The sequence below is a fragment of the Chiroxiphia lanceolata genome, chromosome 4, assembly GCF_009829145.1.
Source record: "Chiroxiphia lanceolata isolate bChiLan1 chromosome 4, bChiLan1.pri, whole genome shotgun sequence".
Classification (NCBI taxonomy): domain Eukaryota; kingdom Metazoa; phylum Chordata; class Aves; order Passeriformes; family Pipridae; genus Chiroxiphia; species Chiroxiphia lanceolata.
The window spans coordinates 47,528,956-47,812,832 of record NC_045640.1 but is presented as its reverse complement, the minus strand read 5'-3'; the positions used below and the strand labels follow the sequence as shown (position 1 = coordinate 47,812,832).

Sequence of the window (283,877 nt, the reverse complement as noted above, 5' to 3'; positions counted from 1 at the left end):
AGCCAGCATGATGTGAGACCTTACCATGGCTGCTCACTCTGTCAGGCCATCTTGCATTGTAGCTGAGCTATCTCACCCACTGTAAACTGGGTGTAGTTAATTTCCCAGGAATTCTGTGGAAACATAGAATATGGTACATTTCTTTTCACCAAAGTCAGCATGAGATCTGTTGCAAGCTGAGACTTGAAGTAAATGTATTTCTTTTTCCCCTACTCCACTACCATATTTCACTTCTTTGTCTAAATCATTCCATATTCTGGGTCCCATGGCAACATAGTACACTTTTAGCCCATCACTGCTACAAATTTAGATTTTTTTTTAATATTTCTCTGTTCTTACTAAAACATTGTCTTTGAGCGCATTCCAGATTTATCTGCAGTCTTTAAAGTGCAGTAAGAGACTATCAGTGTATCTAATTTATGCCTGCATTTGTATTTAAGTTATCATTAGCATAAGGTATTAAATCAGATTATGATTAACTTGCTTTTGCAAAGCTATAGCAGAACTTTTTGCGACAAAATGTATCTTACTGCTATCTGAAAAATTATTTCCATATAAAGTGTGTTTATGTAATGTGATGAGCTGTTATGTAGTTCCTTTAAATTTATGAAAAGACTCAGAAACTGCTTGGCAAGAATACTCGAAATGACAATATATATCATAAATGCCTTTCATACTATAGAAAGAACAGCATGCAAAAAGAACAACTAAAAAAGTTTACCGTATTCACTTATGCTCTGAATATAATATAAGCCAAGCTGACCTCATTTTATATGAGGCCCTTTTTTACTCAAATATATCACTAAGCTTTATTTTATCTGTTGTATTTTCATCATTTTTGGCCAAATCTGAAGTGCAAGCATTCAGCTTGCCTGACAGAGAGGAATTCTAAGCTGCCTGATAGAGAGGAATTTAAAAATGGAACAAGGTTCAGAACTGACTCCTGTGATGGCTACATAACTTATTTTAAAAGATAGGCTTCTGAGCTAGCACAAAGATGCAATGCTAATATTGTGGTCCTATACAGAATACACATTTTAATTGTTTGGAGTTCTACCACAAGTGGAGTTTCAATTCTCTCTCTCAAAAATTACTGATGTCATAGTTTATTAATTTTGGGGATCACTCTGAGTAGTTTAGTTTTGAAACATGCTATAACTTCCAAGTTAAACCATTAGGAAAATTATTAGAGCTAAGTGCCCTTTTACTGTCAAACAACGAAGAATAAGATTTCTTGCACTAAATCTTCAATTCCCATTGGTTCCCGTAGGGTTTTGTAGCAGTGATGCAAAGTCATTTTTAAAGACAAGGTCTCACAGCTGATGGTGGACAACAAAGCACCTCTGTGAAGCACCATTACTTGACAGTTATTGCACTGATCACTCTTCAGAGGGGTCCTAGTTGAGTGACTAACTTTTCCATTTAGAGATACGCCCAAACCAAGATTCTGGATTTGAATGACTATTAAGCAGAGAATAAAGTTTTAGCATTGAATCTAAATTTGCTTCTGCATTTAATAGGTGACAAAGGGAATGGTAGGTCATCTGTGCCATTTTTGAGAAAATCTCCATGAGATTGTTCTCAAGGGAAGTGTACAACTAAATTTTCAAAAGAATTGACGTGTTCAATTGCCTGTAATCACAGAGTTTAGCATATTCAGAAAGGTAATCGAATTTCAGCATCAGCCTGGTATGTTCTTCTGTTTCTATACCATATTAGTCTGATGGGATTTTCAGCTTTTCTGTGGGGCATTTATTATTTACTATTTGCTAGTGAAAAATACCAGCTTTGATGGAAATATCATCTGATATCTTGTGGTAGATACTGTCTTCTTGAGAGCCACAGTAACTTAACAGCCAGGGTAAGTGCTTGCACTACCAAAAGTCCAGCTGGAAGGTCCAGCTTGGCAAGGTGTGCAAACAGCATCATCCCTGAGGCTTGCTGGGAGTTTTCTTACAGAGACCAAAAATTAAAGGTTTGCATGACTCTTTGTGTATGCATGAACATACTTATTATTTTAAATACCTTCAGATTATTTTTGTGGAAATTAATCCATCTGTAAACCTGTTCTTTGTCTGAGTTGTGCAATTTTAATTGTCCCAGACTGTTCTATGAAATAAACAGGTGGCTGAGATGTGGTTGCATTAGGAAAAATCAGGTCCCTTGTGGTAATAGATTGCAGCAATCTCCAGCACAAAAAATAAGTGACAAGTGTTTGCAATAGGAAATTTATGGACACGTAGAAAAGATATTGTCAGCGATTTGGGTTAAAATGATACTAGAGTTAATGCTTATTAACAGTGAAATGTTAATGCTCAGGAACAGTGAAATAAAGAAGATATGTCTATTTTTTTAATTAAGATTATATGTCAAATCTTGTAGAAACAAATCCAAACTGCATTGAACTCTACAAACAGAATCCAAGCCCGATTAATTTTGTATCGTTGCTTACAAACATCATACACAACTGGACTTTCTGTAGCAGAGTGGCTCCCCAGTGTAAGTCGGTTGAGAACAACTTACATGACCTGTGTGCAACATATAGACAGCCGAAGGTGTGCAATGCATGCGTACATAGTTTTCATTATGAACTGTGCGTAGGAGTCTTCCATCTTCCTGGAAGATTAACTATTTTTCTTTGGCTCTAGAGAGGTAAAAGATACACTGTGGGAGAATTCAAAAAAGGAAGCATTCATTTGAATTGAAAACACAGACAGGGAAGTACATGACATCTATAGAACAAGAGTTTATTTCCAAGGGATTAGCTGATGAGATTTTTAGGAATAAATACAATGTACATTAGGTTTAGGAAAGGCTTTTCCCTAGATTACTATAAGAACATTATGCCATTGATTTCTGACACTGGATTTGTAAACTTAAAATGTAGTGCTGAATCAGTAAGCACAGCTTTCATGGAACTTAAAAGTCATCTCATGCAGTAATTGTTTCAGCTGTAACTCTGACACCAGCAGAAGTGTGGGAACTTTGATTTTTGTTTTAATTGTATGAGGATTGGGCTGAATTTATTAATTTCAATGTAATTCCATTGAATTAATGAAGCTACACTAGAAGAAAATTCTTTTCTGGTCTGATTTTCAGCTGGGTTTTTCTCCTTATATATTTTTACCCAAAGATAATCGTGGATGGCTGTACTGGTTGCATCTGTAAATGCTCATGCTAATTTAACACCTGTATCATCACCTTGTTTAGGTGATCAAAATATTTATAGACAGGAAGAGAACTCAAATACCTTGGAGATAGCCCTATGGTCATCGTTTGTCAGAAAATAGGATTGACGCGTAAGATTCTTTGTGAGAGTGCTGGCACGAGTGCTTATGAAAATATCACTGAAACTTGTTCTTGATTAAAACTGGAATAATATTTTGCAAACAAGTCTGCTTGACACATTTTAAGCTCTCCTACTTGGCAGGACAGGAACCCTCCCTGCTTGGTCTTTGTTCAATTTTTTTGCATTTTAAAGAAAAGAACAGTTTCTACATCTTAGAACAGTCATTTCTACATCTTGTGTGGAAGTAGCAGTAACAATTCAATTATTTTTAGTAATACTAACAGCTAGGAAGATGCAGGAATGATATACTGATACTGAAAACTCTCTAAGATGATTCTGCTTAGAGAGTGGATAGCGGAAAGATAAGGTCAAAGTACACACACAGTTCTCTTCCTTCATAGAAAAGCTAAACACTCACTAGCCTGTTTGTTGGGTTTATCTTGTATTGGAAGAATATCAAAGAAAATGTGCTGTTTAAAATCTTTGCACTGATTCAGTGAAACAAAAGCCTGATGTTTCCTGATGCTGCAAAGTCTTCACTATTGTGAAGATAGAGTTGACCTTCGGTAAGCCAGAATCTGATCTTTCATCATTTATTGAAATATTTCTGCTTCTTTCATCGTTTCTTCTTCTTCTTCTTCCTTCTCCTTTTCCTTTGTCCATTGGAGAAACAGATATCAATCTATATTTCTACATATGTACCTGAGCCAGCTGAGAAGGCCAGTGGTATCCTGGGGTGCACTAGGAAGAGCATTGCCAGCAGGTCAAGGGAGGTGATCCTGCCTCTCTACTCAGCCCTAGTGAGGCCACATCTAGAGTGCTGTGTCCAGTTCTGGGCTCCTCAGTACAAGAGAAACATGGAGATCCTGGAGTGGGTCCAGTGGAGGACTTACGAAGATGATGAGGGGACTGGAGCATCTCTCTTATGAGTGAAGGCTGAGGGAGCTGGGCTTGTTCAGCCGTGAGAAGAGATGACTGAGAGGGGACTTCATTAATGTCTGTAAGTATCTGGAGGGAGAGTGTCAAGAGGATGGAGCCAGGCTCTTCTTGGTGGTGCCAAGCAGTAGGACCAGAGGCAACAGGAATAAACTGATGCACAGGAAGTTCCACTTGATATGAGAAAGAGTTTCATTACTGGGCAGGTGACCAAGCACTGGAACAGATTGCCCAGTGAGGTTGTGGAGTCTCCCTCACTGGAGGTACTCAAGAATCTTCTGAGTGCAACCCTGTGCAATGTACTCTAGGATGACCCTGCTTGAGCAGGGGGGTTGGACCAGATGACCCCCTGTGGTTTCCTTCCAAATTTAAACATTCTGTGATCCTGTGATAGGTGTTTAAATCTATGTATAAACATATCTATGTATAAATAACCTTGCAAAAGAAAACCATCATCAGTAACTAAAATTCAGTTCTCTGCATCAACTCTACTGAGTACCCACCAGGAATGAGAGAACCCAAAAGTGTAGAAGAATTCACAGACTCTTTGAAGGCAACGCAGGCAAAGCAGGCCAAGTGCTATCCCAGGCCCAGCTCCCAGGATACAGACAGAGAAGATGCTGGAGTGCCTGGCCCTTTCTCAAGATGCCACCAATGCTCTGAGTCATTCTGACTTACCCCTACATTGTTAGGAAATATTTATATTTTAGTAGTGCACAGGAGCACAACTCGAGATAAAGCCCTACTGTGCAAGACTCTAAGGCAAACTTAGTAATAGCATACCGACTGCTTAGGAAAACTCACATCAATTTAGAGAGCCCTCAGGAAAGTCACTCCTGTAACAGAAATTACTCATCCTCTGAACACCAAATGCTCCGTTAAGCTCTGAGATGTGCAGTAAGACACAGTAATCGCATTTTGCCCTGAAGCGTTTGGGAGTTAATAATTCTTGTAGAGAAAATCCACCTCATTCAATTCTCAGAGGAACTCTCTGTCCACACAGCCATCAGATCAGTCCAGTTTTCATCTAGAGATGTTGCTTCAAAGGGACAGCAAGTATTTCATGCTGTATCCTGGAATGTAATTCTGCATCACTAACTCATAAAATGATAATAATAAACAGTGACATAAGTGACAAGGACTACAACAGCGATGGATAATATTTGGCCAATACAAACTGATAAGCATGTGGGGGGTAACAGAAATGTTAGCTGGTAGCTCAGGTGCACACTGCTTTACATGTACACAATTCTGGGTCCCATTTCTGACACTCTCAGCTGCCCCCCAAGAGAACTGGGAACCAGGCACCAGCTGGGGGCCACTCACATCTCCCATTTCACTCATGCTGGAAACATGAAGTGCTTTCTCTCACATCCATGCCTCTGAAACGGTACCAGCCTACTTGAAGGAAAATGGAAATCAGGCTTTCACTGTCCCTGTAGCTCAGTTCCTTCTCTTTTAAAATATTGTGAAGGTATATTTATTTAGTATTGTTTTACAGTTCAGGTGCCTTAGTGACACAGGCCTTTTACACAAATATTTGGAAGCTGTTCTTATGCAAGCTTTTAAAATTTAACTTCTCTGGAGTAGTCCAGGGGTCTAGACAGATTTATTTCCTTCACATATGCTTTCTTTCTCTCTCTTTCTCTGTTCGTACCCCCTTCCCATGTTCTGTAAAACATATTAACTTCTTTATCCTGAAAGGTATTTACTTTCAACTTTTTCAACAGACGGCCCCTAAACTCCATAGCTACATGAATTAAACATCATCCATCCAGTCTTTGGAGCTGCAAATGTTGCTATGCCGCCTTGATTCTGTAAGCGGTTGCAAAAAGGAGTTTTCCCTCTTTTTCAGTGACTCATTAGGCATTATTCTGTATGAAATATGTCTATCCACTGATTTGCATGTTTTATCAATAGTTATAAATATGCTGAATAGGTACAAGCCAATCAAATAAATAAATACAGCTGATTGCTGGCTCTTGAATGAAGCAAAAGACAACTGTAATCAACCACTTTAGAATAAGAGTAGGTTTATGCAACTAACTCTTGAATTTTTGTTCCAGTATATTTGTTAAAGAAAAGGAAGTGCTTTTAAGTCCTACCTTACACTGCCCAAGTTGCAATTACTGTACCACTTCCTTGGATTTTAATGATGTTTTATGTCTCCATGTATCTAGTTCATAAATTCCCAGACATTTTTTCCCACTTTTGATAACTTTACCTCCTTTTGGAACGGCAGACCTCAGTACCATGGAAGTAAAAAATAAGCTGTTTCAGAAGAGACTGAAAGATTGATGAAGAACAGGAACTAATAAATTACATGGAGCGAGCATATCCTGCACTTATTTCACATAATTCTTTAAAATTATTATGATGTAATGATTTTTTTGTTCCATAAAGAGGGCTTTTGGCAAGAACTTGCCTAGTGAATACATCCTAGCATTAAACCTACACCCTTTTTTTTTTCCTGACAGGAACTGGCAAAGAAAAAAAAAGCCCCATATCTGGGAATAGGTCTGCTGGAAGACACCACTACGACCTGATCTGCATGCTCCTTCACTGAGTTCATCATCATTCAGGTAACTCTCATGCTGTTTAAAAGCCCTGCCCCTGCAGAGCTGTGTTATTTCACTCAGGTGACTGTTTCAGAGCATTCACCTCAGTAACTTGGTGCCTTTCAAATCCAAAGCATCTGATCCTGGCAACTCCAGGAAGCAAAGGAAATGGAGCTGAAAAAAACCTACAGAAATATCAAAAGTGGGTATCAAAATTTATTGTTTTCAGACATGGAGTAATCTGTAATAACAAGTTAGACTGACAATTGAACACCATTAACAGGAACTGATCCTTGCTAAAACAGCAGTGGAAACTAAGGCTGAATGGGCTTGTTATTTTCAGTTGCAAATCTGTGTAACTCCATAACCAGTCTCTCTAATTTTGGGATAACTATCTCAGTTCTTCTGTCAATCATGCATGCCAGGGGCTTTGCATTGTTTCTGATTAAAAAAGCTTCACACATTGTTTCACAAATCTCATCTTTGAAAAAATTGTGCATTTAAAGGCAAGTACAAAGGACCTCAGCTACAGAGCTCCAAACAGAAGGTTTACATTGAATTAAGGGTGGAAATGGTTTGGACCCTTCCAGAAGCACCATCTGTTTCTACGGCTGGTCATTGTTTGGATTATTTATGACCATAATTTTAAATTTATCTGGTTAACCTTTGGATAGCCTCCTAAAATAACTATTGACTCTTTGAATTTTCAAGGTAATATATTAAGATGCGAGGGTTTAATGTTATTATATTATGGAAAGAACCACAAGCCTTTTCATGTAATATATCAATACCTACAAACCCAGGAAATAGCTCTACTATCACATGGCAAGAGGAACTGCAGCATCACATACTTGTTGTTCACACCATGGCCTATGCAAGCTGAAATTTCTTCATAAGAAAAAGCAAAGGATAGCTTTTTTTTTTTTTTAAAACTTCCCCTCCCCCCACAGTATCCATCTTCATGTTACAGTTCAACAGAGAGGGGAGTTACACGGGATGAAGGTCCTCCAAAAATAATAGAAAAGAAAAAGGAAATGGGTCTTGAGGATTCATGACTTGTATCAGGCTTTAAATGGATGAAAGGAGATGAAAAAATTCTTTTACATATCAGCTTGTATGACCTCATCCTGAACTATTAGAGGTGCTGGGAGTCTTTCCATTTTCCTTGAGGGATCAGGTCCCACAATTCAAAATTACTGTGCAAAAATAAAAAAAGGACACAACACTGGTTGGTTTGGCAAACATTCATCAAGGATGGTTCAAATTTAGGTTGAAAATAAGCTAGTAGAAATCAGTATCTGTGGGAAAGGTTTTGTAAAACTAAGGTAGGTTTAGTGGGAGTATGATTACAGTTTTCATGCTCATTAGTTTATGCATTCCAATATATAGGCTTCAGAATTAAACAGCATTAACTTTCATGAATCTGTTTGCATTTAAAGGGCAGAATTCCAACTAAATGAGAATATTTATAGAATATATTCTTCAAAAAGGGTGAGCCTACAATCTCATGTAGCTTTTGGCTCCTCTCTGTATAACAGGCTAAAACAAACCCTGAGATTAAAACACCTTACTGTTTCACTTTGGACTTTATGGCTTATGTCCAGTTTTGGTTTAAAATTCATTTTACAATATTCTGAATCCACACAGCACTGTACAAAATGTCCATTAATGAGGATGTTGGAAACCAGTTAAAAAAAAATCTTCTTAAAAAATATGCTGTAAGGGAAACTTAGTCTTTTCTTAGCAAAACAAGGATAAATTGAAAAAAACTTTTTAGTTTTCCTAATAATGTACTGCATTCCTCTTCTCAGCAGAGAAAATAGTCTTAAATTATAAAAATCTAAAGAAGGCATTTTTCCTGATTGTCTCCTTGTGTTCCTCTATCAACAAAAAATAAATCCAAGAGAGAGATTCCAGTACAGTGCTACAATAAACAATAGCCCCAGCTATTTTAGAAGGAACTATAGGTATCTGGTAAAACAAAAGAATATTAGATGAAGATCTCAAAAAAACATGAATTCAGGTCTCCCAGGTAGTACTGCAGAATGATCTGATTGTTTCATTTTTGTGAAAAAGAGCCAAAATGCTACATACCTGGTCTTTTTGTTACTTACCCAAATTCATTTTGGCATTTTTAGCAATCAGTGAGGGCAATCAACCACATTATCACATGTGCTGCTGAAGTCAAACAAACACAGCAGATGTGGTGAACCAGGCTGACTTATTTTATTACAGCTGGGAGCTTCCCAAAATTTACTCAGTATTTTACTCTGTAGTCACGGAATCTTCCTTTTTATGGTTCTAAACCTATAAAATCAATTTGTCACGTGAGACCCAAATTGAAATTTCCATATTCATCTTAAACACTAGCAAAAATTAAACTAAATTGTATTGAGGTGTATAAACACCTAATGAGAGGGAATAAAGAGGGAGCCAGGCTCTCTTCAGCCATGCTTACTGACAGAACAAGAGGCAATGGGGACAGAATAAAAACCAGAAAATCTAAACCCAAGGAATTCCTTTTTTACTCTGGGGGTGGTCAAACACGGGCACAGGTTGTTCAGAGAGGTTGTGAATTTTCCATCCTTGAAGGTACTCAGCATCCAGATGGACATGATCCTGGGCATCCAGCTCTAAGCGGCCCTGCTTGAGCAAGAGGCATGGACTGGATGACCTCCAGAGGTGTCTTTCAACCTCAGCCATTCTGTGATTCTGTGAAAATAGGAACTTATCCTATAGCTAGTTCACCTAATTCAGCATCAGTGTAAGATTGATGGCAGAGTGTGAAGAATTTGATCATATTGTAGGGTTTTTTTATTCTAAATAAGATTCAACAATGACTAAACTGTATTTAATGAACTTTGCTAATCACAAACAGATAAAGTGAAGGAAAAAGATGGGTAAGTTATATGTACCTTTTGTCTTTGTGGTTTATCAGCTTCAAGAAACGCATTTGAACCATTGGTAAGTGAATCTTGTGAGACATATTTTTGTTCAGCATCTTTCTGATTTGATAAGGAAACAGGAAAATGTTCTACAGTATTTCTTATGGTACTGGCACGTGTTTCGAAGTTTGCTACAAAATTAATACAAAACTAACAGATATTTTTATATGACCTGATCTTATACTACCACCTAGTGGCTAAGATCTAAATGAGTTGTTGTGCAACTCCACTATCGATGGGTATATAGTAGTTGTGTATGTTATAATATTATTTTCGTCCATTTTTAGAAACTATTTTACATATATTATATGTCCACACAGTAACAGCGCTGCCAGACATAGTAAAGAGGAGAGAAATTTCCGTGTTCAAGGACAATAATATTCATGTTGAGCACTACTAGTGGTTGAGTGCCCTCTTACTGTCAAGAGGACCTCCATGTTAACATAGTTACAGTTTGAGATAGAATTACTTTCAAGATGAGCTTTAGTGAAGGACTTCAGCCATGACATTTGAGATATCTATCAGCTGTTATTATTAGAAAGAAACATTCTTGCGGTAGATTGTATTAAAAATGTCCCATGAAGACTCTCTTGCATCTTCCTGCAAACTCTTGTGGCCCAAACATTCATGGGCTTGGTGGTGAATAATTTATCTTGCTCAGTTGAACACATCCACGTACATTAAGTCTTCAGGCATCTATTTCCCATTCATTTTTGTAATTCCTATACCTGAGTAAGATCACAAAATAAAGCCCATTATTGTATTTAGCTTGAACAGGTCAATCGTTCAGGAGTTCCATATTTTCCCATTTCATCCAAACCCCATACCGTGGATCCTAGCAGGAATATATGACTTGGCAAAAAATTGAGCTCTTCCAGGAGCTTAGAGGAAAACACTACCAGAAAAAACTACTTCTGCAGGTAACAGTGACAACAGCTAGTTGGAGGAAAGGATTCCTCCTCAGGAAAATGAGTTTCCAGCTGCTTGCACTAAATGGCTTTTAATTCTTGGCATTCTATATGCCTGCCACACAAGCTGCTCCTGCTACAATTGTCAGCCCTCTTTGTGACGGCAGGAATTATGTTGGCAAGGAGCAAGAGATGTGCACATTGACTATGTCTAAATTTTTTTTAAAACCAACATATCTATATATAGAGGTAGACCTATAGATATAAATTTAAAATTAATTGATCTAGGTCTCTTCCCTAGAGGCTTCTGTAACTCAGGTCTTGATGGAAGGAGAAATTTTAGTACACAGGTGAGGACAGAATAAAGAAGTCATTTTGTCCACAAGGTGGCACTTGGTCATTGGGCTTCTAGGTTTAAAAAATCACCTGAAGGCAAAAATAAACTTCAGGTTATGATTATATGAGGTGTAAGGTATTATTGAGCAAGGATCTGTCTGTTTCTGTAAATGTAATCTACCTAGATCTTTTCTGGAGAGGTCATTTTGATCTTAATAAAGGAAATGGGATTTCTGTCATTGACTTAAAAGAAAAGTGACTTAGCCTCAACTAGGTGGAAGCATTAGGGAAATAGAATCTCTTTGCAGTGTGCAGGTCAGAATATTTTTATTCTTTCAGGCTGTTAGAAGAGCTATATGAGTGATGGTGAGCGAATTGTATCTAATTCAATAGAGAAGGGAAGTGGAAAATGTGACAGTCACTGAGTGGCACAAACTCAGAGTTTTGGATGATGAATAAGCCAAACAGGCAGTACAATTCATTCTGCAATAGTTTCCTGCACTGATGGAAAACACCCAACTACAGAATTTGTAAACTTTTTTTCATGCAGTTTTAATCCAACGCACACATTGCCTGAGGTGCCTTTTCCACCATACCAGCTGGAAGTTGGCTGCAGACACTGGTATACTGTAAAGACATTTGTACAGCGTAAATAAGAATAAAAATTATCTGTGGTGGGGCAGCACAGGCGGAGTTTGGAAACTGTCCTTTTACAAGTCATCTACAGAACAACCTTAGCTGAATGTTTTTTAAAAATATTTTATTCTATTCTGCAGTTTGCATGATTTACATATGAGTATGTTTAGTTAATGTAGAAATGTTAGGTGTATGTGACATGCAAAATACTGATGGAAGCTGAAACTCTTTCCCCAGTGGAAGATATACACCTCCTGTGGCAGCAGCCAGTGCACCCCAGTACCCCCAATCAGTACAATCCTGGACAACTTCAGGCCTTACCTCCAGACCCTTTCAGTCCTTTCCTTGCTTTCTGTAGCAGCTCTCTGACAGTAAGAACTTTCCCAGAAGCAACACAGGGAGATCATAGAGAGGAACTGCCAAGGCTTTTGTGTTAGGACAGGTCTCTGACACTGTCTCAGTTGCTAATGAAGGAATATTGTATTGGTGACATAGAACTAGAGAAGAGCTTTAATTTCCTGACTAGCCAGTTCATATTTTGGCCTTATATTTCTTATACTTGTTCATTTTCCATCAAGGGTCATCTAAAACCATTTGTGTTTTGCTACTCCATTTACTTTCCAGGCTTCTAAGGGACTGCTGAAAGTGCCTCAGTATACATTACTTCTTGTTAAAATAAAGGAAGTTCCTGTCTCCTTAATGCAGTATATGTACAACTATTGAACATTTCCTGAACCCTGTCTAGTGTTGTTCTGCTGAAAAGCAGGTTTTCATTTCAAGAGCTTGTAAGTGAGCTGGGAAAAGGACAAGTAATGATTTTAAGAGCACTTACACGAAAACAGTATATGAGGTATCTAGTTCTCTTTCTTAGAAACAATAAAACACTGTCAATGCACAGAATTGGCTTAGAAGTCCCATTCGCTATGACCAATTTGTTTCTGCTAAGGAAAACTGTTTCCAGGGCATTTGCTTAAATCAACTTTTCTAGGAAGTGCAATTGTGTGCTAATCTACACCATGCAGTAGGAATCTGCCTGACCCCGTACCACTGCTGGAAGAAGACACTGAACTGGAAATGATAGGTCCAGTTAGTTTACAATTGTAGAAACAATCTGCTCCAGTAATAAGCAATTCCCAGAAACATAACAGCATCCTGGAATCATGCTGTTGCTATTTTGGATCTGAAACATGTTGCTAGTGTTCTCATTATGAGTTTTAACTGAGTTGTTAAAGACAAATACTGAAATGAAAACTGACACTTCTGTCTTGCCTACAGAGATAAGCTTCTTCTTTTAAAATTTGCTCTGTCTGCTATGCCTTAGAACCTCAAGATGTAGTTGTATTATTCTAATTATCCAACCACATTGGAAGTGTTTGAGGGCCTCTGCACAGATCTTCATTTTACATCTCAGAGGAACATCTTCTAATGTCAAACCTTTCTGCAAAGGAAAAATTCTTAACCTTCTCTTGGCTGTCATCTCTACCTCCCTTCCTACTTCCTTTCCTGTTAGTTCCATGCTACTTCTACTTCTCCCTCAACCCAGAATTAATATTGGAAAGCTTTACTAAAGAAATTAGGCAGGGAAATTTCTTACCTTTACCAAATTAATTCCAAAAAGTACTACAGGAAAGGTACTCCAAAATTGAGAATAAGACTATAGTTTATCATTGTTGCTATGGTAACCAAAACTAGGACAGTAACTTTTTTTTTTTTTTTTTTTTCATTTTTCAGCCTCTGCTTCTGATATGGTAAAGAACTTGGTTCCCGAACAGGGGTCTGATTAACTGCAAAACACCAATCTCTGAGCCATGAAAAAGAAAAGAAGTTAAATTGGCTGAGAGTTTTATGATTGTTCCAAAGAGGAAAGTGAAAAAAAAAAGGCCAGGAATAAGAATGTGCTCACATGTATACCATAGCCATCACTAAATAATTGCATAAAACAATGAAGACCATAGTCAAAATTCAGTGCAGCTTTTTAGCACACAACCTCACAATTTTATACTGTGGTTTGCGGAAGCACCTCTCTATAAAGTTCATCAACTCACAAAACCTCTCAGCTGATGTCAAGATAGAAGAAGCCAATCAGACAGGAAGGACAGGGAATTCTATTTGAAAAACTAAGGACCATATAACTTGATAAGAAATTCAAAATGAAGGAAATAAGTGGGAAAGGCACTGAATTACACAAATAATTTGAATTTGAATGGGGTTTAGTTTAATTTCAGAAAGCTTGCATTTCCAAATGTAAAGATCAGAAGCTTTATTAGGTAATACATTTAGGAACATTTCAGCATAACCATTTCTTAAAATTTTTCACATTTTCTCTCTACAAAAATTCTTCCAAAATAAAGGATTTTTTGCTTTACACAATCAGGCTTTGCTGCTTTGGAGCAACACAAGTTCTCATTCTTTCGCTTGATCATACAGTGAGGTTGAGGTTTCACGTGTAGTACTGCAGGTAAAGTAGGACTGTTCAGATTGTGAGTTGCAGTGTCAAAGGCACTGTAATGTCACATCAGACTTGTGTGATGCACCTAGCTTTTAGTTGTCAGTTCTCTTTTCTAACAAACATGCATCAAACATTTCCTTCAAGCCCCAAAATACAGTGCTGTTGCCAACCACCCCTCTGATTGCTGTTGCCGCAGCCACATTGAGCATGAGCAGCACGGTTCTTCCTGGCAGCTGGATCTCCGGTCGTACTGGAACTGCACTTAGAAAGAAAGGCTACAGGATGTGTCCAAGAGGGTCATCATACACTTTAAACAAAACTTTGGGCTCAAAACAGGCGTGCGTTCAACAGCTTGCCTCTTTTTTGACTGTCCTAATTTAATGAGCGTCTGTCAAAATCACTGCCCTCAGTTTGTCTAAACTGAATGGCTATTTTAGCACCTGTTAGATCAGCAGAGCAGGTCTGACAGGCTGGTCTCCATGAGATTGACTGGATTAAGCTGTCCTACTATGAATGTTCCAGGACAACTGTCCAGAGTGGAAACTCCATTAAAAATAAAATAAATAGCTTCACTAGAGTACTGTTATGGGGGAATGAGGACATAAATAAAAACATGAAATAGCTTTAAGAGAAGGTTTTTAGTAACTTCCTTTTCCATTGTTTTTCCCCCTGGAATTAGTCATTTTCTTTCCTTTTTCTTAACAAGCAAAACAGACGTGCAGCACTGGAACAGACTTACAATTCTTTGGTAGCAATAAATTTGCTTCTTTCTGTTTGGATGTCTCCCTGAAGTACAAAAATAATCTGATAAGGGAAAAAATCCTAAGATATTTTAAAAGCTAAAAACTTCAGATAGTTTTTAATTAACTACACCAGCTTTCCATAATTAGACAATAAGTTAACTAGGCAGGATAAATCTTTCTATTGAGTCTAACTACAACCTTCATTGAAGCCAAATCATGATCCCTGAGCAGCTTTAAAGACTCAACAGCTTCTGTTTTAAAGTAGGTTCATAATAATCGTTTATGGTTGCTCTCCAACACTGGTGTGGAAGAAAGAGCAAAGTTAAAAAACATCTTAGTAATTTCAAAGCAGAACTCATTCAGTATTCTCAGTATCTTAGTAGGTAATATTTAAGCCAATTTGCTCAGGAGATAAGGAACAGAAGGCTTGACAGCCACGAAAAACTCAGTTATTTGGGATTTGTTTGGGGACGGTTCCTTCGTATGTCAGTTTCTCCTTTCCCACTTACTATGTTTGTCTTTTGTTGCCCCAAGGAGAAATTGTAGTAGCAATAGTAGCTACTTTGCATTTCTTTAATTAAGTTCTGAGAGGCACCAGATGCTTCCATTTGCAATCTCCCCTTTTCTTACTAAAGCACAGGGGAGTTAATCATATAGTAGGCTTTAGTTTATTCTGAACCCAGGCTGGGGCAGAGTTAATTAAGTCTTGCCATTTAGTTAAAGTATAGCCTGTCATCGCATCAGGTCTCTGTTGCATTGCTTTGTGTTGTTTTTTCAATCCAAAAGAGAAATCTCAGATTTTATTACTCTCTGTAGTTTAAATTATTAAAGACTTGATCTGTAATCATTTCTTCTTGTCCAAGAAGTAAGTGTTATAATTTGGCCCTTAGGAAGGGCCTGGTTCAGTCATACTGAAATGTAGATAGCTTAAAACACATGCACACACACAAGCCCCCCAAACAGCAACATACTGTTCTGATCTGCCCTTACTTGCACTTGGACAAATGACAGCACATTAAGGAAAGTTTGGGTTTTATTTTAGCCTAACAAATTTTACATTATTAGCCCATACTTCTTAAAGTGCCCATTGTCTGAATATTCTTGTCCTCAAAAAAAAAAAAACAACAAAAAAAAGGCATTTTTTTCACGTAAACACAAAAAGATTTTCAGTGGAGGAGAGGAAGCATAATTAAATGTTGGGCATGAGGTCACAGATCCACAGTATAAAGTGTTCAGCATCAGTGCTTTATTAAGGAATTTCCTCTCCCTTTTCTTTCTCATGCTTCAAGCTGTTTTTTCTGTTCCTATGACTCAAAGCACCATCCTGGCTAAGTGGCACAAAAACTGTTTGTGAGACTGGGCTAGGAATGATCATGAACTCTGTGTCATACTTGTCCCATATGTTTCTCTCCAGGCCCACATCAGGGTCCTCTATGCACCTGCAGCTGTGGGAGGGCAATGGGCCAACAGGATGGACGAGGAAGGGAGAGGCTGGGAGGGACCTGTGAAACTGGCATGGCACTGTAAAGACAAAGCCTCATATTAGTAACCCATCAGACTTATTTCAACTTACATATGAATCATTGCTATTTGACACTGCAGAAAGAAAAGGCTCTATTCCTGTAGAGAACTGCTGGAAGCACAAGAACTTTGTGAGTGGCAGCAAGCAGCAAACTGGACCCACACTTCCATCATCCTCAAGTAATTAAAAAAAAAATTAAATACACTGCTGTGAATTTGGACTGTCTATACATTTTCAAAGTACTTTTTTGCCTGCTCTGAGCTTATATGCTGTGGAGTAAATGCTTATAAAAGGCTCATGGCAAGGTAAAAATATAAAACTCACTTCTCAGGTGATAGGCAAGAAGAAAGGTCATAAATTAAGAAAGATCAGAGCAATTGAAGTAAGCAAAATTAAGGTTCTGTTTTGAAAGCTTGCTAATCCTAATGGGGTTAGAGGTAAATATTGATCATGCAAACAGGCTGTACAGAAAATCAGGCTCTCATCAAGGATGGTAAATTAACCTAACCTAAAAAGAGAATTAAACAAAAAAGGGAAAATTTAGATTTGATATCCAGGGAAGAGCCTCTTGTCAAATTTTTTTATACTGTGAAATAATATCTAAGGAAATGGCAGAATTCAATTGAAATGTTAAAAAAAAAATTAGACTGGTAAATGCATTAGAAAAGGTACTACAGAAAACTACCTTGCAATGCCTAGTACTGCTCCAGGTGACCTTTTTTAATAGAACTTCTCCATGACTGTTTTGTTTCTTCCTTTCTAAGCCCGTGTATATGAGACCATGTATATTTTGCTTTGACCCTTAAATGAGATTGCATGATACATATCAACTATTGGAGAATAGATATTGCTAATGCGAGGTGATCTTCAATGTCCTTTTGTCATTACATATAGAAGAAAAAGGAACCAAATTAATTGTTTCATTTCATTTTTATTCAGTATACTTTAATATATTTTCATGGTTTGAATTCCAATTTCTTCCAGTTCACTTTGTATCCAGTGTTGGAAAAGCCATATCATGTATTTCTTAATATGCTTGAAGGATCTAAGGAAATTACAGAATTTAACAGCTTTACTTCAAAAATCCATGTAAGAGCTACAATGACCATCATAAGCTGCACGATCATACTGGGCAAATTGTCTGTGAGTTTAGAGAATTTACTTATATTAACATCTGGAATATAAAGTAGATAAAACCCATCAGAGAGTTAGAAATGTTCCATTCATCAGTAAATCCATTATCCTATATAAAACCACACTGACCTCTTTCCAGTTAGGACAAAAGTTTCCATTAACAGAGGTTTAAAGAACCTCTGTTTTTTCCAAGCCTTTTAATATTTAGATGAACTCTAGAGTTTGAAAAGGTTCAGGATTAAACTGTGCAGTCAGCAATCTGAGTGAATCTGATACTGAAGTCAGTTACATCTATTAGATGCACATAAAGAGGGGGGGGAAAGAGGTTGGTTGTGGGGGTTTTTTCCCTGAAGTCTTTAACCACATACTTATTAAAGGAAGTTAGCTGAGTTGCCACTGATAGGAAGTGGCAGGTAGCAAACAGGTGAGAACTCTGGACATCCATTGGATCTTATTTCTGTCCCTTCTGAGTCCCCACAAGGAGAAATTTTGTGTTGGGAATAACCCTGAAGGCTTGGTCTGGAGCAGATGCAGACACACAGTTGTGTTTCTGTTGTATTGGATAGTACATGGTGCCCCATTTTAGGTTGATGGTGGGTGTTCATGCCAGCTTTCTGCCAGGTGGGAGAGAAGACGCAATACCTGCTCTGGCTAAGACCTGTATACACAGTGCTAATCCATCAAAAATGTTTGACCTGTTTGAACAGACACAGGAACGTGTCTGTGTGCTACACGGTGATGGCCTTTTCATTCTGGAATTAAACAGCCAAAACCTGGTTTTATTGTATGGTCGTACCAAAGCCTGCACTCTGGCAGGCTTCAGTTTTGCCTTCGTGCCCTCAGGCAGGTAGCTGAGATGGGGAAGTCCTGAGAGCAGGAGCAGCTGACATCCCTGGAGAGGGGGCTCACTGCCCCAGCCATAACAGCAGTCTAAGGAGGCATTAGTGAAGGCCAGGGACATGAAAATAAAATTGCAGGATGAATGGGATACATTCCTCTGGGCAACAAGACCAGTATAAGCACTCTGTGTGACTTGGCTGCATGTGATCCCTGTGGTAGAGGGCCTTCCTCTGCTGCCTTTGAAATACTGTTCTCACTATCCAACCTGGAGCCTAGGCTCAGGAAGTCTTTGAACTTCAGACTACCAGAAGCCACAAGAATAATCTCAAGAAATGTTAAGAAGTTTCACTGCAGCATCTATTACCCTTTCCCCAGTACCTACTATTGGCTTTGGTTAGAGCACAGATACCCATCTAGAGGGAGTTTAGTCCCACTCACTCCAGCTATGTCTACATTTTGCAGTCTTGTTTCAGCACTTAGTTTCAGCAAGGCCAGTGGGCTCAGCCTGTCCTGGCTCTGAGCAAAGCTACAGCATTTAATCTTCCTTCTGCTGCAAGTAGTTCTTTTTCCCAAAAACCCATTAATTACAGATTTTTGCATGAAGTTCTGACTCTCTTTAGTGACCCCCAAATAACAGAGTCGTGCAAGGCAACCTCTCTTTATTCATTGGGAGATATTTTGTCTGTACATATATTACAAATGGACTACAAGTTGCCTCGTGAAACAGTTATTGTGCAGAAATCTGCCCTTAAACGTGCATTTTTGCAAAACTTTTTGGCACGTGGTTTTTTTGCCTATCACTTAAGTCATGCTGGGGTTTATGCTGGCATTTTCTGAGAGTATTGCTACTGGGAGAAGACACCATCAGCAGGTCAGCCATGTCCTGAGGGCTTTGAGGGTGGGAAACTTCACTCAGACAGTGATCTTAAAAGGAAAGTTGCTAAGTTGTGGTGATCTCTTGGTGATATAGATCCTTGAGCTTGTTCTTGTGATTAGATCCTTATGAAGCTACCACACAGTTATGAATGTTAGGAAATAATCCTGATTTCAGTAAGACAAAGGAGATACATCACTCATTCAGAGAAGTTCACAGCAGGTCAGCTACATTCACAGACTCAGGGACCAGTGTGCAGAGCACACAAAGCCTCAAAAAGTTCATCATAAGAAGAGCTAGAGGTTGTGATGTGATTGTGGCATTGCTTTTACTATGAGTGTTTGCTATGAAGGGGAATAGGTTTCTTTGAGGTTACCGAAGTTGCACAGGTGAATGCATCCTAAGAAATCTCAGTGAGGGCTTCGGAGTCCCTGTTCTTCCCCTGGTTGCTGAGGCTATTGCCTCAGGGGTGCTTCCCCACATAGAGAGTGCCAGGGACCCAGAGGCAGTTCCAGTGCACTGAGTTACTCAGTGTGTGAAAAAGCAGTCAAAGGCTGACAGCTGCAGTAGGGAGGAGTGTGACTTACTAAGAAATATGATAAGCTTTCCTTCACTACAGAAGCTCTGGAAGAATCTTTGTCTGCAGGGAGATCAACATCCAACCAGTGGGACTGCAGATAAGTGAGGATGAAACCATAGCACCAAGCCAGACAGTAGACTTTATAGTATTCCTGGCAGAATGGTCGCTGATGTCCAAGAGGCAGCAGGGATCAGAGGCTGTACTGTGAAGAACAGTGGTGACCTCAGCATAAACTTTCCCTAAAAAAAATTTCTAATGCACTTTTTCGTGATTCACAAATCAGCAAAGGTTTAAGTGTACTAAAAAGCTCACTGAAAGGGACACCTAATCAGTACTTCAATTAAGGCTTTTTTTTCAGAAGGCATTTACTGAATGTCAGTACTATGTGTGACACTTCATTTCTTCACAAATCGCCCACAGAGCAGAGAACCTCGAGGATGTTTTACAACGCGGCTGCTGAGCAGTCACATCGTGCACAGATATATATCACCACAGCTCTTGGTGGTGAAGTCCGTAGGATTTTTTTCTGGTGTCCAGTAATTTTGCATGCCAACAAGACTTCAGTGGTGTATGGGCACTGTTTCAACAGCTTGATACTTCATCAAGCTTATCCCTGTTCCTAAGAAACACTACTAAGAAATAAATGGGCAAGCAGTTAGTCAGGTCTTCAGGGCAAATTCCTTTTGGCCACCCTGCACCTCATGGAGCAGCCAGGCCAGTGGCCCTTCCCCCAAGTGCGCAGTCCCAGCTGTCCCCACGTTGGCCCTCAGCCCCTGCAGCCAAACTGAGGGCCTGGCAAGTGCTGTGGCTTGTTTATTGTTCAACACTTATGAAGAATACTTGCTTGTAGCCTGAAGGTGTGACTATACCACAGTACCCTGAGCGGTTCTTTTTTATGGTTTTAGGTTTGCTACAACTATTGCTGATTGTTGGCAACAATAATGACAGAAAAAGCAAAGAGCAGGTAGAATTCACTCCAAATGACAGTGGGACCTACACACAGTCACCAAAAAGTCATATAATATTAATCTGATTTGCGCAGAATCCTACTATCTTGCAACCTGTTAGCACCTCCAGTAATTGCTTGTGCAAAGAAAACTAAGCCAAGCAGACCTGCCACCCGTAATGCATGAACTGGCTTCTGGATGAGGAGAAAAGATGCGTAAACATGATGACAGTGGTCCCACTAGTGTTTGGGAATGCCATGCACTGAAATCCAGCTGCACTTTCAGGCTCCATCCTTCCTGTGCTCTGCTGGGGTGGACAGCATGGATAAGATGGGGCAGGAACGAGGCCTCTCTATAGAGGTACAGTTGTGCTTGGAGCAGGAACTGAGTACACTCCTGTGCAGTGGCACTTTATTGATGTAGAATCAGAGGATCATTTAGATTGGAAAAGATCTTTAAGACCATCGAGTCCGTTAACCCAGCACTGCCAAGTTCACCGCTAAACCATGTCCCCAAGTGCCACATCTGTGTGTCTTCTAAATACCTGGTGACTCCACCACTTCCCTGAGCAGCCCGTTTCAATGCCTGACCACCCTTTCAGTGACGAATTTTTTCCTAATATCCAATCTAAACATCCCCTAATCTAAATCTAATCCTCCATACACCAAGTCTTATCTTCTGGGTTAGCTGTTGCGTTTCCTTCTTCCTGGTGTGCATTAGTTCCTTCTAAAGAAAGAGGACCTGATCCAGACACCTTCGGAAGAGCGAGGCCAACGTTTCCACTTTGCCGAGGGAGGAACAGCAAATGCCACACCTCACACTGCCAAGAGGCAGCCGTTCCTCCCCAGGGACATACCAACAGGGTGTGGTGCTAAAATTAACGCTTTATTAACACCTGGCGCTTCCTGGTTTTAACAAAAGCTTGGGAAAGTGCGTGTTTAGGTTTTGGTAGGGTTTGGTTTTGTTTTTTTTCCGGCTTGAACTAGCAGCAAGCAGCTCTCCGATCCCACTCGGGACCCGGCAGCAGGAGGTTCCCCGCCCCGGGCCCCCCCAGTCCCGGCGCGGGGCCGTGCCAGGGGCCGCCCCTCGCTCTCCGCGGCGCCGCCCTCCCGCCGCTCCCCGCGCCCCGTGACGGCCCCGTCCCGCCCCGGCAGCGGCGGGAGCGCGCTGCGCTGGGCCGGAGGAGCCATGGGCTCGGCGGCGGAGCTGCTGCCGCCGCCACCACCGCCGCCGCCCGGGGAATGCGAGCGGGAAGCGGGGGCGGCGGCCACCCGGCACCGGCGGCGCCCGGAGGAGCAGGTGGGTGTCAGCCGGCGAGGGGGCTGGGAGGGCGGCCCGCGGCCCCGGGGCTGCCCCGCCGTCGGGCAGCGGGAACCCGTGAACGCCTTTTGGTTCCTCTCCCGTGGCGTTCCCGGTGCAGCCCACGCGGGTGAATCGCTCCCGGGTAACGCTCCATTGCGGCGGGGCTTATGCAACCCAGCCGAGCTGCGTGGGGCTGCCCACGCGTGATGCTGGAGGATCCCCCCGGTGGGCCCGCCTGAACCTCCTTCTTCCCTCCGGGACGCTTAGTTCGGCTGGGAGAGGGTGGGAGCAGATGGCTCCCGCACGGCATCCACGCTTATCTCGCTGGAAATAACCGGGGTGCTCTTGTCATCCCCGGAATTCCCCAGTAGTTTAGCTCTTGTGTTCCTTCACTTGAATATTTTAAGCTTTTAGTCTCTTTATTGCTTCTGAAATTTAATCAATTGTAATTGGAGAAAACCACCAACTCTTTTTTTGCTTGGTTGGTTGGTTGGTTTTTGTCTGCTTTCTTCAGAATTTACGTCTTTATTGCACGGAAGTGGGTTTTTTGCTTAGGGAATGAAAGGACCGTTTCCCTATTGTTAACTGTAAACTGGCTTTCCATGCACCCTTTGTTTTGTAGACAGCATCGTCCCGGTGTTTAGACAAAGGCGGTGCTCTAAATGCGCCTTTATTGATGTTTTATTTAAAGAAAAGAAGAACATTTTTTGTTGAAGATTCTTGTAAGATGCTCTCCACTTAACCATGAATGAGCCCTTTCACTGATAAAATAGCTTAATATTTGGAAGCATCTGGTAGTACTTGCCAGACATTACATCTAGAAGTGGGCTACTGAAATATGCTGGTACTTGAGAATTCACTGGGTCACCATTTACGTAAGTCAGTGCATCTTCTTGTCCCTTTCTCTAGAAAAATAGTGCAGAGCAGGGCACATACCTGAATGTAGCGTAAGGACAAACTCACCCGAGAGAGGCTCAGCAGTTCCCGTCTCTCTGTCCTTAAGCCCTCCTGCAGGATATCGCAGGAGGAGAGTCAGGAATACTTGCTGGTTCTTGTTGCTGTCTTCCCTGGAAAAAGACGTTAAAAAGTTGCATTAGATCATCTCATCTGTTCTTTCTCTCAAACTGGTTGTAACTCTTTACTGAGGAGATTGCTCCCTGCAGGTTACCACTGCTTCTTAGTGACCGGTGTGGTGGTCTTTCTAGGGGATGGTGCATGCTGAAGAACTGCCTTCCAACGTTCCCTAAACACATTTTAAAATGAAGTTGGTATAAAGGTACTGCTTGGTTGGACACAGGCACACGTGGTTGAGAAACTCTCTATTGGCTTTTCTCAGACACAGGTAGTGATCCTGGCCCTTTCTGACAAGTTGGGGCATAACAATAGGATACCAAGGCAGAAATTTTAAATAGGCCACAAGGCAGGAGGAGAAAATCCTTCCTGTTTACTGGAAATATTTCACTGTTGTAGCATGGAGTAGTTTTTCTCCATACTGAGGTGCCAGCAGCTGGACAAATAATAAACTAGATTTAGAAATAAGGAATATGAGTTACCTTTATTTAATATGCATAGAAAATGTGAATGTTGTATAAAATAGCAGTAAAAAATAATCATAATTTGATAAATAAATAGGAGTATTTTATTTTTATGTGTGGGGAAGGCCAAAGCTAGGTGAGGAGTTGGTGGTGCCTTCACTTGCTGCAGACTTTGACAGAAAGTCCCAGATTCTCTTGTTCAAGAGAAGAACAGACATATAGCTTGACTTGGAGGTCTCCTGTGTCAGCAAGGCTAGTCACGTGCTGTACTTCTTTTGCTTTCGTGAATGTGTTGATATTTCTCTCAAAATAATCAGTAGCCCCTGCCCTTTTTTGCCCTCATGGAAGGGCTGTTGCTGAACACTGCTGTTCCAGCAGGCAGGAATCCTGTTTCCAGGCTGAGTCCTTACTAGAGTACCTCATGGAGGCCCAGCACTGTCGCTGTGTTTGCTGAGGGTGTTTGCACTGTTAACAGACTCTGATCCTCAACTCATGTTTTCCTGTTTCACATTCTCTCCTGAAGTATAAATGCGTGCGCCACCTTAGTGGTATGTGCAGTGCAAAAGAAAGGAGTCAAAGTCTGCTCTGATGGTGGTGTAAATTCTTACTTCTCTCAGCTGGTGTGAAGTAAAGCCTGCTTGAGAGCAAATCCTTTGGCCTTATTTGAGAGGATTTTTTAGGTGAGGATCGGAGGCTACAAACCTGGGCATTATTTGTTTTTCCCGTTTCCTGGAAAATAAGCTCAGTTTGTGTAAGATCATATCTTGGAGCATAATGCTGAAGGAATACCTTCCTGACAAGCAGGACCTAAATAATAATGTATACACCCTATAATATTTTCTAAGAGAGAGTACTCTGTAGGAAATGTCTACTTATTTAATGCCAAACCCTCTGGGTGTAATTTTTTATTGAAGCTTATTATTATGTCAGCAAGGACATGCTTAGTGAAATTACTGACAGGCACGTTTTTAAAAAAATGGGAGGATATGTACCTAAATTTTATACATAGCCTTTGGAATTCATTATTTGCATAGACTAGAATTACTTCAGTGATTAGATTTGAGAGCTGAACTGGATGCTAATTTGATTAATATCCTTTGTAGGTTTGCATGCAAAGATGAAAATAATTACACTTACTGTAGTATTCAAAGCACTGCAGAACCTGGGTAGTTTCTTCCACCTTTCCTTTATTGCACTGCTGGGCTTCACAAGTGGTACATGAAAGCACCAAAAGATTTAGCTGTTCCTGAAGCTGTGGGGGCAGGTTGCTGCTTTGCCCTGCAAGTTCACAATTTTTTCCTAACTGTTGATAGTTATTAGTCAGACACACAGATTGTCCTGTATTCTCAGCATCACTACAGGTAAGGATCAAATCTCCTTCCCTAACCCACTTTCTAAAATAGGTTAGCCACTGTCACATTAGTGCAGTCTAAATCTCATCAACACCTATAAATTAAACCATGAAACAAGAATAGAAAAGTGTGTTGTAATAATAAAAGGTGATGCAAAACTCCTGCATTTGTGTCTTCTGCATCTTGCACATGCCATACAGCAAGGGGTGAGGTGGTCTTAGCAGCAGATACAGCACCTGCTCTGTCCATAAGCAATTTGAAGCCAAACTGTCACAGCAGAGTTCCTGAAAGCTGTGGCACTGTGGCTTCCTTCAGGACTGAAAACTGTCTGTCTGGGAAGTAATGGGATTTAGTTTCTCATAATCAAAGTTGAAGGCAATGGCAGAATCTCCAGTTGCTTCAGTGAGGTTGGGATCTCCACCTCACACTGGATTTGCATACATAGAATCCAAAGTGCTGTTAAAGTGTAAACCCAATGCTTCAAGAAAATGTCTAAGTGCAGAGTTAATATGTGATATGTGTATTCGAAAGTAGATTAAATTACCTTAGATGATCATCTTTTCATTAACCTGAGTTTGTAACCCTTTGGTATGTTTTATTATTATTATTTTAACAGTGTTTTATCTCTATAAGTGGAGTATTTTATCTTCTAATAGATGACATCAGATTTAGAGGTGCTATTACAAAAGGGCTTGGGTGTTTCCTGTTGAGAATTATGTTGAGGAGGTTTGGGTGTCTTAACTAAGTTCGAGTCCTGAACTTTTTGTATAAGTCTCGAGTATCACTAGTATTTCCTCAGCATGGGAAGAATGAGCAGAAACAGAACTAGAGGATAATATCAACACATTTGTGGTATCCCTTGTGTAAATGCTTAATTGTTCATCAGACTGTAGAATGGATGTATGCTGTGTTGCACAGTATGGTATAGTTTGTCATAACTCAGTAGCAGCCGAGAATGTTTTGAAGTGCACTTGTATATGTGGAAACTGATGCCTAAGGCTAGAAACCTATTCCTGATTTATTCTACAATGAGATAATCTGGAAATTGAAGTTTTTTCCTGCTTGCCATTTGGGATTTGTTTCTGAAAATAGTCATACCTGACAGAGAAGGCTTAATCCCAAATTTGTTCAGGCTCTACATATAATTTAAGTCTGCTGCAGAGGTTCATATCTACAAAATAATAGGTGATAGTAACTTTCTAAAAAGCATTAGTGTATTTTCTGAGGCTTGACAGCATTTGAAGAAAAAAAAAATTCAGCGTTTCAAACATAACTGTAGCACCTGCAGTAAGCAGGATAACATGCTCTGGTTGAATGATGTAAAGATCCCATTTTCTTAAAGAAAAAAGTAGTCTGGAGATAGAAGCAAATAGAAATCCTTTCTTTAAAAGACAAAATTAACAGCTGTTTCATTTTAGCAAGCCAGTGCATTGAAACCATGCTGAACATACAGGGATCGAAAGCCTTTTGCTGGGTCAAGCTGACCAGTTTTAGTGGGGGAACCCTGATAAACAAAATCCTATGGAAGTTTAGTGTTGCAGGTGTAAGGAAAAGATGAATTAGTACTGCATTTGATCTAGTTTCTATGTAAAATTGCAGCATGGATGGGATCAAGTTACAGGGACAGTAGTAGGAGCATAAGGAGGAGCATAAACGGCACCCAGAAATGGAGAAGAGAGACAGTAGATCTTTACATGGAGGCAGGCAGGTTTCCTCTCCCACAACCCTCCTGTGCTAGGTTCCTGTCTTTACACTTTCTTATTTGGTGCTGTATTAGTGGGGAAATTTACTCCCAAAATTATGGGACTCCAACACTTATTTTTGTGTTTATCAAGAGAAGCCTCTGTTTCTCTTGAAGCCATCTCTGCTCCACAAGTTAAGTATCTGGAAAAGCCTTTTCATCTCCTGTGCACAAAACCTCTCCTGGTATTTTGAAGTTTGTTCCAGCAACTGTTGATTCTAAACTTAAGTTGCTGTAAAGGCTGACTAAAGGGAATCCAGTGCTGTTGCTTTTCTTATGTTATTGCTTGTTTCTATAGAAACATCTTGTCTCAATTTTATAAATGATGTCTAGATTCCTGCTGTAAAATGAATGTTAACCCAATCTTTGGTTTGGAATCTTTCTATTTAAACTTCTTCTAAGTATGTCACTTTTATTGGTAGCTGCTGTACAGTGCTTTTGGTATAAAGATTTTTTGCTACTTTTCTTGCATTTGCTTCTTTTTCTCAGAGGAACAAGTTAAACTTAGTTTTTTTCTATCTTGTTTTTCATTTGGAAGTGAGGTATTTTTTTTTCTCATTTCCTAATCTATTAATCTTTTCATACTTAAATATCAGATTAAAATTAGCCCAGAGAAATGAACCTTGTTTGTTGTTTTTTTCCTCCAGACAGTTGAAATTGATTTTGTTGTCTTAATAGTCTGTTGGCTGAATATCAAGATCTTTTTACTGCTTACATTTCCAAGGTTAAATACTAATTGTTAGTTTTATGCTAGCAAAGGATACAAAGGGATACCGGTTTTTTTCCTGCTGTAGTAGAAGAGGAAGAAAATCAGAAACTTTTCCAATAAAATTATTTGCCCTTCTTGGGCAAATTTCACTTTCTTTTAGTTGAACATAAGATACCTTTTAAGTGTAGGAAAGCAGGGTGAAATCCTGATCACATGCCAGGTGTTACTAGTAACGAAACTGTCTCTTTTGCATATGTGGAGGAGTAGGAGGCAGAAAGCCTGCACCCACCCAACCAGTGCCTTGGCAGGGTTTTGTGCTGGTGCCCTGCGATGGGAGGCGGTGGTTCGGAGAAAGAGGAGGCCGTGACCTGAGAATTTGCTGTTCACTGCAGATCTCCAAAGCCTGTCCGTGGCAATACACTGGACAGTCAGATGGCTGAGTACCAGCAAGATTTTAGTACGGAGCGATTCGTTCCTCCAGGACTAAAATGGCTGGTTATTCAGCTACCAAATACTTGTAGCTGTGTGTTGGCTGATACGGATCCCCATCTGCACGCAGCAGAACTTGGTCTCTTTATTTTGGAGGGAAGGGAGCTTGTGGTTTCTTCCATCCTGGTCTCTCTTATCTGCTCACTTTCGTCTTGTATTTTCCTTAAGGTTGGTCCTAAAGTGCTTTCAGTTTTAGTTTGCATCCTCTAAAAACAGATGACTCTGTGATGCACTCGCTTCTGAACATTAATGTCCCAGCTTTCAAAAATATACGAGTATTTTTCAGTAAGTTAGCATGTCCATTAAGTCGGATCTCACTGGCTTTTTTGACATTTAAGTGTCTGTGGGCTTCAGCTAGCAGACACACCACCTGTTCCCTGGAGTAAAAATAACCACAACTGGAGTAAAATAGATAGTGAGCAGTTAAATCATGCAGAAGAAACTTTTTACTTGGAAAAAAAAAAAAAGGTGAAATGTGCATGTGGGTATGTAAATGTGATATCCATGTGTTTTCTTTATTGCAGTTTTTTCTTAACATTTCTTTTAGATGATGTTAAACATGTTTACTACAAAACTCAAAAGGGGTTTCTTTTCTATCTAATGTGGAAATAAGTCTCTTAAATGTGCCATTCCTTTTTCTTTCTTTTATAACTGTACATGTGATGAATTGTGATCTGAGGTATGTCAAACAATTTGGAGATGCTGCTGCTTTTTTGTGCTGGAAGATGAATATTGTATATACCTTTGTGTCCTCTCTCTTTACCTTCTTTGCCCAGCAGCACTTCTTTGACTGTAAAACAATGTTTGTATGTGGAGAGTAATTATTTTCCCAGTCCATTGGACATTTCTCCTCCATTGTTGGAGTTCACATTTGTCTAATCCTGTTTCAGGCAGCTGATGCAAGAAAAGAGAAAATGATGGACTTATACTCAGTTTGGTGCTATTGTTGAGTGTGGGGTGGGAATTTTTCAAGTTGTCTGAGCTAGAGAAGATTGTTGAGGTTTCTTCAACTCATTAGTCATGAAAAATAGAAGAATGCTATGTGGTTTGGTTTGATGGATCTTATACCTTCAGAGTAGTTGAATGGATTTTTATTTTCTTATTCTAACAAAATACCCTGAATCTTCAAAAGTGGCACAGGTTTCTTATGTTCATCTACTTCCTCCCACAGAACAAAAGCAGTTGAACTTTATCCAGTTATTTCACTCAAATCAGTTACTTGGGTTTTTTTTCCCACACACACAAAAAAATCCCAAACTAAACATGCCATCACAAGATCCTTAGGCTGAGTGTGGAAAACTGTGGACCAAGCTGCTGCTTCATCAGGTGAAATACCCAAAAGACCATAACCATACCTGTTCTCCCCACAGCTAGTGCAGTGATGAGGTTACAGGACTGAGACTCCTTGTGGTTACTTTACAGCTGTTCAGTCCTCCCAGCAGAAAAAAATAAATGCTAAATCGGGGCTTCCATGCTCTTTTTGACTAGCCACAGGAAAATAACTTCCCAAGTGAGGCTCTTGTCCCCTTCAGATCCATTTGTGTTCTGCATCCTCCAAGAGCTTGGCAGACTTACTTGTCTTGGTGTGATCTGCAAATGGTCTGAGGCAGGAACTGTGTGCTCCCAGCAGTTTGAGAGGAAAAGACCTTGCGCTGGCTACATTACACTTAGGAGATGCAGACGGGTATCATCTGCATAAGCCATTGTGAAAAGTGCAGTGCCTAACTTTATCCTTCTCTCCCACTGAGTAGCATATGACTCCTTGCAAAGATGGCTTCTTTCCAGGGGGACAATATTCCAATGGGATCTCATGTGTCTCTGCGTGATCAAAACACCCCTTGATAGGAAGGGAATAAGCAAGAAAAGGATCCTCCTGTCAGATTGGTGTGAAGTGGCCTCTGCTTGTGACGTACCATGTGCTTTCCTGAATTTAGGAAGCAGTGAGTTTGAGTGGATGTGGTGGAAGTTTGCCATAAGGAAGGGTAGTTAGTGGTCAGAACATAGGGAATTTTGTGTGTTGTGTTGATGACAAACATAACTGGTAAAGCCACAACTGGATGTTAGTTGGGTTCAGCAGGATGAGTTAACTTTACCTTCTCTATTGTTTTAAAGCTAGTCAAGGAAAACATTCAATTACATGGGGGAATTTTTCAGAAGCACTTCAGGGATGTAGGAACATCAGCTGTGCTGGAAGCAGACAGAACTTGGGCTTAGTATCCCCTCTCTGACATCCTTATAGAGTTTAGTTCTGAAAAGAAGGTGATTTTATGGCATCCTGCATCAAATCTGAGAGGACATGTTATGATTCCCCCTAAAGTATCAAAGCCCCTAAGCCATTTGGCCATAAAAACTGGGAAAATTTAGTTACCACGTTCCTGTATAAAGTTTTTTGGAGTTCGGACCTTCAAGTTCTGACTTTCTGCCAGTAAACAGTGGAGGACAGCAGACAATGGCTTTGCTGATGAAAATGTGCCATTTCAAATACGGAGGGAAATTTTATAATACCAAATATCTGAAAAGACAAGAGGAAATGGGGGGCTTGATGGGCACCTTCATGTACCAGCGGGCTTGCAAAGGACATTGTGTATGCTAAGCAGTAGGGCAGATCAGATTCTTCCTCTTCTGTTCCATATGATAACTCTGTTTTTAAGTAAAGTAAAAAAACAGAAACCAAATATGAAATTGAGTATGGAGTACTGCATCCAGCTCTGGAGCCCCCAGCACAGGAAAGACATGGACCTGCTGGAGTGAATCCAGAGGAGGACCATGAAGATGCTTCGAGGGCTGGAGCACCTCTCTCGTGAAGACAGGCTGAAAGAGCTGGGGCTGTTCAGCTGGGAGAAGAGAAGGCTCCAGCGAGACCTTACAGCACCTTCCAGTACCTAAGGGAGGCTACAAGAGATTTGGAGAGGGACTTTTTACAAGGACATGTAGTGATAGGACAAGGGGGAATGACTTCAAACTGGCAGAGGGTAGATTCAGACTAGGTGATCCCAGTAAGTCTAAAATAAAATCTTTGATGTAAAATTTATTTAAATTACAGTAAGAAGTAATTCATTACAGTAATTTGATAAGAAACATTAGGTTAGGAAACAAATGCAATCAGCATTTCTAATACATTCTGATTTAGATTTATTCGCTCAGGAAAGCCCCATTCTCCTTTATCCTTCAGGAATAATACTACAGGTGTGTATTTAGTGTCTTTCAGCCAACTGGAGGAAGGAGGAGAGAGACGTTGGGGAGACAGTACTGCTGTACCTCTTTTCAGGAGATATTTTGGGCATGCATTAATCTATATCCATCTGTATCTCTGGCTGCACTTCTGTTCCCCAGTCCCTTTGCATTTCTTTGTCGCTCCTGTGTTCAAAGAGTGAGGAAAGGCAAACAAACTAGTGCAATTGAAGTGTCTCTCTCTTACATTTCCTCCTGCATTGTGGCAGATGAAGTCTGGGGGTGTCCCCTGCAAAGCACATGTTAGCTATAAGGAGAAGAGCCGCTGGGAAGGCCTGGAAAAAGCATGCTTTCTCTGGGGCTAGTTGCAGGCAAAGAAATTCCCTCACAGAAATGGTTCTTAAAAGTTATGAAGCCAAGGCTGGGTTGTTGATTTTTAAAACTAGCAACTTTGAAACAGAAACTTCTTGTGCTTTTAAATGAGGAAGTTTTGGTTTGGGGGGGGGTGTGCAGCTACTTGGAATGGATACATTTCTCTCTCAGCATTTTTTCTTTATGGTAGTGTCTGTCTGGCTTCAGGCTGATTCAGCAAGATTTAGTATGAAAACAGCCCTGTGAAAATAGTTCTGTAAAAATTAAGAGTCAGCTGGGAACTGCGTTTGCTAAGGATGGCCAATTTCTAAAAATGTTTAGAAAAGTACTTTTGGAAAAAAAAAAAGTATTTGGTTCTGAGGCTATGGTTTGAGAGCTACTGGCACATATATGGGATTGTGTGCCATTTTACTGTTGCCCTGAAAATTAGTGAGAAAAATTCTAGCTTATTTAACAGTCTTTAGTGATCTGGAGTATTTGCCCTAATAGCTCTATTTTAGCTACACCTCAGAAGAAAGGTATTTGCTCAGCATGTAAATTATTATGCAATAGTAAAGAAGAATATGCCATCAGTGTTTCACGGCTGATCATGTTTTCAGCTTCGCTTGCTTTTTGCTGAGTTGCCTGAAGCAAGATGTATTCAGCCTGAATTAACTGAAGCAGACTTTGAAGTCTTGAGAATCTTCACGATCATTTTGAAAGGTTTTGTAAGCTATTGAAAATATTTGGGAAAATTTGACAGTTGTTCAGTAATTAAACACATACTTGTCAGTCTGCACCTGGAAGCTGCCTTTGCATAATCGCTTTAGGAATTAATGAATCTACCCTTGTTTGAGAAGGTGAGGGTGAGGTAAATAAAAAATCAAAAAGACCTGGACTGCCTAAGTGAGGTGGAATTCACTCTGTACCCTGCTTAAGAGACTGCGTGCAGTCCTTGCTGTTACCTTATCAAAGCAGGAGGGGCTGCAAGCGAAATCCCATGTCCTACAGTTGCCTCGTACCAGGAGAGATGTTGTCAGCGTGGTCACGTAGAGTTAATCATGCTTAGCCCAGTGAGATGGAGCTTGCAGAGGAGCTTGCAGACACATTCCTGCTGGTGGCCTCCTGGCCAGTGCTGCATTGGGCTTGCTCTTTGCAAAGGCTCCCAGGAGCCTTTGTTAGTACCACTAGCAATCCAGAGACAAGGAGGTGATGCATTTGTTTCCCTCTCACTGGCTACTTTGCTAGAAAATGTAGTGATTTCTCCTGCAGACTGTTTCTCTCAGAAGTGATCTCTGCACTGCTTGACACGAGCTGGGAGTGCGCTCTGGTCCCACAGGCATATGCTCCCTCTGGTCTTTGCATGCAAGATGCAAATAAATATATTTTCCCTTCCTGGCACATCCTTTCTCTTTTCCCTAGTTGTTGTGATCAATATACCACTTAGCTTGTTTGGCTCCCTGTGCATTTTGGGAATGGAGAGATGAGAGTTCTTGTAGTAACATTGTGTTCCCAGCCCTGCCTAGTCTGCAGGAGCTCACAAGAGGCTCTGCCTTTCCGGAAGAGACTAATCTTGAAACACTGGAATTAACGAGTCAACATTTATTTGAATTAAATAAAGCACAGTTAAAGCCAAAAATGCTGAAAACTGGAGTTTCCACGCCCAGTAAGGAGGAGAAAATGATCTGGGTTTGAGAAGCAGACTGAAAGGAGACGAGGGGGTGTCTGGCTGCACGTAACCTCCAGTCCTGCAGTTCTCTACACCAGGCTCTTGTGTAGAACCGCAGAAAGAGTGAACACGGTGTTAGTTATGAATTAGTTATGAACACGTTACTATTTAGGCTTCCTGCACCCCTCCCTTTCTGGGATTCTGTACTGAAGCTTAAACCAGACTCTTTATGGATAAGCACATAAAAAAATATCCAAGCACTCTCAGCTGAGGGACTGTTGGGGTTTTGTTGGGGGTTTTTTTCAGTAGCAGCTGTGGAGCTTTACCCAGCCTTCACTCAGCAGGCAGGTTCTGCATCGTGGCCTAAAGTCTGGCCTAGAAAAACAGTAGTCTTCCTTTGGTCTTTGCTGGATGTCCTTCTGTGGGAATAGGAATTCACTTTGTTACTTGCTCTCTAATGGAGAGCCTGTCATTCCTGTGGGAGGGAATTTCTGTTTCTCTACCAAGGCCATGCCATGTAACAACGGATGCAGAATAGCTTTCATCCTTGGAAGACAGAACACATTTGCTTTGAATCTGGGAGTAGGCTAATTGCCCATAGAGTTTGCAGGCAATTTGTAGGACCCATTGATCAGTTGACTGAAATATTGATGAGTACCTGCTTCATGTGCTTTCATTGCTGCCTAATGGAAACATTAGGGGACTTACATTCATCATCTTTAAAGCATGTTTGTCCTGTCATACGCAAACAAAAGACAATAAGGCTTTGTGCAAAGGATCTCTGGACACTGGGAAATGAGAGATCTCAACCTCTTATCTAGTTGCAATTTACATGTTGAAACATTCACGTTTTCTGAAGTGATATTTAACTCTGTGATATCTTCATCTAAAGATGGTCTTCTGCCTTCCTATGCGTTTGTTCCACCACTTTTCACTTTGCAAAAAGTCCAGCACTTATTTCCCCTCCCCTTTGCTTTTTTGTACCACTACTTTGCATCTCTGCAGGCCTTTGGTCTGTCTTCCTTTGCCTGACTTGCATGGCTTCTTACGTCAACATTGGGATAGATGTTTGTCGCCTTGCCAGTTGAGTCCTGTGCCCTTCTTTCAGCAGTGATAGTAGCCCTTCAGTTCCCTTGTGTGAAATACTTCATAGTTCATGTTTAATAGTTTTGTATCATTCTTGTGGTTCTGAAGATATTCTGGAAATAATTTATAACAAATCTGCTTCAACTAAATCCCCTCCCTGAAATTACTGGCATCTCATTCCGTTTCGTTTGTCCTGACAACCACAGACAGGTTGCACAGACAGGTAAGATGTGTGACCTGCAGGAGAGCTTTACCCCTCTAGACTGGTATCTGGAGAGGAGACAGGCTATCATATGTTTTTAGCAGTACTTTAGTGTCCCAGGTTTGGAAAAGTGACATCGTTAACATTGTGCCAAAGTAACAAGCTACATAGCATTTTCAATATCTTGATTTAAAGAATAAATTTATTGCATGTGTATCTTAGTTTTATGCATTCAAACAGAAATAGATGAGACTTGTTCATAATGACAGTTATAAGATTGTACAACTTATTTCCTTATTTTGTCTTCTGTCCACAGGTCCAGCAAGAGCAAAGGAACCACACCACAGAACCTGTAATAGATGACTATAAAAAGATGGGGACTCTCTTCGGCGAACTAAACAAAAGCCTTATCAGAATAGGCTTCACAAGGATGTACTTTGGAGAACGGATAGTAGAACCTGTAATAATTATATTCTTCTGGGTTATGCTCTGGTTTCTTGGCCTACAAGCTCTTGGACTGGTTGCTGTTCTGTGCCTTGTCATTATTTATGTACAACAGTAAAATTTTATATAGATACTGTTCAGATTATGTATTTCGACACCATCACTATGTCAGTGGATTTATGTGTTTAAAGTAAATGGGCGGCATATCAAAAGCTGCAATGCTTCAAATTGCTGAAATTCCAACATTTGAGGTGAGGGGGACTAAAATTATGCATTTTAAGCCAAATCAGCAGTGCCCTCTTACATCTTTGTGGGGTATGGGGAAAGGAGATGTTTGTAATATAATGGTGTCAAATGTACTGTTTTCTGCACTCTTGGGGCCTCAGCCCGAACACTGGCTTTTTGTTGTCCACTCCCGTCTCCCCATCTTCTTGCTTTGTATAGTGTAAATTTCCTGTCTGATTTTAAGAGGATACTCGATGTGAGTGTCTTGTTTCACTGTTGGGGGAGGCTCATGTGCTGTTTGTTCCCTGAATCTGCATAATTTGTTAGTATTCTGCTGAAAAGCTGCATCTGCACAAGGGAGGTTTAGTAACAAACTACAATGACAAATAATCACAAAAGCATCTTTTGTTTGTATAGTTTATAGTAAGCTTTCCCCTAAGAAACAAGCTATACCAGCAAAATGCTCTTATACTAATATTAGTGACTGCACACAAGACTTCAGCTGTTGTTAAGGAGAAATTGCAGTCCTACATTGGCCAAGTGGTCTAATGCAGCTCTGCCTTGTTTTTTTGAAATGTACTCAGCTCCTGCTGCTATTTTTCTTTCTTTATTTTTTGTACTTGCTCTTTCCCCCAGCCCTCCTTCTTAACATAAATATTTGGATAATTCATGGAGTTTGTAGGTAGTTACAGCTGCAGTGCTGGAGAGTTGCCATTCCAGACGGCAGTGCTAGGATGTTGTCTGCTTCCTCTGGGTGGTGTGTGAAGTGTCTGAACAACCAGATATCAGACTAGATCTCTTAATGCTTCCCTGGTTTTGCAGTGTGGGCCCACATCAGCTAAAGCTTTGCTCACGTCAGCAAACCAGATCTGTTTCCTCATGCAGGGCAAGAATGTAGTTGAAACCAGGTGGTCATTTTATCTAGTAGTCTTAACTGATTCATTTCCACACTGGGCAACAAAAAATGCCTACCTATAGGTATATGTTATGGGCCACACAAATTAGGGAATAGGGTATATACATTCAAGAGTGGGTTCAAAATTCACTCTGACTCCCCAGGGGCCACACCAGGGGTGTACTGAATATTTCCAAGTTTGAAGAAAAACAGTAAAATGAAACAGAATCTTTAGTACTTCTACTTTATTACTACTACTAAATAGGCTACCAATTTAATAATTGGTGTACATTACTTTTACTAAGAAACTTAAATTGCAAAATTGACTTAATCTATGGTCCAGTGAAATTATATATTTACTTAAAGAAATGTAATAGGAGATGTGAAATTTACAGAAAATTACTTAAACTTTTGCAGCGACTTTTCCCTAAAGAACAATAAATTAGATCAACAATCAATTAGTTGAAAATGCTGTCTTAATCAGAGATTTTTGAAGTTAGGGGAAGTTTCGGTATGGTCCCAGTCCTGCAACTGGATTCTCAAGGCCAGCTTTATGCCTGCATGGACCACGTTGACTGCTAGGCTCTATTTCCAGGGCCTCTGGCCCCAGTCCTTATGGACTTTCCTGTTAGGGAAATAATTGTTATTTAGGGCAGTAAACATGAAGGCCCAGCTCCTTTAAAGTGTTTATGTACTGAAATGCCATCTGCAGACATGTCTCTGTGCTTTTCTAATGAGCATGTAGTTACCTTCTGAGGAGCTAGGTTGCCTTTCTGGATCTTCAGATGACCTTGACTGTGGATCTGAGAGGCTTTGCTGAACCGTCAGGACTGCAGGGAAGTGGGACTGAGGCCCCAGCTCTGTGGTCAGGTGGCAACCCGTGTTGATTGGCATGTAGTTAAATAGTTACACTTGTAGCTGGGAAATGTTGGACAACAGAAGGTGTTTCTGGATGCAGGGATTTGTTGTTCGCATCTGGAAGACCCAAAGCAAACAGCAAGTACAGGCTGAACTCGGAGGCAGGAGCTCTGTGCTCTAAAGTGCCTAGGGGTAAGCTTTGGGTTTGTTTCAAGTCCCCTAGAAGCAGAACATCTGTTTACACCTCTGCGTAATTTGTATAGATAGAATGGTGGTTTTATGTGTCTCCTGTGTAAGGGTTGTACTACAAAAGCATCCTGTCGTTAAAAGTAAAAAAAAAAAAGTTCTTTCTTTCTTCCCACAATCCAGTTACTGTTCAGAGGGTCTCATCTAATTCCTTTCATCCTGTAGGAAAAAGTGTGTCTGTGATACTCTTGTTGCAGTAGTACTCTTGTGTATAGAGGCTGTGCTGTGAGATGGCATGTGGTATTTCCTTGAGATGGTGATTTTGCTCTATACATATGGAACGGGGAACGGTGAATCATGAGTGTGACCAACAGCTTCAGTGAGAACATTGTTTATACATGTGTAACCTTTTAATATATGCATAACTGTGACTGTTGCACTCATGAATTCATTTCAGTTGGTCCTTTGCTGTTCATGTTATACATGTACTCTAGGGAAAAGTAGCTTTTGGACTGAGATTGTGTATAGTGAATGTCTTGTGTGGTTTCTCTTAAGGGTAACTTGCTATGTCTTGTCCTTCATGGAAGTTTTTCATTTTTAAAAATCTGAAAAAATAATCCTCCTAATAGTTGAGGAGGATTATTGTTGACTGAAAGTGGAAAAAGAAAAATAATGTATTGCATGGAAAATAACCCTGTCCTGTTCATACATTCCCTCATATATAAGAACTTATACTGAATTGTCTGTCCTAATTTTGTGCAATTACTATATTATCTCCCTCTCATTTGCAGGAAAGGAAAGAGGGGTTAAGGAAAAAGGGGGACTGAGTTAGAATCAGACATAAAGAGTGCAAAATGGAATGCGGTGAAACGATGCATATATGTGTCCAAAAAAATCTGGTCATAAATGTGTGTCAAAAGCAAAGATGAAATGGGTGAACAGTCATTGCCTTGTGTTCTTCATTCCATCCAGATGTAGCTGCAAGGCAGAGGAAGCACCAAGTGCTCAAAGGATGTCCCTAGCTAAAAAGCAGAAGGTTAATTTAAAAAAAAAAAAAAGTCAGTTTTACTGTTGCCTATATAGTAAAAATTGATAATGTTATTTATGGTGTTAAATGTTAATGTTCTTGATAGAACTGAAAGCACCTTTATGCATCTGTGTGTAGGACTGTATGAAGGAATTATGTCCCTTAAATCTGTGTTGAACAACAAACGATGCAGTTTCTGTTGGTCAGCGTGACATGGAAAGCGTTTTACATAACCTCGGTTTTTTAAAGGATGGACTCTTCAGTACTATTTCACACCTACCAAATGCATAAATGTTTGAACTACTGTGTACAGAGAAGAAACTCCACGTGCAGAAGAATCTTGGAGAACCCTGTTTGCACTGAAAAATCACCACATCAAAACTGTCCATATAAAAAGGAGAAATCATATTTCTTAAAAACTCTGTATTAAGTGAATTCTATGGAAAGCACTTTGTTACTCTTTCTAATAAAAAGTATTGCCATCAATGAACCTGTGAATTCTTTATGGTGATTTGTTCAATGTTACATGGGTCCTTTCAAAATTTCATGTTAGGCCCAGATGAAATGGGGCAATGTTCAGATAACTGCTGAAATCAGTTCACTTGCAGCTAGAGGAGAAAAAACTGCAGTACAGGAGCTGAATAAACTGCACCAGGTCTGTGTGGTTGTGTGCAGCAAATTATGCTGCACCAAAAAGCAATAAATAGTAGAGCAAGATGTTAACAAATAATGGTAACATTTCGTTGTAAAGTAGATTTTAGTTCACAGCATATCTTGTTTTGCATCTAGAGCAGCCTCTGAAGGAACCAGATGTAGTCAAGGATGTGAAAAATCCTTTGAAGTGACAATTGGTGCGCCACAGAAAGGTTTGAGGATTTTTATTGGTTTTTTTTTAAATATGCATAGAACAGTAAATGGTTCAAAACAAATGTACTTTTAACTGTTGTTTTTGCTTTTTTCTGCAAGTCAGAAAGGTGTTCATTCTGCCAGATCCAACAGATACTTAAATGTATCTGTGTTGTTCAGGATGCACAGTGAGTTAAGCAGTTAAGGGGTTTTTTTAAAGTAGCAAAGTTGAATTTTGGTCCTTCAGACTCTCATTGGTGGATGTGCACAGAAGAAGTAAGGCTTATTCCTGAACAAATTCAAGCCTTAAGGTTTTATCTCAGTTGAAGTATCTTTGTCAGGCCTTTTATAGGGTGCATGCAAATTCAAAAACAATCTCTGTTTGATTCTTTCCATCCTGGGCTTTACTCTAGGTTTTGGGAACTTTATTTCTTAGCCTCTCCCCTCTGCCAGAACTTAGCTTCATCCCCTTTATACATTCCTCCTTTCACTCTGTAGTGTTGCCTTCTCTAGAGATGTTCACTTTGAACAGTCTCTCTCTGTGCCAAAGGTTCAGGCTATTTCATCATTCAGTCTTCTTAAAAGCTACCTAGACAGAAAATCTATTTTCAGATGGGTATTTTGTTTGTTTTACTGTGTGCACGCTTAACAACAGAAGGGAGGAAATTAGAGAGAGGATTATTAAAAAATATTCATAAGCTGGTTAGTCACTTCATTTTTTGCAGTGCTTATCTGCTGGTTTAGATGATGGTTAATGAACTGCAATGTGCTGTCACCAAAGGTCCAAGAGAGTGTTGCAAACGTGTAGGGTAAGGAGCTGTTGATAGGTTGGCATCAGGATTTTGAAAATCGATGGGACAAGCAGTGTTTGGCTCAGGGTTGTTTCAAGCTTAAACAGGCAGGTAGACTTCTAACTTCCCTTAACTCCTGCCAACGCCTCAGTTATTTCTGAGAATGTCTCCAAATGCATATAAAAATCATCAGTATTCCTTCTACATGCTGAAGAAAACTGAACTTTCATCAGCTCTGTTTTACACAGAGGAGCCAAAGAGGATGAGAATGGGAAAGGGGAATTGGACTTAGCATTTTTTAACTTGCATGCAAGCTTGTGGTCTTTTCAAATTATAGTCTTGTACTATCCAGATAATGTTTGTGTCTTGTATGCAGTTGTCACAAGTCTTTTATGCCCCCCAGCCTATATGTGTGTTTTCCAATTAATACGGAAATGAAGCAGCTGTGATAATACATGCTTTTTCCCAAGCAATTTATTGAAAACTACACATCCCTTCTCAGGTGGCAGGAGGGATGTGACTGGATAAAGCCCTTCTGATGACAGGAGCTGTTCTTGGTGCAGTCTCAGGGTCACCATCTCTCTCCCAGGGTACAGCAGGCTACCAGAGTGCTAGGGAAACATCTTGCCCAGTCCCAGGCACTGTTGAAATATCTGGAATCCAAGTGGCATGGAAGGAGAAGGACTGTTACATACCACAGTCCAAGGGATCTGATCAGACAGTGTTTCAGACAAAGCTGTTACAGAGTACCGTATATAGATTTTATGTTCTTTAAATGAAATTTAATTAAGCCCCATTGTTTCTTGGCTTGTCCTGGTGCATCACCTCGTGTTCAGAATGAATGTTGCTTGCAGCAAATGGTTCTGCTTCTGGAACCCATCTGTGTCTGTGGGCATATTTTATATGTACCATTTAGCATTAATTGCATTTTAAAGCATTACAAGGGAAAAGGGCTCATCTTCCAGTCGGCATTTGGATGAGGGTTTAATTAATACATGTGAGAAGGGAACCAAATTAGTCACTGGCACACTGATGAGGGCTTCCTTTTAGAGGAAAAAGCTGCTAACTGATGTATGGGTAATGAATGTACGAGAGACAGGGGTTTGCATACTGTCCAGAATGGGTGGTGGAAAGTGACCGTTTTTCTACCCTAGTTCACAAATTAATTATCTGTTTTTAAATGTAGCTATCTTCCTTAAGTAGCTGGAACATACTTCCTGGGTACAAGAAGTCAGTAGCAAGGAAATGAATTATTAATTAAGGAAAACCCTTGGTCAACCAAAATCCTGGTCTGTAACGGGAAGTCTCTTCTTGACTTGAATGAAATTTGAGTTCTTCAGTGTTTGGGGTTATTAATTCTTTATCTTGAATATTTTACCTGGTTATTGTTTTAAATCATTCTTTCATTCATGTTCTTTCTAAAAGTTGTTAATATCAGTCCAAAATTCTTGAAAGCCACTTCACTGTCAATAGCTGTTACCAGTAGGGCTGTAGGTAGCCCATGCATGTGGAATGGCAGGTCACGGGGAGAGACTTGTGTGTCTTTAGTGCTACCTGGCTGGTGTCACAAAGCCTTTGCTGTCACTTTCTGTATGTATCTTGTTAGGTGTTGAACAAAAGCTCACATTAGCCAAGTACCTGATTTCCTTGGGCATTTCAGCCCTCTGAGCTTGGGACTTTATGCTGCTGAACAGACTCACTCTGCCCATCTCTACACAGCTGGGCACTCACATAACTGTCCTTCACTTCCTGCTGAGAGTGGAAATACCATCTCACTCATGGGTCATGTCCTCATCCTAATAAGATTAGGAAAAGTGTGATCATACAATTTTCTGGACAGAACAAACATTTCTATGCCTCTCTGAGAAGCTTCCTGTTGCAGAGAGGGAAAAATAATTAAGTTTTGAGTCTGCTGCCCATTTTTGATGCTTAGCGGATAAGAGAACCAAAGGCATGCAACTGTTTGAATATTATTTTTTTTCCATTTTGATATCCAGTTTCTTCATTCCATCTGTGATTAGAGAGATAAAAGAGTATTTGTTTGAGCTCTGTTATCAGTAGAGTTAACTTGGCTCTTAGTTAGTCTTATCCCAAGGTCTTCAGCAGGTACATAAGAATTGCTATATTTTTTATCTTCAGTCTGTTTTTTCTTGTTCTGATGCATCAGCTTAGATTTTTTTATTTTTTTTTTAAAGAAAGCCAGACATGTTTTGGGGAGAGTCTGTACCTTGCCATGGATATACCTCAGTGGTGATGAGACTGTTGGACAATTTAGTGTTATGACCCTGCATTTGGCAGGGGTTTTGTCATCATTGAGACCTGCCTGTCTTGTCACCTGGGCTTCACCAGCTGTAGGGTGTGAGGGGTTCTGTGCTAAGAAGCAGGTAGGGTTTAAACTGTAGTTAAGGCTTGAGATTATTAGTTAGTTGTGCAGCGAGAGCTTTGCTGCAGTTTCCTGGGAGACAGTTGTGTTGTAATGACAGTGTTTTGCAAGGAACTCGAGAAACTGAGCTAAAGAAAAAAAAAATTCAGTGCATTTTTATATTCTCCACTTAAATTTTGAAACTGGTAGCACAGATCCTTTTTGATGTTACCCTTCTCTCATCGTTTCTGAAAGCTTGCTGATTGCCACCTTTATTTTTCCACTTCAAATTACTGTGTAATACAGAAAGTAGAGGGAGAAAAAAGTGTAGCTATTCCCAAATAGAATGTACTTGCTTCCAGCGTAGTGGTAGTGTGCCGATTTTTCCTCCCTAAGTGCTTCAGAGTTCTTCTGGGGAAACTCAGAAACTATTTAACTCAGAATCAGCTCTGCTTCTGTCTCATTGTAGGTGTCGTTTCCTTTGGCTTGCTTTGAGGAGTAGCATTTTAAAGCAGGTTTCTGACTGAGCTTATTTGAGACTGCTGATGAAAACTCCCTTTGAATCTTCATGATGATTTTGCAGAGAAGGGCTTTGGGAAGAATTCCTAAAGAAAAATAAGAGGACAAGACCAGTTAGAGCAGGATCAAGAGCAATGTTGTGGGTGGGATATGGGCCTTCCATTGCGACTTGAATTTGACCCTGGGGACTTTATCTGAAAGCCACAAAATCACTGTGAAGATTCAAAGGGAGTTTTCAGCCTGCAATAACCTCCCCTGTAACACAAAGTCATGAAGAGGTGTGTCAGAAATAAGATGCTTAATTATCATGGGAACTGGTAAGATACAAAGGGGTTTTCTTGGAGTTTCCCATAAAACACTGAAGTAGTGAAATCTTACATTCTCTTCACTTTCAGCACTGTTAATGATTTATTTGCTACATGCCTGGTGGGTTATTGGGGTTTTTTTCCCCCACACTTGTAGTCAATGAACATTAAACTTCTATCTCCTGAGTAGTGTTGAGCTCTAATGTTTTCCATCTTGACATTTTTGTATTATGTTTTTATTCGATCCATTGTCATTCAGTCCACTGTCATTCCTAACCAGCTGAAAGCTTGTTAAATGCTGCTGTTGACACAGGACAGAGGGCAGTCATCCTGCTCAGTAAAATGTCCTTCTGTTGCCCTGTGTCAGCCTGGAGTCCAAGTTGTGTTTACAGCAAGGCTTATGCCATAGTGGATTTGAAGCAAATCTGTGTCCTGGCTTTTTGGCACCCCAGGAAGAAAGCCATCAGGACAGTCTCATGACAGTGCTGCTCTGAAGGCTAATGTGTTTCTTGACAGAAGTCACCTGCATCTCCAGTGACCTTAAATAGGGCAGGCACATGCTGCCTTTCCTCTATCTCTGTGCTGGTTCGTGGGCAAGGGTAATTCTGGCTCTTTATGGGCTTGTAAAGCCTTTGCCTAGATTTCTGGCTGACAGTTTGTTTAGGTGGAATGCTTTGCCAAGTGTGTAGTTGCATGGACTAAAATAGAACAGGCTCTGAACTTTAAAAACCAGCTAAGCGTAGATTTATGATTTTCTCCTTTGGGGCTTTTTATAAGGAATACATAGAATAGTTTATTTCTCAAATAGAAGTGGCATTTGAACTACTCTTTTGTAAAATGAAAACACAGCAAGTCTTTAAATAACAATTCTCATTTCACCTCCCAGGGCATCCTGGGGTTTCCATATGTCCTAGCAGTTGCCTGAAGAGCTGTGCCACAGCCTGTTTCCTTGCGGTGGCTGTGTTTCAGCAGCTACCACGTGATGCCAGCTGAATGCATGTGGGTACTTTCTGTGTGTTCCTGAATCAACATTGTTTTGTTGCTGAGCTCAAAAGTGCTTTATCTTGAGGAGGAGAAATGGAGCTTACTCTATCAAAAATGTACACAGGCACAAGGGTCCATGCCATTATCACTGTAAAAAAATCACTGAAGCACTCCATGGAAAAAAATCACGGTGCCGTGAATTGGGCACCAATGATAATCATCATTGGGATGATTATCTTTATTCATATCTTCCTGCTTCGATGGCTTTATTAACATCAGAAATTTGCAAAGCCATTCTAGCATTGCAGTTCACAGACATGCAATATGTGTTACCTTCCCTTCTGGACACAGTAAAAAAATTATTAAATGTCATTTCTTTTAGGAGTGTCTTCTTCATATTTTGCTACTAATAACATACACATGAATGGAAACTACTGTATTATTTAGAAGGTTGGTGCTACCCAGTTTGAAATGTCCTCACAAAGACTTTTTTAAAAGATACTACATACAATATCTTATGTAGGATCTTATTTCTTGAAATATGGGTCTTTTTCATCTCAAGCATCTGCAAAGGGGCCTTCTCCTTCCTTGAGCTGTGCCTGGCATTTCCCTGACTCCCATTCCAGTCCCCAGCCCCCCCGTAACTATGGGGTTGTGCACTTCTCTCTTTATCAGTCATATAATATACTGTTCTTGAAAAGCATCTCACAGACACAAAACTAGAACTCACATGAAGATGGGAAAGAATTATCAAATCAGTTTAAGGATCACAAAGAGGAGCGTTCAGCAATGAACGGCATTAACATCAGAAAGCCAATAGGTACAACTTATATGAGCATGTTAATTGCCAGTTCAGTATTAGCTGTAGACAACTTCAAATAGGACTGGACTGACTACTGAGTTTTGAGTGGCTTGAAGAGCTACTGGTTTTGTAACTAAATTGACCTTTTATTCGGTTTGTGTTTGCTCAAAGATCTCCAGCTCTTCTGGACAACATACAGCTTGGACATGTGCAAGCCAAACTGCAAATCTGTCCTGGTACAGAGAGAATCTTTTGTAGCAGTCTGTGCCCTCTCTGCATCAGTTCAATCATTGTTTTCTCTAAAAATTAATTACTTAAGAGCTTTTTTTGAATACTTTTGGACTCTTAACATGCTAAGGCATGTTTCTGCTTTAGCATGCTATTTCTGTTCTTCAGTGGGGCTTCCTGCTTGTTTATGATTAAGTGCAAAGCAGGAACCATGCTCTGCAGTAGCATTAGCTTGTGTAGAGGGAAAAAAAGGAATGTAAATTATTTATGTGCCTCACGGCTCACTCTCGAGCTGATCTTCAGCAAGCTCAGCTTTTTTTGAGCCTTTGATACTTTCATGGATGAGCCTTCTCCTTTAGGAAACTAAATAAAAATACCTTTAAGCCTTTTCCTGTATTTGGCTTTTCCAGGAAGTTTTGCTTGCGTTTCCCATTTTACCTTTTGAAGAGTGAAATTGTTGAACAGAGCACCTGAAGCCCAGACTCCATAGAGTTAGCAGGAAACTGCTGTGCTTTTCTAATATTGCTTACTTGACACTTCCCACGTGAGCATTCTAGGTGTTATTTCCATAACAAAAAACTTATGCACAAAATTAGATAAAATGTGAATTTATTTCTTAGAGCCATATACTTTTGATAACTCATTTCATAGCCAGGATATGTAGGATAAATGTAACAGACCTAACTGACCTGTAAATCAGTATTTGTAGAATACAGGAAGAAAAGCATGATAAAACTCCAGCTGAGACAAGGGAAATGAAGAAAAGCTGTCAGACTGGAAGAAGTCTTGCAGGAGAATTCTTCACAGTGGGGTCTGTACACCTACTTTGTTTTTGTTTGGAGTAGTGATGGCAGCACAAGAATTAGACGTGTAATAAACTTACAGAAACAATAGGAAGGATTATGCAAAATGCCTCAGCATTAAGGCCTGACGTTATGAAATCAGGGGGAAACTAAATTTCATAGTATGGTGTGCAAGATCATCATAGAGATCTAAATTCATAAAAAGGCACTCTAAGAGCTCATCTTTTGAAACTGACAAAGGAGGATAGCTGGAATTTTAGCTGCATGCTGGGAAACAGGAGCCAAGAGTAAGATGTGGCTGTCAAAAAATAACTCTAGGATATTTTGGACAATATATTTTCACTAGACATGTAATAAGTCATAGCATTGCACTAAGTTTTTTTAATCTTTCAAACATTTTCATTAAAATCTTATGGAAGCTGGCTTGTTTGTAAATGGAAAATGAAGTCATGGGACAAAGCATAGCAAAAGTAAGTGAAAGGCTGTTGGCTGCAGGGTATTTAGGTAACAACTGTTAGTAACTTTAGTCCAAATATTAGGCAAAATTTCAAACCCTCATTTGAGAAAGATTCTGACAGAGTAACATCAGTGACAACAAGAACTGGAAACAGCTTTTAGGATAAAGCTTGGTTGTTTCCAAAAGAGGTGCTGTGGGATGATTGCCTGCAAGAGGGAAAGACCAGACTCTGGCTCTGAAGCTGATTTTTTCCAGTTCTCTGGTACAGCTACAACTAAAAGCTGAGTTGAGTTGCTTGTGTTCTTCTAGAGACATGAGTGCAAGGGGCCCACTTTTAAGTAGTCTGCAGAGATTGCTTTTTTGCTCATTTCCCCTGTTTTGGTTGTCAACATGTTGCAGTATTGTGTATCACTCACAGAGATTATCTAACCACATCTTTGCTCCAACTTTGGCTGGTTTAACTGAAAGATTCTTTTCTGAGATAACACAGTTTATATTTGCTTAATACTGTTCTTGGTTTCCAAATATCTGATTTATCCAGCTTGGAGGCAGGAGTGATATTCCTGTGGAATAACCAAGCTGATATGGTCTGTGTTAGCCCCATTGCAGTGGAAGAAAGAAAGGAGTTAAGTGATTAGGCTCTAAAATTATTGCCAAATTCTGCTCTCTTGCATTTGATTTGCTCAATAAACTGTACGTTGTAGTAATGTGCCCCCAGCATCCTCGGCTGGACATTCAATTACTTGTGACCATACAAGCTGATAATCTCATGGCCAGTGATGTGAACAACACTTCCCTTTCCAGTGTTAACAGAAATTGCTCAACAGTTACAGAACCTTCCTCCCCTTCCACGTACAGTTCAGCAGCACGTGGATGCCTTTCACAAGAGTCATGGCATGAGAGAAACCTTTTCAGTTCCAGCTAACAAGTCAGAGCTAACCCAAGCCACCAGGAAAACCACAACTGCCATCACCTTAGGGATTACTGTAGGGCTTCTGCATTTGGACTAAATTACTCAAACCCAGTCAGGAAGGCAGTAATCCACAAAGCAACCGTCACAGGTGGCATTATTTGATGTATGTCATCATCCAGTGAGCCAAAAAAATAGAGCTTTAGGGAAGCACGGAACCTGAATTCAGCTTTAAAGGAGGGATAGCCCAAACTTTGGTTAAATTTTTCATATAACTTGGATTAATTCTATCTTGCCTCTGTTGGAGACTTTATCTCCCCTTTTGTAAAAGTGAAAGGAAGGAGGGCGTAAATAAAACAGGCCATTTAAGGGAACATCAAAGTTATGTGGGATGACATTGCCTCTTAGGAGTGCAGAGTTCCCTGGAAAACCCACCACAGCAATGCAGACCTGTGCTTCAAGCCTGCTGGTAGGTGTGGTTAAAATGTGTATGCATGCTCTCTTTAAAAACATATACATACCGTCTTTATGGCTGAAGAGAACAACTTAAAAGATGTCATTTAAGAAATTTACATCAAAGTATCACACTTATCCAATAAGTTATCAGATGTCAGCATAGGATCAGTGGTCTCCCACGTGGCAGAGTTCATTACCACAAAGACAGCATATGGTATTATTTAGTTTCCATTAGTACCTGCAAACCTCTATGCATCTGATGCTGCAAAATCCTGTTGTAAGAAGTCGTATCTGTTTCTAAAGGCTTACACCTAAGGAAATGAAAAACAGAAGAGGGTTGAAAACAGTAATTTTCTTGGGGAAATAGAGAGTGATTGTATTTGGTGGCTGAGATTTGCCTGAGATAGGAGAGTTTACAGGAGAGCTGGGAACTGAACATGGCTCTGTGGAGGCCCAGTCTCACTCTTCCCCATATTAGTTTCCTACCTCTCACTTTTGCCACACTTCAGGCACTTATTTCAGAATCTAAAAGTATCGGTAACCGTCTGAACTCAGTTCAGTAACAGATTATTTGTCTTAGTTCCAGTAAGAAAAGCAAATATTTCTACTGGTGTGGATTTTCCCTGACAATCCCATTAGAAACACCTGCTTGGGTTGCTGAACCTGCAGGGCACACAAAGCCTGAACTCTGCCTGCCTGGGCAGCTGTTGGCAGGATGCCGGGAGATCTGCAGAAAGGTGGTCACTAGCATCCAAGAGCATTTACATCCCATGCAGCCCTCTGTTTCAGGGTGTCCAGTGAGAGTACCTAGAAATTATATTCAAGTGTTTTAGTGCACTAATGGAAAAGTCATTATCTTTCACGTGGGAGCCTCATTCAAATACACAGTTCTTGCTCAAAAAAACAAGCTTGAATTTTGAGATCCGCTATTAGGTAAAGCTATACATCCTCAAAGCACCAGCCAGTGGGATGTGACTGAAACAAATGAAGAAATGCTGCTGGGGAATATAGCATGAAGTAAAAAGACGTCTGCCAAAACCAGCTGAAGAAACAGGTAATCTCTACTGCCTGATTAAATACAGTAGAAGTTCATTTGTCACAATTTTGTGCTTTGTTAAAAAGTCATCACAACTGTGGCTGCAGCACTGTGCATTGTGCCATGTAACTTTTACAGGGAAGTCCAGATGCTGTGATAGAAATAGCATAGAGACCTTTCCAGAAGCTTCACCTAATTTGACCATTTCTTCCTATAGAGGTAAAACTCATTGACACCATCTTTGTGAATCACATCTGCCATCACTGCTGCCTCCCAGCGAATGCTGCAGAAGAGACAACTGAGTAATGAGTATGGCTGGGAGGATTTCTTTTTGCCTTCAAAGTGAATCAGGCAGGACAAAAATTAAACACACCCTCAAATTTGCATTTCTATGGCTGTTTGAAACGAGACATATGTTGCCAAGCTATTTCTAACAGAATACTTATCTCCTAGTGTTTGCTATTTACTAACTGGAAAGGGTGTTAAGACAAGTAATTTCCTGTTCCATTGAAAAAATCTTTACCTCATTTAAAGTTGTTCATAAAAATCCCAGGCATAAAAAACATATTGGTCCTAGCTCAAATTTCATAAGGGCTGGTTTGTTTGGGTTTTTTTCCCCGAAATACACTTTTCTGGCAGGGCTGCGCTGCCCAGTGACCTGTCTGTGTGGTACCTCAGTGCTGCGGGGAGGGAGACAACACACTGTTTAAAGCCAGAGACTCCCAATGGAGGGCAAGTGCCCTGACATGGCAGTGACCCACGAATCAGGCACCAGCATTTAACCACCAGCCTCTGTGATTCCAATCCAACCTGCAACAGAGAGGCCAAAAGAAAGAGGGAAGCTCCCCACTGAGTGCATGGGGATAGCTCCACCTAACATGCACACCCACTTTCAGAACTTTTCACTATTTATACATTTTTGCAAACAAAGAAATAAATGTTCATTGGCTATAAATTACATAATTCTCTTCATTAATTAGTATTCTATCTTCTATTAGTTATTGATTTCTTGCTTCTTATGCTAATTAGCCCACATTTTCAGTTATTTTTGTTATCTTTTTCCCAGATAGGGAAAGTTGCAGTACAATTGTAGAATTGTCTTTGTTAGTTTCTTCTTTATGTTGGGGTTCTGCAAAATGCCCTTGTGGTCCATAAATGCTGCATTCCTTGTGTCCGGTTTCAGCAATATGTCTCTCTCACAGGCTTAGTTAACCTCCTTCTATGTGTAAGATCACTGAAGTACATCAAGGTTGATCAGAGTTGTTTTAGCAAAACTTAATAGTTTCAGTAATTTTTTCAAACAGTGTTCCCACAATAGCAGTTTATGACAAACCTTGCTTAATGCTGGCATATGACAGAGTGGAAAATTACACTGCTTATGATTAATTAAAACAATTAATTAGAAAGGTTAATTAAAACTTTTAGTTAGAAAAGTTATTAGGAAAGTTATGTCATTTACTAAGGACTATATGGTACAAAACTAAGCATTTACAAATGTAGGGATCAAACAGTATTGTGCTAAGGTTAAAAGAATTTTCCAAAATCTTCCCCCACTGCTGCATAAACTCCTTTTTAAAGAAATATAATTTGTTCAGTAACATCAGGAAGGGCTTTTTGCCTCCCTACACCCTCCTCAGGAAAAGCCAGGGGGCTTCTGGGCTGAGCCCAAACACATGGAGCTGGGACTGTGCTGCCAACCCATGAACAGCAGCGTGGTCCCAGTTCCAGGCCCCAAAGCACTGGGCTCTATCTATGTTTCTGGGCACAACAACCCAGGACTTGATCTCCTGTGTTCCAAGCCCTAGATTTGACCATGTGAGCATTGTTTCAAGCCCCAAAAATGCACCACTTTGTCCCTGTTTCTACATCCTCAAACCACAGGATTTAGCCTCAGTTTCTTGGCCTCTGAGTTGGCCAAATTAGCCTAGTTCCAAGCCCCCAAAACCCACATATCTTGGTGTCTGTTTCCAAGCCCAACAATGCAGGACTTGGTCTCCAATTTGCAAACCCTAAAACTGCCCAAATGAGCCTATTTCCAAGCCCCAACAATGCAGGACTTCAGTGTTGGTTTTCAAGCAGTAAAACACAGGACTTCATCTCAGTTTTCAAAACCTTAAGCTGCCCAGATGAGCCTAGTTTCAAATTCCCAAAACACAGGACTTCATTTTGTCTTTCAACAACCCCCTCTCCCCCCAAAATGCAGGACTTAACTGCTTCCAAGCCCTAAACCTGTTCAGTTTGGAAGCTGGAGAAGCCTTACAAGTTGCAATAAAAAGCCTGAAAGGCAGATGAAAGGAAATGGTAAATTCAATTAAAACCTCATCTAAGCCAAATTCATCATTTTTAACACAGTGAAGAGAGGTGGGCAGTGTCCATCCTGCTGCTGCTCTGCCACTGGGATTTCTGTTTTCTGCCTCCAATGCTGCCTTCAGCTTTGATGATCCTTATTTGACGCAGCTCCATTAGCAGCAAACGTCAGACTGACTCGTACAGTCTGTCTGTACAGGCCCAAGCATCACATTATCCACACTGGGGGGAATGGAAAAGCCCATTTAAGGTTTGCTTTTTAAAGAGGAAAGGACAAACTCACCACTTTAAAGCACAGCCTCTGCTTTTCACGTGTTACATTTTTCCAAGCCTCCAAATCATGCCTTCACATACCAGCAGGTTTCCTTTTCTAACACCATTGGAAGTGAGGAGAGAGTAACAGCAATTTTAATAACAAACACTTTCAGATGTGCATTTATTTTTAGTGAACAGAGTGCTCCTTCCCTCCCTCCTTTCCTTGCTTTCCCATGTAATTGGTACACATCTACTAAATCACCTTTCATTATTTGCCATTGTCTTCCAATGAACTTTTCCCTGCCATTTGCCCTTCCTTGGCAATTTAGAAAGTCTGCTGGCATGCACTATATTTTACTTTGTTTCATGATACTAATACCAAAATGCCCTTGGTTTTTTCCCCCAGTTTTCCTGGACTACATATTATACACCATACAAATACGGTCACTCACAATGTTTGCAAAGTCTCATTTTTCCTCTAGCCATTTAACTATTGGAAGCACTGCTCCTCTATTTGACAGAGTGTATTGCCGTGTCCTTTCTCCCTTCTGCTTTCATCTCTCATTCCATGTAAATACTGATGACAGAGAATAAAACATGTGGCTGTTTCAGCATCCCAGTATTACAGATACTCCCCAGGGAGTAAATGAGGGACCCCTTTATGCTCCTGTGACTTTTTTGCCAGGAGAGGTGGGCTGTTGGTAAGAACACAAATACAGACATATCCCAAGCTCAGCTGACCATGGAGAGCTGTACTGAGTGCAAGTCTTCACAATTAGTGAAAAAGAGGAAAGCTGGATGTTTCATAGAGCTTTTGATAGCAAGAACAAGCTGCTTTGGGGAGGAGTTCAGGAAATAAACAATTGTGGTCCTGATTCAAACATCTCTGTGCTGCTCACCGTGGATGCCTTAGCAGCTCTTGAAGCATATTTCCCTTGTACACACTCAAGTTACCTGGATGTAGCAGTTAAGCATTTCCTAGGGATTGATGCGTTCAGGTTTGAGATACTGAGGGAGGTTGGTGATGAAAGCGGTGTAGGTCCCTCAGAAATCCCTGACAAGGATTGGTTCTGTCAGGTGGTAATTTGATCCTTTGGCAGACTCTAAAAAGGTTAAACTTTTATATAAGCCTGTTCTAAGAGTCTCAAAGCCTGCTGAATTCATAGACATTTGCCCCTGTATCTACATGCCCAGTAACCCCAGCTGTAGAGCTCTTTCCCACCTAGTGTTATGGTGGCATTATCAGTAGCTGTCTCTTGTTATTGACAGCTTTAAAGGTGGCATTTTAGGGGACACTCAGTCTCCTCTAATAGGCTTAAGTTGGAGCATCAGTTTTTTATCAAGTTCTTTCATTCTGTACCACCTGATGGCACACTTGCATTAGCACAGTACGGGCTGAAGGCAGGACAAATCAACAAGCACATCATGTCCAAGGTTGTTCCACTTAGTTTCTTCTGCATCATAAATGTACCTGCTTAATTGATTAAAGGGATCTAACATGGAATATTGAGTAGGAATAAGCAGGGCATACCAAATAATTACACCAAGAAAGCCCTGTATTTTGCAATTTTTATCCCAGATAGTACCTGAATAATTAACTATTTTTTCATTTTTTCAGTAATTTTGATAAAAAACTTGCCATTGCCTTACTGAGACTTTCTTCCAAGGATGACAATTTTCCTTGCCCAGTATTTTCTCTGTCAGAAGGTTTGTAGCAGATTTGTCTATCGCATGTGTTACTAAACTGTAAATGGAAATTAATTTATGTCCTCTAAGTAATATAATTATCATCCAACTTCATATCAAAGCCCATTCTCCAGTGGGCTATAAGATTATGAAGTGTTATCGTAGAATAGTTTAGATTGGAAGGGACCTTAAAGATCATCTAAGTTATCACATTTGCTGTTTATATCTAGATGGTTATAAATACATCAACGAATGCTGCAGATGGTTGCAGACCACAGGTGGAAACAACTTGCTAGTCTGCTGGATTCTATGCCTTCGTGAAGAATGTATTAAAACATTTATTAGCTTTTTATATGCAGAATCTTAATGGAAAATGTAAACAGACAAGATCTGAACTTGAAAGTTTCAGAGCGGGAGCCTCTCCGAGTGTTGTGGGTAGGTAGCACCTGAGAGGTTTTGAAGCATTCCTCCATTACCCACTGAATTGCTTTGTAAGCGATAATTGTAGCTTCAGCAAAAATAGCTGCTAAACAATGTTAGCAGTAAAGCCCTACATCCCTTTTCTCAATTAAATTAAGGGGAAATTTAGTCCTTGAGGACTGCTTCTGAAACTGGATGAACAGAGTAAGAGTCACTACCTTGGTGGGTTGGAGGGCAGTGAGGGCAGGAGAAAGATGCTCGCTTGGCTCTCTGACCACTGTCTCTGTGTCTCCATCTGAAAAGTTAGAGGCCACCTCTGCCCTAGAGCTAATGTTGGCATGAGAATAAAAGCAACAGATTGGAAATTGAATCTACTCTAACAGAGGCCACCTAAGCTGGTAAATTTTGAGGAAGGCCATTGGCATCTCTGTAGTCGTCATTTTTCTTCTAGTTTTGCATCAGCAGCTTGTGCTTCTGCCATTGTTTGCCTGTCTCAGCTGCAACCTCTTGATCTCTGAAGGCTATTTTGGTATTGTTAGTATGTCCTTTCTACCTCATTTATTTCTACCCTGTTTATATTGGTAATGTGCTTTTTATCAACACCATCTGCAAATTTCTCACATTTGTTAACAGGTCTTACAAATTAGAACTGTTTGTCTCTATACATTCCTGTGTGAAGGGGAACTAGAGTAATTTTTTGTAACAAAGGAAATATCTTTACACTCATTTGATGTAAACTACCCAAAATGAAAGAATGAAGCAAACAAGTATGAAGTGTTTGTCATAAATACTCAATGGATTCAGGAGATTTTCTTCAAATGATATCTAAGAGCATTTACTTCAGCCTTTATAAAGGAAGGGGAACTCTGCCTTAATAAACATTATTTGTGATAAAGATGGGATAAGAAGACAGGTTTTTATGGAAGAAAACAGCCTGCAAGTTGATAAAGCCTATTAACCTCTTTCTGCATTGCTTAGAAACAATAACCCAAGTAAGTAGAAAGGTTTTTAGCCAACCTTACTTAACATAGCTCTTGAACTGCTGTCTCAAAGATTCTGGGCACAGATTTCTGTATCCAAATTGTTCACAGTGCTTAGAAAAAAAGTATCTAAAACTTTGGAAACCAGGCAAACACAGTACATGGCTGTGACCTAAGAAATCTGGAGGCATTCACCTTTGTCTACCACCCAAAGCTTGCTTACAGAATTGAATTTGTGCCCTGTGAAGCGACCAAGCTCTTCATGGTCCTTGGGTCTAGCCCCAAGCCCCTTTCTCCCTTTCATAATTTCTTGTGCCAGTTCCCCATTGCTTTTGATGTATTTTGAGCAGCACTTGACCCCAGTACTCTGACAGGCACTTTATCAGTGTAACAAAGCATCTCTGGTCTTGTGGGAAACAGAAGTAGTCGTCTGTCAGGAAGCAGCCAGGACCTACTACAGCTTGTCATGCAAAGCCAGAGGCTGAGAAGAGAGAACTTGTTAACTTTACTTTGATAAGCCCATGAGTGTGAAAGACATGTCACATGCAATTTCCATTACAGAGATCACCAGGATTCCACGAGAAGCAAGAATGAGTGGAAGATTCAGGCATGCAAAAAATTATTCAGACCAGAAACCTTGGGCTATTCTAGGTATTCCTGCTTTCCACAGGAACCAAGGGGATTCTCAAAATTGTCTTATCAAATCAAGAGAAGAACATGCATTACGAAGTACATCAAGATAGCAAGGTAACATTTGCAGATTAATCTTCCTAGTAGCAGAGTCAGCTTTCAGAGACAGAGAACCTCAGATTACAACGAGAGATCAGAAACAAGGATCATGTTCTTTAGTAGCAACTCAAATTCTGTAAGCTGCATGAGCCGCTCGCAGGAAAGGAACTGGCACGCACTGCACCATCCTGTGGGTCCAGGGGCTGACTGTAGCTTTGCAATGAAGAGGACTGGTCATCAGCTGGACACCTATCACTCCACTTCCTCTTTCTGAAGCACAGCAATGAATAATTATCTACAGTAAATACATGCACTGCAGCACTGTTGCCAAGCAGGAGCGTATGTCACATCCTTGAATTTAGGCTTTATCGGATGAGAAGCCAGCTTTCTGAATTTGGATATTTGGTGTCAGCTGGGACAGATGTGAGGAGCCACGCAACTCAGGGACTGTTTGTGCTTGGTTTCCAGGCACCAACTTTGGTTTAAAGCTGATTATATTTAAGGAAGGAAATAAGCTTTTGTTTTTTGCATTCACTCTCTCAAAAGCTTCTGTACCTTAAAGCTGACAAAAGCACAGCATATTTGTACAAGTTAAAAATACTGTTTCACTTAGGAAAAATAATGCCCTTTTGAAAACTGCAATTAATTGAACAAGTGATGCAATGTGCATATAAAATCTATCAGACCAATCCTACCTCAGGACAGAGTGTGTGCTCATTAATACAGTGCTAAAATAGCATCACTCCAGAAGTTCAGCAGCCTAGTTTTAAGAACTCAAGTCAGATAATAGTTACTTCTGCAAGACAAGTAGAAGCAAAGTCTGCTTCTGTCAATCAGTATGAAAATGTAATTTAATTCCATGCAACAGTAAGAAATTTTTCTCCTAGAATCTAAGAAATCAGAATTCTAGACAGAGCACAGTTCATGTTTTTGTTACATATAGTTCTTTTCTGTTCTGCTTTACTGCTTAGAAAATGAAGGCTTACAAACATTCACAATGATAATAAAATCTTACTCCAGTTCAGACTTCTTTTTGGCGACCAGGAGGTGGAATCAGTGCTCCATCAGATCCATCAGGCCATATCATTAGTGTAACTAAAGCAAGGTCTACAAAAGGAAAAACAGGAAACCAAAGGTCCCTAAACTTTAAAAAACAAACAAACAAACAAAAACCCAAAACAAAAACAAACCCATTTTTCTCATCAGTTGCCTTCTCTAGAGAAGCAACAGGACAAGACACTAATTCAAGTAGTCTTCTTCCCTCCAAAAACACATATCTGTCCAAGTCCTTTCCAGCATCATCTTGCAGTCCAGGGGCACCTAGGTCCCCAAGTTTGGGCTAGAAGCTCTCACAAAACAACCCAGGTTTCTCTACCACAAACAAAGGGCCTTATGCCTTTGGGTTGCCCTGCCCCACGCATTTCCCAGCTGCATTTTCTGGGCTCTCACACCACTCATAGCCCTGCAAAGAACATTCAGTGACCAACACCAGAACAAGCCTCAGTACCTGTGGCACAGGCAGACCTCCTGCCCAAGGGGTGCTCAGCCAGTCTGACCAGTCACTAGCACACAGGATACTTACCTTGAAAGTAGAACACCAGCAGCAGAGTGCTGGAAGAACAGCACTGCTGTGTTGGGGAGGACAAGCCAGGATGCACGGCTTACCATGCCACAGCAACTTCATCAGCATGGGGCACAGTACCAAGCAGCATAAGCAGAGCAGAGCTGGTGGCAATAACAAGTCCCAGAATCAGCCCAGCAATCATCAGACATGCAAAGACGAAGCAAGTCCCAAGGCAAGCTAAGAAATCTGGCAGTGGGGTGAAGGCTGGAGGCACCAGGAGAAGGTGATGAGGGTAATTAGAGTCTATTAGCACCTTCACACACTGCCAACTGGCTCTCTTCAGGCTAATTTGAGTCAAGGATTTTACCATTTGTCCATGAGCCACTTTATAGACACTTTGTTTTCTGAAATTCAGGCCCACATTTCCGCAGCCAGAAGTGTTTTTACTTGTAATAAATATTTTCATCAGGCTTCTGTCTTTCTTACGTTCTGACCTGTTTCTTGTGCTTACCTTTGCTGTAGCCCCCAGCATTCTGTGCACACTTCTCCCCAGCATGCAGCAAGGTCTGCCTGATGACAACCATGAAATCCTGTGTCCTGCCCAGGAGGGCTGCAGCCCTGATGACTGTGAATCCTGGTGGGAAGACCTCTTCCAGGGGATGGGGCAGCCTTGTGAGGTGCACAGCATCCCATGTTCCTGTCAGGATCCATCAGCATCTGCTTGGCTAAACAAAGCTCAGCTCTTGGGCCCCACTGAGCCCCCACACTGCTGAAAAAATGCAAACCCCTCACCATTTCTTGAGCTGAAAATAGACCTGTACCTATTTTGATTGCTGCCTGAGCCAAGGGCATTTTAACTATGCCTCCCCTGCAGTGATTCTGCTTCTCTGGGGTGGCAAAGGACACCTCCATGCTATGGAGAGTCACTTTGAGCTTTCCATCATCTCCCTCCAGATTAAAGGTTAGTGTATCTGGGGCAGGCAGGGATATTTTGGAGATGCCTCCTTGCCAGCCGTTTCCCTCATAACACTTTTATTTTTAAATGTGTGTGTTGACAGACACCCAGCTGCATGTGCTGGGGGATTATCACATACCCCCAGAGCTGGCACAGCCCTCCACATGCTGTCTGGCAGGGCTTCAGCTGGGTCCCTGCCATTGCAGGAAGAGAAGTGTGGTTTGTCTCTGTAGATAAAATAAGGTGGCAAGCTGCTGGGCCACTGGGCAGGTAAGTGTTTATGCAAGTGCTGAGACACAGTGAGTCCTTCCACCCTTATCCACAGGTCCCAAATTGTCTCGTGCACTTACTGGCTACTCTGGTCACTCGGCCGCTGCCCACCAGTCCCACTCATTTGCCAGCACTATTTATACCCCAGGTCTAGGGTTTCAGAGGGGTTGGAAACCGAGCTCCACAGTGCCACAGCAACAGGGATGCTTACAGAGGCCCAGACAGGAGGGTTGGAGTTAGGGCAGCAGCTGGAGGCAGCAAGTGCCCAGGGAATGCATTCGAAACAGCCCCCAGACCTTGACGGGGAGACGCCTGTGAGCCAAGCCTGGACAGAGCAAGGGCTGGGCACTGGGGCTGCCCAGATAGCAGGAAGAAAAGGGAGGTTTTGTCAGTGCCACACAAAGCGTGGTTTAATCCCCACTGACCACAGCAGACAAAGAACAAAAGTCAGCAGATGCCAAGGAGTAGGTTTTAACTGCCCGGGGAGCCTTCCCATTACGGCTGAGTAACACTTGAAAAACGCAAGAGGCAATTATAGGGGCTGTTTATCTTTTTATTATAAATTTAGTATGAATGACCAATGGAAAAGTCACAATGGAGTACCAAGAACATTTTATCAAAATTTTAGCAGCATTTAAACAGTAATAGATTCCCAGCCTCCTCCGGGCACCCTTTGCCCTTTGCCTCCCACCCACAAAACAGTAACCTTCACTCAAATGTGCTTTCCAAAGGCACGCAGGGGATGCAGCTAGACATTTTCCCCTGAGCTGCCTTGAAAAAAATCTCATCTCAAATGCTGGTTACCATACAACCTCCATCCACGCAGGGCCAGGCTCCCATCCCCTCCTTGCTGTTGGCAGCACAGCAAGAGGTTGGCTGGCTGTGGCATCGGATGGGACTTGCCACGGGGGATGCAGCATCTGCTCACATCCTCCCCGTTGTTTCTCACACTATCCCCTGCATGGATCAGCACTCCCATGGGCGCCCATTACCTTCAACCACAAAACCAGGGCTAGGCCCGTTTCCTAACAGCTGCTGCCCTTCGCTTCTGTACGCGGGGGTGCCGTGCATGCCACGGTCCCGCTCCTGTACCTGAGAGTGTGTGCTTGTGGCTGGATGGACAGGAAAAGGGGAGACTGACAGTCTGGTCTCCCACAGGAATTGATAGGAGGGCAACTGGGAGCCGTGACTTGAAGGGGAAAGGCAGAAGGTGAGCAGTGAGATACTGAAGTATCAACCCACAAAATGAAGTCAGTCTACTATCAGCTAATGTGGAGAACCATGGTCTGCCTACTAAGTCACAAGAGCTAACTTTTTTGTGTGCGCTTCTTTTTTTTTTAAAGTTACATTAAGACATGAACAGTACTATCCCAGCCTCACTGGCTGGAGCTTGGTGAAAATGCTGAATTAGAGGTTGGGAAACACAACACACGCTCACACGTGTAGACAACAACATAATATTGGCAAGCTATTCCCCTGCTTCTTTGGTACTTCCTAAACTTTCTTATCCAAAATATATAAGGGAAATGCACCATTTAAAAGTTACTGTTGTAAGTATTTACACAGCCATAACCATCACGCTATGATACACAAAGATCAATATGATATGAACAAAGTTATTTTATGAAAAGCACTTCTGCACATTTTATTTTGTTCCAGTATCTTAATAGCTTTAAAAAATTCATGTGTTATGCAGTCCTGTACCTCGCTTCTTATATCAAATGGACAAGAAACATTTCCTAATCCATACTCTTCTTCAAAAGATTAAAAAATAGCCACCAAAATGATACACTATGTACAAATTTTACTAAATATTAAATTCTAGGTAATTATTTTCACCCCACTGATAATATAACTTAGGTATTGTTACCTACTATATGCATATATATTTCTGTAATATATAAGAAATGGCACCACATCACCATGTCACCAATATGACACATTGTTATGTACAGTAGATAAGAAGTTAGATATGGAAGATGGATCCTCTCCGACTGCTTCTTTCACGGGAACGCTTCTCCTCTCGGTAGTAGCTTGGCCATTTCCCCTTTTCCCAGCAGAGGAAGCTCTTCAGATGTAAGGCAAGATCCCATACCTCAGCAGCGCCATAACCCCAGCACTGAACAAGCCAGCCACTGGCACAGTCACAAACCACGCCAGGAAGATGTTGCGGAAAAGGCGCCAGTCAACAGCTTTCTTGGAGCGGATCCAGCCAACGGCCACCACGGAGCCAACCTTGGGAGTGTGGGGAGGAGAGAGGGAGACAAGATGTGAGGGGTAGGTCTGAGTGCCTGTAATATGCCCACAACCACACCAATGCCAGCCAGCTGATACCAAGCGATGCCCTGAGATAAAGCAGCCCCTGAGGATGACAATGGCTCTGTTCGGGTGTGGTAGCAGGAGGGTGACACTTCCAAGGTGCTTTAACCTTTATTTTTCAACGATCTGTTTTTCATGAGTCTTGGGGTTGGCCAAAGGCAAATAAATACGTTTGTAGGTTTTTCTCTGTCCTGCTAACTCCTGCATCAGCCATCAGTGGAACTGAGGCAGCCCTCCACCTTACTCAGTCCACAGGGCGCAGGGCAAGTGTCCACGGAGTCTGGCCAGACTGCAGTCTAAATTATGAAAAAACCAGGAGAGTTGTTTTTAGGGCTCTGCTAGAGAGCTTAGCACGGAGTAGGTCAGGAGAACTAGTATGTCCCGCCTGCCTGCCCTCTTGCTGGTTTGGGATGTCCTGCCCAAACCCAGCAGCTGCAGAACCTCTGCAGCTTACAGCCCAGCGTACAGAGGTGACTCAAAACAGCATATCTGTATTTTAATACTGTGGGCTATAAACAGGACAGCAACAGCAAGGTAAGCAACTGAGCCCACCCTGTGACAGTGAGGGTGACTTGGCAGGGGGCAGATAGACAGTGCAAGGTTAGATGCAGTACATCAAACTCATCAGTCCAAGCCCTCTGAGGAAAACCAGCCCTTTTGGACCAGCTAGCCAAGCAAAGCATTCAGAGCTAAAATCCTCCGTGCAGACAAAGACAGCAGCCTGATGCTTTGGGGCACGCAAACTGCACGGACACCAAAACGATGGTGGGGAAGTGGATGAACCACCAAAATATCCTTCAAAGTCACGGCTACTAGGGCAGCGGGGTAGGTCAGTGGTTTTGTAGACAAAACACATTGTAGCATGGCAAAGCTGCAACGTTTTCTTCCTTTGACTGTGTTTTCAGTCCATAAGCTCAGGTATAAACCCAGCATATTAGTTCTTAAGAAAAAAACTGGGCTGAAAAAACCATTTTCAGTGAAAAATTATACAAAAACTTCAGAAACTCTCTATTTTCTTTCTGCCCTGGAAGTGGCTTTCCATGCTGTTAGCAAAAACATGTGCATGTCTATTCAAAGTGCACGGTAAAGCAGCAAGAAATGTGGAAGGAATATCCTGTTTTGAAGGTAAGGAAACTCCAAGACACAGCTGCCTACCCACTTATTTTCTTAATGGGAGTATCAGTCCCTGCCTATAGATCAAAAGACGAGCTGCTCCCCATGTACAGAGCCAGGAAAATGATAAATGCTAGGAGGACAAGGAATCAGGGAAAGACGGGATGAAGATATCAAATCCATATTTTTTGTTAATACCTACTTAGCTTCTAACTATTGCTTAATGTTTCTTTTTGGAGAACAGTTATTTGTGGAAGACCCTGTAACTCCAGGGTGCCTGTGATGGAACAAGGGAAAACTAAATCTGATAATCTATGACCAATAAGGCCTCTGTCTAAAGCTTGATCCAATAAGGAAATCGTTTGGATAATATTTCATCTGAATACTGCTTGAGTGGATAATATGCTATTCTGTATTTAGGAGGTGCCTAGTGAAGAGGAACCCCACACTTCTGCCTATATCAAAGCCTTAATTCAAGGAAACAGCGTTTGGTTTTCCAGCAGCTCAGCTGTGAGGCTCAGCTTTCCATTTTCCATGTCCTTAGCATCCATCTGTCATGCTTGTAACAAGAAGCATTGATTATTGAGTAAGCCTGCAGTCTACGTACGCAAGTCTCCGAGTCCTTCCTGAAATTTAAAAGGTATCAGCAATGATGGCATTGGCAATCTGTTTCAAACATTGTTAAAGTTTAGTTTATTAATAGTTATTTTGATGGACTAGAGGTTAGGAGAGTAACTAAAACTTGGGTGTAGGCACACTACACCGCCTGCAGAATTTCAGATGATATCTACTTTGAGATTGGTTTGAAACCAGTGCAGTTTGCCTTCAGTATGCTCTGCTTAAAGCATTACAGAAATGCTCTTGGCTCTTGTTCCTGTGCAATGGTGTATCATAAGAACACACAGAACAGGATAATTCAATCATAGCAGCACAGAGAATATTTTTCAAAACCCCAAAATCATAATGGCAAAACGGAGCTAACAGTATGACCTCAGCAAAGTCGCTTTTGCAGAGGAAAAGCATTTAACTCCTGCACTGTAATTTTATCTGTACATGAACACAATCTGTTACAGCTGAGAAATGTCTATTTATTTCTCCATCTCAAATCTTAGAATAAATAACAGGTGCTATGTGTAACATTCAATACGACCATTTGCCCACCTGGGCAATAGAAAGGCAAGGTATGCATTCACACCGTACCACCTTTTCGGTGCTAAATCCTAAGGGAGGTTGAACTGGTGCAGGCAGAGCAATGTGGCTACCATGTTCAGATTCATAAATTCCTTTGGAAGCTCAAAAGATTAGGTCTTTCCTTCAGGCTTCCTTGACTTGGAGGCTTTTAGAGGGATTTTCTTCTCCCCTTTGACTCATGGCAAACATGAAGGTGCAGTTCAGGCTCTCAGCAGGCACTGAGCGTGAAAAAGCTGCTTGGCTCTAGATTTAGGACAGGCACATCGAGCAGTGACCACCTCATGTAGACCAAAGCCTCTGATTTAGGACCACAGGCAGCTCCTGATCTGAGAGGGACTGACGAATCTTTCTCAGAAGATAACGCTTCTCTTCCTGCTACCAACCTCCAGTTTGCCACCACATCTGCTCCAAGACCTGAAAACTGCTGCTCAGAGCTTTCCTTCATACTTGGTCTCCATTTTTCATTACAGGCTATTGTTCCACCTTAAAAAGGTCTCACTCTACCTCTGTTGTTTCATGCTGCTCCTTCTTTGCCATCAGTTTATCTAGTTACCGCATGTTCAATTGACTGACACCCCTTGGTAGGGCTCCCACTTCCGCAAATTCTATTCTGCAGTGGAGCAAAAACAAATATTGGGTAAAGGAATAATTTCCACTCCCTGGTGCTTGAGCCTCAATATCAGGCTAACCTCGAATCTCTTTTCTTTTTGATTTCTAGGGCAAAATAATTTTCCTGCTGATTTTTAAGACAGCATTTTTGACTCAGTGGCTGACAGCACTTTCAGAGAGGAATTTTTACATGGAGCAAAGGATATATAACAGTCCTTTTATTCCTTCCCTGGGCCCTCAAAGAAAACAAGGAATTAATCAGTTACAAGTGTTTGCTTTATCTTGTGTTGATCACTTACGATCTTTCAACTCAGGATCTCACTTTGCTGAAACACTGAGTCAGTTATAATGACATGATGTCCTGGAAGAGTCTAATCCTATTGCAAAGTGGATCTTTCCATTAAGAATGATCCATCTAATGAGATACAGAAAACTACAGGGCGCAGACACAGACTAACCACATCAACTGCTTTTATGAAAGTATTTTTAAAAAAGAACTATTTTGCTCTGCAGTTAGAAAAGACCAAGCTTTTAACTGTGTTGAGGGAATAAATACCTCCTCATGCCACCCCCTCATTAGCTTATGGCTTCCAAGACATTTTCTTTTTAAATTCAGTTTATTTATCTGCACCAAAGTGTGTTTTCTCTTTTACAACAGTTGGCTAGAAGTGCTTCAGGCACACAGGGATAATCAAAGCTGTATTATTCTCCCTGGCAAATTCTTCATCATGCATTTGATATACCAGTCATCTTAAAGGGAGGTGGTTTCAGGCTAGCATTTTTAGAAGTGGATCACGTTGTTATTATTTTTCCCCTCCCTGCTTGATTCAGAGGAACCAGAGTTCTGTCAATGCCAGGAAATCTGAACAGCCTTTCAGAGTAGCTCAGTCTTGGCTGCTTCTCAAAGAGGCACCAGGGCAGAAGAAAGAAATGATTTTGCAACAGAGGAAGGCTTTCTGAAGAAATGGCTTTCACTAGAAAAAGGCCAATTGACTCTTTCACTGGAAACCAGGTCAATGTCACAGGCAAGGATGCCAGGTTTTTTGCCAGCCCGCCTGCCATGCCATGGAGCAGTTAGCCCCGGAAACCTGCCTGCCTGCCCCAGCCCCAGCCCGGGCTGGAAGGGCTCCAAGGTCTCCAGGGTGCAGTAGTGAATCCTACAGGATCTGTCTTTTTTTAGGGCTTGGTCTTGGTGGCATATCACGCCACTGAGGGACTTTGCCACTCTGGGGTCTCTGATTTTGGAGGGGCTTCCCCACATCCTGCCAGAGGATGAGAGAAACAAACGGCTCTGCATGTCCAAGACCTTGGGAGTCCATAGGGAAGCAAAGGAAAGAAAGATGGGATTTTTGACTTGAAAATTTCCCAGGGAACATAATTTTAAATTCCCATTATGTTCTTCCAGCAGTGCAAATGTGCACATACTCCCTATGTCTACAAGCAATATAAATGTCTTTTCACACAGCCTACCATATGACACAATTAAATTCTGCTCATTACCCAGCCTATATCTATACTCCAAAGTGGTCTTTTTTAGAAAATAATAAGAAAGCCAACAACCTTGTTCAAAGAACTGATTATAAGGGCCAGATTCTGTATTATAATGCACAAAAGTGAGGACAAGTTGGTTTAAAAGAAGAGAGACATTAAAATATTAGCTTAATGATGTAGCAGTGTTTTTCATACAGGTTGCTCTAAAACACATGTAAATGGGTTCACGCAAACTACAGATCTATGTTATTTTAATATGTCTATATTAGTTCAGTACAATCATGTAAGGGTGAAAAATGGTCCAGACTTTTGTGCAATTAGTTATAATGCTGACTTTGCTTTTATCTGTACCAGCTTTAAAAGTGAACCTCGTTATTTTGCGATCGCAGTCTGCACTGTGCACCACATAGTGAAGGCAATCTGCAACAATTGGTATCTCTTGTGGTTTGTTATGGTTTGTCCTAGTGATGTGATTTACTGATAGGATCACTGCAAACCCCAATACCTTGCAATGGGTGGAGCTTATTGGAATACCCACATTTGAGGCTACAAGTACCGTTAGCGCACACATTACTTCAATGCAAAATCCACTGTGAAGAAATAAAAAAAAAAAAAAGACAGATGGAAAACCTGTAGTAAAAGAGTTATATGCAGGAAATCCCATGCCATGCACTTATCAAGAAAGTGAAGTATAAATGATGAATGGTGCGCAGCCTCTGAACAAGGGAGAAATGTTACCCGACCAGGTTCAAATGGCACTGTCAGAGGAAACCAGGTTCTTCCTTGTAATCATTTGCTTTAAAATTGATGTCATGTTTTTGTAAGTGCTGTTTTTCTTTACCAACAGCTATGGAGTTCACACCGGGTCCAATTCCAGTGACTTTATTGTGACAACTCCAATGCATTTTTTGGAAGCCTGATTATTTTCCAATGTCACTGGCATGACCGAGATGCGCTGATGCACCTCTGCCTAACCATCCTCTGTCAGCGGCTGTTTTCCCCTTGCCATGCCATTATCCCTGGCTCGAGCGGCACAATTTTAAGATGAATAGTCCAGACTGCCTTGACTGCAGTCGCTGGGCAAAGGCATACCTTGCAGTGTGTAGTACTGACAGGAAGTCCAACATTGGAAGCTACCACAACTGTGAACGCCGAAGCCAACTCAATAGTGAATCCACTGCAGGAAGCATAAGAAAACACTTCACAATCACTCTTTGCATCAGCTCGGACTGATACCATGCAGCGTGCCAAAGTCTTACCCGTTTCTTCTTTCGACTGTGTTATCTCCAAGTGATTTTTGTCATACAAATAAGTTAAGAGAACAAGGAAGGGTTGAATAAAGGGAACGGCACAGGCTAGTCATCTGTAGTAACCTGGCTGCATGGCTCATTGCGTCAGGGACTTTTACTACTCGCCGCTGCAGTGAATCATGCCTAATTAGTAATTCGGTTAAGCACCAGCAGAGGTCGAATATGCATTAAGGATGAAAATTACTGTAATAAATACATATGGTTTTAATAGTCAGAAGTGCACTTGGGAAAGCCACTGTAATCTTGCCATTTCCAAATGCACCTTCTGCCATATTAATTAGGTCATCAGCAGAAGACTGTTCACGCAGACCTCTACACCTCAAACACATTCAGTATTAGTTTACAGGGTTATCTTTTTTTCTTTCACTCCTTCTCATTCTTTCTTTCTCTCCTTTTCCTTTTATTTCTTTCATTTTATAGAAAGATGGAGAAGTCGAAGCAAGGTTATCATTAAAATCAAAGCACAGCACATTCAGCAAACTGCATTACAAACAAAATACTGGAGCAGCAATTTCTCAGATTGGTTCACACACGAAGTTCACACAGCCGTAATGACACCTGTGGACCTACCTTGATGGTGTGATTGGAGTGAGGTCTTTACCCATGGTCTGGATAACTCTTCTACCCCAGACCCAGAGACCCACACAGATCCCAACACCTCCATAAAACAGCAGCCAGACGGGAGTCGACGCTTCTTGCATTACACCACCTTGCTCGTAGATAAGCCAGAGCGCGACGAGGGGACCGATTGCATTGCTGGAGAAATAGAAATACATCACCTGAGTTATAGAAATGCAGATAATCGCCTTAAAAGAAGTCTCTTATTTTCTGTGTTATTTTAATTCACTATGCATGCAGCACTGCTCTGACTTGACCCTACAGGCAACACCCTTTCTTGCTTGGAAAGGCTGAGGCAGGAGACTCTCATCATGTTGCTTTTTCAGCTGTCACTTCATCACTGATAACTAGAGTGAATCCTGAAAGGAATTTCTCTTTTACAAATTATTTCCTGAAATGTCAGTCAGAAGTACCTCATTAAGTCTGTTTTGTGACAAAAATCAGTATTTTCAGCACTGCACTGAAACTATCTCAAAATTTACCAATTCAAGAGCTCTCCATCTTCAAAATTCAAGTATCAAATTAGCTCTTCCTGTCAAATAGGGAAAATAATGAACAAAATTACCATTGCAGACAAGAATATAGAAATATAATCTAGTTTGACAGCCAGTAAAGTTAGGGATATGATCAGAGTGCAGCTAGGAAGGTGACTTAGTCCTCTTCAAACATGTAGAGCTAGTTGGACTGGATCAGAGAGGACCCTTTGGTGACACAGAGCTGGCGTAAGCCCTTTTTGCTACCCTGCTGTTGCTATCTAGAAAAACACTGAAAGTCAGCCACATTGAAGTCCCCACTCCTAATGCAGGTCATCCAAAATTGGTCACTGGAGTCTCCAGTGCCTGGAGTCATACTTCTGACATTGTTTATTCTAAAAAAGCATGAAAGTTAGAAGAAAAACTTAAAAGCTGGTATCCAGTTACTTTAGAGGCTTAAATACTAAAAAGCAGATAGGAATTTCAATGTCCCTTTTTTTTCAGCTTTTTTACTAAATTGAGTATCTGCTTGCCTTGTTGAGCAGTATTTATCCACTCCAAGAAAGCATACTTAGTGAAACAGCACTACATTTATGTCTAAAGAATCACAAAAAGAGTAGAGCAAACCTGACCAGTGTCATTCAAAACATGTGAAAACCATCAGGAAGCACCGCTCCTTGTAAATCAATAAGGAAAGCGGGTCACAGCGAGCACTGCAGGCAGGACTGATGGCCATGCTCACCCTGGAGCCAGGACCAGCTAAATTTAGTTCCTGGTTCCGCTCCAAAACACACAGATGGAGTAAGGGCCAGTTTTAATGTCAAATGTTATGCAAACCAAGCCACCGTATCTGCCAGTTAATAATTTACTTGAATCCCATCTTTACCAAATACAAGGCACTAGCAGCTGAGTGGCGATTGCCAAGAGACGAGGGTCCTCAGCATCGCAAAGCTTGGCACATCTAAGCAATACAAGACCCTCCTTCTTTCATCTGGTCCTTGAGAAATCCAGCTCTGAACCCTTGGAAGTGGTCCTGGAGCACAGTAACTAGGAAGGAGTTTTCCCTTGTAAACACACACAACAACACTGAAGCTGCAAGGCAAATGAAAATATTTTAAAATGTTCTTTGATATAAGAAAGAATTAATAATTCTTACAGATTTTGAGAAAATTACTGAAAATAAATTAGTGAGCTAACATGAATAATAAAATCCAGTGGGTTTGAAGACTATGGGTTATACAGTGAAGAGCTAAATACACATTAAATAAAGACTGATTTCCACTAGCAAAAATACTTTAAAATTCTGATCTGATACTGTGTCTGAGTAAGCATTTGATTTGTTGATTTTTTGTGTGAATGGAATCACAGTATGTAAAAAGTCCCTAGGGCCTAAATGCAAGAATTATTTTTCCTCCAAGGAAGAAGAGATTCTTGATCAAAACATTTCTAATATTTTTAAGTTGACCTGAAACTTCTTTTTCAGTGTTTTCAGGTGTGGATTAAGTTACTGGCACATTTAAATGCCTTCTTCTGCACAGAAAAACAAAGGTAATTCAATGTACCTTCAACTGATGGCTACAGAAGGATGGATAAAGGCAAATAAAACACTGATCAGATGAATAAAGGGAAAACTGATCATCCCTTTTTACTGTGCTGTATAACATGGAAACAACCTCCCTGTTGAAAATAACAGGCACATTTGAAGCAAGTCCAGGCATTGATTCCTGACTGTTCTAAAGAGATTACGGATGGATATTTGTAAGGTCCAATGTAAATGGAAAGACAGAAAAGGCTTCAAAAACTGCAGCAGCAAATTATGCTCTTCTGCATCAAAATCCAGTTTTAATTATTTGCAAATGCTACACCTCTGTGAATCAACTAAGCTTAATCTTTGAAGAAAAGGTTATTTTCTTATTTACAGCAATGGAAGACAAGGCAAAACTCTGCTGGCTTATGCTCAGCCTCAGAGGATCTGAGTGGCTGATTCTGCCCAATAGATCATAAGAGATGGCGCTGATGCCCACAAAAGCAGCATTTCTGATAACTTCCCTATAAGAAATGAAAGCAGAAGAGCACTGGATCCATATATGTTTGGAAAGGCAAAAAGGTAATTAACCACATTTTTATTTGTGGGTATCTGCATCACTAGTTATCTTTACCAGAAGGATATTTCTCCTCTCCCTATAAATCATGTTCAATGTGACTTAAATGTTCAGCTCCTAGGGACAGTGACATCTCCCAGCCTGAGCATCTGAAAGTGGCTACCAACAGCCACCATCCAGTGGCTCCAATCTACCACCATCATGGCTCTCCAAGGGGCTCCTTCGGCTTCTAGATTTGTTCAGGAGGTCCAGTCTGAGGGGGCTATGGTATCAATGCTTCCTATGTCAATGGAGAACAACTCTAGAAGAAGCTGTTAGGCCTGTTCCACCACAAAACTACCGAAAGCTCACAATGAATGGGTCTGAGTCAGGCACTGGAAAGAATGACTTTGGTTCTGTATAGAAATAGAAGAGAACCAGTCCCAACAGGACCGTAAAAGTGAGTAAGCGAGAAACAACACACACGAAAAAAAAAAAGGCATTGTTAGATAAGAGAGTTTGCTTTGAGACCTTCTGCGGTTAATAGATGTCTCCTACAGCTGAGTGACTAACCAGATGAACCACAAAGATGCTGGCTAGACTGGGATGTGGCTTTCACAGTATTTCCCACCAGTTTTATCTCATTTGACTCAAGACATAACTAGCAAGAAAGCAGACCTTAAATCTTCCATGCATTTGGCTAAGACTCATTTCACAAGTCTATTTTCAAGTGACTTTCTCTCATTCTCCCATGCAGGTTTTTACTTGCCTTAACTAACTCTCCTTCGTGCTGGAGCTCCAAGTCTTATTTATGGTAGCTTAGAGGAGAAGAAAAAAGCCTGAGACGGTCACTCAGGGGCTCTGAACCCCTATCCACATCTATGTATACCTAAAACTGCTCTTAGGTTCCTATGAAACTGAAGTGCTTTAGAGGATGTTGCTGTATTATTTAGCTATTGGGTTTAAAAAGCAACATGAGCTGCTCCTGCCATGGTATTACTTTAATTTTGTATGCCTAATACACACTTTTCCACCGAGCACAAGAGGATGGCCATTACAAGCTAATTTTAGGATGAATTTATGAAATGGCGTAAGAAGCCTACCTCCTGAGTCTACCTGTTGTAAAGTGTACTTTCCACATCCAGTACTTTTCACCATCTCTGCTGGGCTCCACCAGCCACAGTTACTCGCAGGGCACAGGACTTTGCAGCAGGGGCAGCGCATAGGGCTGTTTGCCTTCTCCAGAGGTGCAATACAGGATTAAATGCCATCTATAGTAATACTTGTACTTGCAGACACGTGTCACAGTGGTTCAGCAAAGTGCTGCTCAGTGTTTCTGAAGTGCTGCCTGACCCTCATGATGATTTCTCTCTCTACTAACGTGAATTGGCACAACTTCTCTTTTTCTGCTCGCTTGTGCCAGTTGAGAATCTGTCACGCACCATTTATAAAACTGTTGTGAAAGATAGCATTTGACAGTGATTCTGAACTATAAATAGAGTTGGCTTCTCCTCTCCCCGTGAGACAGATAGTATTACCAACAAAAAAAAAACACAAAACACCCCACATTCAGCTATCATGAGACAGGCTTAGAAATTACAGTTCCCGTGCGCACACACACAAGCAGAAATTTCTGGTACCTTTGGGTCACAAGTCCAAGCCCTTCTCTGGAGGCACAAGGACTAAAACTTTTTTAAAATTATATTTTTATTAAAAAATTAGGGATTTTTTCCCAGTAATGGAAGAATGCCATCAGCTGAATGCTCTATTGCCAAATCCCATCAAACTTGTCATAACACTTTGTGAAGCAGCAACATTGCTGCTACCTCACTATTATTTGGGGGGAGTAGTGAGTTGCTCAAAAAGAAAATCTAACTGTATTTGAAATCTACACTCTGAATACGCTTTGTTAATAATCTACAGACTCCTTGATGACCATGCTTTGATGCTCTGCTACCTGAAAAAAGAGATTGTGTTTTAGCAACTTTTTCTAGTGGAGTGAAAGAAACTTGAAATGTACATTTTCAGCAATTAAAACTGAATGACAGCCATCTGAGAAATCTTTATTAGGCGTCCAATATTACAAATATAATTGCAAAATCCCCAGCCTTTTGTCAGTTTCTCAAGGCAGGGTTTCACAAACAAACCTTCCACTGGGAAAATCAGTGAGATGGATATTTCTGAATAGGCTGTAGTTATGCCATGACATCACCCAGTTGAGTAAGGGTGCAAGAAAGATATGTCTATATGTAGCAAGAGGAAAAAAACATGTCCTGATCTCCAGAGATCTCAGATTATCAAGAGAGTTTAATCCTAATCCCAATAACCAGACAGTTCTGAAATAGTGCATATACCATAGCACAATAAAAGTGTGCCACAGATGTGCCTTGTGAAGTGCACAAAGTGCAAGTTTTGGGTGCGTTAGTGAGTCAGGGAGGATACGTTTTTACTCCTGCAGCTCATTTCTGTGCGCTCCAAATACTGCCCTGAAACCCCAACTCACTGGATCCTGGAGAGTTTGGTCCATCCTCCCTCATACCCACCAGCATCAGCTTTTTTCCTGGCAAACCCACTCATGGGCCCTGCTCACAGCAGGATGGGGAGGGATTCCTGCACCCACTGGAGCCCCGTTTCTTGCTGCTCTCCTCTTGTTTGCCTGCATGGTACAACAAAAATGACACGTCCCTGCACAATTAAGGACACAAGTGAACATTCATACCTACTTGAGACACAGGCTGGATTCACAGGATGGACTTTTGTTAAAAAGGGAAGAAATAAGATATCAGGCTGCTCACACTAATCGTAACTGACAGATTAGCTTCCTAAATATTCTAAGTGATCTCGACTGCAGCTCTCAAGGAAGAAATAAGAAATACTCATTTTGTAATCCAGCCTTATTATAGCTCCTTTAGACTCCTTATTTAGCCAGGAGGCTGAATCCCACTAAGCTCTCTGTGTGCAGCAAGATACTGGCAAGGTTCCAGCTCTTCCCTCCTTTAATCCCATTACATTTACTTTAGGAAGAGGGGGAAAAGGTGAATCCTACTGCTGTTTGTGTGCTCTGACCTAAAAATCCAGTGAAGTCTGTACGGAGGTGAGAGGAGTTTCCTCTGCCTGTATTTTGAGCAAGTAGGTATTTCCTAGTTTCACTCAAACTGCTTTGCTTAAACAATTAATTCCCTGTCTGGTAGCAGTTCAGCTTCCCTAAAACCAGTGAGACAATGTGTAGAAATATTTTAAAAACACTAAACATTTTTACTACAGTTCTGAAATAGTTTTAAATCCTGTTGTCAGTAATGCAGTCTGTACCATTTAGATAATGAGAGCCATTCTTTGTCAAATTTGTGCCATAAATCTATAAGGCATGACCTGCAAATTCTAACACAAATGACCACTTTATCCTAATATCTAAGCATGAATATGCAAGGGTAGTCTTGAAATCCTCCAAGTGAAATTTAATTAGAGCAGACACATTCAAACCATTTATGCAGCAGGAACTCAGGAAAACTGAGATCCCCCGTGAAACGTCTGCAGGGAGGTTTCTCCTCCCTAGAGCATGTACCAGCCAAACCTCAGCACCAACTGCACCTTGGCACGCACAGACAGGGGTGGGCAGCATGGGCCACAGTCACCCTGTTCAGCTGGAGCATCACGCCTCCTGCCACCATCACGATAGTAAATCAACCTTCCTCCATGGCCAGAATTCATGAGCACAGGTAGATGCCTGCTCACACAAGTCAGGGCACGCAGCTCCTTCTGACATCCTCGGGGTTTCTCCTGTGACAGCAAGAATGATGGCCCGAGGCAGAGAAGGGAGGGTAGGAGGGGACAGAAGAGGCTACCCATTTATAGGGGAAAGAATCTGTACAAGAAAGGACTAAACAACATGCAGGGACAGGTGTTTAGGAGCACAAGGTACAGGTTTTTTTCAGAGCATAAACAGCAGATTTTAATCAACAAACCTCACACTGACCTACAGCATCTTTCTGTGGGTCATCCTGCTTTGATTGCAAGAAAAATCCTTATTCAAGGAATAACAAGCTACAGAGATTGATTGAGTAAACAAAAGCGTCTTCCCATTTGCTAGGATTGGGCTGTGGGTCTGATGCACTCTTTGCTCATTGCTTTCTCATTCCCAACCCCGTAACAAAGCAGCCACAGCCACCGCTGTGCTGAGCACCAGAGATAGCTGTGGGGTTAGCAGCCCTCTCTAGCCATGTCCAAAACAGCCTGCCTAACTGCCCTTGTTCTTTGAGAACTAGTTAATTCAGACATATTTCCAGACTTTGAAACGCAGCATAAACCTTACAATTTCAGCAACTCTCCTGTTATTTGTCATTATACAGGTAGGCTGCTCCATCTGCAGTGCTGAGCCCCGGGCCACCACAATTCCTGCTGAGCTAGCCTATGTTAGAAAAATAAGCTCAGTCCAACCCAACCATAGGTGCATAAAATCCCCACTGGCCAACAAAGCCTCCCGGTCTCTCTGGAAAGCTGGCTCTGAACAAGCATTTAGGAAGCTGGCAGTTCTCCTTGTGTCACGCTCCTGGTCCAGGTCTTTTTTCCATCCTGGCCTTTTTATTCTCCCATTGCCCTTGCAATGACCTGACGTGCTCCCTTTGTGCTCGGGTGCTGAGCCAGTGGAGCTGCTCACTTGGCACCTCTAATTAAGTTAAACAAAAACATTTTTTTCAGCAGTTCTGTCCCAACACATTTAGTCAGGATTTTAAATTCTTTAGATTTCATTCAGTCCATGTGCATGATGGTGTCACAAGGCTCTCGGCCCGGCTCAGCTAGTCCCAGCCCTGGAAGAGCTCCAGCACCCTTGACACAGCGCATATGAGCTTGGCGGCAGGGGGGCAGGAGGGGATGGTGTGAACAAAACAGTCACCCAAATAAGGAGTTGCCATGACTCCCTGTTTCTTTTAACACACAGCTGCCCCAGTCAGGATCCCTGCTGATGTCAGCCTAAGCATGAGCCCTGACCGCTACAAACATCAGCTCCTACAGCAAAGATGGCTGGTATTGTTATGACGCTAAAAAGCACTATCTTGGAAGAAACTGGGATCTAACTCCCCCATGAGTTAGTTACGAGTTAGTTCTGCAGTCGAGGGCAAAATACTGATTTAACTCTTCCAGGTCCATGGGCAATCCTGGACAATGAAAAGAGAGATGTCCATATGATGTTTTGTCCAGTAAAGTGCTGTCCAAACTATATGGGGCACTTCTGATCCATGAAGTTTTTCTGAGCTCCCTCAGGGTTCAGTCTGAACTGTATGCCTCATGCTCAAATATGCTCTAAAACAGGTCAATTATTTGCTTCGCAATTACCTGCAGTTTTTAAGTTTCCTATTAGCTTTTTTTTTTCTCTCTTTGCTCCTCTTATCTGCTCCTGTCCCTTCAAGGAATACCAAAAAACAGCCTGATGGAAAAATAAATGGAAAACATGGCACAAGAGTAAGTTCCAGGATAGCAAAAGAAAATGTAGGAGACAAATCCAAAGAAAAAGATGTGGACAGTGGAGGTGCTGCCCTAAATATGAGTGAGGAGCTTTAAACCAAATGCAGAAGAAAGCTGGATTTTAATAACAGGATTCAAGGCTGAGGAAAAAAAATAGAGAAGCAGTATCTAGAATGAGCAGAAGGAAAGCAAACAAAGGAGGGAGATGAAAAGAGAGCAGCCATCAGTGGAAGATGGACTGCCAGGGCTTACTTTCTTACAGAAGTGTGAACAGAAAGCCATGCTCCTAGCTAGATTCTACTGCCTTATTTTTAAAACAGTGTGTTGCCTTTCAAGCTCTGCAGATCTTCATGCAACATGTGGAGGACCCAAGAGTCTTCTGGTCCGCTAGACGAAGACTGGAAAAATGTCTCTGCTACACAGTCCACTGGATAGATATCTGCATTCCTGGAGTGTTTTACCTACTATATTTTTAGGCATAGAAAGGGGTCTTTAATTTTTATTGTTTAGCTGGAACTCAGTACAATCACAAGGATGGGTTCCTACCCAGTCCTTGACCACCTATCCTACCCATGACCATCTTCTTGCTTTTCTACTAGCTTTGACAAAATGAAGCCAACTTGTTCTTTAGTTTTGCAACATATGAATTCAGCTTAAAAAGAGATTTTGGAACAAATAGCATTTAATAAAAACACATGTTTCCTGGCAAATTTGGTAGGATTGCCAGCAGGAGCAGAGATCTGAAAAATACTAAAAAAATGTGAATTTTCAGGAAAGGATATTGCCAAGGTAACAAGCCAGTCCAATTAAAAAATTCTAGGGGAATTAAGCTGTAAGATGCAACAAAGCATACTGCACAGAGTCTGAACTTTGTATTTCATCCTGGCCAGCTCCTGTCCACACCAAATCTGATTTCTGAACTGACTGCATCCTTACAGATCACTTCTACCAAGCTCTACTACCCCTGCCTCCTATAGAACAGGCAAGTGATCCTTGCGTAACATGTGAGTCCTTCAGGAGTATGTATAAGCATCACCTGCAGGGCTGGGGTACCTCCTGAGGTAGGCTGTGAGCTTTCTGCAATGCTATTTCCCAGGGTACGTTACAAGAAAGATCAGTGGTGTTTGTCCTTATTCCTATGTTCCCTTCAGCACGTGCTATTAGCCCCCATGGGTCTTTGCTCTTGGCCAGCCAGCATGCTCAGAGCAGAGGTCCTTAACAACAGAGACCATCCAAGAGGAAAGAAAGTTGCACCTCTAATTCAGAGGATGAGGGGACCCTGGACTCCTTCCTGGAGCCAAATCCCTGTGGATACGAAGGGAGTACAAGAAGGCTCTTCAGAAAGCCCTATTCTGAATTCCCTGGACACTGGCTGGATGGGAAGAAACATGTTTTTAAGCCTTTTCAAGATGAGCAGTGAGTTAAATTGGGTGGCTGACAAGAGCAACGAATAACTGTTCTTGCTGAGTTGGACAGTGTTTGCCCAAATGCCTAAGGAGGGCGATGAAAATCATGAACGCTTTAAAGTCCCATTACAAACACGGAAACCAACACTGCCAGGGCACAGCTAACACAGAAAGGGCTCAGTGGGAAGGGGACTCAGTACAGCCCCAGCTACAACCCAAATAAGGACAGCTGCTTCAACAAGCAGCTTGAGTGAATTTCTCAGGGGACCTTATCATGATACTGGAAAAAGTGCTTATTAAATACCAAATGGATCGCTCCAGGCCTAGGGAAGAGGCAGTCCAGCCAAATCCTTAAGGAAAAATATGCAGTGTTCCCAGGGACAGAGCAAAACCACCCAAATTGCTCTCCAGTCACAAGCCATCAAGATGATGAGGTGCAATAGACCCCCACAGTGTTATAGGCAGATGGGCAATGTGACTGCAGACAAGAAAGGTATAAAATGCTTCATCCTGAGCCTGTGTCCTACAGACAAAAGTCTTGTACTTTGTGGAATAAAACAGAGCCAAGCCTTCAAAACGAAAGAGGTTGGCAAATGAGTGAGTAAAGAGACACTATTTTGCAGGGATCTGACCAGATGATGGAGGCCAAAGAAGTGCAGATAAACATCTTCTGAGACCAACTTCAAGATCGTCAGCTGCCTGAGTCAATATGAACAGGAGAAAAAGGCTCCTGAAAGACGATGCTTTTCCTTTATTCCTGGGAAATGACATTGATGCTGTGAGATTTAAGGACAGGCACACTTAAGCCAAATGACTGAAGGATGAACTCACCGTCTTCTTCCAAACTCAAGGACAACTCGGTGGTAGTGCCTCTGGATAAAACTCCTGTTAGGGAATACTGCATACCAGAACTATGCTGGGAAACGTGAAGCTTATTAAATGAGTGTTAAGAGATGAGCCATAGCCCGTGTCCTCTCTCTGCATGGGGCACGGACACATGCCCGGGGCTCCTTGGGGGTAGCTCCCTTTATTTTGGTAAGAGAACTGCAGCAACTAGAGAAGTTGTATGCACAGGTTATGAACTGCAGTAGGACTTTAATGCTTAAACTTTAGACTTTTTTTTAACTTTAACTTTCACTAAAAAGACTTTTTAGTGATACACTGCCTCACATGGTCCTAGACTCCTGGAAAACCCCAAGCAAAAGATTCAGTTAAGTGAAGTCTGTACGGGATGCAGCAATCAAAATGAAGACATTCTTCACACATCTCTTTTCACGGTGCGACAAGAGATGAAATTCATCTAATGACAAAAGCAGTCTAAAACCTCTTACTTGTTGAATGTTTCTGATTTTGCAGTTCAAACAGACTGCAAATTCTGCAGGAGTGGGACTGTCCTGGTTTTTTTTACAGTGATTGGCATGTTGGGGGAAGCCTCAATGCCTCAAAGACTGCCAAAATTAAACCCAAATTAAACTAATCACTAAACAATTATTTAGCAGTAAATAAAAAAGATATTACCCTTGAGAAGAAAATAAACCATGGACTAGGCAGCCTAACTCCTGGAAAGCACCTGAGACATCAATGCCACACGCTTTGCAAAACAGAGCCCCGACGATCATCTACCTGCAGACATGAATGCGCTTTCCAAGCAGCCAAGCTGGCAAACCTTGCTCCAAGTATTTAAACCTTAAAACTGCAGAGATCTCATCCTCTTACCTGACATCATTACCTCCATGGGCAAAGGATCCAAAGCAGGCTGTTAAGATCTGAAGGAAGTGGAAAAGTAGATGGACCTGAGACGTGTCTTTCTCTTCCTTATCCTCTTCCACAGGATCAACTGGGGGCCGGTTAGGTTCTGCAAGTTCAGAGGCCAACTTCATTTCCACCCCACCTTCCTCCGCCTCAATCTCTGCCTCAGCCACTGCGTTGCAATAGCTGGAGTAGCTGTCATAGCGGACTCGCTTCTTGGAGTAGGAAACAGTGTCTCCCACTAACTTTTCACTGTCCTCTGGAGTTGATGTATCTGCTGCCTTAAAGGAGGAATGCACAGGCATGCCACAAATAGCAGCAGTGTAACAAGTATAACTGTTGTTGCGTCGTAACAGTTTGTAGTTATTTTCTGGAGTGGGCCTTTCCTCATTGGCCCTGTCCAGGTGTATTTTGTGGAGCAAGTCTTTGTATAAACCTGAGTCCTTGTGCACAGTGTGATAAACGTGGCCATCGCTCCTCACGTGGCCATCGAAGCTGAAGGTGCCATTGGAAACAGGTGATTTCACCGAGGTGTGCGTCACCGAAAATGCCCTTCCTAAAAAGGCAAAGATTCAGAATTTTTATTTATACAAAATGCAATACAAGAGGCCCATTCCTCCAACTTCACAAGAAAATAATGCGGCCGCCATCTGAGAATACAGGACAAAGGAGACCAATTTCCACTACATGCAGCGAATAAGCCAAGATTCAATTCACTGCAAAATTAAGTCTCACATATGCTGTGCAAAAAGAGGTTTGTTCCAGTGTTGTGTCTCCCCAGACATGCCGTATGACCGACAGCAAGTCACTTAGGATCAGCTATAAGAACGTGATACTTGATGGTTAAATGCTCAGGTTCTCTGAAAAAATAATTTCCATAAAATTTCTTTCTTGTAAAGCAAGCTCTACTTTTTCTGAGGTATTGAATAGGAATAATTAGGATTTCTGAAAGATGGGTTACTGCTATTTCATACCGAATAGAAGATCACCTATGTTTAAGAGACATTTACATAGCTTTTAAAAATAATTTTATAAAACAGCAAAAAGTTGATGTTCTGCAGAAGTATTTCCTCAGCTATTGCAACATTTTCTAAATCTTATTTCTATGAACATGCTGATAATTGTTCCCACTGCATATATTTAATGTTAGCATACGCTGTAGGACACACATCAAAATGTATCACAGGCAGTACTTCTAAAGAAACGTCTTTGTTTCCTGACTTCCTGGATTTCCACTACACAACGTTCAGAATTTGGTTTACCTATTTTTAAACTGGAGGCAACACACTCAAAGGGCTCCACGTCATGACTTATTTGATTTTGCAAGAAACAGCTGAATATTTTAGACATTTATTAACCAAATTACAGAGTTGTGTAGATGTTAGCAAAGTGATATCAAAGTCAGCAGACCACTAAGTGGAGGGGGGTGATCCCACCACATGGGAGAACAAAAAGTGCTTTATGCACACAAGCCTGCTTCTTATAAATGTATATTCAGAAAACAATGCATGAGATTTTTCTAGTGGACACGGTCCAAATGGTCATAGGTTTGTCAACTAAAGTCCAAATCTTTTCATCTCCTGTTGTAGTATGTTAATCATCTTTATGCTGAATTTAACCTTCATACATCAGTAATCTGTGTTCTCTGTATTTTTCCACTGCTTGAAAGGATGGAAACACCATTAAGGATACAAAGTAAAGCAAAGAGGCAAGTAATTTTTTTCCCCGCTGTTTCTAAAGTTGAAATACAGCCAAAGAAAATGTAATTATGTCCTCTCTAGAAAACATTGCTTACAAATGAGCATCCTTCCAAACACGTGCTGAAAAGGGATTAGAGATGGAAATCCCAAATGCTAACTTACTATTTACAAGAGAGACCTACTCGCAGTTAAAAAACCTCACTGAAACAAGAAAAACACAAAAACCCTCTGTGTTGCATTAGTTTCTTACCATACGGTACACGTGGATGGTTTCCATTTGCAATAGTATCTGATGCCCCAGCAGCTTCTGTTACTGAGCCAGTAAGGGGAATCGTGCTTTCATCAGATGCCTTGGCACCAGGAAGCTCTTTAAAGACTGGTGTTTCTTCATCTTGAATTTTATCAAGACTTTCATCTGATATCCTTGACAGTGCAGCATCTTTCTTTAACCGGCCTAAGGAAATAATAGTACCATAATTTTAAACCCAACCTATACCACTTTTTACTTAAGTTTTCACTGTTTGCATCAACAGCATAATTTAACGTGGATACAATAACGTGGCTGCATTTCATAAACATTCTTTATTTATTTCTAATACTTATCTTTACTAAGTTCATGTGGGAAAATTCTAGAGCATCTTTTTTTTTCCTATAAAATTCACCAAAGTAGACAACTGAAGTAAAACACTGAGCTGTTCATCTATTAGTGAAATCTGAAACTGCATTTTAAACACTGCATTTCTTGAAAGTAGCAAAGCAAACAAGCAAAAGACTATAAAGCTAAAAGCTGTGATCAGCTCAACTTACTGTAAAGTTAAAGAAGTCACTTAAAGATGATCATTCCGCCAGGTTTTTCCTCTTTAACATTTCCTTACTAAAATATTAACCAGATTATATTCCAGGTTTTATTGTCCTGTTTCTGTTTAGACTCTAGAAGAAGTGAGCACTGCAATGGATTGCCTAACAAGGTTTTGAATTTCTACCACTGCAGATTTTTAAGTAGATTACAAAAATACACGAGGAATAGTTTAAGCATGTCTTCCCTGTGGGTGGGGACTGGACTAGACCTCTCAAGGGCAATTACACCTCTGAAATGTAATTTTACATAATTTTACATCACTCACATTTCATCAAACAACTACTTACTTTCTATTTTTCTCTTCATCCAGGGACACACAAAAATCCAGACTAAGACAGCAAATACTAAGGACACGCCAATTGATATTAAAGCAATGGCCCACATTGGCAGTATCAGTCCCAGTACTGTGAAGACAAAGAAATAAAACCTAAGAAAATCATAAATTAACATGACTTAATTATCCCAGCCAGTGGAAGAACGATTTGTTGCAGAAAAGCCAGTGTTCACAATGTATTCAAAACCAACATGAATGAGCTAGTGACTTTTAACAAGACCATTACCACAGTATTTAAAGGTCTAGTTGACATGGAAACATTTGCAGGTTTAGTCTTCCAATTTTCTGTTACTCCACCATGACCTTATTTCCAAATAAGACAAAGGTAAGACCCCTACATCAGGGCTGCTAAGACAGGTTTGCAGTGATTTTATACATTAATGCATGTTAAACCCTGTGGCCCCTTAGGGTAAATATTTACCTGACCTTTGCCCTGGTCAATAAAGCCTAATGCTTAGCTTAATCTAAGCCATTATTTGCTTAGGATATTAGCTTAATGCCGCACTCCAGAGCTGAGGTTTCAGTCCTGCAATGCACAGCCCTGTCAATAACTCATGTTCCTGCAAGTATTCCCCCAACAGAGCTCCTTGCACTTGTTCAATGAAACAATCCGACCCTAAATGAAGAAAGAGCTTGGACTATGATCTTTCAAACCCATATATACATTGCCTATCTTGAAACCTATGTGATTAATTCATCCTTGGGAGTAAATGTTGCCAGGATAGAGGCCTTGGAGAGTAAATATGTATTTTCCAAGTATCAAAAACGGAGTTCCACCTTTTTATTCACACACTTTAGAGACTGCTAAGCTGAAACAGAAGGGACATTAAGATTCTTATTTTATTTATTTTGCTTAATGAGTCACTGCAAAGTGCCTGACCTACTTCTGCAGTACAACTAATGAGGAAAAATTGGTTATACAGTTAATTTACTGTGAAACATCTTGCATATATAGATGATTAGACTTAAGAAAAAGGAATAGTTACGTTACCCTCAAATTGAGAATGTCTTTTTATTAATTTCAGTAATGCTATGCTACGGAGTAGAGTCTACCAACTGCATTTATCTAGTACATCTAGTGTGTCAGGTTTTAGAGAAAACAAATTTTCATTCAAAAAAGGTCACTTTCTAAGCCTACTGTCTGAATTAAGGGCCACGTTCAGGGGTCTATCTTCAACTGTTTGCTCGTTCATGGCACTGGGGCAATAATCTAATCTAAAGACAACATTTAATGACCAGTCTTCAACAAAGTAGTTGAGATCACTGAACATTTTTTTTTCTGAACTCTTTTGCTACAAGTCCATGTTTAAATGTACTCTGCTTAAGTAAAGTTAACTATAAAAATATAAATGCAAATACATAGCCATAAAATGTGTGAATATAAATATACAAATATAAACATAAAATATATAAATTCAAATAATATAAAAATATTAATTCAAGTATAAATAAAAATATGAATAAACACAAACATTTAAGTGCACATAAAATATACAAATATAAAAAAATATAAATTAAGTCCTTCAACTTCATTTCCTTCTACTGAGTTGCAATGAAAACACAACACCAAAGAAAGAAGACGCATTTAATACAGAAACAGGCTTCAGAAACAGGCTTGGGTTTCTTATCATTAAAGGGAAATTAACTAAATTTAAATAACAGTCTCCGTGCCAGACCTACCAGAACAGTGACTCTGCTGATGTCAATGGAGCGACAGCGTTATACTGAGTGCAAACAGCCTACCCCCTCTTATGCCCTGCTCTGAACCTTCTCTCCTTGATGCACATATCTAGAACACCTCTGAGAGCTCAACAAGTACTCAAATTCACAAAGCCAAAGCTGGCAGCTCAGTAATTTCCCTTCCTTTAAAGAGGAGGGTTTTTTGTAGCTGTACTCTTCCCCACTAACCACAGTGAACAGAAGGGTGTCACAAAAACACACTGCACAAATAGAAGCATGTGGGGAGGTGAATGATTTAGTCTTGCCCTTGTTAACTCCTAGGATAGGAGGTAACTCTATGGTGCTGATGGCTACCTGACAGCACACTGGCAGAGCATCCTTATGCACTGTGGGAAGCCTCCCTCCCGTGCCTCCTCCTGTGGATGGCTCACTCACCTGGTGCCCCTGTGTACATGATGGAAAACACATTAATAGCTATGGTAGCAGCATAAAACACTGGAAGTGCACGGAGACCGTTGGGCACAGGGTCTTCCTGCAGAGAAATCAAGGAGAAAAACGAAACATTAGTTGGATTTCACACCAGATTAATGTGAGCATAAACCACCATGAGGAAAACACGTGCTCCCGAGCCAGTGCTTCTGGGGTAGCTTGACACTGTTAAAGGGAACCAAGGGAGACAGGTTGCAGTCTGGCTGCAGACCTGTTGAGCAACCTGGTGGCAGGTTTCTTTCTGTAACCGTGTCCTTAACCATTTTTGTCTCCAAGAGAGGAACCCCTTTCACTCAGCATGACTGAAGGGTGCCAAGAAGGAGAGGGCTTTGATGTTTTGGGGTAAGGCTACAAGCATCAGTGCAGTGCATCCATCTCTAAACCTTACTTCTAACCTCTCGGTTTTGACTGAGACAGCCTGGTACTTTCTACCAGCTAACAGAAATCTCTGAAATAGTAAGTGTCTAGCTGCATGGAACAGGTAACACACATAAAGCGAGCACACAGTGTTTAGCATGCTGCCATGCCTGCTGCCCGCAGCAGCCTCGCAGCAGCCTCGTGCCCTCAGCACTCACAAGGAAAGGCTCAGCTGACAGTGCAGCGGAAATGCACCATGTGAGCCACGGACAAAGCCTTTGTGAGGAGACTGCCTTGGCCTTTTGAGGGCCTCTGAGTGTTTGCAAAGAGCCTGGCGAAGCTGAGGGCTGGCTAATGTGGTTTTGTTTCTTGCTGCCATGAGCTATAAAAGGGAGCTGAGAAAAGGCTGCAGCCACCCTGTGCTGTGCCCCGGTCCCAAAGCGTGATCCAGCATGGGCTGTATTTGCAGGGCCAGTTGCTATTCACAGATACCCCCAACAAGGGCATGAAGCCCTGTAACAGGCCAGAGACTCGCCAGCTAGAAAGCTGCTCTTTTTTTATGCATGCAAACACCACAAGTTTTTTCCTGCTTATGGTAGAAGCTCTACAGATCTTACTACTTTGTGAATGGCACAGATGGCAATAGAAATTCAATGTCCTTAACTTGAACTTTTTCTGCCTCTTGAATGCTTAAATATGTGGCTTTAATACCAGAGTTCATGTATTTTGATGCCTAATTTCTTAAGTTTCTAGGTTTTGAATGCCATAGTGGAACCTTTCCTCATTGTTTATGCAACTTGAGTACTTCTTCATTCAGAGCTGAGTCTGATCAAATCTATCACCTGTTTTTATCACTGACATTTATTTAGATCAGAAATAAAGAATGAAGCTGAGGTTACAGGTGGTGCTATTTATAGCAAAAGAATTAATCCCTCATCTATTTAAGTTCCTTGTATAACTGCTAATATAGTGCCCCTTATTTTAGGTCATTGTCATGTGCTACACTTCCCCATTTTAGCAAGCTGAATGGTGTGAGAGAAATGGAAAAAGCAGATAAAAGTGTTCTGATTTCCAGTTTATGCTGGGTGGCATGTAAGTGATCTTTTGCACTGGAGGTACATGGACTGATGTTATCAGGTCACTAAAACCCACTAATTCAGGTTTCTTGAGAATCTACAAAATATGCAGATGCCCATCTCCTGTTTGATGTGCTGGAAAACCAAAGCTTAAAATTTCACAATTATAAAATGCCAATTAGAGTATCTCCAAGACAGAACTGTTCGGTTTGAATAACAGAACAGCTATTGTGAGGCTAAGTTAATGCCAGCAAGCTTGTACTAATACAGAAGCAATCTCAGTGTACCATCTTCTGACTAAATAGAATATACAATATTAATTATCACATAGCACCTTCTAAGCCTCAAATACTTGTCAAATTACTTACCCCGAGCTTTCAGAACTGCTAAAAGCAAGTACAGTTCAAGTGGCTATTAAAAAAATGACTGGTCTCCTGTGCAAAAAGCAAGCCACAAACTTTCGACTCTGGAAATGCCAGCACTCAAATGGGAGGCTAGAATACAACCTTCATATTAAGCACTCATTACAATAGGGAGATTTCTTTACCTTGTTTAAAATGAAGAATCTAATCAGCACAAAGAGGACTCCAGACATTAAGCCAGATAACAGTGGGGAAATAAACCAAGAGGCAACTGTGTCGAAGAAAAGAAAGAAGGAAACTTGAAATAAACAGTATTCTTGCATAATAGTTAAGTAAGTTGTTAATGAGCAATAAATTTAAAACAGTTCTTGTACAATTGGAATGAATGTTCTGTATGTTTACTTACAACTGATGCAACTCAGTGTCCACTGACATTCATTAAAGTCAAAGTAATGCTAGGCACCATTAGAAACATCAGCCAAAGCATCTCCTGATCATTTTGCAAGTTTAGCAATCAAATTCATCATAAAAGTTTCTTGTAGTTTGAATCAGAGTACACCAAGCAAACCCTGTAATTTCCTAATCACCACAACCACAAGTGTTGCATGCGAGTGGAAAGCAACTGCATTTAGCAGGATGCCATGCTGCTCACAGGGAAGTCTCAATTTCCAATATGCCATAGAAGCACCAACTGTAATGTATAATGCGTGTAAATTTTTTGCAGGCCAGTGCTGCAAATGTCCAGGACTGATTTAACTGAAGTAGGTGGTATAACTCCCACTGATTCCAATAAAACTGGATTAGGGTAGCACTCTGGAAATCTTGTCCAGAGTGATTTATTGTTTGCAGCATGGTGAACAGATTGATTTTGCTATCACTGTAAACTCTCTTCTACTTTCAATAGAATTAAAAAGAATATATGCATTGCTAAAGTTCAAATATATTACCATGTTTTCAGAATCAAATCCTTTTAATACAGGCTTTAGGCTGCACCTCGGATTACAAGGCTTCCAAAACAATAACAAAAAAATCCATCACATCCCTGCTTGGATGTACTGATCTTGGCAATGGGAGGCTGTGAGTTAAACATGTGCTGTATGCCCAGATTTTGCCTCCCTGAAGATGGTGGGTGGAGAAACATGACTCTGGGCATTCACATGACGGCATGCACATTGTTAGAGAGCAAGAACAGGGTAGTATGAGCTGCCACAAAAAGAATTAGAAGAGGAGGAATGTCACCTTGAAGCATGTCTCTGAGGGACAATGTGTCCTCAGCTTAACTCCGAGGAAGTGCAACTTTTGTCTTATCCCTTTCTCCACTGCAGACACACTGCAGCCCTTAATAAACATGGCATCAGTGCACCTTATGAATGACACTACTGGGGTGGAAAATAAGTTAATGAGGGACTGCTATCAGCACAAAGCAGATTTCTGGGAATGTTTTTTTGCAGGCAGTACACACTATTTCATATCCTGTCACACATAAAAGGAGATAGCACTTACCAATCTTGACAAGCTGCATCCACTGGACACCCTGCGTGCCAATTGCCACCAGAGAAAATCCAATCGTAGCACCTACAATACAATGGGTCCCTGATATTGGGAGTTTCAAGAACGATGCAATTAGCTGCCAAACAGCAGAACCTAGAAAAAACCCAACCATATGGTATAAACAACAACAATAATCTAATACAGAAAATTCTTTGCCACATACCCACATTCTTTTAGAAGTGCTGCCTACACTCCACATGCATAACAGAGATCTAAAGAGAGTTTTGTTCCTGTTCTGTCTCTAAAAGCAGATACTAAGACAGTTTAATAGCAGCTTTGAATGCTACATCTTACTTATGACTGTTTATGACTAGCAGCTCTTTACACTTCACAACAGTTCTGCCTTTTTTTTTTTTGAAGGCTCTCAGTATTTACAGCCTGTCTGATTAAATACACAAACTGGTCCCAGCCTGCATCAAGCTTAGAAAACCTTATTCTTGAGAGCTGGATCTGGAAGCCTCCACGTGATCAGTGTGAGAAGGTATTCACCATTTCACTAGTGAACTACCCATGCTCCTAAATTTGGATACTACCAGAGAAAGACTCAGATTGTGGGGCAGAGAGTTTTTATGCCTCTTCTCAACGATGCACAGCCATTCAGAGTCCTCTATAGGAAAAACAGACTGAGGAGGGAATAAGGACTCTCTCAACTGCCTTTATTTGCAGTTCACTGTCGCACTGGAGAAATTCAGAACTGCAGAAAGGTCTTGTCTTAGTCGTGGAATAGCCAAAGATATCCTGGGCATAAGGAAATAACTAAGAGATGGTGGTTAGTGGTCTATAAAGTAATGCAACGTCTGATGTCCCTACAGATGTCCAGGAAGGATGGTGGTCAAGAGTGTAGGGAAGAAAAAAAAGTACCCCAAGTACCACTTTCAGTAGTTAGATCAGACCACATTTGGCCACCAAGCCCTTGAGCATGCAGCTCCATGCTTCAACTCACTTTCACTTCGCAAGGACCCAGGTTTCCTACTCCTCTTGCAGTGGCACTAACCTCAGGACACCAAAATAATTCTGGCAGTGACACAAGCATTCTGTGTACCTCACCTAATATTAGAAAATTCTTAGAAAGATCTCTTCTTCATCTTAAGACTTGATGGCCTTAAGACTAAATCTTCATGTGTTAAGAGGCACCAATGGCAGCAATCAGACTGCCATGAGAGATCCTGAATTTTCTGGATCATGCCACCTCTCTTAACAGATCTGCAGCAGACACAGGTGATAAAGCAGTCACTGAACATAGGCTGTTACCCAAAATTTCAGCCTCCATCCTCAATTCCAACACTAGAAGCTGGTTTGAAGGTCTTGAAACAGAGACATCTGCAAATGGTGATTTGCTGGTATCATATGCAGCTACATTTGGAAGTCAACCAGTTTGTAAAACTGATCTCTCCTGGGGTACTATCCCAAAACAACTGTTACTTCTCTTGCCCTTTAATTTTTTGGCTTATTTTCCCCTGTACTAAAATAAAAATAAATACACTTTGATACCTTTGACATGAACTTAGATACCAGCAAGTGGAAGTGAGGTGAAAGAGAAGTCAGATGGTTACATCTGTAAGGAGTCAAATAAACAGATAGGCCAGCCATAGGTATGTAATTACAAAATACTCAGTCTGAAAAATAGGGAAACACAACAAAGCCACAGCTGCACTGCAAATGTGTAGTGAGGGCTGGGTTTTTTTGTTGGTGGGGAAATAGAGGGATCATGGAGCTCTTTCGTGTTTAAACAACTCAACAGAATCATAGAATCACAGAATGGTTTGGGTTGGAAGAGACCTTAAAGACCATCCAGTTCCACCCCTCTGCCATGGACAGGGGCACCTTCCACTAGATTAGGTTGCTCAATTGGAAACAAACATGAGAGCAAGAGGAAAAGTGGATGGTCTGAGAAGGACAATGCATGATCTAAACAAGTTTAAAGAAGCATATTAAGGAACAGAAGAAAATACAAATCAAGCCAGAGCAGGACTTTCCTCCAGTGTTTGTAGTGCCTTAACTACCTACACCAAAGCTTTAACTCCTCTTTAACATAAAATGTATGTTTCCAGTTTTTACCGTTGCAAAACTAACCTAGGAAGCAGGAGGCTCACTAGACCTGTCACAGAGTCCCAAATTCAGACTCTTCATGCCTGCTGACACCATGGCTGCACACCCTTTCCTCTAATAGCCCCTAAAGAGAGAGGGCTGGCTGCAGACTGCCCTGACCAAGAGTTGCCAGCACCCACTTTTGGCCCAGGGTGCATTTCATGCTCCCCTGGTGCTGAAGGCACCACATCCATTCTCCTGAGGCTCCAGTGCAGTGTGCCAGCCATAATCCCCCATCAAACACCACGTCACCTGCAAGACTAGATTAGTACTTTGCTTTGCTAATCCTGGCTGGGATGTCCTCTCTGTTGGTGGCATCTCCTCAGTCGCACCAGCTGCTGACTACTGCTCACACCAGGACCACTACAACAACACCCAGACAAATCCTGACAACAACCTGACAATTAGTTAATGCTAAGGAAGCACTGCAATTTACTCCCAAAAGCAACAGTCCCTAACTTCTGATCTGCCTAATAAACAACACTTTAATATGCTATGAATTATTACAAAATGCTACATTTTAAAATTTTAATCCCATTGCTCCCTGCATCCTTCTCTCTTAGGAGACAAGGTTGCCCTGAAAATTACCATCTGCTGTTTGCTGCAAGCATCAAAGGATCTTCCATCAACATCTGGAAAGAGGATACAGTGACTTTTGGTCTCTCCCAGACTGTTGACTCATTTAAGCTTCATTGAAATTCAGAAGCTAAATCCATTCGCAAAAACATGATCATGAGGCATGAGAGAACAGGATGGGGGAAAATGCAGAGCAAAAGCAGAAAGAGGAAAGGAAAACATCCAAGAAGGCTCAGAGAAAACACAGAAAAAATATCATACATCCAGAGAAGAGCTGGAGGGGAAAAAAAAATTGAAATCTGCATTTTGTAACTTGTGATTAATTCTGAGATTTAAAATGTGGAATTTCTTCTTAATGCCCTTACTGGAGGAAGGGAATGCAACTGGTCATGAAGTTCACACAGGCTTATGTAAATACGCATGCAAATAAGTTGTTTTCTTTGAGCTTCTGACCAGTTGCCTCTGCAGGGGGTATCTGAGACTTAAAACCTTGCCCTGCCAGGATCAGGATGCCAGAAATAGATACAGAAAAGAAAAAGGACCCTTCCGTCAATGGGAATCATGAGTATCAAGAATGTGCAGGTCACTTACATTTCAGACAGTGAGCTATCTCAGTAAGAAGAGGGCTAAATGATGCAAGTGGAAGTCTGAGATTAGCTCAGATGGTTAGAGCACGTTGCTAATAATGCGAAGGCTGTGGGTTTGATCCCCATATGGGCCATTCCCTTAAAGAGCTGGATTCGATGATCCTTGTGGGTCCCTTCCAACTCAGAATATTCTGTGATTCTGTAATAAAAAACCACCCTACAGTCCAAGGGAAAGACCAGGAACCTGCAGCTGACATTGCAAGATATCAGGAAAGAGGAACTGATGGGGGGGGGGCCCAAGAGCACTCAGTGTGGTTTACGGTGGCAATCTCCCAGAAGGACCATCTAGGGAAGTGGCTGCAGTCCCAGCAGTGATTTCTCACTAACCAACCCCTCTTCCCCTTGGGCAAGGAAAGGTGGCCAACCGCCAGGAGGCTCAGGAGCAGCCAAAGAACTAAGGGAACTACCTCCCCACAGTCAAGCACACAAAGCCACCTCTGACAACTCCAGAAACTGTCACTCAATGTCCATTTTGATCCATTAAAATAAAAAATAATTAAAAAAAAGCTAAAGTTTCCCCTAAGAAATAGCAAAATAATCACATGCAGTAGACCTCTGCACAAATTCACCTATCTCATGTGCAGGTCCTGCCTAAAAACTGTGAGCAGGTTAGAGGGGGTAGGTGGAAATAATATTTAGATCAGGCTTAAGTAGGTTTAAGGAAGAATATTTTTAAGTGGAACATCCCTTTCAAACAGAGGGTGCTGCGATGCTTGTATAAATCACGCCACGAACCTGCCAGACTAAGGAACTGGTGGTGGGATGGAAGGGCTGGCCCCTTGCCTGGGTTGCCTCTCCCACAGTGAAAGGGTTTCCTTCCTGCTGCCTCCTGACCTTTAAAAGCAGGTTTGCTCCTTGAGGGAGCTCTCTAAAAGCTCACAAAGCCTCTTGCATATAAACAAAGACTAAATACTGTGGCTTAATGTTACTTACCTCAGAATATGCTATTTGTTCTAAACTGAGATTTAGTTAACTACCACCAAAAGTAGGGGAATAGACTCTAAAATACAGTAACCTGCTGTCGGTTTGGGTCAGAAAAATTAAAGAGACCTTAAATGTGTGATTATTTATCTTTACTGCTCCCTTAGTTTTGCCATGAGCAAGGGTGAAGTGTACAACTAATTGCAATCACTCAGCTAGACAATCAGTTTAAGCAAATGTGTTTGGATTTTCTGTATTTTTTTTCAAAACAACTCCTTGTACATACTCACTGCAAACTGCTGTTTCTGTAGAATCTTCTGTACAGACACAAATACTATGCTTTCCAATTTTCCATTTACCATCACAAAAATCTCCAAAATAATTTTTTTCAGTATCCTATACATAGATAGGATCCATTGTGTAAAACATTTCTTTTTGTCTATTAGTTATGAACCACTGAAAAATGTAAATTATTAGAAGCATTTAAAAAACATAGGGGACTTAAATAGGAGTACAGGCCCCTGCATTCATACAAGACCAGATGTGCAGATCCAGAAGATGGGAAGACTTAATTAACAATGTTCACAACAAACAGGATGACAAATACACAACAAATGTTACTTGGAATAGGAAAGTGTTACTTACCAACCATTGCACTCACTTCTCCTGCCATCAGCAGTGGGACAGACTCGTTGTACAGGTTAACATCAATGATACCTTTCCGAATTGTTTCTCCTACTTTTGCTCCCAGTAATACTGAGCCAGTGGTTTCAAAAACTGAAGCCAAAATGCAAGCCTGGCGTAAAGTAACGACACCAGAGCCCACAGCCGTGCCGAAAGAATTTGCAACATCATTTGCACCAACCGAAAAAGCTAAAATAAAAGCAATGATAAACCCCACAATGACCATCCACAGGTACTCATCCATTGCCATCTTTCCCCAAACCGTAGATTAGCTTCCCCTTTGCAAATAGTTAATAGTCAAGGCTGGAGGGCACCGCAACGGATTTGGAAAGCAGATTTCTTGTAAACAATGAGTTCTCTCTGGAAAGTGCTGGGTAGTGTTAGAATGTGAAGAAACTGCTAACTGCTGATTTTCAAACTACTATAAATACTGTTCATTTGGCTGCCTTCGGTCAGCAGTGAAACACATTCCATATTTTGCTCCCAAACCGGTACAACTGCGATGTTCTGTCCTGCAACAGAGGAAAAAAAAAAGAAAAAGAAAAAGAAAAGAAAATTAAAAAAAAAAAAGAATACTCAGCAGAGCCCATAACAATGCGCGTTTTCAGAAGTAAACAGATGACTTAAACCCACTAATGGGGTCCTACCTCAGCATGTGACTGCTCTAATCATAAAGCAATTCAGAAAAGATTCAAATTAGGTCACCTCCAAAGCAATATGTTTCTTGCAATATCACTGACCAAGAAAATCTTTTGAGCAATTTAAAAGGATTTAGAAAGTTTGGGAGTTTTGTTTGTGCTGCATTTACTGAGCAGAGCAATAAGCCCTCTTTCTGGCAGGAGGATTCTTCTTGGCTTTTTGTACCCAGTGAATATAAGACATACCATACAGCCTGAGTCCCAGCTGATATATATCACCTAGCTTCACTGATCTCAGCAGAGCTCTCAACATTTTATCAGATGCAGCCATGGATGCACTCCTTTGAAAAATTATTTTATATACATGTCTGTCTAGGAAACACCACTGAAAATACTCTGAAGAGCATTAATCTGTTGCTGTTATCACATCCCATGCAGTAAGAACACCATTTTGTTTCAGCTTTTTAGTCACTGAAACAGCGCAGTAATTTCAATATTTCCATGTATCCCTACTGGTTTACAGAAGTCTATTAAAAAAGCGCAACTAAAACATCGAGCGCTCTGCTCTTTCCTACAGATACTTATCGATTACTGTTATTATATTCAAACCATTGTCAAAGATACCTTTTAGTATTTCTTTTTCATAGCTTCAGATTTATGACCGTATTTTGAATTAGTCTAATCTGATAAAAGAGTGAGCTCTTTCAAACCAAAAAATTGACAGAGAGAAAGGGAATTTAAAAAATAAAACCTTCACCATCCAAAAGACTGTTAAACAGAGTGATAAGGCCCACAGTGACATCAAGATGGTCAAAAGCTAGAAGCAAATTTTCCCAAACCACCTGTCTCCTCCAAGGGCTAATTCTCTTCTCTTCACAGCCACCACAGACATCGCGTGGTAAGGGGTTAAATGAATGCAAATGTGCATCAGACAACTCCACATGTTTTAAGAAGCACCTCTAGAGATCAGGGGATATCAGATTAAAAGCCCTGAGCCCACCTCCTGCTTGCTCAGTTTCCTCACAGTTGCTTCAATTTCATGCAGTATTCCCACATGTAGAGTTTCAAGATCATGCTTAATTTCTTTTCATGACCCAAATGCAATATAGGTCCTGCGGTAGTGAAGAGTAAGGGTCCTCTGAAATAATGGCAAAATTAAAAATTAAAAGAGATTTTGCATATTCCTGAGATGCTGGATACTTGAGAACAACCAACAGGAAAATACCACATTTATGCATAAGTGTTTCCTAAAAAACTCTTAAACTGATGTCAAGGATTGATGCTTTCTCCACCTATACATATTCAGCAGAAAAGATGTCCCTGTTTCTTTTTCCAGGCTCCAAACTGGCTGAACAACTGTTGCTCCAGTCTTTTCCAGACATGGAGCAGACATAAATCCTTGAATGCCTTACACTCTAAAATAACATTTCAGAAGGTCTTAACGGCTAAAAACATTTGTATAAGGATTTTTATACTATGAGATAACATGAGAAAACAAAGCACCAAAGCACGTTTGCTGCTTGAAGACTTGCTGCCTTTTTATAATTCATGAGCACTCAGCCCATTGAGTGGAAAATGACTTGACAGTGACAGAAAAGGCTAAAGATATTTGGAAGAAACAATTATAGTCAGCACTTGTTTGCCTCTGAAGGAAGACAAAATCCCACTAAATGCATTCATCAAAAAAATTCTATTATGTATATCAGACTTTTGCTAGGAGATGAAGTTCTGTAGTAGGGTCCTTCCTTGATCCTGGAGATTAATGATTAAATTCCCCACCCTGTGTGGATTTACACAGTACCTTTGCCAAGTTAGCCTCGGTGCCCCAGTTTCTTCTCCTGAAAATGGGCAAAGCTGACTGAGATCCATGCATGCATCCACAGACTCTGTGATTATATGAGACCCATTCCCTTTGGACAAGCAAGATGAAAGCACACCCATATTCCCAACAGAGATCTGTCTTTTCTGTACTTATCAATCAACCTACCAATTTACTGTGGTGACCCAATTTCTGGGATAAGGAAGAGCAGGGGGATTGTGACATTCCCCCACCGCAACAGAGTTCATGGGACAATGTTTGTCAAATCTGGCTCCTCCAGCCACAGCAAGTTCCTGGAGCTTCCAAAATAAACCACTAAGTCACAAGGTTGCCTTTATTAGATTCCCTGGGAAAGGGTGGAGAGAAATCCTCCAAATGGTCCCAAAGAAATTAAGACTTCAAGTGTGTGTATGTGTGCTCCTAAAATGCCTCATGAAGGCCAAAGGGTATCCAAAAGTCAGTGGGGCTTTTGGTAAACAGCTCAGAGAGGCAGCTACATAAGCACCCTCCCTGCAAAATGGGATATATGGCCTCGAGAGAAAAGGATGTCTTAAGTAAGAAGTCACCCCTCCTGTCATTTTATCAAGGTGATGGTTCAAAATAGAGCTTCCTCCAAAACTTGGGAGGCTCAACTTGATGTCCATGGCATTGATACAAGGAGCAGAGCACAGCAACAGACAAGTCTTGTTTTTAAGAAGATGAAAATCAAAAGGAAAAAAGGAATAAACACACATTTATAAACTAATATGTGAGCTTCCTTTGAATGGCTAGGTGTTACTACTTTCAAACTTAAAAAACAGTAAGAGATTTTAAATGCTTATAAAGAAAGAAACAGAACGAAAAAAGGCACATCTCTGAGAAAGTTTTCAGAAATGCAAAATATCCTGCAAAGTAGGCCAGTAACTAAATACAGACTAAATCTTGTACCACGCTTCTTTCTAAAGCTCAAAATACATCTGGCATGCTCAGACACGCTGAGCAATGCCCCTCATCACCTAATCTAACCGAAGAGCCTGTGGTATTTCATGTTGTTATTGGGATGAAAAAGAAACTGGGATGGAAAAAACACCATGCAGCAGGGAATGGCAGGTGATCTGCTCTATGTGTGACACCTGGAAGTCATTAGCCTCTTTCCCTCCTGTGCTCATTTATATTTCATCAATGTGCCCTTATGTAGCGCAAATGCAATTCAACCTGACCTGCTAGATGACGGGAAACCCTTCTGTTTATCTGTGGGACCAATACCCCCTCTGCAGTCAGGTGCACTATGCTACAGCAGCAGACTCTGGGTGGAAAAGTTTGTTTTCCTATTTAGGCTTTGGATAACTCTTCCAGACCCAGCCCAGCCTGTTCTGTAGTGGCTGTGCTGCAAATTCACACTTGGGCATTAGCAGGGCAGAGGAACTGAGTTAGGACTGGGGAGCTGCAGGACCTGAGGCTGGAACATGCATCTCTGATGGCTATTAGAAGGAAGGGAAATGTGAAGGAAGATGACATTTCAAGTTGTAAGAAGCTAATTCTGCATTAATGCAAGACTTCTAGCTAATAGAGTTTTCTTATGATCCATAATCAGCGTACCATACTTAGGAGGTCTGAGTGAAAGCTTTTTAAGAGGACTTAGAAACTTACAGAACTTGCATCTCAGTGAGAAAAATTTGATTTTTGGAAATGCTAAGCACGTCCCTCTGCCTTGCTGGCAGATGATCCAGACACCCCCCTCGGACTGTATTTTGTTGCTAACTAAACAGCTTGTTATAACTCTGTCAACACAGAATGCTATTTCTTCCCTAAGGGAGAGATGAGAAAAAAACCTAGGTAACGAGGCACCTTGATTCATGCACAATGACAAGTGAATCCTCAGGAAAAAGTTAGGAACTCATGGTAATCACAAGATCATTTTAGGACATGTTTATAGATGGACATTTACTAAGACAGCTCTTCTGGAAGCTATTCATGGTACACTTCTGAGTCTAGACAAGATTTTAGTGAAAAAAGTAATACTAAATTTGCAAACCAAAGATGACAGGGGTTTTTTGGGGGGAGGGAGGCAGTCTACTAAACAAATTGCTGCTAAAGAGAATGCAGAAGTATCCAACAGCAGGGATGAATGGATAAATAAAAGCTCTGGACTAAGTTCAAAGTCTTGGAAAGCAATCAGAGTGCATTACCCACCAGCAATCCAACTGTATGACATAAAGGAAACAAACAGAGATCCCATAAATATCTTTTAATCTTCTCTTTGCAGAAAATTGGGGAAGAAACCTATTGCACTTGTGAAACATTGAAAGGTATGTAGCTCACACCATATATAAATCATGCTGCATGCAGCTCTTCTACTCTCAGAAGTTGCCCCACACTGCAGCTGAAAATTTTCCTCTGCTCTGGACAGGACAGGGATTCTGCAAGGTCCCACTTTTAAGTGATTTGTTGTTGTCTAAGTATGAGGAAAAATCAAAAGACAGCAGCTAGTGCAGCATTTCTCAAGATAACTCCTACAACTACTCCACTTTGCATTATGGCAAGGCAGACAAGGGAGGATAATTTCTTTTCCCCCGCCGTGTTCAACACAGCAGACGTTTCATGATCAACAGTGGCACTGAATTTATACTGACAGGCAGGTTCACTTTCAGTTACCAGTGGCTGAAAAGTCTGTCTAAAATGCTTACCAGACAGCAGCTTCTAGGAGGTTAGTCCATACCTCTCTCACTTCTGAATGTTGTTCTTTATGTAAAACCGATCTGTCAGGCTGCATATAAACTCAGACCAGATCTAGCATTCCAGTCTATTGGTACTAAACACAGCACTGCTTAGAAACCAAACATGATGTATAACCAAAGCTACTAACATCGTTCATATCAATAGTCTTTATCATTTCCAGTTCATGCTCGGGCCACAAGGCTCACAAATTACTTACTTTAAATTACCAATGCTACATTCATGATAAGAAAGGTGGTATTAATTCAAGTGGTTCAAGTCTAAGAACATCCCTATATGGTTCTAAATTACATGCACAGACTTGTCACAAGGCCAAGCATTATGCAAGTTTAATGCTTCAGTACACAAAAAGCACTCTCGACTTACTATTAAAAAAATCAATTATCATATCTGCAGAAGGAGATTTTGTATTAATCAGTTCCTATTTTAACACATTCACAATGTGTTTAAGCATACTTCACATTACTACTTGATATGGAAACAAGACTGAAGTTGATAGCTTTCCAAGGATTCACATCCACTTTAACATTGTAGAGGGACTGTCACTGTCAGTTCTCAAAACTTTCAGAGGATGCTTTCTTTTCTTAGTCCCTATCAACCTTTGTTCCCACCACTGAAAGGTCAAAAATGCATATAAAATATTTAGTATGAGATTTGTTGCTGAAAACATTCACTAAAAAGACAAGACAGCAGACACTTTAAAGAGCAGTTCTACAGACAAGTAAGATAGGTAAAGTATCAACAAGTTACTGTGCATCTGCAGATAAATATTTTTTTCTCTAATTAAAGCACAATTTGATCCTTCAGTAACTGAACGAAGTCTTTCTTATAAGCAAGTAGTTTTTATGATTCAACAGACTTTCAAGATTCATTCAGAGAAAACAAGAGTTCATGGTTACAAAAAACATGTTTTACAAAAGAAAACCATGCAGAGAAGTCTTTAAAACTCACCCAGTATTTAAAAGCTGTTTCAAAAGAAAAAGAGCTAAGTTCTTCCAGCAACCTTCCCTCCTGATTGTAAATACAGGTTGAAGTCTAAAATAGACATCCTATCATTCAGCACAGTCACATCTGAACATGCAAATTTCCAGAGGGTAGAAAGAGGGCTATAACTTACACCAGGCAGTCCGGGCATAAAATTCACTCCGGCACAGGAGAGTACACAAGACAACACCGAGAAGCATCAATGCGAGTCCAGAGTCTTATTCAGTAGGTGAAAATCTGCCTCCTCTTAAGCAAAGAATTCTGCTGGGGGTGGGCACTGATAAAACACAACACTGCGTCACGACTGCACTAGTGAGACAAACCAATCCAATGAAGCTCATATTAAAAGCAACAAAACGTTCCTTTTTTTTCCCCCCCCCCAAGCATAAGCATAGACAAGAAAGGAAATCTCATTTTTGACCATCAGCTGAGCATTCTGGTGAGATCAGGTACTCTCTGAGGAGTCACAGATCTTCTGTTTGCAAGTACACTTAAATGCACTTTTAATTCAAGCACATGTGAGGGTAGGATACATAGGTCCAATTTGGGAACGATGTTGCATGCTTGCTACTTCATCCATGTCAGTAGAGGTCTCACAGGCTATGCAGACTGCAGAAAGTTAAAGATGTGCAGAGTTTTGACTGGATCAATGCCTAAGCAAGCAACTTCACTTTCAACAGTTCAGCCTAAATTACCCAATCCAGATTCCTTCAACCACTTTCCTTTAAGTGGGAAACATTTCTGCATGTAAGTCAAGGCAAAACTAATGTTTGCCTAAAACCACCCAGTTTAGCTTTATATAAAACATTTGCTTTAGACGATATAATGCAGTTAAGCTACCATATTCAGCAAAAAGGAATGTAAATCAAAACTGCATTGTCACTGTTAAATATCTGACAGACAAAAATTTATTTGGACACATTTCTAGTTTATAAATAAATGATGTTTTAAATTTATCTGCTAGGTTTTACTCCATTCTGAGTCACTCAAAGCCACGGAATGATATTCCAACATAATTAAACTAAATTTCTTAATTTTCTGCATCCTGGCCATTTGAGAAAAATCAAATCATCCATTTAGATTTGTAAACACAGACTTGGAAACATAGTCCTTTCCCCATTTATTTTTTCAAGTTTGAATAAAGAATATTTCTTAACAAGAAGTCAAAAGTTTTTTGATTTGGTTAAATTCAACTGCACATCTGCAGGGATAATTTGGTAAAACTGAAAAGTGATTTACATTTCTTAAGAAAACTCACATGGATTAGCAAGCCTACATCACCTTCTAAAAAGAATTAGGGCAAAACTCCAGCTAGAAATCTGCAATGCAGAAATAACGTTAAAATCTCCCCCCCCCCCAAAAAAAAAAGAATTATAAGTATCAGGCCATGATTATTTTTAAGAAATGCCGACTCTTTATTTAAGGTCGATACCCAGCTATTATTAAGTCTGCAACATAGCTGCTACTTTTGGGGAAAACTACATCTCGAGTCTGGTTGCAATGTCTTTCCTTTTACTTCTGTAATAGCTGGCAAACAGGCCTCCTAGTTTTAGAAAAGTGAGAGATTCATACTTTCACATTGGCCTTCCCTTATGGACAAAAGCAACGTATTTGAACAACAAGAACATTAATCTTTTCCTGCAGATCTAAACATATCTTAATACCTTTTTTTACTTTTCTATTTTTTAACAAGTAGCATCAATCAATTCAAGTGAGAGTGATAATAATTGTAAACATTAAGTCAGACTGTATTTATAGATCTGGATTCCAAAGTTTTAAGGAAGTGAATAAACAAACTCAAAAACTTTTCAGAGACCTGATTTAACTTTATAAAGTAAAAAAAAAAAAAAATTGCAAAATATTATTTCATGTTCTCGTTACAGCTGACAAGTTGTTGATGTCTGCCTCAAATACAAACAGTCCAAGTAAGCACTAAACTCATCCTAGTTCTCCTTAAAGGACCGTTTACCCAGCTTAGAGTAACCACTACCAGCATGCAGATGTAGGTAAAGAGACAGTCGAGAGGATATGTTATTTGAGAGGTATCTATATCGATTTCAAACCCCAGAAGCTGCCAGCCTGACCTGTGGGAATCATCTCAGACGCAGGAGAACTACAAACTGGAACCATTTGAGTGCCACTTCCCAAGAGCCAGCCTGGCCACAACAGTGGTTTCTTGTTGACCTAAGCTTCAGAGCTCAATCTACACGCAAAGCAAAAGATATAATAAACAGCACAAAGAAAAGGAAATATCTTCAAAGTTTTTGTTCTGCTAAATCAGCATTGCGGACTTCAGGCATGGGAAAATTCAAGCCAAGATAGGCTGACCATTAAAAAGAGTTATAATTTGGGATACCACTAAAGAAGCAAGCAAAGGAAAATTTATAAGACCACAAAATAAATTGCAAGGATTGGTTTTTGGCAATGGCAGCACCAGTTTGGTTCCCATCAAATCAAGTATCTGTAGAAATGACAAATATCATATATTACAATCTCAATCAGATATCATAATTTGGTTTTAATTGTAATTTATTCTGGTAAATCCACAGTTGATAGCTCCCTGTTTGATTCAACAAAACTGTGCTAGGCAGACTTATATTCTGGTTTAAATAATGTAATAGGACATGCCAACTTAAATAATTAATTTTAAACCCCCTTGGTTTTGTATTTCTGCATCAGCTATTTTCTGAAAGATGCCCAGGTTCTCATTTCCCAGTGACCACTAAAACAAAATGAATTTGCAACTTAATGTAACTTTTATATCGAATGTAACTGGCCTTTTTTGCCATTCAGGTCAGAAGGCTACATATTTAAGCGATTATATGAATTTTGAAGTACACACATTTTGAATAGAAGATAATGGGGGATGAGTATAATTTTCTAACATAAAAACCTGTAAGAATTTGAACGTGAATGCCTGTAAATTGCACTCAGTCAGAAACAGAAATACGATAAAAACATCCAAAAGGTTCAGGATGTTGTTCCAGTTACATTGTGCCACCTTAAATAAGGTTACTGACCAGCCACGTGAGCTTTTGGGCTTTCATATACCTGCTGGTACTTTAAAATTGGGAGCCATAAGCAGCTGGAACTGGGGACCCTAACCCTGCCTGGGAACCCTTATTTCCCCTCAATCTACAAACAAAGACAACAAAATTAATGAGGAGGAATGAAAATCGGTAGCAGATGGCTACACAGGTATCACATAGCATCTTGAAGAAATCCAGCTCTTGCAATACGCTCTTCTTTCTGGTATTGAAGGCCCCTGCGAACACCTCCACCACAGGGGGCTTGAAGCAGGACACCACATGCCAATCATTACCTGGAAATTAGCCCTGAGGTCCTTGAGTCTAACAGATTTAACACAGCTCTACCAAACACAGCAACTCTTTGGGGTGCTTTGGTAACTCCATGATGCCCAACAAATGACAACAAAATTCTGAGTATCTGCTCTGCAGAGAGCTGCAAACACAGTTCAAATTGTAAAGAGCCAGCTCCAACCAATAAAAGTACTTTTGCTTCTGCATATTGGATAGCAAGGTCCAACACGTTCTATCAGCATAATCTCCAAAACGGATGCATCTGTGCTTCACTGCAAGAAAAATCATTCCAGGGACTGTCTGGAAAGTTTAATGTGGCAGACATAAAAATTTAAAAGTCATTTAGCATTCAGGGATGGAGCAACTCCTCTGCTCTGAGGAATCAAATCACTTGGATGTACTTTCTTGATGGCTCTGAACTGTCACCCTGTCATCCATATGTTGGTTTTTTTTTTCCAGCAAGCCTGTGGGCTCTCAAAGTCAACACTCCAACTAGGGGACTTCCACTCCCAAATGGCTGAGGTGAATTAGCTGTGCTTGCATAGGCATGCAGGGAGAGTTGCCATGTTACAGCATGTGACTGCTTGAGATCACACTTCTCTATTGAGTGAGTAAGCCCTGGGAAAATGAAAGGCAGAAACCCACAACTGGAATTGCTGGATGCCAAGGCTGGCACAACAGATGACACAGGCCCTGGGTCTTATGTGGCCTGGGAGAGTCATGTTGACTCCAATCCCTGCCACAGCACAAGCCCTTGTCAAGTCAGGAGGAGCCTGAAGGCAGCAAACCAATTCTGAAGGACAAGGCTTTGGCCAACACTGATTCAAGCAGTGCTCCAGCTAATTCAGGGAACTGGACCTGTATCACCTGTGACTCTGGCTGATTGACCAGAGACTGAGTGTACCTGTGTCCATACTAAGCTCAAGGAAAGGTGTGTACTGCTGCTCTGAGCCACCCTGGACTTAATCCATCACTTCCCCTTCCCAGTGCCCTAACCGAAGAAAACAATCAGCATGGGCACAATATTCTAAAAGCCCTGGCTACTGCTGACAACTCAAGGAGCATTATCCTAAATACTAACAGACCTGTACTGACTTTACACAGAATATAAAAAACTGCCCATGAAACGCTCCTGTGGCAATCCAAAAATATGCATTTTGCAAATTCAGAGGCTTATGCAGAGATGCCCTTGGTAAAAAGCCAGAGTGTGGTTGCCAAAAGTCAACAATGCAAATTTTTCAGATAAAGGAAACCTGACACCTCGAGCCCCAGACTGCCTGCCATTTCCATTTCGGTTTGGGTTTCAGAGCATAACCACTGTGGAGTCTTCTGTTTGAGCCAGAAGAGATGGCTGGAGCTCCCCTGGGTCCAGCAACCCCCTCTCTTTGAACAGAGCTGGAGTGAGCAAGTAGCTACCAACATGCCAAACCACACTGGCTGGCTTCTCACTGACAAACTTCAAAATCGGTGTGGCCAGCAGGACAGAAGACCAAGCACTGCTGAAATGAGCTAGCTGAATGTCAAAAGGAGAAAAGGACCAGGGGTATAGCCAAAGAGAGGAGGGACGATGACACTCAGAGGTGTCAACCAGGGGTATGGGAATAAGTGGAAGCAGATGAGGCCAACACACTGCGGCAATGCAGTGTATTTTCTTTCGTATGAGGATTGCAGTAATAAAGATATGAAAGGGGAAACAGCAATGAAATCTGTGACCTTGGCTTCATTTCACAGGAATAGGAGCCAAATATTACACTAAGAGGCTGGTAATGCTGCCTGGAGACCATGCAAAGAATGGCATCTGCCAACTAATAGGCCTGTTTCCCCCACAAAGTCCAATAGCTGCTGATCTCCGTTCTTCTGAGTTCATGTAATAGTCCACACCTATCTCCTGGAGCCTTTGCTGCTACAGAGATGAGGAGCATGATGGCGAAGCAAAAACCTTGAGTTCCACCCACAAGGCAGCATTAACGTGCTAGTTGCTTCACTGTAGGTTGATGATACTACTGAAGCAAACAAGTGGCCAACAGACTTGTCACAACGGCTTGGCATTAAATCACTGTCAATGTAGCACAACAAAGAATGTCCCGTAGTTGGGTATTTGGCTTAGAAAACACATCCAAGAGGACTTATTAAGGGTATGTGGTCTTGTGAAGCAGATCAAGAGAAGTTAGGGTTTATCTCTTATGGAGAGATGGCTCTATGTTTTACCTGGGCTTTTCCTAGCCAGGGAGGAAACCCAGTGGTCCAATGCTGATGTCCAGGTGGAGCACAAAGACTCCTCCTAAAGGTAGGGCAGGATAACAGGACTGACCAGCATATTCATCTGCAGAAAGAGCTCAAACAGATAGAAGTCCTCTGCTTGACAAAGAGGCTACAGAGAAGGGAAAGTTATTAAGGTAGCAGGATATATTTGAGTACGTGGCACCAGCAAACAGCACCAGTGCCCAATGTGCCTCATCCTCTGAAAAGCATGTTTATAGCTAGGCCGTGATGATGATCCTGACGCGCCACAGCAGCTCAATGTTTGCCCAGTGGAGAAAAGATAGAATGGATGCTGCTGAGAGGTCAGGAATAGTAAAGGGGACTCCGTGAGGAACCCTCCCCTCTTCCCTCCCTTCTGGTGTTAGAATTAGAGCTAGTCATGTAGGACCTGCTATGCCCACCACAGCTTGAACTGGGACTTCTCTAAACCTACACATTTCCCTTGCAGAAAATGGCCAACCCAACAACGGGAATGGCACAGCACTGACACAGATGTCTCCACTCCACATCAGCACTGAGAGAAGAGCCACACCACTTCAAGGAAGGGTGCAAATTCTGCAAGTATCAAAGAAAATCAAGTAAAAAAAGAGAAAATAACATAAAAAAAAAATTAAGTCTTCTACGGTAGCCACGCATGACAACTGTGTGAGAGTGCTCTGGAATATGGAAACACATTCAGAGCATACTTCTTGCAAGACCTGGAAGGCACTAAGGTCTACCTCTGTCATACTAATAAGGAAAATTTACTCACTGTTATCCATAAAACAAATGAGCAAATGGATCACCATGTAAATAAAGAACACTGAATACTCAGGAAAAAAGTATAGAAAATATTTTTTCTTTTAAAGAAGTAATCAAGGAGTCTATAATTAATAAACAACTGTTTGTTTCTGGTCACCAAGACCACCTGAAGTCACAGAAGTTGTTTTTTCTTCCATCTCTTCTACACATAAATTAAAATAGGGAAGATTAATTATGCCATTTCTTCAACTATCAATCAGTTCCTCAGCCTTGAATTCAGCATATATTTAATTAAATCAAATTAATAAAATTATGTGAGGAAAACAGTTGCCCTGAAACAGTGGAATACATTACTCCCCAAATGGGCTTAATATTTCAATCAACACTGTCTTCAAGCGTTTAACCAGTTATCTCCCACAATTTGATTTTTTCTTTAAAACTTCAGCAGACATGAACACCTTTTAATCACTTCATTTAATACAAATAACTAAACAGATTACAATAAATTTGGGCTATATTACAAGTTTGTTTCTTTCAAATCTGAAGTACTATATTTTTAAAAGAAGAATAATCCTTTCCAATTTAAAAATTTCTCAACCAAGCAAAAAGTATTTTCTGTTCTCTAAAGTAATCCAGAACATGGACCATATTGTTCACTAATGTACATCCATTCTGGGATACACTGGCATGTTAACCTACTGTGAAATTCAGGGGTGCAGAAGACTATTCTGTATCTAATTTAAACACAATCATCAGTTACTGACAAATCTATTTAAAATATGAAAAAAATTACAAACTGATCCACTGGCTACTCTAATCCTGGGATTCTACTTTGACTGAGATTCTCAAGGGTTTATTCAGAAAATAAAGCAATTGCACAAACTCAGAGGCACAGTTCTCCATGAAGAAAGTCTTCCACAAGAACATGCAAAACCCCACACTCAGTGTGCCTAACAGGCAAATACCATGAAAGGAGTAAGGCTGGAAGAAACACTAAGTGAACATAGAGGCAGAGGTAACACGAAGAAAACAGAAATGTGCAGATTTACTTGTTCCAGTCAACAACAGTAGCTAAAGTTTATTGATTTCAGTTTCAGCAGCTAAAAATCCATAAAAACATTTTTATATGATACAGACAATACTATCCCATATTCAAATTTCTATCAAAGTAATAATATAGGCTAGGATTTTCTCACAGGCATTGCAATTTACTTATCAATTGGTAAATAAAACTTATTTTAAAATATAAATATTACTATGTGCAAATAGTTTTTGTATCCCATTGTGATTTAGCTGTTTAACTATATGGAAATATCTAAGTAAAAAGACTGAAAAAAATGTAACTGTTAGCTACAAAAATAGCTGGACACATTCTCAGCCACTGTCTCTCAATTGTTCCCTTTATATCCACTATAAAATTATTTCCAACACACTAGTCACATCTATTCGGAAGAAACTAAAATTATATGATTTCAAACTATTTTCATTAGAAAAACAGTTCTTTAACAACTGCTTTTACTCTTCCATCTAATTATATACTATTAGAGGCCAAATATTCAGTCAGTATACAAAAATAACCAGAGCTTTTTTTAAGGATAAAACACCAGATAGGCATTCGTAAGAAAAATAAAGCTGCTCTTTGTCTCTATGAGCAATACTGTCCAATAAAGGAAAATATGCATAAATTTAATTTTTTAAATTACTACAATTAAGTCCATTCACAGCACCGTTAAGTTGTTGGACTGCATGGATAGTATGTCCTTGGAGATACTTCACGTAACAGCCAAGATGTTTAAAAAACTACCTCTCCAAAAAACTCTCCCCTAACTCTATATATATACTAAGTAATATGCACTTAAAACCCCACAGCCCTGACAAGAAATCTTATCTAAAACATTTTTATGATCAACAGTCAAATAAAAAAGGTTGAACTGATTAATATTTGATTCTGACATCTGTCTAAGGACAGCGTAAGAACAACACATTATAAGGTTATTCAAATTAGAGGGCTAGCACTGTCTTTTTTTTCTTTTACCTATGCACCTGTCACACCTTTTATGCAAAGGCTGTTTATCAAATGTAAGCAAAACCCCTGACTTCCTATATCGTAATGGTCATGGTCATGATCTGATCTTTTCCATATTCAATGTATGTTTCTACAAAAAAACCAAAACTGATTTCAAGTACAAAGCAGCAGCTATCTAATCCGCAAATAAAAGCTACAGTGATGTTCTGTTCTTCCTAAAACAAGCTTGAAGTCATGATTATATTAAAGACACAGATGGGAGGGGATTTTTCAACTTCCAAACAGACATGCAAACAAAGTATTACAATCCAGGGGCGCAGGCAAATGAATAAACCAGAAAACTACGTGACGTTTGTGCAGCGTCCTCTCAAATCCTGCAATCCCTTCTAGAAAGTCTGGGTCTACATCTCCCTCTTCTTTACTCATGTTCTTCTCGCATGGCTTGGTCTCAGAAACTTTCCATGCCTGTAACGGAAACTTGAGCCAACTTCTTAAATGTATGATTTCTTCATCTCCACTCATCATCCACTTCTGTTTCTGAGAAGCTCCTCATCATGACACCTGTATCTCAAGAAGCAAAACAGGAAACATCACAGGGATGAAGCAATGAAAGATGAATAATAATATGCCTCTGTGTCTTTAATAAAATCCCAACTTTCATTCAAGTTCCTTTTAGGAAATCAGAGTTCCTTTCACAAGTGCAAAGTTTACAAACCTAGCTTGGCAAAACATTGCATGCCAAAATTGGGGTAACCAATGGAACTTCCCAATCTGTACCTCCAATTCTGACACGATGAGCAGGAGAAATCCTGTACCAGCTAGCCTTATATCCTGTGGAAAATATTATCGGGTGCCAAGCTTGCAGAACTAGTCTGCGGCAGGCAGCTCAACTAAAAGAAACTGCTGACCCATCTGCTGACATCCACTACTGAAAACAATGCCAGTTATCTTTACCCAGGACCCATTTGTCCAAGTAAGTAGAGCTCTAGCCCACATCTGAGATGAAAAACAAACATGTAAGTAAGCCTCTCCTCCACTTTTCCCACTGCCCCTTAATCTCCACAACCTCCATAGTACGTTTGCATTCTTACACACTTATCAGGTACCACAGGAGATGCCTTCTCCGCGTTACAGTAGCTTAACTACAAGGTGACGAAGGCCAAAGGTATTTTCAACATGTCATAAAATTTGGGACTGCAGTGGAGGGCACTTGCCTACCTGTTTCTGCCACCCAAACCTTGGGATCAAACGGGCCCAAAGCCAAGAGCAGCACTGTTTAGAGTCTAACAACTAAAAGGCAGAGGAATGACTCATCCGCAAAATGGAGACACAGCCATCTTGCGTCCAAATAAGCAGCCTAAACCATTTGCCTGCCTTACAATTTTGCCTGAATGCTGAATGAGGGGGTGCAGGAGAAATTATTTCTGCAGCCTTTAGGACAGATAAACAGGCACCAAAACCATTCTGCCAGCCAGCTCTCTGTGAAACAGAAGCATGAAAGCAATTTTATCTCTCCCTTTTAGGGTTAAGGCCATCTTTAAATAAACATTAGCATCAAAACATCTTGGTAGGAGAAGCAGTGCAGACCCTACATCTTATCAGCTACCATCTAAACTTCTCAGAATTCCACCTCCCATCTAAAATCCTCCTTTCTTCTGCAAAAGCACTTGACAACGGCATGCTCCAAAGACTGTGAGTCAGAGAGACAGTGAATCAGAAAAACAGTTTAGTCCTTCACCAACTCCTCCCTGTGAAACAACGGGTCATTTTGGCTCTCTTACACTAGAAAAGAGGGACAGCTGTAGATGGGACAGAGTCCCATAGGAACACAAGAAGTCTTGGCTTTGGTTCTTGCACATTGCAATCAAGAAGATAGCTGAGCCTTGGACAGTCAAAGCAAGAAACCCTCTGACAGTGCTCTGGGTATTGCAGAAACAATAGCTTTTAAGTAACTGGACAGAAATGTATTTGCTATGCTGGTATTACATGTCAAAGAAAAATACATATTCTCTCAATTCTGAACTCTTGAATCCTTACCCACAAAAGTGCTTAGAAGGCAAATAGTCCCAAAAGCTTGCACCTCGGTGATCATGCCTGCAATTGAGACACGCTACTGCCTACTCAGGAAAGGAAACTATCACAGATTTCAAGAGTTTACAAGCTTTCAAAAGCACAAAAGCTGAGGCAGCCACACTTGTCTTGCTGTCAGGACACCCAGAACATGTCCATATACCATCCAATTATTTTATACCACAGTGATTCTTAATCTTTTATCATGGTGATCACTGTATACAAGAAACAGAAACCAGAATTTTACTGTTCCATAGTCATCATAACTCCATATTCTCTCATAGCAGTAGAAATTAACTGAGGATAAGTAATTCAATTTATTATTTACATCCTCACTCATTAATCAGATGTCTACACTCAGCACACACACCATACAGATTACAAGGCATGCAGTCTGCTCACTGTTGCATGCAGAAAGAGAACTGCAGAAAAAGATTAATAATTGTCAAAAAGATCTGATGCTGACTGCCACCTGAAACAACCAAGGAATTTTCAGTTTTCTTTTGAAGAGACAATTTACTGTCAGGCTGGTACTTCTAACTTTGATCTTCCTAGCAGCCAACACCAGCAGAAGCTCAGTAACAGAAACTGAAGCTTTGTAGCTCAGTAACAAAACACAGACACCTCCCAGAATGTTAACTCGATTATAGTATTTTGGCAAGGAAGCCTTCCCCTTATACCTTGGGGAAAGTCTTAAGAGATTAAACAGTGCATGTTTTAAAGGCACACATGCCTCAATTATTTGGCGTAACTGTTCATGCATCTAATTGCATTGAGAGAAAAAATATTCTATGGCAAGTTGCTCGCAAGACTGAAATTGTTCCTTGTTTCCCAAGGAAACACTGCTTATATAACCACAATGACTGTCCCATACACAAAAATGTAATTTTTAAGGCCAAATTCAACCTAAACTCATGCAAAAGGACAGAGATTCACAGGTACTCAATTCCTACAACAGACTTGCAAAATAAGTAACGAAGGCAGCCCCCAAGCAACATGTCCGGTTCACAAACATCATGGAGACAAGCATGTTTTGACTAAATATACCCAAGAACTATAAGGCAGTGAGAAGCTGCTCAGGCACTGTGTACTGTTGGGAAATCAGGGATGCTAACATCCCTGTTGTATACTGGAAGGAAAAAAAGACGGAAAGATGTTTAAGGCATCACAGTGCCACCAAAACCAAGAAAGCTACAGGGAAGTCTCATCTTCACTAGTGCAGTTACTCACAGAACTACTTTTGAATCTATGGAGTGACACCTCAATGCCTTATGTGCCCATTACATCTTCCATCTCTAAGTGGGACATGTCAGCAGGCACTTCTCAGGATTCATTAGAGGCACTTGGACAACAGTTGACCTGTTTTGCCAGTGAGAAACTGGAAAAGTAGACATACATTGCAGCACAGGTAGCCTCAGAAAACCCTAAAAAACTATATGCTTCTCCAACCCTTTTCACAAGATCCTACCCAGGCAGGATAAGCTAAGCACTGCCACAACAGGTCAGATTGCTGGTCCATCTGTTTGAGAATCCTGCCTCCTGTGATCAGGACCAGATGCTTCAAAAGGTAGAACAGCTCAGGTAGTGAACGATGATGTAATTCACCCAAAAGGGAAATTCCTTCCTGACCTCATCAATTAGCATGAAGGTTTATATGCTTAATTTATTTTTAATCCTATTTACTGCAACTCTGGACATTGTCTTTATATATATAAATGCCCAGGTCTGCTCGGAATCCAACTAAACTTTTGCCCTCAGTAATATTGTGTGGTATAATTATGCCCAGTTTCAAACGTACTGATTTTCAATTTCTCTTAAATATCCCTTTGTTCTTGCACTATTGGAAATAGCACAGCTATTAACCGCCCCTGTTGCCCTTCCAAGAGCTCCAGTCTGGCTTGCACCATAAACTTCCAAGACATGCTATATGCTTTGTTACAGAGCAGGAGCATAATCTGAGGGCCTTTAAGGCAACAACTGAGCAACCTCTATCACATATCTAGCAACATTTCTTTAACCTAAATTTCTGGGATCTGCAGGAAAGTTGGCAGTTTCATCAGGATTTCAGCAGGTCCTACCCTCTTCTAGATCTTGCAAGCTCACTCTTCTCGTGTTTTCCACTCCAGAGCTGCCACCCTTACGAGCAAACTGCTTTGCCCTGTGTTGTGCTCTTCGAACCCTGCCCAAGATTCTCATAAATTTAGTTATGAAAAAAACAGATAAGAAGCATACCACGCTTCTTGTCCTTTCCAGGTCTGTACAGGAACCTCTCTCCCTCTGAGCAAAGAACTGCCCTCTCATCTCCATGCCTGAATAAAGAACGACATGGTCCAACCATGCAACACCAATTTGCTGTTGGGCTGATGTTCTGTGGGCTGCAGGTTCCCCTGTGCAATAACTTTAGCCTATATTATTACTTTTTTCCTTATGGATGAGCTCATGATATATTCACCATGATTATTATGCCAAGTACTTACTAAAGCTCCAGTGTGATTAATCACTGCTGTTTCTGCTCATACAACATTTGCAATATGCATCAAGGCATAAAGCCACACCTTCATTCAACAAAAGTTAGGTGGAAAAAAAAAAATGTATGCAAGCAGCAGACAAGAGAGGAGACTCTTAAAGCAAACTTCAAGTTCTGGATCCTCTCAATCTCCCCAAAACACAGTCCTGCTTTCAGTCATTACTTGGGCTGCATTTTCTTCTCCCAGTCCCTGGAGCTAAAACTTTGGACTCCAGGCCACAGGTTCTTAATCCCAAAGTCTTTAGGAGAGAAAGTGAGAAAGGCTAGTATCTCATGGGAAGACGGCCCCCCAAGGAGATGACAGAGTTTTAACAGCATCTGTGAGAAATACCACACAGCCATCACTGTTTTACCACAAATGTGATTATGGGCTTGGAACTGGTGAATTATGGCAAAACAATACTTCTTTGCCTCAACCAAAATGAAAATCACACCACTTCATCCCTCTTCAGAATGATCTTCAGGCAGGCAAGAGGACAAGAGAAAACATCTGTTCCAGCTTATGGTCCATAAACAAATTAAGCTCTTTAACGATCAAAACAGCACGAACAGAACTGGTAATAGGTACCATTTTGCCAACAGTTACCTCATTAAGTAATACAAACATATGCAACTTTTTTCTCTATTTGAGTATCATAGACTGATTAGTCAATAAAATGACAGGTCTCAAAAGGGCAGTTAAATTGGCAAGGACCTGTCCATGCTTTTTAATAGTTACAGCAGTCTTAGAAATTCTGTTTCAGAGAGATGACACTTTCTAAGAGGCCATAAACACTTTCCTGTTCTTCTGTCTCACGTGTGTAAAGACAAAATCCTGAGCTGGATACTTATACAATGCTCTTAGGCAATGCTAAAACAGTGGTCCAAGCCACAAGTTTCAGAACACTGCCATACCAGCATCTCTGGGACCTCTGATCAACCATCAAGTGGTTTGCCTTTGGTATTTCAGAATGTGCTGAGGTTGAAAGAGAAGACAGTAATGATATAGAACAATTCTCCCATCAGCAATGGCAAAAGTAATCTTGGAGGCATGGAGTGCAATGCTTTCACCACTTTTGGGTTGTTAGTGACTATGAAGTCAAAAAGATGTGATATTTTCTGTTTGTCGCACACAGAAACAGAATCTGGGTAAGAAAATTTTTTTAATGGACTCGACTAAGGCATTTTTGGTTGCTAGAATTCTCGATCTGTTGTGATAAAATTAGCTTAAAATAAATGTGTAATAAAAGCAGTACATTCTTTGCCTAAGAAAAAAATCCACTGGCCATTTACAGATCATGTGAACTCAGTTATTCAGTTGAGCTAAAAACATCAATTATTCCAAGCCTTATCTGACTGTAGATTTGGATATGTTTAACAATGGTACTGCCACATATCAAAATGCATGACCAGCCACAGCCCTTTCCCAAAGCAAGGAAAAGTTCCTGCAAACAATGGTTGCTACCATTTAACAAAATAGTCGGGAAGAAAAGAGGTAAGATTGAAAAACCTGCACCTCTGCCTCTATCCTTCAGATCTTCTCTCTGAAAAGAAAAAGCTAGTCTTCCTCTTCTGTCAGTCTACCCTTCCTTCCATATTACAGCATAAAGAAATGGGTTGCCTTCAACTATCACTCCTTGATGTCAACCAAGTAAAGCTACAGAAGATTATATTCTTACTTTTTTTTTCTCCTGCAAGCTTTTCATCAATCAGTAAAAGGATTCACCCAGTTGGCTCTGTATTGCCTAATCGGAGTGTACACCATGATCCAAGCAACAGCAAAAAAGTCGTTCAAGCATACCTGGTGCTCTGTGCTGGGTAAAGTTCACAGCAGCTGTTTTGAGTCCCAGAAAGACATCTGAGAGAAGCACCATAAATAACGACATCACATGGAGTCTCCCATTGCACAACCCACATACATCTTTCCTGCTCAGGAATTTATGCCTCACACTCTTCACTGTCAGTCAAGAGCATGTTACAAACTATGTTTCCAATAAGACCCAGAGGATACTTCGGAAAGTAATACAGCCCTCCTGTTGGCCAAGTCTTCTCAAAATACTCCTTCTACTCCATTACAAAAAAGACAAATATGTCTATAATCTTATCAAAACCACAGTCTTTCCCAAGAGCAAGCTATGGACCCACGTGTGCCTTTTAAAAATCATGGACGTCCAAAACCAGTTCCAGCAAGTCTGACAGCCTGGCAGAAACTGAAAGGGGCTTCGCAGACTAAGGATCTAAGTTCTTCTTCAGATATGCTAATGTAAAGTATTTTCTCAGTTTCCAATTTCAATAAATGCCAAATCTGAGCAGCTCCTTTTTAGGATTAATTCATTTTACTGCTAGATTAAAATTAAACCAAATTCTCCTAAAAAATCTCATTCCTAGGCATCTGCAAGGAGAGAATCACTTTTCAAAGCAGTGTCTAGCTATAACTGAGAAAGAAAATATATAGCTATTTTATAAAAATGAGATTTTTTTTTTTCTTTTTCTGGAGTTTTGCCACAAATTGCCTTCGAGGGCTTGGTTCAGAAATTCCAAATTCAGTTTATTGTTTTTCTTATTAAGAACTAACTCCTTTTAGCAGTTTTGTTAATCTTGGAGTTTGAAGTTATTTTTATTACAGTAACGCCCAGAGTTTAGATATTCCGCAAAAAGATCAGGAATTATTTTTATTAAAGTAACACCCAAAGCTTAGACATTCCTTGCAAAAAAGAGGCAAAGCACCTTCATTCTTAAAAAGGTTCTTAGTCTTTTCAATGCAAACACAGATTTCACAGATACAACTGAGCACTGAGAAGTTTCATCAGCCGTTTTTAATCAGAGAACTGGGAAAAAAGTTATGAAAGTAGGATTCTTCTTGCCGGAAAAAATCCTTAGCCTTTTGCTCTTCACACAACGCATGGTTTTTATCTTCCTCGCTTCTTGCCCTCTGTTATGGAAGAATTAGCACTGATTTCCACTCCCTGATGTCAGATTTCTCATGAGACATTTCTGCTGCCTTTGGGGTGCTCTGCCAGCAGTCAGTATAGGCAGTATCTCTGCTCACGCTCAGTATGTGCCCCTTAGCCAGCAGGGAGTCCCACTGACCCAGGCAATGTCAATTTCTGATGGAGCTTGTTGAGACTACAAAAAACTGGTTTGTCGCCCTTAACTCTTATGCCACAACAGAAATGTAAATGGGGCTGCAATGTAAAGGATCTTACCTCCATTCTCGGGGGGCCTGAGGCACTGAAACCTTCTGTTCTTCACTGGCAGCTCTGTCTCAAGGACAAAATCAAGTGTTGCCTTTTTGTTCGAGTGACTGCTTTAATAAACAACATCCAGGTTCCTTACCATGACTAAAACACAGTTGAAGTGTTTGGAGGGGGAAAGGAACACCTTTTGATCACTACTTCCAATTTGGAGCATAAGCAACCAAGACTGAAGACTCCACTTTGTCAGCAAGCCTCCTCCAAACACTGCTGCTCTTTAGGCATAGCAGGCCAAAGACATCATGGATTTAATTACACATTTTCTAACAAGGTGCTGCTTCCCCGTTGAAAACTGTCATTACGTGCCTTCTTCAAACTCTTTAATGTAGAAATTAGGGCTGGGGCAAAATCTTTTCAATTCCTCCGAACGAGATGTTAAGTTGCAACACCTTGCTCTGTGTAGCGTATATAATTTCAGCTTGCTCAATAGCAGTGGCACTCCTGAATTCAGGAGGACTTTAAAAGGAGTGATTATGCTCACGGAAGTAAGCTAACGTGAATAAACTGCCCAGGCAACAGGGAGACATTCCAGAGCCCTGTGCTGTCACCAGGCTTTTGGCCAATGCTGCTTAATCATATACGCAAAACATAAATTACAGAAAGATTCATCACAGGTTAGAATATTCTCAATGAATAACGTTGTATTGCGCTGAAGAAGCTTCCCCTGCAAACCGTCCTTAGACAAAAGCACTGGGATCTTCTCCCCATTTTCAGAGCTTCTACTGACATCAGCAGTACAAGTGGTACAACAAAGGCTTCCTCCATGGGTCTTCTCAATGAATCAGGCACTTTTGGAAGGGAAGTTTGAGTGTAAGTTTAGGACCACTCAAACATCACGCTGCTGAGATTCCTAACTCTGATGGCTAGCTATAAGGCACCACGGCAGCTGCTGCAGGCTGTGCTCCCATCTGGGCTCAGCCGGCACATACCAGTTCATACTATCTGGGCATGTAGCACTGGACTGAAACTCAAAATGCTCGTGGCATGGAGGAAGATATTTTCACTACAAGGCCCACAGAGTTTACGACGTCTTCAGCTTTAAACACAGACACACTCATAGCTTAAATATTTAAGACGTTCTTGAGCCTCGTCACAGAATTTATACAGCTCTATCCAAAAAGCTTTGATCTTCTGTGCAGCACTGATCACAAACCCTAGCCAGCCACATTTTGGTTATGAGGAGAGAGATGACTTTTCCACCACTTAACAGAAGATTACAGTTTTCATGTAAGATTATAGTGTCATGGTTGTAAGTCCATCTGAAGGCTGCAGTTACAAAGATCTGACTGCTCAGCAGCTCACATGGAGACAATAGAGAGGTCAGATTCTTAAAAACATCTGTTATAAGTAAGAGCAACTTGTTAACACTATTTTGCAGTACCTTACAGAAGTAAAGTTTCAACTGCTTAGAAAGTGTTCCCTTACATGCTTCATGTTATCAGACACCACTAAATCTACACATCATAATAGTTTTTTAAACAGGATTGGGTAAGATAGAAAGACTTCCCCCTGTACAGCATTCTCAAAAATAAACAAAAGTGAAGATAACTTTGGCATGATTTTTTTAAAGGTCACAAACTTTCCCCGTCCAAGACATCTAATGTATGAAGAAAGTTTCACGAGAGCTTAAGAATTTGCTCCAGTGCATGTCTACAACCCTGACTACTAAGAATGGACGCAAAAAAAAAAAAAAAAAAAGATCTGTTGTCTCTCTACCCTATCTGCCTTTGATTTTAGGCGCTGATTTTTAACTACACACAGGATTATGGTTTACCGGGTAAAAATCACTGCAGAAATCTGAGGTAAAATTTCAGAACCTGACTGCACCTTCCATCCCAACGCATACTTGTATCGTAAAACTGAAATATAAAACCCCCTGCAGAACAGTGTTTAGTTTCACTGGGACAGAACTTCAATGGCTGCAATTGCTAGGAAAACAAACCACAATTGCTCATGGCTCAAGCAACATTCTTCGAACACCCTGGCACACACAAAAGGCTGGGGACCTGGAAAAGCTTTTGCTTTTGTTGCTCCTCCTTAGAAGCCTTTCATCTGGACAAGCAATTTTGTGAGATGCTCGTGCCACTACCTCAGGTCCACGAATACAAACGAACCTGCATGCCTCTCCAGATTTCTAAGCGTTTCACGGTGCTTTCGGGTCCGCTAAGAGACAAACAGTAAAATTATAGTCTGCAGCCTGCAAGACGGCTAGGCTGGGTAAACTAGAAGGCACGAGTCCATTCTGACGTGCTGCTTCACTAAAGCGACTGGAGCCGCACCGGGTGTGCGCGGCGGGCAACTGCCCCGGCGGAGATGCGCCATTGGAAAGGCTTCGTTCCCTGCCTGCCCGCCCGGGTGGGCAGGGCCGGTGGGAAGGAGGGAGGGCTCAGCTCTCCGGACAGGCACGAGCCCCGTGCCGGGACATCGCTACGGCGCCCTCGGGGCGATCCCGGGCACGGGACGTGCGGCGAGCGCTCCCGCGGAGGATGCAAGGGAGAGTCCGCCCGGCCCGGAGGCGGCTTGCAGCCCGCCCGCGGGGATGAAGACGGACCCGGACACCCCTTCCCCGCCCCCGACCGCGCTTTCTCCTCGGGCGGCCCCTTCCCGCCTCGCCCCGGCCCCCGGCGAGGCGCCCCCTCCCCTCCCCTAGGCGCAGACGGAGCGCGGGGGACGGTGAGGGCGGTGCGGCCCCACTCACCGCCCGGCGGGCGCCTCCAGCCTCCGAGCAGCAGCGGCGGCACCGGCGGCAGCACCAGCGGCGGCAGATGCAGCTGCAGCAGCAGCCGGCGCGTCCCGGAGACGGAAGTGCGGGAGGAAGTGAGGTCGCGCGGAGACGAGACGGCGGCGCTTCCGGGGGGTGGATGGGGACGAGGGGAGAGCGCATCGGGGAGCTCTCTGTGCCTCGTAAACCCCGCCGACGGACGGGGAGGAGGTGCGGAGCCGGGACTTCGCACCTGGGAAGGACATGGCACCGGCAGCCCCGGGGCTCCCGCGTCCTCCCCGCTCCCCTTGGCCACCTCCCCCCGGCCCCGCGGAGTGACGCCGGTGCTGTTTCCCGTGGTGATACGTGAGAAAGCTGTCACAGCGGGCCATGCTTCACCCAAACGAGCCTTTTCATGGGGCACACCTTCTGCCACTGTCAGTTCGGCCCAGTTCATGTTTTACAGTCCCTACAGACACGAAAGTACAGATAATTTCAGTCTAGTAAGATTCGGTGCACAAAGCCAAGTTTCCTGATACCCAAATGGAACCTCAGTGCTGCTCACCACTGCTTCAACACTTAATATTTATTTCAGCATGGAATAGGAAAAAAACCTCTGGATGTACACTCCCAACTCTGTGCTGTTTGTTCACCACTCAGCCAACTCAAGTCATGTAACCTTAGGAATACAGCGTGATACATTTTCAAGTAGTTATCATGATTAGATGCTTTTATTAAGAAGTAATTTCCGCAGCATTCTTTAAATTAACTGATTTTGTGATTTACCTAGAAAGAAAAAGTAACTGCAGCATGAAGTCTCTTCTGGATAAGCTGTGACCTGTTTATACAGATTTTTATAGACAAACCCATTCTTTAAAACAATTTGACTAAATTAAGCTAATCACCTTTGCTATTAACATTATAGTAGTGGCTTTAAGAGTCATCTAGACGTGTAGCTCTCTGTGTACTTCTCACAGTTTCTCCAGGAAAGGTTCACAGTATTGCATACGCAACCTCCAAATAAACAGAGAGCAGAACCTTTCTGCACTACCACCAGCGACACTCGGGGTTCTCAAAGCTGTTCACCTTCAGGCAGTAAGGCCACAGTGTCTTCACACTTACTGACTGCATTCAACAAATTCAACAATCCATTATCAAGGAACACAAGAGTTTCCAGGCAGATAGATACTGCCTTGCTTTCTCTAGGGTGCTGTTGCCAGAGAAGGTAGGTGCTGATTTCTACAGTGCTAGCAGAGAGAGAAATAATTTAAATCACTGATAAGGCTACACTTCTCTACCCTCAGAGGCTTCTCTGAGCAGGTCTGCCCTGTTTTGGGTACCTTCATGCTGAATTTTTCAGTAGGCACTCAGTTTACCTCACGAGGACTCAGCGAACAGCTACTAAGAACAAAGTTTTAGGAAGAGTCCCCTTCCTTTCCCCCTTGTCTACACATATATACCAATCGAGAGGCATTGAATATAGCTCCCCGCTGACTCTTATAATCAGCACTGGATACAATATCCTGAGTTCCTATAATTGTGGGCTTCATTCCACTGAGAGCTGTACGCTTTCAGTCTGTTTTGGTGGCTGCTGCTGATGTTCATACTTCCTTGCTGAAAAAAAGAAACACCAATCAACACCGATTATATAATTTATTTTATACATGTATATATATGTTATATCTGCAAATATATACGTGTAAATACGACAATAGAAAGAGATTTAATATCAGAGAACGTAGTTTCACCACAGTCACACATGGGGAAGTTTCAGTCACCATGTGGAACTTGAAAACGCTGAACAGTAGGGTCATAGCAAAATGTCAGTAAATAAATGGCAGGGAACTATGATTCCATTCAGGTCCTTTCATTAAAATAAGTAAAATTAAAGACTATGGCTTCAGAACTACTATTACAAATGACCTGAACAACTCATTAGTCACACGGTTGACCTCCACATTGCTCATCTCCTCCACAATACACAGGCCACAAGCTAACAATTACACTGACTTCAAAATTAAACTGGTTATCAAAGCAAAGGGAGATGAAAGAGTTGTGTGCAGTGGTATAAGCACCATCAAAAAATGACAGCAGGCATCTCTACACAGGAAGAACATCGTATCTTGTCCTACAGAATGCAATGGCCTGGTCTAAGAACCTTTATATCAATCTTTGCATTTAAAAGGTGGTTTCAGCTCATTAAGTATTTTTTCCCACATTCCCTCTAGGTATGCACATATGGCAGATGTAAAGGAAGGCCACGTGTTTCTCTGAATTGGGCCTCTGGAATAAGAGGGGCAAGGGGCTCTTTCCTGCCTCCATCCTGACCTTCAACATTAAGATGAGTGTGGCAACACTTGTTGGTACAGTAAAATTCTCATTTACTTTCAATTTATGTGGTTGAGTTACTCATGATTCCACAGCCGTCTCAACATTTACAAATCCATCCACGTTTTGACAACATTCTGACATTCCAGGCTCTTTCAAAGTTAAACATGGGATTCGTTTTGACATTTGCTTTAAGAGAACTGCACAGCCTCTCTCTCCCTTCACACTTCCTCACACCTCAGTCCTTACAGCCCCGGCTGCTGCAGAAACCCTGCCCACATGGTGCCGCAGGGCCGCGGCTCTGCTCTGCTGCCCGCATCGCAGGCTCGAGGCCAGCCCTTTAAGAACGGACCCCAGCAGCGCCGATAGGCCCGAGGGAGCCCCCTCTTCCCTCCGACTTACCGATGGAGTACATCTCCAGCTGCTGCCGCAGGCGGATCTTCTTCATGCTGTCGTAAAAGTTGGGCTCGGGCGGCGTCTCGGCGGCTGGGGGCAGGGTGAAGATGCGCATAATCCTCCTCTTGTTCCTGCGACGGGGGTTGGGGGGCAAGGCTGTGAGAGCTGTGTCCCTTGCACGTGGGGCCGGCGCGGCCGCTTCTCCCGCAGGGAGCCCCCGCCCCGCCCCGCTCCGCCCCGCCCCGCTCCGCCCGGGCCTCCTCTCACCGCCGCGCGTAGACAAGCAGGGCGAGGCTGGCCAGCACCACGAGCAGGTACACGTTGGTGGCCTCATTCCACGCCTCGTGCACCGAGTAGTCGATGGCGCCGCCGTCGCCCAGCGCAGCCGACGAGCCGCCGCCGCCGCCGCCGCCCGCACCACCGGCCCCCGCCACGGCCGCCATGGGGGAGCGCGGCCGGCAGGGGCGGCCCCGCGGCCGCCCCGGGAAGTGACGTCAGGGCGGTGTGAGGCACCATCGCGGGGGGCCCCGAGGGGGGCCGTCGATGCTAATTAATACTAATTAATGCTAATCATTAACTGTGTAACTGGCAGCCGGTGAACATCAGTGCCTCTGTTTGCTAAAATTGTATGAACAGTAAAAAGTTTTGGTAGTTGGCGTGCCTGATTCGTGGGATACCACCAAGCACCTGGGCTCGTGTGAATCTGAAATAAATCACAGAATCTCAGAATAAATTAGGTTGGAAAAGACCTCTGAGATCATCGAGTCCAACCTATGACTGAAAATCACATGTCAACTAGACCATGTCACTAACACGTCCAGTCTTTCTTTAAACACCTCCAGGGACAGGGATTCCACCACCTTACCACCTCCGTGGGCAGCCCATTCCAATGTCTGATCACTCTTTTCTGTGAAGAAGTTCCTCCTAATATCCAGCCTAAACCTCCCCTGGTGCAGCTTGAGACTATGTCCTCTCATCCTATTGCTGGTTGCCTGGGAGAAGACGCCAACCCCCACCTGGCTACAATCTCCTTTCAGGTAGTTGTAGAGAGAATAATCAATGTCTCTCTCGAGTGTGTAATTACCTGCTTGTTGCACACCGGGAAAAGAATCCAATTTTTCTATACTGTCTATGAGGTCCTGGGGCACTTCCCCAAACTTTCATTTCCCCCCCAGCTACTGGACCCTTGGGGACAGGACACACAGAGGGGTCTGCTTCTCTCCCAGGGATATGGGCACAGGGGATATAAGAAGTCCTTTTTCTTTTGTGGTGCCAGTGTTTGAGGACAAAGGAGCAGATGGGTTGGGGAGCCAGGAGAACTGTGAATTCAGCAGCTCTGGGAGCCTCACAGTCACCTGCTTGGGCTGGTGCTCATACAGTGGCAGTGGAATGGTGGGATGTAGTTCTGCAGTGCATGGTGTCAAGAGAAAAAGAGGTTCAGATTGTCACAAGCTCTTGCTTTTCACATAGGAACTGAATTTGACAGTTTAGGTTGTCAAAATAGAAACAGGGCTTTCTGAAAGGTCTTGCTTTTTTTTTTTTTCTTTCCCTATGCCAAAGTGGGAGTTGCTGGATATTCAGATGCTGGAGCAACATAGCTTGCTCCTATGGTCCATATACTCCTGATGCCAAAAAGCACAATTCTAGGATAATGATTTGGCAGAGCAAGCATTGCAGTTTAGAACCTTGAAAAGTTGCCTGAACTGCTCAATGAGATGCAGGTAAACTAGGCTGGTTCTAACACACTCATACACAAAAACTTTTTTCCTCCCCTACTGCCTGATGTGGCATATTTGAACTACATGAGAGGTTAGGTATGCTGTTCTCTATACCCTTCCCCTTCTTTCTATCCACCTCTGCCCCGATACTTCCTTTTATCATATCTTCCTTCAGATAGTAAATATATTACAATGTAGACACTAGGGAAATGGTTCATCTCCATTTGCTTTATGCATATTTGGGATATGTGCTTGTGTTACAGTTATTTGTCTTCATGCTTTATAAGAAAATAAGGGGGGAAAAACCAAGTATTTTTTAGTGCATGATTTATCTAACCTATGTCAAACATTCATAATTACACCTCCTATGCCCAGGAAATGCCCTGACCCCTTACTGTGTGGAAGGAGTGAAGACACCTCGCTTGGAAGGCTCTTGCTTGACAGATGTCTAACCTGGGGAAACTGTTGTTTGGGGAGCTGTGTTCTCAGTGCAAGATGTGCCAAGTCTTCCTCTTTTCATGGTATGAAACAAATTCATTTTAAGAGGCCCCAGATCAGGACATAAAAGGATTTGAGTGAAAATGACAAAATAAAAAAATAAAAACCTAAGGCACTGTTGTCATGAGAAAAGTTCCTTGCCACACATGATGTGGGAAAGAAGGATAGACCAGCAATTAGACATAATTCTAGGTCATTAAGTTGGGATGGCACCCATGCACAGAACTGTGGAAACCACTAAGAGAGAGAGAAAAAAAGTCACTTATGCAACATGACAAAAGACAGTTAATTAAGCATGGTTTCACAGGGATTTTAAACAGTTTCTTGTGAAGTTGAGGCTTTTTGTTTGCTTTTTTAGTTTGTTGAACTTTTTTGCTAGCAGGCTTGACAAGAAAGTATTACACATCTTTGGAAGAAAAGTGGAAAGAATAAACATAAGTAACTTGGGGGGTCTTTATATTTCATTACTATCTCTAGACCTCAGTTGAGATCAGGTTCCCTTGGATGAAGTGTAGAGAAGCTGTATTTAAGCTGTAACTAAAAGCACTTTTTGTATTAACCCTATAGGTTGCTCTGGACAACTCAGCAAGGGGTTGGAATGCCTCAGGACTATGCACGCAGCTTCCCATCCAGAGGAAACCAAGGCCTGCATCCATAAAGCATGACTTCAGGTCCTGGGATTTTCTCTACAGCCTCTAGCACACAAAACCAGACTTCACCTCACTCAGCAAGTGCCTGGTTCATTTGATTTAACAAAATGCTTGATTTAAGTCTCAGATAATCCACCCACCCCCGGCCTAGAAGACAGGCAGAGACAGAGTTTCTTCTCCCACATACTCCTCTGAATTTAGCAAATGTGAATCAGGGGGTAGGATAGGATTAGACTGAGGAGCACACCTGGTACTGCACTGTGTGTCAGCCTTGCAAACCTGAGGAAAAGGGGTGATCTTCCATTTACTGTCCTGTAGAAATAGGAGTTCTGGGGGTGCATGACTTCCTTGAGGAATCTGGTTCAAATAGCAAAGTTGGTTGACTCTTAAGCCATACGTTATCTTGTCCTGGTACACTGTTATTTTCTCTTATAGCTTGGGCTATTGTTTCAGTCTTAGGCTCCTAAAGCACGTTCAGAAATGGGAATGCAATCTGCTGTTGAATTTGGTCAGAGCAGAGTCAGGCCTTGCAATTGTCATTATGTGTACAGGAAATGGTGTGATCTGTCTGCGTAGATTATGTAGCATATTTATTTGTAGCTTGGATGATATGGGAAGGGATAAGCAATTTTTATGTATGCTGTTAATGCATGAAGACATAAGTTGTTTTATATTTTCTTATACTAAAGCTGCTTGTAGGGAAAGGACTGTCGTTTTGTGCTGTGCTTTTATAGCATCTGACCTCCAGGATCCTAGCCTGTGACCAAAGCATATAGGCACCGGACTAATAATATATAATAATAATATATGGCGTTGGCATAAGCTAAACTTACTTAATGGAGCCCCAATCTTAGTTGCTAGATTTTCATCATTACAGGCAAATAATCTTGGGGATTTTCAGATGAGTTAGACCCTGCCCCTCCCGCCCCCCTACCTCAGGAACGAGCTCTTGGAGAGAAAACCACATAAAACTTACAACTTTTACAAAAGTGGGAACTTTGTTCATTCCACAAAGAAATACAGAGTGCACTTGATAAAAGTACCTACTTTGGTCTCATAGATTTATCAAGAGAGTTGCTGAAAAGTGTCTTCCAGCTCTTCAGGGAAAGAATTTGCTTTCCAAAAGTCGTTAGCATCCAGTGACTACTTTAAATTTGACTGAAAGCTACTGAATGTTACCAGTTATGAAAATCCAGTTACTTCATATCCAAAATGTGAATGCTGCAACAGTAAGCTTGGTCTTTTGAAAATTATGGCCAAAGAATCTGTTTGTGTGTCTATATATAAATATATAATTTTTAATGGATTTTGAGTTACCCAGAGCTAAACAGAATCAGAAATTGCTGAGACATAAATATCACTCTAATGTAAATATATTCATCATTTAATCCTGATAAATACTGGATTATAGACTTCTGAACAGAGACTGACAATTATTGAAAATCATGTGGTCATCTCAAATATACAGTACCTCAACTTAAAAAAACCCACACAATCCTTTTTCTTTTTTAAAAACACATCTAGCATATAATTTATTTGGTTGGACTCTACAAATATACACATTATATCATGCTAGAAGAACTTGAGAACCACTTTTTTCTTGTTCCCAGGGTCTCTTGACTGTTGGTGAGACATTACAGTCATAATGATAGAATCAGTTTACAGTTGCAAATTCTGCCAAATAGCTCACAAATTATATTTGGCAAACAGCACTGCCTCTGTTTCACAGAGATAATGATCTGATGTTTTGTTTACGTGGCACCAAAGGAAAATATTATTTTAGAGCTTGTGACAGAACTTCAAAAAGTTTGTGTGGTAGTCTAAATTTCTGCTACATTTAAAAGTTACCACTCTATTAAATGCAAAGTAACAAAGATTTTCAAAGTATCCTTTAAAAATCAAACAAATGTTCAATTAAATACATTGTGTCCGTTTTATTTTCTCAGCATTTCCCCTGAGCTATATAGCAGCTGGCGTGGATATTCATGCACTACTCTTTACCTCTGATAGTGTCGAACATACAGAGCAGTTGCCGTGTAGGCTGCTCACCTTTACAGGATTCAGTGTTATAGAAGTGCTTTTAGGATGTAGCCTGAAACACACTGCACAAAATGGGAAATACTACATCACACTTGACCCACCTAGAAGCATGCAGCCAGCAGGCGGTTTGGAAAGGGAAACAGAATAACCTTGAGAGTGCTGTTCTTTGGATGACTGAAAAGAAAGAGACAGGAGCAGTGGGTTTGAACTGAATGTGGGACTCTGCTCTGAGACAGGTGGTTTCCATTCTGTAACCTACCTGGTAAAGGCTAAACTTTATTGGTAAATCCACTGGGAATTTGCTTCTGGCAACACCATTGGACCAAGAATAGAGCATACCATACCAGCAGCGGATCCAGGTGCCCTGACACAGTTGGCACCAGCAGCCAGCCTGTCAGCAGGCTCAACTAGCATGCCCTAGGTCTCCCTGTCTCCTCTACTGCTGGCACAGCAGTGTCCCAGGAGAGTTCAGTCCAGGAACCAGGTGCTACTTCTTGAGTCTGGGAGGTGGTTTCTCCTTTGATTCGTTGTCTAGCAGCTGGTTGGGTGAGTGTGGGTAGGATGTGCTGTGGGATTGCTGCAGGGATGGCAGAGGAGGCATTGCCCAAAAGGGAAGGGCGAGGTGGTTACAGGCACTGACCTCAGCAAAAGGGTTGTCCTGTCCCTGGAGAGGGGCCAGACCCAGGGCCTTTATCTTGGTGATGGCAGCAAACCAAAGCCCTGGAATGACTGGGATCATATCTACCTTCACATTGATCATCTAGGGTGGTTTGGGGAACCTCCTCTGGAGTTTTCTGAAGGAGATAAGCACCAGTAGCTGTCCTTCTCCTTTTGCATCCTTGTGCAGCTTCTTTGACTGGACTTTTGGGATGGAAAAACAGGGATACAAAAGGAAATATGGCAATAACCATCCCCAGAGAAGTATCTTTTGTGGAAAGAACAGGGAACATAGGATCCTTGATCTGAGCCTGAGATAACAGCCATCAGCTGTTGTTGAGATTAGGCAGAGCTGTGGCAGTGTATATGACCTCCCCTGCTAAGCTCCCAGTCTTAGCAGGGGAGGTCATATACACTGATCTAGAGCTGGCTGGGGAGTGGATGAGAAGGGCTTGCAGGCTTCCAGCTGTGAACAGGCCTCTTCCTGCCCATCCTCTTTTGATGTTTTCCACTAGACATACAAGAGCTGCTTGTACTGAGGCAGCAAAGTCCCTAAATATTTATCAAAGCCTGTCATTGGTGGTAAAAACTGGAATTTCCAGAAAAGAGACTTGGAAAGAGGGGAGACAACAGCATGCAGGGCCGTCCTGCCTTCTCCCCTCTCCATGAGGCCTTGCCTCTTCCCTTTAAGGGAAAAGAAGCTGGAACTGTGGGAAGGACTGGATTCATGCGATCTTGAGATTGCAGAAGGGATTAGCAGGGAAGGACAGAAAGATGCATAAGGTACAAACGTCTGATTTTACTGAAAGACTGGAAGGAGGTGACATGCAAACAGTACACAAATACCATGAGCAAGTTAGAGATGGTAGGCCCTTCAACTGGCAGCTGTGGCTCTTATAACACCCCTTATGTCTATCTGCCTTGTTACTTTAAACTCACTAATGCAAACCCAATGAGATCTTTATGGAAGTTTGCTAGGAAAATACTGGCTTCAAGGGCAGATTCTGGCTATGTTTGGGCATGAGAGGCTGCAACTGCTAATAACTAAAGCTAAACTGACCTTCATGCTGCCATCTAGTGTTTCCTCACAGACAGAACCAACATCCAAAAAAAGAAACTTTGCAGCTCCATAATGCTGTATTCAGAACAAATGTAATTTATTCCTGATGAAATACAATGCTGGACAACACACAGGAGAGGGAATGGGTAAGAGACATGTGGAGAACCCACTCCTCAGGGGGAATATTTAGGGAGACATGTTTTCTTAAAACATTTGTAATTACTTCATCCAGGAACAGAGAGAGTCATCTCCACTGCAAGATGATTATTCAGCAGCAGAATCTGTCCTCACTTTTTTCACTCTGTGAAACTAATATGGCTGTTTGCAAGGTGCAACAGTACACAACAGATAAAGAATCCTGACAAAAGTTTGTCTTAACTGAGAGAGAGCAGCATAAGAAGCTTGGCAGGTTCTTCTTCTCTGTCCTTGCTACTCTCATAAACAAACAAATGGGATGTTTATTCACAGTCATCAGATGCTGATTTTCCTTTCAAGTGTACATGACAGCTAACAAAAGGTAACAAGTTATTGTGGGTGGAACATGCAAAAGATTTGACTCTTGGCCCTTCAAAGCTTGGTCCCTGGCTTTGAGGAGCTGTAACAGGACACTCTTCCAGCTGTTGCACATCCTGGATTCATGCTGGAACTGTAGAACTCTAGCCTTAATAGCTACAACTCAAGAGTTCATGGGCTGGATGATGCATTTACAACAAATAGAGCATTCTTCTTCCCCAGGCTTCTTTTAGGTGTTTTGAGTCAAAGTTCAAAACAAACCCGAAGCATCCAAAATCACTACTCTCTTTTGGAGACGCTGTCTTCTGAGATTTGCCTCCTGACAACCTGAGCAGGAAAGCTGCAAGGAAAGACTGCACAAGTGAAAAAGGGCAAAAGTCAGCTAATTTAAGGAAACAGACTGTCCAGAGAGGAAGCCATAATCAGCAGCCTTTAAAGGTCTCCCGATGGCATTGTATGATATCAGGTACAAATTTACTAATTTGCAGGAAAGTTTTCCCATTTATAATAAAATTTTGGTACCAGGATTTGAACATTATATATACGAACTGACTGCATGTTCTCAGTGCAGTCATAACGCAGCTTGTTTAGGTGAAGAGAAATAGCAACGTAGAAAAGAATAGAACCAAAGTCTTCAGCAGCATGGACCATGTACTTCTCTGCTTACAAGTCAAAACACACAAGTGGTCTCAGGCCCTTAGATCCTTAGAAGACCTTGTCCACAGCACAGGAATTCCTCATGTGTGCAAAGGTAGAGTCCACATTTCTGAATCACACTATTCCTGTTTTTTCACCAAGAGGACAATTGCATCCCAGATCCCAGTCCCATCAAACCGAGCCTACTGCTGGATTAAGGCATCATTATTTTTCCTCTCCAGCTGTTGGTACCAGGCTGTAACACCCATGTAGGTACCACAAGCCTTTTCCTAACACACCGAACAAGGCTGCTTTTTAGCAGTCTTTTTTTATGCTCAGTGCGCTTTGAATTCACACCAAATAGAGTTGTATGCCCAAATACAGGGCTTCTCTTTTCCAAACCTTGTGTTTAATGCTCAATTCTATGGAAGGAAGTCACATTCTCTTTCAGTTCCTTGTTCTCCTCCCTTCCATTGAGTCACGATGACACTCAGCAAGGATAAGTGAATGAAAAAAAGATACGCTTCAGCTCTCTTCCAAAGTGTTCAGGACTTCTGTGGATTAAAAAAGAGCAAGAGACTCCTGTTTTACAACTTTGTCTCTAAAGAGCCCATCTGAGAATACCATGGGACAAAGGCTTGAAAACCAAGAGCATATGTCTGTAAGTAGACTCTTCAGGATCTGCATCATCTGCTTGCTTACAAAAGTAGCCACATGCTTGCTGGTGTGGGATACAGGGACCACAGAGCAATGGCCATATGGCTCCAAAACCAACCTATTCCCCATCCAGCATGGAGAGACTGCCATTGGGGCTCTGGCACTGGGGCTTACCAAAATCTGAAGTGAACCGGGATACTCCTTTCTGAGTGACCACTGTTTTTACTCCATGGGAAAGTGGATGAGAGCTTTGTGGATACAAACAAGCCAAAGCCACAGGAATTAGCACAAAGCTTGTGGGGGGCATGCCATGGTCTCTGCTCCCCCATCCTCTGCCAACCAGTTGAGGTGGACTAATTTTTTTTTTTGTTATTTTTCTGTAATTTTCAAGATATTTTTTGTGTAAATGTTGCAAAAGAGTACTTATTATTTCTTAAGGAACAAATTTCCCCTGCACCCACACAATTTCATTTCTCTCTCTCCTCCTCTTCCAATAATAGATTAAACATACCAATGGGAAGCTTGCATAGTTCTAGGATTGGGTAGATTTTTTTTTTTTTAATCAAAAGGTACAGGTTCAGTTGTTCTTTTCTTCTCAGTTCTGGGGACAGAAGCTTTGCCCTTCAGGTAAGCTACATAAATAGGAAGGACATCAACTTCAGTATGTTGTTTGCATGATTCACTATAGCATTTCCCTAGTACCAGGCATGGCTGCCTCCCGAATAAGCAGAGTTAAAACTTTCCTATAGGTGTCTAAGACCTCTCGGGCAGAAGGTCGTTCCACCGGGTCCTTCTTCTTACATGCTGCATGGATGTCAAACAAATGCAGTCGTACAATGTCACTTCCTTCAACATGGCCCAACAAAAAGTTGGAGACATCTGGGATTTTCCAGATGTCTGTTTTCTCATCATAGGGAGGCATGAGGTCATCTTTGAATGGCACATCTTCTCCATAGGGCCAACGCTGCTCAGGAGCTACAAACTCACCCTGGAGCTCCCGATGACCGCACTTCACCAGTCTGCCAGCACTCCTGTTCACAAGAGGCAAAGCATCCAAATCATTCACTAGGATATGAAAGTCACTTGTCAGAAGATACTGAGAGAGGACCTTGTCCAGGTCATTCGAGTCGCACATCACTAAGGTGCCCAGAGGGCTGCTGTGCAGGTAACGAATGACACTCACATAGTCTATAGCAAGCATCAACCTGTGATGCCAGGTGTTCATGCTCTTGTATTTGGGAATGTGTAGAGTTTCATTCAGACCCCTCAGGGAGCCAAGAGGATGGTACTCAGTGAGGATTGTAAACTGCTGCTCACAGTAGCCAAGCAGCCGGACAACGTGCTTGCTCTGCAGTGCTTTCAGCATCTTCAGTCCATGGAGAAAGTCCTCCTTCAGCTCTGAGTTGGTGAGCTGCGAAAGGACCACTTTGTTTTCCTTCCACTCAGAAAGAAAGACCTGAGAACACACAAGAGACACGTAAGACACGTGGAAAGCCTTCTTCTATGAACTGCTACAACTGCTGCTGACCTCTGACTATGATGTTTAGTCACAACTGCAAATTGCAGTTACCAGGCACAGTCAGCCTTAGGTAGGGCCATGTACCTGTCACAGCAAGCCCATACCAATGTCATAATTACATCACGATTTCTTAAGTTTTCTTTGAAATGGGCAATGCAGGTGAGTTATTTCACATCACCCAAACAGACAGTCTTACTGTGCCATGATTGTACCATGCTCCATAAGCACTTCACCGATTTCTTTGATTTTGCTCGTGTAACTGGAAGTCCTTTGGTATCAGAGAGGTGGCCCAGGTCATGCTCTCCTACCTGTTCAGTTCACCTTATCAGTAGCCATATGCTCCTGGATGTCTACAGTAATTAGCTGCTGTGAGGATAGTCAAAACAACAGTATGGGCACTAATTAGCCAGCAAACTGTGAAAGCCCATTATCTAGGAGAGAAGAAAGGAAAACCAAACTCACCTTTTTCACAGCACCTTCACCAACACATTTGAGTTTCCTGACTTCCCTATTTATAGCCTCGCAGGAAAGCCACGGGGAACAATTTTTCACTGATCCCAGTCTGAAGTGCCCAAAAGGGCAGAGGCTGGGGTCCGTTTCGGTGTGTCCCAAAGAGTTGTAAAACTTGTTGAGGTAGAGGTAAAGAAGGACATTAAGGAGCAGGACGGCCACAAGGAGTAACGCCAGCGAGATGGACGACACCTCTCTGGGAAGAAACTCTCTCCTAACAAAGTGCGGTTTCTTTTCCATGGCCTTGCCCTCTGCATTCTCCGTGAAAGACGGAGGCTAAGCAGGACCCTCTTCCCAGCCCGGGGATGGACGCCTGCGGAGCTTTCTCAGCGCCGGCTGCCCAGCCGCCCCGCAGACACCTCCGCCCCGAGCCTGCAGCCTGCGAAGAGAGGCCACGCGTGGCGGCGGGACGTGCTAAAGGCGGCTTCGAGCTCGACGCTTGCCCCGCTGTCCATCCTCCTGATTTTCCAAGCGGGCGGGCCCAAGCTGCCGGCCGCCCCGGGTAGGGACGCTTGACCCCGGAAAGCGCGGAGAAGCGCGGCCGTGCGGGGCGGTGGCGGCGCCGCCCCGGGGCGGAGCGCAGCGCGATGGCGGCGGCGGCGGGGCTGGCGGCCGCGGTGGCGGCGGCGCTGGGCGCGCTGCTCATGGCGCCGGCCCTCACGGAGCCGCCCGGGCACGGCTCGCCCGAGGGCAGCGCGCCCGGGCCCCGCGCCGGGGCGGCGGCGGCGGCGGCGGTGGCGGAGCGGCGGCCGCCGGGGCGGATGGACCAGGCTCTGCTGCTCGTCCGCAACGAGCTGCCCGCTCCGGGCCTGCGCCTCGCCGCCCGCTCCGGCTCCTGCCACCAGGTGAGGGGCTGTGCCAGGCGTGGGTCGCCCCCCGGCCACCGCTTCTGACAGTCCGGCCCTCGGCGGGGCTGCTCGGCTTCTCCGGCGTCTCCCCGTGGCTTCCTCAGGTTGCTTCGCTCCGGTTTTACCTGCGAGCAGGACGCGGGGAATACCCGCAGCAGGAGCTGCTCTAGCCCCGTGACAGCTTCCCTTGTTTTTGCCACTATGCGAGGCAGGACCCCCTTTCACTCTCCTTTGGCACTAATGAGCTCCCTTCACCCTCTTCTTCCACAGTGCTTGTATCAGTTCCTGGCGTTTGTCCCACCAAGCAACGGGAGCCTGAAAAGAACAGGCACGGCGTCGGTAATGGTTGATACCCAGCATCCACTCACCCTGATGCTCAGCACCTCTGTGGGTGACAGAGAGCTCTGCAAGTACGTGGCCCAGCCCCAGGGAATACATGAATAACTCTATCCTATATTTTGGTTTTTTTTTTTTTTTTTTTCCCTTGGAGATATGTGCCTGCTCACACACCCTTTGTCCCGACTGTTTAGACCTAGAGTTCAGTCTTCACCTCACTGCTGGAACTGCAGCATACATTGTAATTGTGCTGAAAGGACATAGGTGCAAGCAGGAGCCAGAATGGTGTTCATTGAGGCAGCATGTGCAAGCACCTGGTTTCTCTTGCAGGGAGTCTGTAGTTCAAGAAGACTAATGATGGCAGTGCATGTGTGGTAAAGAATCGGTGTTGGGCTATGGGAGGGTAATGCTTGGCAAAGACAAGGTCCTTGCTAGATCATGCTGTTAGTCCAAGTTTTTGTCTTGCCTGTCCTAAAGCATTTGGGCTTACAGCCCCCCCCAAATGCTGCTGTGGTACCTGCATGTAGTGGTGGCAGCTCAGCAAGTTTCATTTTTTTTATCCTTTGCAGGATTCAGTATCATTTTGGAGAGTTTGGCAATTATTCCCTTGTGGTAAAGGCCCTAACTGCAAACACGGAAACTGTTTCTTGTGACCTAGTCATCAATGAAGGCCCTATCAACAGCTACCTCCGTATGTAAAGCTCTGTTTTTCTCTTTAAGTCTACAACTTGCATGTCTCCCAGAAGAACCACCTTCCTAAGAAGCCTGTGCAGCCACTCATGCTGTGCTGAAGAGTTGTCATGGGCTTGCCCCTCTTCTTTCTCAACATCTTGCTTTCTTATGTTATACACCCATCTTGAGGCCCTGACCAGGATCAGGCCTCTTCATATGATATATCATATGCCCACAACCTTTTTGCTGCAGGGATTAGTCCAAAAAAATCAGTGGGTATGTGTCCAGAGGGAGATACTGTCATAGGTAGTTTGTTTCCCTGCATGTTTATGTACGTACACAGAATCCTCCCTCTTCTTCCCTCTGTCTTGCTTCTCAAAAAATTGGAAACAATTCCCACAGTGTTTGGATTTTTGTTTGTTGTTGCGGTTTTAATTTTAAACCTGATGTTTTTCTTTTTTTGTTCGTCTCTTTTCCAGGACTGTTTCAAACTCTTGACTACGTCTCTTCCATTCTTTTCCTTTACATTACATTATTTTTCAGTCCTTCCAGTTTCCCAGCTGTAAAGAAAAATTCTCCATGCTTGCAAACTTGGTGTATTGTCCACTCCCCTGTTTCCTCCATGTTGAGGCTGTTTCAAAATCTCTATTTTTATTCTTCAGAATATATAGCACATCAGCTCTTCTCTTGCTATTGCCTTGTGATGCAATGCAGTAGCAAATTTTGCCTTTTTTATGCCAACATAGTCCCTGAGCTGCACTTTGAAACTAACCTGCTTTTGTGTTGGGTTGTTCTGGGGGTTTGTTGTGAGGTTTTTTCCCTCTGGAACTCGGGCTGGGGATGTCTATTGCATGGAGAAGGTGGTGTGATGATTGGTGGTTTGGGATTTTTGTCATGTTTGTGTCATGCTTGGCCAAGCCCAAGTTGCGGAGTGATTTTGTTAGATCATTTAGAGAGTTGTGTTCTTCTCTTTCTGTGTAGCTATTCTCTTTGCTTTCCTGGTTTACATGGGGATCCTTGCTGTCCTGATTGTTGGGCGCCTTTTTATGAAGTAAGTGAACAGAAATTCCTCCTCGCACATGAAGTGGGGCCACCAGTTTAAAAACACGCGAGAGTGTGGTAATGCTTCAGAGTCCCACCTGTAGCCCTGCTTGCAGATCATCAGATCCTATTATCAGGTTGCCATGTGCAAGTTACGCTGTGGTAGCTGTCTGTGCAATAATAAATGCACAGCGATGTGATTTTGCTTGAGGGATATCTTGCAGCCTTGTTAGTTTATGAGCAGAGCAGTTACTGCAGAGCAGCTGATGTCCACTGTAAGCTCATGCACACTCTGCCTCACCCTCCTATGACTTGTTCCCGGGTCTAGCCTGGAATCAGTAATCAAAGTCAGTGGGACCTAAATGTGTGTAGCATATGCAGCCTTCCACCTTGTGTACCTAATGGCATGAGTCATCCTTGCCTGCAAGCAACTCAAGAATAAAACCCCCAAGCCTGAGCTTGTCAGTGTAATTACACAGCTGGACTTAATTGAGATCCTAAGTACTGGCTGAATGTCAGTACCTGTGTGAGCTGTAAAAACAGAAATAGGGACTGTCCCAACTTTTGGTTTATGCTGCTAAATAGTTGCTATTAAAATGAAATTGACTATAAAGTACTTCTTGTTTTGTTTTGTGTTTTAAACTGTTACTAATTTTCAGAATTGATCCAGTCAGAAACTGGGTTTACAAGAAACTGAACCCCAGAGAAACTGATCGTCTGATTAATTCTGTGAGTGACCACACTATCTTTAGTTTGCATTCTGTAGTGTTTTCATCTCTGAGGAAAACACACACTATTTGGACATCCGGAGACTTGTTTGTTACTAATCATCTTCCCCTTTTGTGTGTTCCCCTTAGCAAATCTTGCCTTGATGTCAGAGGCAATTTTATGTCAATGAAGAATGTTTAGAATGGGTTTCCATGCAAGTTTAGTGGATTCCCTTGTAGACCTCTTGCAAGTTTTGAACATACAGCTTTGTGCCCTCTTTAGTTCCCTTGAAGCAAACGTGTTGGTGAAAATACTGGCCCCTTCTGGCATAGTGTAAGGGAAGGGAAGAAATGACACCCTTCATGTCTGCTTCCCACACACAGGAATTTTAGCAAAAAACTGAAGCCTAAATTTCTCTGGTACCCCTAGAGCTGGCATTTCTGTGTGAACTCCGTTTTGTTCTAGAATGTAGGTAGTTCATCACAGTCTGGACTTCACATCTAGGCCAAACCTGGTCCAAATCCATCTAGAATAAAAAGACTTGGAAGCAGAGCTCTGCAGCAATTCTTGTAGTTTTTCATCTCTATAGCTGTGATAGAGTGGTCTGCTTCTTTATGCTGTCACTGAGGCTGATCAGAGTAGTTTAGGAAACTCAATTGCAAAGAAGCCACTCCTGCATTTAAAAGGATTCATTTTCTGCTAGTTTAGCTCTCAAAGCAGTCTCACTGTGGTGTCAGACAAGTTCTGACGGGATAGGATGGATCCTTTTTGAGGGTCAGCAACTGGATTTGCTCAGCTCTGTTGTAAAGCAGTACTCACAGTGATGGCAAGTCTTTGGCTGATTTGAACTGGACCCAACTCTCATGAGTCTCAAGCACAGGCTCTTTTTACTGAGCTGTTGTTTCTACCTGGTCAAATGTGGAGTATGGAGCATCTGCAATCATTATTGCAATATGGTGGAGCCAGGAAGAGGTTATTGGTAGCAAGTGAGGAAACAAAAGGAAGACAGGGAGAATAAAGACAGAGTTTGTGAAAGTTTGGAGTTTGCTGACCTCTGTTCCCTAGGCAGCTGGTGCAGCTGCTGATTTGCTCTTCATGTGTCTGGTTTTTTCCCAAAGGAGCTTGGATCCCCAAACACAACAGACTCCATTAACTGTGATCCTGCCCCGCATTCATGGAGCACAGCCTCTCGGCAGCGGCTGCATTCCCTTGACACGTTCCGAGGGTGAGCATAAGATCTTGCTCAAAAGCAACTCTTCCAAGGGGAATGAGGTTTTTCCAATGATGGCTTGACAGTGTATGGAAATATATAGCAGATGGACAGTTTAAGGTGGTCTCTTTTACTTGGAAGTTAGTCAAGGTTTTAATTTCAGATTTTCCAAAACACTTTGCAGTTGATCTAGTTTGAAGAAACATTAAAGTTATGATAGAGGGTGGAAAAGAACAACATGTGTTCGGTGTGAAAATGCTACGTGAAGGAGCTTACTTCAGTTCGCTGCCACCCGTGATCTTTGAAACACTGCTTCCTGCTTAGTAAAGCTGGAAACCTTGTTGGAAACCTTGGAAATCTTTCTTTAAAAATAAAATAAACCAAATCTCACAGTTAGAAATGTTTTAGTGGGGGTAAACAGTAACTTTGTGTTCATATATATGTATTTCATTGACATGCAATACTTAGTGTTTTTCTTGTCTTTTTAGGCTCTCTCTTGTAATTATGGTGTTTGTTAACTATGGAGGAGGAAAATACTGGTTCTTCAAACATGAGAGTTGGAATGGTAAAGTACAATTGAGACAGTTAATCTGGGTTTTAACTGCAGCAGTGTCTAGGTATGGTGAACATTGCAGCTGCTGCAGTGAGCTGTTGTTCAGCTGAAGGCTGGCATGCTGTGCCAGTTTGCCTCTACAGGGTGTCTGACCTGTCAGGCTAATGGACAAAGAAGTGTATGGTCCTGCTCATCACACGGCAACGGGATGGTTTCACATCACAGTCTGTGTGTAACCTTTTCATTTGTCACAGAGGTTCATATCTTCAACTTTTCTGTGTTAATGACCACAGTCAAGCTGATGTTGCTCAGTGCTGTAAAAACATAATGCCTTGACTGACAAGCTGATGGGGAAGGAGTTGGGCATTGTGGTGCCCCAGTGGAGAATAGCAAGGATCCCATCCCTGAAATCTTTTCCAAGGCACAGCAATGACTTCTGACCCTCTTCTTGAAGAGTGGTAAAAGCAGTGAACCAAGATGATTAGCTCTTTATAAGTTTTGTTTGCAACATGTTTTAGATTTGGGGACATCAAGTAATTGCAAGCAGTCTGCAATTCCTCTAGAAGCTCAACTATAATATTGTTAAAATTTAGGGAGGGTTCGAGGTAAATAATGCGCTCCTTCGTATTTCTCTGTAGGATTAACTGTGGCTGATCTGGTGTTTCCATGGTAAGTTTTCCTGAAGAATACTTCTTGTATGAAGTGATTCTTTATATTAAGGGTTGCAAACAGGACATTGGGTGCACCTTGCCTCCAAGTAGAAATGTATTTGGAGGGGTGAATTTGTTTTGAATCTGTCCCTCCAGGTAACAACAAAATCCTTATGAACCAGTAGAAAGTAGAAGAGCTAAGTGTTTTTGCTGCCCCACATCCTCCTTCCTTCCACAGACAATGTCATTGGGAGGCCCAGGATTATCCTGCCAGTGGAAGTGCAGTGTCCCTGAGAAGCTCATTATCATGCTTCTGTGTTGAAGGCGGTCAGTCTGGCAAGATACAAAGCTGGACTGGTGTGTCTGTAGATAAGATAGCCAAGTACATTTTGGATTAAGCTAATATTTCTATAACCAGACAATGATCTTATGGAGAAGCAATTATCCCATCTGCCCCTAGCATGCTTCTCTACAGCGGTTGTGGTTACTTTTGGAGGTGGGAGCTGGTCTTGGACTGTAAACCTAATCTAGAGGGGAGGACTGGGTCAGTTCTGAATCTGAATCATAGATTTGCAGCTTGTGTTTTACTGTTCTGAAGATGCTAATTTTATTTTGAGTAATGGAATTTTTTGGTAGCAAATGAATTGCTGGAAAAAGACCAGAATGCAATTACAACCCTGCCTCAACTGACCACTGAAAAAGGTGGAAGGGTCCCATAGTGCAAGCTCAGTAGCCTGGGAATAGAAGAAATAGAATTGTCCAGTTTCACTCAGTGAAATTTTGTTGGGCCAGTTACCTAACTTTGTTAGTTTTAGTGTTTGCTGTCACACAAGTGTTGTGAGACATCAGTCAGCTCCATTTTCCATCTGCTCTGTTCTCCAGGTTTGTGTTCATCATGGGGACATCAATAGCGTTGTCACTGAGCTCCATGCTGAGGTGGGAAAGTTCCAAGTGGAAGGTGCTCAGGAAGATCCTCTGGAGGAGTTTTTTGCTAATCCTGCTGGGAATCATAGTTGTCAATCCCAATTACTGCCTTAAACCCTGTGAGTGGAACTAGCTCCCTTTCTTGCATTTCTGCAACTGCTGTTCCTGCCTCCTTGGCTGGGCTGTTGCAAAAACAGTGTCAGCCTTGCTGTACTGATCAGCTGTATGGGGGCAGTTTGATGGTATCCTGTAGAGTGCTGTTCAGTTCTGCACTGATGCAGTTCTCTCTGTCAGGCTCCTGTGCCAATCACTGCTATCGTCTTGGTAGTGACTTTCCCAGGATTATGATTTACAGAAAGTTGGGGTGGCAGGGTGGAGGTGTCCATTGTTACCTGCAGATGCAGTGTGTCTCAGCTCTCCTTGGAGAAAGGGTAGCTTTCATATTTACAGAAGAGCCTGTGTTTACTCCTCTTTCACAATCTTACATGTTTTCCAGTGTCCTGGGATAATCTGCGTATTCCTGGGGTGCTCCAGAGGCTGGGATTCACATACCTGGTGGTTGCTGCTCTTGAACTTCTGTTTACAAGAGCTGAGAGTGGGACCTGGGTGAGTTACGTGGGGAGATGACAACTGAAACTGGAGTAGGGTTTGGACACCTTTCCTCTTGTTTGGGCACAAAGACCATGAGAAATGTAGCATCTTACCTGATATGTAGTGCAGTCTGACCTGGTAAAAATTCTGGGGAATGTGCACCCTTCAGTGTCCCAGTCTGCATTTTATTCCACCTAGTTTTGCTGTATTTGAGGATTTCACAAATCCATTCAGATGGTGCTTAGAAGCAGGCATTCCAAGGCACTTTTGATGAATTTCCGTTGCCAAAGGGAGCCCAGGGACAGGCATCTCTATGCTCAATCCTGTGGTCTGTGTTTTGTCCAGCTAATTTGGCAGCGTTTTTTCACAGCAGGGGAAAGTAATACTGCTTTTTGGCCTTTTGAGAGTCTGTTTTCCCAAAAGGCTTTTGTTCTACTCATGAATCAAAATTCTTTTTGACATTTCCCAAGTTAAAAAACATTAGGGGCTTTTGTTTTGGTTTGTTTCTCCCATCCTCTCCACCCTCCCCATGTAACTAAGTGTCTGGAAATCATTTTTGAAAATGAAAGGTCTATTGGTAGAACCCAATTTTGTAATGACAGCAGCTCCCTCTTGTATCTGGGGGACTGCCTGCCAGGAAGTACAGATTGTCCCCAAGGGCATGGTTCTTACTTGCCAGCTAATACTCCCTTTCCTCCATCTCATGCAGGAAGCACCGTATCCTGCTCTGCAGGATATTCTCCCCTACTGGCCACAGTGGATTTTTATTCTGATTTTAGAAGTGATTTGGCTCTGCCTGACCTTCTTGTTACCTGTGCCAGATTGTCCTAGGTAAGACGGTGCTCTTGGACTACTTTCTGTGGGGCATCAGATAGTTTTTCTTCTACTGAGTAGAAAGTACATTTTATTACCCATGGCGAAGGAATGGAGAGCTTTTAGGCCAGCAGCGTTAAAGGAAGCATTCACCATGTGAAAAAACTTTCTTTACTTTGGTACTAAAGTACTAGGTGTTACAAAGGTGATGTCATTCTTCCTTTCTATCTAAAGAAGAGGATTAAAATCTCCCTGAGGTCTGTGTACAGCAATATATGATCATTTCAATGCCATCAACATGTGCCTCTAGCCAGGGAAAATATCGAGCATTTAGTGTGCTGGGCCAGTAGTATGGAGCATACCAACACTGTGTGCTATAACCTGCTTGCCTCTGTCCTAGGGGCTATCTTGGTCCTGGGGGCATTGGAGACTTTGGAAAGTATCCCAACTGCACTGGAGGAGCAGCTGGTTACATTGATCGTTTGCTTCTTGGAGAAAAGCATATATATCAGCATCCCTCTTCAAGTGTAAGTAGCTTTTGGTTTGTAGTATGAAGCCACAGGCGAGCACTGAACATACCTGTCAGGAGGGGCTTGGGAATGATACATACAAGGGGATTTAAGAGAAAGGAGATTGGTTGTTCAGGTGCCCTGTAACAACTGTTTTCTCTCTAAGGTGACTTACCAAACAACGATGCCATATGATCCTGAAGGGATCCTGGGGACCATAAATAGCATTGTAATGGCATTTTTGGGACTGCAGGTACCTCTTTTCTTTCTGGCTGCATGCAATAATGGGAAGATTTGAAGGAAGCTTGGAAGTGGGGAGGCAACTGGGTTTCTTTACTTATGACTGAGACTGGTTCTAACAAAAATTTTCCAGAGCAATGCTTTCAGGATGACAGCCTCAGGTGAGTGTCAGAGAAGTGGAACCTAACATGGCAGTAACTTGCATTAGATACACCTAGACTTTTTCTTAGTTTTTGTAAGGGATGGACACAAGAAGTTTTCAAAATATCCACCTGGAAACTTCGTTTGTTTTAAGATTGGGCTTATGCTGGGAGTAGGCTAGCTCTGCATGTTGTAAAATAAGGTCAAGAGGTGCATAGATTTCACAGCTCCATTTTAAGTGTTTTAAATGTTGAAGCTGTATTTGTTCCTCATTGCTAATTTTCTACTTGATGTGCAGTGTTAGCTGTCTTGCATAGGTGCTGAGTGTGCTCACCTTACCTGACTCGAGGGAGGCAGAGATCCACATCGGTGTTACCAACACCAAAAGCTCACAGCTCGCCACTGTGTTTGAAATGCAATACCACAATGCTTTTTGATGCAGTTCTAGTTAGTCACTGCTGGCTTTTCTGACTGTGCAGCAGCTCTGAAGCAAACTGAAACTCTTGTGCTGGGAAAGGAATGTTTCCACATGTAGCACAGGGTACAAATTGGTTGGGAATATCTGTGAGGCAGAGCTTGGAACAGAAGTGTGGCACTGAGGAATGAGTCATTAGGACACATTTCTTAATGGTGTATGAGAAGGAGCACATGCTCTGAGCAGGTCAGGGTGTGACATGGTGCCGTGGAGAAGCTGTTGGGGCTGGCTGTAGTGTTTCTTCATGTAACCCTTGCTAAGGGAGATGGAGCTCAAGTTACATTGTGTTGACCTAATAACGTTGCTTCTCCCCTTCCTCAGTGTTAACATAGTAGGGAAGGGAGAAAAGGTGCACCTCTATTGCTGATTGGGTTGCATTTACTCATTTTCCTCTTCTGTGTCCATTCTTTGCAAAGAGTCCTCATTCTGAGCCTTTCAGCCATTTGGCTGATGTAAATCCTATTAGTGTTCTCTGTCTTTGCTCAGGTAGCTGGTGGCAAATATAGCTGGTTCTTGAAATGTAATTACATTAATGGATATTATTTTTTTAAATTCTTTTATAAGGCGGGAAAAATTACTTTGTTCTACAAAGACCAGCACAAACAAATTATGAGTCGGTTCGTCATATGGAGCATATTAATGGTAAGTCTGATAGTTATGTAGCTCTTTTACAGACACGCATTGTAATGCAGTGCGAAGTTAGTTAAACACGTTGCAACAGTTATATAAACTTCAGCAACTTTCTATTTCAGGGAATTATTTCTGCTATCTTGACAAAATGTTCTAAAGAAGAAGGGTTTATTCCCATAAACAAGAACTTATGGTAAGCAAAGAGATACAACTTTTAGTATGATTATGTTAAAGTACTACTTTACCTTTTGTATATTGAGATCTGTATCACATAGTTCTTTAAATATTAATCCTTCTACTGAAAATGTTTGTAGGTCAATATCGTACGTGACAACCACAGGCTGCTTTGCTTTCATCCTCTTATTGCTGATATATTACCTTGTGGATGTCAAGAAATTGTGGTCGGGTGCTCCATTTTTCTACCCAGGTCAGTTATGATCACAGCAGGAAACATATTCCTTCCAATTCTTTCTGTGCTTCCCTTGTCTTTAAAAGAGTAGGGATTTAGAATGAAGTAACCTGAAGGATTCCAGAATGATGAACTTGAGTGGAACCTTTACATAGAACTGGGATACTTGAGACCAGATATTTAGGAGAGAGGGACAGTCAATTCTTTAAACAAGGCCTGGAAGCTGCTGTTGGTATTGCCTAATGACAGTTCTCAGTTTGGTCTCGAGTTAAGGTCCCAGTGAACAGCTGCCTAGTACCAAGCAAAATACCACAGCTGTTCATAACTGGTTTTGGAAAGGACTGCTGAGACTTGTGTAACTTAATGGGAAACTCAAAGGCCTGTCAACAGAGTAATACCACTTCTGAAGATGTGGAAGATGAAATCCCCTGGGCAGCTGTGTAGGTTCTGTCTCTGTGATTTTAGATAAGCATGTCTCCCAAAGTATCCCACTGTGGTTTTAACCACACTGGGAACACAACAAACATGAGTACAGAATGCAAACCCACACCAGAGGGGACCTTTCAGCAGCTTTGGTGTCTGGTATCTGGACAGGAAAATGGGTATGGTGACAGCATGGTATCGTACCTCCTACCAGAAATCCCAGAGCTTTGAAGGGCAGTCAGCATTTGTTTGTTAAGGCAACAGATCTGACCAGATAGGTTGGCACTTGTCCTCCCTGAAGACAATAACTGTTATTATTCTCCTAACTAATACAGTTGCAGGATACTGATTTGGTTGTGTTTTCAATTTAGCACAAAGGTTGTTTGTATTTCTTTTCAATAAATGTTTCGGGGAAGAGAACCCTCAGACTGTATTTGAAAATGCACATATGTAGCATCTTTAGGGCAAGTAACATTAGCTGTTGTTGTCTCTGTGCCACTCTGTTTTATAAGCCTGGCACGCTTATAAAAGCAAGCCTGCTTGCTCTGAAGCAAACTCTTACCTGCTCTTTCAGATGGCATGATCTGTGCTTCCTTTCAGGAATGAACTCAATCCTGGTCTACATTGGACATGAAGTGTTTGAAAACTATTTCCCTTTTAAGTGGAAGATGCAAGACAGTCAATCCCACGCAGAGCATCTGACTCAAAACCTCACTGCGACAACTCTTTGGGTCTTAATATCATACTTACTTTACAGGAGAAGGATATTCTGGAAAATCTGATAGAGATGGTCAAAGTGTAGCAGGCCTAGACTCTGATGAGGCAAGTGGATTATCCTGAAATATGGTGGATTATCCTGGAATACTGCCACTCATGCTAGGCTGTATAACTAAAAAGGGATACTAGTTCACGTTTACAGTGCCATGGAAGTCATCACCAAGACTTTTATGTGACTAAAGGGACAGTATTTTCCTATTTAGCAAAACCTTACTAGTCTGCTGTTGCTCCCTGTTTCCTGTCTTTTGTAAATATTTTACTGATTTCCCTCCTTCACACAGAGAAAGTGAACATACAGTTGGGCAGTCTAAGAGAGCCTGATGGTGTTCACCAAAGGAACTGCAAGGGATCTGGGTGGTGACTCAGGGGTTATCAGAATGGGCCTGTGGTAACAGTCCTTGCATCTGACACAGAACCTCCTGACTTGGGTGGTCTGGGGTTTGTATATATCCTTGGCACCTGTCACATGTCTGTGCCCCTCTGGCTACTGGCACACATTTATTTAACTTGCCCGTTGGCTCCACTCAGGAGCACTGGCAGCATCCTCAGCCCTGCACTTGGGTTGGTGGTGCAGTTACTGTCTGGGAAAGCTCTGTGTCATAGCGTGCTGTGGAAAGCGGTGCCCTCAGCTGATCATGCTTCATTATATTCTTCCAATTTGGCCTTGGACCAAAACCTTAGGTTTAGGATCCTGCTGAAGCCTGCTGCCTAAAATCTCTTCTACTGGTTTATTAATCAGCAGGCTGCTGCTACAGGTTTGCAGCCCATCTGTGCATGTTCTGGGCCTTTGTGTTACATACTTCTAGCATGGATGAAGTCCGAGTTTCATGTGCTACACTCTAGGAGTGCAGAAAGGCCAGTTCCTATTGCCTTTGTATAATCACTTGGATACTGCCCAATTTCAGTCAAAGCAATCCTCTTTCTACATGGATTTACTTAAGGGACCTGAATCTGAAAACCAAACTAGTGCTAATAAAAAACCTGAGATACCTTGCTGTGTTCTCTGTGTATGTATAAAGATGGAAAGAACTAAGACAGACACCTTAGTATTATACTATGGAAAAAAACACAAACAAATAGAATATTACAGAAGACTTCTTAAAAAAAGTTTTATTTATAAAGTTTGATCTACCCACATAAAAAACTAAGCAGCGAACAAACTCTGGGTAGTGTTTGTGTACTGCAGAACCTGTAACTCATAGGGAACTTCTTTGACTCTGAACAAGTGATTTTCCACTGCCATGCTGCTTGTTCATACAATTAAGAGCCTTCCTCTGTCTCCATAAAGAAATGGCATCATGATCCAGTTCATTCAAGCAAGAGTTTGAAGCAGCAGTATTTTCTCATTAATGCAGAACCTATGCAAGACCACCATGAGATTTTCCCCACAGCGCGAGACCTGGCGCTCCATGGCCAGGCGGAAATCTTCCTTCACTCCTTTCGTTATACCCCGGGTAACTGTATGATGCCTTAAGCCATGAAGGAAAGAGAGACAGACAAAATAAAATAATCGTTATTTAGTGGATTACAGTAATTTAAAGGGTACTGCATGTCACTTATTATATATTTATTGTCCATATCTGAGTTTATATAATGAGAGTCAAATAATGAGAGTCAAATAGCCCGTGCTATGCTATTTTTTAAAAATCATGTGTTTAGTAGCTTACAATTTGTTTAACAGTTAGAAGTTCCATTAAAAGTCTATGTTCTCACTGCTTTTACTACAACTGTTGGGGAGGAAATAATGTCGCTCTTTTGGCTAACACGAAAATCTATTCTCTCAACTGAGCAAGTACAGAGTTTTCCTTGCTTGGGAAAGGAATATTTTTTTTCTCTACTTTTGCTGTCCAGGCCGCTTTTTCCTTGGAATCACTTCTTTAAATGGTTGGGGTTGAAAGAAGAGTGGCAAGATGAACTTGCTTTCTCTGGAGAAAGGGTGCCACCATGAAGAGCAGAGGGCATCTTCTACCAGTATCAAAGTGCAGGAAGGAGCTATATAATCCTGGGGGCACTGATAATGCTTTGACTAACGAAAGGCATAGTGAACATTTCATAAAACCCAAATCAAGACAGGCTGTGAGTCTGCATCAGTAGAAGCCAGCTCTTATGGAGGTTCTAGACACCAGGCCGGGATTACATTTATTCTGAGCAGAAGTTCAGGACTTGTTTTTAAACAGAACAAAACTGAGCAAGCTAAAGCAATGCTGGCTGGGGAAACTCATGGGATACTGCCCTGTTAAAGGCCGTTCATCTGAACAGCCCTTTGTCCTCGCACTGGCCTGTAGCACTCAACACCTAAATTTTGTCCTTAAAACAATGTTCTGCAGCACCAAAGCACTACACTTCACTTGCACTGGTCCAGAACTGGACAAGTAAGATCAAGACATTGTAAAATCTACCTGCAAGCCCTACTCGGGAAGGGGAAATAAAGATATGCCCTGGAAAGAGAGCCCTAACACTAGTAAAGGAAAATGATAAATTAATTCAGAGAGAAAAGCATAATGCTAATGCTGAGACAAGTCCTGAGTCATAGGTAAGAAGGGAAGAGCTGGTCCAAACCCAGCAAGCACTCTGAAAGACAAAAGAAAATAAAAAATAAAGGGTGACGGCATCTATGCAAATCCAGAGATGCTGGAAATGAGAAAGGGAAAAATCTCAGAATTACTCTCACCAACTATACCACCCAACTTCCACTTAAATAAGCAAGTCTGGCATTTGAGAAGAGACTTCTCTGCCAAAACAGTGGAGACTTCTGCAACACATGAAAAAGGCAAAGAGGAGACTAGCCTGGAGCTTATTGGGCAATTCCTTAATGAGCTAGGCTAAGTGAAGCAAAACCACACTGAAAACACTCCAGCATATTCAGAGGTTATGGGATAAGCCCTGTTTTCAGTCCTTACTGTTTTAAACGTTGCTGGCAGCCAAGTGCTATGGTCACTTACAACCTAAAGCAGAATATGCAACCTACAGCTACTGAGCGGGCCAGCGGCGCTTTGGAAGATGGGTGTCATGTTATAGCTGGAAAACAGAAAAGAGAATTCAGAACAACCTAAATAAGGAAAAGTAGCTACAAATGGATCCAGTAACCAGTATCTTGAGAAGGAAGGGCTATACTCTGGCTAATATATGATCGAACATCAGTATAATTTTGGAGTATTTCTACATTATTGTTTTAAAATCAGTAGTGATTATTAAATTGAAAGGACACGGATACTGGCAACTTATGGGAAAAAGAAAAATAAATGTTATAATAGAACAACATGGTTTGCCAGGCAATGTAGGCACAAATGAAGGGAAAAAAAAAGATAAATATTAAGTAACAAATTGCTGAAAACCATGGGCAGTAAAACATGTTGACAAAACACAGCACACTATGAGCGGGGTTTTTCCACTTGGTACCTGTCAGCAGTCTGTATGCTGGGCTGTAGCACAGGTATGAATTCCTGCTGCAGTAACCCCATGGGAGGGCTAGAAGTCCTTTAAAAAACAGCAAATAGCAGCATTCAAACACCCACACACCAACTCCCCCTCCGGTGCAAAACAACTCTCCAGAAAAAGGAGCAACAAAAAAACTAGGGTGAGCTCACATAGCAATATGATCACCGAGCAGCCAAAGGGGTGCAGGACCCTAACAGCATTGAACATGCAAATATCCCCAGATTTCATTGCAAGGCTGTTCTACAACTGTGGTCTGAATACATACACATATTTTTGGAGTTACACTGGGGGAAAAGGACAGCAGCAGGTGCAAAACAATACACAGTAGTACTAGGATGAACTGTCATAGCTCTTCCCAGGAAGCATGTCAGCCAGAAAAGATTTAATCAGAGGAGCACTGCAGATACCAGAGCTTCCCTCCAGACCTGCCAAGAGCATGTCAGCAATCTTGGAGAGATCACAACTTGGAGTAAAGGGGTTTGCTGCTGAGCCCAAGCCGAGTGCATGCACAGAGGGTATCGGCCAAGTTGAGTACATGACGGTGTTTGTTAAAGGTTGCCTAAGTATCTTCTCATTAGCCCACAGATGGCCTTTTTCACCTTTAAAAATTCAAACTGCATAAAAAAATGGCTGTTAGAGGATGGCACAACGTCAGAGCACAAATACCTGCTCAGAGCAACCTCCTATTTATGACCAGGGCCACATGAACTGACCCCCAAAAGGTGTCTCAGCTGAAAGACAGTTTGTCCCCTCCCTGAAGTTCTTATCTTTATGTGTTATCTATAACAATATAACATGTCCAACCTAGAGCAAATCCAATGCCCCACCTAAGAAAAAGAGAAATGAGAAATTTGGTATAAAGTGTACAGGTCTAGTTTCTTAACCTAAGTCTTTCAAAATGTCACCTAAATCTTATTAGGCACCTGACTACTGAGTGCATCATCCACCCCCATAGATGCTAAGAAGGGAGCAGAGAGACAAAACTCACACTTACATAGCTATAATACTGAGTTAGGTGCTTACCTTCAGATCTCACAGATGGGCATTTTCATTGTATTTATAATTTATTAACAGATATGGATGGAGAGCTATGCTTATAAAAGTCAAATGAAGATGGGACACTTAACACTCTAATATGGCTACAATAACCTGAAATAAAATATTCACAAAAATTATTCAATAAAATGAGATAATTTTTCAAGAGTTCTTGGCATGAATGAGTCCAGTACTTGCAAAAATGGACACGGGGAACAGATAATACAAAGGACCAGCAAGATGCTATTGGTCTCAGAGTGGCAGATGTTTGCAAAAGGGATTCTGTGCAACTTCGTGTTCACTACTGTTTGCAAGATCTGCAGTGAGAACTATATGTACCCATGTGCACAATCAGAATAAAAATTACTTTTTCAAGATACTTCGTTTCACTTCAAACCAACTGAGCTTTTCCTTCTCTGTCCCCAAGGACAGATGTGATGGGAATGGAGTACAGGCAGAACACTCAGCTTTCAGATGAAGTTTATGCAGTTTGATAGGCTACTATTAGATTAATTAGAGTAAGTTTTATCAAACAGAGAAGCAAGGTAATAAGCAGCAACTTCTTGCATATTGTTCTTTTTCTCTTTAACCTCACCAGCTAACACTGCCACTACTGACATGTATAATCAGTAAAACTATGAAATTTGGCTTGTCTAGAGGGAGTTCAAAAGCACTTAGTGGTGCTCAATTCAAAGGTCATTGAACAAATCTTGTTGACATTACAAACAGAATGAGTTGGCAATATCACCAGTTAAACCCAAAGCCATGGACCTTCCTATTCCTACAATGAATGCAAGCAAAGGGAAAGCATACGAGCTGTATATATATTTTGCAGAACCCAACTGTAAGTCTGCAGGCTACCAAGATCTTACTTCAGCTTTTTAAAACCACACTGCAGTTTGCTTTGCTGGTTTCAGAAAAATGAATATAATTTCCTATGAAGTACAAGGTACTTAGAAAGAAGTACTGGAAGAAGAATATGGAATTCAACAGGGGAGAAATGTCCTATAAGTCATCAAAAAAAAAAAAAAAAAGTCCCTGCAAAAGACATACAATATCTGAAATACATTTTCCATCACCTGAGATGCATGACTGCTACATTTATGCTGAGCAAAGATCAGACAAAGGAACAACTGCTTAATGTGTGGCCTGTGATGGCAAACTCAGAGTCTTTCCGAGAATGACTGAATAGCATCTGAGCTGCCTCTGCTAATTCTTGGGAGCATGGTGCAGCAGCTCATCCAACCAGAACTAGTGATAGTTTTGAAAGATGTAAGCAGTCTGCAGACACTGAGCCTACCTACCAACCATGTCCCAGGAAAGAGGGCTATGCTGGCACACTTTATTGAAAACCCCAGCTGGGGGAAGCTGTGAGCTAACCAGGACTGCCGAGGTCAACGCTGGTGGGTGACACCACCCCTGGGTCTCACAGCCAGCCCAGCTAAAAAAACATCTACGGTACCAGGGGATAGACGTCATGTCCGATCGGTGGCCTACGCCCTGAACTATCCCTTCCATCAGCTCTCCGATGAAGTGCTTCCAGTCCTACACATCTGACCCACATAAAAGACACTATACACAGCTTTTCCAGCTGGACAGGGTATTTGTTTTGGCTCAATAAGCACAAAGAAATGGACTGCCCTTCTACAAGCATTTCCATCATTCAGGAAACATAACACTGATCAAATGGAGGTCAAAGAAAGATTCTGTCTTGCTAGAAACTTCTTGCTACCTACTTCCTGACTGGTGGGGTCAGAACAGAAAGTAACAGCTACCACGCCAATCCAAACAGAGCTGAGGGAAACAGCGCTGAACTATTGCAAAGAAATCAAGAGAGCAGGTGAGAAGTTACCAGGCAGAGTCTTCAGTGCTAAGCCCTCTTGCTGACAAAGCTTATTACTTAACATGATATGTGGTGCAGCATATCCTGATGCTTGTTTTCATACAGCAGGTTACAAGCAGTGAGATATAGCAAGGGTAAGAGTTTGAAAATCTAGACCTTAAAAGAGAAAATTCTCTGTCACATAAGTAAGCATTTGAATTTCTACTTTTCTTTAATTACACTTGGTATCTCATGTTTATGCTGGTTACCTAGAACCTCGAAAAATCTATTTACTAATCCAAGTTTGGATCCTGTTGTCCGACGTTAGGCTCCCATTTTGAAAACTTCGGCCCATTTCTAGTTAATGAATAGCCAGAATACATTGACTCAAAGTGGAATTTCAACAAACTTTAAGCAGTCCCCCTCTTATGAAGCAAAATATCATATTCTCATAAACAACCAGGATATTCCAAAACACTCTGCCACCAAAAGCCTGCAGCAGATAGTTCTGAGTCAAGACTGAACAAGTAAGAACACCTAGGAAGTTAATCCAAATTATTAATTTCCTTTAGCATCTCATAATAAGCTAACTAGAATAAGATTGTTCAGTACACGGCAAGAGATGACCTGCTAGTTCTAACGGAAAGGTTATTAGAGTGTAGCTGGAGTGTAATTTAATTTATGTTTTATACCAAAGTTTTTCATCATTCCGTGGTCTTTCATAACTTTGTTTACAAGGAATAGTGCTTTCTGTTCGGTGTTACTGTTCAGCCAAATTAGTAACAACACCTTGCAGGCCTAATTATTCAAAGAATTCCTGTAAAGTGCAAGTGTCTGGTTGAAAGAGCACTACTGTAATAACTTCATTATGAATCATTCTAAAGCAAATGCCACACTCAGAAATAAAGTTCTGTAAAAGCAGAAGTTTAAAGTTGAAGAACCCCCAAAAGGAATTCACGGATCAGCAGGAGAGTCAGAAAAAGAAACTCAAGGCCTTATTTGAACTCCTTAAATTTAAGCTCAAAGACATGACAAACTATCCAGAAGATAACATAAAAGCAAAGACAACCAGAACATACTCCCTTTTTTTTTTCCAAAGAAAACAGTAAATGCTTTTTTATCCTTACTTGATCAACATTGCTTGATTTGGCAGCAATTCCAGATGAATTTTCCCTCCTTCCTGTGTTCTTAAATAAGCAAATTCCTCCAACATATCAATATCTGAGGAAAACGTTAAAGATTTGAGTAGGGAAACAATGATAGAGAACGTTCATTCTTATCCCTCACATCTGAAGCCACATTGCTGAAAGGACAGTCAAACTGGACAGCTATTGAAGTACCTCATTCTTAAAAGCGACAAAGATAACAGGCATGTATTCCTAATCCTCCACAAATTTATGAGAAATGGCTTTTTAAAGTGCAAAACCATCAGGTAATTTCTTTTCTTTCTTCATTTCTTCATATCCACAGTCAGAGGTAAAGAAAGTTTATTTCTTCAAATTCCCTGATTGTTTTTATTTCCTTTTTCTGCATTGCAGGTTATGCTGCCGGTTTTCTGAATCAAAGTGCAACGGCAACGTACTTAAGAGTACTCTCAAGTGCCAGAACAGGTGACAGGAAGCATATTTACAGTCTGTTGTGTGCTTGACCTTTTGTAAGAGGCTTTCATGATATGGAAATAAATACAAAATATGATTCAGGGAAAGAGCTACTACTGAAACTACCTAAGAGCTTTTTCAACGCTACAGCACAAGATGTGACATTCTTGGTTAGAGAAAGGATACTTGTGACATAGTTGAAAAAATTCTCATACTGGAAGTTTCCTTGTTGGCAGATTTTGTTGATGGCTTTCAGGAACAAGTTCTCACCCCTTGGCCACTCATGCTGAAGCAGAACAACTACGTGGCCCAGCGCCATGTCATCTCTGCTGTCCGTGAAAGCTCTGAGCTTCAGGGAAAAAATGGCATTGAGACAATCAGGAAACACATGCTGCTTTTATAAATATATGGGATTCATCTCACCTACATCTGTGCAAATACAGAAGTTCTTTAAAAATTATGTATTAAGGCAAAATGACACACTTCTAAAGTAGGTTGGAAATTTCCAGCTAGGATATCAATTTCTCTCCACTGACCTATACAAAGGGAAGTCTGAACAGAGACAAAAATTTTGAGATTAATTCTATCTGCTCTGCTCAAAACTAGAGAAATCAAACCGTCCCCCATCAACACTCCACTACCCCCTCCAAAAAAAGATCGTTCACCAACCCATTTAGGTGAGAAGGACTTGAGGCACAGCCCTTTGCACTTAGTCACAGCACTGGGATAAGGCCATGCAGCTTCAGGAACCCAGATACGCAAACCAGGCCTTAAAGAGGCAGGAAAGAACTTGAAGCCCCAGTCGACCTTATCTTACCTTGAAACAAGCTAACAACAGATGAAGGCAGTAAGGCATGATAGCTCTGCTGGTACACGGCCAAAGCTTCAAGTCAGACCCTGCAACAGAACAGTTCTTTAGTGGTCTCATGATTATCTCAGTTTGAAAGAAATTCAAGTGGAGCAGAACAAATCTACAATTGCCAATCTCAAGTAGGGAAGAAAGCTTTGAACGTAAATAATGAATGATTCAAAAGTTGAACTTAAACCTTTAATTTTTTTTTCTTCATTTCTCTTTTCCTCTGGTAGGACTGTCACCAATATACTTTAAGAGGTGCCAGCATGAAAACCACAATACAAAACAAGAAGGGATAAAAAAACTTCCTGTTTTCATAATACAAAATGAGAATAATTACATACTCAACCAAAACACATGAACTGACATTGAGTTTAGGGTAGTAGCAACTCCATACCTTTCCTGAATTTAGACTTGACTTTAGGTTGCTCCTCTTGCACTTTACCTCCTTCTTGTATTGGAAGTAAAATATAGCACATGAGGTCAAGCACTTTTTCACATGTTTGCTATAAAAAGAAGGGACATGATAATGCTAAATTTAAAGTTCTTAAAATTCAGGTATGTTAATAATTATTAAAAATTTCAGACACCACAAAAGAAAAAAAAAATCAGAAAATTCTCTGCTAGAACTTGAATGGACTTAATATACAGCATAGTTTGGCTAAGCAAAAAGACTGAGCTGTCCTTTAACAATCTCTGAGAGCCTACATATATAATTTTAATTGTGAAAAAATATGTATTGCCATTCTTCATTTCAAGGGTGTCAGATCAAAAACTGCAATCAAACCCTATTTTATTTTGAAGGATTAAGTTTTCAAATGTATTCTTAGAATAGTTTTGTAAAGCTTGTTCTGTTCATGGTAAAAATAGAAAGGAAAATGGCAATCTGACAGCATGACAGAAATTCAATGAATTTTTCATGCTATTTCCTAGAGACAGTAGGAGGTCTGGGGATAGATGATCACATTTTCAGTGAAAAAGTACTAAACTGGAAGGAACAAAAGCACTTGTCCAATAACAGTAGGATGATATTAGATCCTAAGAGACATAGACTTTATTATCAGTGCTGACACTGACTGACCTCAGACCACCATGCATGGCTGTAATATTAAAAAACACAAAATATGTATTGCAAAAGTAAAGCAAGTTCAGAGGTCAGGTCAGATAATATTGATCTAGAGTCTCTTACATTGTTAGTTGATAACTACTTTCTAAGACAATTAAAGAAGTTTCTTTACTTTTTCTTTCCATATGAAGCCTATATCTAAGAATTTCCCCTCAATTTTAAGAACTGATTCAATAAAGTTAAAGAATTCAAATTTAAGGTTATATTTACAGACAACTCAAACACTTGTAGCTATGAAAAATTGTAACTAAACTCTCAAATCTTAACTACCAAATAGACTATATATATGTAAAAGAGAGTTGCTAATGGATAGTCAGCTAATATGGCAGGAAGTGTAATTCTTCCTCTGAAGCACGGATTTTTCAGTAGACCCTGGTTTATGCTTGATACCCTCTTGAAAGCAGGAAAATTCAAAGGAAGAAGACAAGTGGCAACCACAGGGCCAGATGATGAAGGACCAGTGTGTGGACTGCTGTACATACCCGATATTCTCCAAGGGCAAAGTGGCACGATGCTAACTGGATTAGTGCTCTCTGATTTTCTAGAGATCCTTGTCCTGTAATTTGCTGTGGAGAATGAGAGCCCTGAAGAGCTGCCAAGTGATGGAGGCTGCTGATTGCTTTTTTGTACTGCCCCTTTAAAAAAGGATATAAAACCAATACTGTTAGGGTCTTCTGTATACAACAGGTATAAAAAGAGAACTAAAAATTCCCTTACAGAAAGCTTTCAAAACAGAGTGTCCGAGTAATAAGCCTTCAAAATTTTAACCTAGCCTACCACTCTCCAGTGATGGGCTATGTACAGGAGTATGGATCAATCATTTGCAGGGCAGTGACAAGATAAACAGAATTCTGCTTTAAAAAAACAGTTTACGAAATCATATTTGTAACTGAATCAAATAATCATAGCCTTGAGTTAACAGTTTCTTTATTTAGACAGTACAGGCAAAAATAAAAGACCCCCAAAGGAAAAATAAAGAACAAGCTTTCTTCTGTGGGTGGTACTGGAATAGGCACAGTCTGCCTAGTTTTTCAGGAGAATGATAAATATTAACTGAGACATATTCAAATTTTTTGCTGTTTGAAAATTCTTCTCTCTAATTGTGTTCCAATATAATGCACTGACAGACTAATAAAATGCACTTTTCTTCCATAACACTATATATATATACAGAGAGAGAGAGAGAGAGAGAAATGGAGGGAGAGAGAGAGAGGTCCTTTCCATATGCCAAAACTAGCTGGACTCAAACAACAGCTATTGGGACAGGAATATCCTAAGTAGGGTACACAGCTTGTGTTACAAGCAGTGTAGCTCCATCCCCACAAGGGTTATATTTTAAGGCATAAAATCAGTAGACACTATAAGCAGTCAAACTTGCTAATCAAACTAGCTACCTCTAGAAGGAAGAGCAACACAATTGTGTTGTTTTTCCTAGTTTATACTGTATTTTTTTTTTACCTGGTAGATGATCATGTCTGTAAGAAAGATTCTTAACCAAAGCCAGCTCTCTGTCTTCCATGACAAACAAATTCTGGTGAACTCTGCATAAGTGGTTAGAGAAGAAAAAAAGAAAATAAAGGATTTCATAGCTTTGGGTTAAAAATCAATTCTATATATAAAAAAGCTCAATTTAAAATTGGAAAAAAACCCCACCAAAACAGTAAGAGTATGAAATCCTTCAAATATAGAATACTCTCTTTCTACACACTCAGATTTTGATTATACTTCTCTTCATAGTGTCCAACAAACCTAAAAGCAGCTAGGTGGTACTATTTCCCTGCTTTTTAGAAGTTTTTTTCAAGATTATCATACCAGATATTATGAGAAAGGAAGAGACAGAGTAAACACACATCTTCTTAAGCATAAACTAAGGCAGCCATTAGCAGCACATCCTCAGTCAGCATTATCAGCTCTACTACCAAACAACTGCTCCAACAGAAGTGGAAGTGAATAAGCAAAGCTACATCAAGAATGAAATGAAATACAGGAACAAAATATTCAGAAACACAACTGATAAAGCTCCTTACTGGAACTTTTATCAAAAATACTCAGGACCCAAAGCAATTTCAATTTTAAGGATTCATAATTGACAGGAATTCCATTTTAACAACAGTAAAATTACTTCTATGCAGAGCAATGAAGCATAAATGCAACTCTGCCTGCAGTTAGCCTTACCTTTGTCAAGTGATTCCAGAGAACAGAGCAGCTCCCAGCTTTCTCTTGCCAGTTTGAAGCTCTCTAATACTTCGATGGAGTTTGCAAGATCTGCTTTGTTTACTGTAATATGGCGACTTCGTGCCTTCCCAGAAGGATCCTCATCATCTGAGCTCTGCTTAAAAGTAATTTTAAAACAAAAAGATTAACTTCTTAATTTATACTTATTTCAAAGGACTCTTAAAACCACAGAAGTTCCACTAAACACAAGAAAACAATTATGTATTAGAGATACCAAGGTCCTACTATAAGTGCCTTTAAGTGATTTTTTGCTTAGCTTGTTTTAATATAAGACCAATCTGTTTTGCTACTAAGAGACTCAGAGGCACAGTATGATAGGCAGTATCCCAAGTGAATTTATTCTCTTAAACATGGTGTACCATCACTGAGCTTCAGACAGATTATCTGTTAAAGTACATACACTTTAAACTTTATCACTCAGTTTAAGCCTACAGTGGCATAGTGCAAAGGAAATTTTTGTGTGTGCACTTCTACCACCAGAGAAATTCTATAAAATAGTGGTTTTCTACCACTAAAGCGGTAGAGATACTGACAGTTCCAGTCATGAAAAGTCAATTACTTCAGAAGTTTAGTTGTAGAACATCTGACTGCTATAGCTACCTTTCTAAGAGTTTCTGCAGCCTCTGATGAAATCCTTCAAGTTAAAATATTCACAGCAGTACATATGTGTCTACAGCAATTGCTGCAAAAATTGTTTTATTCTCGCTGGCTTTAGAAAAAAACTCTCTTTGAAAATTGTGGTCATAAACAGCTATTCCAGCATAGCTCTAAAAATATGTCTATTACATCTATGTCAAAACCAGTATTGTCTGAATTCCAGTACCAATGCCATTCTTGCTATGAATTAAAAAGTCTAGAAAAGTTACCATTGTTTTTTCTCTTCCTTCAGCAAGTTTCCTCTTTTTGTGTATGTGTTTGTTACGATCAATATCTGTATCACCATAGACGTTGGATACATCCTCGAGAAGAACCAGTGGGGTTTGGTTTGGAGCATTTGGACCTGGATTTAAAGACACATTAATTCACAATTACTCTAAACTGATCTGAAAGGACTCATGCCTACAGCAAGCTGGTTTTGTTTCCTTCACAAGTAATGACTCTAATACTAGAGAAAACAATCTGAAATAAAGTCACTTAAGTTGCATAAGCTCAAACTATGCTGGTAAAGCTATGGTTTCCTCAAAGCAGCCTTATGGTAAAGGTCAGACATCACGAGAGTTTGCTTGAGAGCTTCAGAATATTTTTGAATCCTTTTGGTATGGAGCTGTCACAAGATATACTTAGGCAGCAGGTGTTCTCTCATCAAGTATTATTTGCTTTTATGTAAGTATAATAATTCAATAGAAGAATAGTGCAAATGGCTCTGAAGTTAACAGCCACAAATATGGCAAAGCACAGCAATATTCTCAAAACATTCTCATGAGAAACCAAAGCAATATGCTGACAGGCACTGATGCCTTGAAGAAATGAGTATATTTTATGACAAGATTTCCCTGGTAGGATCACTCAGTGTCAGCTTTGATCCCAGTGATTTCAGTAAACAGAATTAAACCTTTAATTGACTGCCAGAGCTCATCTTCACTCTCCATAGTCTCTACAGAAGCCTCAATTTGAAACACAGAAGACAATTTTTACTTTCACCGGTGTCACAGAACACTCCGTGGGATCTGGTAGCTGTTATTTCAAACCCCAGTGCTAAAGTTTCATTAAATATAAAATAGGAACAATACTTAATCTCAAACAACATTGGTACATGATCACTACTGAGACAGCTTTCCTTCCAAAAACATTTCCTCCTTTTGCGCAATCAAGTTGTACATAGATGTGGAAAGCTCAGACAAAGAGAAATATAAAGGAAAAGGAAAATCCATTAATCTCTTTTCCCTTTTTGAAATCTGTCCCATAAGATAGTAGTGCAGACAAGTATTTTCAGTTTGTGCTTTTCTTCTGTTTCTATTTGCAGAAAGCTGTGAGGCTAAGGCCTCATTCATAACTGCAAAGAACTATTTTGAGAGTTTAGTAGAAGGACAATCTACTTCATCTATTGACATAAAAGAACCTATCTGAAGGTTTCCTATCTACTCAAAAGTGATGTGTAAGGAGTCCTATACAACAGAAGTTCATGTTAGAAGAAACAACTAACCTGGTATACTTTAAAAATGAGGTTATCTCCTTTGACTAGGTCCAAACTAAATACCACCATCAAAATGTCCCCTACACAAAGGCTACAACAGATTGAAATCACCTCTCCTGTACCATCATGTATTCCACTATATCGGAATCTACCCTATGCAAACTGAAAATAGAGCCAAGACATAATCCAGAAGACGGCATCCATGAGAAATACATATGAAAGTACCACAACTGGGATGCTGGAAGAGTCTCCTCGCTAGAACCTCAAGAGCTGCCTAGTTCTAACACCTGAGGAGAAAAGAATGGGGTTTTCTTCTACTCATACTGATTTAAATTAAAGCTACCTAAGTGCTCTGCTTTCCAAGAAGTGTTCTCTTCTCAGTACCCTAAGCGCACTAGAGATTCCAAAACCTCCAGTCCTAAACGAAACCAAAACCTAATCTCACCCTTGACTGGGGCTGCAGACCTCTTACAGTACTGAAAGTCACACAGCCATACCAAGAGCAGTGTTGTGTTTTTCTGTCTATCCAGGCTCTAGAATGTAAGCTAACAGAGTTTTTAACGGTTCTGTAGCAGAAAGTGTTGTAAATAAACCCCTAAAGGCATCAGCCCAAACAGCAACTCCTGCCAAGCCTTGCAGGCAGCCTGAAAGTTAGGAGAGATGTGAATTGCCTCATTCATTTATAAAGTCTCCAGCAAAGCAGATATGAATTATGTAAGAGAAATGCATTGAAAAGTTTTCCCTCCAGAGGTTTCTTGCAAATCCAGGCACATGAGAATAAAGTCACAGATCTAATCTCAGAGCTACAGATTAAGGAGGAGACAGCATTTTTCCCCACCACTATGCTTTTAAAATATGTAGGATTCTACATTTCTACAGTAAACCCTCCAAAGAGAAGGAGGAAAAACTTTAATGATAGAAAGGCTAAGAAAGGCACTGAATATCACTGGACTTTAATGCTAAAGCAGAAATGAGTAAAAGATGTCTCGGAAATACTTTCCTGATGTCAGGAAATGACAGAGGATACCAAAAACACTGCATCAAAGGGACTGCACTTTGCTACATCAAAATACTTTCTTTTTTTGGTAGTTCAATCTGAAAACACTAGTTTTGAAATACTTAATTGTACAACTTAAAAAGGAACATTTGCACTAGTTCTTCATTTCTTCCTCAACTCAGAATCAAGCAGCTAGAACTACATGCACAGTTGAAGCATCTTCCTGCTCCACCATTACTCTTCTTTCCTCTAGACAGAATAAAAAACTCAACTCCATTAGTTCCTGTATTTGTTGAAGTCACTACATGTTCTTTGCACACAGGTTACCATGTCATTTGTCCTCTGAGCTTAGCTATCTACTGACACTGTTCAGCTGGTTACCCAACATTCTGCACAGCTGCTTAAAACCCATCATTTTGTACTGACTGCTTCCTCAGTCAAATGATCATTTGCTCCATGCAGAAAAATGTGATGAAACTTATGATCACAACATATGGAATTAAAATTATAATTTTATCATGAATCTGTAATTGTAGTGTTAATAAGTACTAATTACCTACAGTGACAATTGTTATCATTCCAAGGAATTCCCTGTCAGTGAGTGAAAAAGCAGGAAATGTACATTATTAAGAGCTGAAAATTCCTATTTGTGATGCTGTTTATTTCAGTAAGCTCTAACAAACTGGAGATTAAAGAACTTCCCTCAGCTTCTGGGCCACCTCTGAAAAGTCCAATCAATCCCTGAAGAAACAATTCAAGGTGTTCCAAGCAATCTGATATGTCCCAAATGCAAATGTGAGTAGGTAGGAAAATACACAGATAACATTCATACGCTAAACGTTCAATTTACAAATTAATTGCAAGTTAGGATTAATATGCAAAGCACACCTTGAAGATTATGCTTGAACTATACAAAGAAAGCCAAGTTGGAAGCTTGTTAATTTCAGGAAATCTTTTGCTATTCAGCTTTTATTTTTCTTATTATAAATTTGTTGTGTGTTCCCAATGCAAAAATATCTTCAGTTATCTAATGGAAGCCTTTGTAGAATATTTTGATTGAAGGAAAGCAGAGAAACACCAGTAGTTTCTTGGAAAAAAAAATCAGAGGAGAAAATGAAAGAAACATGATGCTGATGGAAGAGTAAGAATCAATCCTAGAAATGTTTCTCATGATGTCTGGTCTGTTACTTTTCTCCCTGCTAGACAACTTCTGCTGGCCAAGGCTGAAGCCACTATAGTTACACTGATCTTTGGTCTGATCCACTACAGCAGTTGTTATGAAACACTTCTCCTGGTAAGATTAATGGCTTCAGAGAATTATAACAAGACCCATGACAATATCACTTTGTAAGATGACCGTTTCAAAAGGCTAATGAGAAAAGATCTCTCAGACATTAGCAATGAAATCACAATGCACTCGTTACAGAAGTTGAAATATTAGAAACTAACCTTGAAAGAGCGATGGTTGGATGTTGCTGACATACTGAAACGCATTTTTAAAGAAGACCAACATCGTGGAATACACTACTTGATTCTTATATTTAGCATGGGCATCACTATCAAAGTTACTGATGTATCTGCAGAGATCTTTCATTCGATGCAAAATGTCACCAAAACTTCTGAGAGGAAGAGAGGCAAAAAGAATTCAGGATGCTACACAGACTCCAAAACTAAAGGAAAGAATGCACAGTGAATATCAAAATCTTAATGTTTCTGCTGAGAACATCCCCCCACCTCAAGTCAGTGGAAGCTGGGAATACATGCTAGTAAAATTTCACTGAACATTTACCATGTTTCTCTTTGCTGAGGCACATAGGAAAGGACACCTGACAGTACTATAGTTCTTATGTATGACTTTCATAATGAAAAATTCAGTTTAGAGATTAATTTGAAAATGCTGTCCAGAGCCACATTTCTGCTTTACATTGTACAGTCTTGAAAGAAAAGCTGCTGTGAACTCACACAAAATTCTTGTGTTAAAATCCTTCTTCAACGCACCTCCTTCAGAATTAAAAAGCCAAATTCTCCTTGAGAAGAAATACCTGGGAAAGTACACTTTTCTTACCTTCTTCCCTTATCCATTTGCCATTCACACCTCATTCCCACCACAGACAATATTTTAAATAGCCTCTCCCAAGGATCTGTAATCTGAGATGACTTCTCTGTGAGACCATCTATTACATATTTCTGAGAGCTGCGCTTGCTTGGAGACATAATATCAGAGGAATCTTGTGAACCTAGGAAAACCAGCACATTTTTCTCTTCATAAAGAAATCAAACAAACTGATCAATTTTCAAGAAGATGTAAAAATTATGTCAGAGCTTTTAAGGTAACCATTCTTTACTGAGAAGGCTAACAGGCAGTAGTAGGCGTTTCTGCCTCCCCATACAAGGGAGCTGCTAGGCTGGATAAGGACATCTTGGACATTTCGTCCTACCTCTCAGTAGATATGTTGAAGCACTAGGGGTATTTTGGAATCAAAGAACTAAGAAACATCAAATTCTACTATTAATCGTTGTCTACATGTTACATTACATAAAAATAATGCGTTTTTTACTAAAATACATTCTAAGAAAAATTAATTTTGTAAAAATATTCTTACCTTGATATTGGCTTTCTGTCTGTGTAGATCTAGTTACATAGTTAATATAAAATTCCGCTGCTTTATTCAGATATTTATATAACAAGCTGGCAGGAAGTCGTACATCAGGATTATTAATTATCAGAGGAAGAACATCACAAACTAAAATAGAAAACAAACCAAAAAATTCTTTAGGTTTGTGGGGCTTTTTATTCTATTTGTCCTAGGTAAGGTTTCTCAACCAGCAATGTGAGCCTCCATCTCTGGCTGACCATACACCACAAAGAACCTCACATGACAGACTGCAATACCAATTTGTACCACATGGTCAGCCTGGACTAATGTGGCCTGAGCCTCTTCTGACTAAAGCGGTTTTCTAATCGCAGTATCTTGAAAGTAGTTTTACTGATCTCAAAATCTTGCCATACTAAAAAGTAAAACAAGAACATTAGTATTTCCTTACCAAATAATTTTCTGAAACAATTCACTGGAGATTCTTGGTCTTCAATACTTTCAGCATCTAATAATGTTTCTCCAAGGCCTACCTGTGCGAGCAGAGGTGAAAATCAAACACTGTACCAGTGGTTCTAGAAACTTTTTGAACTGCAATTCAATGAGGTTGAACAGTAATTCAGTGGATGCATGATTAGATGCATGATTAGCATGTGCAAGTCTCCAAAGGTATAGTTAAACTGTCCATACCTAATAACAGGTGAAAAGCAACTCCAGAAGATAGCAAGAAAAGAACAAGAGAAAAACTGTGCCATGTGACTACATTAGTAAAGACATGCACAGACAGTTGACAGTCATACATAACTGATATTCTTTCATTTACAAAACATAGGATTGTTTTATCGGCTTCCACTTGTTTTCTGCCTAATTCCTTGCTGGTGGTAACCTCACGATACAGCAATCTGAACTATTAGCCACAATTAAACATGAATAAAAAGAGTCACCCCCTCACGAGGCAAAGGAAAACACATTTCAGCAAAATCTCAAGAAGCAGAGTGTCAATATCCTGAACAGTTCCTATGAGCTTCTCTTCTCTTACCCCGTGTTGCACCACAGTCTCTGGGAAACGTCGCAGAAGTAATAGTAGCATTTCTGCCCTTTCTAGTGTGTTAAAGCACTGCTCTGTTGCCTTCAGTAACATTTCACACTGGACCCGACCAGGAAGGGTTTCAAATAATCCTTAAAAAAAAAAAAAAAAAAATTAAGACATTTAGCTTGCTGTGTCTGAATTGAAAAGCTGACTGAAAAAGGGTAAAAGATAAGTCAACAGCACTTTGCCATGCAGAGTGAAAGGGATTTATGTTTTTTTCTGTTTTTAATACCCATGACTAAAAAAAAAAATCTGTTTCTTTCAAAGAAGACCAAATTAATATTTATCTGTGTTTATTCGGGTGCAGAGAACTTGAATTAACAAGTAAGACTGCTAATGAGTGGAATACTTAAAATCCTAATACTTAAGTATTCAACATTTCAAGATGCTTTTTCAAGACTGTTCATTTGTTTTTGACTTACATTCCATTTCTACAATTAATATTTTAATTATTAAAATTTAGTTTTTTCCAATTTAAACTTCCAGTGAGACACAAAAAAGAAACTAACATATTCTCCCTGTATGTTTTATGTATTTGCTCTGAAAAATAAACACACCCCATGAAAAATCAAATGTTTTCTTAACTGGAATAGCCTTTATGCAGAGCTACACACTGCTTATCCTTAGAGTTTCTGAAGCATGTATTCAAACAGTAGATTATAATTTTTCAGGCATAAATCTTGCACAGGCATAAAACTGCCTGTGGCTGCCAGCAGTAGTGGCCAAGCCCTTCTGGTCACTGTTCATTTTCATAACCCTCACTTCATACATACAAATTCACCCCATCTTTATGATCATTCACTGTTCTCTGCAACCTGTGGGATGACAAGTCACAAGTCCCATTCCACTTATTCCCTATTTAATCTCTTTTCTAAGTGCTTGTTGTTTTGGCAGACTCACTCTACCCATATCAGCGACAAAGCAATGGGAATCAGTTTGTCATATCCCTTTATTTTCCTAAGCCTAACACACCAAACAAAGTCTCTAAGGCCAAGTTGAGAAAAAAAAACCCTGCAGCCCACAAGCAAAGTTAAAAAGACTGACACTTACTTGCCACACTAGATATGTAACCAGAGGGTTTATCTTTAGATTCCTTCAGGACAGAGAATCCTTACCTCTTAAAAACTGTGTCTGCTTGTCCTGTGAGTCATTCCTTAGTGCTGATGTAATTACGCTGATCTCCCTCCATACAGCAGGTTGGTCTGGAAAATTCACAAACCTGTAACAAAGTTTGAGGCAAGGAATGCACAGTGACCTCAAAATCAGCTTCCATGGCAAAACCTTTCCATGAAAATATGTGCATGGGCAAAACAGAAAATAAAACCTTCCTTTTTACTGTCTATTTTTAATTAATTAGAACTTTTCTGCTTAATTAATCCACATGGATTTTCAAGAACACTCACACTGTATTTCTGGAAAAGTCTGACAATTTATAGAAACGAGCACCTGGTATAATTGTAAGGTCCCAGCTCTGATTACTTACATGTCATAGAGCAGCCTGCCTGCAGACGCTGTCCTTTCAGCATTCCTCTCAATAGTGTACATCTCATACTGCAAGAGGAAAGAACAGAACATTACCTTTCTAGAACACTTTATGAATCAGACTAGTCCTTCCACTGAAAAAACTGTCCTCAATTTGCTACAGCACTGAGCAACAGAAAATTAAAAGACTGCAACATTTGCTGGAGAAATTAGGAAGTTAGTTTAGACTACCTAATCACACATTAATTTAGGCATAAACTTCTGTAAGATAATATACTTATTATTAAAATTATTAACATTAACAACCTTCCAATATCCGAAAGAGGCCTACAGGGAAGCCAGAGAGGAACTCTTTGTCAGGAACCATACTGATAGGTAAGGGGTACAAGGAGTAATGGGTACAAATTCAAAGAGGGGAAATTTACATTAGATATTAGGAAGCAATTCTTTACTGTGAGGGTGGTGAGACACTAGGACAGGGTGCCCTGGGAGCTTGTGAATGTCCCAACACTGGAAATGTTCAAGGACAGCTTGGACGGGCCTTGGAGCAACCTGGTCTAGTGGAAGGCGTCCCTGCCCACGGCAGGGGGGTTGGGATTAGATGACCTTTAGGGTGTCCCTTACAACCCTTAACATTCCATAGTTCTACGAACACGCTGGCTTTACCTTTACACAATTAGAAAACTTAGAAATCAAGGTCCGTAGCCAGTCAAATGCAATGTAAAGACCCCGAGCTGTTACAAAAACCATAAGTAGTAGAGGTATTCTAAATTTTTTATTACTGTTATTAGCTACGTCACCGCGGCAACGCACGGCCCCGCCCCCATTGGCCGAGCCGTCTGTCAGTCAGGCAGCGCCCGCAGCAAGGCCGCGCAGCACCCCCGGTACCGACCGGGTGCGACACCGGCGGCGCTCACCTGGATGTTGAAGTCGGCGGGGTACAGGCTCCGCGCCGTGATGAGCCAGGCCTTGGCCGCCCACAGGTCCCCCGGCACCAGCTCCCGGGCCCGCTTCACCAAGAACTCGCAGTCCCCCTGCGCCGACATCTTGCGCCCGGCCCCGCCCCGCCCCGGCCGCCGGGCGGTGCGCATGCGCTCAGCGGCGCCCCGAGGCCAGATCGCCCCCTCTTCCGCCCTGCCCTGGTGGGGCGCGCTGCTGACGGGGTGCGTGCCTGCCGCCATCTTGGAAGCGGGCAGGCGATGTTCCGGCCCGCTGGGCCGGACACAGTGATTGGAGGGAGGTGGGAGGACCTGGAGCTTGCGAGTAGGTTGGGGACGGCATGTGGAGCAGGAAGGGTGGGATCTGGGAGGCCTTGTATAGGGAGGCACGAAGGACTAGAGTTTTTTTGTGAAGCCCAGGACTATAGTTTGGGTTTCAGAGTGACCATAAGGAATTTTGGGAGCAAAGGTGAAAGGGGCCTCCTGGCCTTTAGCCTTTGGCAGCCAGTGTGGTGGCTGGTAGGAGATTGGCCGAGCTGCCCTCAGGAAACCTGAATTTTGGCCCCACATGCCATGTCTCTAAAGGTGCTGAGAGGCAGTAGAGTTAAATCACCAATGTCAGCTGCAGTGGAGCACTGCCCTCCTTAATCTGGTGTTGCTGCAAATCAAAGCCCATTTTAAAAGTCCAGGATGATACTGCCTGGGCTCATGCTTCTCAAAGGTTCTTACAGTCCAGTACCAAGGTCACCACTGGCAGATGCCAAGAAAAGCAAGACCTTTCACCATGGGAATGCACCTAGCTTTCAACAGCTTGCAACTGAGACTCGCTTGTTCTCTTTAGGTTTTGATGTTAGGATGCTTGATTGCAAACTTAGCCCTTTCTGTTACTTAGTTCATAATTAAATGTCTCTGTTTCTTTTCTTGTCGCTTTGTTTGTTTGCTCCTTTCAAGTAGGCTCTTCCTTCCTTTTGTCACAACAGACCTTACAGACTTTGCACTTGGGGACTTCCACTGATCAAATCCATAAATCTACACATGCAAGAGTCAGTGTAATAATCCGATTAGCAAGTAGTTTTAACAGACCCATAACTTCTGTTATGGATAAAAAAGGTCCCTGTTTTCCTGCTGAGGTGACTGGTTTATTTTTGCCTTGTTCTTAATTATGGCACAAGGCTCACATATGCCTCTCATTCTGCTGCTGATGAAAATGTGTTCTCACAGTGTTAGCCTGCCACAGCTTTTCAGCTGTAGAGCCCCTGCAAGGGCTGGGAATTTTGCTTCTCAGCTCCTCCTCTCCATACTGTTGTCAATTTCTCCTCTTTCCGTGCTCTTTTGGTGGGAATCTGATTTGATTTCGCCCTGTGGCCACAATGTTGGCCATGCCTGGGGGAGAGCTGCCATGTGAAAATTGAAAATCAGCAGATTTTAGCAAGAAGTGTGCTTACAAAGGCTCTGCCCTCTGAGAGAGGGGGCTGAGTCCAGACCAACATTGAATTGTTGTGATTCCATGCCCTGTTTTGACTTCCTGCTGCTGTACTAACAAATACTAATTAGGGATCCTTGACAAACTAAGGCAGTAAGAACTACCGCACAAGTGCCTTACGGAAAGTGCCTGACCCTATCTGTCAGTAGCCAGTGGTGCACACTGGCTGCTGCGGGGTCCTGTTCATTGCCCCCTTTCTCAGGGCTCTCACCGTACAGTGGTAAGTTACGCTTCGAAGGAGCACAAAGTATGTAATTGCTTTTCTATTCAGAGAGGTGACAAAGCCACAGTAGAAAGTCAGTTGTCCCTCATAAAACAGGCACCTCCTCCTCCTCTTCTGCCCTTGCTATCAAATCTACAGACTGCTGTAGGATGGCACAGGTCCTTTAAAAATGGCTTCACAGCCCTGCAATCCCTTGCAAGTGCAGCAGTGTTAATCACTGCCTGGTGTGTGTGAGTCTGTTTCGAGCTCTTCCCTATGTACTTGTGCAGATGCGTATAACCAAATTTGATTTAAAAAAAAATTAGGAGTTTTACTGTGGGGCTGAATATGGTAAAAAAGTTGTGCATTCTGTCTCTTCAGAAGCTGCCCAGCAAGGATTGATGGGCTGTTTGGGGTTCCCCATATGCTGCCTAGGAGGCCCGGATCAGGATGATGCTGCAAGAGCAAAACGGGTGGCGGAGGGTTACCAAAAGTTACTTTTGAAAATGAATGGATGTGTGAGGAGTCCCCTGAAAAATTGCTGGTGCAGAATCACCCCTAAGACACCAGTTAGGCAGAGGGGCAGCAGTTTTTGAACCAGTTTCACAAGGTGTCCTGAAAGCAAGATGTAGCTGTATTTAATCCACCAGGCAAAGGGGAATACCTCCAGTGAATAAGGAATGCCCTTTTTTTCTTTTTTTATTTTTTCCTTGTGTGTGTGACTGTGTGTTAGCTGGACACTTTGGATTTTATTTTTTTTTAATTTCTTTTAAAGCTGTGAATAATCTGAGTTTTTTTCAAACAAAGTACTCTGCTACTTCTCAGCAGAGACTTTGAATCCCTGCTTCTGCATTTATTTCTGCAGTTCCATGTGTTTACTGGTCCTCTCAGCCCCTTCAGGAAAGGAGGAGTTGAGAGTCCAATTTTGCATCATACAAACAGTGTAACTTGACATGAGGGAAGAAGTCTGAAGAGGGCATAAATGAAGGTAGGAACCACCTGAGGAGTGTTCAGGCTTGGAAGATGTTAGACCTAACAGAGGACTGACATTAAGGATACCCAACCCATGGACTTGGGAAGTAAAACTGCTCTGTGATCCTCTCATAGATACAAGACAGGTGGCAGGATCAGAATTGCAGGGGACCAGGGCAAGTGATGTCAGTGAGCAATCAGGAAACACCGCTGATGTTTCATTTGTGGGTGGGAGGAAGGGGAGCACTGTGGTTCTGTGGTTTTTGAGAATATGGGCACTGTGTCCCTATCAGCTGACATAGGAGTAGTATTTGAAGGTGCTTGGAACATGAACTATAGTTTTTAGCTGAGCTGAGCTCTGTTTAGAGCTGTTGCCACACTAAACCTGAACCACTGATGTGCCAATGGCATTGCATGCTCATCTCCCATTCCAGGGGCCAAGCCTGTAGGTGGTGGTGGGACTGTGCTAGTTCTATCAGGGTCTGAAGCTTCCTCTCCACCTGAAGTGGCTTTCCTGAGTTCTTGCCCAGATTGTGCTGTTTTGATTTCCACAGTGCAAGGCATGCTGAAGGTCTCAACATTTTAGCCAGACAACTGGAAGTGCACACAGCCTCCTTCCTGCAGGAATAGAGGACTCAGCTGAAATGCCTACATGAGCCTTGTTTTTCAGGAAGAGGCTTTATAGCCTTCTGTAGCAGGAAATAGGCAGCATTGACCTCAAGGCAGTTGAGTCATCCGACCCTGTGAAGGTTGATTTTTCCCTGGGAAGCTTGTCCCGTTTCTTGAGGAAGGCCTGTGAGTAACAGGATCACGCGCATGGTGGATGCAGGTGGTGTGGCTGACGCAGCGCAGCGACACAGATACACGAGGTGTGCAAAGGCTGAAGTGCGGACTTTGGTGCTCCAAAGTGCTTCCACACCACTGCTGAGGGGCTCCATGAGCCAAGAGAACGTCCAGCAGGTATTAATTTGGCACTTAACAGCAGTGGAGGGTTTTAAATGTCGTTCACCACCTTTTAAGTTTCTGGATCAGTATAATCCCAGCAGATAGCATCCATTCTGTGTTGGCTTTCCTGACTTGGCCCCACAGGCTGTTGTCACTTACACAGAACTAGTGAATTAACAACAAGCCCTATGGGCAGGTAGGTTGGGTTTGTGGTATGGAAAAAAGCTGTCTATAATGTGAAGGTGCAAAGGTTTGAATAACTGCTGTGCTGCATGGTGTGGGCTTGAATTGATTGCCATTCCTTAGACCTGGGCACCAGGAGTTGCTGGATGGCATGGGGAGCAAGGACGCTACTCTCTTTTCTAAAGCTTTGCATAATACTGAACAGGATCAATCTCCTTAATATCTTATGAGTCAGACCTTTGAGAAGAGAGACTGTGTTGAGCTAGCAGTGTGGTGGGGTCTACACAAAAACCAGTGATCATGCTGAAGGGTTGTTTTGTAGGGTTTTTTTACCCAGTTCTGTGGCTTTTGCTTTGTGCAGAGCTATTTCTACAACTGAAATGAGTTGTCTGGGCTGTCAGTCACTGAGAATTTGAGGTTGAGACCAAGTGTCTTCTTTGTCCCTTGCACCTGAAAGACAGTAGGTTGAGATTGGATGACTGGGTGACAGATAGGAAGGGAAAAACAAAAGGAGACTGGGAATCCAAGAGTGGAACATCAGGGGATGTGTGAACCAACATAGCCCTCTCCACAGAGTGGTATCTGTTAATGACCTCGTAGTTGGTAATGTTGGTAAAAATGTTTATGTTTCAGCAGATGTAGTAGCTTCTCATGAAATGACAGAATGGAGATCTTTCACTCTGGAGTTGTGTATAGTCTTGACAACTGAATCCAAATTCTGGCTTTAAAACACTAGAGCTGACCACAGTCCAATTAATATCTGTAACAGCCTAAGGTACCTTTTAATAATTGACCTCATTTTTACAGAATCAAAATAGTTTAGGTTGAAAGGGACATCAGGAGATCATCTGGTCTAGTCACCTGCTCAAAGTGCAAATAACTGTTGTTTTATGATACTAGGATAAACCAAAAATCCATTTCAAGAAAAGAGCAAATGTTACTAGTTTCCTTCAGCCTGCAGTTTGACAGTGATGAGTGATGGGGAGTCAGCGTTTATAGAGGGAAACATTTAGGTAGTCTTATTATTATGAGATGTGTTAAAGTACTTGCCTAGCTTTTAGATCTGGGAAACTGAACCAGATTGTAATTATCTTCCACATAGCACAGACAGAATTATTAATCACTGCACTCTAATATGGCCAAAGCTATGCTCATGACTCCAGTGACACTGCAGCTGGGGCTTTGGACACGTTGAGCTGTATGGTGTTGCGAGAGTTTAATCGAGTGTCATACTGCTTGGTGCACAAATAGGACCTTGCATTAAGTTTACAGGTTAAAAACTTAGAAAATGCTGTATTTCACTTCTAAGTTGAAGTTACTTTTTGCAAAAACTTACTCTGACATTTATGAAAATACTTTTTAGGAGAGAAATTCATTTTCACCTGGAAGGATTTCAAGAGAAACTGTTAAAGAAGTAATTTTTCCATATAGAAGTTTGCTAAGTGGAGAAAGAATATGAATAGGGAAAATTTAACTCCTGGATATGCTTCCTTTCCTTCTGCTGCCTTCCCACATATCCAAGCTCATAATGTCCCTGTGGCAACTCTGAAATATGTATAAATAGAAAAGAAATTCTAAATTAACCAGCTGCATATGCTTGTCCCCACTTTTAATTCTGCAGTCACACTGAAAAGTGCATTCCACGGTTTGTGTTTTCCCTTTTTTATTGCCGTTTCTTACAAATCCCATTCTTCCTTGCAAGTTCTCTCTGTGCACATGTCACGGGCATTCATTGCCCTGTCACTTGGAGTGGCACTCATCTCAAAAAATGTTGCTCTCTGCAACCTCCTTTTGTGAAAGCCACCCTAGGTCCCTCTGTAGGCGGTGAAGCCCAGAAGACCGTTCAGGGGACCAAACACAGGTTGGAGTAGGTTGAACTGTGCTCTAAATGCCTTTGCTTAGGTCTCCGTGGCTCGTAAAAGGGATGCAGGGGATGCGGGGTGGTGTCCTCGCCTGCAGAGATCTGCGTGGTAATTTCCTCTATGTGGTGATGCATGTGGCTTTATGAATGTTTAACCAGGTTGCTCAGTGTCCTTACTCCATTCACAGTAGCTGGTTCAGCCCCTAAAGACGTCTTCAGTCATGAAGCCGTCATTCCCAGGAGGGACAGTTAACTCATCCGGCATAGCTGCAGTCTCTGGTGGCTATCCAAGCTCTCTGCACTAAACACAAAGCTAGTCAGCAGCATGTGATTACTGATTTCCTTTAATCAGTGAGTGCTGCTTGGGCTACAACATCCCAATGGAATTACATTAGAGGTTTCCTCTGTGAGTACTGTGCCTTTCAAAATTGCTTTCCAACAGCATACTGAATGGTCTAAGCAGGGAAGGGAATTTTAGCAAGCCGTCAGTCATCAATAGCATCCTGCTCTTAAGCTGAGGTAATGATCGCTTCTTTAAAGGTGCCTGCATTTTCCGCAAGAGCACACGGGTCTGATCCTTGAATGCAGGTACGTATCTGTGCTCAACTACCCTCATCATGTGCAGCCACACCAGTTGAACGGCATGTTTATAGAAACTGTCCTTAAAGAGCGATTGCCTCTTGAAGGAGCATAGCTCATAGAAGAGGAGTGGGACTGTCTCCAGCCAGCCCTGGGAGACGATGCTGAGAGCATATTGAAAAGCTGTCTTCAGCAAAAGCTTGCCAGTTTAACAACTCTGTTCACTGTTCCTATTGCACAGTGGGCTCTTTGACGCAACAGAAAGAGCTGCTTTTTTTCTTTTTTTTTTTTTTTTTTTTTTTTTTTGCTTCCTCTTAAATCCGCCTGGCCAATTTAAAGCTTGTGGATATTTCTTCCCCCTCGGGGACAGCTTATGTGAGGATTTTCTTTTTTAACAGTTCATTCTGTTGAACCATTTTTTTTTTCTTGTTTGCTGTTAGAAAATGTTGGAGCTGAACACAAGGCTTTCATTGCAGGTCAGTGATTGAACTCTTGACCAAAGCATTTAACATTTGAGTGTCGCTGTAGTTTGGGAGGAAAAAAGCAAGTTAACAAGGCTGTATCCTGTGAGCCCATGTGTGGCTACTACTGGAATAGGAATTTTTTCAGGTCTTCAGTGACGGAGTCCTGCACAGATGAATTTACACTCTTTCTTTAGTAGACAAATATACCAAATTAATATTTCAGTGAGAACTGAGGTGATGTCACAGTTATATCTACATTATTTAATTAATGAATGCCTCTACTCCCTCAAAATGCAATAAACCTTACTGTGAATTTCCAATATAAAGTTTTTGCCTTTTTATTTTGCAAGGATTGTCTTTTCAACTTTTAATTTTTTTTTTTTCACTTCTTTTCTGCACATGTTCTAGGAAGCATGTTATTCTTGGGCACATGCTGTCTGCAGGAAAGATAGTTATTTACTATTTTGTCTTACTTCTTAGACTGCTATCAAGGGAACTAAGAAAGGATATAGGCATATTGTTAATGTCTCTCTTCAAGCTCTATTTGAGGTAAGGCAATTTTCTATCCTTATCTCTGAAATTAGAAGGTGAAATAGATGCAGTATTTCTTTCCTTTATAGTTACTAAGATTATCCTGTTGCTCTTTGTTTATCTTATTGATAAAATGTGTACATACTTGTCACAAAGCTGTTCCTTGTCTATGTGATACTTAAAATCCTGTATTTTTATTTCAGCAATATCTACTACATATCTTCATGTTTCATTTTTGTAATTGCTTTGATTTTCTGCTTTATCGCATTGAGTACGGGAGTGAGTGTATTTCTTGCCCTGTCTAGGCAATTCTTATGCAAACTTTGTAAAACTGAATTTCAAATTGTTTCCAGTGTGAATCACTTTCTTTGTAAGACAGTGGCTTTTATGGTAATGTTTAACTTGAATAACATTGTTTTCAAACATATACAATGCATTTTCGTGTATTCTTTTTTAACAGCAGTCCAAATAAAATAGACAAATAATTATTCATATCTGACTGTTTACTTCCTTCTCCACTTACTGTTGCTTGTTGCGGGAAGTATATAGCTTTGGAAGATTGAATCATTATTTATGAATATCAGTATAGCTGAAAGGTGTCACTGCAACATTAGCCAATGCAACTGCATTAAAAATGGAATTTGTATGGGATACCACTGCTGGTGAGTTATGATTAGAGCCTGGGGAATTCGAAAATACTGCTTCTTGTTCATATTTATTTTTAATCAATTTAAGAGCTTGCCATTCAAGGGAGGTTAATTTTTCTTTTACTGTTTTCTGCAGCAAGGTTACAGTTTTTATAATTCAAGATTTTTACATGTGCTTTTTATAATTTTATCATTATTTAAATCAAACCATCTGAGTCTTTGTGACATCTCTTACAAGGGAAGGTGTGTTTTAAGGCAGACATGATGGTTTTTGTATTATAAATCCATACTCCATCACAGTGCAAATACACAGTTTATGTCTGCGACCTGTTTTCTACTGTCAAAAAACCCAAACTTATTCCCTACTGCTGAAGTTATCTCAAGTTGAATGTACCTTAAAAACCTTAAAATTAAGCAGTATAATAAAGTAAGGCAGTCTTTATATAGTACGTTCTCTGAATCTTTTTCTCAAAAAATTAGATACATACCATCTCTGATCCAGCATCACTGTTAGAGGTGCATTGGGCTCTATTCCTTCCCTTCTGATCTCTAGTTTGTGAGCAGAATAGTCTCTGCTATTCAAAAAGAATCTTATGAGAATCACACCATGGTGTGTTGACATTTCTACAGACATTACCAGGAAACATGAATAGGTAAGGAGGATAAGTGATATGGGTGCCTTGGTGTGTTCTTTGTGATCCTTGGAGTTGAAGCAATATCTTTCTAGATTCCATCCTTCTTGCTTCCAAATGGTTACTGGAAGGTATTTGTTTCTCCTGATGTTTGTGGTGTCAGATTTCTACCTAGTCAATGTAGTAGAGCTCATGGCTTGCTGTATTTCTCCTTGCGTGCCCTGAACAGTGTCAGGTTAACTGGGTGCTTGTTCTGTTGCTCTAGTGACCTGGTCTGTTGCCACTGCCTTAGTAAGGAAAGGTTAGTTAGTCTAAGTTGTGCACAAGTCAAGACAGTTAAAGAGGAAATGCACTAAGAACTTTTATTTGTAACAGTTAAAATCAGCAACACGCTTAGCAACACTTTTGCAAGATACAGACAAAAAACATAAGGCAAAAATGCTTCAGCTATTTATACCTAGCTTACATTAGAAAAGTTTTTACCCCATCCTACTGAAACGATCCTCTTCTGAAAAGATTTTCTTGTTTGCATGTAGCATACCTTTCAGGTCACATCTCTAAGAAAAAGTCTGTTCACGAGCCTCCTCTAATGAAAGAAAGCTTAGTCACACCATGTCTTTGGGAGCATACCTCAGACCACTTTCTGATTCTTGAGAAAACTCTCAATTTTCACTCAGTTGCATATACAAAAGTTTTCAGACAGTGCAGTGTTAGTCTTTCATCCCCAAACCTTTTCATTTGTGTCTATCCAGATAAGATGTCATCATTGTTCTTAATTATTTCATTGTTAGAGACCAACAGATATATTTATTCATGTACGTGTAACCTTCTTATGCTTGACTGGTTAGTCAAAAAGAGAGTAAATCTCTTTACCTCCCTTTGGACTTACTTTTTTTGAAGGGAGACCTAGTTTTCAGAAAAAATGTTTTCCTGGTGAGCTGTATTCTCTACCAATGATTATACTGACATATTCAATCTTGTACAGGGCTCTGACTGGCTTTCTCCTGACACTGAGGCAGTAAGTTGGTTGTCAGAAGAAAGCAGTGTGTTACTGTTTAAGGATGGACCCACTGAAGTCAGTGACAAGACTTGGGAAACATGAACTGAACAGTTTAAAGATCAAGGGCTAGAGAGGAATGGATCTCTAGCACATTTGAGAAACTGCTTTTCCTTTAACTCTTCAAGGTACAAATATTTCACCCAGGTTATCTCCCCATGTGTTCAGTTTAGATTGTGACTGCAGCATCTGTGAGGGCTTCTCAGCACTGTTACAAGATTACTAATAAGGAGTCATGTCTGAAGTCATGTCTTTGTCTGAAGAGAGGACTTTGGCAGAATGCCATGCTGTTGAAGGGATTGAGAGAACCCCAGAAGTTTTGCTTATCTATGCAATTGAATGGGACCGTTTCATTGTGATTTAATTGTACTTACGCTTGAGAATGAAGATTTGGATAAAACCACCACACCGAGTGTCTCCTACAGCCTCCATGGAGCTTGACCAGCTCAATGAGACTTGTCAGCATCTGCTTTGGGAAATGCCATGAACCTTTTAATCAAGCTGAAAGAATTTTATTCCTGGTGTCCTACCTCAGCTGCAGCAAAACATTGAAAGTTAGGGCCTTAATAGCAGGTTTCCATGTGTTTCTGTTCATTAACTACTCATTTAGTAGTCTCACCACCTTCATAGTGAAGACTTTCTTCCTAATATCTAATCTAAATCTACCCTCTCTCAGTTTAAAGCCATTCCCATTTCCCCTTGACCAATTCCTAAATACCTCTCCAGCATTCTTGTAGGCCCCCTTCAGGCATTGGAAAGCTGCTATAAGGTCTCCGGGGAGCCTTCTCTTGTGCAGGCTGAATAATTCCAACTCTCTTGGCCTGTCTTCATAGGAAAGGTGCTCAGCCCTCTGATCATCTTCATGGCCCTCCTCTGGACACGCTCTAACATCCTTGTGTGCTTCTTATGTTGGGGGACCCAGAACTGGATGCAGTACTCTGCAGTTGCAGAGCTCTGCAGGACTCAGCAGTACAGCTGAGCATAGTATTCAGTCTGCCCTAAGCCCTATGAAGTTGCAGTTCTGCTGTCCCATTGAAACCATACAGCTTTTCTGCTCATTTAATTGGTGGCCTGGTCCCAGCTTAAGAGAGGGTACTTGCAGAGGTGATGTGAGTGTCGTAGGCACAAATAGATTGCATAAAGTAATGCAAGTATTCAAGTATGTTCATTTTGGTTAGTGATGTCTGTGAGCTAGATTTGGGGAGGAACAATTGGAAAAACTTGGCAAGAAGTTTTCATCTTCAATAGCAAATAGAAGAAGTGGTAGCTTTCATTTCCAAGTCTGTGCCTGTGACAAAGTGAGTTACCCCTCCAATATGTGAATCACCATTGTCTTCATGTTCCATGGCCTTGATAACAGAGAAGTGTAAGTAAATCAGTTGGACGTGGGCATCATCCTCCTATTTGGAAAGAAAAGATTAACAGAAAAGTGATAGAAACTCTACTGAAGTGAAATCCCTGGAATTTTTTTTCCTTTTTCCTCTCTGTTGTGTGTCTGAAAGTGGTCCTGCAATTTACTGGCAAGCAGACATGGAACAATATGCACTCCAGCAGCCTTGGAACACTTTGCAGATACCCTGGAAGTTGTTTCTATGGGAGATGGTTGAGGCAGCTAGAGGTTGCTGGCTTGCTATTTCTGAAAAAAACCTCTTTTTTTAATAGTTAAAGCTATAAATAGTTGACAGTTCTTAAATTGAATAATTCTCTCTTCCTTTCCAGGATGAGAAACTGGATCAAGATTTTCAAAGCCAAACGCCTGCAGCCAGATATCTCTATTAATCATCTACTTATTATGTTGCTCAGATTTTGAGGCAATTCTTTTATTGTACCAGTTTGTGCAGGGTGAAAAGACTCACATAGAGTTTGCCAGTGGGTCAGTGGCAGAACCAGAAGCAGAACCTAAGTCTCCTGCATTTCATTGCAGAGCTATGACTACTAGATTGTATTTGATTGTATAGCCATATTTAGAAATTAGAATCACTTCGTTTTCAAAACAGTTGAGCCATCTGTAAGTCCACCTCATTTGGACATGGTTTATTAAGTGACCATTGCTTTTGAAAGTTGGGTTGATAAAGAATTATAGGCCAAAATATTCAAACCACGGAAGTGACTGAATATCCAAAGGGCTCCCAGGCACATGCACTAAAGCAGATGGCTTCAGAGAGTTTCACATGTTACTCAGACCAGCACTGATGGTCACTGGTTTGTGTTGCACTCACATCTTTTGCTGGGATGTGAATGATGAAAAGTAAGGAGATATTATGTCACCTGTGCTACCATTTCTTCTGCCAAGGTGGTACTTCAGTTACTTCTGGGAGGGCTTACACGGCAGAACATTTCAATCTTAAAAGTGGGATTTTAGCCCTTATATAATTTCAGGTGGGTTTTTTTTCAGCATTTTCCCTTATGAATTGACTTCAGAGAAGATATATATGAAAGTGCTGGTCATGGTGATTGTAACAGAATTAGGTAGAGCTGCTTGTGCCAGGGATCAATGGTAATCACTCAGCGAACAAAGTGGCTTCCAGTCATGAAGGGGGCATTGTGCGCATTTCATTTTTTATCTTTTGTAACCAGTCATCCAACCTCTGATAGGATTTAGATTTCAACTTGTATGTGTATTAAACTAGAGTATGTCTATATTTGGGTTCTTTGTGTTCATGTATCCTACAACTGATCTTTTCATTAACATTTCGGATGACCACATAGCTACCGACTTACTTCACAGAGGGAAACTTTAAAAGTTGTATTGATTTCAAAAGGAGGAGCTTCACATCAAATAGTCTTTCCTATATGTACTTTTAGTGTGGAGCCACTATTTTAGAAAACCTTTCCTGTTCAGTTCGAATAGTCTGAAAATAGAGGTAACAGTTTTGAAACACCCTTTTTACAGAAAACTTTGTATTATTTTATTTGTGAGAAGATGAAGTCTCTTGAATTCAGGGAAGAGATTTTAAGTCAACTTCGGGAAAGTCTATAAAAAGGTATTAACAAAATATGCAGAGGTGTGTTATGTGAATCAGGCTACCTGCACTGTTTTTTTCTCATCAGACTGCTATTAAGTAGAAAAATTATCTGAGGGGAATATGTAACACATCAGAATATTGCCTCAAATCCTAGCAAATTGAAACAGAGATATTTTTGATTAATGAACTTATTATGAAAGTGATGGTTACTGGCTTAGAAACTGATGTAGAGATTTGTTTGAGCTACAGGGATAGAAAATGGCCTAAAGAACATGTCACTTATCTTCCAATTTGCAGGATAATGTAAGGTGATGATCTCTTCTATGAGATAGAAGTCAGTAGTGAAGTTTTCTCATGTTTAATTGAACCACATATATAAATTTATAATGAATCAATAAGCTATTCTAAAAATATCCCAGCTTTCTCTGAAAATTGTTCAGGAAATGAAAAGCACTTATGTAATGTTAAAGGAATGAAAGGAAAATTTTTTAGTATTAGAGAAACGAAAATAAAGCTTCGCTCTAAAATCCTTAGGAACTAACTACACTAAGAAACTAGATCATTGCAAATGTAAAATGCATGCAAAACTATGTTTTGAGAGCATATCTCAGAAGCTCTTGAAAGTATTATAATGAATTGGTAGTCCTAGTTTTCAGATAGGGGCAAAAAGAGTTTAGAAGTTCACATGCTTGCATTTGTCCAATGTGGTTTAGACTTCGTTTTTCAACCTTGGTACTGGATCTACCTTTTGCTATGACAGCCAGGTAGAAGAAGCTGAGGAAGGTTGCTGTAACATGCCTTTTTCGTCAGCAATTCCAAGGAGGGATATATGTGACAGGAGGGACAGAGCTACATGGGATTCCTGAATGTGCCTTGTACTCCAGCTGCAGGGAGTATGTGGGAAGCAGTGTATTTCTATTTCACCAAAAGCACCTCTTATTCTGGGGTGCTAGTTATTACTGGTTAGTACAGGTGGGCAAGTGAGCCATGTCCAAGGAAAATGTAAGATTTTTTTAGAGATTTTATGGAGGTAAGTTACAGAATTTTTCCAGTAAGTTCAGGGATGTAATTTTCTTACCTTCTTTGCAGTTTGTCTGCTTGGGTTAGTGAAAACAGGCTCATCTGATGGCAAAGCTTTTGGTTTTTTTTCTAAGGTACTTGTCCATTTCTTATATTCTGATTAGAATCTTTTTGGCTATGAACTACTAAAAAGGTCATAGCTTCAGAATCCAAGTCAAAGAAACTTGTCTAGCAACTGCTTAGTAATCTTGTACACATATTAAACCTCAATAGCAAAGAGACACAAAGGGGTAGATTAGAGTTATGAATTAGGATTTAAAAAATTCTCAGTTTCATCTCTTTCCTAGGATGACAGCCTGTAAAGTACATTTAAAAAGGCTTTACAACTCTCTTGGAACCCTCTGGCATTTTACTGAAGTAATCTGTTTTCTACCCCCTCTGGCATTTTCCTGAACTAATCTTTATTTGTTTTCTAATCACTATTCCTGATACCAAGGATTTTTCACTTGTTTAATATCAGACTATGATTTCACTTTCAGGCAACTCCAGCATGCTGTTTATGTGGGTCACACATTCCTCCTCCTCCTCCTCCTCCTCTATATTGGTCTAGAATTTCCAGTTATTTCCATATTCACTGAGCTCAGTCACTATACAGCCAACTGAAACAGGCAGGCTGCTCAATGTCTTTTTCACTCCTGGAGTAATTTAATCAGGGAGTGACTGGATTATTTTTTCAGAGAGACAAGCTGTGCATGCCAGGTGATCTGCAGCGGAGAACAGCATCATTATTATAAAGCTTAGATGTTTTATGCCATTTTGTGCTTCTGCAAGTTGTATTGCAGCTAACGATACTGTCTTGATGTATTTTTCAATATGCATGATTCAAATGTAATCAGTTAGAGGAGGTAGAAAAGAGGATGGATGAGTCATGGGACTGTATTTATGTTGTATGAGATTGAGTTTCAAAGCTGTTGGGTCCTCTGAGGTCCTTAATCACTGCTATGTTTGTTTTACAGCACTGCTGGTACTCACAGAGCAGATTAAGTCTGTTTCTATAGTTTTCCTTTGGAGTTCCATCCTAGAGTTAAAAAATCTTTAATAGGAGTTTGATATTGGTACATATAATTATATACATTATATATACATTAGCATAAATATTTCAACTTATGTAAAACATCAAAGGAGAGAATTGGCTGTGAGGGGAAAGTCATCAGGGAGTTCTGACATCCATTATAATCCTCATCTGGTCTTATTAGTGTGCTCAGACAACTAGAGAGAATAGGTGAGCCTTTGCTTTTACAGGGAACCTTAGGTCCATGAGAATTTCCTTCCGCTGGGGAGAGCTAACTGGATGTCTCTTGCTATCAAAAGGAGTCCAAGGGAAGGGTAAGCTCTTCTCCAGAGTTACCAAGGAAAGACAAAAAGAGAAAAGGTGTGGATAAGGCAGATCACAGAGACCTGGTGTGATAAATAGATATCTGTGCTGTACCAATTTCTTGTCGTTTAGGGCTATTATTTAGGTGAACATGAGCCTGAGGTGACAACTACATTTTTCTTTGTAGTCCCTGGGTCAAATTACAAGCTTGTGGGCATGATTTCATGCTGGCAGAGTGGCACTCAGTGAGGTGAGCATTGCCTATTGTGAGTGCCACTGCAAAACTCTTCTGAGGTCCCCTTCCAACCTGGTATTTTATGATTGCTCAGCAAGAATTTTCTGCTGCTTCTTATAGGAATTTTGCGTTCACTTTTATTTTGTCTTTCAAAAAAACAAAAATGAAAAAAAACTCTGCGGATTCAAATAATGAGAGTCAAAATTGTGTCCACAGTTCCTCTCAGCTGAGTATGCACCACCATTAAGGTGATTTGTAATAAGATCATCTGACTCTTGAATAAATCTGTCTAACTGATACTTTAATCTTTACAGTGGCATGTTAAAAGCTTGCATGTTGGTCTGTACCTCTTTAGTTTCTTGTTTCCTCACTGGAACTGTCATGGGCATCTCCAGTCTTGGCACTTTTTTTCCCCTTTGTATTTGAAGTAAATAGTCTTTTTCCAATTAATGTCTATGATAATGTACCCAATGGGGAGGGAAAAAAGCCCCACCTTCTAGAAGATTCTGGTATTTCACACTGAGATTTTTTTGAGAAGTAGTATTCAGCATATTAATAATGATGCTAACTCTTACACTGCTAGGGTTGAATCTGGATTTTCTAGTTCCAGTTGTCTTTAAGTTCATTGTCTAGTTAAGTTTCCTTGACTGGGTTTCTATGACAGTCAGCGAAGAGAAGAAGCCACAGTGAGTGATTTCATTTTAAGTATATATCCACTGCTGTTTTCTTTCACCATCTTATCTAAACGGATAATACAGCCTTTGCATAATATATGCATAATATTGTCTTTGCTACAGTTGGAAATATCAAGAAGCAGACATGAAAATTACTTACACAGGATCATATCACCTTCAGGAAGGAGACTTTGCTTGCATGTGCTACCTTTCAGTCTTATATCATAATGATATGTATATCTGTTATCTAGGAGTTGATCAGGACTATCTTCCTGACCAGTTTACAGACACTTTTGCCCTGGGAAAGACGTTGAAATCTGCATATGGTGACCCAGAAAGTACAGTAGTGTTTTTGAAAGGTTCTGATGTGCTTTGTGCTAGTCACCTCAGTGCACTGAGAGAGCATTTGCTCTTCCTTAGTGTCCTTTTTTTTTTTTTGACTTTCGTGGCATTTTTTTCAAGAGAGGGCGTATATGTGCGGGGCTGTAGTGTAATCTTTGCCTGCTGAATGACACAACTTTTGAGTAATTGCTCCTAAATTTATGGTAGAAACTTTCTATTAAACTTTTGGTCTTTCTCGTTGAACTGATGTGTATAGTCAGTAGTAGCTTAAGGAAAGCATTTCACAATCTTTTAGGACTGAAGCAACAAAACACTGAAGTGTGTTTTTGATATGGAGTGAGAAAATCAGGCAAGAACTATTCACAACCCTTCACTGATACTTTTTATATTACACAGGGCAGTTTCCTTTGAGCTAGACTTATTTCTGGCTAAATTTTTATTTGTTTTGCTCAGCATACTGTGCCCTTTTCTTAATTTTGATGTGCTTTTTTTTATTTTGTTGCATCTTGCTGCTGATCCAGATTAAAATGAACCCTTCACTTAGGTTCCTTAAGATTGCGTTTCAAGGTAGAGGAGAATACTTTCCAAATTACACTGTTGTTTTTCAGATCAGAAAGCAGCTAGGACATCAAAACTTATCAGTAGAGAAGGTTTGGTGCAATTGCCAGAGGGAAAACCAGCTCTCTTGTGATGTGACACCTATGTCAAAATCAAGTCCTGAGTGTACGTATTTGATTCCACATAGTCTGCAGTTAGAATTGAATTTTTGCCAGTCTCTCAAGCTAAAGCTGACATGGAGCAGCTTTTGCTTTCTCGAGTTCCCAAAAGAGCTGTCTTAAAATTGATCCAGATGAGGCTCAGGTGATACAGGAGGTAACACAGAAGTGAAAAGCTTCTATCTTGCCCGGTGTATAACTCATCTAAGCCTAGGGTGCCAAACTGGGCTCCAATATCACCACTGTGATATATTGCCACTATTGTCAATACTGCACTTTGTGTTCTCATCTGTTGAATAATCTTATTTAATGCTCAGAAATGTCAGTTTACACTGAAATCCAATTTTCTGGTAGGTCCTAGTGATTGAAGTCTGACTCCTGCTGGGACAGGACAGAACAGTTGTATGCTGGGATGCTTCTGCCTCTTTTTGTTGCTTCATATTTTGTGTCCTCATAACTGTCTCCAGGACACAGTCTCTCATGCTGAACATGTGCATTGGTCCAGGTTTTTACCAAGTGGATAGCCTGCCTCCTAGTTGGCCTAAATCATGATGTACTAACCACAATAATTTTCATCTTTCCTGAGGAATTTCACCATGTGCAGTCCAGATAGCCTTTACTTCATGTCTCTCTCCAGAGTTCATTTCACATCTCCTATTTTTCCACTCTGTCATGATGTTTGATTAAGAGTTTACATAACTGTACTGTGATGCTAATTGCATTATCCCTGAGTAATCTAAGACATGCAGACTGACATTTGATTTTCAGTGGAATAGTAGCTGGGGAAGAGGTCTGCTTTGTCTTCACAAATATTATATTCAGATCAAACATATATTGTCATATGTTACCATTGCATTTGGGCAAGGATAGGCTAGACATTTCCTGAAAGATGGAAAATAATTCTCTATTCCTATGAAGTGGTGTTGGGGTGCTTGGCAAAGCAGTGCAGGTATGTGGCGGAGAACTTGGACTTCCACACCATAGAAGGAAACATAATGAGGCTGACAGAAACCCAGGAGGATAACCTATAAGGAACTGGGAAGTTCCTTTCCAGCTCCTGGAGAGAAATCTGGGATAAAGCTTTTTAGGGATGTTTACTGTTCCCTGATGTCCCAGGAGCTCAGTTAGGAGTCTAGAGTGCTGAGTTGAGGTGTGTTTTGTCAGAGAACAAGTGCAAATCCATGCCAGAAATTTCCTCAAAAAATTATTCTTCCATATGGCTTGTGGGAGATATCTAGGCTATGTTTTGACCTTATATTTCAGGCTCTATTGCTGCTCACCATGGCAATGGGAACATAAGTGGGGAAATGCTGTTGGTAAATAAGTACTGATACCTTTGATTCAACTGCATCACTGGACAGGTGACTAAGAGTGTCTGAAGCGCAGAGCTGTGGCTCTGGGAAGGGAGTCAGGCAGTTAAAGGTGTATGGGGAGACAGAAAGCCAGATAGCAACACCTGCATAAGATCAGAGAGAAGGGCTAAGCTTTATAAGATGAAGATATGTGGGGATGTGTCTTTTCTGACACTTTTCTTTTTTTCCTCCCCTGGCTTATTAACTTCAAATGAACAAATAAAATATGTTCTCTTTCAGATGTAGCTCAGCTGAGTCACTCCATTTCATAACAGTCAGAAGTGTCCAGAAAGTTTGTTGTAGCTGGATTCAGGCCCATTGGGACTTGCTCAGATAAATATACTTGGTGGAAAGAGGAGTGTTTAGAGCTTCCTAACCCAGCCTGCCTTTGTGAAGAACAAAAGCTGAGAGCCCCTTGCTGGTAGAGGCTGCACAGGGAAAATAAGAGAGTAACTTGAGTAAGGCACCCCATCCACTCATCACTCCTTCATGAGAAGATGTTCTCTGCAGATATGTACATCTTTAACATGTGGGGAGTTTTGTTGTTTGTGTTTTTTTCCCAAACACATTTCAGAATCCAAGCCAGCTGCTACAGCTTCTTCCCTTCAGCAAAACCGCTTCAAACCATGTTGAGGTTTTGTGGCTCTTCATAGCTGTGAACATACTCACAGCCAATTTCCTCACATTGCAAGGTAATTTTAGCAACAGCTGATTCCAAGTGGTTTCACAAATGTCCTCATCTTTTGTCTCCCATTTGTTTACTCCTCAGTTCTTCCTTCCAAGCACATTGTTCCATCCTGTTAGCATAGCAAAGTGAGTTGTGAGCCCCAGCTAGGGTATATCAGTGCTAATGGAGGAGAGTGGAGGAATGCTTGAGGCTAGCACAATCTAGAATTTAACCCAGTTCTTTCTGTTTTCTAGAATGAAGGTTTCAGGTTAGAGCATGTGTTTTCAGAAGCGTATTGCTTCTTTGCATGCCTGTGGTCTGAGCATGGAGCATCAGCAGTCAGAGCCTGCAAACAGCCTCATGCATTAGGAAATCTAGGCTGTGCTGCTTGTTTACTTTGAGTATAAATGTCATCTTGGCAAGCGATCTCCCCTCTTGCATACACAAAGTTTGTAATTTGATTGCTGAGCTTAAATGGCATAGGCTCGATAATGAATTTTAAAGTTTGTGCTTCTGTTCTTTAGTGACCCTTGTGCACATGATATGAAAGCACAAATCAAGTTGGAGTTTTTTTAAGCTCCTTTCGGATGTTCAATGACAGTGTCAAGCTAATCAGAGTGATTTGACATTTTGATATTGTATAGATCAACTAAGGAGAAAAAAAAATTATTATTGTAATTTTTAATGAAGACAGAACATGGACTAGTCTAAATAATGGCTCCTGGCTATGGCATCTTGTCAGAGGGTCTACTCGCATTGTTCGTTAATAGCAGTTACTACTACTGTGCTGATGTTTTGGACCAACACAATACTTTACAAATAATGAGTGCTAGGAAAAATAGATTGACATTCAGCAGTTAATATTGTTCTATGCCTTGAAAGGAACCTCAATTTTATTTTATTTTATTTTTTAGAATGAAACTAAAACTTCCACAATAAATCATTATGACATTGGTAATAATTTAATTTTTCCATTTAGGTTGTATATAGACACTCTTTGCATTTCTTTTCTTCCAAGTGATTTGGGAAATAAGACAAGCCCGAAGTGTCCTGATGCCCGATAGAGATGGTATTCCAGAAAAAATGGGAAAAGTTACAGAGAAAGCACATGTTTATTGGGGGCGGGGGAAAGTAGCAAAAGGTAACTAAATGTATCCAGCTGTAAGGTTGTGAGAATAATTTTCATGTTGTGTCTGCTATGTCTTTGAAATCTACGTTGGAGGCATAAAATCAGAGGTGTGAAAAGGATTGCTTTCCATCACTACAGCTGACTTGTTTTCAGTAGGAAATTACAATTTGTATAATTCTTTCTCACTTGATTTATCAGTCATTAATGAAGTAATCTGTGTGATTTCCTCATGTTATCAGACAAGAATTAATAAACTGTATTGTCGGTGTTCTTGATGTTATATTTCTTTGACTACATTGTATTTTATCTACAGCACAGGTGTGTCTTGGTGGGTTTTGGTTACAGTAGAACTAGTACTACCCACTACAAATGTTCCTCCTTCAGTATCATGCCATCATTACCTTAGTTCCTTGGGGAACATCCCTTTATCAGAGGAAAAAAAATTCAATCACCATCCCACTCATATCCTTTTTGTGGTATTATTTTTTTTTTACATGTTTCCATATCCCTCTTTAATGAAATGCAAAGTCAAGCTCTGCTTTACACAGTGCACTTTTAGCAAGCCCTTTGTTTCAAGTAGTCTGACTGTGAAGTGTTTTAGTTTTGTGAGAAACCTTTTCTAGTTACCTCATTGCTACACTGGTGAAAAAAGTGGTGTGTCCTTTAGAGAGCTTTCTCAGTGTTCCCAGTGATGGATGCAGTGTTTTCAAGCTGAGATTGATCAGGTGTTTATAACACCAGGAAATGGGCATGATGGCGTCTTCAAAATCACACACTTTTGGTGTAGAAAGTTTTCAAACTTTTCAAGCTGAGCTGTCTTCTGTGGGTGTGGTGGAAGAATTTTATGGTAATCTTGTGAATTTTTTTGTCAGCTTTGCAGACTGAAATGGATCAAGCCTGAGAACTAACCTGTGTAATGAATATAGCCTGCATTTTGCAGTGTTATGCCAAAGTGTGGATTTGGGCTGAAGGATGGCTGTGTTTTGCCAGTGTTTTGGAGCATGAGCAGTTGAACTTTACATTTTGCAAGCCATAAAGTGTGCTGCTAACAAATGCTCTATTGCATGAGCCTCTAGTGCAGTGTGTACTCAGAAAAAGACTCTTAGATTGAATTACTTTGGAAAAGGAGTCTGTCTAAAAGAAAGTCTTCTCACTTGTTACAGTTAGTTGTCTTTCCTTTTGCCCTCTTTGGCTGGGTACTAGGGACCCATATCTAGAGGGACCCCCATACACAGTTCAGATCTGAGGAAGCTGCTTTTCAGCTGCTCCTCTTGTTCCCTTCAAACTGTGAATCCTCTTCTTCCTGTGCTAATGTACAGGAAGGGCCCATTCTGTAACTTCAACCTATGGATTATGTCTGTAGCTGTCCTCCTTAAAGCACAGTTTCCTGCTTATAAAGGAGAAAGTGCTTGGAGGGAGTGAATTTCATGGGGCATCTCCTCTGCAAGTCGAGGAGTGAGCAGAGCCTCCACCCAGCTAATGGTGCACACATCAAAATAGTGATCCTGAGGTCATGTGCTTCTTAAAAGAAGAATATGCAAAATGATGCTGTGAGATCACAACCAAGGCATTTGCCTCACATTTGCTCCTCAAATTCCTTCTAGATGCCCCTGTGTGACAGATTGGTGTGAAATTCCAGATCTACCAACAGCTGAGGAACCTCACTGTGTAGCTGCAATATGTGCACAGTATTTAGTTTTAGGCTCCTACTTTTGAAGGCTGGATGAAATTCTGGAGTTCTAATTTCAAGGTATTTACCATTTTCTTCCCCTTCTTCCTCTGGGCTGAAGTCATAGTTTGTACCACATTTAAAGTTTCCAGGCTTATTGCCAGCACTAATATGTTGTTTCAGTAGAGCAGCCAAGCTGGTTCTGCCTGAGCCTCTGAAATGACCTGTGCATCTCTTAGGGAGAATGAAGAAGATATGGGCCACATCTGGTATTTGATGCCTTGCTGTCACAACAGATTCACTGAGGCCCCAAGTGGACCTGACTTCCACTGTACAAAGTGTTGAACAGCAAGGAACATAATTGTTCTGCAGAGGCTTATTTGGTGGTGATACAAAATGGGTAGAAAGAATACCTAAAGAGTGTTCAAGGACTGCCAGGAATCTGTGTAGCTTTCCTCTGAAGTAGACCCCACTGCCTGGGAGCCTGGACATTCTGAAGGGAATGCAGCAAGACCCCATGTAGAGCAGTTGGTTCTGACATCACTGATAATGATGGTAATGTTTGCTACTTGAAGCTAGGGTGAAATGGCTTTATTTCTTTAACCATCTGTTTGCAATAGATTCTCACCATCTTTTTCTTTTATCTACGTATTACTTTTATATCCACATGCCACATTTTGCTGTTCTAACAACTTCTCAAAAGATTGCTATTTTTAGACTTGTAATAATGGATGTATGCATGACTCCTCAGCTGGCAAGCAGCTTATTAACTCAGATTGGTGCTTGGTTATTGCCTTTTTTTTTAATATTTCCAGTCAACTGTACATTTTTGAGGTAGAATACCTGAGATAAAACCATGTATAAAACCAAAGGGGAGATCAGGAACATCTGGTTTTCATTATATTTTTTTCATTATATTTTTTCCATTTTCTGCTGAGTGCATCTTGGGTGTGTTGGACTTGCTGGAGATACACTGAACTATTTGACCAAAAGCAGTTTTCTGTGGGCCTGTGTGCAGTCTGCAATCTTCAAAAAACCCCACAAAACCTGTCCTGAAGTGAAAACTTGAAGCACTATGATTTCTTAAGTTAAATCAAAGTAGGCATTCTCAACCTATTGAAATATTTTATTTAAAAATAAATCCATATAAGTGATAAAGTATCATACAAAGATAAATATCTTCATTCTGTTCAAATCAATTGGCCTGAATAGGTCAGTTGTAGATGGCTGTATTTTGCAGGATAGTTCTTCACTTTTTGATTGTCCTCAGGGTTCTTTTCAATTCCTTTTTGGAAGAAGAATTTAAGTAGATAGAAGACCCTACATTAGTAAGCATAGAAAACCTTCCTTTCTTTTCCTCTCTGCCTAGACCTTTTCTGCAGAGACTTTGCTATGATTTATCTTTTCAAGTTCCCGTAATAAAGAATTGGCTAGTTTAATGATGAAGGTGAAGTTGGTGAGATTCAAATATTGTGTAAGCCCAAAATAAAAAAAAAAAAAAAAAAAAAGAAAAAGATACTTGGAAACTTTTGCTAGAAAAAGAAAAAATGTTTCACTGAAACAACTGAAAGAGAGTGGGCTTTTCAAAGAATTGCTAGGTGACTCTTTCCTGGTATATCAAGAAAATGTTTGTCTTCGAACAAAAATCACATATCAAAACAGTGGTGATGAACTAAACGGGACTTTGTGGCACGTCTTGTTTCACAGTAAGCACTAACCTGGAGCAGGAAGGAAATGGGGGCTGAGTTAGGAGCCTGGCTTCTTCCTGTCGATCACAACGGACCAGACTGATAGGAAAATGCAGATAAGCAGAGCCTGTTGTACCTTGTTGGTACATGAGCTGTTAATGCTGCATATTTTAGAGCTGTGTGTGGAGCTTGGGTAAGTTGTCTAATAATGAACCAGGCTGCAGTTGTTTTCTGGCATCCTGATTATTAGTTAGTAGTCAGGAAGTTGATTTTCTTCTGTAATGTAAACCATAGCTGAACAGTAAAATTAGTCCCTATCCTGATAATTCTTGCTCAGCCTAGATAACCTACCTAACCTTAATACCCTGACTACCAAGATGTTTTTTCTATTGTCACCCTTACTCTTAATTATTTTCTTTGAAGCACTGTATTGGTACCACACTACCCAGCAAATTTAATTTCAGGTGCAAATAGCTCAAAATGTAGGGCTCTGCATTACCATAAGGATATAACATTAGAGTTGTGGGAGCCAGATGTCTCTTCTCAGTTCCCACATGCTGGACTCAGGAGGGAAGAAACCTCTTCTGCTGCCAATTCTGCTGGAGTTAATGAAGTTCAAGTCCATATCTAGCTTGGTACAGGGCATTCTAACTGTACCAGGGATTTCTGGTAAGGAGAGGAAGATATAATCTCCAGGCTAGATTGTTCAGACATTGTAAAACTCCACTTTTACCTTACAAGGACTTTGATAGGATAGATACTTTAATTCACTGTTACTGTACTTTGTCACCTAACAGCTTTTCTCAAAGCAGAAGGCTTTCACTGCACTGTGCAGGTGGAGCTAAAGGGTTGGACTGATGGCAGCTAAACATATGAGTGCTTTTATAGCCTGGACTAAAGCAGTCCTAGATAAATACTGTGACACACACAAACTGCTTTCCGCCCTGCAGCTCAGCCTAGCTAGGCTTTCCTGTTTCTGAACACAACTTAGTCATGCATGGTAGTTCATTTTTAGCAATGGATAAACAACTCTCTTGCTTAGTTAGATAGGTGCTAAATCTTCACTGATTCATGACCATCATGAGTGCACATATACTGGGCTTCAGATTTCATTGGAAGTCTGGCTGTGGTACTGTGATGTACATCTGGCAGAATCCTTAGGGCTCCTGGCATGAAGTGATAGTAGTATGCACTTTGTATAAGAAAATATTTTAAGTAACAGTCATGAAGAGATGGGTCTAAATCCACAAGCATTCACAGTGTGTGCATACATAGGTGTAGATCTCTCCATTTTTACAGGTCTTGCTCATGCTGATCTGAGTTTCTTTTGTGAAACTGTGGTCATTTTCATTCTTAAAAGGAATGACTGCTTGTTCCTGTGGTGGCAGTCAGTTTTCTTTTGCTTGTGTAAATTGCTGAGGGAGGATAAGTAAACATTTCAAAGTGAAATAACAGTACTTTTTCCCAAATTCAGAATTAAATGGATAAGCAAAATTTATCCTATTATTTATTTTAATCAGGAAATACTAAAAGACCTTCAGAGAAAAAGCATTGTAATTTCTGTCTTGAGGTAGCATGGAGATGATCTTTGTGAGTCAGAGCATCTCTGAAGCAGCAGTGCATGCTTGTCATCTCTTCTCTGCATTTTCTCTTAGGAGCTTGACAAGGCATGCATCTGTCCCATGGCCTACTGAAGGATACACAGAGTGGTGGAAACTCACAGGAAGTCTTGTAAAGGCTTTTGGAAGTGCCCTATAGTACCCCCAGCTAAAAGCTGTACTGAGGATGTGTTTAGCAGAGAGGGGTAGCGTATTATAGCAGTAAAGTGGAAATCTGAGTATCTTACACAAAAAATAACATTCCTAATACAGACCTCTGCAATTGCTGGTCATTGATCTGTGGAAACTGCCAAGTCTTTCATGGATAACATTGTTCTGGGAGAGAGAAAGCAGTTCAGGGAGTGTTGTTGCAGTAACATAAAGTATGGGGTTTTTTATTAGAAAAAATAGTATTATTGGAGTGTGGAGATAATTGTAGGTGTTAAGTTGGTTCTTTTCAGATGCAGCTAGAAGTTAATTGTTTAACTTGTGTGGGTTTTTTACTTTAATTTGATTAACAGTGGAGAGTGGAAAGCAATGGTTTGTTTGTGTATCCACGTTGAAAAACCCACACACAGAATGTGTATGCACTGGCAGGACAAATGGACTTCAATATGCCTTTTAAGTGCTCTATTTAAAATAGAAGTAATGATACTGTAGAAGAAATAATTATTACTGGATGTCTACTGTAATAGTAATAATGGCTACTGTAAAAGTTGCAACAACTCCAGCATGTTTACTGCATATACCAGCAGAAGGCTTTCAGAGTGCCTTGATTTCTGTTCCAGACTGTCTTTGGGAAAGTCACCTTCATGAGCATTGAGACCATGTGTAAGCAGATGGTCCAACTCAAGTAGACACGGACCTCAGAACTCAGCTGAAGTGGCATGGCAGGTAGTCCTGTTAAATAATGTTACTCCTTTACCTTGGCAAGAGGAACTCAATTAAATTAGCAGCAGTGGGGTCCAGAGTACTCACAAAGGCAAAAATTATGAATTCTGCATTGGTTTTGTAACTTTCAGAGTAAGAAGCCTATAGCAGTATATTGAACATAACCTACTTCTTGAATGAAGCAGCTACTTCTCAGTTCCCTGACAAGAAGACATAGTATTTCCAGGAATGTTAATGCTTTTGAGGGTTTCTTGTTTTGTTTTGAAGTCAGCTTCTAACAGATGTATGTTATAACCTATTTGCAAGATGATCAGACCGTAATTGTTCATTGTAGAGGGGAACAGTATAATTGTCTTTCTGTGGGCAGGGTTAGATAATGAGACTTTTCTCTTTGAGAGCATCTGTGACAATATAAGTAAGATTTTCTGTTGTAAATTACTCTGGAATCAAAGATTAGGAAATGAAGAGTTTTACAGTAAGTTGTTTACCGTCTTCAAGTATTTGGCATTTAGCATTTTCATTCTGGACACTAGTTCTTAACAATCCTTCATTTGGATTGAAAATTGCAAACTAGATGTTAAGATTTTAAGTGGTTGGTTTGGGATGTGTTAGTGTCAACCAAGCAGGGAGCAGTGATAGCGTTTTTAATGGGACAATATAGGAAGGTTATGAAGGTGCACCCAGTCAGTTTATCAGACAGGTTTTTTTCTTTATTCAACCTTTTGTTTAATTCAGCCCTGGGCAGATGAACAGGGCTGAGAAGCAGTTGAGAAATCCTGATTTGGCATTAAGGAGAAATATAATTTATTTTTGCATAAAGTGCATATGCACCTTAAATTGTTGTGTGAAACTAGATTTTAATCCCTGTGACATGTTCCATTCTGCTGAGTGGCTTGAATTTCTGTCAAGGAGCTGAGGGAGCAAAAATCTTGTTCCTAACATTTAAAGCAGACTAATTTGTCTGCAGTGCTATGCACAGTCCTTATAATTAAAAAGTTCAAGGCAAATGCCAAGTGGCTGAAGAATGTCTTTCTCTATTTTTGTAAGGCACTTAAAGTCTGGGTGAAACATCTGCTTCCTCCTCCCTGCAGCTCATTTCAGAGATTAATATGTTTCTAGTGAAATCTCCCTGTGACGTGTGCTGCTATTCAATGAAGATGTTTCAAATACCTACACAAAATCTAATCGCAGCTTCTGCCATTTCCTGCCTCTATTGGGAAAAAAAAAAAAGGCATTTCAAAAAGATTTGTGAGCTAAAATGGGAGTTGCCAGTCTGAGTTACACCTACAATAAGAAGCTGTGGCAGAAAGTACTTGCAAAAGTGGAACTATTTGGCATTACCCATACCATATGTGCTGAGAGATCACTGTCTATGCAAAAACACTCACTATGCCAATGCTTTTACCATTAATTTCTGTCCTCAACCTGAAGAGCATGGAAATCGTGGAGCTCAGAGGGGAGACAGATATACAGAGATATTTTGAGTCCCTTTCTTCTGCACAAATTCTCGTGTCATTTTTGAGAGTCAAAAATTGAGACTTGAAATACATTGTCATTTCTGTGCAGAGATAAATTTCCTGTAACTCTACAGTCCATTAAAAATACAGATGTTGATGAGAAACAGTGATGGGTGCATACCATCCAAACTTTCAAACCAACCAACTTTCTGAAGTTTTTCCTCTCTCTGTGATTGGGTGCATCACCCTCCACTGTGCAGAGCTGTTTACACAGTGCTTACAGTGATGACAGAATCTGTTTCAGTGTTTAGATAAATTTTTGGGCTCAGGCTCCTGGAAAGCAAGTGAAAAGCACCTCTGTGAGCCGGGCTGACCTCTGGCTGGGCTAACAGGTTGAGCTGAGGTTGAAGATGTTTTTGCAAAACGAGACTTTTTTAGAATTACTGTCCTTTTCCTCAGCTGTCAGACCAGTCACTGCATATTCGTTACAGCTTCTTTTTGCAAAGAGACTACTTGATGCAGATGACTGCTGTGAAATACAGAGGTGTTTTTGTCAGTTCCTGGAAAAAACAGACATTTCAGTTTGTCTTCTCTTCATCTCAGGCTCTGTCTCAGTTGGTGTGAAACTGTCGGTCTGGTGAAATCAACAGAACGGTTGTTAGGAGGAGTTACCATCCCTGGCTTTCTGGTACTTGTCTGTGCAGCTGAGATGCCTTAGCCGTGACCACCTTCAGTGTTGACTTAAAGTAATCTGCTTTTTTTGGCACTGACATGGATTGGGACTGCTTTCACAAACATGTCCATGAGATAGTAGTACAGTAACAGCTGTATAGTTAAATGTATAGGCACTGTAAGGCAATGCCACCGAAGCTGTAAAATTCAATAAGACAGAACCAGCAACAGAGAGCAAGCAATGAATGCTTGTTATCAGGATGCCTCCAGTCATGATGGTAAAATCCCTGTGAAGAGGGTGAAAATCCATGGCCTCAATTTTTTATTAGGAGAATGATGGTTCAAAGGACAAAATAGCTCTGTTAACTTACTGTCCTGAAGTGTTTATAAAGATGCATCTTTGATGGGTGAGATTACAAACCAGAAAACTATATAGAAAAGAAAGAGTACCCTGAAGAGAGACATACTATATTTTAGTGAAGATAGCTGTCTACACACACATATATTTTAAGGTTAACATTTGAAGAGCTCTTTACCCAAAACTGGAATATGTTGCTGCTTATAGGAATGAAATAGTGTGTTTATCTAAGCCATTGAGATGTAATTTAAGTTTATACCATGTTAGCACAACTAATCCTTTCAGTGATGTTCAGCTTCTGCCAATTCAGTCAATGGACTAATTGTGTGAAGTGAAGCATACAAGCACAGCAGTGTTTTATGTACTACATCTCACCACTTCCTGACCCTGTCTCCCTGCACACTACCTTCTTGCAGTCTTCTAGCCAGATCTGTTGTACGGTTAGAAATGCCCAGATTAATTTTCCCTGCTTTGACAAGCTTCTTTACATTGCAGGAGGCCAGCTTTTATAGTGCATCCATAGGAAGTGTCTCCACTACAGCCTTTCACCACACAGGAGACAGACTGAGGATGTAGGCAGCTGACAAATGTGAAAGCAATGAAGAGGTGTTCCGAGGTTGACAGCGCTTTTCATAGTACACGCATTTTCTGGGAAGGGTATAAGAAGGGAGATAAACAAGGGGCAATTTTGGCAAGCTGAGAAGAAGCTGTGGCAGACGAAGATGTTCCAAAGACAAGATCACATCAAAAAGGTAAGAGCATCAACTTCGCCCTGTCCTTTTTCTCCTGCTGCTTGAATATTTTCTTCAAAATCAGCAATTCTTCGTTTGGAAATGCTGACATTTCCTGGAGAATCATATAAACATTATAATAGCCATTCAGCGTTACTCTGAGAAAAACACAGTACTATTTTTATAACTCAATTTCTACTCTGAAAGTTGGGGTTTTTTTCCAGAAGCTCTGCAAACTGATAAAATAATGATAACAGTTCAAACATCAGAAATATCTCTGCATAAGTGCTGTATTTAGAGTAATAATCAACCAAGACAGAGGAGGGGAAGTCACATGGCAGTTGATAAAAAGTCCTATGTAAGACTTTGACTCGGGACTAGAAATAACTGAAAATAACTCTGAAAGTCTTATTCTTAGTTAAACTGTTTTTACTTAAGGGTCTGCCATCAAGGATGTATGCCTGAAAGGTCTGTGAATCTTTGTTGTCAAAAGAGTGTCATGATGTCATGCATGCATCCAAGGGGAGAGCATTGAGGGGTTAATTTGATTTCGTTTTAGTCTAACAATGCAGCGTCACCATGTAATCTAGGATGTTACTCAGACTTGTCCTAAGTATACAGTCAGCTGAGTAAACGATGAAGTTCCTTGCACCAGCATGGGTTTGGGCCAAAACTGAGGGATTTTGAAAATCCCACTGTTAATGATCTCAGCACAATTGTTTTAATGTAGTTTACAGCTAGAACAATATTCATGTTCAATTATCTAATTTTTCTTTCCTGTTCTACATATACTAGAGGAAGTTTTATTAAAAATAATAATGTTCCCAGTTTTAAGTTCTTTTATTTTAAAAAATACCTAAGCCATCTTTCCCTAAACCTTCTCTATGGTCTGTAGTCCTGAGCAGAGAGTATACATGGAAAAAAAACAGTATTACTGTACATTGTTGCCTAAGTTTTTATAATGTTATGAGAAACAGAAGAGGGCCTTGAAAAGTTAAAATAGTGCACAATGAGAAGAACCTCCTAGAATAGAAACAAAGCTTCCCCTGATTTTGAGTAAGACTTGGTCTGAATGTTCCTAAAAAAATCCTGTCCCTAGTTATTTGCTTTTTATGGGAGCATCTGGTAGGATATGTCAAACCATGTTAGTTGCAGTAATTGGCCTTGGTTTTTGGTTATCAAATTTCTGCTCCAGGTCAGGCTTCATATGTTCAAACGGACCGTATTTACCCCCTGGTGTTTTGGAAAAACAGGCCTGGAAGCTAAAATGTCTGTGGCAGCTGTGGGACTGACTGCCTTCCTTTCAAAACTTGAATGCTCCAAGAGGTGAGAATGCTTGGAGGGCCATCATTGCTTGGATGAACTGAACAACTCAGCATCTCACCATTAGGCACTTCCTAGTATTTCTAAAGCATGGCAGACTTTGACGCCTGGAGTAGTTTTTCATTGGCAGTGGGCCAAGTCATGTTATTAACTTTAAAGGCATTAATACAGGGTTTCCCAGGATCTAGGCATCTTTTGGGTCTTGGCCCAAGTACTTCACAGCTCTGAGATCTTCCAGAGCAGCTGAGAAACAAGGTAAATTCTTAGAACACTCTAAATGATCTGAACTGAATGACCAAATTCTAACTTGTCTGAATGACTGTCTTTGTCATTTGTCTTTCAGATCCTCAGGCTCCATCAGCCACCATCTGATCACATTGCAGCAACATAGGTGTTGCCATGAGGATCAGGAGGTGTCCTGTCTACTTCACAGCTTATCTTTTGGTCCTGCTGGGTAAACACCAGAGAGAACTCGATATAGAGGCAGAGCGCACATTTTAAGAGAGCTGACAAGTCAGTTCCTGCACATACATGCATCTGTGTAAGAGTTCTCCAAGTCCAGAGGCCTCTGTGGCACTGCATGGATGTAAGAACTTTTGCGTGTGTGGAGTTAGACTCTGCTTTTTGAGATATGATGCTCCGACGAGGATTTATTCTATTTCTCCCCCGACTTGTAGGCCTGCTGGTAGTGGCCTGTTGCTCAATGTCTATTGTTTATATGTTGGCCTGTACACCCAAGGGTGACAACCAGCAGCTTGCCTTGCCCAGGGTACACAGTCCAACTGTGAAGGAGGGATATGAAGCTGTTCTGCAAGAGCGAGAAGAGCAACACCGCAATTACATTGTCAGCTTGAAGAAACAAATTGCTCAGTTGAAGGCTGAGCTCCAGGGCAGGACCGAGCAGTTTAAGAAGATGCAGAGCCAGTACCCAGACCCCTTGGACGTTTGGCTCGACCAAAGTAACCCGGAGAAGGCCCAGGCTAACCTGCTGGCTTTCCTGCGTTCCCAAGTAGACAAAGCAGAGGTGCACAGCGGTGTTAAGCTGTCCACGGAGTATGCGGCTGTGCCCTTTGAGAGCTTTACCCTGCAGAAGGTGTATCAACTGGAGACGGGGCTGACACGCCACCCAGAAGAGAAACCTGTAAGGAAGGATAAGCGAGATGAGTTGATAGAGGTGATTGAATTAGGAGTTGGGAGTTTGAACAAACCAGAGGGGGTCAGCAATGCAAAGCACCGTGTATACACAGCCTCCGACTTCGTTGAAGGTTTGTATGCAGACAGCAGGTTAAAAGGGCCACATAGTGCTGGAGAGGAGTTCTGGTGTGACTGAGTTGCTGAGGGAGATGGAAGTTTTAATCCACATCTGACCTAGGTGAATTTGGCATAGGAGAAAAAACTTGTCTTGCTCATCTTCAAATGTTTATGCTGCAGACATAGAGATGTGGGTAAGATGCCTACCTTTTATGGAATGACTGCTCTCATGTGCTGATCACAAATCACTAGTGATTTTGCTGTGGGTTGTTTTCTTCACCAAGCTTTTATGAACAGAGCATAACAAAATGTCTTCCATGTGATGAGGACAAACTACTGCTGTTGTGCATTGGCCAGTCATTATTTTCCACTCTGTATGTTTCTCTGGTGACAGTAGGTTCTTGAAGCCATGCTGGGATGTACCTGCCAGCTGGGCAGGTGCCTCCCATGGCAGGGATGTGAGTTGCTTAAACTGTGGAGATCTCATTGAGGCAGGTCCTTGCTCCCCTCTGCTCCAGGCACTTCCTCCACTCTGGTCCAATTCTTCTTGCTCAGACACAGGACCAGGGGGTGGGCAGAGAACTGGGAAGTGCTTCTGGCTGCCAGCATTTGAATGCATCCTGGAACTGCATGCTTCCATTCTCCTCCTTTCTGTTTGTTGTTCAGTTTATCTTTTCAAAATATGTTTCTATAGTTTATTATAGGTGCTGAACAAGCATGTATGACTCTTTGGCATCAGCTCTTCCACGGGAGAGGGTGAGAAGATAGGAAGATGTTTCCTACCATACAGTGCTTAATATTCATTAAGTTTAGAGCCCACCTTTATGCACCATAGAGGGTCTTTGACTGGGTACCAGTGCCATGCTTGGGGAACAAGGCAGAATCTGATGTGCCTTCCCCAGAAAGGCCTGGGGAAGAGATGCACATTGCAATGCTGGCTCTGTGGAGGTTCTTCATGCACTAATGGTCTTGCTGGCTTTCACATACCATGGTGAAATACTCCGGAGGGAGGAAGCCTTGCATGTGACTCAGAGCTCAAGAAACTGAAGCCCCATGCGCAGGTCAGTCTGAGCTCAAGAAATCTTCCTTGTGTCCTCACCTGCAGGGCAGGCCCTTGCTTCTGTAGGTGCAAGGGAACAAATTCTCATTCTCACTCAGCAGACCAATTTGTTTGCAAATGCAGGAATCCATGCATTGGGACTGGAAACAAAGAGATTTGGCAGAAGATTACCCTGCTGAGTTCCTTTGGAAGTCTCTGTCATCTCTTGTCACTCTCTTTTCCTCCACCCTCCATTCTCCAAGAATGGCAAAAACCACTGATCAAAGCACAAATAAATCCATTCCTCTGTGTGACTCGAGCAGGTGAAGGGAGGATGGAGTTTTCAGTTCCAATTTTACATTTCAGTTATAGTTTGGACTCACAACATGTTTTGGAAACAGTGCTCTGCAGGTGCCACTGTCTACACAACAAGTTAGTAATAGGCTGGATTCTATGTCAGCTTCTGGCAGCTTAATATAAATCTAGCAACACAGCAACCATGGGCTGCATTTGCCCAGACACCAAGCCAGCCAATGCATTTTCTGGAACTGCCCAGGGTATCTGGAGCTTTCTGGGAGATGTGGCCCAGATCTGCACTGAAAGTAATACCACTTAACCCTCTTAGTCTTTATCTTCCAGCTACTTCAGCAATAATAGCACACAAAAGCTGTGTGCATCTCTTACGCTAAACATGGAGGCAACTATCCTTGTCTTAAGGTTGATTAGGTGCTGAAATCAAAATCAGGTAATCAGGATCAGAGGCAGGATTAAAAACCTAAACTGCTGCTCTTGGTAAGTGAGATTTGTGTCCTTGTTTCTTCTCTGTTCAGCAAAGCCTTTGACACCAGCCTCACTAAAACATATTGCTGATCCTGAGTCTCACTACAATATAGAGTCATGCAAGTTAATCTTGTTTGCTTGGGCCTCTTGTGCAGATTTTTCTGTTCTTGTGGATCATATTTGGCACTTTTTCAGTGCTAGTTCCTTGCTAACATATGCCATTAGGCGGGCTGGTGCTATGGGGTAATAAACTCAATTAGGGTCTATATCTCTCCCTTTTTTTTTTTTCATTTTGTGCCTTTATTCTTGTCTTTACAGAGGGAAAATGTTTCTTCAAACACTTCTTACATTTAAGGAGATATGTTTTGTCTCTGTGGCTGGGATTTCTTAAAATAAGTGTTGCACCCTCTGCAGTTTCTAGACAGAGCGACTTGTGCGTGGGAATTAGACTGTGACCCTAGTATATTACATCTGAGTTAAACTCCTCCTCAGCAGAATTACTGTTACATGAAATTTGGATAGGATTCTCAGACAGTTCTCCTTCCAGAGTAATAGCTGACACGTAGTGGAATTTTCCATTTTCCCCTCCTTATTCCAAGCCAAGAGAGCCACACCTTCTCCCTGGAGCCCAACATGTATCCATCTGGCTGCTGCTCTGCTTCTCTCTTTATAGAGGCACTTGGGCTGTTGAGCTGTTACAGTGCTCCCCTCTCCCTCTTATTCCTCCTACTTTTGGATCAAGTTCACTAGTTTTCTGCCATGAGGAGTCAGGAGAAGCCAGCATGGAAAAAATCAGAAATTTCTGTGTATTATAAGCAGGCGAAGGACTGCTCTGTTTCCAATAGAAAGTCCCTTGCTCAGTGAGCAGGATAACAGGTCTGGTCATTAGTATATGTAAGTAGCAGCAGAGCTGAATAGTTTTGGGAGTCATTCATTTTCGAGATAATAATCTGAAGATTCTGACAAACCAGAGTAGTGTGTTCCATAAGTGAATGGAATAACTGTCTGGTGATACTCTTTTATAATAGGAATAGTTCCAGAAAATCCAGTTCCAGATTGCTTAAGAAATGATACTGTCAAATATGCTGTATCGTAAGTTTTCCTACTTGAAGTACGTGGCTGTCTAGTGACTGAAATTTTAAATAAGGTCTCAGATACAAATGGAAAAGAGTAGCTTTGCTTTCTCAAGGTGGCTTGACTGGTGATGGTGGGCTACCTGATGCAATTTTGCCCTGAAAGCTTACTGGGAGAAAGGATGATGCTTTTCCTCAAAGGTTAAGATGCTGTATTTTACTACATATGAAGTGGGAAGACCATCATAATACAGAGTTAAAATGGGGACAATGAATGCTGATAAATCCTAATGAGTGGTTCCTATAACATCTAACAGAAGACAAGTAATGAGCATGGGTCCAGAGAGTGTTTCTAGTGACAGTGGAAGTCCTGAAACCTGTGGTCTGTGGAACTGAGGCTAAAATTGTCATCCACTCACCAGCATTTTGTTAAGAATGCATTCTGGTTGGCTAGTTACCCATTTAATGTAGATCCGTGTAGGTGAAACTTGTTTGCCTGCTCTGTTGACTAGAGATCAGGTATTTAGCATTTCTTTAGAGAACCCTGGAAATTGCTGCTCTGAAGACTGGACATTTACCACTCTTTAGTCAACCCTTCAGCCCAGGTCTTTTTTTGCTTCTCACTTGTTCTTTTCCTTCATTTTAGAGCTACTCTCTCTGCTGACCCAGAGCTCCTGTTTATTTTTTTACATTGGGCTTCCAAAGGCTTTAACTTTTCTCCCTGCCTCTGAAAGGAATGACACATATTCTGAAATGTGGCTGCTGTAATGGAAGCAATAGATGATCGATTAACATTCTTTTATCAATAGTGAGCATCTAGCCTTTCCAAGGCCTTCATTTCAGGAGCAATCTTTTCAGGAAAAGGTTTTTTGTTTGTTTTCTTGACACTACTTTTTTTCCTCTCCTTGTAGCTCATGTCTTAGAATTCAGGCTGCTTTACAAATCCTTCTGAATCACTTAAAAAGTCCTGGTGGCACAAATGAAGTAGTGCCTCCAGAAATGGAAAAAAATTGTAAAAGGAAGGATATTCTGCTGGGTGAGTCCCCAGAATGACTCAGGACATTCAGACTCATTTCCGAGGCTCACCGCCTGATCTTGGGCAAATCACTTTGTTCTCTGCTTCTAAAAAGATGATAATTAAAAAAGGAAAGAAGATGCTTAAAAATGGAAATCAAATTACAGGCATTAAACTTGGATACAGTTCTCTTCAATATAAAATGTTAGGATAATAAATTCTTGGATTACCATTTTGTGCAAGGGAACCTTGCCTTCACCTAACTGCTTGCTTTCAGCTGTAGTAGAATTACTGAACAAGAACAGAACTACAGAGTTAGAAGCAGCCTGTGTGTATAGCACTAGGAGGGACCCCCCCTCTGGTCACAACATGCACTGTGCTTTAAGGTACTTATTTGTCAAGGCTTCCTCTATGGTGTAGTACATATCTCTGGGGAAGGGGTATTTTTGGGATTGTCATTTCTTGTCTGGATTAGAACAGGATGCAGAAGCAAAGACTTTGAGATGTTGTGTGGTAGGTATTATTAAATTTGTTAATTTAATTTAGGTCTTTGTTATGAAAAACGTCAGTTCACTATGTCAAACGTGTGAAATAGTCATACCTATTTCTAGAGAAAATGCAAATCAGATTTAATTTACAGTTTTGTTTAGCTTAATGTCAAAAGGTTGCCTTAACCTTTCAAGCACAAACTTTCTTTGTAAAACCTGTGTTCAAAAACTGCCCAAAAACACACTCGGGTCATCAGCAGGCATTGTGAGAATAAATTGTGAGAAGAATTCAAAGGCCCAGATTTCCATTCTCTGGCCACCATGAGGAGGAAAAGAAGGGACTACTGGGTCACCATTCAGGTGATCTCAAGTTCAATAACAGATGTAGTTCATGGTCTGCACCTTGGGCAGACTAAATGGAAAAACGTAGGAGGAATCAAGGGCACAGCTTTAAAAGATTAACAGTAAAAGAATGATGGAGCTGCTATCTCCCTAGATTCATCTGCTATGCTAGAAGGAGGATTGGAGCATTTGTTGACTCAGCTTATATTAAAAATAAAACATGACGTGAATAACAGATCAGGAAATCTGCATATATTGTTAACCAATTGAAGCATTCATTAAGAACAAAACACAGAATGATAGTGAAGATAAGACAGTCCTCAGAACTCTCACCAGATAAAATCACACCTCATTAGTCTTTTGATTATATCAATGTAAAAGCTGTAATACAAGATGAAGAGCTTGTGTCACTTTGCTGTTCAATGAAAACTTTGACCCAGACCTTCACAAGAAAAACAGACAGAGCTGACAGTCTATGGATCAGATGCACAGCAGTGTTACACATCAGGGAATGAACAAGATGAAAAAAAAAGCATTATTTTGGTGTTGTTTTTCATAATGAGAAGAAACTGTGCTTCATAACCAGATGTGGAGAGGGAAAAAAAGAAAAACAAGTCAAGAGGAGTTTTTTTCCAGACATTTTTTACTTGTTTCTTTAACTTCTGCAAGAGATGGAAGGCATTGCAATTATACTCTTGTACTGATTAAGTTATTAACATGCTTACAGTGCCTTCATGAGTAGTTAGAATTACCATTAATTATTCCTTCTTAAACCTAATGGATCTGACAATGAAAAAGCTTTATTTTGGTATGCACTGTAGGGACTGAAGTATCATTTAGAGTGGGTAACATCTATTGCCTTTTTGACACTTGCTCTCATTCAAAGTGTCAGAATAGTGTTTCAGTGAGGCATGGCAAGGATTTCTATAGCTCATGCTGTCCCTCGGCATGGGACCAATTTCACCCACTGAGTATATCAAAAGTTCATTCCATACATGAAATAAATACATGTTTGTATGAATTAAATATCCTTGGAGACTGCTTAATGCAGTCTCCAGGATTGTGTCCTGGGTCTAGCCTCTAACCAACTCTGTAGCATCATCCTTGCAGACCATTACTTGACCAGGAGTGTGCATCATTGCCACAAAGGAAATGAAAGTCTCTCAAGGGCTGAGTAACAGGAGAGTTTTGTCCTGATTGGCAGTGGGTGAAGCTGATGGCTGCCGAGGCCTGGTTGCATATCATTATTAGGGGACTTTCCAGAGAACCTCCCAGAATGAATGAAATGAATGTGCTCATCAGGAAATTGCTTTTCTGGGAGATGGCCTAATCATTCCTATTGCAGGGAGGCAGGCTGCCTTTCGCAATGTCTCTGCATCCCATTACCACGCATGTCTGCAGTGTGCAATTGGAGCAGTCTGAAAAATCAGGACAGTGTGTCTGCTGGGTTATACTGAGTGTGAGCAGTTGGTAACCTTCAGGAATTTGTAACCCAGCCAAGCCTAGAAATGTGCCTGCAAGAATACCAAATAGCTCCAGCAACCCAGGGCTGTGTCCCTGCCAGAGTGACAGCCTCCTCCAAACGATGGTGGACTGTGTGCTGGTTTAGAAGTAAATATTTCAGGCCTCTGCTGTGTTCTCAATTTAGGTGTAGCAAATGAAGACTGCATCCTGTTTTTCCACCCAGGAGTCCAGCTTTAATCCAAAAATCTCTTCACTTTTGTTTTCACGCAGGGATCTACCGCACAGAAAAAAATAAAGGCACACTGTATGAGCTGACTTTCAAAGGAGACACGAAACATCAGTTTAAGAAGATTGTTTTATTCCGGCCATTTGGTCCTGTAATGAAAGTGAAAAGTGAAAATGTCGATATGGCTGACACACTTATTAACATCATTGTGCCATTGGCCAAGAGAGCCAGCAAATTTCGGCAATTCATGCAGAATTTCAGGTGAGCTTCCACTACAGTGCTGCCTTTGCTTTTTCTTACTTGGAAAGTAAGATGCAATTTTAGGAGTTATCCTCACTCACTGCTACTTCTATGTAACAGTTCATTGTGCCACCAAAACATTTTTGAGATTATACACTGCAAGGCATTTGTCTGCTTAATGCATTGTGATCAGCAATAAAAGCAATTATAGTCCAGTCATCATGGTTCCTGATTTGCACGTACCTGACTTATGTGTCTCAGTCTGTTTGTGGCACATGTAATTGTGGCAACATGAGAATTTCATGCCAGTAGTTGCAAAGGAACATTTCTAAGGAAAAGGGGAATCAGTGCTCCCAGACACCAGGCCCCATTAGATAAAATATTAAGGCAATAAGCACAAAGGAAATGTATTTGAACTTTCAGGATAGTTACTCTTAAACTTTTAATCTTCAGCACAGAGATGTTTGGAGATGTAACTTTAAATAGCTGCCCCTAAGACTGTGTTATGAACAGATACTGACTCTTACAATGGGATTTGTTTTGCCTAATTACAGCCATCTAAAAATAGGCTCCTTGTCTAAATTAACCATCTGATAGATGCTTGTTTTAGGATGAGAAAAATCGCCCTCTGGTTATGCTGATCTCTCTGCTGATTATAGATGAACTCTTCCTGACTAAATTTAGAGCAAGTGAGGCATAGTGTCTAGCATTAGTTCTGATTGGTCTTACCCTTAGGCTACAGATTTGACCTCTGATTGACACTCAGATTTTAGTAAATGCCAAAGATCTGAATTCTGGAGTATCTGTTACAAAAGATCAAGGTTATGAGATAAGGTATGTATTAAAATCCCCCTTCTCATATTCTTGTAAGTGTTGGAGTTGTTGCCTGCCTCATCATTCTTGCTGGGGCTGGATTGCCTCTTTTAACAGTGTTCTCCTACTAATATTAACAAACGGTGCTTAGAGAGCTTGATCCTACTCTGCCTGAAAGATAGACTTCTGTCCCATTTGACAGAAGCAGTGATCTCCTTTGTCAGGACAAGGATCTCTTGTCAGTGAATCATGCCCCTAGGAATGCCTCCAAGGTTCACCCTACTCTGCCTTCCCCAGCAGATGTAGGTTGTTGAAGAAAGCTAACTTCTGGAACAAGTCAGAGATCTGTCTCTGTTCTCTAGGGAAATGGGAATTCAGCAGGATGGGAGAATTCACCTCACTGTAGTTTACTTTGGAAAAGAACAAATGAATGAAGTCAAATCGATACTTGAAAATACCTCTAGGTAAGTACCTGAACATCTGATGTGTGCTGTTCATACACTTGATTGTACTGTGGAGACTACATAATTGTTCAAACTTGTAGTTGGGCCAAAAAGTTCTAAACTGCATTGGAGAAAATGGCTTTTTAAATTTTTTTTAATAGACTAAAAACTTGTTACCCAGAGAGTCCCATACCCATGGTTTTGTGACATTGGTTTTTAGAACCACAAACAGATTTTACTGAATTTTACCTCAATGCAGCTTTGCTTTTATTTTTTTTCTCCCACACTGATGATGCTTTAGTGCCTTTGAAAGTGGTGTTAACTGTTAGGACTGGAAGCTGACTTCCAAAGGCAAGTGGAGCACACCTGGATTCTTTTGGCCTGTTCTGGTCTATTGCGTTTGCTTATATAGCTGTGTTTGTCAAGATCATGTGGCAGTGTAGTCTTTTGTTATCATCTCCATGTAGGAACAATACCCTTGTATAGATACAGTAACATGACCACAGGTAATTTATATTGGCATACTAAAGATATTTTTGTTAATCTAAGTCTTGTTGGGATTTTTGTGAGGTCTGCCCAAAGAAAGCCTGTGACAGAAATGCTAGTGTGTGATTCACAGGTCAAGGTCTGAATGCAGACCCAGTGGAAATCTCCTTAAAAGTCAGAGGACATCTCTTCCCTCAAACAGCTCTCAAACTGTGGTACCACAACTTTCTAGGTTAATTCTTTCATATTGGGTTCTCACCCCTGACTTGTGTGAAGAGTTGTATGGACAGGGTAAGTTGCTGAATATTTTCCTTCTAGGTCAGCCAACTTCAAGAACTTTACCTTCATCCAGCTGAATGAAGAATTTTCCAGGGGCAAAGGATTAGACATTGGTGCTCGATTTTGGAAAGGAAACAATGTTGTTCTCTTTTTTTGCGATGTGGACATATACTTCACAGCTGAATTCCTGAACTCCTGCAGGTTGAACACACAGCCAGGTACTGCAACTCATGAAGTATACTGTCTTTCAACAGGTTTTACCTATTGCATAAAAGCCTTCACCATAGTATTCTTGTCTTTGAATTGCTAATGAAGATACTGTAAATCAGTTGTTAATCAATTGTAACAATTCCTGCTCCCACTGTGATTGAAACTTTTGCCTTCAGCATGTGCTTTCTTTTTGTTAATTATATCCTCAAGTTCACATTCTTATGCAAAGAATATAGGCTCAGTGCAAAATTTGTGTAATTTTCTCTGGATTTTGTCTGGCCTGGACAGTGTCTTGTAAGAGATGGAAGCGTGTTTTATACAGCCTTTTAAAAAAAATAACCCATTGTCATTTCCAGGGAAGAAGGTGTTTTATCCTGTTCTCTTCAGCCAGTATAACCCCAGTATAATTTATGGCCACCATGATTCTATCCCCTCTTTAGAACAGCAGCTGGTAAGTATATTCTTCTCTGAACGCATACTTTTATTTAAACAAAGCATTTTTTAAATGTGCATGTGCTCTTGGGTAGCATTCCCCTATTCCTTGTGCACAGTGACCACCACAGACAAAATTAACTACGACAGTCCCCTTATGGTGAGTTCTGCTGGTATGTTTAGTTGACAAGGTGGTGTTGGGTCATAGGTTGGACTTCATGATCTCGGAGGTCTTTTCCAACCTAGTTGATTCTCTGATTCTGCATTTCACAGGAAAGTATCTTGGTACCATTTATTTTAACCCTTTTTAGAAGTTTTTACATGGAACCTAAGAGTTTGAACTGTGTCTGCTTCTCTGCCAGAAGGGATTTTCTAATTAGCGAACAGTTCCTCCATGATGTGCTATCTCGGGGTGACAGTCCCTGATCCTGCTCTTATTTCTTCCTTGCACTGAATAGTATTTGCATTTGAAGAACTGATGTTTGTAAAAAGCATAGCTATCCTTAGATGAGTCAGTGAAAACAAAATTCCAGAGGCTGTCACACTTTTTCCCTCATTTACTTGAACACCTTACAGTGGCATTTCCCATCCCACAGTTCTTGATTAAACTGCCTGCAAGCAGTTTGTTTCTGAAGTGTACCACATTGTCTCATACTCAAATGACATGCTTGGAGCTGTCCCTTCTGGCTTTAATCTGGCACTGATACAATACAGCATAACTCCACTGATTTCCATCTCACCTGCTTATTTTTGGTGTGAGAACAAAGCAGGTGTTTTTAAAAACATTGCCAGAAGGCATACTATTGTGACATGTATGAGTCTCCTTGAGGAAGAGGAAGCTGTTGTGAAGAAGAAAGAGAGCACACAGATGAGAGGTTCACATGAATTCTAGTGACAGAGCCATTGCTTGACACTGCTGCAGACACTATTCTCCATTCTCTTGTGCTCAGGTGTTGCACTGTCTTGAACTTAAGGGCTTGATAGAAGTGCTTCGTGCTTCTCTCCAGAGTCAGTGGGTCACAGTCCTCTGCCCACTACTCCTGCTGGGTGGCTGAATTTTCAAATTGAAGCATAAGCCAGCTTTGCAGCTTCATTAAGTTTCTCTGGCTCAGGTCCCAACATGCCACATCTGCCCCTCTTACTGCCAGGCACTGCACTTATCAGGGCTCATCATGTCCCAGGCTGGACACTGTCCCCAGAGCATCCCAGTTTCTATTGTTGTTCTGGGTAGGTAGGGTAGATAGGAATTATTGGTGTTGTGATCCCAGGAACAGCCATAACTGAAAACAATCATTTGGGGTCTGAGTCCAGTCTTCTGTCATCACTACCCCCACCTTGCAAGAGTTCCTCTTTAAAAATGAAGAATGAGAGTTTGAAAATACTTTTTTTTTTTTTTTGTCTACTGCTGCCTGTGTTATCAAACATGTAGCCAGAAAACCTTTTCTGAAAAGTCTGGAAAATCCCTTCTACTGTTTTTTTCTCAGAGGAGACTTATTCTGATAATACCATGGGATTCATGTTAGCTTTTCTCTCTCTGATGAGACCCTGCCAGGGATTTTCAAGCTTGTAAGCATTGTGCTTAGGGAATAAAATAAAGTTCAACTCTCAAGCTAGCATAAAATCCACAAAGTACGTTGTCAGGATTGTGAAAATATTTATAGCTAATATTTGAATCATAAAATGTGATGCTTACGTCAGAAAACCTTACTGATTTAAAGAAGTACAGCCAATCTCATTTTTATGCAGATTTTTATATTTTTAGCCCACATTGGTTCCCAGGCATGAGGCCAGATCTATGCCATTAAAACAAGACATTGTTACCTCTCTGTCCTGGTGCTTGGGCTGCTGAGGAGAAAACCTCAAACCTTTGGAAATCTGTGATAGAATTTGATTTGTGCGGCAGCCACTTGTGCTAATGAGAAACGATAATGCTAATGCATATGAGTGGCTTGCTGTAAGGGCATCATTATGGAGACTTGTTACAGTGCAGACCTGACAGATACAATCTTGTTTCCTTTTAACTGGCTTCTGCAGTAAGTTGGTTTTTTCAGGGAAAGGAGAAATGAGAAATGAAAGCCATAGCAATGTGAACAGTAAAAAAAAAAAAAAGCTATTGAAGTGACAAGAGTTATGAACAAAAAGAGGAGATATGAACAAGAAATCAGGAGAGACTACTTTGGAAGAGCATTTCTTGGTAAAGGAAACACTGGGATTTGTAAATCCAGAAATGGAAATTCTGTCTCCTCATCTTCTGTAACTCTGTCACAAGGGAAGTCAAGATTTTCCAAAGCAGCTGCTAAGGGGTAGGTTTCTAACCAGACCTTCAAGAGTGTGAAGTGCTGCTGACTTGCTCAGAGGCTTTAAATACCTGGCCCAGTCCCTTGAAGCTCTTGGATGTCTCACCGTATTGGGTTAGGTCACTCGCATGAGTTTATGATGCTAGGAATCTATACTTGGTTTTCTGCTTTTCAAAATTACAGCTATAGTTTCTCAGTGCTCCAATTTTTTATCTGTAATACATAATGTTTTCATGGTCCATCTCAGTAACATAGACTGTTCATTCATTTTTTTCACAAAGGCTTTCATGGGACATATATCCTAACATTTCTGGACTTCAGTTTTATCTGGATATAACAGTTTTGTAATGGAAAATTATTCTTGGTACTTTCCTAATTTTTGTCAAAATTAAGGTAATCAGAAAGCTGTCAGTTGCGCGATCAAGATTAGAACCACAGTTTTCTTCCAGAGGCCTTGGGGTCCACAATCCAGGTGCCACCATCTGCTCTTACAGCAGAGTCTGGCTTCCCTGGTTTACCAATATGTTTCTTACATTTGAATGCCACAGAAGGAAACTAACAATTTTGGAGGATGTTTTGCCTGCAAAGAGGTAAGCTCCAGAGAGCAGTGTGATATTGGTCTACTTGGTCTACGACAGCAGGAGCGGAGCAAAACCTGATCATTTTGGATCAGGGGCTTTATCCATGATAGCTAACGACACAGCTGTTTTTTGGAGGCAGATATATGCAATGAGTATCTACAAAAACAGGTTCAGGATCAGCCATGGATTCACATGGGGAAGAAAAAAGGGCAGTTGCTCCTATTTCTGACCACATTCAGGAACTTGTCTGCTACTCACCATGAAAGCATTTCTGCTTCCATACAAACATTCTTTTCCCTCCATGCAGATTATTAAAAAAGAAACTGGATTTTGGAGAGACTTTGGTTTTGGGATGACTTGCCAGTACAGATCTGATTTTATCAACATAGGTAAGAAAAATACACTCCAATACACCTGTATCTTTACTAAAACAGAAAATGACAATCAGCCTCCCTTTCCTTGGCCAATGTGTCTATGTCACTAATTTGCAGCAGTGGTGTGGCTAGATATTCAGACTATTCCTAGGTGCCATAGAGGTTACCAGAATCTAAGCACTGCTCAGTGCAAATAAAGTTTTGTCTGATAGTTAAAGATTTGAGGCTGAGAAATTTGAGCACTTGGATGTTCACAGAAAGTGTGTCTGTTTTAAAGGGCTGGCTAGATCCAGAAAACAGCTGCAGTGTAATTAATAGCATTGAGTTTCCTAGTATATATTTCTAGTTTTATTTTGGATTTTGTCTGTGTCAGGTGGCTTTGACCTGGACATTAAAGGCTGGGGTGGTGAAGATGTACATCTGTACCGCAAATACCTTCACAGCAACCTCATCGTGATCCGAACGCCTGTCAGGGGTCTCTTCCATCTGTGGCATGAAAAGCAGTGTCTGGACGAGCTGACCCCAGAGCAGTACAAAATGTGCATGCAGTCCAAGGCCATGAACGAGGCTTCTCATGGCCAGCTTGGGATGCTTGTTTTCAAGCAAGAGATTGAGACACATCTGCACAGACAGAAATTGAGTAGTAAGAAGACATGAAACCAGAAAGGGAGGCCACGAGGCTCTGAATAGGGTGTTTTTTAAAAGAGTTGCTAACCAGAAAAGATGGAATCAGACTGAAAGAGGATGGAAATTTCAGCAGGATGGCAGCAAAAGAAGAAGAGGGGAAAGTGTTTGTCCTCCTTACTTTTGTTTTTATTCTGATGGGGCTTTTAAGTACTCCATTAGCCTGACTTTTCAGCACTTGCTTCTAGGGGAGACTTGAACACTTGATGAGATTCAAGGTCATGTCATGGAGACAATGAACGTTACATAAATGCTGGTATTGTATTCACAATAACAAATGGACGTGCTCCTGCTTTGAAATGTTTGTAAGATGTTATTTAAAGGCTTGACCTTTTTGTGGGCCAATAATTAGGAGCTCTTTTCTACATCTCACCTGATATATCTAAAAAGGGCTATTTTTGAATAAGTACAGAGCTCCTGCTCTGAGAAGGACATCTGATTGTTAATGATGGTTAAGCTGGAGTGACAAAATCCTTTTCCCTTAAGGGGCTGGGACAGGGTGGGGGACAGCAGCAGTGCACTAACAAGGCATTCCCAGTTCCTCCAGAGAAAGAGGTATCTCAGAAATTGCTTTCTAAAAGTCAGAAACAGAAAACTCTATGGATCAAGTGTGATGGTTCCAAAGTACTCGAGGGGAGTGATTGTTCTCCTCTGTGGATGGTGAACCAAAAGCAATGAGCCACATCTGTATCATGTGAATCAGATGGTGTATTTCTGCTTTAGAATACTGTATGTATCTCAAGATTTATTTTTAAATGAAGTTGGTTTTGCTTGGGAATTATTTTGTCAAACTTCAGGTTTTCTACTTCTAGCCTTACTAAGAAACAGAACAGCCTTCCGACACTTGGAAAATGCTCCACAAATCTGTGTTTCCTGTGGATGGGATCTGGGTTCAGATAAGCGAAGTGATTTTTCTACACAGCCTGGGTACTGGAAGGCAGAAGCTTTATCATGCTGAAGAAAAGGAAATCCATATCAACTTGCAGTACTGATTTAGGAGGCTTTAAACTCTGAATGCCAGATACCAAAATTGATGAACATTTTCTAACTTTATACCAAAGTATTCCTTCTAAACCAAATACAGAGTCTTGCCCAGGGCACAGAAAGCTTTTTGTAATTAACAAAATAAATTTTTGTGATGGATTACTGGACCCTGCAAATTCTCTTATGATAATTATAGGTACTAATCCTAAAAATTAGTCATCTTCTTAATAGATTTTTTCAATTGCCTAAAACAGTTGAAAGTCTGAGCTAGTGCTCTTATAAAGCATTTTCTTTTAATTCTGATTGCTATTTATCATTTTAATATATACCAGCCAACAAAAAACTGCATAGGCTTGGAAATCCCATTTGCTTACCTAAATGCTGTTTCTCTGAGCAGTCTCTTTGTTTTATAGCTTCAGATTAATACAAGGCAGTCTGAAACAGATTCTAATTTGGTTTTTGGCTTGTAAAAGCTGGGGGCAGAACTATGAAAGATAGCACTGAACAACGAATGAACCACTATTTGATGTGCCACTGTGCAATACGAAGAGCACTTATGAAACTCTTTTGAAAGCACTGCATGCAGAATCTGCAGATAGAGACCATGCCACTGTAAGTACTTTTTCCCTTGACACATGTTTATATGTGTTTGTCTTTTGTTGGATGTAAAGGATCTGCCTTGCACTTCCCTTGCAAATCATCAAGGGTCCAAAACACTGCCAAAGTACAAAAAGAATGAAAACTTTGTAGACTCAACCCCAAAATACATCACTTATCATAGAAACTTCAGCAATCACTCAAAGAACTGTTTTGTTCTCAGAACACATGATAAGTTATTTATAAAGAGCTTTGTTTTGATGAAGTAACTTTACAAATATTATGCAGTAGGAGGAGACAGGCACGGCTTGTTGAGTCCATATGAAAGTTACAGTAACTCAGCTCCTCCAAGGCAGCTGTTCCAACAGTCCCAGTTAATCTGAATTTGAAACTGGGTGTTGTATATTAGGACAGTTTTATAATCACAGCCTGCCTCAAGCCTAGCCTTAACTATTTCTGTGATGGGTTTTTTTTCACTGTCTTCCCTGAGGTTTCCCTAATCGCTCAGTAACCTAAAGTAACTTTGAGATTGGCCACACTTGTAGAGAAAGGCTAGACCAGATGATCTCCAGAGGTCCCTTCAAACCTATATTAGTTTCCAGTTCTAAGCACTGGACACTGTTAAATTCAAGACTTCATTATTTTGGGTACCTAAGCAAGTGTGTCATCAAGACCCTGTCAGAGTTTCACAAGTTATGTGAAGCAAGTCATCCTTACTCTACAGACTTTTGGGGTAACTAGATTTTGGAGCAATAGATAGCCAATCTTGAGGGCATCTGTTCTGGCAAGATAGCTGCCTTTGCAGTCAGTTCAGTGATCTAAACGTGTAGGTAAAAAACTTTATGTTTCTTTCCTCACAGAAGACAAGTGAAGCTGGGAATCTTTGAAAAACTGAGCCATGACTCTCAAACGTGGGATAGATGTGAACATGGATAGTGGTTTTCCCTGGGCTATACTGAGACAACATTTGCAAATAAGTAGTTTAATATAAAGTTGCGTGAAGCTACTGGTCCACTGTTCAGCAGGGCAAACCCTGAGGAGTTTTACTATAGTTCTTAGAGCTAAAATTGATTAAGTTCTGCTGTGTTCATGCCAGATCAGCCTGGACCTTATTTCTGCAAGTTAATACCCTGCCTCTCAAAATGCCTTTTTAGAGGCATTTAGACTTTCTCCTCTGTCTTTACCAGCCCATAGGTATGCAAACACTTCATGATTTGTCTCCTGCAGGATAACAACTATGGCACATTCTCCACATCAGAACAGATGCTTTTCTCTAGGGTCTTTGAAGGACATTTTGTTTTGGCCATATTTTTAAATAAAGAGGGAAGGAGGGATTTTTCCCCCCTACAAATAATCTAATACCCCTTCTCATGATTGAAGCAGATTATGTTGAAGTTATTTCTTTGATACATATGATATAATGCTCAAGAAGCTCATTAAGTCAATTGAAGTGCCAGATTCAGAATCTCACTTTACACTAAGGCTTTATTTCTAGCAAAGTATACCTGCTGTAACTGAAGTGCAGTTTTCCCCTTTCCTTGAATGAAAATTGCCTGTCAGCGTAGTTGTAAATTTTAAGACCAGATGATTATAATTTCTTTTATTTTGTATCCCTCAAAACACAGATCAGTCTAAGACTAAGGTTTTGACTGCTCCTTCAAGTTAAGCAGAATAGCCCTGATCTAACAGAAAAAAGGAAACAGGTAAAAACAGGTAAACAATTGAAACAAGATTGACTATTGTTCACTATTTGAGGATGGTGTCTCTAAAACATTATGTTAACAGATTCATACCACAACCTTCAGCTGTAGAATTTGTTGTGTAACAACATGAGGGAATTTGAGGACTAATTTGTTATGTGATTCTGTCCAGGCTCTCCCCCAGTATACTGAATTATGTATTTAAAGAACAGTGTAACAGATAAGGAGAGAGAATATTACATTGAAAGAACAACTTCTATAATGAAGTTTACACCAGATGCATCTGAGTAATCCGGACACAACTTGCAATAAATAACTCCACTTTGGAAAATATCATTCTTTACTGGCAAACACTCTTCTGTAAACTGTATTAATACTGATATGGGTGCTGCTTTTTACATTTTTTATGCTCTGTACCTGCGGTAGTCTTTTATACAAATGCCTCTGTCCCTTCTATCCCTTTCAAAAGGTTAATTCCTCTCAATGCAGAAAGGCCTGTGTAGTATTTAAATACAGGTTAAAAGAGTGGGGATCTATATTCAGAGGCTAGAGGAGTTTAAAAAATGTACTCTTCATGAAAATCCATCATCACAGAGAGCACCTTTCACCGAAAGGCACTCAGGGTTTGCTTGGATGTTCAGTTTGAATGTCCTTCATTTCAAGGACACAGCATTTTATACAGAATTAAGCTTCACATTATGTAAATTACATATCAAGATCGATTCACCTCTCCAAGTTGTTATGTGCCTTCAGGAAGGTATGATTTCATTCAACTGTAGGTACCAATCTATTTCCCAGATGGCACACAACCTCGCATTCAAGAACAAAAGGCAGCTTGAATACAGAAGTCCCTGAAAAAATCTGCAAAAACCCACTGAAAATCTGTGGCAGTATCTCCCTGTTCAACTGATTACTTCATCAACTCATTCACTCCATTGTCTGGGATACATCCAGGTGCTTTGCCGCTTGCTGGGCTGATGCATCCTTCAACTCAGTTGATATGATAAACCCACAACAGTACTTATCCTCCTACTGCTTCATTTTGAAGGATATAAAATAGAGGCACTTAGGGTTTCAGGTAAGTATCAGCAGCTCTAGTTCCAAGTTCACTCTTTGTGAATACAAGCATGGGACTGCACAGTGGGACGGGGAGGTTCACTCAAAGAGAGAGATGTAGTCTGGCTCTCGGTCCTCTTGGCCACATGGGTAAAGCAGCAGCTCCTTCCCCAAGGAAGTGATGGGTTCATCCTGTTGATATAGGATATGATCAAACACCTGTTTTCAAACAGACCCTACCTGTCACAACCTCACAGGATGGACAGCAATTTCCCTGCCTCTGTTACAGTGTGGCCTCATTCATGCCACTGTGTGATCCAGCTCAGTGCCCTGGGGAACCTGGGGTAGGACCCAAGTGGGTGTCCTTTGTCTTCATAACACAATGTTTGCGCTCAGTGCCATAACTCAGTGACACAGCTCTGGCAGTGCTCAGAAAGAGCTGTGCTCATCTCGTAGGAAACTACAGCTTCTATGACATGAAGCAGTGTCCTGCCTAGAAAGTGCTGGAGCAAGGACTGTGCAGCGTGCAGGTAAGCAGGACCATGTGATTCTGGTTATGTTTGTGGGAGGGACAAGAGTGGATCCTAGAGTGAGCACATACCCTCTGCTCAGGCAAATCCTGTTCTAACCAGAGAATTCCCTGACAGCAGCAGATGCATGGTGGGGACTTGCCCTCTTTCATAGTCACCCAGTGGGTGATAAGCAGAACCCACTGGGTCACTTTGGCAGAGTGGGTTTAGCCTGCCCACATCTGCTATAGTGCTGGGGCTCTGTAGGATTCATTGCAGACTATGGGCATGGCTCTATCTTTGATGTAGCTATGCACAGCCAGGCTTTAAATCCCCTGGCTCTGGAGTCAATAGCTGTGTAGCTCCTGCTTTCAATGATTTCAGCCTGAACTGTGAAAACCATGCAAGAAGCAAGTTCTGGTAGCCCAGGTAGAGTTCCATAGAGCAAATGAACGTAGATATTACCCTCATGTCAAATTTTGTTTAGGCATGTCTGTATTAGGCTAGGCAATTATTTAAAAGAAACAGGGATTTGAAATGAACCTATAAAGCAAAAGTATTGTCTTGTCCCTGGTCAGATCTTACAGTGATGGAATGAACAATCCATCTGGCTCTCCTTGGAGCCCATGTAGCTGCAGTCAGTGCTGGTAGACACTACTCTTATTGCTACAAGAATCTGCCAACCTTCTTCCTTCCCTTCTATTTTTTATCTTTGCTCAATATCACACCTTGCCTGCTTTTAGATTGTAAAGATACCTTGTTCTCTTTCATGCTGAAGCTGGAGGCAAGCAGGATTTTCTGCTTACTCAACTTGCCAGAACACCACAACCACAGAAAATACGAAAGAAAGGGGTCTATATGAGTATGCTGTCACCTCTCACCTTAGCAACATTTCTAAGTAGCACGTAAGTAACTTGAGTCCTGTGCAAGGTGTTCTGTGTGCTTGAGAGTGAATGAGTCAGATCTAAGATGTTTGAGATGTGTTAGGCCACCTGAGATGTACCAATCAGGCTGACATACCCTTCTGGAGCAGCACACAGGATACCCAACAGCAGTTAAAATGGGTCTAGTTACCTACTTCAAAATAACTGCATCTATTCTTTCTTATTTTGAAGTGCCCTGAGGCAATTAAACAGTTAATGAATGCATTGATAGATGTTTTACCTTGTGGTAGTCTACAAGGTCAGCCAGCGTTGAATGTTGCAGCTGGTCCACTCCAAGGAAGCTGTAGGAATCACTGGAGGCATCAATGAGGAAGTGTTTACATCCTTCCACAGACCGATAGGAGAGCACATAGCCTTTGATTTTCTCACTGACCCGGATCAGAAAACTCCCTGGTACTGTTTTATCTAGAAGCTCCTCCGCTTTCTTAGAGGTTAGGATACCTGTTCAAAATTAAAACTCAGAACTGAAGGGAGAAGAGCATTTGTGCAGGATTGGACGGAACAGTTCTCACAAGAAATCTGCTTTACTGCTCTAAACCCAGTCCATGGCATTCCCATCCCTTGTTTTGTTGCCCAATAGCCCAGGAAGAACCGTACTGCCATTGCTAGTAACAGACCATGGCCACGGGCTAATTGCTCTACCTTAACTGCTCCAGACTTGGCCAGCTATGAATGACAAATGCACGGGGGTTGAAAGGACAGATTCTGTGTTATGAGAGAGAACAGCATTGCAGTTTGTTGTACACTGATTCCAGTACAGCAGCAGCTTTACTCCTGGGCCCAGCCTATGTTAGCAGCCACATCAGCAGAAACAACTCCTTAAACAGTTGGGTTGGGGTGGGAATGCTCAAGACTCACCATGGAACCAAGGTGCTATTGTGTCCACGGTTTTCAGATAGCCAGCTCGGAGAGGGAACTGCTCCTCTTTGAACCACCTGATGATGCTTTCTTCAGTGGAATTGGAGATTGTCCTCTGGATTCCCTCTTTCCTGTTAGAAAAGATCATGATTTGTGCATCAAGTTCAAATAGGTTTTGAGTCCTTGCACTGAACTTACCTTTTTCTTAGGATTTTAAGAACATCCATAAACAGGCAGCTTACACTACTCCAGCTGTGTAGAATATGGTTTTTAGTGAACATCTGGCATCACAGAGGCTGTATGCACTTGCACTCCAGGCTTAGGACACTCTACTAAATAAACCTGTTGCCCTCCAGGAGTAAACACCTGAAGGCCTCATCACACCCTAGGCTGGAATATAGCCTAGGCTCTGTATTTTTCCCCATGGGGTGTCTCTTCCACACAAGGAGGAGAGCTAACCATTCCCATCTCAACCATCCCATGCTAGAGCAGAAGAATCTCATCCCTTCTCCCCTCCACAGGGCATAGGGGCTTCCTTACCTAAATGCTCTCCCATTTGCTGTCACAGGAGGTAGAATTTTAGGCTTGGGGGGGAGAGGTGGATACTGGAGTGGTCGCCGATCTCCTGCTATGGCACCCTTGGAAATATCTGCCTGCTTCCCTCTACGGATGCCCTGCAGTGAAAGCCTCCTGTAGTCATCCCTGGCTTGCCGTGCAAGGGAGCGTCTCTTCTCATCTGCTGCCTTGGATTTCCGCACTGGAACAAAAAAGGAGTCCTACATGAGTGAACAAGCAGGGCTTGCTGCCCTTTGGCCATCTTCCTGCTTGATGAAATGGAAGAATAACCCATTTCACAAGCTGAAAGGTTCACTCAATTGTGAGATCGTTTGCCACGTGTCTCCCACGTGTTACGTGGCATCTGACGCTTAACAGGGTACAGTGTTTATTCCTTCAAGACACTAAAAATCTGGGTTTTTTATGGATACCAAGTCCCTTTGTACTTAGAGACTTCTTGGTTTGGTTTCAGATGCTGACTCCTCGTTCAGATATAGATTTCTGTAGTGCCTTTCATGTAAGCAGGTGGGGAGCAGGCCATATGGAATTAAAGCTGCTGAAATGACCTCAAATCAAACTTTTGAAGGATTTGAAAGAGCTGATCCATTTCGGAGGGTGAGGGAGAGTCTTGCTGAAATTATTATGGAAAGTGTGGAGAACTTGGCTGTGTTTTTCTTTCTTTTTTTTTCTGTAAAACTGCCTTGATTGTTTAGGTCCACTTCACCCTGGAGTCTGTAGGAGTAACCAGCTCTCCAGTCAACTTTTTTTTTTTTTTTTAAATCAGTCAGGAAAATAGAACCCCTAGCCTGAAGTGGAAACAACTGGTGGTACAGCATTGCCATCTACTGAGCAGCAGGGAAGGAACTGGGAAAAAAAATGCATCAGGTTCTCCCTCGGGAAGTATTTGGCAGCAGTGATGGATGCTGCTGCAAGTCTCTTACTGTTTGCCATTTTCCTTCCTATCATTGGGATTCCTTACATGAGATAGTGCAGCGGGGCTCTGCTTAGATGGGATCATGCCTGGATGACAGGGAAGCTCTTTTTTATCAGTTCTTGTCACCCATTATCCTTGTCCTCAAGAGCAATGGTTACTGCAAAGTCTTACAAAAGGCCAGCTTCTAGTTTAAGATTAATAATCCTCTCTACACTCATGTAGTTCCTTTGTTGCTTGTTTTAATATAGTATCAGTAGGAGAAGTTTTCCATTTCCCTTCCCAGCTCTAGTCTCAAGGCTACGTGGACTCAGAAATATTTCTGATAATGCAGTGCTGTCTTTCTTGGTAATACTCTCCACCCACCGGCCTATTACTCAGTTCTAGTGTGACAGAAGAAGGGTTGACATGACCCCACAGAGTTCTAGAATTTCTCAAGCCTCATAGGAAAAAGTTATCCCAAGATCTTACAGAATTCCTGCCATTCAGGCTCATTCTCATCCGATTTCTGCAATGTTCTCTGGCTCTCTGTGCTGGGGTGGCTCTGTGGTATTGCCTCCTGGGAGTCTGTGGTCTCTTCGGAATTTCTCCTCTGTGCTTCCTTTGGCTATGAAAGAAACAGTACGTTCAGCTTTGTTGCAGGCAAGTTTTAATCTTGCTTTTTAGCTAGCCTTGAAATACTGGGAACTCCGTTCGGTATTGTGAATCCCTCCAACTTCAACAACATGCAGATCCTCTGTCTTTACTGCAGGTGACAACAGAGGAAGTGAGGGAAAACAGTCTACCAGAAATCATCAGGAGCATCTCCCTGTGCTACTCCCCAGTCTGCCAGTCTGGCCTGCTTTGTATCATCACCTAATTGTCACACTGTACATGAGGAGCATGGCAACACTGGTCCAAGAGGTGAGAACATTCTTAGGTCTGATGAGGCTTTGAGGCTGACAGGGACTCTAGGATAAAGCCTGGGCCCCACTCAATGTTTCAGTAGCATCATAGGTTGCCACTTACCTTTTGGAAGCTAAGTGTCCTCATATGACAGTCTGCCAGCATCTGGTGAACATCTCTGGTTCCCCTCTAAGCAGAGCAAAAGAGCGGTGAGAAATAAATGCGATGTTAGGACAATTGCTCTTCTTTTGGAGCAATAGATGTATAATGCAGCAGCAGTCATGACATTTGTTAACAAATTTTGGCAGCCTTCTCTGACAAACATTGGGTTTTCCATCATATTAGGCCTAACATACCACATGAGGAGAACTCAGGGGTGTCAGGATTGCCATAAGCATGTCTAGATTTGCTAAGCAATGCCCCCAAGTGCTTCCAGGGAGCAGCTTCTTTCCTCCCTCCCCCTAAATCAATCTCTTGCAGAACCTGCCATCCACAACTTTACAAGCCTGTGCTTGTTTGCGGCTGTGGCTGTGGTGTTGCAAACTCCTGTTCAACAGACTGACCCAGCTAGCTGCATATCTCCTGCTTGCTCTCCCCTGCAAACCAGTCTTGCTACCCTGACAGCAGTTTCTAGCTGAGACCTGCCTTTAAAGGTGAACAGTTAGATTTGTCTCTGAGCAAACACCCACCCACCTCTCCATTGGACCCTGACTGCTCCCACGGCACAGTGGGTAATGAGGTAACTGTACTACACTGCTTACCAAGGACACGCTTCTGTCACCTACTTGGCTAATATTTAATATGAACATGGCTTTACAATTTCTCTCTCCTTCAGGAAACTAGGAACTGCAAATGTGTGTGAAGCTGCTCTTTTTCTTAGATCTTTGTCTGTTCCCTGCAACAGACAAAGCACAATGCCTGGATCCCTTACATTAAATGGGAACTAAATCTTTTGGAATTAGATTTTTGGTAGTAGCTTGGGGTTTGTTTTTTCTTTCTTTTCTTTTTTTTTTTTTTGTCAGCTGTGACTAATAACTTCCTATGAAAAAAAAATCTCCCACATAGTTGCTCAACTTCAGCAAACAGTGCAGAGAAAAACCTCATGCGACTCAGAGGCTTTTGATAAAGGAGACAGCCACTCCAAATTTCCTTCACTATTTTGGTAGCAGCAGGGAGCATGTTGCCAAAACCCAACCTTCTGTTATCATGCTTTTTATGCTGAAATATGGTGTGGCTGTATGATAAAAGAATATACACTTATACAAGTTCATTCAAGGCTGAATGAAAACTGCTGAATGAGATTGGACTTCTCTCATTAAATTGGCAGGGTGTTCTGTTCCTTCTGTTCAACTGCAGTTGCATGGGTAGTTAATTTAACTCATCTTTTTTTCAGTTCTCTGCAAATGGCTTTTTGTAGCTAGTTAAAAATTAGAAATGTATTTATTGCTGGAGAAAAATATTTCTGTAATAAAACACCACAGGAAAGCCGACACTGTAGATACTGCATTTCAAATTGTCCTGTGCTGTCAGGGTCATAAGCTGTTTTCTAACTATTTTAGAAGACCAAAAACCCAAAGAACCACCTAAATATGCATGTCAGATGATGCTGGTAAAATTATCTTCATTTGTTCTTTTATAAAAGTGGATAATTTGTCTAATGGCTGTGACCTTACATGTACGGATCGTGGGATAGCCTGCCTGGTCTTGCCCCAGAAGCCATCCAAACCAGCCACAGTGCAGGAGGGAAAGTACTGCACCCCTCATTTTACCCACAGAGAATGGAAACAAAGGAATTCAGAGTAACTTATCTGTTGCTACAGAGCAGATCTATCCTACCTGAGAATAGCACGTGGACCTCCTGAGTCCCAAGGAAGGATGTAACAGCATGGCTTCTTCTCTGACTACAGAAGAAAAGCCTTAACAGATAGACGGCTTTGTTTCTTCAGATTTCTATTTACAGCAACCAGGATTTGCTGTATTTCCTAGTTCTCAAAACATGCGTTTCTGATAGCTATGGGAAAAGAGGAAAACTACCTTTGTGAGCTCCTGGCTTTTCCCGGTTGTTGTATCAGTCGTTTTTCTCCCACGTTCCTCCTTTGTCTGCACAGTGCTTTTTTTATTCTCATGAAGATCTGTCTCACCCAGTAGTCCTGGTTGTGGGTGTAGAGACCATGTTATAGAAGAGTCAATCTCTCTGAAATGTAAGAGAGAGGATTTAGGAACCTGAGGGAGTTACTTTCTGCTCCCTGAGCATCTTGCAAGGAAGCTGCACGTGAGCAGAGCAGTGCTGCATTGAAGCCATGTGTGTATGGGCATTTATATTTCCAAATCAGGTAGGTGCAGTAATTAATTTAATGACTTGTGGTGAGCAACTGTTGTCAGGCTGCACACCGGCACCTCTTGGTGAATCAGTGCAATCCAAGCTCACCACCTGCCACAATAACAGTGTTGGTATTTCCTGTAGTCTGCAGAGTGTCCCATGCAGGAGCCACATCATGAGAGGCTCAACGAGCCGGAGCAAGTCTCAGGCCAGAGCTGGTCTCTGCCAGCATTGTGTGTCCTCACAGAAAGCCAGCCTTTGCCTGTGCCTTTTGCCTGCAAGTCCAACATGACAGTGATAACCACAGCCTCTACAGAGAAGACCCCAGCCTCCGGGTCCCTAGAAAAGCCTTCTCCTCCATGTCAGCCCACTCAGACCCCAGCTGAAGTGTGCTTACCTGCCCTCCTTGCCTTGCTCTCTCCTTGCCAAGCACTTTGCTCTTTGTGCCTGGATCTCTTCACAGATGGCTGCATATGGTTTATCTGAAGGATGCTCGCCCATCACCCAGACCCAGACATCATTGTCAGCACCGAGTTTCCATGTCACCGACTTCCCATTGGCTGGAAAAGAAGCAGCTCTTTGGCAAATGCTGTTTGCTGGATAGCAGGGTCTGTGTCCCACCTGCTGTGCCCTACTGGCTGCTGTCGATGACAGAGCCTCTCCAAAAGCAACTGTACGTGGGGAAAGCTCGGCTGGGAGGCAGCCCACACTTTGCATTTTTTTTCATGCTATTGAAGCCAGGTCAGTGAAGGAAGTCTGAGTCTGAGGGCAAAGGAGAAGGCTCACTACCATTTGTTTTCTTGTTTTAATTCCTGGCCACTGCCCTCCCCAAACTGTGTGAGGGTGAACCACTTGCAAAAAGAGCACTGTGGGGAAGAGTTGGGAGAAGAGTGCTATCTTCCTAGCAGTCAGCATGCTGTTGCAACCCTGGCAAGTGGACTTCAGATCTAAAGTCTCAGTGGGAACTGCAGATCTGGTGCCTCAGGACAGATATTCAAATCCCTGGTTATATTAAAGACAGAGGCCCCATTTAGTGGGAAACTTAATAAGATGCACCTCCTGCGGGCAAATAAGCCCTGTCTTCCCAGTTAGGGGAGCTGAGCAATTTGGTCAAGGACAGAGTGCCTGGGTCAGGGAGTAAAACCATAGTGCATCTGGCCAAAACTACCCCATTGCAGGTGGGTTTAGTTACTCTAAGGATACATTACCTCCTGTTTCCAGGGAGCAGTTGATTAGGCCAGATATGTGTCAGACGGTGAAGCAGCCAGGAGGCAAAGACTTACCTTTTCTTGGCAGTGGCTTCTTTGCTGGAGCTTTGTCCACAGCAGCTTCTCTTTCCTCCCACCGTCTGATCTGTTCCTGCCTCATCTTGAAGAAGAGGATCTGCTTCTGCTCCTCGCTGAGTTCTGCCAGCAGGTCAGGATCGATGTACATGTCTGATAATATCTGTTTCAGCATGGCTGCAGGTTTCAGTTACACGTTTGTGGCGGTGATCTCCAGGGATAAGATCCTCTTCCTGGCTTCAACAAGAAAGAGACCCTGCCCGTCTGAGCCTAGAGTAGGAATGCAGGCGCGCCAGAGTAATTATGCTTCTATCTTTTTTTTTAGCTCAAACTTCCTGCGCAGACCAGAAAAGTAAATAAGTATCTTAAAACCTGCTGTTAAGATTCCTTGAAATAGGAGGTAAGCTCAGCTCCCACGCAGCCCTTGCCTGCTCTGCAAGGAGAGCTAGCTAGAAGGGGAGAGTCCAGGAGTGGGGAGGTTGTGTTGATACTCTGATAAACCCAGCTGATAGTATATCAAAGAGAGAGAGCACTGCCTGTTAGTCATCAGAGGTGCGGCTGAGTTGTGCCCAAGTAAACATTCCTGCTGGGCAAGGAATCAATGAACCCATGACTAGTCGGCTCCTCCTCCTTCCAAACAGGAAAACTTTGATGATCAAAAGCCCAGCCTGCCTTTTTTTGCCCAAGAAAGATGGGGAGGACTTTTGGCTCTGCTTCTGAGGTGGGAGTGAGAATTTTGGGGTGCTCCCATCCATCAAAGGCAGCCTCCCAGCAAGTCAAGGGAGCACAAATAGTGCAGATGGTTTGAAGAAAGACAGCATGGACGGTCAGTGTCTGAGGCAGCTCCCGGTCTGACACATCTTGCTGATGCACCTTGCCCACGTGGTGAGCGTGGCATGGGACATCCCTGCCTGACAGGATGAAGTGGATGGAGAGAAGGAGCACTCCTGTTCCTGCCCAGGATGTTGGCTTGTGTACAGTGCACACTGGTGAGGTATTGACACCCGCCCAGCTGTGCTATGTGCTCATGGATTTACATTTACAACAGTGATTTCACTGAAAAAATGGGAGCTCTCCTGGCACTTAGGAACTTAGCAAATGAGAAAATAGAAATGTGGACTAAAGACCTTGAAACCAGTTCTTTTCCTTATCTTATGTGGATAATCTCAAGGAGATCAGGAGATTGGTTGGCAGTGCTTTTGGTGACACAGGGAGGCTGACAGTCATGTGTGAAGTGCAAGACCAGAGCACGGGGGCTGGTTGGCCAGGAGTGGCAGGGGCTTCCTGGACAAATTCTTGAGAAATGTTGTAGTCATCAGGCTACAAGGAGATTAAGCCAGTGGGTTTATTCATGTCCTTCTGCACAAATCTTGGGAGTCTAAGGAACAAGCATGCTAGGATAGAGCACAGTACGTGGGAGGAAGAGCTGGTGAGGCAGTAATGTGGAGGTACAAAGGGCAGAGACATGGCAGAAGAACCTGTGCCAGGGTGAAGTGGGACCATATATTAAATTAAGTTAATGAGGCCAAATCAATTAGCCATCTTACAGGAGATAGACTGAATCCCTAGGGACCCAAATGTTGGAAGAAAAGTGTTGGGAGCACCTTCAGCTTCAGAGTATGACTGCTTGGTTCCTACCATATAAAATAACTGAGGCAGCAGGGGAGCCAGCAAGCACAATACTGAAGCTTTCCAGGGAGCACAGACAGAGCACATTTAATTAGATAAAATGGGGCAGCACAACAGCAGCCTTCATAAAGTCAGACTCTCAGAACAATACCTGCTGTGTTGGTCCACCCTCCTCTGTCTCACATCCATGCCAGGATCAGGTAGGCTGTCCCAAACATCCCCCTACTTCTGAACATGGCTTGCATTAAAACTGCTGAAGACAGAGCTGGCCGGAGCCCCAGTGCATTGTAGTGCCCATGCACTTTCAGCAGGGAGAGCATGAAAGGAGCTTGGAGCAGTTGGAGGAGCTGTAGGCAGGGAGACAAGGAGTTCCCCAAAGAACTCAAGGCATCGACAGAGCAGACCACAGTCCCAGCATAGCCTTGTCTGCAGCAGAGGCCAGGAGCAGGAGCAAGAGTCCCTGGGAAGGTGCAGTGATCAGGATTAGGAATGAGCCTTCTATTTCTATTTTGTTTCTCTGATTACTTAATATTTTCCCTATTAAAAATGTTAACTTAATTCCAGAAGGAAGCATGAAGCTAATGTTCCCAATTTGTATTGATTTGGTTTAAACAAATGGCTTTCTTGATTTAAATAAAACAAAGGCTTTTTGGGGAGGTGGTCTGATCTGGGCAATGCTTTCTGAGTACCCCACAATAGCAGAATTATTCCAGCTCAGCACGGAAGAGGCTTGGGCTGTCCTTGATCTATGGGGGTGGCAGCTGTAGAGAGGGAAGAGCTTTTTGTGGTGTTGTTGAACATTTCCTCAACTCTATCTATGCATCCTTTGTGGATTTGAAACAGTAACAGAAGTAGGATAGCTCTGGCCATCTGAACTTGATGGTGTGGCAGAGATGCCTTCCATGGGCTGACAGAAATTAATCACAATGTCTAAAACTGAAGTGGCTTTTAACAAAAGAGACTTGTTGCATGCGGGGAGATGAGATACTTTTATTCCCTTCAGGTGTAGTTCATGAACTTGAGTCCTGCACCCTGCTCTTTGTATAGCAGTGGGCAGCTTGAATCCACCTCACCATCATGTCAGCCCTTTTCCTCATCCCTGCATAGGAGACATTGAACATGACCCAGAGTGGCTTATGTTGCAGAGTTAAAATTTGCAGTGAGCAAAGCTGTGGTGGTTAAATGGTATTTCTTTCTCCATCTCTCCCAGTGCTGCTTCTTGGTGCTGTAGGTGCTCTTCCTCACTCTGGGGTGTGCTTCTGTCTTTGAAGGTTCCGTCTTGTATCTTCTATATCCAACCTGACTCCTTCTGCCTGACCAGGTTACCTGTTTCTCACAAAGCACTTGGGAGACAGAGACGGTTTATAAGGATTGCAAGTCTTTTCCTCAGTTAAATTAGGCTTCCTGGGACACAACACATGAGAAGCCATCAGCAGAATGCATGCAGCAGCATGTCCCTGCTGCTCTGGCTTCTCAGAAGTGGGAATGGCTTTGCTGCAGCATTTACTTAGTAGGACTTGATGTGCTCTGACATATGCAGTGGTGACAAACTGGTAGTCCCTTTTTCCATGCCTGGGGACACAGTGTGTTGGCAAGATGGAAGGGTGCTCAGAAAACAAGTTTCACAGTACCGATGCAGTTTTGCAGAGTTGGATCTCCTTGTAACAAATTGGTTGTAAGAGGAAATTTAAAATGCTGTATCCCAAGGGTACCCTTTAAAACACCAGCTATTTTAACACTGGGAAATGACATGCATCTCAAGACGTTTGAAGTGGTTTTTTAGCAATCACTTCAATAAAGATTTTAGGAGATGGAAGTCCTTGTAATAGCAGTCATTCAAAGTTTGAATCAAACCCATGTTACTGTCACTTGGACAGAAGTGGTTTTGCAGATGCTGTTCCAGCTGCAAGTAGTATATTTACAGCTCAAATTTAGGGAAGCCAAAGATTGCAGTAATGGCAGTGGGAATTCCAAGCAGGTAACTTGTAGGAAAACTCTGGTAGAGGTCTTGTTAAACTTTCTACTACCTGTATTTTTTCATGGGTGTGATAGATGGGAGCTAGTTTTGTGGAGGAATGGGAAATGCGAGTAGCCAAAACCAGCAAAACTTAAGTGGAGGGAGGTGGGAAGCCAAAACAGGGCTTTTGGGGCTATGTCACTTATATATAAGATACTTGACTTGAAAGCCATAAAGGAAGTACAACGCAAAGGTCGAATGACTCTTCAAAAAACAAGGTCACATAGCATTTATGTTTTCTGCTGGAAAGCAGCCTCTTCTCTGTGCTCCTGTAAATCATCTACCATTAACAGGGGAAATAAGTCTATGAATACACATAAAAGCACAACCACTTTTCAGAAGAACTGGTATGAGCTCCTGCTCACGTGTGCAGTGTGTGATACTCAGTCACTGACAGGCTCACTGACACTCCCTTCTGGCATACTAGTCCTGGTCCTCACCATGAATGCTGCCATCTGAGGGGAAGATTCTCCACAAAAACAACAGACAGACAGATAGGCATTTGGTATGATTTTCACCAAGAAATCAAGCAGGAGGGTGTAAAATGAAATAGTGGACAAGCTGAACAGTGGCTCTTGGGCTGATTTTCTCAGAGGCGGCTTCTTCAACCTGCTGCACACATCTCTCCAGTAAATGTGGCAGTAACTGTAAAGTAAGAATAACCCAAGAAACTCAAAGATGAAGAGAAAAGAGAACACAAGAAAAGCTGCTTCAGGGTACAGACTGATGAGCTAAGAGGATTTCTATTGTCATAAAGTAGTTTTTCCCATAAAAAAGCAGGTAAGAGCACATTGTTCAGAAAATGGTGGAACTATATTATTTTGAATCAAGAACTTCTCCTTGGAGCTGGTCATCTGCTTAGTGAGAAGTGGCTTCATAGACACCATGGGGAATTCTTTTCCCTAGCCAAGAGGCTGAGCCGTGAGAGTGCAATTGAATTTCCTTTCACTTGCCAAACTAAGTCCTGAAGCACTGAAGAGGTATTTTGCTCAGGTTTCGTTGGAATTCTCCAGTTCCAGCCACTCCAATGCCATCACCTCCCTTCCAGACTTCAGGAAGCGATTTCTGATTTTTTTTCAGAAGTGAAGAAAAAACCAGAATTGCCAAACCCACCTGAAATCAGCGCAGCCAAAGGTAACTGCTTCCCAAACCTTGCTCTCAGTGCACAAGTCTTCATGGGTTAACTGTTACATATTGTTCATAAAATGCACTTTTGTCAGAAAATATTTATGTTAGCAGCTGTACCGGCAAGGTTACTACCAAAATATCCTTCTGTGCTTTGAGTTTGGTTGTTGGTTTATTTGTTTTGTTCTTGTTTGGTTTTTTTTAATCCTCATCCTGTTCTAAACAGGGGAATGATTCATTCTTCTCTTTCTGTTTAATTTCACTTCAGCCTACTGTTTTCTGTTTCAGATGAAAGGAAAGCTAGTTTGTTCATAAGGAAAATACGACTGCATAAGCTTGGCACTCAGAAGACAGAAGTAGACCTGTTTGTATCTTAGAATCGTAGAATTGTAGAATGGTTTGGGTTGGAAGGGACCTTAAAGATCATCTAGTCCTAACCTTCCTGCCATAATCATGGACATTTTCCACTAGACCAGGTTGCTCCAAGCCCCATCCAACCTGGCTTGGAACAATTCCAGGAATGGGGCATCCACAGCTTCTCTGGGCAACATGTTCCAGTGCCTCACCATCCCCACAGGGAAGAATTTCTTCCCAATGTGTAATCTACACCTGCCTTCTGTCAGTTTGAAGCCACTCCCCTTTGTCCTGTCACTACGTGCCCTTGTCCAAAGTTTGCCTCCAGCTCTCTTGTAGCCCTTTTAGATACTGGATTCTGAGTAAGACTGGCATATAATGGTTGAAAGAGCAAAACCAATGAAGTCACCACAACATGAACTACCTTGAAATTACCTATAGCTGAACTGACTTGCCCTAAAGGCCCCTGATCTTATAGCCTGTGACAGTGGTTATCTTATAGCAGGTACAAATGGATGGAAATGGCAACAAGGAAAAATAATTTGATATAGCAGCAGCCACTGAACACAGTTTGAGGCCCCAGGGCTTTACTTTCAAGAAAAAAGTTGTCTTCCTTGCTAGAATAGTGTGCAAACATTTCTTGATCATCTTCCTATATTAAAATTACTGAGGGAATTACCAGTGTGGTGAAAAGGGTGAGGGTTTCTATAGGTTAACGCACAGGATCAGAGCCTCAACCAAACTCAGCCACTGTAAGAAAGGAGATTATTTTCTAGCCATGACACATAATTTAATTTACAGTTCTGCGCAGAAAGGGTGATCAGTGGTAAATTCCCAAATCCAGCACCCTGAGACAAAAAAGCAGGCCTACTTATACAGTTACAATCTTAAACTATTAGCATATCTTACTGAAGTCACTACTTGGCTAAGTTGTTATTGGCTCATCCTTTCTCTGCTTTGAATTAAAGCCATTGTGTCCCAAGAAATCATAGTGCATGCTCAGTGAGTGGTGGTCTTTTTGTGGGCAGGGGGGGCCTGAGCTGGGGTGTGTTTTTACTATTATAAGGAGCAAAAGTTCATCACTAGGGCAAGTTCTCACCACAGAACAGGTCAAAACAGGTTTTCTTCTAGCTCATCATTACACATCCCAGACAAGAAGGATTTTATCTTTGTTTTCCCCCTTCATGAACTTCGGCCATCAATTTCCTGTCTTCCACATTCCCATGGTTATTGCTTCCATTGCTTAACCACTTTATCTTGTTATTTGGAACTTCGCTCCTGTTATTCATCAAGGTGGGAACCAGGATGGAGGCACTTGTGTGGAACCCCTCTGGAGGCTGAGGGTCGGGTTGCATTGGTCCCTGAAGCTTAGTCCATATTTAGATGATGTACAATTATGTCCATTCCTATTCAAGTCATGACAGTGATTGATTTATGGCCCTGTTAAAAAGCCAGGATAATTTGAACAAGCACAAGCTGTAATGAGCTGGAGTGGAAAAGAGCTGCAGAGAAGAAACCAGGTGGGAGCAGGGGGGCCTGTAGCAGGAGGGGTCACCGGCCGCCTCGGGACACCTCCATCCCCGCTGAGTCCCCATCCCCGCCAGGGGGACATGGCTGGGAGCCAAGGCCGGGAGCCGCCGGCGTGGTGGAGCTGGGACTGATCCCGCGGTGGAAAGCGGAGCATTGCCGGGGACTCCGAGCCCCAGCGGCCGAGCTGAATCTGTTCCCCAGGCCAGGAACTCCAGGCCGATGCCCAAACCGCCGGGAAAGCCCCGAGCATGTCCCACCGCCCCGGGGGCGGCGGGGAGGGAGCGAAGCGCCGGCCCCGCACGGTGCCGCCGCCCGGCGGGCGCGGAGCGGCACCGCAGCCCCCGGTACCGGCACCGGTGTGGCCATCGCGGTGTCCCTGCACAAGGCGGGGGCTCGGGGGGGGGACACGGCCGGGTCAAGGGCGGCCACAAGCCGTGCAGAAGGCAGGGGCTGCCGTGACACCCGCCAGCAAGGAGGACCCTGAGCAAGGTAGCGTCCCCGCTCTGGGAAGGTGCAAGGGGGAGCATTCCAAGAGGGTCCTGTGGTAGCACAACAACATGGCAGGGGGCTGTGGCTCCCAGCATGCCAGGTCTGGAGATCAGCTGGAGGAGGTGCTCTGAGCCATGTGCAGCAAGGTTGCATGAGCCTGAGGCTGGTCATCTCCTCCTGGGTGGCAGCACCAGTGGTACAACTTCTGGCAGGCTACACCATGGCTGGGATGGACACCACAGCTGGGATATGGACAACATAGCCTGGATATGGACACTGTAGTTGGAATATGGACACCACAGCTGGGATATGGTGTCCCTATACACGCCCTGTGCACAGCAGCAAGACCCCCACTCCTCCCCACCTCCAGCCCTCAACCTGTGAATGACCAGCCACAGCCATAAAGAATTTGTCAAAAACCAGCTTTGCCATTGAAGCCACTTGAGGCAGAAAACAAGTATTCCATGGCTGGAAAGGTCTCATGGAAGAGCCTCTCCCTCCACGTCCCCACAAGACAAGCACCCTTCCATGCTCGCCCTGGCCGTGCCCCCCCGAGCCATGACCCCCCATGCCATCCCAAGCCACATCCACCCCCATGTATCCCCCAGCCACGTCCACCCCATGCCCAGAGACAAGTGTCACCACCCCCATTTAGACCCTGGCCTTTCCCCCCAAAACTGTCCTGTGCCCCCACTTTGAGCCACACCTCCCTGTGCTGTAGGAGTACCAGAGTGGTCACATCAAGAGCCTCCCCACCAACTCATGTCTTATTTAAAGTAGTTCTGCTCTAAGCCAGTTATGGTTTACGTTGGGCAACAGGAGGGGCTTCACCCCAACCCTGGACCCAGGGGTTGGGCACTGTGAGCTGGGCAGCATGGAAGTGTTCGCTGGGCTGGGGACTGTCTTTTGTGTTTGTTTATTGCTGTGATTGGTTTTTTTTACACACTCTATAAATACAACTCCTTCGGGAGGGGGAACAACCTCGGCTCCTGACCTGGGACTTCGGAGGGTGGGCACTCCCCGATCTGGGGCTGCGTCGGGGGCCGGGCTGGGCGATCGGAGCTTCCCTGGGTGTTGGGGGCTCCCCCAGGGGCAGGGCGGCTGTGGCAGGGGCAAGCGTGCGCCCCGACCGCTGTCCCTGCTTGGGGGGGCGGCAGGAGGGGGCCCCGCGGGTGTGGCCCGCTAGCCTGGGCCCCAGGCAGGCGGCACGGCGGAGACTCAGAGCTCTGCCCCGCTCCTGGTGCCGCCTAGGCCACTGGAACACCACGGGAGGAGGACACGGGACAGGGGCTGTGGGTCACGGCTATGCCCGGGGCAAGAGGGAGGGGACACCACGGGCTCTCACAGCCAGGACAGCGCTACTCGGCAATACTGCCACCCGCCATATTGTGCGTCCTCCCTACCCCACCCACCGGCCGCTACCCACCAATCAGCTCTCGCTGCCCTCGGAGTTTTGGCCAATCGTAACCCGCCGTTTGCGCGTCCTCCGCCCTTCCCTCCGGCCACCGCCTGCCGCCCCTTCCGGAAGCACCACCGCTCTTTTCCCGAGCCACCACCGCTCCTTTCCCGAGCCACCATCGCCCCTTTCCCGGGCCACCACCGCCCCTTCCGCCGGAGCAGGGGTTGGGCTGGGCTGGGCTGGGCTGGGCCGCAGGGCGCGGTCTCGGCCATGGTCCGGGCGTTCGTGCTGCTGTCACCGGGCGGGCCGGCCGGGCAGGCTCCCTGCCGCGTGCTGTACGCGCGTGCCTTCGGGACCCCTCCCGGGACCCCTCTCGGGGGTCCCCGGCAGCGCCTTCGCCGCAAGGAGCAGCTGCTGGTCGTGGCCAGGTAGCCGGGAGAACCCCCCGCCTCGGGGCGGCGACATCACTCTCCATGGGAACCCCCTTCCTGGGGATGCTGGGCTCGGTGGAACCCCTGTGACCCCCTCCATTCCCTGAAGCCCCTGGAGTTGTGACTCTCCATCGCTTTCCCTGGGACCCCCACAACCATGATGCCTCCTTTTTTTTTTTTTTTTTGATGTGGGGGCTCCTGGGTTTTGCCCGACCCCTAGGGCTGAGACACCCCTTTACTGTGGGACACCCTCCCTTCCTGAGGGGAGCTTGTGCTCAGTGGGACCTCCAGAACTGTGGCAGCCCCCTTATGGGGGGGACAGGGCTCAGCGGGAACCCCAGGACCATGATCCCCCCCATTCATCAGATACGCCCTTTTGGGGGATTCTGGGACCCTGTGTCCCCAGTAGAGGGGGTCACTCTATCCCTGGATGAGGCAGGAGTCCATAACACAAGGGTCCCCCCTTTCTCTTCCAGACAAGTGGCTTCCCAGTGCCAGCTGCTTCAGTCATCCCTGGGCCGCCTGTCCTCCCCACAGCTTCCCCAGCTGCCTGATGAGCCGGTGTCACTCCAAGATGCTCCGGGGGGGCTTTTCCAGATGCCCCCTGGAGACCCCTTCCCTGACCGGGTGACAGTAGTCTGGTTATCAGTGCTGGCCCTTGCCTGTGCTTTGATTTGTGACCCCCAGGAAAATCTGTCCTTGGCTGAAATCACCCTGCGGCGCCTGGCTCCCCGCCTGCTCATCTCCTTGCGGCTCCTCAGCCCTGGCGCTGACATCCTGCTCCGTCCGGATGCCGCTGATGCCCTCCTGGATCGTCTCCTGCCCCATGGGCAGATGCTTTTTCTCAATGAACGTTTCCTCCAGGCAGTGGACCGGGAGCTGGGCATCAAAGCATCCCGCTGAGCTACAGATGACATCCCTGCCCACCACCCCTGGGTATTTTTCATTGGGGAGAGACAAGGGAAGGATCCGAGATGGTTGCCAAGCCCCAGCAGGATGGATGGGAAAAGTAGCTCAGGAATAAAGAGCAACATGCCAGCAAAGAGCGGGATTTTAATCCATTTATCCCCTAACTTTGTTGTGGGAGAGCTAATAGCCATCCCCATAAATCCATCTGGAGCTGGAACAGTGCCGTGTTCCTGCACCGTTTTCCTGCGCTGTGTTCTTGCACCGCTCCGTGCGCACGTGACAGCGGGCGGTGGCTCCGCATGGCCGTGAATGGACATTAAAAGAGGGATGCCGGGTTACCCCAGCTGGATGTTACAGGGCAGGTGGGGGGTTCCTGGCAGGGGAGACCTGGCTGTAGGCAGTGCAGAATCCCTCTGGTATGGGATGGGAGCTCACCTCAGGACAGGAGGAACCGTAGGGGACATGGGGAAGCCGGGGGTGTGCAACCAGCCCTGGTGCATCAGGGTCACTGGGTGGGGGATTTATTTCAAACAGGCAGCGAGGCAGGATGTGGCCGTGCGCCTGACACAGCGGGTTGGTTGTCACCAGGTGATGCTGCTTGGGAACAGGGGACCTATGTGACACCCTGGGAGGTGGCTGGAGCTGGCACCCACCTGCACAGCTCTTCCAGCTGCCACCAGGGTGCAGTGGGGATCAGGGCTCTATCCTAGCAGTTTCTGAGTGCTGGGAGAGTCAGGGAACCAGGACGTGGCATGCATGGCTCTGCCTGGAGGCCCCTGACCTACTATACGAGCACATGGTAGTGGGTTTTTGAAAAAGGGGTAGGATGAAAAGGAATAGAGAAAAGAAGAGATGAATTAAAGGGGCAGAGAAAGAAAGAGAAAGAGAAGAAGGAAGAAAAAAAGAAAGGAAGAAAGAAAGAAAGAAAAAAAGAAGGAAGGAAGGAAGAGAAAGGAAAGAGAGATCACCAGTCCTGGTTCCATCCATCCAACTGATGGGATGTCCAGGGTTCCGAGGACACAGCCCAGGCTTGGTGGGGGTACGTTTTGATAGATAGGTTTCCCTGCCCTGAAGACAGATTTCTTGCTTTCTATGCAAATTAGTTCTTATGCAGTCTGTTCTTTCACACCCTTCTGGAAATGGGTTGGGGGGGGTTGGGCATCTTGGATGGTCTCGTCCCCCCCACCACCAGATTGACCTTTGGTTGACAGTATGTGCCTGCTTCTGTGCTGATGCTGTCTTGTTTTTTTAGTTGTGTCTCTATGGACTAGAACAAGGATGTTTGTCCCAGAAAAGTGCTGCCCTACCTCTGCATGGCCCCTTTATCCGTTCACATCTTGTTCTTCCTTGGGGCATGTTAGTTCCAACAGTCCTTGATTGGCTCCATGGCCATCCTGCTGTCGGTGTTTGAGATTTACACATGGTCCCCTTTTCTTCTGGGCTTCTACACCACCCTATGGCTCAAACATCAATAGGGCCCTTGAAAAGGTGATCCCTTGAAAGGGGAAAAGAAGGGAAAGAGAGGTAGAGGGAGGGGCAAATGCATTCTGTAAATTATCTCTAAGCTTTGGGATAATCTCTCCATAATTTTTCACACCTTAACGTACAATCCAGTTACCAAAATGAAAAGCAGAAAGGTTAATACTAAAAGAACAATCACAGTGCCAGATTTTGTTAAAAATTCACATTGCTGTTGGCGACTATCCAAATAAAATGTCACACCAGAGGTGTTCCCCATCTTTCTTCACCCATTCCACCACCCAGTGGACTTTTTCCACATGTTGGTGAACAGTAATCAAAGTCTTTTGTCCGTAGTCTTGTGCTTGCTTCAACAGTCATCTCAGGTCCTCATGTTGTAGCACCTTTTTTACTAGTGTGAGGTTCATACCAGTGGGAATGGGTTTTAAAGCTATGATCGAGGTGTAGTTAGATTTCAACAACTGGTAGGAGTTAATCAGAGCTGAATAATTGAAATCCTACCCCTTGATTTGAACAAATTTACAAATGTTAGAGTGATTTTTTTGTTATTACTACCTGATTATCTACCATTACGTGGTCACAAGGTGTTCCTAAGCAAACACATCTCCTGCTTGCATACACATGCATGTTTTCTGGGTTGTAATCTGATCAAATTTCAAAATGGTATATTTTGCTCAGTATCAAGACAAGTGTCTTGAGCCCTTAGTGTATTTTCCTGACAGATAAATCCTTGTTGTTCCTGCACAATGCATGCATCGACTTCTGTAGTTTGCCATTTTGTCCCTTCTTTCTAGGCCTATACCCTATGTTCTGTGGGGTACAGTACAGTTCCATTATAAATTAATCCTAAAGCATGATGGGATATATTTTTTACACTTTAGCATTAAGCACTGTTAACACAAAGGCAGTGACTGTATAATTTTAGAGGTTATAGGTAAAGTTAACTAAATACCACCAGGACAGGAAGTTTCTTTTAAACTATTTTCCCAAAATACCTTCCTAATCTCAGTGGGCAAGGGTACTGTCTTCACCTTCCCATATGATAGCAGCTGTCATATATTGCATGCACAATTGGGTTTGAATACAACCAAGAGCCAAAGAGACATTGTCTTAGAGTGTTTCAATGGTGTTAGCAATTAATTGTTGATGAGAACCAACTGGAATCTGAATGTATGGGCCATTATTTTGTATGCATTCATAGGATTCCACTTGCTGGATTTCAGTGTCACCTGGTTTATGGCCAGAATTCTCTTGCAAGTCAGCCACTGAATCAGATCTAATGGAGTAATTTTTTGTGTGTGATTTTCTGCTCTGCCCTGAGGTCTAGTAGATTCAGGGGGGGTTGAAGGAGATAAAGAATCATCTTTCCCTGGTTCCCTGTCATTGGGATCACCCTATATGTTTACATCCCTTGTAAGTCTGCTGTACTTTTCCTGGAACTTTGATATCTCAGTCGCGGTATATAGCTCCATTTTGGTAGCAGTTTGCTGACCCTGACCATCATCTGTGGTTTCAGTTTTAATTAAGGGTCATAATGTTAATTCCTCATCATCAGATGACAAATGCTACGTCTCACTTCTTGTCAGGGTAATAAATGCATTTACTGTCTTCCAACTCCTTCATTGGATATAAAAAGTCAGAGTTGTGCGATCATATTTTTTCAAATGGCACAGATTCTAAATCCTGCACTGGTGCCCCCTTTCCCACAGTTCCTGCTGACCTGGCCTGGGCCAGGCACCACTTCCCTTCTGCTTCTCCTCGATCTCCTGCAGCAGGAGCAGCACCTGTTCCACCATGCCAGGTCCCAGCACTGTACAACCTTGATCACATCACCCAGGATGGAGAAGTTCAGTGTACTCAGCACCTTCCTAAAAGAGGCATCAAAGGAGCACCCAGGAGGGCAAGGAGGGAGACACTCCTCTGCCTGCAGCACCCTCGGCCAGGTCCCAGCCAGTCTGGTCCACAGCCAGGACAAGCAGGGGCAACACAGTGCTCATGGGGCAGGGAGGGAGGGAGGCAGAGCCCATCCCAAAACTGCCCCACACCCTGGCTGCTGGCCTTTTGAACCTGCTTCCCATCCTCCGTGTTCCTTAGCCGAGCCAGCTTTCGTTAACCATTACTGCTTGGGCGGGGCGGGAGGGTGGAGGTGCCAAGGCTCCTAGGGACCAGAGGCCTCAGAATCTTGATAGGTACAGCTGCAGCAGGAATAGGGTGGCAGAGGTGTCTCTGCAGCTGTAGAACCCTGTGGCACCTATTAAAGGGGCTGAAGCTGGGGGAGAAACACAGACAAGTGGGAGGAGAGGTGATGGTGGGCTCCATTCCTTACCCCTCATGGCTTGGGCTTAGTGCATGGCTGGCACCACAGATGTCAAGGTGGCATCCTGCTGGGGAATGGGCCATGCCCCTGGCTCTGGCACTGGCATTGGCAGCACCTCTGCCACATGTGATCCAGGCTAAACTTTGCCTGGTGGGGCACTGCACTGCTGGGGCAGCACAGTGCTGCCACAGGATCCAGCTAGTCCCAAGGTTGTGGAGGCTGCCAGCAGGGAGGACAGCCAGCACTGTGAGGATCCACCATCAGCCAAGGAGCAGGAAAGTGTCAGGGAGGAGCTGGGCAGCCTCCATGGTATCCCCCTCTACAAGACGTTCATTGAGGGCTGGCCACAGGTGAAGGATTTCCAAGCCTGTCCAGATGACCTGCTCATCTCCACCTACCCCAAATCAGGTGAGTGGCCCTGGGGAAGGGTGAAGGGACGATGAGGTGACACCAGCCTTTGCAATGCTGTCCCTGTGCTGCAGGCACAACTTGGCTGAGTGAGATCATGGACGTGATCTACCAAGATGGCAATGTGGAGAAATGCCGACGGGATGCCATCTACAACTGTGTGCCCTTCCTGGAAATAAAAGAACCTGGGATACCGAGTGGTGAGCTTCCCCAGCCTGGCTCCCTGGGTGGGGAGGGAGCAGAACTGGGGTCGCGCTGAGCGTGCTGGGGCTCACACCTCTAAGCCCCCTGTGCCACAGGTGTTGAGCAGCTGGAGAACACCCCATCCCCATGGCTCGTAATGACCCATCTCCCAGTCCAGCTCCTCCCACAGTCCTTCTGGGAGAAGGACTGCAAGGTAATGCTGCAGGTGCCCCTGCCTCTCTCCCCATCTGGGCTGGCAGGGAGGAGGCACTACTCTATCTTCCAACCACATCCTTGTCTGTCTCCAGATTATCTACATGGCCCGCAACCCCAAGAATGTTGTCATCTCCTACTACTACTTCTACCAGATGGCCAAGTTACACCCTGACCCTGGCACACTGGCTGAGTTCCTGGAGACCTTTCTGGATGGCAAAGGTGAGGGCTGAGCCACAGGATGCCCACCCTGAAATGCTGGTGGGAAGGACATCCCCCGCTGCCCTGCTTTTTAGCTAATCCCTTGACCATATTCCACAGCGGCCTACGGGTCCTGGTATGACCATGTGCGGGGCTGGTGGGAGAAAAGGAAGGAGAAGAAGATCCTGTAGCTCTTCTATGAGGGCATGAAAAAGGTGAGGGTGGGATGAGGGACAAGGTGCCCTGGTTGCCCCCCCCCCCCTTAGCGTTTTAGGCAGCCTCCTCATGTCAACTGCCCTGCAGGACCCACGTCAGGAAGTGAAGAAGATCCTGCAGTTCCTGGGCAAGGAGGTGGTGGAGGGAACAGTGGAGAGGATCCTTCACAACACTACCTTCCAGGCGATGAAGAAGAACCCTGCTGCCAACTATGAGACCATGCGCACTGCCCTGATGGACCACAGCCTCTCCCCCTTCCTCCATAAAGGTGGGATTTGACCAGTGGTGGAGGGCTTGGGAGGAATGTCCCTGCGTTGTATTTCAGCCGCCATCCGTGGCTGCAAATATTTTGTGTGTCTCGAGATTTGCCCCACTTGCTTTCTTGCCCCCAGGGATCTGTGGAGACTGGAAGAACCACTTCACTGTGGCCCAGAATGAGCACTTCGACCGGCACTACCATAGCAGGCTCCAACCTCCACTTCCAGATGGAGATGTGAGGGGCTCATCCCCCTTTCCAGGAGGACTCTGCTTCTCCTTGCTCCCCCAGTGTGGAGAGTGGGTCCAGGTGGAGCATCCTTGCACTGATTTACTTTTCCCCTTGCAATAAATTGTGATAAATGGAGAGTGAGTCATTGCCTGCAGAAAAAGGCAGGGGGGGAGGCTGAACCCCCCCAAATCCCAGGCAGTGTCTGGGAGAACCTCCATGATCAGCAGTAGAGAAGGTGGGCACACACAGTGGATTTTTGGCTGGTGATGGTCAGGCATCACTGGGAATATGCATCCTCCCAAAACCCACCACTGGCCCCTGTCAGCTTGGGTGTCCCAGACCCAGCCTACCAAGGTGCCTGGAGGGAGCATAGATCGGTGAAGAGTGGAAAAACCCCAAAGCACCAGCAAACCTGCTGCTGCCATGGCTTTTGTGTGCACAGGAGCTTTCATGGCTCCAGGTTGTGGCAAGTTTCTTGACAGAGTGGGTGGTGGTGAGGCTCTCCCCAGGCTCCCTGACCCAGCTGGAGCTTGGCAACCCATAGTTTATGGAACAAAGGTGAAGGGAAACACCTCCCTGCTGGCATATGGCCGGGCTCAGCAACATCACCATCCTTGCTGGATAGGGAACCCACCCTGTAACCTCCAACCTGGTTGCACTAAGTCCTTGCTCCGGGATGGCCAGAGCAAACGACTCCCTGTCCCCCTGGGGCAAGGGCGTGCTTTGGAGCCCCAAGTGCCCCACTTACACTCCACTTCTGGCCTGTTCCGGAGTTTCTAAGATTGCAGCTTTTTGGCAATACAGCCTCACAGGGTTGTTTTATCCCCAAAGAGAAGCAACTAGGATCCGACTCCTATAGAGCAGCAGTGCTGTGAGGAGACCTGACCCATAGGAATGAATCCTTTCCAGAGATTTATTTCAATGCCAATGGAGATTTCTGTGCTTCCCCACCTCCTGGCTTTGCCTGTGGAGTTTGCACACGCAACCAATTCTGCTGATATATGGACAGACGGACGGGCAGGGAGGCATGTCCCTGCCTGCAAAACACCTGAACGCCTGGCATGGCATGGCCCACCTCACCTGGAACTTGGCCCTGGGTCCAAATCAGGGACTTCTATCAAGGTTGCAAACAACTGAGCTGCTGCCCCTGCCCAGCTGCCACCTTTCCTGCCCTCACCACTCTCTCCTGGCTCGCAGGTCGCCTGTGGGAAGCAGCTAAGGAGGAGCATTTCACCACCACCGGCACCTTTAAACACCTTTCCCAGGAGCACTTGTGCTTTGCAATCCTGCAAACTTTGGACCCGTGGAGCAGGGATATGACCAAAGCCTGATCTCTACATCCCACTAGCAAGCCCCACGTCTGTGTGAGGAATTGGGGACGTCCACTCAGGTGACTCCTGGATCAGGACAGGGTGACGTTAAATTCCCCGGGCTGGAATTTCCTCCCTTTGTTTACCTCTGCGAGTGGAGGGGGCAGCTGTGATTTCCATTCCCGCCACCTTTGTGCGTACCGGGGGTTGCTGAGCACGGCACAGCTCATCGCAGGCACCTGGGGACAGTCCCTACCCCCGCTCGCCCCTTCCCTGCCCTCCTCCTGCCCCAGCGCTGTCCCCCCGCCTCCCTGAGCCTCCATCTTCCACGAAGGGAAGGGAAAATAGCAAATCCCGCCCCGTAAGCGGCGGGCGAAGCTTTGCCTCCTCCCTGCCAGAGGACCCGGAGAAGAGGTAATGGGGGGACTCTGGCCACGGTCAGGGGGATCGGCCCATTTCAGGGTGCCCTGGCCTCACAAGCAGAGGGCCTGCGTGGGGGGGTGCGGGGACTCAGAGAGGCTCAGTGTTCCTGCAAACCCTAGGAAGATGGAAGCAAGTGACCAAGCCTCTCTCCAAAAGTCACAGTGTGGGTGTTTCGCAGCTCCCATATCCAGCGTTTCTATCCTGGCTGGTGGGTGAAAAGGTTTCCTGGGGAGAGAGTTCTGGGGGCCCTGCTCCTCATTCCTGTCTCCTTCAAACCCTCACTCATCCCCCTGCAAGAAGGACTTCCCCAAGCTGCCGTACAGCTGAGAGGTGGAGAGAAAAAGGCAGAGGGAAAGCAGCCTGAAACCCCAGCCAGAAAAGCCCTTGTGAGCTTTTACACCCAGGTAGAAGTACCAGCTTGGTACAGGTAGCTGCCCCACTTCCTGTGCTGACCTGAGCCCCCCAGAGCCAGCCATGCCCCACCACACTCCCTGCACCACCAGCTGGCCCCACAAATCCCCTCAGAAGACAGATGCCACCTCCCATGACACCAACAAGCAGGGGACAGTTTCCTTCCTGTGGGCAGGATGGCTGGGTTCAGCAGGCATTTTGGGGACTCCAGGGAAAGAGGTGGCCCCATGATGCTCCTTGCTGCCAGCCAGCCCTGCTATCTGTCCATGTCCCCAGAAGGATGGCCAATCCAGACTCCTATCTGCGTCAGCCCTGGCGCACAGTGCATGGCATTCCCATGGTCAACGCCTTCGCCCTCAACTGGGAGCGGATCGACAGCTTCCAGAGTCGCTCTGAGGACATTGTGGTGGTCAGCTTCCCCAAGTCTGGTGAGTGTCCCCAGGCAACAGAGAGGGGCCACACTTGGGAAGGGAGGAACCAACCTGGAGGAGCTGGGACTGGAGGGGATGCTAAAAGGCAACACTGGTAGATGGTGGCCCTCGGGTGCCTAAGATGGGGCTCTGGTGGGAGTGGCATCAGCTGGACATGCAGCCTCTCCTCGCCAGGCACCACCTGGGTCAGCGAGATTGTGGATGTGGTCCTGAAAGGTGGTGACCCCAAAAAATGCAAGGAGGATAACATCATCAACCGGGTGCCCATGATGGAGTTTGCTGCCCCTGGGAAGATGCCAGCAGGTAACAAGGTGGCAGTGGGTGGTGGATGGGGGACACGCTTGGTTTTGTATGGGAGGGTACCCCACTGGCAGTGGGATTGCTCGTGGGGGAAATCCTTGCAGGCACGGACCAGCTGGAGGTTATGGCATCCCCTCGCATCATCAAGACCCACATCCCAGCTCACATCTTGCCCAAAACCTTCTGGGAAAACCGCTGCAAGGTAACAGGCTGGAGTTACCACACCTGGAGGAATCCAGCAGAGATAAGGGGGGTACCTGTCCTGTTGGGACCTTGCAAGTCCCCACATGCCACCAAGCTTTCTGCAGATGATCTATGTGGGGCGCAATGCCAAGGATGTGGCCGTTTCCTACTACCACTTTGACTTGATGAACAAGTTCCACCCTCACCCCGGGACATGGGCCCAGTACCTGGAGGAGTTCATGGCCGGCAGAGGTGGGACAGGGCACCCCTGGGTGCATGTGGGGACCCTGTGGGGTGCTGTCACCAACTGACACCCCCTGGCTGCTCTCCCCATGCAGTGGCATATGGCTCCTGGTACAATCACGTCAAGGGCTACTGGGAGAGGAGGAAGGATCACCCCATTCTCTACCTCTTCTATGAGGACTTGAAGGAGGTGATGGACTGGGGTGGGTGGTGGTGTGGCATCTGGGGGGGTGGCAGGAGGGGTGAACATCAGCCTGTGTCCCACAGGACCTCCGCCGGGAGATTGTCAAGGTGGCCCAGTTCCTGGGGCACGAGCTGTCGGAGGCGGCACTGGACGCCATCACCCGACACACTTCCTTCGAGGCCATGCGGGACAACCCCACCACCAACTACAGCAAGCTGCCCTCCGAAATCATGGACCACAGCGTGTCCCCCTTCATGCGCAAAGGTGAGCAGCTCTGGGGGGCTGCAGGTGCCCTCTCCCCCCGTCCCCTGCTGAGCCCCATCTCACCCGGCCTCAGGCACCACTGGAGACTGGAAGAACCACTTCACCGTGGCCCAGAACGAGCGCTTTGACCAGGACTATGCGCAGAAGATGTCGGGCACCGACCTGCGCTTCCGCACTCAGATCTGAGGAGACACTGCCAGACACCCCCCAAATCTGACCCATGCTGGTGTCACTGCTCCCACACCAGGACAGGGGCTGCTTCCCCTCCTCTGAGACTGCTGGAGAGAAATAAAATGTGCTTCCTGACCCCTGCATGGGGTGCTCACTACCCTGTGCCTGTGTGGACCCAACCCTGCCATCCCCTTGGGGCTGCTGTCCTCTTCTTGGGCTGAGGACAAGCAGGTGTCACCCCTCAGCTGCCGTGGTGGGGGGATTGCTACCAGCAGCTTGTGGGATTGCAGAGGGTTGTGGCAAAATTGCATGTGGGGAAGCTGTTGGCTGGATATGGGCAGTGAGGGGTGGCCTCCCTGTCCTCCCTGTGAGGAGACACAGTCTGGGACCTGGGGGTGGGAGGCAAGATCAGCGAGGCTAGAGATGTCCACTGTGGCCCTGCCTGCCGGTCAGTGACTGGTGGCTTCTCCCTGTGTTTGCTCCTCCCTCCCGGCAGCCGCAGGGCCGGAAAACATTGCTGCCCTTACCGCCCTGCCTTTTACTTCTCCTCCCTGTAAAAACTGCTGCGGGGCCCCGTGTCTCCCTGTCCTCTGCCGTCACCCTCGTGGTGTCACTGTCCCAGCGTCACTCTCTCGGCACAGAGCAGCACTGTATTAGGTGAGAGGGGTGTCATGGGGTGCCCCGTGGGTGTTCTGCCCATTCTCAGCCACAGAGAGCTGCATGCTGTGGGGTCCAGGTTGGTGGGTTTGGGGTACTTTTGGGTGTAATCAGCCACCTTAAACCTTCCCCTGCAGTGAGGTCTGCTGCAATAACCTCTGGGACCCAGCTTCCTGCTCCTCCATGGTGCTGAGGCAATGGGAGAGGTGCTTGGTCTGGGTGATGCTGGCACCCCATGGGTACCCCCCTCCTTGCTGGGGTGCTGGGTGTGCTCCTTTTCCTGCAAAGGGGACCCTTGACCCCCAGATGGGCCCCCTGTCCCCAGTGGTTGGTGCAGCGATGGCTGCAGTGACCTCTGGTCTTTGTGCCAGTGCTATCACTGCCGCTCCCTGGGCAGGCACTGTGCCAGTTGCCTGGGCTCCTCTGGTTGGTGACTGCCCAGTGAGGGGGGGCCCCCCTCACCAGTCAGCCCCCACCATGTGTCCCCCTCCCCAGCAGGATGGCCGATCCAGACCCCCACCTGCGTCAGCCCTGGCCCACAGTGCACGGCATTCCCATGGTCAAAGCCTTCACCCACAACTGGGAACGTGTCGACACTTTTCGGAGTCACCCTGAGGACATTGTGGTGGTCACCTTCCCCAAGTCTGGTGAGTATCCCTGAGTGTACCAGATGTGCTGGTACCATGTGGGAAAGTGTGTTGTACATCTGAGGTGGGGGAAATGCAGCACATTTGGGGGCAGTCGGGACAGAGCTGTGCAGGATCCCCTTTGCCCCCTCAGTGTCTGGTTAAAGTCTGAGGGGTTGTCAGTGATCAGACACCCAATGCCACCCTGGCTGCTCCCTGATGCGTTCCTTTCCCCAGGCACCACCTGGGTCAGCGAGATTGTGGACATGATCCTGCAAGGCGGAGACCCTGAGAAATGCAAGCGGGATATTATCAGCAAGAGGGTGCCCATGCTGGAGTTCTCTGTCCCTGGGAAGTTGCCAGCAGGTAGTGAGGGGTGGGGGCTTGACCATGGACACCCCAACAGGGGCTGAGTCCTGGGAGTCTCTGCCAAGGGCCTACTGAGGAAGTGCTTTGGGATCCTCCAGGGACAGACCTGCTGGCCACCATGCCCTCACCCCGCGTGGTGAAGACCCACCTGCCGGCAGATGTATTGCCAAAATCCTTCTGGGAAAATCGCTGCAAGGTAACTCCCAAACCTGGTCTCTGCCCTGAGGGGCATTTAAGTCCCCCTGTTCCCATGAGACAGGACCCCCCACTGCTCCCTTGAGCACACTAAGTGGGCGCGGGAGTTCCGGGAACTGGAGCATCCTCCCTGTTAGGGGGCCCTGGGACTGCTCTCACACCCTGTCACCCATCTGCAGATGATCTATGTGGGACGCAATGCCAAGGATGTGGCCATTTCCTACTACCACTTTGACCTTATGAACAAGTTACAGCCACACCCCGGGACATGGGCCCAGTACCTGGAGGAGTTCATGGCCGGCAGAGGTGGGACAGGGCACCCCTGGGTGCATGTGGGGACCCTGTGGGGTGCTGTTAACCAATGACATCCCCTGGCTGCTCTCCCCATGCAGTGGCATATGGCTCCTGGTACAATCACGTCAAGGGCTACTGGGAGCGGAGGAAGGATCACCCCATTCTCTACCTCTTCTATGAGGACTTGAAGGAGGTGATGGACTGGGGTGGGTGGTGGTGTGGCATCTGGGGGGGTGGCAGGAGGGGTGAACATCAGCCTGTGTCCCACAGGACCTCCGCCGGGAGATTGTCAAGGTGGCCCAGTTCCTGGGGCACGAGCTGTCGGAGGCGGCACTGGACGCCATCACCCGACACACTTCCTTCGAGGCCATGCGGGACAACCCCACCACCAACTACAGCAAGGTGCCCTCTGACCTCATGGACCAAAGCGTGTCCCCCTTCATGCGCAAAGGTGAGCAGCTCTGGGGGGCTGCAGGTGCCCTCTCCCCCCGTCCCCTGCTGAGCCCCATCTCACCCGGCCTCAGGCACCACTGGAGACTGGAAGAACCACTTCACCGTGGCCCAGAACGAGCGCTTTGACCAGGACTATGCGCAGAAGATGTCGGGCACCGACCTGCGCTTCCGCACTCAGATCTGAGGAGACACTGCCAGACACCCCCCAAATCTGACCCATGCTGGTGTCACTGCTCCCACACCAGGGCAGGGGCTGCTTCCCCTCCTCTGAGACTGCTGGAGAGAAATAAAATGTGCTTCCTGACCCCTGCACGGGGTGCTCACTACCCTGTGCCTGTGTGGACCCAACCCTGCCATCCCCCTGGGGCTGCTGTCCTCTTCTTGGGCTGGGGACAAGCAGGTGTCACCCCTCAGCTGCCGTGGTGGGGGGATTGCTACCAGCAGCTCGTGGGATTGCAGAGGGTTGTGGCAAAATTGCATGTGGGGAAGCTGTTGGCTGGATATGGGCAGTGAGCGGTGGCCTCCCTGTCCTCCCTGTGGGGAGACAGTCTGGGACCTAGGGGTGGAAAGAAGTCCACTGTGGCCCTGCCTGCCGGTCAGTGACTGGTGGCTTCTCCCTGTGTTTGCTCCTCCCTCCCGGCAGCCACAGTGCTGGCAAACATTGCTGCCCTCGCCACCCTGCCTCTCCCAGTAAAAACCACTGCCGTCACCCTCGTGGTGTCACTGTCCCAGCGTCACTCTCCCGGCGCAGAGCAGCACTGTATTAGGTGAGAGGGGTGTCATGGGGTGCCCTGTGGGTGTTCTGCCCATTCTCAGCCACAGAGAGCTGCATGCTGTGGGGTCCAGGTTGGTGGGTTTGGGGTACTTTTGGGTGTAATCAGCCACCTTAAACCTTCCCCTGCAGTGAGGTCTGCTGCAATAACCTCTGGGACCCAGCTTCCTGCTCCTCCATGGTGCTGAGGCAATGGGAGAGGTGCTTGGTCTGGGTGATGCTGGCACCCCATGGGTACCCCCCTCCTTGCTGGGGTGCTGAGTGTACTCCTGTCCTCCCAAATGGGCCCCCTGTCCCCAGTGGTTGGTGCAGCGATGGTTGCAGTGACCTCTGGTCTGTGTGGAGGTTCTATCACTGACGCTCTGTGCCCTGTGCCCAGGCTGCCCCAGCCATGGTAGACTGCCTGTTCTTTGCCCAGCTCTTTTGTGGCCCAGCAGCAAACTAACCCCCTACTATAAATCATTGGCAAGCTGACTTGTCACAGGGAAAGGCTTGCCATGGGAGCATGAACACCAAAATGCATGAAAAGGTGGGAGAGAGCATCGCTTCCTCTCTGGGTTGATGAGCTGTTAGATGAGTCCCACCATGTCTATACCCTCAGGATTTCCAAACTTGCCCATCAATATAGAACAGAGCTTTCCCTGGGGATTCAGATATATGCTGGCAAGACAGTGTACCATATCTGCAGGTAGCTTTGGCAAGTCTGCTGCTGCTCTTCACTGTAGAGCTGACAAGGACAGCTGCAGTACCTATTTTCCACCAGCAGTGCACAATTCCCAGCAGGGACATAAAGCTTGGCATAAACCTTCTCTGATTTCTTTAATGTTTTGGCTTGCAGAGTGGAAATGGCTCCAGTGTGAGCCACTTTGGTGCCTGTAAGTTTACATGCCTAGGTGCCTCTGCAGCTTTGCCGCAGCAGTGAATACAGTTCATAAAATCTTAAGCTGAATCAAAAAATCCAAGTGAAATACTGTAAGCCTAACCCCTGGTATTTTTGTCCTGCAGCTGCAGGGTAGAGCTATCAAGATACTTTTATCTGAGAAAGATGGTCATGTTGAGGCTATTTCAGCTCATTAACTTCAGCTGGAGTTTCCCTATACCCTGGGGCTTACATGGAAATGGGTGTTTTACTGAGCACATGCACACTCTGCTCTGTAGAATTGCTCAATCTGCTCACTTCTGCCTCCTCCCTTCCCCTTCCCCCCCACCTCAGAAACAAAGATAATCAAGACAAAATTTTAAGTCTGCTTTCAGACCAGAAGCTGCTTTATTGCATTAAGTGAAAAGGAAACCAGAGAGTCATTTGGTGCTTCTTCAGGGCAAAAGCTTCCCTCTTCCACCCTGGTTCTGACTTTTTGAGGTTCTGGTTGGTATCAAGGTTTTCTAGAAATAAAGGTGCCATGCACACCATAACCCCCATCCAGACAGCACAATAGTGAAGAGACCCATAAGAAAACACTAGTTTGCATTGCCTAACTTTTGCATAAGGGCCTTAGCCTTGAAAAGCCTGTTGTTATTTAAGAAGGCTGGAGGTTGCATCACTGTCTGCAGCACTTCTACTTAGTAATGTTAGATGTGTGAAATACAGGCACTTAAGACCATTTTTCTTCTACCCCACTTCTCACTCATTTGCTGGATTTTGTCCTTTAATCCTCTCAAAATTCTTATCTTCTCTGATCTGAGTAATCTGAGTATCATCTTTAAAAGCTGGCCGTGGAAACAAGACAAATTTAATCCTCTGGTTCCCCTAGTAATAGCTCTCATTTGCTGCAGAGGAATTCCTTACTAAGGGATTGGAACAAAAACCTAGTTCCCATCCAAGAAGTGATCACCGCACCAAACCTGACAGAGCTCAAGAAGCGATTGGACAATACTCTCAGGCATATGGTGCAATCTTGGGGTTGTCCTTGTGGGTCCCTTCCACCTCAGGATATTCTATGATTCTGTGATCTGCTCTAGCCCACATGAACATGGCCTTTCCACAGTTGTTAGAAAAGCTGTAAGTTTCTTATAGGACTTTACAAGATAAGCTAAATTAGCCTGAAAAAAAAATATTATCTTGGATACAAAGGTCTGTGAAGAGACTGTAGTGAAATTCCTGGCTGTGAGGCCAAACTACTGGTCAAATATGGTGGCATAATTGCCCTGGATTCTGAGGGTTTAGAAAAAGCCTGGTTGAATGTTATGGATGATATTTAAAGACCTTGAAGATGCACCTTTAGATTCCTATATTTTCAGGTTATTAAAAACTTGAAAAGATCTTCAGAATCAAGAGCCACACAGCCAGTACAGATAACATACCAACTTTAGAAAACCTCTGCAAACAAACCACAAGATTCTCTCTTTATTCCTGTTGACAGTTTATAAAGAAATCTATATACCTAACAAACAATTTTGTTTAGCCACCTGGGACCTTACAGGGAGTAAAAAAAATCTTTTTAGCAGTCAGACATCATATTTCTGAGCTACAGTATGCAAAGTCCTCTTGAGAATCTGGCTCTGTAATAACATTATAATATACCCTAGCATGGGGAAGACCGCCTCAACCATTACACTCCCAGAGCATAACAAAGCAATGAATAAACACAGAATACATGCCTTGTTGCCACCATCCTGTATTTTATTACTTCCTCCTTGTGAAAAGTCCAGTTCAGAGGGTAACTTACTTAAGCTCCTCCTGTCTGATAACCAATCAATCCCACTGGAGCAGCCCAGGCAGAGAGCAGGGGAGTGGCAAGGAACAGACGCAAACTGGTGTAGCAAATCGCACCTTGCAACTCAGAGCATGATGCTAATGTACCTTGGAAGACTACGCTAGGTAAGAGTTTTTTGCTGCATGGCATTCGTTCCCCAAATTGTGTTGGTTTGAGCATATCATTATCTGTGTGGGTTTCAGTTGTAATTCTGTCTCCTTGTGGTTAAGAGCTCCTTCCAGGGCATAGTGCTTACATTCGAAGGACAACTTTCCAAGTGAGAGCCATCCCAGAAGATGTAGGTTTTGCTCTGAGAAGCACCTTGAGGGGCCAGACCCATGTTTGACACTTGAACTGAGCCAACAACGCAGCCAGGTTGGTGGTGATGTGCCCCAGGCACTCCCTATGTTAAGAGTTGTCTGGGAGCAATTGGAAGCCACCTGTCACCTATCAGAACAAACTGCATGTTATTATTGGCATTATGATCAACCAAATGAATGATTTGTTGCCTTCTCTCAGTGTGGGAAATATCAGCACTTCCAGCATCTCACTGTGAAAAAGGATGCCACTTCCAAGCTAGCCCTGTGATGTCTCCTTCCTTGTCCTGCCTCTGGCATTGCTAGTTTATGGAAACAACACAAGGGACTTTTTAGAGCCTCAGAGCTGGCATCCAGGGGACTGGATCCTTTCACAGCAGTGAGGATTGCTGCCACCCTGCTAACCAGGGAAAGGAGCTCCCTCAAGGGAAAACTAACTGGGTAGAAGGCAGAAAGGGAAAAATGAATCACCAAATACCTTTTCCTGTCTTTTCAGACCTGAGACCAAACGTGGGTTATAAAGGCACCACCTGTGTGACAGCAAACTCTTGCTTCTGCTAAGAGTGCTAGTAAGGAGTCATCAAACACAACACAGAGGTGCAGCATTCCTAACCGGAAGGGAAAATTCCCAGGCTGTCTAGCCCTTAACTCTGCCATGGCCACAAAAAACATCGGCTCAAAGAAATATGTCCAGCTGCTCCTTCTTCAGGTTGCTCTTCTAGGGCCTGTTTTCTGTGGGAATGTGTTGGTCTGGCCAACGGAAGGCAGCCACTGGCTGAACATGAATGTAATTATACAAGAACTCATCCACCGTGGGCACAGCGTTACCATCTTGGTATCCAACGCTACCCTCTTCATTAAACCCAAGGCTAATGCCAGGGAGAAGATTGAGCTCTATAACGTGCCCTTTGAGAAAGATTTGCCTCAGAGCCTGATTAATGGAATAGTGGCACTGTGGCTCAATAACAGGCCAACCATCTTGACCTTCTGGCATTTTTATAAGGAGCTGGGAAGATTGTCCGTAGACTGGCAGAAGATGAACAAGCTGATGTGTGACTCGGTGCTAGCCAACCCAGAGCTGATGGCTCGCCTGCAGGGGGCTGGCTATGACATGCTGCTGTCAGACCCGGTGACCCCCTGTGGGGAACTCATTGCTATCAAGCTGGACATCCCCTTTGTCTACTCTCTGCGCTTCTCTCCAGCCTTCACCATAGAGAGGCACTGTGGCAAGATCCCAACCCCACCGTCCTACACACCTGCAGCCCTGTCTGAGCTCACTGATTACATGTCCTTTGTTGAGAGAACAAAAAACTTTGTGTCCTACCATCTGCAAGACTATGTTTTCCAGACCTACTGGGGACATTGGGATATCTACTACAGCAAGATCTTAGGTAAGTCTTCTGATACTTCACTTCTCATTATATAGCCTCCATCCTTATGACCTGCAGAGCTAGGAACCTGGCAGGGTCACAGAGTCAAGGGAGAGGTCTGCAAGAGGTTTGTCATTAGGCTCCAAAAAAGGGAAGTAGCCACCAGAGTCCATCAGTTGCACCCACTCCCCTGTCAGGGTGCTGTGCTGCTATGCCATTGCATTGAGGTAGGATCAGGGTCTTCCCAATAGATGGATTTGAGTTTTGTCATAATTAATTTTAATGTGGAGGTTCATACAGCTTCCACACCATGTAGGGCCCTCAGCAAGGGAGCCTCAGCTTATGCATTTCTCCCTCCAATGACTGCTTGCACAGAAGGCAGCCAGGAACAGAGCGGTTTTCCTAGTCCATAGTACCATATCAAGGAGGGGGGAGTGGGTGAATTGGAAGCCAGCCTTGCTGCTCTGTGTAGCAATACTGAAATGCGTTGTGGCTTTGTAATAGAGACTTCACTTATGTCACTGGTCATAGAAAACCGATCCTCTCTGAACAAAACAAGTTTTATTTAAAACATACCCTCCACCCACAAGCAAACAGTGAAAACAACAAGTCTTTTTCTCTGCAGACTTTTCTCCTGGACTGTTTTGAGTGAATATGTAGAAAAATATGCTTGTTATTAATCACATGTAATCAACAAGCCATTTCTACTACCCTCGCACTAGGCTCTTGAAAAAGACCACTTGCAAATCTCTCAGTGTTCAAAAAACCGCCTCTATATACCTGCATGCTGCAGGACTCCAGAAGTACACCAAACTGTGGTCATGTGCACAGTAGATGAGGTATCTCAGCTTGGCTCCTCACAGTGCAACTGTTTCCATCACCCTCATTTTCATCCCAGAAAGGATGCTCTAGGCAGCATGGAAAACATAGCAAAAGCCTTGCACAGCAACATTAGGAAAACATTGTGGAACAGAGCTGGTTAGAAACCCTGTAAATAACGATTTTTAGCACAGTGAAGAGGACTTACATTATTTCTTAACTGTACATCAGAAGGGACCATAAATAAAACTGTTTAACAGGTTTTCTACTTCAACTTAGAGCGCATAATTGGCAGTTAGTGGCAGGCAGGGGGCCCACAGGATCACCGACCAGCTCTGGCCTCCTAGGATGCATGCTCTGGAAGAGGCAAGTTCCCTCGAGGACAGTCTTACTGGAGTCATTTACTGTGTAGTTTCATCTACTTCGAGATGCAACTCTTGAACTGCAGACTGGGATCACCACTTTAAGCGGGCTGTAAAGAGACACTCAGTGGCTTTATAAAAGCAGAAGTGTGCCCACACAGTCAGTGAACATCTTTGCTGTGTATCCAGCTGTGCTTAAAAGAGCCAGAAGAATGAAAAATTCACCTCTTCTACCAAACAAATAACACAGAGACTGTAGTTAGACAGGAAGGAGCGCTGGGATTACCAACAGGATACTCTTTGGCTCCTCTCTGGAGCCAAAGCTGATGGCTCTCTGTGCTGCTCCAGGGGAAGCAATCTTCCGGCTTTAGCAAGGTGTTTACCACCAGAGGGTGCTAGATGGTGCCAGCCACTTATTGCTCTCCCCGCCCTCCCCCTCTCCCCCCGGAAGACATGCTATTCTCCAGCACGGGATTTCACGGCACGTACCTTGGCTCCCTGCCCTTGGGACCAAGGCAGTGTCACACGTGCCCAGCCCAGCTGAGGAGCGCTGCTGCTGCTGGTGCCGGTGAAGGAAGGCCGCGGGTGCACTGCCACACAGGGCAGGCTATGGCAGGGAAGGAGGTGGCAGTGCTGTGGCTGCTGGCCGTGCTGGGCTGGACCTCCGGGGGGAAGGTGTTGGTCTCGCCGGCTGACAACAGCCACTGGCTGAACATGGAGTTCATGCTCCGGGAGCTTGTGCTCCGGGGCCATGAGGTGACTGTGCTGATGCCTTCATGCTTCCTCATCTTCAACCACACACAGCCCTCACCCTTCCACTTCGAGGTGATTGAGGTGCCAATCACCAAAAAGGAGATGGCTGCCGTACTGGATGAATTTTTCTATTTTTGGTTTTACGAGGAGAGAGTGCTACCATTCTGGAAAAGTGCTTACAAGATAGCTCAACAACTGAAAAAGATGGAGAATGTAACCAAAACCATTTGTGATGGGGTCCTGAAGAATGAGACGCTGCTGGAGAGACTGAAGGCATCTGCCTTTGATGTCCTTTTGGCAGACCCACTGACACCCAGTGGGGAGCTGTTTGCTGAGAAGCTGGGTATCCCCTTCGTGTATACCATCCGGTTCTCCTTAGGCAACACAGTGGAGCGGCTGTGTGGGATGCTCCCAGCACCTCCTTCCTACGTACCAGCCGCCCTAAGCAGCCTAACAGATAGGATGACCTTCTGGGAAAGGCTAAAAAACATCTTCAGCTACACTTTCCAGGACATCATGTATCATTACGTTCTCTGGGGAGGCTGGGATCAATACTACAGTGATGTTTTAGGTAAGGCTGCTCTCTCTCCCAGAAATTAGATCTGCTGTACACACAGGAGTAAATACCCAGAGCTGAGAGGTTAAGGCACAAATTAGGAGCAAGACAGCCCTGAACTCACTCTCCTTCCTTCAAATTCCTGTGTCAATTCAAACAATCCAGGCAAGTACAAACGTTGCCCATTAATCCTGACCTGCTACACTAGTTCAGTTAAGTCCATACAGGCACTTCTAGGATAGGTAAAACAGTGCTAAAGCCACTTAAAACAGAGCTCATCAACAAATACTAAGAAAAGCAAAATAATACTGTATACTCACCAAACACTAGTACTAGGTTTGGAAAGCTATGCAAGAATCCTACCTGTTTTCCCCTGGCACCCTTCTTGCTTGCCAGCTTGTCTCAAAATGAGAGATAATGGCCTCCTCTGGTCTTTTAAAGGCTTAGGATTTCAGATGAACTGCAATTTGCAGTGATAAAATGACCTTTGCAGAGACATGGTTCTTTGCTTTTCTGAAAGTATCTAAAAAAATACTAGAGGGTAGTTGTATTTATTTATTAGGTGTTTTAATTATTTTTGTAAATAATAGTTGCATAATTATTTTCTCATTTTTGCTCTAAGTAATTATAGTAACACTTAAAAAGAAACAGGCCAAACATATATGCATTGCTGGTGGGCAGATAAAATGGTATTATTTCAATATGAGACTTTAAAGTGTTTTTATTTTTATTTCATTAGTAAGGTGAATTCTGCTGAGAGCTAAGCTGTTAAGATATCCTACTATTAGTATCTAGCTGTGTGTTTTTGATGCTTATCCTGTTTGACACGATACGAAAATCTTGTGCTGGCAGAAGCACGGTTTGGTGATCTGTTGTGTAAGTCTCAGAGATGTTTGGATCTTGTGGTGCCTTTTTTATTGTTAAATGTGGGGTTTAACATTTAAGGCTTCATGTGCAATACCTGTTTTGTTAGTTTGCGTGGGCTACATGATGGATTTGTGCTGAAAACAGTGTTGACAACACAGGGATGCTTTAATGCTGTGGCTCTGCAGGAGACTCCAGAACGGGATTTGCTGCTTGCCCAATCCTCCTCCTATGAGTGTTGTGTTAGGACATGCCCTCTCGCCACGCTTCCCACTCTTGTCACCAAATGTATGCCACTTTTATTGGTTGGCTCCAAAGTGTTTGCACAGTGAAGCAGTGAACTGCTTCCTGTTCAGTCAGTCCAGAGTTGTACATGGAATGCTGAGATGATGAGGCCAAAGTTCCCCTGGCTGCTCTTGGCCTATGCATGCTGCTGGAGTACTGGCTTTTGTGGGAAGGTGGTGGTCTGGCCCACTGATGCAAGTCACTGGATCAATGTGAAAGTGCTGCTGCAAGAGCTCGTTCTCCGGGGTCATGAAGTGACTGTGCTGGTGCCTTCAAGCAATCTGCTCATCAACTACCAAGACACTTCCTCCCCCTTCACCTTCGAGGTCCTGCAAGTCCCCTTTAGCCAGAAGACCCTGTATGCTCTCATGGAGGACTTCCTCAATTTCTGGCTGAACGAAGTCTCTAATGCCTTCCCCTGGGAGGTCATGTGGAGGATGAAAGAGGACCTGAAGGAATTTACCAATATGTCAAAGCAAACGTGTGACACCGTGGTGATGAACCCTCAGCTGATAGCAAAGCTGCAGCAGGCCAAGTTTGATGTTCTGATTGCTGACCCCCTGTCTATAGGTGGGGAGCTCATTGCAGAAATCCTAGGCATCCCTTTTGTCTACAGCTTCCGCTTCTCTGATGGGAACGTGGTAGAGCGGCTGTGTGGTGGGCTCCCATCCCCACCTTCCTATGTGCCTGCTAGTACAAGTGGGCTGACCCACCACATGTCCTTTATGGAAAGAGTACAGAATTTCCTCATTTACTTCTACACGGATTTATTTTCCTTGAAGTTTTGGCGTGATGAATTGGATGAGTACTACAGTAATGTCTTAGGTAAGGCAGCTGTTGAGTGGTTTCTTCTCTTGCACAGGCTGTGCCTTTTGAATGTTTTGGGACCTCAATGCTGTTGTTTCAAAATACTGTTTCTCAAAGGCCAGCAGAGGTGGCAATCCTGTTTTGTTCATAGAGGCTCTGCTTTCCCTTTTAGGTCTGATCTAGTCTATTAGACATGAGAGCAGTTTTGCTCTAGTTCCTCTTGAAGATCTACAGAGCATGTAGTTCTAACTTCCGTCAATGATGATACTGCTGGTGAATTCTTGCATTGAGCTGTATGTTCATTTTGGAGCTTTCAGAGGACAGTTGCTGCCTTTTCATCTTGACGACGCCAGCTTCTACAATTAAGATGGTAGAAGATAAAGGCTGGAGGGCAAAATCATTAACTAAATGTAAGGCACCGGTGACAGCTCCATTAGCACGTCACCATTAGCACGACAGAGATGGAGTTAATCTTGTTGTAACTGGGAACATTGGCTGCCTCTGGACAACTGCAGAGCAAAAAAGCACCCTTCATTCACATGACATGCATTGTCTGGAAGTGTCTTGCAATGCTGCATAGTGCAGGATATTGAGCATGAGTTCAGATTCTTGAACAAAAAATACTACGAACTGTCACCTTTCCCTTCCATCCACCATTCAGAATTTGAAATGGTCTTCTTAAATTACATGCATACCTGAAAATTTTGTTCCAACACAGTACAACTCAGGCATGATTCAAAGTCTGTTAAATAGACCTTTTAGTTAATGGACTTTGAATCTTGTCCAGAATATCTGCCAGTTTAGGCAGATAACGAGTGAATAGCAGGCACAAGGGCATCTCTTCTGTTGCCGTCCAGTCTCTTCCTGTGTTTGCCAAGAATGCCTCTGTGCTCTGCAAACCAGTCCCTCTTCTCTAGACTGATTTTTTCTTCTTAATACCACATAAGACTAAATTACACCTTTATATCACTCTACGTGTAATACAGACTTAATTTTCACTTCAGCAACTTTGTAACTCATTATTCTTTATAAAGAAAAAAAAACTGGTGTAGATTATTACACTAATCCGGGAATATAAGAAGATGCCTGACAGATAACTTTTATCTTGCTGCTTATTTTGCTTGCTTCCTGCTTGTATTAGGCTGGATTTGGGCAATAATTCATCAATACTTCTAACACTTTTACTCCCCAGTTTTGCTTTACTTAGAAAGTACTGCAAAGACAACTTGCAACGTGTATCTAAGGATATATATTTTTTCTGAATGGGAAGCTATTAAACATTAGATTACCATTAGATTTTTCTCTGTAGATGGATTTCTAGAGACAATGTATTTTGCATAAAAAGACATTCAAAGCATCTTTGGATTTGGCCAATTTTTCCCAATATGTATCAAAAGCAGCTGACCCAGTCCTCAAGAAAACTAGGGATGTCTGTACATGTCTTCTGTTGTTGTCTGAGCAGCCACTGAGTGAGTCACCATTTGAAAAATGCTACAGAACTTCATTTAAAAACTTTCCTCCTCCCTGACAGTTGATCATCACTTTGTGACTCATTTATTTTTTATTTGGAACCAAATTTTCTGTGATTGTTCTCTTCCCCAAAATGCATTTTTATGCACAGGTAATGAAGTCTTTCAGTGGCAAGAATTACAACAACAAGACTGCACTTCTATATTACAGATAATAAATGCTTCCCACTTGTACTGCTCTAAATTAATCCTGAAGGTTCAAAATCCTTTTAAAGATTGTACTGCCTTGTTCGTGGCCACCTGCCAAGGCTGAACACAGGACAAGGCAAGGAATAGGTCCAGATTTGTGAATGTTTTCATTTTATGCATGGTTTGATAAATTACACTGTTTGGGAGTTCCAAAAGACAAAGGTAAGGCTCCTGTTTTGCAATCTACAGATAACAAGGTCACTCCCGTGCATGTTCTAAACCTCTTGTACCTTGTCCGCAGGAAGACCCACAACGCTGTGTGAGACGATTGGGAAAGCAGAGATATGGTTAATCAGAACTTACTGGGATTTTGAATTCCCACGCCCTTTCCTGCCCAACTTTGAGTTTGTTGGAGGACTTCATTGCCAGCCTGCAAAGCCACTACCAAAGGTACTCCAGCTTTGCTCTACTGTTGGCTGATTGGTTGTGCAGCAGAACAAAGACTGTTTCTCTCCCTGATCAACCATGCAAGCCATGTCTTAAAGAAATACTCTGCCACTGGTGGGGAGCATGGAGCTATTTAGCATCTGTCCATGTCCCTCCAACTGAGGGCTGGGGTTACAGGGTTACAGCCTGCTGTCTTAAAAGAGGATAGCGGACGTCAGCATGCGGGAATACAGTGTCTGTTTTGGGAAAAACAGGGGCTACCTCAGAGTAGTTAAGTGTAAGATTTAGTTATAAGATACAGACTTGCAGCCCACGATAACATTGAAATACCTAATGCAAAAAGGCACTGTGACAGGACAAATTCTTTAACTAAAATGGGGTCAAGACTTGCAGAAAGAGATGAGTGAGAAACACTTTTTCTATTGTACTTAGTTTAAGACATCTTAAAGGGAGTAAAAGACCTGATCATTTCCAGCCTACGCTCTGCTGTGAATGGCCATATTCCATTGGAATTTAAAACTCCCAGATACTGATGATGGCAACATGACAAGCTCAGGTCTAGATTAACATTCCTGTAGGAGCCTCAAAATATGTAGGCCATTTTCAGTGCAAGTTGTCTACTAAAAAAAACCACCTCTCCCTACTCCCTTACCACTCCCCTGTAGCAGGGGTTGAGACTGGCGGAAATGGATAACCATTCTCTTTCGGATATTACTGCCATTTCACATGACACTAACTAAAAAAAAGGAACAGGAAAACCTATTGGTCTGATCTGTAGAAAATCTTCTGACCAATGTGGTGTGTTGCAAGAAATAAGAGAACTGTCTGACTAACGAAATGATGGCAGTGACTCAATGAATCTGTGATCAGGATGCTGAAAAACCCTGTCAGTTTTTAGCATGGTCCCTTCCTGCAGAGTTATGTAATGCCAAGTACTTGTTCTAGGGAAATCCAGAACCATGACTATGCTATGGAGGGGGCCACAGGGTGTGGCTGGCTCATGACAGTGCCAGGATCCATTCCAGCTGCTTGTGCTCCAAAAGAAATGCGTCCTGAAACTGGTAGATTTTCTTTCCAAAAGACAAAGCATCTGTCACCTGTCTCAACTTGTCCTGCTCATTCTTGAGGAGAAACTGTCTTTGTAACACCCTTCTGTCAGTGGAGGTGCTTGTACACCACGACCATCTCCCTGATAAGCTAAAAACGTTATGCCCTTTTTTAACAGAAACCTCTGCAATCCACATGGCATAATTAGTCTTGGTATGTTTTCTGCCTCTCCTAGGAAATGGAAGAATTTGTTCAGAGCTCCGGGGAACACGGCATCGTGGTATTCTCTCTTGGGTCAATGGTCTACAACCTAAGTGATGAAAAAAGTAATGTGATTGCCAAAGCCCTCAGCCAGCTTCCACAAAAGGTGAATTTCCTTTCAAGCTTAAAACAACTTGCCTTGTTTTTTTCACTCCTATTGCCTTCAGTGAGACTTTTAAGTTTGAACTGGCCTGTTTTTTATCTGCATCCCTGCTGGATGTGCTACAGCCGGGACACTGGGTGCTCTCTCAGAGAGGCAGACTGCTGAGCTACCTCATGGGGAGTTCTGGTGTTTGACCTCTGAACCAAATTACATGGAGGTGTGTCCATAGGCCAAAATACAGAGATCACTTCAGTTGATTTTTATAACATGCACATGATAACTAATCAAAGAGTTCAACTGGAGCCGTAGCTATTTGAATTACTGGGAAAAGGCACATGGGTTTGAGATAAAGTCCTACATTACATGCAATAATATATAATGGCACATTGCATGCACCATGTTTATCTTATTCTTCCTTTGTTCAAGGTCCTCTGGCGGTACAAAGGGAAAAAACCAGAAACTCTGGGCTCCAACACCAGGATTTATGACTGGATACCCCAAAATGACCTGCTTGGTGAGACTGATTCTATATAGAATGGACTGTATCCTTGGAAAAACTGTTTGTTTTTCTACTGAAATGGGTAATTCAAGGACCAGAACCACATAACACTTGTGGATACACTTAGTTTCATAACTTAAGCTGCAGAGCTTTGCTCGTGGGAGCCTTAATTTCCTAAAAGGCTCCGACTTACAGAGCTTGGTGGCAGTTGTCTGGAAAGGCTCAAAAACACCTCTAGGCAGGAGTAAATACCAAAGCAGAGATGTACTCTGGAGTTGGATTTGGCCTCTGCAGTTAATCTCCAAGGCTAATTCTTCAAAATGCTTGACCTAAGCAAGGCTGAAGCAGGGGGCTGTTGTGAAGCTGATACCATGTGAAAACTAGAACTGCTCAAGAGCAGGAGGGCTGAAGTAACTGGAGTAGTCTGGCAGGACATGTTGATTCACACACTGCATTAAAAAAGTATGAATGCATGAAAGCTCAGTGTGCAAGCTCTGCTGCTGAGCCAGAGGTCAAGGGCTGTTCCCTTCTCTGGCAGTGTATTTGCCCCAGTGTTCTGCAGTGCTCACATCCCAGTCAGTGCAGTCTGCCACAGCTGCTGTTACATGTGCCTCTCCTTCCCTGTTCCAGGACATCCCTCCGCAAAGGCCTTTATTACTCACGGTGGGACCAACGGGCTCTATGAAGCCATCTACCACGGGATCCCAATGGTTGGGATTCCCATGTTTGCTGACCAGCACGACAACATTGCTCATGTAGTGGCAAAGGGAGCTGCAGTTCATGTGGATTTCAACACACTGAAGACTCAGGACCTGGTTGATGCACTGAATACAGTAATTTACAATTCCACGTGAGTTTTGTTCTTGCCTTACAGTAGGCTGAGGTTATTAAAATCCTGTGCTGCTGATGTGAGAAATTCTGCTAGCTCTTCTTAGATGGAAAATGCAGAGTAGCTGAGGTTGGGTTTCAGAGGAAAACCATCCTTCATTTCTGAGAATCAGCATCTCTCAAATAGGAGAGATCAACAATTTGATTTTCCTTATATTTTATGATCCCTTCAAGAAAAAGTTTTGGAAAGCCCAGAGCAGCTCTTGAGACAGTTCTCTGCTAGAGTAAATCCTCTAGAGGCACTAGTTGTATTAGGTCTTCTCTGTCTGTAGTCACAACAGTTCTTTCTCCTACCCCTGACTTACCAATATCCTTAGGTTACCATACCTAGAGGGTAAGGAAGGCCAGCAGCTTAGATCCCGTGCTAAGGCTAAGGCCATTGACAGAGAGATTGGAAAAAATGCAGAAGTCCTCAGTCTTTGGCAGCAACTCCTGTCATGTGTGAGTGACAGGTGTTCCTTCAATATGAACTTTCAAATTCCTGAAGCAAATGGAGCAACACTGATGGAGGTATCTAGTATCTCAGGGAGTTAGCCATGTGGGAGGTGACCTGTAACAACCTGGATGATATCTTGTGTATCCAGCCTCCCCTACCTTCCCCTTAGTTTTAGTGGTGAACATGACACCATATGGCCTGGGATAGCCCTTGGGTGAGTTGGGGACAGCTGTCCCAGCTGTGTCCTCTCCCAGCTCCTTGTGCACTCCCAGCCTCCTCACTGCTGGGGTGGGGTGAGAGGCAGAAAAGGCCTTGGCTCTGTATAAGGGCTGCTCAGCAGTAAGGAAAGCATCCCAATTTTATCATCATTTCCAGCACAAATCCAAAACATGGCCCACACCAGCTACTGTGAAGAAAAAGTTAACTCCATCCCAGCCAAAACCACCACACTGTATTACATTGGTACATAAAATGCTGCAAATGTTTCCATGTTGCTTTTTTTAAGGAGTATCTGTAATAATTTCTGATAACATTTCTTCGCAAAATATTGGCTTTCTCTATTAGTACTTTTAACCCAATTTTATGCATACAGGAATAAATTGGACCAGTTTCAAATATATTTAAATAAGACTGATGAAAGGAAAAGTAGGGCTGTCTACCTTTCTTAAGAGGACTGCCAGGTGCTGAACAGGTTGTTTCAGGAATCAGTGAGAAATCTCCTTAGTTTCTTCATTTTTTCTTTTTTTTTCACCCAGCTATAAGGAAAATGCTCTAAAGTTATCCAAGATACAACATGACCAGCCAGTTAAGCCTCTGGACAGAGCTGTCTTCTGGATTGAATTTGTCATGCGCCACAAAGGAGCAAAGCACTTGAGACCAGCTTCTCACCATCTCACCTGGTACCAGTACCACTCCCTGGATGTTCTGGCATTCTTGTTCACCTGTGTAGCCATTGCTGTCTTCATTCTTGTTAAGTGTTGCTTATGTTGCTGTAGAAGATGTGGCAGGATTGCAAAGAGGAAGAAAGAATAGACATCTTGTTCTCATCAGCACTTTTTCCTCTCCTAGGCTGATTCAGCTAGGCATTTATTAGGATGTGCTTTAAACTGGGCATATCATGAAGTGCCCCACTGAACAGGGTCATGATACAAAGCCGTTGTGGGGACGAGCTACTTGCTTAGCTAGCAAATTCCTTCTGGCCTAAATAAAATTAAATTATAGTTGCTTTAGCCCTTGGGACCATGTTAGCTGATCATACATGGTCCCTACCATGGTAATTACTGCTCTAACTTTTTAAATTCATTTGGGTATATTCCATAAATTCAGCCTTCCTCTGTGTGGTACTGTGCGTCTGCAACTAGTATCCTTACCTTAACTCTGTCCTCTCCTCTAGTGTCACCCAGGCTCGATGATTTCTCAACCATAATGCCTCTCCTGTCAGTCTCTCTCTCCAGACAGGACAATGAAGCTAAGATCACAGGCTCCTAAAAAGTGCCCATCTGAAGGGCTGTGATCCTAAAAATTGGGCACTGCAAGTGGCAAATGCACTGACTACTTGGCGGCTTAGGGGAGACCAGAGTCCTAAGACCATCAGAGAAATGGCTTTTCTGGGAACCATTTATCTTTTCCTTTCAGTCTGGAGTCCTGCTGCACAGGCCATCATTCTAACTGCAACACTGCAGGGATGTGAAAACCACCTCTGTCAGGAACTTGCCCGTTTTAAACCCCAAATGCCTCTGAGCCATGCAAGAAAAACTCTAGAGAGGGAACTTGCAAAGCAGTAACGTTACAAGTGGGAACAGTGCACTAGTCACTTGCCTTGCCTGGCCTGCAAAGTTTGAGGGAAAACAATGCTGCTCTTGGGTCAGGTAAGACTGGTACTAAATGCAGTACTTATTCAGTTGTCAAAGGTGTCTACTAAAATGCTGCTAGTTCAGGCCTCCTGTTCTAGGTAAGGTTATTATGTGCCAGCTTACTCGAGAAAGAACCTGCTCCAATTTTAACTGATATTTGCTGTACTCTGGAATTGTTTTTAAATAGAACCGGCTGAGAAAACATGATTATTTGTTTACATAATAAAATTCCTTATATCACATCAACTTTTTTATTAGCATTGTCATGTTTCAATGTCTGATTAAATCTCTTCATACTACAACATGTACAAAAGCTCAAGTGAACTGTTTCCAAATTGAAGAGGGGTTAGAACAAGACTACTGCATCTCATGGCAATTTTTGGTACACTGTTCCTACTGTCACGATGGAATCATATGCAGGAATATGCATATTGAAATATGCATGGTGAACAGAAATTAGAACAGTGTGACATCCAGGCCCCAGATCTGAAAGAATTTGCTGTAACTGTTCACAGCTGGGTCCCCAGACACAGTTCCATCATTCACCAACAGCCCCAATCACCCAGTTGCTGAGATGTCAGTTCAGATGCCTGAAGGCCAGCAAGCCTCCTAGAACACTCCATAGGCATTGGTCAGACAGGGCTAACAAAGGACACTGGAAACAGGATAGCGGGAAAAGTCAGAGAGAGAAAGTGCTCCATAGTCACTGTAAGGAGGGGTACTTCTTTTCAGTAACCTACTCAGAAAAATTCAGCTTATCTAGTACTGAATTTAAAAGGTAAAAACAAACAAACAAACCAACGAACCAACCAAAAACCAAACAAAACCAACCCCTCCTCTTAATTTCTTCATTTTAGAATCTGCATATAAAGCAGAGAAAGATATCAAAGTAGGAAGGTGGTCTATGATGCATTTCTCCAATTAGACACAGTATGTATACTAAATTTGTCACACTGATCTGGCCCTACAGCTGGCATGCACACCTCTCTGTGAACAATAAACTGTTTTGAGGAACTCAAACACGTGCAGCTTGTTGTGCTGCTTAAAGAATCCACACATACTTGCACATTGGAGGTCTAACTTTTTGCTTAACACATGTAGATTTTTACTGGAATTGTAGACTAAAATAAACAGAGCCCAGATTATTGCCAGATCTAAAAAACACATGCTTCCACAACTGCCACACTGTGGCCAATCCTGTACTGCCATTTATAAAAACATCTGCAGCACCTAGCACAGTGGAGCTTGGGTCTTTAAAACACATGCTACAGTTTGGCTTTGTTACATGATCAGATGATGCAGAAAGTTTATGAAGTCCACCCAAGCAGTGCTACTCTTACAAGTTTTGAAAAATTGGAAATTGCTAAAGAAACTGAAGAACTTTCACTGCAAGTTTTACTTTTCTTCCTCCCCTCCTGCCCCCCAGTTTTACCATTGGCATTTCAGTTAAAATATTTCCTATCTAAGAGAAATAAAAAGTGATGCAGTTTTCACTACAAAGAACACATGGGGAGTGTCTGGATCTTGCAGAACTAACACACTTCTGAGAGACAGATATGACTGTGGCCAAGGACAGCCTCTCAACAGCTTAAAGATCGTATGATTAATATGAACATGTAGGGCCTTACTAACTCTGATGAGCTGCAGGAATTGTAAGCTGACTACATCACTGTGGAAACAGAAAAGCAATTACCTTTTATTTCAGCAGTCCTTTTCCTAAATTCAGGCTTCAAATCAACTTCACCTACCACATGAACATTTAAACACAATGTTCAAAAACATTGTGTTTTTGAACACAAATGTTTTCCTAGAACTGCCAGAATCTATCAAATCTAGCAAGCTTAGAAAATAAAGAAACCTGATGTGACGTTTTAAACATTTCAATAGTTACCAATTTATTTTTATAAAAAAAATGGTAGCAATGTAGAATACAGCAATATTTTCTGGTTCCACACACGCAGGTTGTGAACATTCCAAGCAATGTGTACATTTTGGAAGGAGACTAGACAAGAGAATTGACCAAAATGTTACTGAACATGGGAAGATTTTTAAAAAAGGCTAAAAATTAGATATCAATAGTGTCTTCTTAATATTGCTTTAATTACTGAAGACTGAAAAAAACACTTGACTTTACAGATAGGGTTAAAAAATGGGGTGGGGGAAAGAAAAAAAAAGGCTGCTACAACACTGCCATACAGTCAAAAAAAAAAAAAAAATTCAAACTTCAATATTTGCATACTTGATAGCAGCATTCTCCCATCGAACCATATGAAACTACAGGAAGAAAACATCAAAGCAAAAAAAAAAAAGGCAGTTATCCATCAGTATTCAAAAACCTAGAATGAAGTCACTAAGTAGATGAACACTTATTGAGAATTAATTAATCAATATCTACATTCTTAGCTGTTTCCAACTCTGTTCCAAGAGAAACGTGAAGTTGAGTGTCAGCTTTGCGTATTTTATTTTTGGCCTATTTGAGTTTTTTCCAGTTCATAATTCATTGCATGCTTGGAATAGAGAGGGTCATTATAAATCCTTCTACACAACGAACTTTAAGTAGACAGCTGAAAATAAAATGTACTACTTGTAAACACACAAAAAAATACAAGCTTTTTTTGTTTCAAGTGAGCACTGGTTCCAGATAGATTATCTTCGGTATCTACCTCTTTCACCTCTGTCTCTGTCCCGGTCACAAATCCTCTCTCTCTCCCTTTCCCGATCACGGCCTCTGTCGCGCTCTCTGTCTCTTCTGTTGTCTCTAGGGCGGTCCCGTTCCCGCTCCCGGTCCCTCTCCCGTGGCCTGCTTCTCCGACCACTGACAACTGCTTGTGTGCGGCGAAGAAAGTCGTCTACTCTCATGTCATAGTCGTGCTGTGATGAAAGGACAGTTCTGTTTATTTTCTTTCTCATATTAAAATTCCCCCCCTTATTCACAGGGCTGGCTGTACCTCTGCAGAAAGCCCAGTATTTAAAAAAACCCCAAACAAATCCAAAGTGTCCAGCATTCATGAGCAGAAGCTGGGGTTCAAATGCCAGATATCAGCAAGAGACCTGAAAGCTAAGCAGCCTTCTAAGCCAACTGACAGAAATGTAACCACCTGCCCTGTTTTCTAATGTGCCTGTAAAAAATAGTAGAACACAAACTTCTGCCGATAAAGTAACTTGTTGTGCGTGAGCACAGGCAATGTGACAGGTGTGTCCTTATTCAAAGCGGGCTTCAGCATGAAAACATTCAGAGCTGGACAGCTGGAAGCCAATTTAAAACACCCCTCAGTTTAAGAGTTTGAAAATTCTATGCTTTTACCTCACCTGGGAGAGAAAAGGTTTCCAAATTTGCTGGAAGTGTCAACCTAAATAGCTGATCTTTCTAGGGAACACTACTACAGGTCATAAAAATGCAGTTTATCATAGTCAACAAAGCTCAGGTTAGGCTATAACTGGACCCCAGATTCCTACTCCAGCCTGCAGACTTGCATCCCCCTCTGTCTCTCTGGCCACTCACCACTCGTTTGTCTCTGTATCTCGCTTCATGTGGTACAGGATGATGTCCTGAGTATGGAGGGTGAGCTTGAGGTGGAGGTGCATGGTGCTGATAGTAAGGGTGGTGTGGTGGTTGTTCCATACCTGGATACGGTGGCTACAAGAAAGTTACAGGAAGTTTGTTAGTGTTTCAAAGCAAAGGAAAGCACACAAGGCTGAGCGCTGGTAATTAAAAACACAGGTTACTTTCAGATGGAAAACACAGCAACTAAATATATTCGATTACAGCCTCCTAACCGAATGGTAGACTACTTTCCACTAAGTTGGCATGCTTTACTACCTCTCTACCACTGCTTTTAGAAGTTTGGTCAACACACTCCCCAAAACCAAAAATGCCCTCCCTCCATATCTGCCTCAACAGGATACTGTACATAAAACTTCTGCTACTTAAATGTGGTGGGTTTGGTTTTTTTAAACCTATGCATATGGAATATGAATTCTGTCCAAACCAGCCAGCTCTTACAGAACGAGTCTTTTCAGTGTCACTCCTTATGAATATGTTTCTATTTTAACTGAAAAAACCCTTACTTTGCAAGACAAATTATTTGACAAATGGTGGATTTTTTGTTTTTAATAAGACATATTTTGGCTGATTTCTTCCACTTCTTCAGTCAGCAAGACCTTCCTTTCCCATATTACCAAACCATCATTGCTTACATTTTTGTTACAAAGAAAGTAAGTGGAAGTGCTGGATTTTAGGATGACTACTTGGACAGCATGCAAAATAGGGAAGAGAGGAGGGGAAAAAAAAAAAGTTTCTGGAGGTTTAGCTGTGTTTGAAAAATCATTTTTCTTCCCATCTGACAAGCTCGTTCACTTCCTTCAGTTAGAACAAACCATAGCTGTGTTTCAGCTGAGAAAAATTAGAGGCTACAGGAGCATCTCCACATCTGGCACTACTTTTTGCTCATTGCCAGCATACACAAGAGCCAAAAGACTCATTATAGTTATGCAAAATCAGGCCAGACTTATTATATGTAATCAAAATAACTTGCTATAATGACTACTCCTCCTGACACACTATCAGTTAATTTCTATCTGCAGAGATGTAGATATGTGCACTCAGGTATCTGCTCATCTGACTGGGAAAAGATTGCATTTCAGTGGAGGCTGTATAGGGGTAGACTTATTTTAACTATGTTGCGCAGTCCACTTTGCTACGTTCCTGCATGCTTCGCTGCCATAGCCAAAAGCAAGCCACTGCACAGCACTAGAGCACATCAGCTCATTCCATCAGCCTCTTCAGCAAGTCCACCTGTTCGATGCATTTGCTGTTTGAGAGAAAGCCAATTACTATGAACATTTAACAGAATACAAAATGTTATTACACCCTCTTGTGTAGGCTAAAGGAGCGTTCTACTGTTTCCTCAGAGCTTTCAGTTTCTTGTAGATTCAAGCCAAGGCAGAGTCCAGCTACCTTACTCTTTACTAGGATGCCAGACTACTGCTGAGAGCTAAGTGAATTTCAAAATACTTGATATTAATATTTTCCCCTAAAATGTTTACACAGTTACAGCAAAGATACATTTTAGGAAAAGGGGAGAGTTGAATGCACACTGAATATGCCAGGCTCCTCTAGAGGGAAACAAAAACAGCCACACTCTACGGAGAAAAATCGAATTCAACAAGACACGAACCATTCCTTGCCACGGTGGTGGTGGTCCCATGTTGTGGAATTCCCTCACGTAATCATTGTAGGACTAAAATGAAAGACAGTAACATTACAATTTATGATAAGTGTTCTTTGGAAGCGCAGAAAGTTGAATATAAAAGTTCCCCAAAAATCTGCATGCACCAACTTACCCCATTTAAAAACACATCTCGTCGAACTCCTGAAAATCGTCTGTTGGGAATAAAAATTTATAGAACTAAATCCAATTTATCCATATAGACAAGTTAACAGGGCATAAAATGAGTAACATGAACACACCTTACCTGTCTACTTCGGGATATCTGGGGTCCTTTATATACCCTGTTCGAACATCAAGCAGTATTAATTCAATTTACCATCTCACGTTTACACTCTTAAAAACATACTCAATAGAAACCATCATTTTATTTTGTGCCAGCTATGAAACTGTGTCTACCTGCTATTACCCTCGCTTTTAAACTAACTCTCAAAAACTCTGAACTTCTTATAGACAGTGAAGACAAATAGTATAATGTAAAACAAAGAAGTGGCACAGATAAACCCACAGGAATCTGCACATAGTACAAATATGCAAGGGGGTAACTGTGCAAATAAAGACTTGAAATTTAGTCAAATGAATTGGAAATGCCCATGAATTTGAAGAGTACTGTCTCTTGGCAGTTAGTATGTAGCTGTTACTATTTACTAACTGTGCATTCAGTAGAAAATGTTCTTGTGGGCAACTCTTAAAGCTGATTTCTTAATAAGTTTTGGGTACAATGCTACACAGAAAATTAAAAACAACCTAAGAAGCATCTGGAAAAGCCCCACAGGGAAAAGAATTCTTACAGCTTCGGTAAATCCCAGGAAGTAAGCTTTAAAGAGTTCAGTAAAATGGTGCAAAACACCAGGCATGCTTGTGCTAATAAAATAATGCTTCTGAGCTTCATTATTTTTAATTTTTTTTTTCCTTTAAGCAATGGTCTTAGAAAGAGCAGCAACAACACTCTTTTTGGCATCAAAGAACACAGGCTTGACAGATAAATGCAGGTTCTTATGAGATTTAGAAATCCACCACTGAAATAGTGGAATACACTTTTCCAACAGCCGTGAAGCATGATTTGGTAGACTAAAAGCAACAATTTTTTAACAGCTGCTTTCTGAAGAGGAAAAAAAAAACCTGTACTATGACCAGTGCTGTTGCTGCACTGTCATTGCAAACATTTCTCTCTGGACAACACCACAATTCCTTTCTCAAACTCATCATTACATCCTCTTGTAAAATGCAGGGAAATTTCCCCCTCACCTCCTCATGTCAATGTTGTAAAAAAAACTCTCTGAAAACAAAACCGAACATCTACTGTCAACTCTGAACAGGGGCTGCTAGTCATCTCAGCTGACCTTCCCAGCTGGAATTTTCTGATAAACATCTTCATTTGATGATTAGCACCTTGACAAGTAGGTCAGACCAATTCTTGTGCCCATATTAACAAAGCATTTGAGAGGATCATTCACAACAGTGTACACATTTCTGAGGCTCTTACAGAAGGCTCAGCATAGGTTAACTCAGCTCTCTCTCAAACCAGTGAAACAGTGTCACTGACTTGTGTGAGAAATGGGTTAAATCAGCAGGCAGCACTTGGGACAAATCACATTTTTATATCCCAGTCGTATCAATATTTTACTTTTGAATGAATGAGGACATGCTAAAAGAGAAAACATTTGTGAACTGGTGCACACAAATCTTCAGAGTAAGATATTAACCTGGTCTTTGGTGAAACTCAGGGGCATAGTCAATCCTTGGTTTCTTTCTGCTGTTATGAATATCATAATCTTCTGGTCGACGCCTACACAAATTAGATATCAAAGATTAAACAAGGTTGCTTGAAGCGTTCGTCACAGCATAGTTTGAGCTACCCAGGATCTCAATTTAATAATTCTGAATTCCATTTGCTTCAAAATATTCTACAGCTTTAAATCTGAACTGATATAATCAGGAACAGCTCAATTACATACCCTCTACTGTTACTTTCTGTCTACAGGAATTTTGGTAGTTAAGGAAGGAACTCTACCCAACTATACCTTCATATCAAACAAAAGGTAACAAATTTGTCTAAACCAAACTCAAACTTAGGCATTAACATTACACTTTTCACATTCTATTTTTAAACAACCTATCGGATAACAAAAGAGTTCACAGAACATTGCAGTCAGAGGGCATGGAGACTGCTGCATTTCATAGCTATGGGGTAAAGAATTCTATGAAAGGTCTATTTCCATAACATTTATAAACAAAACTCTGCATGCTGTGTGAAATTGCTTCTTTTACTGTAACTTTCCTAATTGGGTAGGCCAGTTATATTATTTCTAATTTCTGTTCTAAGCAATTTACCAGGAATGGATTGGTGCATTTTACAGGGTTTAGGAGTGCTTAAGCTTCCTGATAATTCAAATAATTAGGGCTCCTTTCTATACAAAAGCTCTTTGACAGAAGAGATGTTAAGAACTTTGCTCTTCCTTATAAACGTGCATTCCAGTTGCTGTTATGTTTAATAAAGAACTGAAAAAGGGCTTCTAATTTTGTTCCATCAAGGTACATAAACATTAATGGGAGACTCCAATTCTAACATAACGGTGTTTCTAAACACAAAGCAGCTAAAAATCCATTCCTTCCCCCACCCCACCCCAGCAATATAATTTCTTATGACAAGACATTAACACTTTCTTAAATCACTTAATTACTATGCAACTTGCTGGCTGAGTAACAAGCTCATATAGCTTTTAGTTATAAATAGCATAATTTCTCCCCCCCCCCCCCAACTTCAGTCTTTAAAACCCACCATACCCAGTTACTAAGCTTTTTAAAATGGAAGCAGATTCTTTACTATAAGCAATAAGCCCAAAAACCAAAGCAGTTGCATCTACAGCAAATTCAGATCAAAGAAAATAAAAGCTGGTGTAAAGAATAAACATACCGCTTTCTTGTAGTTTTGAGAGTGCATTTACGACCGGTATAAAATATGATAGAAACAGTTCATATAGTAGTCCAACTACTGACTTTAAGCTGTAAGCCACATACATAAATGGAGGCCCTGGCAGGCTTGAGAAGGTGTGGTGGTGTTATATGTATAGTTTGCAGTCCATTGCAAAACCTTCACTTGTATATACTTTATTGCACTGGAAACCTCTTAGCTTAACTCCAAAAGCCATCTCGGTGTTCAGTCCTTTAAAGCCAAAAATAGGGGGGTGCTGCCAGGTTTCCTCCTACCTACTCGTTACAGTGTCCTTTTTTTTTTTTAAGCTCAAGGAAATGGGGACTCTTGTTGGGGCTCTGTACCTACCACAGGACGTTTCCACAAAAAGGAAACTTAACCAAAGGTTTCAGCCCAAACCATACATCAGTCTGTATGCAAAGTGGCTACCACGGGGAAAAGGTGTTTGGCAGAAGGGCTAATATCAGTTCTTTGCCAAGACTTCTCCAATTCTGTAACAAGTTATACCCCCTTTTTTCTGGAAAATGATGTTAAGTTCATATAGCAGTGATCAATAACCATGTCGATCCTCTAAAAATATTTTAAGTCCACAGGTACTGCCAGCATCTGGAAAGGTTGTAAATACAGACACAGCAACAGCCATTCTTTTTGGTTTGTTGCCGGGTCTCCAAGGGCCACTTGATCCCTTTTGGGAAGAACCTACTGTTTTCAGAAGCTCAGCAAGATGTGTGAATTCAGTGGTTACATGTTAGAGAATATTTGGCAATGGGGTTAACACATCACGGTGACACAATTTGAAACAGTCCCAATAATGCTCCTCTTGAATATCAAAATAACTTAAATATTTTATCCTCAAAATGAGGCGGCATCTTCTGCAAAATTCTAAGTGATCCTTATAAAAGTCCCATATTTGATAAGGCTTATCCAGAGACACACCTGAAAGAAAAGGCTTTTACAAGATATTAACACATTTTTGGCATATAAATATTTCCTCCTCTCCATCTAGCCTGCTCATAATCAAGCCGAGCTTACCTACAGCTAGCATTACATGTTGCATTAGCTCAATAAACGATCTAGTCTAAACTAGAGACAGCATTTTAAGAGCTTTTTTCTGCAAAAGCAAAGATCCCCATTTTCCTCTTGAAAAATGACAGACCGGGGAACCATGTGAAATCCTCAATGAAGCCACAAACTTGTCCATGCAGCTTGATTTGAGGATTTTCTCTCTTCTTTATCGCAGGGAAAGCTTTGACGAATCACATTCCTCCATCACGTTATTCTGATACATGTGCCTATTATCAGTCCAAAGAACGTTTCTAACCTTCCCACGTCCCGAACGGGGTCTCGACGGGATGGGCGTCCTCTTGATCGGGGTTGTGAGTGCATTCTTCTCTTGTGCCTCATTTTATGAATGACTTGATACAAGTCAATACTTTCATCGGGAGGGAAGAGAAGACAAAGTTGGGTTCCACATTCCGGCTCAATTTCCTAGAATTAGTTAGAAGTTCAGTAGTGGTTTATAAACTGAAGAAATGAAACTCTCCCCAAATACACTGACAACATACACTTTAAAAAAAAAAAAAAAAGGACACTTTGAAGAGATTTCAGTATCTCTAGAGACAGCAAAATTCACTTACATTACCTTTCACTCTTTAGCCACTACTTAGAATTTTCATAAATTAGTCCAACACTTGGGGCAACCATATCTTCCCATGAGACATACAGGCCACATCACTGTTTTGCTACAAAAATCAGAGGACTGTTTTTCATCACAAAGAAAATGATCACCTATTACAGAAAGAAAAGTGACAGACGTAGGAAAAAAATCCACTCCAGCTCCACACATAAAGCCGTGGCCTGATGAAGTTGACTATTACCACTCAAAATGAGTTCTTTGTATGGTAGACAGGTCCGTGAGAATACCAACTCAATGTTTGACATCAGTTAAAACAAGCAATTTATGTGTTCAGGATTATTAGGAAAGGAACACAAAACAAGAAAATCATTATACCACACTGGAAGTTCACGTTCCACCCACACCTTTAATATTGGGTGCAGTTCTGATCCCTGCATCTCAAAAAACAGGGGGACAGTAGAAATGGAAAAGCTTCAAAGCAGGGCACCAAGAATAACTGAATGAGTGTAACAATTCCTACATGCAATGACTGAGCAGGTCGTGTCTCTTCAGCCTGGATTAAAAGAGAAATATGTGGTGTGTGGGGAACAACGTGGATATAATGGCACCGTTGGACACCACAATTTATTTGGAGGAGAGAAGGAGAGAGATCAACTTGCTGACTCTCTCTTCCAGTACAAGAACTTGGGGCTATCAAATGAAGCTAGCAGGAGCCAGGTGCGAAACAATCCAAAAAAGTGCTTCTTCAACCTGGTGACTAGCAGGCCTGCGAAATGCCTTCCCAAACGATGTTGTAAAGGCAGAATTTCAATGTACGCATCCTCAGAGGAGAGATCCATTCAGAGTTACATAAATGCAAACGGATAAACGACAACCACTTCAGGAAATAAGCAGAGCTGAAATCAGGGAGAGCAAGCATCAGACAATGCTTGCCCAGAACTAACAGTATAGTAATCTTATGAAAAAAGATGAAACCCATGTCCAGATTGTAACTTCTGTGAAGTGGACAAAACATCAAAAAAATATATTTCCTTGACCATTTAAAAGAAACAAAGTTAAGTGAAATCCTTTTTTTTTTTTTTTTCAAATTCACACTAAACTAAAACCAAGACCAATACTACTGTTTTACTTCTGCTACACAACAAAGCAAACGTATGTATGGGCAAAACAATGCAGTACAGAAATGACATTTTCCTTTAAATATGGGGATTATACAACTCCCATCTTGCTGTAAGAAAGCAGAACCCATTATTTTACCCAAGGCCTGGTTACTTGATGACAGCAGCTAGATACCCACACTCTGATACGTCTGACAAGACAAAGAGCCACCCCCACTTAAAATTTGCTTAGCATATACTTTTTAATGGCAGTCTACCTCCTAAGCAATAGTTCATATAAAAAAAAATTGCAATGCAGAACACAGCTGGAAACACCAGAACTTGTTCTTATAAACTGATGCTATATGGTTTGCACACCATACAATGCAAGGCACATTACATTTCAAATCCAAAATATCACACAGTTTTGAAGCAAACACTGTTAATTGCAAAGATGACAACATAACCGGCACCATATTGTTTTCTTTTTCCTTCTTCCGCAACAGCATTAGAATGAAGCAGAGTGCCTTTGCTACAGCACTCTACTGCAAGTAACAACTGATCTAAAACACTCCTAATCTTCTGCACATACAAAGCTGAAAGCAAGCACTAGAAGATGCAGGTTATAGAAAAAAAGTAATAATTAACAAACCTGTCCATCGCGTCCAATCTTTACTGGCTTATGTTCGTTCCAAGGATTGGTCAGGTGAGCAGACTTAGTGAACGGCAATTCCCGCCTAAACATGCAAGTGGCACCATTTATAGTTTTGCCTCTGTTTTTCATTACGGAAAGATTTAAAAACGCATACAGCAGGGTATTACATACAAAATAACATTGTTATCCTTTGCACTGTCAGGTCTCTGAATGTATTCTTATGTAGTATGTATTGGTAACTGGAGATTTCACTTTGACTTCTTCCAGTATTAACTAATATAGTCCATACTATGTCAGACCATCGTTTCAAAGAAAATTCTTTTGGTCTTTGTGCACTACCGAGATTGTGCTTGTTTATTATCTCACCATCTGAATACAGTGACCAGTCTCTATGTGATGTGGTAACTCATGGTACCTACTGAAAAAAGTCTCTGAGCATGTGACATAACTATGAAGCTAGAACTGCTTTGAGCTGGAGGTGGGAGTCAATAGCTTCCAGAGGACATTTCCAACCTAGATTTTTCTCTATTTCGAAGTCCCACTTTAGTCTTTCAGGCAGCCTGAAGTGCTTGTACAACCATGCTACCATGTATCTCACAGGACTACTATAATTTTTTTCTTTAAGAGAGTTTTAAAACCTTTTCTGTGAAAACATACTCGGTTACATCAATGAACATACTGCTCACAACCTACACATTATACAAAATACCTGTACTATTTGTTATTTTACAACAGCAGCATTTTCTTTGTTCAGTCAGATAAAGACAGATTTGTCCTTAAAGGATTTTTTCCCCTTATATTCACTGCTGTCTGTTCAAGTGAGCAGTTATTTTACTCAAACACTTAGAACAGAGTTTTCTGGTTTCAGTGCAAAAATCAGTGAAGGAATGCAATCAAGTGTTAAAAAATTGTTTACATTTAAAAAAAAAAATATTCTTTCTATAATGCATTGTCTACATTAAAAAAAACCCATGTACTTTCCATTGCACATGTCAGGTACAGACCTGAGTCTCAAGGAGAGTAACATAGAGGCATGGTTTGGGGAGATTGGAGGACACATCTCTGGTTGAATCGAGTTTCAGAAGGATGCAGTCAGCACTTGAGTGAGTAACATGCAGCAGTGGGATTATAATGCCTTGTTACTGACAGCAACATAAACGAACAGTGATTTACCTGCAAATCCAGTCAATTTTAAAGACACCTCCCAACATTTTTGCATTCATTCCTGCAGGCAGCACCCAGTGTATAGGTGATCCTCCGTGATGGGACTCTGAAGACAATCTTGCAAACCCTAAAGGATTTCATATGAATTGTAACAAAGATACAACAGAAAATCTGTGGCACATAAAACTCACTTTCACTTACCTGGATAACAGATCACTTTCCCTTACCTTGGAATTTGCCACTCTCTCTTACAGAAAATATCAAAATAACACTCCTTGCTGATCTAAATGCAGCATTAAGCTTCTTTTCATTCACTGGAAGCGTTGACCATACTCCCTAAAACAGAACAACACCCGTCCCACCACCAAAACATGAGAGTTCATCTCAAGTGATTTAGCTAACAGAAATTATAGTGCAGATGAGGAAAACAAGACCAAAATAGTGTACTGGGATAGAAGATAATGGAAAGAGAAACATATTGCTAAATTCATGTCCTTCAGGAAATATTTTTAGTCTATCTTGTGCTAAAACTTTTAGAACACTGGCTGGCTTTTCAATGTTTTTTGAACTTTTTTTGAAAGATGCTTTGAGACCATCTGTAATTACAACGGAAACATCATAATGATGGACAGATACCTTAAAAATACTAAAGGCAAAGGTTTTCATGTATGTTTTAAGTGACATTGGGAGTTCACGTATTATATAACACACACATATTATGAAAAACCAGCAGCATATATACTTGAAGGTGGGCAGATAGACTTCAGTACAGTATTGCAGATTTATTGAGGGCAGTTTTCAGACTTTAGAACTGTTTCAGTGAAAGGCCAGAAACATGAAAGATAACAGAGTAACACTTTAATCTGACAATACAACTCAAACCACTTGGTTCAGCCTTCCACATCTACAACTATTAGCTACCACCTCTTCCACCAACCATTATGTAGCCACGCACGATAAAACCCAATCTGTTTTAAGGTACCAGCTGAGCTGAGATACAGAATATCAGTTTGGATCTAAGATCTACCAAAGAAAATGTTCCTCCCCTTACTGTTTTTCAGTGAAGGTGTGTATACAAGTCCTGCTCTGAGCTCAGATCAGTGTCTGTTTGACTGGCAATTTGTTAGTCACCAGATAACTATTTGGCTTTTTTACTAGCTTTCAATCAGATTACATGGCTTTAGGCTGCTTCTAAAGCCCTACTGTGAACTGGAACAACTTATTATATTGGCACCACAAAAAGCAAGTTTCACAAAAATGCAGTGGCATAGCACTGATGCTTATACACTGAGACAAAAGCATCGCCTCCAAGAACTTTAGGAACAAGGATACTACTGCAGCTCTGAGCATGGATGAGGCACAAAAAGGATATACCCCTTTACAGAGCTAAAACAAAAACCAGTCACAATGATGTTCACTGCAGAGATGAGACACAAAGGTGGGGGCAGGGGTACGAGCCAAATCTGTCCAGGAATTTTGAGATTTGTTTAATCATTTTAATGCCACCTTATTTTAGAAAATCTTCATTAATAGAATAGCCTACTCTGTGTATATTGTGTAACAGCAAATAAGGTATCTTCTCTATAAGTTGTTCCACGCCAATACAAAACCACCAGAGTGGCCTAGTGCAACAGACACCTAGTGCAACTCCTCAACAGCTGAAGTCTAGTGCTCTGGAATTCCTCCCAAAGAATTCACGCAAGCACTGCCAGGCATACATTTCCACAGTAAGGCTTCAGATCCCTGAATCAACTGAGAAAAATTACTTTTACAGCATTAGACAAAAGACAAAACAACCTTCTGAACTTCTTCACAGTACAGCGATACAAAGAGAGGTGTTGATGAAGGGGAGAAAATACCATCCCAGCATTCCCGATGGAGGTTGGCTAAAGACCTTATCAAAGAGACCCTGAGGCCTTTTTTTAACTCTCCTCTTACCAAGATAAATGACTGACAGTCTAGAAACTTTTCTAGGTTACAGTGGAAGCAGAAGAAACCAGGGGTAAGTAGCTTTTATCTCTGCACCTACTGAGATCTGATGCAGAAAATAACCCATCTCTCTACATGCTCTTCTATCCTAAGATAGTTATCTTTGAAAACAAAGTTTTTGAAGAAAATTCAACATACCTTTGCTTTAGCAAGCGATACATTTTCATGGTTATTACTTTTGATGAGAAAGAATCTTGCATCTTGGAGAATGTATTTAAGTTTACTTGTTTGGTCTGAAAAAAACAGAGTATTAATTTAAATAAGCTGATGTGTAAATACTTAGTTACCAAGCATGTTGCTTTGAGTGTAGATAGCTGTTTGCTTCCTTCAAAATATCCCACCCAATTCCTACCTATATATTATCACAGCCACCCAACTTGAAGGCTAAGCTGTAGAGCACAAAATGCCAGGGGAAACAAAAACAAAAATAAAACTTAAGATAGCCAGGTAAAGAAAAAAATAAAATCAGCATGATTCAGTGATGTTCCGATATACAGGACTTATTTCCTTGCTTAAGAGTCTTTGAATAAATACTGGGTAACGCACACAACAAGCACAAGTTGTCCAATAGAGAATGCTGAAATGTTCCTCTTTTCAAATTTAAGCACTCTCTTTTCTAATTTGCTGCCTCTGCAAGGAGCAAAGCGACTGAATTTTTTGCATATCACTCTCAACACATGCAAAAGTAGCTCAAGGTTCACTTATCATGCTCAGAACAATTACGTGCTCAAACTGATTTATATCGGAACATCACTACTTACAGGTAATTCAATCAACAGAGACAATGGCTTGCTATGGGGCATGCATTAAAAATTCAAATTTAAATGATACCTTTTTGGACAGCACGAACGGAAGATGATAATTTCTCATGCTTCTTTTCTGAACCTGTGTTTAGCCAAAGTACATTTGTTCAGATTGAGCCTTAATAGAGATAATATACAATTTCTACAGCCTTGTCACATACAATTTTCATTCATGACAAATTATGCTTTCTGGCGCGCACCCACACACACAAAAAATACTATTCAATGTGCACGAGTGTTTTGTTTTGGGTTTTTTTTTTTTTTTTGGTTTTGTTTTTGGGTTGTTTGGTTTGGGATTGGTTTTTAATAGTATTTGAACAATTTCCTACTCAGAAAACTAGTCACTGAATCATCATCTTCCAAGTTTAAAATAAAAAAAAGTGAAAATTCCACTTAAGCAACAGAATAGCATTAAAGTAACAAGAAAGCCTACTCCCCCCAAAAGGTATCCACACACAACATGCCAGAAGTCAATACCAAATTATACAAAGCTACATACCCCATAAATCTCTACAGCCAGTTACATTTATTTTAGATTACACCTTAAGATTTGATGCAAGTCACGATGACAAGCAATAAAAGGAAAGAATACCTGCGTACGATTCTGATGCAGAACTTCCACTTCTGTCAAAAACAATGGGAGAGATACCTCTAGCTCTCTTCCTCTCCTTCTTTTTCTCATCTAAAAAGAAACCATAACAAATAAAAGCAATATTTTAAACACGAAGTGTCAGGCAAAATTGAGATTAAAAAGTACTGAGACAGGAAAACAACATCAGTAAAAGTGAAGTTAGCGTTTGGCTTGCACATTAAAATTGTGGCTGTTGCTGCAAAACTACCATGCACAAAAGAAGCAAATGCTAATTACTCAAGCTTTTCATTCACAAAAGGAAGATGATCGCCACAAAACTAGTAATTCTATGCAATGTTTAGAGACAGAACTTATCTTCCTGGTGTTTTAGTAAGGGTGGGTTAGCTCTTCTCTCCAGCCTTCACCCAAATGTGCAACATCAAGCACAAACTGTGTTGCAATAGTGATATGGGCTCATTTGCTCAGAGCCCAACAAAACAGCAAGAGATAGGAAAACAAAACACTGTGGCACACAGGCAATTATTTCCACTCTAAAAATGTGTTATGTTATACCACAGGGCTTTTTAGAACAGTTATTACAGCTTCACTTGTCTTTAGGTTACACCTTGCTGTTCTCTAATTCCAAACAGCAGAGCTGAGCTAAAAAAGGCAGCATGTTAAGGAGGATGACCACCTATGGAGACTTCAGATAAGGAAGATACACAATAGGAATCTTAACAGGATTGCAAGTTGCTTTCCTAGAAAAAACAAACAACGAACAGCCAAACCCAAAAGTATTTACGTCATTAGCACTTCATATTTGTAAGTTAGGACCAGTCATAATATAAAACTGTGAAGCATTTGTTTCTAGTTTCTGCTTAAAACATTTACCTCCTTCTAAATTCGCCCTAATAGCTAATATTTTTAACTTAGGTTTACATTTTCTAAGCTAAAGGCAGTCACTATTTAAGACTGAACTATACTTCCCCGGGGGAGGTAGTGCTTTTATTATACCAGTCTGCCTGGTCACTCATTTAGATGAATACTGAACAGCTTAACAACAACTTAAAATGAATTGTGTGGGAAGCTAAGCCATTAGGTACTCAAGAAAACACTAATTTTAATGTTTCAAAGCATTGAACAGCAAGGTCAAATCATTCAAGAACACTATGAATCCTCAATATGGTAATCCAGATATTCAAAAGTTAGGGTGTAAGAAAATACCATTTTCTAGTCCACTTTTTCCTTGCCTATGGTATTTCATAATTAACATCTTACTGACTTATGCTATGACAGCTTACTTTTAATATAGTCAGGAAGTGGTTATTTTTAAAAGCAGCCAAACTTTCAATGGCAAGGTATTTCAGACTAGCATGCATGTTGCTGCCTACCTGATGCATCTGAACCAGACCCAGATCTGACTGACCCATCTGTGAAAGAGGCAGATTCAGAATCAGAATCGCTGGCTTCACTCCGTGTGTCATAGTCATTTCCTTCCTTCTGATCTCTCTCATCCTGTTCATACTCTTCTTCATCTTCCTCTCCATCTTCTTCCACTTCTTCATCTTCCTCCCCTTCATCATCTTCCTCCTCTTCCATTCCTTCCTCCTCATTCTCGGTGTTGCCTTGTTCAGAGGAACCACTACTGCCAGTCTCGTGATCTGAACAATATTCCTCAGAGTTCACCTCTTCTTTAGAAGAATGGCTAGATCTGCTTGGTCTTCTATCCACATCATGCCTGATTCTCTGATGTTTAAAGAAAAAGTGAATCAGCAGTCATATAACATTGTCAGGATGCACACACAGTCCTAAGAGAACGTGCCTTATAAAAGTCTCACAAAACTGCTTCATTTATAAGGCAGCAAGAATATTTAATACCTCTGAACCATCTGGTGTAGAAGACTTTGCCCTTCTGTCAATATCCCTCTTCCTCATGCAGGTTTTTTCTGGTTGTCCTTTATAAGGTTCCCTGGAACTGCTTGTCATGCGCATTTTTCGATCAGCATCTGGGCGCTTGTTTCTATCAGACCTCTGATACTCCTCATTCTTGTATTCTGATACTGGTTTTCCTTTGGTACTCACTATTCTCTTGTTATTGCTAACTGATGAACTAGGAGGCTTTGGCATCATCTGCCTCGATGAATGTACAGAAGGTTTTTGCCTCTTGCTTTCAGCATTTTCCATCCTGTCAGTTTTTCTTTTTGATCCTTAAATAGAAAGAAATATCAAGTTCAGTGTTATTTCCTGTATCAAAACAAAAACTGTACAGAGGCTCCTACTTCCTCTGTTTAGCTAATTCCCCTGCTGCAGTCACAGGAAGCATCTCCCAGTTGTAGGCTTTGCAGCAACACTCAAAACTGCTTCTTATGAACAGCTCATCTTCCAAAACATGTATTTTCTTTATAAGAGCAATCCTTTAGGCTCTGGTAGGTGTTTTCCAAATTTTATATATGAGAATTCTAAATTAAATGCTTATGGAATTGGCCTAAAGCCAAATCAACAACCGAGGTGGAACCAGATTTTGAGTCCCCCTTGCTCCACTTCCATCTCACTTCATCAAACCAAAAAAGACAGTCCTTTTCTAACAGCAAATGAATTCAAAACAAGCCAGACTCAGCAACTGCTTCTGAGACAAAAGGAAACAGAGTTGACTGTTTGTCTGGAAGGTCAGATGAAAAAGCTCATGTCCTGGAAATAAAGACTTTTAAAAAACTCTCACTCCTTAAATCAGGTTACAAAATCTGCTACTCCAAAGACTTTAACTATAGTGAGACAGACATTTTTTACCATTTACATTCCTGCAGGACATTCACTACCCAAGTCACCTACCCTTTTTCTCACTTTTATCTTGCTCACTATCAGGGTTATACAACTCATCATCTTGGTCAGGAGCATCAGTCAAAATGTCATCCAGAACATTCAGTTCACCATCTGAAAAATACACAAAAAAATGTCAAAACCGACTATAAAAAGTCTGGACATGTGTCAGAGACTGAAACGGTTAATGATTTATGCATTCTAGGAGACTTTTGCAGGCTTTTGACCTCTGATGGGCAGTTGGGCCCATCCCTCCCTCCAGTGCTGAAGGTGTCAAGCCCTGAAAAGGCAGAAAGAGCCGAGTTTATACCTCTGATGGCCCATCAAAGCCCATCCCCCCCTCTGCTAATCTAAAAAGGCGGGAACCAGGCCAGACACAGAAACTCTGCACAGGCCCAGGGAGAGGTTGGAGGCTCGAGGCATGGCCTGTGACACTGGCCATGGGTATAATAACTCATAACTTCTTGGAGTGTGGGGGCTTCCCTCCTTCACCCCCAGCACATCAAGGCCACCACTTCAACTGACAGACATGGAAGCGGCAACTACCAAGTGTCATTGATGGACCCCGTGGGCGGTGACTTTATACGTTTTTTGCACTCTCATCTTTTCTTTTTCCTTACTCTCATCCTGTCTTTCTCTCCCCTACCCATTTTCTCCCCCCCCAAAGGTTATCTCTATGTCACATCGTTATATGACAACACCCAAAATGCTAGCATACCTGCTGATACAAAATTGTTAAAATAAACCTTACTGATATATGTTTTCAGACACCGATTATTCAGTGTCATTTCACTCTAATCCACCCCAAAGGAATTATTGATAAGAACCTGGGTTACTCCCCTCCCCTTTTTCTGGGGCGGGTCGTAACCACATGTAAAGAACGAGTATTTAGAAACCCAAACATTTCCTTTAGGGTTACAGATCTGCCACAAAACAAAAATTAACGTCTTCTTGATTTATTTCCACAGGTTCAGTTGGAAAGAGCAAGCAAAGCAAATAAAAGAATTAAAACACAACACGGGATGCATTTAGACCTGTGAATAAGATCCAAGTTGGCTCCTCATGTCACACAAGCTTTGCAGGAAAGCTGACCTACAAATGAAAGCTTAACATAAAGTCCTGCACAAAATTTGAGAAAAAGGGAAACTGGGAGATAGTCTGAGTGCCACTAGTAAAGAGGAGGGACCCTTATCTCTTCAAAATCCTGAAACCTGCACCTTAAATTATTTCCCTTCCTGATCTACTATTTTTGTTGTCATTGCCGTGTTAGGAGGGTGGGATTCGTGGTTCACTTACAAATAGAAAAAAAAGCACAAAAGGGTAACTTAACAACAAGAATATAAGTTAGGTCACCCCACCAAAGAAGGAGAAAGCCGTACTTATTTGCTACATCATTAACTCTTGAGCCGTTCTGAAAAAAAAAAAAAACAACCCACAACTAATTCACCTTGATCAAAAGAGCAAATGTTTAAGAAAATCCATGCTAAAAGCAGTAAATGACTACACTTGGTGACACAACTTTTAAATCTGTCACTGTTTCCAACTGATTCACTTTGCCTGAAACCAAAGGGGATACATGGTGATTCTAGCAGAAGGACTCACCAGCTTTAAGGTAGCAGATCTATGTTTCAAGCACTTTAAAAAACAGGAGTGAACTAAGCCTAAGCACATGAAGGGAAAAACAATAAAAAAGGTATTAATTTTGGAACCTCCTGTTTCTTCTCCTAAACTCCAAAATTCTTAGTTCTTTTCACTTTATGATCGATTCTATTTTCTGTGCTCATGAAAAAGAAAGCAAATTCCAAGGATTCAGCTAGTTGACAGTATCTGTAGAAGATGCAGGTAAGGACTCCTGTACTGGATGAAACTGGGGCAATGCAGAAGTCCTCCACAGTCTGGCAACTTGTCTATCACAAAATCTTAAGCCAAGACACAAAAGAAGTTTTACAGCTTGATATTAAAAAAAAATACACAATCCACATAATTAAAAGTTAGTATTATAATTGTCTCTCTACCATATACTACCAAACCTGAAGTCAGCATGTGTGCTAACTTTCCTGCTGGCACTTCTCCACATTTGCAGTGGTAGGGGAATGCGAAGTGATCCCTGAGCTGCCCAACTGGTGTAGCTAATGCAAAGGAAGCTGTGCAGAGAGAGGTGGATCAAACCTTTCCTGGCAATTTATAGGTGGCTGGCATTCAAATGCAACACAAACTTGAATCGTAATTCTCTTGGGAACAGCCCTTTATGTTTGTAGATACCTATATATCCACAGCAAATAATCTCGCTGTTACTGATAAATATATGAGAGTCAGATTTATGGGTGTGCAACTGCTAAACACAGGCTGCAATTTCCTGGCTTGCATTCTGCTTCCCCACAGAAGACTTGGCAAGTCCAGAGCACAAGATTTTTTTGCTGGATACTAATGAAAAAGAGGTGCACTAGGATTAAAATATTAAACATATCATCCATCTCAGATCACACATATTGAACATCAGGTTTATTTCCCTCTTGGTGAGACAGCACCATACTTGAGTAAATGACATTTAACCTACCTACTGCAGTAGCATTCAGAGATGGTAAAAGACTCCTGTATCAGTTCATTCAGAAATAAATCAGAAGGAAAATTTAACAGAAAATGCAAGTCTGGCACACACACTCTGATAAACCCCTTCCACGTTTGATGGGCCTCATTTGTAGTTGAAACCTTAAACAAGTATGCAACAGACAGGAGCAGGATAAGTTTCCCCCATCCCCTTCTGTAGATATATCGACCTGTTTTATTTAAAAACACATTTCTAGATTTATTTAGCAGCCTGGTTCTTGTCTCTCACTTGCATCGGACATACTGCTCAACTGACTTCCACAAAATGATTCCTGCCACTGCTAGTGCTCAACCTGATGAACTAAATTATCTCAGAGAAGTATCAGGAAAAATACAGAAGGAGAAAAACGGTAGAGGACAGATTTTTTTACAGTTCATCACCACTGAAGGGAAAAGGACCAACTGAGTCCTTTTCATTACAGATACTCCCAACAGGGCTCTCCTGCAACTTATCTTTTTTTTGCATTCCTCCATGAACAAATGTAACTCACCCAAAAAAGCAGTAAAGTAATCTGGGAGGCCACTTCTTCCCTACTGGCCGCTAGTGTTAGATCTATTCACTAGAAGGTCCAAGCAAAAATCTGATTTGGCACACAGAGAAGATATGACCAGATGATTTCAAACTAAATGGGTCTGCAAGCTTTATTTCTACTTTTTTAAAGCAGTGAAATAGCATTTCTCTTCCAAAAGGAGCACTAACAGCCGAAATTTCCGATGTAAACAAATGTGCATCAACACCTGCTATTCAGTCAAAAAAATTCTTTTCACAGGACAAATAATTAAAAGCAAATTAAAGCACAAAACAAAAATATCTCATCTGCTACTCATGACTTGACCACTGTCAGTGACTAAAAAAAAACTAACAGAAAAATATTCAAGCCCAAGTGGATAAATAATTATATGAACAGAAATTTAGAGATGACAATAGCAAACATTTCAAATTCACTGCTCATCCACGGTGGCAGATCAGATCTGTTTCAACACAACCTGACTGTATCCTAATTTACCAAATTTACAATAATACTGCATTAAGGATCAAGCACCAGCAATAACTTTATTTATCAGTTCTAACACAATCTATAGGGAATTTTCCATGTGATATAGTTTCACAATAAATATTAGAGACAGCAAACTTTCACCACTCTGACAAAGACGTTTAATGGACACATGTCCTGTAAAAGGCTTTACATGAAACCTATTCCCCACAGAAATCCAAACCAACATAAAGCAAACCACAACACCATAGTGATACTTTACCTTTTTTATTACTCTGCCACTATCTGCACTAACGACCAAATGGCAATCCTCTACATCTAAACTTTCGTTTTGCTTGTTAAATGGATTATTTTGAGAGGTGTGACTGATATAATCTCTCAGATAACACGCGGATCACTTCAGCTTCCCTGCATAGCGGCAGTCGGTTATAAGAGCTGTGATTATACTATTCCAGAGCAATTATTCCATCTTAATTAAATAATCCAGATTATTATTCCAGAGTAACGGCTCTGGAAACGTCAGATTCCTCTAAGTCAAATATATTTACCCACAGTGCCCAGAAAGCAGAGCTGACTGCAAAAAGCCAAACCACAATTCTGACAAATGCCAAAATAATATTCCAACGCCAGCTTCTGTTTAGTAAAGTAACTACATCCCTCCACAGAAAATCCTGCAAAAGGCAAGCAAACAAAAAAAAGGCCTAGCGATCCAAGCAGAAATAAATAATAATAAAAACAAAAATAGCAGATACTTTCTGCGAGAAGACATCAAGGAGTAAGTCACTGCCGATAATGTAAAACTTAGGGCCCACGAACTTATCCCCGCTCCCGCTGCTCGAGTCACCTTGCCCCGAGCCCGCTGCCGCCGGGACGCCCCGTTACCCCGGGGCCCCGCCACCTCCAGCACCCCAGGGCAGCACAGGAAGCGCTGCCCTGTGAAAATCGCCCTTGAAGACTCACTCCCGACCCCGTCGCCCCTCCGGGAGGAGACGGATGTCTCCCGGCGTGAAGGCCCAGAGCCAGCACCCAAACTGGCCCCGGGGAGGAGAGAAGGCTCGGGCGGGGGGGAGAACCTCCCTCTCCTGCCCGAGCCTTCCCTCCTCCCCGGGGCCTAGCGATTGCCCCCACTCCTACCACCTCATACCTTTCTCCTCCCGGCTATCCGTCGCCATCCCGCCGCCGCGGCGAGCTCCTAAGATGGAGGCTCCCTCTTCCTGCACGTAGCGCTTCCCTCTTCCCACAGGGCGCCGCTTTGTTTACGCTCCGCGCGTCACAGCGGAGGGGCGGGCGCTGAGGGCGCGCCCGCCATTTTAGTCCCTGGCGTTGCCCCTGAGCTGTTTTTTTTCCCCTGATTGGGGGAAAAAGAGGTGTAGGGAAGGGAAGGGGTTTCTGCCCTCTCAAAAAAAGAAAGAAAGAAAAAAATAATTCTCGTCCCTGTACAGCTATGTGTAGTGTGCACAGAATGGCTCAGGCTGGAAGGGACCACAGTGGGTCACCTGGTACAAGCTCCATGCCCAAGCACGGTCATCCCAGGGCACATGGCACAGGGTTGTGTCCAGGCTGTTCTGTCGAGTGTTGGAGCCTTTCCTGAAAGCCTTAGTGGGGCAAAGTGGCCGTGGCTTCCCCTCGTGTTAGGTGTCACTGTTCTCTGGGTTTCTGTTGTCTTTTAGCTTTTTTTTTTCCCTCTTTCTCCTGGTGGAAAATCCAGAGGAGGGCCACCAAGTTGATCAGAGGGATGGAATATCTTTCCCATGAGGAAAGACAGAGAGAATTGAGATTGTTCAGTCTGGAAAAGGGAAGGCTTCAGGGTGACTGAATTGTGGCCTTACATACCTGAAGGGAGCCAACAGGAAGGACAGAGAGAGGCTTCTCACAAGGGCATGTAGTGATAAGACAAAGGGGAAAGTCTTCAAAAGACTCAAGAGAGTAGATTTAGAACACATATTAGGAAAGAATTCTTCACTTTGAAGGTGCTGAGGCACTGGAACAGGTTGCCCAGAGAAGTTGTGGATGCCCCATCCCTGGAAGTGTTCAAGGCCAGGTTGGATGGGGCTCTGAGCAACCCGGTCTAGGGCAAGGTGCTCCTGCCCAAGGCAGTGGGGTTGGAACTAGATGATGTTTAAGGTACCTTACAACCCAAACCATTCTGTGATTCTATGAAATATGAAACAAGTGTGTGTCATCCATCCAAATGATCTTTTACTAAATGTGGGGTTAGGGTGTCATCCCTTCCTACCATAACCTCGGTGAAAACTTTACCACCTCCTCTTAGTTACCCTTTCAGGCAGCTTATGAAGAAGCCTGGCCACTTAGGTGGCATTCAGTAGTTTATTGGCACTTACAGGTCAACCAGAGGATCAGGCCCACAGCACGGATTTAGAAAAGGTAGGTCCTGCATGACCAACCTTATCTCCTTCTATGACAAGGTGTCCTGCCTAGTGGATGAGGGAAAGTGGATGTGTCTACATGGACTTCAGTAAAGCCTTTGATATTGTGTCCCACAGCACTCTCCTGGAGAAGCTGGCAGTCCATGGCTCACCCAAAATAAGAGGCTTGCTGGAGACCTTACTACTGTCTACAATTACCTGAAAGGAGGTTGTAGCAAGGTGGGGGTTGACCTCTTCTCTCAGGCAACCAGCAACAGGACGAGACAATGGCCTCAAGCTGTACCAGGGGAGATTCGGTTTGGACATCAATAAATTTTTTTCATGGAAAGATTGGTTAAGCATTGGAACAGGCTGCCCAGGGATATGGTGGAGCCACCATTCCTGGAAGCATTCAAGAAACAACTGAACTTAGTGAAACGATCTAGTTGGCATGGTGATGTTCAGTCAAAGGTTCACTTCGGCGTGTATGCCTGTGCTCCTGGAGTG

General features: G+C 42.3%; 14 protein-coding genes across 42 annotated transcripts; 8 read left to right on the top strand and 6 right to left on the bottom strand.

Annotated features, from left to right (window-relative positions):
* The first annotated feature begins 21,878 nt into the window (after positions 1-21,878).
* Positions 21,879-38,429, top strand: FAM241A (family with sequence similarity 241 member A). Its single transcript, XM_032686460.1, has 2 exons — positions 21,879-21,996; positions 34,621-38,429. The coding sequence occupies exons 1-2, from the start codon at positions 21,886-21,888 to the stop codon at positions 34,864-34,866; spliced, it is 357 nt and encodes a 118-aa protein (XP_032542351.1). The 5' UTR covers positions 21,879-21,885; the 3' UTR covers positions 34,867-38,429.
* Positions 38,430-58,139: 19,710 nt separating this feature from the next.
* On the bottom strand, positions 58,140-115,873 carry SLC20A2 (solute carrier family 20 member 2). 7 transcript variants are annotated; one of them, XM_032684694.1, is made up of 12 exons: positions 97,038-97,178; positions 96,872-96,955; positions 90,710-91,260; positions 85,785-85,925; positions 84,467-84,552; positions 82,433-82,529; positions 80,271-80,387; positions 79,375-79,578; positions 77,392-77,980; positions 66,208-66,393; positions 65,420-65,504; positions 58,140-59,839 (listed from the first exon to the last, which is right to left on the bottom strand). In XM_032684694.1, the coding sequence occupies exons 3-12, from the start codon at positions 90,996-90,998 to the stop codon at positions 59,675-59,677; spliced, it is 1,959 nt and encodes a 652-aa protein (XP_032540585.1). In that variant the 5' UTR covers positions 90,999-91,260; positions 96,872-96,955; positions 97,038-97,178; the 3' UTR covers positions 58,140-59,674. The 7 variants fall into 7 exon arrangements, 6 of the variants coding, with proteins under 6 accessions (XP_032540585.1, XP_032540586.1, XP_032540587.1 ...); XR_004356507.1 differs by lacking the exon at positions 96,872-96,955 and adding an exon at positions 64,833-64,917 and having other exon boundaries at positions 59,732-59,839; positions 97,038-97,181; XM_032684698.1 differs by lacking the exon at positions 96,872-96,955 and adding an exon at positions 64,866-64,917 and having other exon boundaries at positions 59,734-59,839; positions 97,038-97,181.
* SMIM19 (small integral membrane protein 19) lies at positions 104,272-118,966 on the bottom strand. Of its 2 annotated transcripts, none has more exons than XM_032684701.1 (3): positions 118,776-118,966; positions 118,515-118,639; positions 104,272-105,814 (listed from the first exon to the last, which is right to left on the bottom strand). In XM_032684701.1, the coding sequence occupies exons 1-3, from the start codon at positions 118,949-118,951 to the stop codon at positions 105,762-105,764; spliced, it is 354 nt and encodes a 117-aa protein (XP_032540592.1). In that variant the 5' UTR covers positions 118,952-118,966; the 3' UTR covers positions 104,272-105,761. The 2 variants fall into 2 exon arrangements, with proteins under 2 accessions (XP_032540592.1, XP_032540591.1); XM_032684700.1 differs by lacking the exon at positions 104,272-105,814 and adding an exon at positions 116,486-117,398.
* Positions 118,967-125,208: 6,242 nt separating this feature from the next.
* Positions 125,209-129,498, bottom strand: POMK (protein O-mannose kinase). Its single transcript, XM_032686856.1, has 2 exons — positions 128,919-129,498; positions 125,209-128,393 (listed from the first exon to the last, which is right to left on the bottom strand). Exons 1-2 carry the CDS (start codon positions 129,204-129,206, stop codon positions 127,620-127,622), a joined length of 1,062 nt encoding a protein of 353 aa, XP_032542747.1. The 5' UTR covers positions 129,207-129,498; the 3' UTR covers positions 125,209-127,619.
* Positions 129,499-130,000: 502 nt separating this feature from the next.
* Positions 130,001-141,907, top strand: HGSNAT (heparan-alpha-glucosaminide N-acetyltransferase). The gene is made up of 16 exons (XM_032685491.1): positions 130,001-130,224; positions 130,720-130,841; positions 131,804-131,873; positions 132,523-132,592; positions 133,690-133,796; positions 134,270-134,346; positions 134,973-135,003; positions 135,867-136,027; positions 136,405-136,514; positions 137,209-137,330; positions 137,713-137,839; positions 137,988-138,074; positions 139,242-139,319; positions 139,430-139,500; positions 139,622-139,734; positions 140,740-141,907. Exons 1-16 carry the CDS (start codon positions 130,016-130,018, stop codon positions 140,919-140,921), a joined length of 1,737 nt encoding a protein of 578 aa, XP_032541382.1. The 5' UTR covers positions 130,001-130,015; the 3' UTR covers positions 140,922-141,907.
* Positions 141,908-142,008: 101 nt separating this feature from the next.
* On the bottom strand, positions 142,009-162,394 carry INTS10 (integrator complex subunit 10). 4 transcript variants are annotated; one of them, XM_032685487.1, is made up of 18 exons: positions 162,238-162,394; positions 161,322-161,389; positions 160,954-161,057; positions 159,788-159,927; positions 159,200-159,281; positions 158,758-158,898; positions 158,220-158,391; positions 157,604-157,773; positions 153,890-154,023; positions 152,964-153,117; positions 152,247-152,329; positions 151,271-151,423; positions 150,060-150,168; positions 149,627-149,706; positions 148,996-149,158; positions 148,339-148,432; positions 144,316-144,393; positions 142,019-142,385 (listed from the first exon to the last, which is right to left on the bottom strand). In XM_032685487.1, the coding sequence occupies exons 1-18, from the start codon at positions 162,364-162,366 to the stop codon at positions 142,229-142,231; spliced, it is 2,211 nt and encodes a 736-aa protein (XP_032541378.1). In that variant the 5' UTR covers positions 162,367-162,394; the 3' UTR covers positions 142,019-142,228. The 4 variants fall into 4 exon arrangements, with proteins under 4 accessions (XP_032541381.1, XP_032541379.1, XP_032541378.1 ...); XM_032685486.1 differs by having other exon boundaries at positions 152,964-153,120; positions 162,238-162,387; XM_032685490.1 differs by lacking the exon at positions 144,316-144,393 and having other exon boundaries at positions 142,009-142,385; positions 162,238-162,392.
* A 6,443-nt stretch (positions 162,395-168,837) lies between these two features.
* On the top strand, positions 168,838-208,792 carry CSGALNACT1 (chondroitin sulfate N-acetylgalactosaminyltransferase 1). 4 transcript variants are annotated; one of them, XM_032686368.1, is made up of 11 exons: positions 168,838-168,959; positions 169,356-169,496; positions 183,895-184,040; positions 191,119-191,375; positions 193,021-193,942; positions 200,400-200,616; positions 201,771-201,872; positions 202,656-202,834; positions 203,183-203,277; positions 206,444-206,525; positions 206,884-208,792. In XM_032686368.1, the coding sequence occupies exons 5-11, from the start codon at positions 193,309-193,311 to the stop codon at positions 207,165-207,167; spliced, it is 1,593 nt and encodes a 530-aa protein (XP_032542259.1). In that variant the 5' UTR covers positions 168,838-168,959; positions 169,356-169,496; positions 183,895-184,040; positions 191,119-191,375; positions 193,021-193,308; the 3' UTR covers positions 207,168-208,792. The 4 variants fall into 4 exon arrangements, with proteins under 4 accessions (XP_032542259.1, XP_032542257.1, XP_032542256.1 ...); XM_032686366.1 differs by having other exon boundaries at positions 169,428-169,496; positions 206,884-207,560; XM_032686365.1 differs by lacking the exon at positions 183,895-184,040 and having other exon boundaries at positions 206,884-207,560.
* Positions 208,793-211,547: 2,755 nt separating this feature from the next.
* SH2D4A (SH2 domain containing 4A) lies at positions 211,548-220,376 on the bottom strand. The gene is made up of 9 exons (XM_032686369.1): positions 219,817-220,376; positions 218,931-219,093; positions 218,248-218,407; positions 216,337-216,402; positions 215,800-215,935; positions 214,383-214,599; positions 213,843-213,973; positions 213,205-213,425; positions 211,548-211,723 (listed from the first exon to the last, which is right to left on the bottom strand). The coding sequence occupies exons 1-9, from the start codon at positions 219,989-219,991 to the stop codon at positions 211,631-211,633; spliced, it is 1,362 nt and encodes a 453-aa protein (XP_032542260.1). The 5' UTR covers positions 219,992-220,376; the 3' UTR covers positions 211,548-211,630.
* Positions 220,377-228,405: 8,029 nt separating this feature from the next.
* Positions 228,406-232,462, top strand: AP5S1 (adaptor related protein complex 5 subunit sigma 1). The gene is made up of 2 exons (XM_032686581.1): positions 228,406-228,787; positions 229,267-232,462. Exons 1-2 carry the CDS (start codon positions 228,630-228,632, stop codon positions 229,691-229,693), a joined length of 585 nt encoding a protein of 194 aa, XP_032542472.1. The 5' UTR covers positions 228,406-228,629; the 3' UTR covers positions 229,694-232,462.
* A 327-nt stretch (positions 232,463-232,789) lies between these two features.
* Positions 232,790-235,322, top strand: LOC116786188 (sulfotransferase 1 family member D1-like). The gene is given in 8 exon segments (XM_032686580.1): positions 232,790-233,903; positions 233,978-234,103; positions 234,203-234,300; positions 234,395-234,521; positions 234,621-234,715; positions 234,804-234,984; positions 235,109-235,172; positions 235,174-235,322. Coding segments are annotated over 7 exon segments (708 nt in total). The 5' UTR covers positions 232,790-233,903; positions 233,978-234,000; the 3' UTR covers positions 235,214-235,322.
* Positions 235,323-236,346: 1,024 nt separating this feature from the next.
* On the top strand, positions 236,347-239,280 carry LOC116785833 (sulfotransferase family cytosolic 1B member 1-like). 7 transcript variants are annotated; one of them, XM_032685889.1, is made up of 9 exons: positions 236,558-236,593; positions 236,848-236,927; positions 237,627-237,775; positions 237,953-238,081; positions 238,183-238,280; positions 238,387-238,513; positions 238,600-238,694; positions 238,772-238,952; positions 239,026-239,280. In XM_032685889.1, the coding sequence occupies exons 3-9, from the start codon at positions 237,628-237,630 to the stop codon at positions 239,136-239,138; spliced, it is 891 nt and encodes a 296-aa protein (XP_032541780.1). In that variant the 5' UTR covers positions 236,558-236,593; positions 236,848-236,927; position 237,627; the 3' UTR covers positions 239,139-239,280. The 7 variants fall into 7 exon arrangements, with proteins under 7 accessions (XP_032541783.1, XP_032541782.1, XP_032541781.1 ...); XM_032685892.1 differs by lacking the exons at positions 236,558-236,593; positions 236,848-236,927 and adding an exon at positions 236,347-236,415 and having other exon boundaries at positions 237,621-237,775; XM_032685891.1 differs by lacking the exon at positions 236,848-236,927 and having other exon boundaries at positions 236,474-236,593.
* A 301-nt stretch (positions 239,281-239,581) lies between these two features.
* LOC116785832 (sulfotransferase family cytosolic 1B member 1-like) lies at positions 239,582-242,021 on the top strand. Of its 3 annotated transcripts, XM_032685887.1 has the most exons (9): positions 239,693-239,780; positions 239,918-239,921; positions 240,279-240,427; positions 240,644-240,772; positions 240,874-240,971; positions 241,150-241,276; positions 241,363-241,457; positions 241,535-241,715; positions 241,789-242,021. In XM_032685887.1, the coding sequence occupies exons 3-9, from the start codon at positions 240,280-240,282 to the stop codon at positions 241,899-241,901; spliced, it is 891 nt and encodes a 296-aa protein (XP_032541778.1). In that variant the 5' UTR covers positions 239,693-239,780; positions 239,918-239,921; position 240,279; the 3' UTR covers positions 241,902-242,021. The 3 variants fall into 3 exon arrangements, with proteins under 3 accessions (XP_032541779.1, XP_032541777.1, XP_032541778.1); XM_032685888.1 differs by lacking the exon at positions 239,918-239,921 and having other exon boundaries at positions 239,582-239,780; positions 240,276-240,427; XM_032685886.1 differs by lacking the exon at positions 239,918-239,921 and having other exon boundaries at positions 239,673-239,780.
* On the top strand, positions 239,713-258,753 carry LOC116785831 (UDP-glucuronosyltransferase 2A2-like). 5 transcript variants are annotated; one of them, XM_032685885.1, is made up of 8 exons: positions 245,187-245,307; positions 245,996-246,894; positions 248,752-249,374; positions 253,275-253,423; positions 254,703-254,834; positions 255,258-255,345; positions 255,961-256,180; positions 257,410-258,753. In XM_032685885.1, the coding sequence occupies exons 2-8, from the start codon at positions 246,155-246,157 to the stop codon at positions 257,684-257,686; spliced, it is 2,229 nt and encodes a 742-aa protein (XP_032541776.1). In that variant the 5' UTR covers positions 245,187-245,307; positions 245,996-246,154; the 3' UTR covers positions 257,687-258,753. The 5 variants fall into 5 exon arrangements, with proteins under 5 accessions (XP_032541772.1, XP_032541773.1, XP_032541776.1 ...); XM_032685881.1 differs by lacking the exons at positions 245,187-245,307; positions 248,752-249,374 and adding an exon at positions 239,713-239,780 and having other exon boundaries at positions 245,996-246,890; XM_032685882.1 differs by lacking the exons at positions 245,187-245,307; positions 248,752-249,374 and adding an exon at positions 242,384-242,484 and having other exon boundaries at positions 245,996-246,890.
* A 1,618-nt stretch (positions 258,754-260,371) lies between these two features.
* On the bottom strand, positions 260,372-282,268 carry YTHDC1 (YTH domain containing 1). 4 transcript variants are annotated; one of them, XM_032685744.1, is made up of 18 exons: positions 282,149-282,268; positions 277,415-277,516; positions 276,464-276,792; positions 275,977-276,331; positions 274,607-274,696; positions 274,043-274,096; positions 273,350-273,444; positions 271,450-271,558; positions 271,232-271,349; positions 270,056-270,140; positions 267,992-268,158; positions 265,442-265,524; positions 263,983-264,019; positions 263,851-263,890; positions 263,685-263,747; positions 262,010-262,144; positions 261,171-261,378; positions 260,372-260,781 (listed from the first exon to the last, which is right to left on the bottom strand). In XM_032685744.1, the coding sequence occupies exons 1-18, from the start codon at positions 282,174-282,176 to the stop codon at positions 260,732-260,734; spliced, it is 2,148 nt and encodes a 715-aa protein (XP_032541635.1). In that variant the 5' UTR covers positions 282,177-282,268; the 3' UTR covers positions 260,372-260,731. The 4 variants fall into 4 exon arrangements, with proteins under 4 accessions (XP_032541635.1, XP_032541636.1, XP_032541637.1 ...); XM_032685745.1 differs by having other exon boundaries at positions 260,372-261,378; XM_032685746.1 differs by lacking the exon at positions 274,043-274,096.
* Between the last annotated feature and the right edge of the window lie 1,609 nt (positions 282,269-283,877).

Excerpts from the sequence above, each read along its gene's own strand:
- SH2D4A (XM_032686369.1), bottom strand. The coding sequence starts at position 219,991 with ATGCTGAAACAGATATTATCAGACATGTACATCGATCCTGACCTGCTG. Across the intron at positions 218,408-218,930 it reads GAGCAAGGCAAGGAGGGCAG|AGAGATTGACTCTTCTATAA; the intron begins GTAAGCACACTT and ends CTTACATTTCAG. Across the intron at positions 213,974-214,382 it reads GCAAATGGGAGAGCATTTAG|GAAAGAGGGAATCCAGAGGA; the intron begins GTAAGGAAGCCC and ends CTTTTCTAACAG.
- CSGALNACT1 (XM_032686368.1), top strand. The coding sequence starts at position 193,309 with ATGATGCTCCGACGAGGATTTATTCTATTTCTCCCCCGACTTGTAGGC. Across the intron at positions 202,835-203,182 it reads CAGGTTGAACACACAGCCAG|GGAAGAAGGTGTTTTATCCT; the intron begins GTACTGCAACTC and ends TGTCATTTCCAG. Across the intron at positions 203,278-206,443 it reads CCTCTTTAGAACAGCAGCTG|ATTATTAAAAAAGAAACTGG; the intron begins GTAAGTATATTC and ends CCCTCCATGCAG.
- LOC116785833 (XM_032685892.1), top strand. The coding sequence starts at position 237,628 with ATGGCCAATCCAGACTCCTATCTGCGTCAGCCCTGGCGCACAGTGCAT. Across the intron at positions 238,281-238,386 it reads TCTGGGAAAACCGCTGCAAG|ATGATCTATGTGGGGCGCAA; the intron begins GTAACAGGCTGG and ends AGCTTTCTGCAG. Across the intron at positions 238,953-239,025 it reads GTCCCCCTTCATGCGCAAAG|GCACCACTGGAGACTGGAAG; the intron begins GTGAGCAGCTCT and ends ACCCGGCCTCAG.
- HGSNAT (XM_032685491.1), top strand. The coding sequence starts at position 130,016 with ATGCGAGGCAGGACCCCCTTTCACTCTCCTTTGGCACTAATGAGCTCC. Across the intron at positions 135,004-135,866 it reads GCTGATCTGGTGTTTCCATG|GTTTGTGTTCATCATGGGGA; the intron begins GTAAGTTTTCCT and ends TCTGTTCTCCAG. Across the intron at positions 137,840-137,987 it reads ATCAGCATCCCTCTTCAAGT|GTGACTTACCAAACAACGAT; the intron begins GTAAGTAGCTTT and ends TTTCTCTCTAAG.
- LOC116785832 (XM_032685888.1), top strand. The coding sequence starts at position 240,280 with ATGGCCGATCCAGACCCCCACCTGCGTCAGCCCTGGCCCACAGTGCAC. Across the intron at positions 240,972-241,149 it reads TCTGGGAAAATCGCTGCAAG|ATGATCTATGTGGGACGCAA; the intron begins GTAACTCCCAAA and ends ACCCATCTGCAG. Across the intron at positions 241,716-241,788 it reads GTCCCCCTTCATGCGCAAAG|GCACCACTGGAGACTGGAAG; the intron begins GTGAGCAGCTCT and ends ACCCGGCCTCAG.
- LOC116785831 (XM_032685885.1), top strand. The coding sequence starts at position 246,155 with ATGGCCACAAAAAACATCGGCTCAAAGAAATATGTCCAGCTGCTCCTT. Across the intron at positions 249,375-253,274 it reads ATACTACAGTGATGTTTTAG|GAAGACCCACAACGCTGTGT; the intron begins GTAAGGCTGCTC and ends CCTTGTCCGCAG. Across the intron at positions 256,181-257,409 it reads ACAGTAATTTACAATTCCAC|CTATAAGGAAAATGCTCTAA; the intron begins GTGAGTTTTGTT and ends TTTTTCACCCAG.
- YTHDC1 (XM_032685744.1), bottom strand. The coding sequence starts at position 282,176 with ATGGCGACGGATAGCCGGGAGGAGAAAG. Across the intron at positions 276,793-277,414 it reads AGATAAAAGTGAGAAAAAGG|GATCAAAAAGAAAAACTGAC; the intron begins GTAGGTGACTTG and ends TTTCTATTTAAG. Across the intron at positions 276,332-276,463 it reads CTACACCAGATGGTTCAGAG|AGAATCAGGCATGATGTGGA; the intron begins GTATTAAATATT and ends TTTAAACATCAG.
- AP5S1 (XM_032686581.1), top strand. The coding sequence starts at position 228,630 with ATGGTCCGGGCGTTCGTGCTGCTGTCACCGGGCGGGCCGGCCGGGCAG. Across the intron at positions 228,788-229,266 it reads CAGCTGCTGGTCGTGGCCAG|ACAAGTGGCTTCCCAGTGCC; the intron begins GTAGCCGGGAGA and ends TTTCTCTTCCAG.
- FAM241A (XM_032686460.1), top strand. The coding sequence starts at position 21,886 with ATGGGCTCGGCGGCGGAGCTGCTGCCGCCGCCACCACCGCCGCCGCCC. Across the intron at positions 21,997-34,620 it reads GGCGGCGCCCGGAGGAGCAG|GTCCAGCAAGAGCAAAGGAA; the intron begins GTGGGTGTCAGC and ends TTCTGTCCACAG.
- INTS10 (XM_032685486.1), bottom strand. The coding sequence starts at position 162,366 with ATGTCGGCGCAGGGGGACTGCGAGTTCTTGGTGAAGCGGGCCCGGGAG. Across the intron at positions 157,774-158,219 it reads CAAATGGATAAGGGAAGAAG|AAGTTTTGGTGACATTTTGC; the intron begins GTAAGAAAAGTG and ends TCTTCCTCTCAG. Across the intron at positions 153,121-153,889 it reads AAGGAAGAGAAAAAACAATG|CAGAGCTCAGATGATGAGGA; the intron begins GTAACTTTTCTA and ends ATTACTTTTAAG.
- SMIM19 (XM_032684700.1), bottom strand. The coding sequence starts at position 118,951 with ATGGCGGCCGTGGCGGGGGCCGGTGGTGCGGGCGGCGGCGGCGGCGGC. Across the intron at positions 118,640-118,775 it reads CTGCTTGTCTACGCGCGGCG|GAACAAGAGGAGGATTATGC; the intron begins GTGAGAGGAGGC and ends CCCCCGTCGCAG. Across the intron at positions 117,399-118,514 it reads GCTGGAGATGTACTCCATCG|CAAGGAAGTATGAACATCAG; the intron begins GTAAGTCGGAGG and ends TCTTTTTTTCAG.
- SLC20A2 (XM_032684695.1), bottom strand. The coding sequence starts at position 90,998 with ATGGCAATGGATGAGTACCTGTGGATGGTCATTGTGGGGTTTATCATT. Across the intron at positions 84,553-85,784 it reads GATGCAGCTTGTCAAGATTG|TTGCCTCTTGGTTTATTTCC; the intron begins GTAAGTGCTATC and ends TCTTCGACACAG. Across the intron at positions 77,981-79,374 it reads CCATCCACGTGTACCGTATG|GAAGGGCATTTTCGGTGACG; the intron begins GTAAGAAACTAA and ends TTGCCTTTTTAG.
- POMK (XM_032686856.1), bottom strand. The coding sequence starts at position 129,206 with ATGGAAAAGAAACCGCACTTTGTTAGGAGAGAGTTTCTTCCCAGAGAG. Across the intron at positions 128,394-128,918 it reads GTGAAGGTGCTGTGAAAAAG|GTCTTTCTTTCTGAGTGGAA; the intron begins GTGAGTTTGGTT and ends GTGTGTTCTCAG.